Below are 288358 nucleotides of genomic sequence, written 5' to 3'. Positions count from 1 at the left end.
TAATAGGCATTTAAGTTTGAAAATGAAGGATTTTTTAAAATCTTCAAATCCTCCCCCAGTTTTTGGTGGTAATTGCTAGGCACAAAACAAAACTGGGCAATGCAACTTTTAATATGATTAATTTGCCTAATCAGGACATTATTTGCATACTATGCAAATTATGCAACTAATTTATAATTTGCATAATATGCAGATCAGCCTGCCCGGATTTGTGGAATTGGAATAAGCAGCCCTACATGTGACTCACACTGGCCTTCTGGTCAGTGTTGCTCTTCCCCCATGCTCTGTGTAAGGAAGCACGTGGGAGGAAATGGACAGCCAAACAATTAGGAGAGAGAGAAAGAGAAAAATGGATGGTGGAGGGGGAAAGGCACAGGGCAAGGATGATGGAGAAGGCAGCAGCAGAATGGAGGTGAGTGACAGTGATGTGTGTGTGTGTTCCCACCCCCGCTGTCTCCCGCAGCCTGCTCTTTCCTCTGGCTCAATCGCCCTGCCACCCCCACCCCCTATCCTTAAATGGGTTTATAAATGACAAAAGCTCAAATACTTTTTGTTTGCAGTGTGTGTGGCTGTTTGACTTGTGCTCATAACGTTGTTGTAGTTATTTTGAGATTGTATGAGACTCTTTGTTTGTAACACTTTAATCCTGAATTTAGCTCTTGGATCTTAAATCTCTCTCTCTCTCTCTCTCTCTCTCTCTCACACACACACACACACACACACACACACAGCAACCCTGCAAAGTAGCCTAGTATGGCTGTACAGATATTGGGGGGGGCTGAGAGGGAGTTGTGTATGTCAACCCTGAAGTGTAGTCCAGTGTTGTTCAGTCTCTTGGTTTTGTGTTTTTTCTTTTTCTTTTTTGAAAAGAACTTTTAAATTGACTGTAGCAGCAGATTTATTTCTTTAATTTATTAAATTTATATCCCACCATTCCTCCTAGAAGGAGCCCAGGGCGGTAATGGGTGGAGGGATCATTGCTTTCCCACTCATGGGAGAAAAGTAGAGGCTTCTTGTGTTTGGGTTGATGCTGGTGCTATAAATCCTTAAATGGGTTTATAAATGACAAATGCTCAAATGCTTTTTGTTTGAAGTGTGTGTGGCTGTTTGACCTGTGCTCATAACATTGCTGTAGTTATTTTGAGATTTGATGCGACTCTTTGTTTTTAACACTTTAATCTTGAATTTAGCTCTTGGTTGTTTAATCTTAAATCTCTTTCACTCACTCACTATCTGAAATTAGTCCTGTGTTGAAGCCCCCATCTGAAATTAGTGCTGTGTTGCCCACTGCTTTCCACTTTTGTGAAAGCCTTTGGTGTATAGGGAAGAGGCATTTTCATTTTCATCTTTTGCAGAGAACAGAAGGTCTTCATCAAACATTTGCAGGGGCATCAAATATTTGCAGTTAGTGTAATACCATATTACACTAAAGAGGTGGCCAAGTGGATTTTCTGTTTGTGACCAGTAGTGCAGTAGCAAATTAAAAAGTGCAGGGTCTCTTCATGATAGTCACAGCCATGTCCCTCCTTCTTTTTTTGCTGCTGCATTGAGAATAAGATCCTTTTTAATGCCTTCTCCTATAACAATAGACGTCCCTAGCTCAGTATTGACTGACAAGATTTCAGATAAGGATCTCTCCCAGCCCTAATTGGAGATGCTGGGTATTGAATGTGGGGACTTTTGCATGCAAAGCATGTTCTCTGCCACTAAGCCATGACCCTCTTGTAAAGGTAAAGGCATTCTTTTTTTTTTATCATTAATTTTTATTCAAATTTTCAAAGACAAAAAACAAAACAAAACAAAAACAATTAAACAATAAAATAAAATGTTGACTTCCGATTTGTCGCAGATCAGTTATAGGTCTACAATATATAACAATCCTGTCTCTAAAATTATATTATAAAATCACTTTCCTCCAGTAGTTATCTTAATTAATCATCAAATCTCATAAACATTACTTTATTCTTTCCACAAAAAGTCAAAGAGAGGTTTCAATTCCTTGAGAGATATATCTTTCAATTTTTCTCCAAATAAACATGTCGCTTAATCCATCTGATTCAAATCTGTTAGGCCCAATAATTTCAATAGCCATTCTTCCATTATCTGTATTAATTCCATCTTCCATCTTCAATAATCCTGTTAAGTCCAGTAATTTCAGTAGCCATTCTTCCATTATCAGTATCCCATAATAATCTTGTTGTCATAGCCATAGTCCACATAAACATATTGATTAATCCATCTCGTCAAATCTGTTAGGTCCAATAATTTCCATAACCATTCTTCCATTATCAATATTAATTCCATCTTCAATAGTCCTGTTAAATCCAGTGGTTTCAGTATCCATTCATCCATTATCAGTAAGAACATAAGAACATAAGAAGAGCCTGCTGGATCAGGCCAGTGGCCCATCTAGTCCAGCATCCTGTTCTCACAGTGGCCAACCAGGTGCCTGGGGGAAGCCCGCAAGCAGGACCCGAGTGCAAGAACACTCTCCCCTCCTGAGGCTTCCAGCAACTGGTTTTCAGAAGCATGCTGCCTCTGACTAGGGTGGCAGAGCACAGCCATCACGGCTAGTAGCCATTGATAGCCTTGTCCTCCATGAATTTGTCTAATCTTCTTTTAAAGCCATCCAAGCTGGTGGCCATTACTGCATCTTGTGGGAGCAAATTCCATAGTTTAACTATGCGCTGAGTAAAGAAGTACTTCCTTTTGTCTGTCCTGAATCTTCCAACATTCAGCTTCTTTGAATGTCCACGAGTTCTAGTATTATGAGAGAGGAAGAAGAACTTTTCTCTATCCACTTTCTCAATGCCATGCATAATTTTATACTTCTATCATGTCTCCTCTGACCCGCCTTTTCTCTAAACTAAAAAGCCCCAAATGCTGCAACCTTTCCTCGTAAGGAAAAAAAAATCTGAATTTCACATATACGCTCATGGGGTCTGAACTGGCGGTGACCGACCAGGAGAGAGACCTCGGGGTTGTAGTGGACAGCACGATGAAAATATCGACCCAGTGTGCGGCAGCTGTGAAAAAGGCAAATTCCATGCTAGCAATAATTAAGAAAGGTATTGAAAATAAAACAGCCGATATCATAATGCCATTGTATAAATCTATGGTGCGGCCGCATTTGGAATACTGTGTACAGTTCTGGTCGCCTCATCTCAAAAAGGATATTCTAGAGTTGGAAAAGGTTCAGAAGAGGGCAACCAGAATGATCAAGGGGATGGAGCGACTCCCTTACGAGGAAAGGTTGCAGCATTTGGGGCTTTTTAGTTTAGAGAAAAGGCGGGTCAGAGGAGACATGATAGAAGTGTATAAAATTATGCATGGCATTGAGAAAGTGGATAGAGAAAAGTTCTTCTCCCTCTCTCATAATACTTGAACTCGTGGACATTCAAAGAAGCTGAATGTTGGAAGATTCAAGACAGACAAAAGGAAGTACTTCTTTACTCAGCGCGTAGTTAAACTATGGAATTTGCTCCCAAAGATGCAGTAATGGCCACCAGCTTGGATGGCTTTAAAAGAAGATTAGACAAATTCATGGAGGACAGGGCTATCAATGGCTACTAGCCGTGATGGCTGTGCTGTGCCACCCTAGTCAGAGGCAGCATGCTTCTGAAAACCAGTTGTCGGAAGCCTCAGGAGGGGAGAGTGTTCTTGCACTCGGGTCCTGCTTGCGGGCTTCCCCCAGGCACCTGGTTGGCCACTGTGAGAACAGGATGCTGGACTAGATGGGCCACTGGCCTGATCCAGCAGGCTCTTCTTATGTTCTTATGTGCTTTGCTGATCTTGTTTTAGCAGGGAGGAAACAACATTATTCAGACAGTTGATATAGTTCAGATGGTCACTTTGAATATGTCTGATTTCCTTTGCAATTTTAGTGAAGTTTCCTATAGGAAATCATTTTCTTTTGTTTCTATTTCTGCAAATATGTGAAGTACAGCCACACTTTGCAAAATTTACACTAAAAAACCTCCAAACATAATAATGGCACTGATTTCTGCAGAATAGTCTGCAGTGGACCTCAGGAGTGTGTCAATTTGCACAAGATAAAACAGTGGGATGTGAAATATATTCTAACAAAATGCTAGGTGTGCTCTATGTTTTTAATTGACCATGCCTACCTTGCCTTAAATGAAGTGGTTTAAACATAGCAGGCTGAAAACATGCATCCTCTTTTCCCCAACAGCTAGAGTCACTGCTGAAGTAGCAACATATTAGAATTAGTCTGATTTTACATCAAACTACAGTTTCAGATTCAACTGTTAAAGCACCCAAAATAGAAATAGAAATTAATCTCCAATTTGAAACACAAAAGGCTGTCTTCACCATCATATGACACTGACCACTAAAAAGGCTTTGAAATTAATAAAAATAAATTTGACACAGATTTCTGGGATGAATAATGAGGAAAATAAAATGTTCTAGTTTAGATTCTCTGTACAAATAGTAGTAACACAGAAAAGAAGCAAAGTAAGAAGAACAGCAACAAACATACAAAAATATAATTATCTTTGGAGATGGCAGGTGTTGCCACCACTCACCATATGCTCAGAGGCACATGTTACCAAATTCTTCCAAGCTACACAGGAAGTGGATTGGACTGTGAAAGACCAACCCAAATGGTGTTTGCATTTTGACCAATTTGTAGGGCAGTACAATATCTCAGAGAGGAGTTCAGGTCTCCTGCTCCCCTGGTGCATTCACTACAACTGCCCAGTTTCCCTGCTTTTTAAAGTTTGATAGAAATGTCTGTGGGCTATAGGTACATTCTTAAACCACAAGGTTTTTTGCCTATTAGTGAATATATATATAATGCAGGAGGTCCAGGGCAGCAGGCAACCTGGAGCTCCCCCAGCCTCACCACCTCACCCTGTCCCAACAAGTCCAGTTCCTCCAAGAGGACACCACTGCCTCCACACTCCCTCCTCATGAGCCATTACTGGGTTCAAATGACGAAACTACTTATGCTTAAGTAGAGACCTTATCCAAGTCTGCATCTGTGTCGGAATTACCTTTTTAGATATTTTAAAGGATTTTTAAAAAAGATTTTTTAAAAGATCCTTTGTTTTAAAGACGTTTTAGAATGGTTTTTAGCATTTTTGTCTACCGCCCTGGGCTCCTGGGAGGAAAGGTGGGATATAAATTTAATAAATAACTAATAAACTTTTGACAAAAAATCTTCAACTCCCTGAAATGCAGCCTTTAGCTTTCAATCGGAAATGCAGACAGTCTTGGAAAGAAGCATTGCTGAGTGTAAAGAAGGAAACCCATCAAAGAAAAATAAAGCAGTAGCTAGTCCCTGCTTGTTTCCCTCATTCTCTGGCTTCCTCTTTGCTAATATGTCACAAACAAACTGGAATGCCACTGATCACCATTTGCTGGGGGGACAAATGCTGGAGAGGCCGAGGCATCTGGTGGGCCAGCGTGGGAAACCGTTGCTGGATTAGGCAGGCCTTTGGTTTGGTCCTGCGGGACTGCTCTTACGATTTTACCCAGCACCCCTGCAAAGCACCCTTGTTTTGCCTCCAAAGGGTTTGAGACTGAACATTCGGCACAATTATACTTTAAGCTACATAACCACAGCTCCTGACGTCAGTGCGCTTGCTGCTCCACAGTGTACGGATCTGGGGGCTGAATGGACTTAGGAAACATTTGCTCAGGGTCATTATGCACATATGAAACATGTCACACAGAAGCACGACTAAGTTTGAGCTTATAACAACAATGGACTAGAGGAGGGGAGGAAGCAATAGAAGTGGCTGGTGTAGTGGGATGGTGTTGCACCGCTGCCCTCCCAACAGTAGCTTTATCTCCGCTTACCAGGGCAGGGCAGGAACAGGGGAATAGCAAGTGTGGCGCTACATGGATGCACTGGTAGAGCCAATCCAGGACTCTTGCTGGTGTACCCAACCTGGCTCCAAACTTGACACATCCTGCCCCCACCTCTGTACCATCCTGGTAACCAGTAACAGTGCTACTGTGGGGAGGGGGCTGCTGCTCCATTGTCCCAGCCGCTCTTGGGAAATCCTTTAATTAGATTTCCAGCAGTTTCCAGCCAGTTACCGCCATAACCATTGAGATTTCATTAGGCGTCTCTCACTCACCTGCAGCCTCTGAACTTGCTAGCTTAGAGTAAAATGAAACAAAATGGTGTATTTGTGACTGCACCCCCCCAAAAAAAAAACATGGTTATCGTTCTGAATTTCTAGCTTTTTCAGAAAAAGGCAGGACACTGGGTTAAGGTAGGTTGACAGAACTGGAGAGGCAGGAGCAGGTACACTATATAATGAAGATAAAAAGATCCCTACTGGATTAGAGCAAAGACAGATTCAATCCAGAATCCTCTTCCCAGCAACGGCCAACCTGATGCTTATGGGACACTCGCAACCAGGGCATGATGGGAACAGCCTTCTTTCTGCTGTTGTTCCCCATTGGATTCCCTGATCCAATGCAACAGACAAACAAACAAAGGAAATACATCAAAGCAGTGCTATGTTAAGTTGTTTTTATTCCTATTAGACCCAACAGATGTCAAGACGTCATGCTCTTCCTGAAAGATACAACACAAAAAGCAGCATACACATTATAATGTAATCACTAAATCCTATTGCTGCCTTGTGAGAAAATGTTCCTGAAAGGTGAGTTATAAATTCATTAAATAACTAAATAAAGCATTTTTCAAGATATAGAGACCACAAAACCTTTTAAAAGATAACATGGTCCCAATCCCCACATTGCCTTTTAGGCATTTTGCCCCCTTTTATATTTATACAATTTCAACACATTTTAGAGCAACCCTTAAGAACATTTGCTAAAAGTTATGCAGTGGAACATTTGCTAAAAAGGTATACTGGAGGCTTCTCCAAAAAAAAGGAATTGCTTTATGGCAGCTATTCATTTGCACTCCCATGGAAAAGATAGAAAGCTTTTAAAAAATATTTTTCATTAAGTGTTTGAATGGAAGAATTGCAACTACTTTTTAAAAGTCATAAATGGGACTAGATGACCTAGAAAATTTGATGCACAGATTGTGCCTGTTGCAGCACATTTCTGCAATTTCTTCCTGGAAATTAACATTTATAGTAATGGCCAGGAGGCATTGAACTGGTTAAGCATACAGACACAAAAGTCCTGATTTGTACACACCTGGTTTGCACCTGATGAATTGAGACATGGAAAAAAATGTATGTACAATTTTAGCAAGCAAGCTCTGCATAACAGGCAGGACAGAGTGACATAGAGAGATTGACACAGATCAACAGGAGCTAAATGTAGAAACATCACCCACATGTAAATTCCCTTCCTCACAAGCTCTATTAAGCATTCCTCTCTCAGAGTGGAGACAAAATGAGCTTCATGTGGAAAAAAGAGTTAAGCCTGTCAGCACATTGGGGTGTTTATCTGTCTCTCTCCCTGGATCATGCAGGCTGGGATATTTAAGGCCATCAGAGATCACAACAGCAATGATCTCAAAAAAATAGGACATAGCTAGGAATGGGCAAATCTGTCCATGTTGGTGTCTCTCAGTTTCTAATTTTTCTAGTCTTCAGTTCAGTTTTCTACATTTCCACATCAATTTGCAATTTTTAAAAAAATCCTCATGAAAAGTCATCAGCATTTTAGCACAATTTCCCCTAATTACACATTTTACAAAGCCATTTCCCCTAATATAATGTATTTTTGTATTCTGTTTTCATGAATGTATGCATTTTGCACATGTTACCCTAGTATAGTCATCGTTGTACATGTTACGTGGCTGGAGAACTGCACTGCAAAATTCAGAGAGGTGTGCATCTCAAAGGATGGCTGGGTTTCAGTCTGCATATTGTTTTGGGAAGTGCAAATCAGGTAGGCTGGCCTTTAAATGGAAACTGAACCAAATTTCTCCTCCATCCCTAGGCACAGCAAAAGCCAGGACTCTCCAAAATGGAACTGGGTAGACTTCCCTTCCCAAATAGACTGCCACTTGCCATACTCCAATTCTCCTATTATTAAATATATATATATTTGGAGCAATGAACCCAAGGACAGCCCTGGGCAGGGCTAGCCTAAAACTCAGGTGACTCAGACTGTAAATTGCTGGGGCTCATGGAAACTATATACCAGCTTCATATTTCCTTCTACGGCTGACCAGATGATGCTCAGAACTCCTGCTGGATCAAACTGTGAAGATCAAGATACCAATCATCTGCCCTCCGCATTATGCCTCTCCCAGTAGGCCAGAGGTAAGCATCCAGAGGCCAGCTGCAGCCTCCAACCTCATTTTATATGGCTCCTGGTGCCTCCTGAAGCTTCCCCATTCTTCCTTCTTATCAGAGAGTTCTTTCCCATCAGAGAGTATTTCTTACTGTTGGCTCTGACGCAGCTCTCCACAGCATCTGCCCCTCCCTCCCCAACAAATTACCCTCGAGGGAATGTAGCCCTTGACAAAACACACACACACAAAAAAAGTTGCCAACCTAACAGCTTTGGCTCAGTGATAGAGTATCTGCTTTGCATGCTGAAGGTCCCAGGTTCAATCCCCAGCATCTCCAGGTAGGGCTGGGGAAAACTCTTGCCTGAAATCCTGGAGAGCCACTGCCAGTCAGTGTAGACAATACTGAGGTAGATGGACCAAAGGGTCTGACTGGACAAGGCAGCTTCCTATGTTCCCTGCTGTAGGACATTCACTAACAGGCCCAGACCATTGATTCCATGCTTGGCTTGGCTTTGCCAGCCAGGATTGCTGCATTTGCCTGTCCATATTTCCAATCTGGAACTTTGGAACACCACTCATCAGGCCTGACGCTGCCTTTGCCAAGCCGTTTTTAGCCTCCCTCATGATAATAGAGGCCCTACCTAAAAATAATTAAGAAGAACTAGAAGGGAAGTGAGAAATTTATTGTGAAGGCTTCAAAGATTCCAGGCGCATACAACTCAGCTGAAGTCTGAGGCTTCATTAGCACAGGACCATAGAAGATAGAGATATTAAGGAAGGAAATGTGTGACTCACAGGGGAAAATGGGAAAAACAACACACGAAGTAGCAGCTGTTACATTTACTACAATTAAAGAACAGCTCAAAGGGTATGTTAGGGAGGCAATCAAAACGCACAGATGAAACAATTGGTACCCTAAGCTCCTCAACGATCTGACTAAGGAGCTTGAACACTCAAGGAGTGCTCTTTGTCCTAAACTTCAAAATCTCTCTTTTTTCTTTTTGCTTGAGCCCGATTTAGCAAGGGGATACTGGCGATCCAAAAAAAGGCATTGGCACTGCTTGAGAGGCATGGAAAGTAATGCGAGGCAGATGGGTTGCCTTTTGTTGGAAACGCTACTGCTTAGCTTCAAAGGGGGACCCAGCCCGCCTGCTACAGCATACCGTGGTATTTTAAGGCATTCTGAAACAGATTTGCAATAAAGATCACCTCCTATTTAAACACTAGCAAGATGTCTGTAAAGATGAAAGCAGTTGGTGGGGGAGGACTTGTATATTGCAGGGGGCGGGGAGCAGGATGAGATCTGTTGTCGCTAAGGATCAGGTCATTTACCTGGACAGAAGACAGGATTTGCCCTCATCACAGCACTGCCCCCCCTTGTGCATCACTTTACTTTTCCTCATAGTAATGACTGGTATCAATTCAACATAAGAGGGGCAATTAATCCTCCTTCCTGCCAGGATAACTCCAGACAAAGGATCAAGCCTGCAAAGCACATAGCCCCATCCTAAAACTTCTTGAGCCTTCTTCGGACATTTCCTCCATGCATTCCCTAAGAACATGGAGGAAGAGCAATCCAGTCTTCCACATGAACATCCCCATGGGCTCTGCTCCCCTGAGCTCTGCAGGTTCGGTGAAAGTTCTGATGGGGAAGCTCAAAATGCATACACCTGTATTCATAGAGGTTCCCCTTTCAAACCTCCCACTGACTGTGCGGGAGTCAGGAAGTGAAGCTGGTGAGAACATTCCCTTCCCCTGCCTTGTGTTCACTAAATGTGTGAGGGGTCTTCTGAAGAGATATTTCGCCATATTAGAATGTGGTGGAATGTTAGGAGACTAAGGGCTCATCCAGTCCATACTAAAAATCCACATTTTCTGTATTGGAATTGTCCACTGGTAGTCCAAACCTAATTGCTTTGCATTCTTTTTCCTCATCCATACTTGTAGGTATGCCCTTTTTTGTTTACAAACTCCCCCTCCCACATTGACATCTTGTGGTGCTGCTGACTGGCTCAGATCAGAAGGGAGATGGGTGAGGGAGCCAATGGGAACCCAACAGAAGCAGGAGGTATGTTGTGTTGCTGATTGGCTCAAATCAGAAGGGAGAGGGGTGCGGTAATCAGTGGGAACCCAACAGAAGCAAGAGGCATGGCAGGAGGTGAAAATGTGAGATAATGCAACCAGCATCCTTCCTCAGCAACTCTTTGTAATTGTTGTTTCTCTCCTTTTCAGTTATAGTTGGTATTGAACATTCCGGATCAAGGGAGGGGAAAGTGTGGGAAGGCAGTGACTGGAGGAGACCTTCAAATGGATGAGGATGAATTAATGCAGGCACAAGAGGCTTACATTATAGATGGTACAGATGTATGGGTGAGTCTTGAGATAGAATACTGTACTGAGAACTGTTTATACACATACCTTACAAGATCTACAAACTGTGTAACTAACTGGTAACAGTCAGGGCTGTGGGGGACATTTGAACATTTGCTCCTGAATTTGGTGAGATGTGTTGGGTGGCATGTTTTATTTACTGGGGAAACATATGATCATAAAATTCAGCAAAACCCTGGAATTCACAAGTTCATCTTCAAGCAGAAGAATCTTGAAAGCCTGCAAACTAAAATATTTGGGTCTAATAAGAGATGTCATAATGTTAAGGACATAAGAAGAACCCTGCTGGGTCAGACCAAAGGCTCTGTTCCCAGAGAAGCCTATGGCAAAGCCAGAAGCAGGAAATGAGTGCAGAAGCCCTCCTCTGCTTGTGTTCCCTAGCAACTGGTATTTAGAGGCACCTGCCTGCCTCTGATACTGGGGGTGAGATATACCCATCATGCCAGGTAGCCCTTGATAGCTTTATCCTCCATGCCCAACAGAAATAAAGAAAGCGCTGATACCTTGGGGGGAAATCTAGTGCCTCGCCTGGTTGTTGTTGTTGTTTTGTTTAAGTTTTAAATCATGAAACGGTGTATCCATTCAACTGTGTTTCAAACAAATTAAATGGTAAAGAGACAGTAACAGAATCTCTGCAAGCACATCACTAGAGGGCATCAATAGTGATAGAATCACTGTACTAATTTCACAGTAGAAATAGATTCATGACAACGGCAGCAACCAGAAAAAAACAAAGGAGAGCCTTAAGGTCCAATGCAAAATCATATATTTTTGGATTCTATGTCCCCCTGCTTCATAAGCACAATCCTATTTTTTTTTAAAGAAAGATGTAGGCAGCACATAGGTGAATCTATACAGACTCAGCAAGAGACAGAAGGCAAGGGTAATTCCACCACCCTTTCTATTCACCTGCTGCAGAATCTGCAATGTGCTAGGCAGATTGCCAGCAGTTCATAATTTTCCTATAGCTGAGGAAATGGCCATAATTCTTCCCCTATCAAGTGATGAGTGAATAGCCACTGTGGTCTGAACTGTATGATGTTTAAAAAACAGCAAGGCAGACACGTTTCTTATGGAGCAACTCTTGTATAATTATATCAGAGCAAGACCCACAATTTGACTGGGACTTCATACTACAGCATGTTTAGCAAAATGTTTAATGCAGCCCTTAACACTGTGAGCCTGAGAGCACTGCAGATTTGTCGTTTCAGCTGCTACTTTTCACCTTCACAAGCCGAGTCATAAAGCAAAGGCAGATAAAAGAGAGAGGATTTCTCTAAAGCCGAATAGTTGTAATAACTGATTTTTGCCTCTGGCTCACACGTCAGAATCATACCATTTAACATTGTCCCTTGACAACAGTTTAAAATAGTGCAGTGTCATAGTGCATTATTCTGTCTAATCCTCATTGCCGCTTCTGTCTTAACCTTGCCTTTGACCACACTGAGTCTGACTCCACCAAGCCTACTACACCAGATTCAGATTCAGGACAGACAACAGAAAGTACTTATTTACAGAACACATAATTAAACTCAGTAGTGGATAGTGTGGTGGGGCAGCACTGCTCAACTGACCTCCAATTGCTTGTGTCACTGCTGTTCACCAGGAAGTGGAGGTGGAGGCAGTGGCAGGGTTGGTGTGATGCAAGAGCACTGGCAGAGCCAATCCAGTGCTCCTACCAGTGCTTTTTCACCACCCCAACTTCCCCACTACTTTGCCTTTCCCCTTGTACCTTCCGGTAAGCAGCAGCAACGCAATCGATGAGAGGTCAGGTGAGTGGCGATGCTCTCATAAAACTATGGAATTCACTATTGGCAAAACTATGGAATTTGCTCCCACAAGAGACAGTGAAAGCCAATTAGACAAACTGGACAAATTCATGGAGGATATGGCTATCAACGGCTACTGGCCACAATGGCTACATTCTACCTCCACTGTTGGCGGCTATATGCCTCTGAATGCTAGTTGCTGGGGACCAAAAGTGGGGAGAGTGCTGTTGCACTCAGGTCCAGCTTGTGGGCTTGTCATTGGGCCATCTGATTGGCCACCGTGAGAACAAACTGCTAGTATGTTATGCTTTTCTCCTCTCTTTCTAGCAGTTATTGCTAGAAATTTTATTAAACAATTTCAAAGCATGTCTTTTTTTAAAAAAAATCACATGCATTTCAAAAATGTAAATATATAAATATATGCAAAAAGATGCAGATGCCGTAACCCGTGAACCCACAGTAAATCATCAGTTAGAACTGTATCTTGACAGGTTTGTTTATTTCAGATGCAAATAACAGCTTCTTCAGGAGGCCTCTTTTCCACCCACTTAAAAATAGGAAATGTGGCCCAATTAGTTGTGTGCTCATTCTTCAGAGTCAGGCAGCTGGGCTCTCCACAGGCCCAAAGTCTACAAACAAATTAAATTTGCTTTGCTGTATGGGGAATGTGGGCAAGGGATAGCTGCAGATAGAGTTCCCAACTCGTGAAGAAAAAAAAATCTGCTTTTTTGGGTAGGCCTGGGGACCAACGCCAGCAGCATTCAACAGTTTGAGGAGAGCTTATTAGTTTTTGAGTGTTTGGGGGCAGAGCCTCTAGTGTAAGACCCAGCAGTTTTATCAAGGTCTGAGAGCATTGCCCAGTGCAAAATTATCAATTCAAAATGGCTGGTGAGAGGGGTGGATGAGAGACAGCCTTGCGTCTTGCTTTTCTGGCAAATTGGTCAAAAGAGAGAGAGAGAGAGAGCATCCAAACAAAGTTTTTCTGGTCAACTGGTAACCCTACAAGTACAGGAACTGTTCATTGATTTTGGAATAAGAGATATATCATCTAACTATTGTTTTAACTGTTACATGTTTGCCAATGAAAAACTCACTGCAACATCTTCCAAAGCAAAAGCTACATTTAATTAAACATCCCTACAATTATAATGAGGGCACAGCACTCAATTGGAAATGAGGTTCAAGAAAATATGGGGCTAGTTTCTGCAGTGACTTGGCCTTTGTCTATACATGCAACTAATGTCAGGGCTGGCGCAGGGCAGCATCAAGGTCAGGGATGTAGGGGCACACTGGCAATGGCACCGAATTGGCTTTGCCAATGCATCTGTGCAGCCCAGACTTCACTGCCACCTTGCCATGCTCCAGTCCTGACTGGGTAAGTTGCTACAGCAAGACCAGGGTTGGGAGGGCAGCTCCGCCCCACCATATGAGCAGCTACTTTTGGGGAACAGGGAAAGCAGCAATGTTGGGGATAGGGCCAAGCTGCCCCTTTCAAAGCATAGGTCTTCTTCACATGATTAAAGTATGACGGGAAGTTAGTTAAAGTCCCCTATATCCACATAAACATGACTTCTAACTATAAGTAATAGATGTCAGTGATTGCAGGGTATCTTGCTGATGGAGGCCCAGCTTCTCAAAGCAGTCTTGATTCCGGTCAGTACAGAAGGATTCTCCCTCCCTCCTCATTTTTTTTTTTGACAGAAGAAAAACAACAACCTTTAATCAGATCAAATACCTCTCCAGAAGATTATGAACTATGTTGACAATGTGTTGCCCCACTCTGACACTCAGTGATTCAAGTGAGAAGGTGGGAGGCAGGCATAAGTTTGACAGTCAATGTCTTGACGTAGACATGAAGTTTTGACAAAGCTCTGGAGATTATCACAGCTGTCAAGAATGTTCCTCTAGAAGAAGAAGACAAAGGACAGGTGTCCCCCACCTGTACGCTGCAATGAACACAGATGAGCCAAGAGCGGCCAAATGATCTTAAGGTCATTTGCTGCACAATTCTATAGGTATCTTCTCAGACGTAAGTTTCATTTAGTTCAGGGGGGTTTGCTCCCAAGTAAGTAGGTATAGGATTGCAGCGTGTTTTTGTCAGCTATTTGGTTTTTCTTTTTTGAAATCTTAGCTTAAGAGAGCATCACAGTTTAGGACTACCCATATATGAAGGATTTTTCTCTGAATATTAAACCAGATTCTCTTTTCCCTTTAATGAAGCAATTGTCTGGAACATACATTTTAAACAGAGGCAGGGTTACTCATTTCTGACCGTACCATGCTTAGGGTTATGCCACATATCTAAAATTTAATACAACAAATCCATTCAAATCTGGTACTCTGTTGATCTCCCACTACCTCCCTGTTCTGATGTTATATGAGTGTGTGAAGGAGAATTGCTCATGTGTGATCTCTATGGGCGGTATCTAACAAAGTTGTTCCATTAATAAGCTCAAGCGCTTCCACCTGCACAATGGGACTTCCTCTCCTCTCCTCTTCCCATGTACCTCTCACCTCCCAAATCTGCACTGGAGAGTTGGGGGAACCCCAAGAACACATTGGGGGAGTGTGGGGAGAGGAAACTCCATTGCACAGGCAAAGGGACTCCTTGCATTAACAGGACCCTTTGTTGGATACAACTCTATGTATTCATTATAAGACTCAAAAGAGGCCGCATACGTACAATTGTGCACACAGTAGGCTTTCTTTGTAAAATCGGGAACCCTGAAAATTATGGTTTCCACTCATAAGAAGAGAGCTCATGGATAGATCTTATCACTGGACATCTTGCAATGGTGTGAATGCAGTCCTGTTCTCTTCTCCCCATGTGCTATTGACAGTGACAGCTCCGCCCCTATAGATTCAGTTACCAGTGAGGGGGCCCAGCCCAGTCCAGGAGTAGCCTCTCCATCCAACCTTTGCCCCCTTCCTTTGCCTGCGGTGCTGTCGCTATCATGCAGCCCCCCTCCACCTTCTGGGGAGGATCGTGCTGAGGTAGATTAGCTGTCTTAGCTTTGGACATGTAGGCTGTGGTGCCAGCAAGCTCAACATACCCCCTCTGAGGAGGAGCGCTCATGCGCTCTCAACAGTAAAACTCAGTTCACGTTAGTAGGGTGCCTGCCCATCCTTACTTAAGGTTGGTAAGGAGGCATGGCATGTTGCTGCAACAATGTCTTAGGGCAGTGTAGACATGCCTAGCTATTCCTAGTAATGATGCTGAATTCTGTGTAACCTGTAAGCTGATTCATGAAGTGCTCTGAGCTGAAACTTTCCATTAAATCTACTAAAGAAAAGAACACCTCTGTGTTTGTGTTTGGCTTTAGTGGGTTCGGGCAGGACACATGGCTTCCTTCAATGAATGCCAGGTCCACCACTGTTGACACCAGCCTTTACACCGATCACCTCTACAATTCTAAAAGAAGAACCTCATGCAAATATACAAATAATTTCAGAGAGCTGAAGAAATATTTAAAATTAAAATAAAAGATAATACTTCTTGATTGAAGTAGTTGTTCATGTATATATTCATGAGAATGAATATGTGTGTGTGTGTGAATATGCCTATGTAAATAGTGTATATGTGTGTGCGTGTGCGTCATATATGCATATAGATTTGTTAACTTCAGTGGAAGAGTTGTCTATATGAACACATGTGGGTATATAAGTATGTGTGCATATATATATTGTTATGGGTTTGGGGACTGTGAAAGATTATTTCTACGAATCCTCTTCCAGCTTCTTATTTAGAACCCTGCACCTGGAGATGGACTCTGCTGAGGTGAAACCTGCTTCACTGGTCAGATGAGTCTCTTTTATTAATCTAATAGAGTGCCAGGTAGGCTAATGGGTCTATCAAGTGCCCATTAACTGGTGAATGGGCCTGGAAGATCCTATTGTTATTGAAACTCTTCAGGAGAGCCCACCCCCCTCCTGTGGCCAAAAGAAGCTTGTGTTTTTAATTGAGGGAGAGGAATGGCTGGGAACTGGAGACCTGCAGATAGGCTGGCTCCCTGCACCATGGCTTTAGGATGCCTCCTGTAAGCCTGATGGAGAAGTAAGATATTGGACTGCGGATGCTTTGAACCCCTCCATCTTAAGCTCAGGTTGGAATGTGTGTAAATAAATGAACCATATTTCATAAACACACCACAGACTCCACTAACCTTCTTTCCAAGGAAACCAAATCCTGGGCAAGCTCAGGGATCCCTATGGATCTCTCACCACTAGGAGATTGGGGTGGCACACAATATAAATATGTACACAAAAGATTGGAACTTATAGTCACCAATCCAGGAAAATAGAGAAATTAAACTTGATATGAATTCATTTATGCTCAAGGCAAAAATGTGCAAAAGGAAATGTTAATTTTGCCAGGGTTTTAAATATACAATAAGGACCGAGCCCAGATTCACTTACACTCCAAAATAATGTTTATGTATTGTTCTGTTCTTTTTTATACTATATTTTAGATTCTTGGAATATATAAAGGAATAGTAATTTAAAAATAAAATAAACCATTAATATAGTCTAGAAGAGTAAATCAAGGCAGATATTTCTTCACCTGGCAGTCAGGACTAACAGTGTTATTTGTGAAGGGCCCATAGCTCAGTGGTAGAGAGCACATGTTTTGCATGGAGAAGGTTCAATGCCTAGCAACTCCAGGGAGGACTGGGAAAGATTCCTGTCTGAAACCTTCACAAGCTTCTGCTGCTCAATGGAGAGAACAATGTGCCTAGTATGGCCACTTCCGTATCATCAAAAAAGAGGAAATGCCTCACCAAAAAAAGAGCATGCAATTTGCACATGCTAATTTAACTAGATGTAAATTTAGAAGTAATTACTGTATTTTAAGGAAAAATACAACCCGTCTCAACATGATGGGGAAGAGGGCGACCTGTGTACCTGCTCAGTCCACTGTCCAGGTGCTCACTGAGGTGCCTCACCTCCCTTCTTTTGTCCTCTTTTTTTTTTTTTGAGGGATTTCCTCTTTTGGTGTGACTACTCTACTTAAAAACTAAAATAAAATAAAATAAAAAAGATGCACAAGCAAGGGAAGTGGAAGGGAAAAAAAGCAAAGGGGGGAGGTCAGTTCTTCAAGGCCAGAACAAAGTAGTCAGATATATATGGTCATTTAGTTCAAGCCAGGCTAATCTTCCCTTGCTTGCTGGCGTTTTTCCTTGAATAGTGATCGGTGGCTCTTGGACAGGGCCTTTCCCCCTTGCTTCTGCAGGCCAAGAGCAACTGGCTGTTGGATCTGATTGTTCTTTTTGTCAGGGAGCAGCAGGAAGTTAACTCCCTGAAGCTTCTTCTTCCCTGGCCAATGGATGTGGGGATCTAGAGTATTGAAAACGCCTCCAATCCCCTTCTGGCTATGATCTAGTGACAGCCATGTGCAAATTTGCTTTTCTTGCAGTACACACCCCACCCCAAAAACAGCAGGTGGGAATGTGGCCCTACACCCACTTTGCAAGGCAGATGGGAATGTGCATCCCTGATCACACTGGAGTTTTCTTTCAGATATGCATCACAATGTTAATCAGTATTCAGTATATGCAGGCATATCTTACCCAGCAAGAGAAGCCACACACAGAACATGCAAAGCATCTCCTTTGCTGGACCAGGACACAAAAGGAAGAGATATATTTAACTACATCTCCGGTTCAGACCTTGATGATGACTTTTTTCAAAAGTTTCATCTAGCCTTAAGAATCAAAATGGGGAATCCTTATTTTAATAGTTCTTGATATTCCATTCTATACCCTGGGCAGAATTTCCCCTTTGACGTGCGAATCTTTGCAGCTTCTGTAAAACAAGCATTGCCCCAGAATGCATCACGAAGTCCTGTGTATCCAGGGATAATTGCCTGCCTCAAAGCCTCAGATGGAACACTCTGATACAAGAAACTCCAAAACTTCTGACATTTATCACTCTAAAAAGCAGCTAGTGGAAAAGCAACCCCTATCAGATAAGATGTGTCAGTCAAGATTTCGATGCAGTTGGCTGCAGCTTGAAAAGGGCACATCACAATAGATCTGCAGAATAAAGTGCAAAGAATGTTAGATCTCCTGCAGCCTGAGAATTTTCACAACGGGAACAGTCTCTGTAATTGATAATGAGCACTCGTCGTTCTCACATGTGAACTTTAGTTGGAAACAGCAACCATGTGTACAATGAGACCCAGCAATATCTCACTCAATTTATCCCCAGAGATCAGTTTATGTTAAAATACTCAATTGAGTGATGTACTGCACACATATTACAAACACGCAAAATGAAGCCTCATCTTTTCCTAGATCTGACTGATAAAATTTAAGGTATCTTAAATGCTGGGAGAAACACCAACATTGACCAGGATGAAATGCAACATTCAAATCTTTTTGAGTTTTTGATCATGAAATGACAGTGTTATGGAAATGAAGCTTGGCTTGCTAAATTTTTATAATAATTTCACTTTATGAAAAACATATGTCCTAAACTCAGACAATTATTTCAAGAACGAGGTTTGGCTTCTATAAAGAATTTCACAGAGATCTGTTAACAATAATATTTAGTGAACCATGCATGAATATGGAGCGGGGAAAGGCAGAATTAGATTACATCGACATACCTTACCTCCTCCTCCTGACTCCCCAAATTTTAGCTAAATCATGATCCTCACCATAGCTTTCTAAAATTAGTAGCTGGGAGACAGGATTCATAAAAGGAAAGGGATCTGGATCCCATCTGAGTATCCTGTCATCCAAGTGTTAGTAGAGAAGCCTTATCGCACTTCAACACCCAAACAGTTATTTGCAGAATGGCAGAAGGTTTATTCCCCCCACTCCAGAATCCCAACTAAGGCTTGCAATCCTAACCCCACTTACCTGATAGTAAGCCCCATTGAATTTTATACAACTTACTTCTGACTAGACATGTTTAGGTTTGATTGTAATTTATTTTTTTAGATTTATTTTCTCTGTAAATCCCTTGCTACCCACTTGGAGAGGGTACCAAAATTTGTGTTGTCCTCACTACAATCCTCTGACAAAGACTAGGCTGGGAGACAGCACATTTCCTGGGGCTATGTGGTATGGGTACCAGAAAAATCCTTTCCAAGAAGGCACAGAAGTAGAAGTTGCCTCAGTTTGCATGTTTGTTTGCAGCCAGGAATGGAAATCAGGCAAATGAATACAATCAGTATTCACTGTTGTTGTCTTTAGTCCACAAACAATATGTAATTTATTACTTTTTTATTTTTCTGACATTTCCAACGCATTGAAATGTTTGTCAGTAAAAAAATGTGGCGAGCCTAGCCATAACATCCAGAAAGAATTGAGCCCTGGCACCTTTCATTTTCAGAAATTACCATTTCCGTTTCACCTACCAGCCCCGACCCTACCATTAGGCAGAGTGAGGCAGCCGCCTCATATGGCAAATGCAAGGCAGCAGCAGCAGCCCTGCTATTCCCCTGAGCTACCCCAGCTATTTCCATCTTCTTGTCCTGCACCCCTCCCCCCAGCAATGATAGTTGGTTGTTGCTGGCCTGGATTGGCCAGCTATCTCACCTAGTATCTTCTGCAACTCATCACAAACAGTACCACTAGGAAAGGCCCCCCCCCCGCTATGCAAGCGGAGAGGCAATGAGGCCAGGCCACACACTCCAGCAGGCATCACAGGAGTGATGACAGAGAGAGACAGGAGAGACAGAGCTCTGTGTGTGTCACTGCTTTGCCCCTGGGTCACTAAAGCTAACTGGGTGCTCTCAGGAGAATGTCGTCCCATTGTCAGTGTTAAAGCTAGAAGCAGTTTGCTGGGTGGGGTTGAGTCACCGCGTTAGCTTTCCAGCAGGTGGGTCACTGTTGTTTACTGGGAGGAAGAGGGGTGTGGCGGCAGGGAGGTCAGCACAGTGCAAATGCACTGGCAGAAGCACTGTATTGGCTCCACCAGTGTGCTTGCACCATCCCGATGTCCGCCAGTAAGCCACAGTGACCCAGCTGCCAGGAAGCTAGCATAACGGCTCCATCCTTCCACTCATGCCATCTCCCCCTCCCTTCTCTCACCTTCATGCTAATTCAGAGGAAACTCAGGTGAAAAAGGAATGGCCTCCCAAGTTACAGACCCCAGAGATAGGGTTGCCATGTTCAGGGCCTGAGAATGATTCTGTATCTTTAGGAGAAGAGAAAGTCAGCCAAGTGCAGGTGTTCTTGCAACACTGTAATGAGAAAAACCACAAGGTAGAATTCTCCCTTCCCCCTACACAACTTTTAAAGATACAGAAGAACTCTTGGAGGCCGGGCCTGGCAACCCTACCCAGAGATGATGCCTGGGCCAAAATGAGAAAAGCAGCCGTGAGTGAGTTGATGAGGGATGTGCAAAGACAGAATAAGAATTGCCTGGAAGAAACAGAGAGAGCTGTGAGGGGAATGCTTGGGTAAAACAAGCAGTGGCAATATGGCTTTGGCAGGCCCAGGCCCAAGAGATGATTGAGTGGCAAACTGCACCACCACCAGTCAAGGTGCACATTGCCCAGGTCTGGTCCAAATCACCATTGGTGGGCCTGCCTAGCAATATGAAGATTCTTGCATGGCTTCCTTAGGTTTAGGAATGTTGTTCAGCTCTGTCATGTAGTATGAGTGCTCCTTTGCTCACATTCCTGTGAAGAAAAGGGTCTCTGGTGTGCACCCCACCAGCAGCCACTTTTGCATGGAAACCTGATCTCTAGGCCAAAAAAGAGCTCTACGGGTCACAGGTGTTTACAAAAAACAGTGAGACAGAACAGGAATTATTTTGGAGCCTGCTGCACTTCACTTAGAGTTCTACCAACTTGCAGAAGCTCTTAAGGCTACACTTAATATCTTAATTAAAGGAAAGGAATCAGGTAACAATCTGAAGGATTCAAAAAGTAATTCCCCCCTTCAGAAAATGCTTCATGTTCCTGCCAGTGTAGCTCATCAGCACCAGCCTGTGCTGTGAAACATTGTGCTAACTGAAGAACAAAACAGTGCCACCATAAACATACTTGATGTTATTGCAAAAGCAAAGGTTTTTGGCAGTTTGAAACAATGTGGAAAAAAGTTAGCGTGTCATTCCTTCCATGTTCCTGCAAGCCCTCACCTTTTCCAAGGAAAATCCATCTTTTATCCCTCCCTGCAGAAAATACAATGAACTCTATGATCTGTGTGCAAAACTGTTGAGAAAGACTTTGTATAGAGGGTAGTAAGTACACAGTGTAGAGACTAATCATTTTGCATGACTCTCCAGATAGAATTTCAATCCATTTTTTAAAAAAGAAAAGAAATGACAATAAAACAGCTAGATATTTAGGATCATGTTCTATTTTACTTTGTTTTGTAATTGCATTGTTTTTCTTTATAAATTCAAAGCATCATACAAGCTCAAGGCAGCAGCACACAAGTGGTTGTTTTCCATCCACTATTTTATCCTCACAATAATCCTGTGAGGTAAGTCAGGTTAAGAGATAATAACCGGCCCAAGGTTACCCAGTGAGATTTGTGACTGAGTGAGGATTTGAATTTGCGTCTCCCTGATCCTCCTTAGGGATGGGGGAGAAATTTGGTTCAGTTGGCATTTTCCAAGACACTTCCAGAGGCAGGTGATCCTTCAAATATTCTGGTCCCAACACTTATAGGCTTCTGATGTAAAAGTGAGCTTCTGAGATTGGACCTGGAAACAGATTAAAAGCATATAAAAGTTTGTTTGTTTGCTTGTTTTTAAAACTGGTGAGATATGTCACAAAGAGGCAGCACCAGTCTATAGCCTGGCCGCCCCATTCCAAACCAGTTGCAGCTGACATATGTCTCTGTATCTTAACTGGGATCTTTGTTAACAAACTGCATCATCCCCAAACAGAAAGAACTCTTTGATGATCCCTCTCTGCCTCCTTTAATTTATGTCCTCTGTATATTTCCAAGTGTGTTATCACACTGTCACAAATGTGGATATGTTGTCATCTTTTATATTTACTCAGATAGCTGCTTGACTTTCCCCACACAGATCACCTGTTCTTCTCCAGGCACACTCCCATTCATCACTGTCTGCACAACAGAGTTTTTGGATTTTTCCCGCCACAAGAGACAGAGAGAGATGAGATCAAAATCTCTATGAACGTTGGCAATTAAAAGCAATCTACATTTTTTTTGTTTTTGTTTTCAGATTGCTATTTTGTTTCCTTACAACCCTAATTACAAGATGATGTCCACCATTTGGGTGTTGCCTGTTTCCTTCACAACATGTTGAGTTGGACAGTATGTAAATCAGAAGCATATTTCCAAATTTCAGTAACATTTAAAATATCTAGTTACTTTTAATCATCTTCTCCTGTGTATGTAGAACCCTCCTTTTGCTGAGCTCTGCATGCAGAGGTGGCCTGCATGAGCATTCTACTCGCCCCTCCTCCTCAGCCACATGTGATGTGCTGTGTTGTGAGTATGCCACTGATTTGGGGCCCTCCTGAACCTCAGAGATAGCTGCCTGGCCCAATCCAGGCCCCTGATATGTGCTGTGCTCATGTGAAACCTAGTCTAAGCACCAAATTAGACACAACACCATGCAAGCAATTTTTTTAAATGGTATGAAATAAATTGCAGGTGCAGATTGGGGGCAATCTAGATCAGGTCCCTGGCATGGGGATAGCAGGGCTTTAAACATTTTGCCCCTGTTGTGGTGCCGGTCTGAATCTGCCACCCCCCTGCACTTTTTCCAATGCAAATTCCTTACACTTTTTTCCAGCATATGCATGGGTTCTCCAGTCGGGTTTGGGAACACAACAGAAGGCAAAAGGTTAAAAAACCCTACCTCCCACACCAGTGTCTTGATCTAGGCCTCCCATACCTAGCCATTTACTTTTTAAAAAGCCATTCACACAAATGTTAGCTGCATGAATGAGTCACATCTAATGTGGCCCTGATTTGTGGTATGTTTGCATGCTACTCATGGATATGGGATAAGTAGCAACAGAGAAGATATGAGTCACACATCCTCCTTTCCATACTTAGGGTAATGGAAGAAAGCTGCTTTTGTATCCCATGGTGAAATGTGTGTGCTGAACTACTCATAACAGGATCACTCAACAACATTTTGCCACAAGGATGATATGCAATTTTCCCGCTAGCCACATTAGCTGAACGTGGGGAGATTGACACATCCTCCGTTGGTACTTTCATGATAGTATACATAGCCGCTCTCAGTATCCAAAGCTTCTTCTCAATGTTTCCTCACAAGTGATACATCCCAGTATAAAGTACTTCCAGACTCTAGTGCTGGAAGGAAATGATCAAATACATGCCTACATGCTCTGACAGGAAGTTTTTCCTGATGTTGAGCTGAAATCTGGCTTCCTGTAACTTGAGCCCATTATTCTGTAACTTGAGCCCATTATTACTCAGAGTAGGGCCAGGATCTCTTCTCAATCATCCCAGAGAGCAGGGCATGGAATAAAGGGCTCAAGTTGCAGAAAGCCAGATTTCAAGTGAACATCAGGAAAAACTTCCTAACTGTCAGAGTGGTACGACAACGGGACCGGTTACCTAGGGAGGGTTCTCCAACACTGGAGGCATTCAAGAGGCAGCTAGACAGCCACCTGCTGGGTATACTTTCAGTTGGATTCCTGAACTGAGCAGGGGGTTGGACTCGATGGCTTTATAACCCCCTCCAACTCTCCAATTCTATGCCCGTGTGATTAAGTCTTGCTTCTAGGTCTATTGGGCCAAGCCTAGCCGCAGTTCTTTTCAGGGGATCTTTGTTAATTTACTACATTTATGTTCCACCTTTCATCCAAGGGGTTGAAGGTGGCATACATGCTGTCCCCTTTGATCCTAACAACAATCCTGTGGGGTAGGTTAGGCTGAAAGATAGTAACTGGCCCCCAAACCACTCAATGAGTTTCATGGCCATGAGGCCATGACTGAACTTGCATCTCCTCAGTCTTAGTTAGGGATTTGGGGGGAAGGGTTTGGTTGCATTCACATCAGAGCTTGGAAAAGTTACTTTTTTGAACTACAACTCCCATCAGCCCAATCCAATGGCCATGCTGGCTGGGGCTGATGGGAGTTGTAGTTCAAAAAAGTAACTTTTCCAAGCTCTGATTCACATTTTCCAAAAGAATACATGAACTGAAAGAAAGCTGAAAGAGAGCAGTTCTCCAACCAAAAACTGTACAAAAATGGGGAATAGGGAACTGTGTGTATAAAATGCATATATTATTGAAAATAAAATATAAAATGTGTTATAGAAGAAATATGAATTGATGAATGCTAATGCATTTCCATTAAGTTTTTTTAAAAATCACTAACTGATGTGGAAATGTGGTAAACTGAATTTAAGACTGGAAAAATGATAAACCAAAATTGACAGGTTCATCTATCTCTAGTCTGATTAACTACTAGATCACAAAGCTTTCTGCTGGTGTTATCCATACCACCCTTCCTCTTCTAAAGGGCTTATGCTAGAAATGCACTGGAAACTGTAGACACCCCCTGGAATTAGATCTCTTCTTCTTAGGCCATGGGACAACAGTAATTAGTATGATCTCCAGGTGGCGAATGTCAAAGAAATAAATTATTGTGTGCTTTTTGAAATCACGTTTCAGAACAAAGGTGCATCACACATGATTCGCTGTATTAATAATCACCTCTTGCTGCATTTTGGGTTAATAAATTATAATGCCAACCTTTCTTTTCCTCTTTTAATATCATTACAAGCTGTGTTGTTCTGTTTGGTGGCTGGCTTGGAACACAGGTTGTAGCAACCTGAGGCCTTCAATCCAGGAAAGTGCATGCCAAGAGAGAGGGAGGGGGAAGAGGCAGCCATGTATCTGGCCACAGAAAAAGAGAGAAATGTGAGCTTTTTTCCCCTGGCAGCAAGAAGCAACCTTGGAGGCCAGGGAAGATGTTATATCATTCTTGCAAAAGAGATACTTGTTCAAGACTAGTATTGCCTACATAGAAAAGTACCTTATACCAAGTCAGACCACTGGCCCACCGTTAGCTCAATATTGTCTACATGGGCCGCCAGTGGCTCTGCAGGGTTTTTGGCACGGGGCATTTCCATCCTACCTGGAGATACCAGGGATTGAACCTGGGACCTTCTGCATGCAGAGCAGATGCTCTACTGCTGAGCTATAGCATGTCCCCCTTCGGAATACTTGCCAGCTCCCCATCTGCTCTACCTGTTTGTTACCAAAGGTACCACACCTGCATTTCTCTCACAAGGCAATGAACTGTGAGGGGAAAAGCTGGCTCCTGAAGCTTCCTATTGCTCAGGGAAGTGGGGGAAGCACAAAACCATATCATTCTCCAGTTCTCTTCTCTTCCATCATTTGCTGGAAAGTGTGAGCTTTACCAACAAACGAGGTGAAAGGTTGATTTGTTGAAAGCATTAGGAGAGCATCCCAAGGTCCAACAGCAGCTCACCTCCTCTGCCTGACCTTCTGTGTTTCCTGGCACCGCAGTGGCAGCTGCTTCGCAACTGGGACCGCACAATAGGGTTAGCACTTTGCCTCGTGCCGGTTACTGAAACAGTTTCCATACATGACAGCTGAGTTGCCTCTGTGAAATGCAATCCCATCTCTTTGTGGGCTCTGCGGGTTACAGAGGGTGGTGACCGGTAACCATAGAAACGATGTTGTAAAACAGCATGGGATTTGACGTGTAATAAAGTGCTACCACCATGCAAACACCTGAGTGGAGACCTTCAGTATAATTATAGATGCACTAGTAACTAGCTTAAGCAGGAACAGTCCTATGCACTGGAAGCAAATTGCTATTTGGCTCGCAGTATATGGCAGGACTGAGCCAAAATTTAAGGACTAGGTTTTCTATAGAATTCCCCTCCTGTTTTTTCTGACACCTTTTTGAAGTAAGGCTTTGCCAAAGTGGACAGCTTTCCATGGTTTTCTGCCTGTTTGCCAGATTTTAAAAATAGTTTTTCAGCTCTGCTGAAATCCAGACCAAATAATGGGTAGCTGAGTTCATTTGAAAATCAGGCCCTATTCAACAAGCAGGTGGCTTTTTTGGCCAGACTTTCTATTTTCATCCCTTTTTTAAAAGGGGGGTAGCACATGATAAAAATGGCTTTGCGAGACACCAGTGGAGAGCCCTTCCTAGCTCTCTAGGAATGTTATCTGAGACAGGACTCAGAAAAACACATTTATTTTCAGAGAATAATCCCACAGAAATCAAGCACATTAAGCCCCATTGATCTCAGAGGGAGTTAAGTTTGGGCTTCATTCTCTCCCACTGAAGTCAATGAAACTTAGGAGTGTTTAACCTTGGTTTGATCATGCCCTTATTTCCCACCAACTACAGTTGTGCAAAATATTTGCCTTAAAAACCTGGCTAGCCTTCATTTTTAGTCGGCAGAAGATGACATTGAGGGAACATATTGAGAATATTAGCATCCATGCAGCCTGAAAACCATACCCAGCCTGGGCATCAGCACTTGGCCATCTCAGATGACTGCCCAGCATTTAATCATGAGCACTGCAATCCTATCCATGTTTACCTGGAAGCAAGTCCCACTGTGCTCAATGGAGCTTACTCCCATGAAAGTGTGCATGGAATTGCAGCATTAGTGCATTATTTTACAGCATCCCCCCCCCCAAAGAACTTATATAGACCTTAAAGTTGCAATCCCAGAAGAGGTCACTTTAGGGGAGCAGCAGGATACTGGAACTGTGAACTTATAGCTCTCCTTCAGTAACTTGGAAAATGGATCATTTGTAGATTTCCACTACCAAATAGAAAGAGTTATTTTTATTTATTTATTAAATTTCTGTCCCGCCTTTCCTCCCAAAAGGAGTCCGGTGTGGCTAACAGGCAAAAAAACCACTAAAAACATCTTTAAAACATCTTTAAAAACAAATCATATTTGAAAAAACTTTTTAAAAATCTTTAAAAGCAATTCCAACAGAGACGCAGACTAGGATAAGGTCTCTGCTTAAAGGCTTGTTGACAGAGGAAGGTCTTCAGTAGGCACCAAAAAGATAACAGAGATGGCACCTCTCTGATATTTAAGGGGAGGGAATTCCAAAGTGTCGGTGCCACAACACTAAAGGTCCGCTTCCTATGTTATGCAGAAAGGACCTCCTGATAAGATGGTATCTGCAGGAGGCCCTCACCTGCGGAGTGTAGTGATTGACTGGCTATATAATGGGTAAGATATGTCAGGGATCTTGGTCCCAAGCTGTATAGGGATTTATATACCAAAACCAGTATGTTGACTTGGCTCAGCAGCTAATGGGCAGTCACTGCAATGCTTTCAGTAGTGGGGTGACATGTTAGCAACGTCCTGCCCCAGTGAGTAGTTGTGACACTGCATTTTGCACCAGCTGCAGCTTCTAGACCAACCTCAGGGGCAGCCCCACATTGAGAGCATTACAGTAATCCAGCCTGGAGGTTACCAGTGAGTAGACAACAGTAGATCCCTGTCCAGAAACAGCCACAGCTATCTTACTAGCTGAAGCAAATAAAAGGCACTCTCAGCTACTGAGGTCGCCTGTGCCTCTAGTGACAAAGATGGATCCAGGAGCACCCCCAGACTAGAAACCTGTTCTTTCAGAGAGAATATGACTTCACCCAAAGCAGGCAATTGATCAATTATCTGGACTCAGTGTTGTGCCCCAGGTTAGGGGGGTGCAGTGGCGTCACTAGGGTTGATGTCACCTGGTACAGTAACTCATGGTGTCACCCCCATGAACCTCCTTCCGTACCAGACCATACAGAATCCTTAGTAATGTTTTTTGTACTAATGTTACTCGTAAATCGTAATTCCCGTATATCACTGAATGTAATGGCATAAACAACTAGCAAAATTAAAATTACACCTTTAAATTACAATATCATACGCACAGCCTAAATGTATTTACATTTATACATAGTTTCATGTGGTTAAAGTGAAAATTCGGTAAGAAAACAATAGTTTTGTGCAGCCTAAGTCCTGCTGCCAATGTCTTTATTTTTATTTCATTTATTATTAGATTTATATCCCGCCCTTCCTCCCAATAGGAGCCCAGGATTTCCCTCCTCTTCCTCAGGCAACCCCAAGATGTCCCATGCCCAGAGTTTCATTTTAGTCGGAATTCACCAAAGCTTAGCTATGTGCATGCATGTTTCCAGTGCCTGGGTTCAGCCTTATAAGCATGTTAAATAGTAAGAGCACATGAAAAGTGATTTTTTCTTTCAGCTAAGAAACCACAAATGGGAAATGGATTGCCTTCAAGTTGATCCCGACTTATGGGGACCCTATGAGTAGGGTTTTCATGGTCAGCGGTATTCAGAGGGGGTTTACCATTGCCTTCCTTTGAGGCTGAGAGGCAGTGAGTGACTGGCCCAAGGTCACCCAGTGAGCTTCATGGCTGTGTGGGGATTCGAACCCTGGTCTCCCAGGTCGTAGTCCAACACTCTAACCACTACACCACACTGGCTCTCAAGAAACCACAATCACATCTGAAAATAAACACGACAAGAGCAGCATCTGTGTTGGAATTGCTTTCTAAGATGTTTTTAAAGCTTCTTTTTTAAAGATGTTTTTAAAGATGTTTTGCAGTCTGTTTTTAAGATGTGTTAAGAGTGTTTTAGTGTTTTGTTTGCCACCCTGGGCTCCTTCTGGGAGGAAGGCCGGAATATAAATTAAATAAATAAATAAGAAACTCTCAGGCAAGTCTAAGCGTCATCGCCCCCCCTAAACCTCATATTAGAACTCAAGCAGTGACCCTCTGCGCAAACAACTCCACATCCCCATATCCCACCCCCCACACTCTTAATCATCTACCCCCAACACCTAGACAGTGGTGGCTTCCAAATATATGGGACCTGTGTTGAGATGCACTTTGCACATGCTCTGAAGTATACATTCTTATAATTATTTCTTCATATATTCTCATTTTTCCCTCCTGCTAATTTTTTTAAACAAAAAAAAATAAAGATAGTGATACTGAACACAAGAAGGACCCTGCTGTGTCAAACCAAAAGTCATCCAGTCCACCCAGCAGTGGCCATTTTGGAAACTTGTAAGCACAACATAGAAGAACGAACCACCCTCTGATGTTTCTCCTCAGCACTTGGTTTACAAAGAAAGGACATAGAAAGATGCCCTACTGAGCAGGACAGTGATCCATCTAGCTCGGTACTGTCTACAATGACTGGCAGCAGATCTCCAGGGTTTGTGGAGTCTCTGCCAGCCCTACCTGGAGATGCTGAGGACTGAACCTAGGACCTTCAGTATGTAAAGTTATGACCCTTCCCCTGCAAAGACATAGAATGTTAGGGTTGTATTCAACTAAGCCCTACTCAGAGCAGAGCCATTGGAATTAGTCATCTCTAGTAACTTCAATGGATCTACTCTGAGTAGGTCAAGTATTGAATACCCCCCTTAATAACTAATCATCATTAATTGATCCATCCTGTGTGATTTTTGAGAAAACAGCACAAAGTCCAACTCACATGCCATACTGAGTTCTAATGAGCATGGTTCACTTCAGTTGCCCTGCCCAGGGTTCATATCATTAGAAAGTCATCATTATTTCACTTGGAAGGCCAGCTTTGGTTGCAAGCTAGTAGAGTCATCTTCATGCTTTCTCTCATCAAATCCAACTGGGGGAGGAGAGAGCAACTTTGTATATTTGTTTTTAATATTTTTAATTGTTGTAAACCGCCTAGAGAGCTTTGGCTATGGGGTGGTATACAAATGTAATAAATAATAATAATAATAATAATAATAATAATAATAATAATAATAATAATAATAATAATAATAATAATCTGCAATGCCTGGTATGTCCTACTAGCTCTCAGATTGTGTGTGTGGAGGGTGAATCTGTAGTTAAAGCTTTTCATCTGTTCTTGATCAAAGTTTGAACCTACCCCCTCCATTTTAAACCTATGCACAATGATTGCAAACACACATCTATCTTCATAGGCAACATGAAGGCGATCTCACAGGGAGCTCTCCTTAAAACATTATTTCCTGAACCTACCTCTCAAACACCCTTTCTCTTTCTTCCCTAAAGACTGTCATGAGCAAGCCTTCCTCTGATAATATTTGGTTTCATTCCGCAGAGGCCTGCAGGGGAAAAAACATATTCCCAGGGCGACAGATAAATTTTGGGATAACAGCATTAACCCTTGTTATATATCTGGCACCCTCTGACTACAGGACTACAGTAGTTTAGACACTGAAAGCCTATTTTGAGAGAGAGAGAGAGAGAGAGAGAGAGAGAGAGAGGACAGCCCAGCCCAGCAAATCTGTGCGAAATCTTTGCCTCTTGTTTCTTTTGTTTGTACAGGGCTCCTCCTGGTTTGTTTTACTTCATTCTGGGCTCTCAGAGGAATTCTCTCTCTGGCACAACCGACAGTTCTCTCCTAGGATCTAGGGCAATGCACGTCACTTTAATTGAGGATAAAAAGACACACACCAGCGAGAGATGCACAGATCAGCTTGTCTGTTATCACTAGCCCCACATGTTCACCCAGGAGCCCCAGCTCAGGCTGAAGTAGGCTTGCTTGGGTCTCGCCTCCTGGAAGTGACACTCGCAAAGAGTTTGGAGGGAACCTCTTGCTCTCCGCAGGCACCTTGCGGGGAAGCAGCAGCGGGGGGCACAGGGAAGCAGCGGGGCGCGCACAGCTGCCCTCTCCGCTGGGGTCCTCCTCCTCTCCTTCAGCTCCTTCTGGCGAAGGGCGGTGGGCAGCGCAGCACCAGAACTCACAGAACCGAGTGCACCTGGATTTCTTTGCTTCAGGCAGGCCACTCAGGAACCATCTACCCACAGGACCTCCATCTTGCTACGATTCAGAGTCAATTTATTGGCCGTCATCCAGTCAACCAACAAGTCCAGGCACCAGTCCAGGGCTTGCACAGCCTCTCCTGATCCAGATGTTATCAAGAAATGAATCTGGGTATCATCAGCATACTGCTGACACTTCGCCCCAAATCGCTTGATTACTCCCAATGGCTTCATATAGGTGTTAGACAGCATTAGGGAAAGATGGTACACTATCACCGGGGGCTGAAATATGATAACCCAATGTTATTCTCTGGAACAGGCCCTGAAGATAGTATTGGAACCACTGTAAAACAGTGCCTCTGATACCCGTCTCACCAAGTCAGTTCAGCAGGATACCATGGTCAATGGTATCAAAAGCCACTGAGAGATCAAATAAGAATAACAGGGTCACACTTCCCCTGTCCTTTTTCTAATAAAGGTCACTCATCAGGGCGACCAAGGATGATTCAGTCCCATAACTAGGCCCGAACCCAGATTGGAATCGGTCAAAATAATGCTTCATCCAAGAGTACTTGCAATTGCTGCAGCAAATCCCTCTCGATCACCTTTCCTAAAAAGGGGGTATTTGCGACCAGGCAAACCAATGAGTCCAGGGTGGGCTTTTTCAGGAGCAGTCAGATCACTGTCTCTTTTTGGGTGGCTGGGACCATTCCCTTCCACACTCCACATTGGCCACACCCTGAACCCACTTGGTCATAACAGCTCAGCAAGCTTTAATCAGCCAAGAAGGGCAATGGTCAAGAAGACACGGTGCAGGCCACATCATTGCAAGCACCTTGTCCTCGTCATCAGGCCGCATCAACTGAAACTCATCCCAAGAAATTGTGCAGACGTTGTAATTGACACCTCTCTGTGGACTACAGTGGAGTGTCAAGATTGCTACAAAGGCGAGCAACTTTACCCTCAAAGTGCCTTGCAAACAATTCATACAGGGCTTCCAAAGGGTCTAAAAATCCATTTTCTGCAGTAGATGTTAACAGATCCTGGACAATATGAAAAGGCTCTACTGTGTGATGGAAGCAGAGAAGTGAACCTTCTTCACCGCCCTCACTGCCGCACAGTAGGCATGGTTATACTGTTTCACTCATGCCCGATCAGCCTCACAGGAGGTCTTTCGCCACTTGCACTCTAGCAGTCATCCAGCTTGTTTCATTGCCCTTAGTTCACTGGTGTACCAATCTTGCACAATTTATACTGCCATCCTATATGTGTCTACTTATAAGTAAGTTCCGATGAGTTGTGGCTTATTTATTTATTTATTTATCCATTACATTTATACCCCGCCTTTCTTTTCTTGCTAGAAACCCAAGTCGGCTTACATATGGTTCCCAGGCGGTCTCCCATCCAGGCACTGGCCAGACCTGACCCTACTTAGCTTCAGCAGGGTGCTGGCTTCATGTGCCTTCAGACCACAGCCTGGGACCTTACAGGTAAGTGGGTGTAGAATTGCAGCCTTAGTTGCTCTGGCATTACACTACTCACACAAGCCAACTACTCACGTAAAGGGCTGTAGCTCAGTGGAAGAGCATATGGTTTGCATTCCAAATGTCCCAGGTTCAATCTCTGGCATCTCCAGATAGGGCTGCCTGAAACCCTGAAAAGCCACTGCCAGTCAGAATGAGTAGACAATACTGATCTAAATGGACCAATGCCTTATTTGGTATAAGACAGCTTCCTATGATGCAGGACCGGTTCAGACATAATATGAAACCATGGTTTCCCATGGTGTGCACAAGTCATGGTTTCTTTTATGTCTGAACTGGCTCCTCACACTGGTACTGATGATATAGATAGGTAGTGTCATGGAGCCATGCTCTCAAAACCAGCGTTGCTGCTGCTTACCAAGGTAGGGCAGGGTGGTAGAGATGTCAGGACATTGCAGACACACTGGCAGAGCCTGTCTGGCACTTCTACCAGGGCACCCACACAGCCCAACCTCACGCCCCGCCCCACCCCTGCATGTAAGCGGCAACAACGCTGGTGTCTGGAGGGCGCAGCACTGCCCCACCACGCCATGACTGGAAGCAGTTCTCCAGGGTTTCACATAGCTCATGTAGGCTCAAGCCTGCAGTAGAAAACCATGTTTTTCATTACATCTGAACCAGCCCAAAGGGTGTAAAAGTTCCACAGACACAGATAAGAGACCAAGGATGGGGATTGGCATAAGAGCCAGAATCCAGAGGTGAAGTTACTTTGTTCAGTGGAGAAAATGCACATGGCATAATACAAGCAATCCCCATTCTTAGACAACCTTCCAAATCAACAATCTTCAGCAGTTTTTACTTTTCTTAATCATAAAAAAAAGCCATGTGCTTTGGGAGGGCTCTCACCCATTAATTAATGAAAGGTGTACATTAAAAAGAGGAGAAAAAACTGAGTTGCTGCTGAAAGGCTGTAAATTGCAAAAGGTGGAGCTGCTGGTAACAGCTCTCTTCAAAACCTCTGCTGTTGGTTATCTCCTCCATCAACAGCAAGGATGGAAATTCAAGCCTATCCTTTCTCACTTCAAAATTGAGAAGCACCAGAGTGGAAATGTTCTCATTTCTCAATAGCACCACGCACACATCTACACACACTTGTTAGCTGTTAGTTATGAATTGCCAGGGGCTCCGGTGGATTTATTAGTGTTCCACCACTCAAAAGCTCCATTCTACAAAAGGCTTAAACTGATTTCTCACTTTGACGAGATTGTTCCATTTAAGCTCTGGCCTAGGAGATTGTACATTCTGTTGAAAAGCTTTCATTGCTTGGTAGGCAGACTCTAAACACCTCTCGGCCCTCTACACTTCAGACCTCCAGACCCTCCTTTCCACTGCTGAATGAACACTGTAATCATCCTAAACAATTATTTCCTTGTTTAGACTGTCCCACCTTCACAACATAAGTGAATCCCCCCTTAAAAAAAAAGGACATGCCTCAAGTTATCATTTAAAGTCAACAACTATAAAACATTGCTAAAACATCCTCCTTTCTGGATAATCATGAACATATTAAATGCCAGCTGTGACCACAGCACATTCAGAGTGGCCAGCTTTAAAAGTTGGCTTTTTGTTGTGGCTGTGCTTGACAAAACTGTTGGAAAGGGCTCCCACTATAGGCCAGGTTGCTGGCCACAGAATTTTCTGGAGGCAAGCCTTCTTTGCTTCTATACAAATAAGGCAGGGGAGAGATGTGTTTGGTAAATTGTGCTTTCCAAACCAATAAGGAAACTGAAACATGGTTATCCATTCAAATGTGTCCTTCTCCAAATGCTGAGATTCAGTTCTCCATCAAAAAAGTGTGCACAAAAATGCATATATTAGTGAAAATAACGTAGAAGTCTACATTATATTGAGGGAAATTGCTTGCAAAAATGAATATATTAAGCAAGACTGTGTACAAAAATACATGCATTCAAAGAAATGGGTCTGAAAATACTTACAAATTTTCATAGTAGAAAATTTTGTAAACTGATGCAGAAATGGGACTAACTGAACTTACACCTGAACAAATGAGGAATGGATTGGAACTGAAATTGGCAGATTCATCCATCCCTACCTGCAAGCAAATGGAGTGAATTAAAAGATGGCAAGCCCCACTCCTCCATGGCTTTCCTGGGAGAACCCCTTTCCCTTGTGGCATACATGTCAATGGGGCAAATACAGGAAGCCTTATACATAAGTCCACAATAGTTATTAACCTGCAAAATAAATTTACTAGCCTGTTAGAAGTGAATGGACAAAGAGCTGCATCGCTCTAGCAGCAGCTTGCTGCTTTTCTATGCTGGGTATGGAGAAGGGGATTTTGCTTCTTTGACTTGGTTTGCCAGAGGGAGGCAGAGGAAGGTCAGAGCACCCCATCCCGCTTTTGCCAGCCCACTCATTCACTGCATGGAATTCCTTGTTGCCTATGTCTACGAAATGCAATACATCAGATTTTATATGGGGCAAGGAAAACAGGCATAAGAACATAAGAAGAGCCTGCTGGATCGGCCAGTGGCCCATCTAGCCCAGCATCCTGTTCTCACTGTGGCCAACCAGATGCCCAAGTGAGCCCCGCAACCAGGACCCAAGTGCAACAGCACTCTCTCCACTTGTGATTCCCAGCAACTGGTATTCAGACATACTGCCTCTGACAAGGGCTTAGTGCCGCCATGAAAAACCCCTAGTGGCTGTATTCAGGTCCATGATGGACTGAGATTTAGCTCCTTCATTCTTTAAGCATGTGGTAACCATGTGACTTGTTGCAAAGCTGTGTTTGGGCTGTATCACTACAAACTGTTAGTTTGGGCTCATGGGGTTGGCTGTCCCTTCACACACAAAAACTGGTTGCACATACAAAACTAGCATGTCAAGAAAAAAGACTAACAGTAGCTCAATTCTAACCATGTCTACTCAAATGGAAGGCCTACTGAATTCAATGAGGCTTACTCCCAGGTAAGTGGGTTTAGGACTGCAGAAGCCAGAATCCTTCTTCTTGTCATGCTAGTTTTCTATAAGCAAGAATTCCAGCCCCCTCCAATATAGAGGAACATTCAGTCATTTCAGTCTTTTCCCGCAGTCTGAACAGATGCAGCCCAGTCACAGATTTTCACCATCTCAGTTCAAATGAGGTTTCTGTCTTCAGGTTCATAGACAGACTTAAACAGGTGTAATAACTTCCCAAGAATGAGATACGCACTGACTATAGTAAGGCACATCACATGAATCCCAAATTACTGTGTGTCTAATAACTCATCCTTTTGGTCTTCAGATTATTCCTTTGTCAAGCCCTATCCTTTGTCATAACCTCTGTCCTGCTCATCTAGGCTCAGGGCCTGAGAATGATTCTGTATTTTTAAGAGAAGATAAAATTCAGCCAAGTGCAGGTGTTCTTGCAACACTGTCATGGGAAAAACCACAAAGTGAAATTCTCCCTTCCCCCTGCACAACTGTTAAAGATACAGAAGACCTCTTGGTTGCGGCCTCCAAGAGGTCTTCTGTATCTTTAAAAGTTGTGCAGGGGGAAGGGAGAATTTCACTTTGTGGTTTTTCCCATGACAGTGTTGCAAGAACACCTGCACTTGGCTGAATTTTCTCTTCTCTTAAAAATACAGAATCATTCTCAGGCCCTGAGCCTGGCAACCCTAAGTGGTGGTGGAGGTAGTATTTATATTGACCACCCAATAACAGAGTTTTCTGGTGGTTCACAAAAATAAAATGATGGAAGTTAATATTTAAAATATTAAGACAATTGCAGGATCAACATTTCTATACCAACAGTGGCATAATAAATTAGATTTTAAAAGACTAGGAGAATTAAAAGTTTTTCACCTGGTGCCAAAATGGCTCTCGGGATGGGGTGGGGCTATTGCCAGAGTGCCCCCACCAAGAACATCCTCGCCCTGGTAGCCACCCATCTCACTTCATTTGATGGGGGCACAAGTAAAAACTATTAAGGTCAGTGAGAATTCCCCCCACCCAGGTAAAATAGTTTGGGATTACAGCCCAAATCGGACTACATCCTTCCTATGTCAGGAGTGAACCTTTGCACTTTTAGATCCTGCATGTCATCATAACACATTGTTGCTGCTAAATAAACACTGTGTTGTAAGGTTACGTTGTTATGCTCATTTACTTGGAAAAGTGATGCAGCTAGGGAATTTTAGACTCTGGATTTAATGGTCTTATAAGAGAGGGAAGTGGGTTTTAGATGGCCATATGTATTACTTCAATTGCAAAACACACAATTAATATCTCTTTTTTCTTCCCCCCTCCATCACCATTCCATGTTTTACAAGTTCTGCATTACTGTTAAGTTAGAACAAAAACCAACCCCCCCAAAAAACTTTGCAAACCCTGATTGTAAAAACAACAACAACAACAAAATAAATACTCCGAGCACGTGCAATTTCACATTTTAAATTCACTTCAATCATAGCACCATCGTAACTACAGGACTAAAATGGAGCTTGTTTCTGCTGCTGAACACATTTACTTGGGAATAAGCACCATTTTGTTGTATGCTTTTAAAGTAAGAATAATAAAATGAGCAATGTACCACACACATGCCTGGCCAGCTAAAAGAAGAAGAAGAAGAAGAAGAAGAAGAAATAATGATGGTGTCTTGGCTTGTCCATGCCAGCCCAGAGGCAGACACCAGCCCTGATTGTTGGTACCCCCATGTGGCCACTCTCTGGGTGGTCCTCCTAGGCTGCAGGGTTCTGGACTTTGGCCCAAGGTTCAGCCCTAACTGCACAGCTGTCCCATTGACCTTTGTACTGAATGTTATATCTTTGCCACTTATTTATTAATTATGCCTTTAACTACTGTATCATTATAAGCACTTTATCATCTGTGCTTTGTTTAATTCCGCACTTTGGAATTTTGTTGTTGCATATTTTTATAGCTGTGCTCTGTATCTATTTACCCTATTGGTCTCTGCTATTGCACTGTTTATTGTAACATTAGCTTCACAGGTACTATTTGCATTTGATGGTTTTGGCTATTTACATTTTTAATAACATCCTGTCTTCTGAAGCCATAACAATATGTAGTGGCTGCTTGGATTAGATAGTGAGCTATTGGCTGGCAAGGGACAATGTGTCTGGATAATCATTATGAGCTGGGGGCGTGTCCTGGCTACCTTTTTACACTTACGGGCAGGGAGAGGTATGGCATAGCACCAGAGATTAGACTGGCCAGGTGAGAAGAGGAGACAAGGGGAGAGGATGGGAGAGATAACTGACAGCTGTTCCTCCTTCCAGTCCTCCATCCATTCAGCATGGCCTCTGACTGGCTGATTTCACTGTTATTTAATGTCAGGCCAGTCCTAAATAAAGCATCTGTCATCAGTGATTTGATCATGGATAAAGGGGCCAACCTGGCATTTATTACTGAACCCTGGGTGGGCAAGCTGGGTGGGATTTGTCTGACTCAGCAGTGTCCACCTGGGTATAGCCCAAACAGAGTAGAAGACTGGAAGGGGGAGTTGCTATCATCCATAAAGATTCCATCTCCCTCACCAAGAGTTCCTTCTGCTCCAGTGCAGAATTCCGCAGCTTGCTTCTGGCGTTGGGCCAGAGAAAAACAGAATAGGGATACTGCTGATGTACCACCCTACCTGAGGTAGCAAAGGCAGTCAACAGGGATGGTGTCAGAAAACCCCAAGACTTTTGTTTTGTGGGGGAGGTTTAACATTCGTGCCAGGAGGTGGGTGATTCCTTTGATTCTGCAAGCAAACAAGGATTGTCTCTTTCTGCCTGCTTCTCCATCCCTTTCTCTCTCCCACTCCGCCACACCCACACTCACACCCACTTTCTTCTCAGTGGTGCTAAGGCAAAGCCAGCTGACAGATCCAGCTCTGGACTTCTTGTCCACCATGATAGCCCTGAGGCTGTCTCAATACATCACTGGCCCAACACATGCTGCAAGTAGGGTTGCCAGGTCCATGGCCTGAGACTGATCCTGTATCTTTAGAAGAGAAGGTCAGCCAAGTACAGGTGTTCTTGCAACTCTGTAATGGGAAGAAACACAAGGTGGAATTCTCCCTCCCCCCTCCACAATTTTTAAAGATATAGAAGACCTCTTGGAGGCCGGGCCTGGCAACCAAGAGGTCTTTTGTATCTTTAAAAGTTCTGCAGGGTGGAGGGAGAATTCCACCTTGTGGTTTTTCCCATTACAGAGTTGCAAGAACACCTGTACTTGGCTAACCTTCTCTTCTCCTAAAGATACAGGATCAGTCTCAGGCAAGAACCTGGCAACCCTAGCTACAAGGCCAATGGTCAAGGATGATGGTGCTTCTAGCCCAACAATATCAGGAGGGCCACATGTTCCCCATCTCTGCAATAAAAAGTCAACACAATGAGAAAATGAAGTAAGAGCTTTGCAGATACCTACCCCATCCCACCTCCAGAGATGAAGCAGCCAACATTCAATTTTAAAATGAATGAAAAATGAAACAAATGAGCCCCATTCGTTTCATTTGCTTTCATAAAGAAAATGAACGTGAAAACAAATGGGAAAAACAAATGAAATCCCATTCATTTTGTGTTTCCATTTGTTTTCAGTTGTCTTGTTTTACAGGTGTTGTTTAGCATTGGATACATAATACAGGCAGGGACATCATGTACAGGTCACAAAAAGGTCACAGGGAGGTGGGAGAGAGAAAGAGTGCAGTGAAATTGACACTGAAACTGAAATTGTTCAGACTTAAACGTTCTAATTAGAATTGCCTGTACAGGTTACAGAAAGGCTGTGAAGTGTGGGGAAAGCAGTTAATAGCAATTCCTATTTCTGTGTCCCTTTTTAATTGAATCTAAAATGTCCTGTTTTTCTGAAATTTGGCTAGAAAACCTGAAAACTCATGCCATTTGGATGGAAAACAATAAAATTACTGGCAATTGGCTGGATGTTCCACTGAAAATTGGTGGAGTGTCCTGTTGATATCAGGGGGGACAAAAGAATTGGGGGGTATTTAAATATATAGCCTGTCCTTCCTTCTTGAAGGATACCCAGGGCAGCTAAGTTTATTTATTTATTTATTTATTTATTTATTCACTAGGGCTTTGCTCGCCAACCCGGCCTGCTGTCGCCAGCACTCCTCCCTCCCTCCCTCCCACAGAGGTCACCAGGGCTCCTCTCCCTCCCCTATATGGTTTCCATTGGCAGGAAAAAAAGAGGTGACATCACTCAGTACTGATGAGTACCATCACAAAAAGTACTGATTATTATTAATCATTCTGTATATGATTAACCCTATAGAATTACAAAGGCAAAGGGGGTAGGTCCCTGCCCCCTAGGAGCTTACAGCCTGAGGCAGACAATGGAGAAAACAACAGAGAAGGAGGGAAGTAGAGACAAAGTTAGGGATGGAAGAATACAGGCAAATGTGCATGGCTACTCAACAGGTTTGTGAATTGTGTGTGGTTTGCTCAACAACAGAATTGCAATTCAGATTCATGTCTCATTCACAAAACACATTTGCACATAGATATGGAAATGGAAGTAGTTCCAAGAGTAATGTGGAAAATGTAGTAGACCAGAAATCTCCCCCTCCCTCGCCGCTCCTTTAATATTCCCTTTAACTGTCCCAACTCTTCTAAACACTTCCTGCATCCACACAAGATAGACATACATGCAGCCCTGGACTGGCATTGCCCTGTCTGTCTGTCTGTCCGTCTCTCTCTCTTCTGCTCCCTTGGAGGTACGTTAATCTCTACATAATCTTTCCAAGACTCCTCTGGGCAAATCATTTGTGAAACAATGAGACATAAATCACATCCATGTCATTTTTTTATTAAAGGGTAGATGAGGACAGATGCATTCCAGTGTTCATACAAGGAGGCCTTTATCACCCCACCCCCACTCTGAGGGCTGCACAAAGGAAGTTAAAAACATCTAATCCCAACCCCTTTAGAACCCGCCTGACCCTTTCAGGCAAGGCATAGGAGGACGGTTTCATTATTATTATTTTTTTAGAATTAAAATCCCACAATGTTATTAAAAGGAATTGTTCAATCCCTTTAATTGGCTTGGAAGATAAATTCTTTCCTCAGCCCAAGGGTCAGAGCCATCAGCAGCTATTTATTAGCTGCATTGATTGAGAAGAACAGCCTTTAAATGGAAATAAATTGAATTCTATGGCAAAGAGGATTCCATACAGGCTATTAATGTAAGACAGGGAGGCTTAGCGATCACTCAGAACGGGTTTGTGTGATATATGTTTTTCCTTCTTTGCAATTTCTTTACAGCCTCTGCTATTCTATTCCCAACCGGGCACACATACTCCATCACAAATCACTCCCCGCCCCCCAGAGACATCAAAAAAATCAGAAACAAGGTATGAAATGACAGAATAGGTTGCTGATTTTTTTCCCCTGTTTGGTTAGTTGGTTTGTTCTTCACTGCTTATCTTCAAGCAAGAGTGGATGGATTTTGTGGGAAGAAGAAGGAAGAGGAGTTAAAGTAATGGAAGAGAAGAGTTGTTTCCAATCATCTCCAATAAACCAGCTCATAAACACCAATAAGTAGTCCTTGTTGGGACGAAAAGCAAGTTGGGATATGGTGAAGGATTTAAAGTCGACTGGTACAGACAAATGTGGTCAATGTCGCTGATGGAGGAACTAACAGGACAAGATAGAGCACAGAAAGATAGGGGCAGGGCCAGCACCAGGCATGCCAGGGCCCTTGGACACCAGCCTGCCCTGGGCCCCTCCACTCCCCTTCTGCGATCCATGGAAGCAGCCGCGGCTCGCCAGACAGGAGCTTCCGAGCCGCCCACCATCCCCCACTTCACCTACCTTTCTCTCTGCTGTTTTTTGCGGCTGCATGCACTGCACGCACGGGTTTACCATCAATCAAGATGGTGGCCGAGCTTCCCCAAAGAGCTGAAGCCTCTCCTGCCATCTTGGTTGATGGCAGCAATGCGCGTGTGTAGCACACATGCGTGACATCAACCAAGATGGTGGCAGAGGCTTCAGCCCCTTAGGGAAACCTCAGCTGCCATCTTGACTGATGGCAAACCGCAAAAAACAGTGGAGGGAAAGGTAGGTGAACCGGGGGGGGTGGCAGGTGGCTCAGAAGCTCCTGTCCGACGAGCGGAGGGGCCCTGTAGCTCCAGGGGCCCTTGGGCCAGTGCCCCACCTGGCCACCCTTTAGAACCGGCCCTGGATAGGGCAACCATCACAGGCATAGTGCATGAACACTGGTTAGGGATAGGTGGAGAAATTTGCATTTAAATGTGAATTTACCTAATTTACACTATCTGAAAGGATACATGAACTAAAACCAGCCATCCTTCAAACTGCAGACCACTGAATTTTGCGTTGCAATTCTCTAGCCAAGTAATGTGTACACAAATGCATATATGTAAAGTGTGCATATATTTGTAAAAATAACATGTGAAAAAGGCACTATATTAGGGCAAATTGTTTTGCAAAAATAAGTATGCTAGGAAAAAATATATTTTACAGGAGAAATTTGTAGCAGAAATTCAGACTAAAATGCTGATAAATTTTAATGACTTTTAAAAATTGCTAACTGATGTGGAAATGTGGAGAACTGAACCAAAGACTGGGAAAATGTGAACCTGAGAAAAACAAAAACTGACCGATATGCCCATCCCTAAAAGTGGTATTGCTTTATTTCACTGGTATCACATAACATGACTGAAGCCCCCCATCATTGCATGCTCTTTGCTTAAGCTAGTCATTACATGATGGGGAAGAGACTGGATGACACCATTTGATTTTTTTTCTGGGTTGACTAGCTTAGAAACTGAAGGTCTGTTTTGTTATTGTTATCTGGAAAAATAAAAATATTCATTGTATTTTATTTTTAATTAAAACCTAAAAAATGGAGGAGGAGTGTCACAGGCAACATACACACCAGACATTAATTCCACTTTAAACATTCATGTCTTCCCCCAAAGAATCCTGGGAAGTGTAGTTTGTGATGGGTGCTGAGTGGAGATTCCTATACTCCTCCCAGAGCTCCAATAGCCAGAGTGGTTTAACAGTCAGCCCCTCTTCCCAGAGAAATCTGGGAACTGGAGCTCTGTCAGGGGAATAGGGGTCTCCTAACTCTCAGCACTCTTCACAAAGGCACTTCCCAGGATTCTTTGGGGGAAGGCATGACTGTTTAATGTGGAATAAATGTGGATATGACTACAAGCTCTCTAAAAGGCATGTTTTATTTTGTCTTTGCTACCACAGACCAACTGCCAAATACATTTCATGGTGTTCACTTTCATCCCGGAGTTTAATTGCTTGAGGTTGTTATTTGTAGGCTGTTAATTTATTAAAACCAGAGCTCTTGTATTACTTCAGAGCCTGAAAGAATCACTGCATTCCATTCAAGACAGTGGCATGCACCGGATTTTCTTTGTCTCCGGCTATCTCTGTAATTCCACCCCTCTGCTAAGCTGGATAGGTCCCCAGATGCCAGGCCAAGCAACTGGCTTCTCATCAGGGTGGATTATGCTGAGCAACATACCGACTGAGATCCATTGAGGGAGGAAACGGGGGAGCTGGAAGCCAATGCCTGTGACACCAACAGGCAAGGTGTCATTTTGGGAAAAAGGAGAATAAAGTTGCCATGTCTAGTCTGCCCTGGAAGTAGGGATGGAGAAGAATATCTATTCAGTTCACATTTAAAGGTGACCTCTTTCCTAATTTACACTTTCCAAAATATGCAGACTGAAACACAGCCATACTCACATTCACATTGCTCTGAATTTTGCAATGCAGCTCCCTAGCAAAGTATAAAAATGCATATAGTAGGGTAAAATGTGCATATAGTGAAAATAACATACAAAAATATGTTATATTAGGGGAAAATGCTTTGCAAAAATGTGTATATCAACCAAAATTACTCTCAAAATTCTCTTTTTTTCTTACCTGGGGGTGGGGAGCAGAATTCTATGCCACTTAGATGGTTGCAAGCCACTCAAAACAGTTGACTCAATGGAAGTTATAAGTTGAACCATTGTGAATCCTATGTTATCCAGGATGGCTTCTGTATAGTAGCAGTTTGTTACACCCTCTTCTGCTGCCTCTGGGCACTTACTCCAGGACAGTTAGCAACCGTATTGTCTTCTACCCTAGCAGTGTTAGCTCTCTTGCCTGCTCTCCAGCTATATTTCCAATGAACTGAAGAGCCCTGTCATGGATAGAACGTTGGATGAGGAACAGGACCTAGGTTCAAATCCCAATTTATCTTTGACGCTCAGATGGATTGGTCAGTAACTCTCAGCCTAGTCTACTGCATAGAGTTATTGTGAAGAAATAATGGGGGAAATCCCATGAGCTGCATCCTGAAGTCCCTGGAGGAAGGATCACATTAAAATGTAATCACAGGATCTTAGAGTTGGATGGGACCTTGTCAAGTCCAAAAAATTTAGCACCTCTCACAAAACTCTCGTATTGCTTTCTCCACTTTGCACTTCTTCCTATAAACAATGCTTTCAATTCCTTCCATTATTTTTATTTTAAAAAACTTTCTCTGAGTGCTTGTTAATTTGTGACGTTTATCCAAATTAATTATGTGAAGTAGTTCTCACAATCACTAACATGGATTGGAAGAGATTCCAAGTGCTCCTTGGAGGAATGAAAAGCCTTTATGCCATTCTTTAACTGCTCTGATTGTGTGAACAGAAGGTGTTAATAGATAAGCCACATCATGAAATCTCAGGAATGTCCTCTTAATTCTTCTTTGCCACATTTAAAATAAGGGTGATCCTAAGGATGGCTACATAAAACGTCTTTGTGTGCATTGTCAGAAAGCCAGTAAAAAAAAGGTATTTACACAGACTTGGGACTTGGTCTCTCTTCTCTTCAGTCTCTGTTGAAAGCAACTGTGTTTGAAGCTCTATTGAGAAGTCTCTACTGAAAGCAACAGTGTTTGAGTTGGCATCAGGTGTTATGAAAGTTTTAGCTGTATTGTTATATCTGTCAGGTTGCATTCACAAATGCTCTTGATGCTTCAGTTCACAAATGATGAATATGCATTCTGTGGCTCATGGCAAAGTGGCCATGTGATCAATTTAGCCAAAGGAGAGCAGCACCATGCAACAGAATGATGAGAAGGCAAAATCAAGAGATGAAAGAGATGCTTTCAAAAATGACAACGCTTTGTCTAATTCCACCACCACTATAACCATGTGTCCTGACATCATCACACTATGAATTTTCATCCACTTCTCTATACCAATGGTAGTGATAGCTGCAGCTGCTGCTGCTGCTGGGAAGAGAAGCATACAACATGAATATTGTCAACCCAAGGGTAATTTTACCTCATATTATGGAGGAAGAAGAACTCAGTGGTAGAATATATGCTTTGCATGCAAAAGGTTCCGTGTTCAGTCCCTGGCATCTCCAGGTATGACTACAAAAGAACCCTAAAGAGAGCCTCTGCCAGTCAGTGTACTCAGTCTCCTTGAAGGAAAGGTAGGATATAAATGTAATGATGAAGATGAAGAAGAAGATGAAGATGATAAGCTGGGCCAAAGGTCTAATTTGGTATAAGACAGCTTCTTACATTCCTAAGATGGGGCTGCCATTTTTTATGATAACCCTGTGTTATCACAAATTGTCTGTGCAGATGGTGCAAATGTCCGTGAAGATGGTTTCCAAATTTTCCATGTGAGTGGCTCATCATATGTTCTTGAAGTTCAAACCATTATATCTCAGGCTACCTGGGAACCCACTTTTGGCAGGATTTCAAGTGGACTGAGTTGCTATCTCGGGACACATGCGGAGATTATCACATAATGGCTTTGTCATGTGCCAAACTCTACATGGACCCACTCAACTCATATTCTTAGTGTGCAAATTTGGGCACGCCCATTAGACCCAAGATTTTCTTTTTCTCCTAAAGAAACTTGCAAGAAAGCCAACATCACCCCAGCAGAGATGGCTTCTTTCCAATATGTGATTTATTTTAGCTGCAGGTTGGCCAAACTTCATCAAAACTCTGTTGAAAGTTGTAAAACCAAGTAGAGAACGGCTACACTTGTAAGGCTCCCAAAAACTCATTTCATTTAGATTAAACTAAGCAGTTATTGTGTTTTAATACCAGAATTGATTATTATAAGTATGTTTATTGAGCTTTAGTAGCTTAGATCTGTATCTATTTCATAGCTGTTTATCTGCGATAAATATGTTTTTAATAATCGCACACTATTTATTGAACATAAAGCTATCTGGTGATTGAGAGTAAGATCGCTAAAAGATACTCATTGTATGTTTGCTACAAATTCATTGCTGCATCCTTTTTGCAGAGATTTACTTTTAACTAGGGGCATAGAGGCTCTTTGGCAATAAATATATTTTTAATAAGCTATTGATATTTAACCTGTTATCACCAGCTTAACAAATGCACAGCATTAAATGGCTATTGGCAAACCTCTCTTGGTGTTTTCTTGTTAGACATTTTGTGAAAGTGATGCTGGCAGAAGCAAAATCTAGAATTAGGAACAATGTGGGCAATATAGGGCAAGTTGCACCTCCACAGCTCCACTGATGTGTCTATGTCTTGCTACACTACATTTCAGCTACCCTTCTCCCATATGCCCACCCACAGATCCGCCAATACATCTATGCCTTAATATGCTACACTTCAGCTATTCTAGTCCATATGCCCACCTACAGCTCTAACAATACATCTCATTCCTGCCAAAGAGCATCTCCTTCTATTTCAGTAACTCATGATTGCCAATAAAATTTACTTCTGACTAGAGCTGATGGGCAGTGAGATCTGTATCTATTAAGTTTCTCTCGCTTTAATAGCCTAGATCTGAATCCCTCTCTGATTCCACAAAACCAATCATTTAAGGTTTAAATGGGCATTTATTGGCCAAAATGGCTGAAGATTTAAAAAAAACGGAGATAATAACTGAAACTAATGAAGCACTTTCAAACACAAATTCCAGTTGCACAAAAAGTAAAGAGTATAGAGACCATGTTGGCCTATAAGAAAACTAATCCATATGACTTCCGGGAAGGGTGACTTAGCCTGTGCCTGCTTTTGAGACGGGCTCCTGCCTCAAAAGAAGCTTATTCAGATATATCAGTCAGTTTTTTCTTTTTTTTTTGACTGATTAAACTTCTCCCGGGTAGGGAGAAACGAAGAGATTAACCTCAAAGCCTATTTTTGTTGGGACGACCAGATCTCATTAATTTATGGGACGAGGTCCAGCCGACGAAGGTGGGACGGATTTTCAACAGCAAGCTCTATCTGTTAAAGCGAACGTTCATCTTATCTTCTAAGAGAGAACGCACTAACAGGCAAGCACCCTTCTTTCTATATTTTTCTTTTACTTGACTTGAATTGTTGCTGTTTAAAAGAGATTTGCCAGATTGATCAGTTTTTGACATCTCACTGGGGAGCCATAACTTCTCTCTGCTACGCACTAATTAATAGCTTATCTCTGTTTTTGTTGCAAAAAGCTGTCCTGGATTTGCATTCTAAAGATATACACAGAAGAGGGATTTCTATTCCAGATTTTTATTTTGAAAAATATTATACTGTTTTGAGACTACTCTCTTTTTGGTCTATTTTATTTTGACGAATCTGTTTCTTGACGATTGCCATTAATTGTTTCGATCCTGGGAACTGCATTTTGTTTACTTAACTATTGGAGAGATAAGGCTGTCTGCACTGTTTATACTGTGATGTCACCAAGTTTGGAGTATTAACCCAATTGTTGCTGAAATAAGAAGTGGTTTTCCTATATTTTTCTTTTAAAATGGCAATTAAGAAAGTGGCTGAAAATCTGGAAATAACTATGTTTCAGAAAATAATGGATGAGATTGAGATAACGAAAATTGAATTGAGTAAAATGAAGCAGGAGATTAAAGATATAAGGGTCCCTGTGAGAGAGGTGACCCTGGAAGGGGTCCCTGTGAGAGAGGAGACCCCGGAGATTGGAACAGGGGTCCCTGTGAGAGAGGAGACCCTGGAGACTGGAATAGGGGTCCCTGTGAGAGAGGAGATCCCGGAGATTGGAACCAACGTGGAACAGGAACAAGATTTGGAGTCTATGGACTTTAGAAATAAAATCTATTGTTTGGAACTCAATGTTATCTCTGAAGAAATGAATGAAGATTCTAGAGATAAAGTTATCAATGGCATGGATAATCTTCTGGACTGGAATGATGTGATGGAGCCCAATATAGAGAAAATCTATGGAATTAACTGCAGCCATGTGACAATGGAAAAACTTTTAAGAGATGACCCAGTGCATTTTGAAAAAAAGAACAGAGATATGATTTTACAGCAGTATTTCAGCAACCTATTCAGAATGGATGGCAAGAAAATATTTGGGATAGAGGTAATTCCCATCAGACTCTTACTATATGACTATGGCTTTGACAGCAAGATTATTATGGAATACTGATAATGGAAGACTGGATATTGAAATTACTGGACTTAACAAGACTACTGAAGATGGAAGATGGAAAATGGAACTAATAGAGATAATAGAACAATGGCTACTGAAATTATTGAACCTAACAGATTCTGATGTGATGGATTAATTGAAATGTTTATTTTGACTATGGTTATGACAATAAGATTATCATAATTAGTAATGAGATGGATTAATCGATATGCTTATCTGGAAAAAAAAATTGATAGATATATTTCTTAAAGAATTGAAACCTCTCTTTGACTTTTTGTGGAAAGAATAAAGTAATGTTTATGAGATTTGATGATTAAGTAAGATAACTACTGGAGGAAAGTGATTTTATAATATGACTTAAGAGACAGGATTGTTATATATTATAGACTTATAACTGATTTGATCTTTGACAAATGGGAAGTCAATATTTTACTCTTTATTTTTTATTTTTGTTTTTTTTTTTTCTTTTTTTCTTTTTGTTTAACTATTTTTGATTTTGTTTTTTGTCTTTGAATGTTTTATGATTTTGTCTTGTATGTTTTATGAAAATCTGAATAAAAATTATTGAAAAAAAAAAAAGAAAACTAATCCATATTAGGGCAATAGCTTTATTAGGCCAAACAAACTATCATAAAATAGCATACAAGCGTTCAGTTCTCCCATCTCTGGAACCACAAAACCTGGCTGTTAACCTAAGTCTATTTCCATCCTTAGGCGAAACGCACAGCTTTCTGGGTACATAGAAAACATGAATAAAGATAAATTAGATAGTCTTTATGGTGGACATTAATTTTAGGTGGTATGGTTGGTAAAAAGTCAACAGGAGCCAAATTGCCTAGTTTCTCTGGATTCCTATTTTCACCTACCAGGAACCTGTGTGTTTCATCTTCAAACAGACCTGGGTAACAGCAGCCCATTTTTGTGCTTCCAGAGATTGGGGTTCAGCCATAGTTACGCTTTTTCTTCCCAGTAGGCCTTTAATTAATGCAACCTGATACCCATGTAGCACTTAAAAGGGACTCATCTGAACATCTGCTTCCTCTCCCCCATTCCACCTTAAGACTGTGACAAGATGCAGATTCCACAAGCTTCAGTTTCAGCCAACTTTTCTTCTCTCCCTACCCACCAATTGCTTACTCTCTAGCCTGATGCAGAACTCTGGAGAACTAAAAAACTTACACACTAGTTTGCAATATTTTGGTTGGCCTAGTAAACATATTATCCTAAGATGGATTTTGGAAAAATCCAGTTGGACGGTGATATCAGTTGGCCAGGCCATATGCTTAGTCAACACCTTTATTTATGGTGGGGCTCAAGTGGCATTAACAGCTGCATGAAAAGCCACACTTCCTCAAACACATCTTTTCTTGGCATTGCTTGGGAAGAGAGATGGACTCAGTAATCAAATTCCATCCTATTTCCATTACAATGGCACACAGTCATAGGTCTTGTTCCATCCCATATGCAATTTTTTAAAAGAATGCATGAAAAGCCATCGTTTAAATTGTACACATTCTGTATGCACTTTTTATGTAAAATATGCACATTTTATTTTTCAGTGCTTCTTAATACTGTAAATTATATTTTTAACCACATTTTTAACAGAAAACAGGAATTTCTATGCATACTTTCTGTGCACTGAAACTGCATTGCAAAATCCAGTGAGTGTGTGATCCAACTGGGAGCTGCATTCCTATGTGCAAGCATGTTTGGGGCATCAGATTGGGCTGCTCCACTGCATGGGGACTGAATGAATTCCTCCTCCATCCCTACTTGGAAATTAATTTTATACATTGACATACGCCCCTGGAGAAAAGCTATAGCTCAATGGTAGAGCACTTGCTTTGCATGCAGAAGGTCCCAGGTTTAATACCCAGCATAGGTGAGCATATGGACTAGAACAGCTGAAGTGCAGCATATTAAGGCATAGATGTATGAGCAAATCTGAAGGTGAGCATATGGATGGGGCTGGAAAAGACTCCTGCCTGAAACCCTGGAGAGCAGCTGCCAGTCATTGTAGACAATAGTGAGCTAGATGAACCAATGGTCTGACTCAGGATAAGACAGCAGCTTCCTATGGTTTGGGACCTGAAGGAAATCCACATGATAAGCATTCCGAATCACATGGGTGACTCTAAGCATTTCAGCGAACATGTGAAGATTAGGGACTGAGCTGGCGTGGATGAGGATGTTCAGGACAGGACTAGCTCACATGCCCCCATTCTTCCCTCCGTGCATTCGGAGAACATGTGGAGGTGAACACTTGACCAGTTATTCAGAGCTAAATTACACACAGTTATTCAGAGGAAAATCAAGAGTGAGTTTGCTGTTACATATCTTAAGTCTAACAGCCAAGTGTACACCCAAGATCCCAGAAAGATCACATAGCTTTCATCCCTGAGCTAGCAGCTGGCATGTTACATTGTTCATTTTAATGCAGACATGTTGACAATGGCTACTTACATATGGAAGATCTACACCAAGGTAATATGAGATACAGCTCCAGTTTCATAACATTCCAACACTGTGCCTAGCTTACCCAGCCTCATTAAATGCAATGTTGGTGATGGAAGCAACAATCTAGGAACCAACTCAAAACATTCCCTCAACCTGCTTGTTGTTCCTAAATCAGAATCTGTTGCTATCCCTACATTGCAGAAAGAGTCAAAATCAGCAGAATTTTATAGGATGTGGCTCTTCTGCAGAACACTGTTGGATGCATATAAACCCACTAGCATCAATGAATTTTAACATATCTAACTCTGTGCTGGACTGGAACCTATGCCTGCAAAGCAATAAACACCATGGGACCTTCTTTTTAAAAACTGAAATGTTAGGGATTAGCTCCTTTATCCATGTTTACCAGATGTGCCAACAGGATTTCCTGGGCTAGTATACTGTATGTAGATTGGGGCTGCTATATTCCCACCCAGCCCCCCACTTCCTGGCAATCAATTGGCAAGACCTGCCGCTTAGGTACATATTAAGAACATAAGAAGAGCCTGCTGGATCAGGCCAGTGGCCCATCTAGTCCAGCATCCTGTTCTCACAGTGGCCAACCAGGTGCCTGGGGGAAGCCCACAAGCAGGACCCGAGTGCAAGAACACTCTCCCCTCCTGAGGCTTCCGGCAACTGGTTTTCAGAAGCATGCTGCCTCTGACTAGGGTGGCAGAGCACAGCCATCACGGCTAGTAGCCATTGATAGCCCTGTCCTCCATGAATTTGTCTAATCTTCTTTTAAAGCCATCCAAGCTGGTGGCCATTACTGCATCTTGTGGGAGCAAATTCCATAGTTTAACTATGTGCTGAGTAAAGAAGTACTTCCTTTTGTCTGTCCTGAATCTTCCAACATTCAGCTTCTTTGAATGTCCACGAGTTCTAGTATTATGAGAGAGGGAGAAGAACTTTTCTCTATCCACTTTCTCAATGCCATGCATATTTTTATACACTTCTATCATGTCTCCTCTGACCCGCCTTTTCTCTAAACTAAAAAGCCCCAAATGCTGCAACCTTTCCTCGTAAGGGAGTCGCTCCATCCCCTTGATCATTCTGGTTGCCCTCTTCTGAACCTTTTCCAACTCTAGAATATCCTTTCTGAGATGAGGCGACCAGAACTGTACACAGTATTCCAAATGCGGCCGCACCATAGATTTATACAACGGCATTATGATATCGGCTGTTTTATTTTCAATACTTTTCCTAATTATCGCTAGCATGGAATTTGCCTTTTTCACAGCTGCCGCACACTGGGTCGACATTTTCATCGTGCTGTCCACTACAACCCCGAGGTCTCTCTCCTGGTCGGTCACCGCCAGTTCAGACCCCATGAGCGTATATGTGAAATTAAGATTTTTTGCTCCAATATGCATAATTTTACACTTGTTTATATTGAATTGCATTTGCCATTTTTCTGCCCATTCACTCAGTTTTTATAGAGGTCTTTTTGGAGCTCTTCGCAATCCCTTTTTGTTTTAACAACCCTGAACAATTTAGTGTCATCAGCAAACTTGGCCACTTCACTGCTCACTCCTAATTCTAGGGCATTAATGAACAAGTTGAAAAGTACAGGTCCCAATACCGATCCTTGAGGGACTCCACTTTCTACAGCCCTCCATTGGGAGAACTGTCCGTTTATTCCTACTCTCTGCTTTCTGCTTCTTAGCCAATTTCTTATCCACAAGAGGACCTCTCCTCTTATTCCATGACTGCTAAGCTTCCTCAGAAGCCTTTGGTGAGGTACCTTGTCAAACGCTTTTTGAAAGTCTAAGTACACTATGTCCACTGGATCAGCTCTATCTATATGCTTGTTGACACTCTCAAAGAATTCTAATAGGTTACTGAGACAGGACTTTCCCTTGCAGAAGCCATGCTGGCTCTGCTTCAGCAAGGCTTGTTCTTCTATGTGCTTAGTTAATCTAGCTTTAATCATACTTTCTACCAGTTTTCCAGGGACAGAAGTTAAGCTAACTGGCCTGTAATTTCCGGGATCCCCTCTGGATCCCTTTTTGAAGATTGGCGTTACATTTGCCACTTTCCAGTCCTCAGGCACGGAGGAGGACCCAAGGGACAAGTTACATATTTTAGTTAGCAGATCAGCAATTTCACATTTGACTTCTTTGAGAACTCTCAGGTGGATGCCATCCGGGCCCGGTGATTTGTCAGTTTTTATATTGTCCATTAAGCTTAGAACTTCCTCTCTCGTTACCACTATTTGTCTCAGTTCCTCAGAATCCCTTCCTGCAAATGTTAGTTCAGGTTCAGGGATCTGCCCTATATCTTCCACTGTGAAGACAGATGCAAAGAATTCATTTAGCTTCTCTGCAATCTCCTTGTTGTTCTTTAGTACACCTTTGACTCCCTTATCATCCAAGGGTCCAATTGTCTCCCTAGATGGTCTCCTGCTTTGAATGTATTTACAGAATTTTTTGTTGTTGGTTTTTATGTTCTTAGCAATGTGCTCCTCAAATTCTTTTTTAGCATCCCTTATTGTCTTCTTGCATTTCTTTTGCCAGAGTTTGTGTTCTTTTTTATTTTCTTCATTTGGACAAGACTTCCATTTTTTGAAGGAAGACTTTTTGCCTCTAAGAGCTTCCTTGACTTTGCTCGTTAACCATGCTGACATCTTCTTGGCCCTGGCGGTACCTTTTCTGATCTGCGGTATGCACTCCAGTTGAGCTTCTAATATAGTGTTTTTAAACAACTTCCAAGCATTTTCGAGTGATGTGACCCTCTGGACTTTGTTTTTCAGCTTTCTTTTTACCAATCCCCTCATTTTTGTGAAGTTTCCTCTTTTGAAGTCAAATGTGACCGTGTTGGTTTTTCTTGGCAATTGGCCAGTTACATGTATGTTTAATTTAATAGCACTGTGGTCACTGCTCCCAATCGGTTCAACAACACTTACATCCTGCACCAGGTCCCGGTCCCCACTGAGGATTAAGTCCAGGGTTGCCGTCCCTCTGGTCGGTTCCATGACCAGCTGGTCTAGGGAATAGTCATTTAGAATATCTAGAAACTTTGCTTCTTTGTCATGACTGGAACACATATGCAGCCAGTCTATGTCCGGGTAGTTGAAGTCACCCATTACTACCACATTTCCTAGTTTGGATGCTTCCTCAATTTCATATCTCATCTCAAGGTCTCCCTGAGCATTTTGATCAGGGGGACGATAGATCGTTCCCAGTATTAAGTCCCTCCTGGGGCACGGTATCACCACCCACAACGATTCTGTGGAGGAGTCTGCCTCTTTTGGGGTTTCCAGCTTGCTGGATTCAATGCCTTCTTTCACGTATAAAGCGACTCCGCCACCAATACGTCCTTCCCTGTCCTTCCGATATAGTTTATATCCAGGGATAACCGTATCCCACTGGTTTTCTCCATTCCACCAGGTCTCCGTTATGCTCACTATATCAATGCTCTCCTCTAAGACCAAGCACTCCAGTTCTCCCATCTTGGTTCGCAGGCTCCTAGCATTAGCGTACAGGCACTTGTAAGCAGTGTCTCTCTTCAAGTGTCTTTGGCACTTGTGGTTTGGCCTGTGGTAATTTTGCTTTTCTGAATTTATATCCTGTGCCCCTGCTCTCACAATGCCTACTTCTAGGCCTACCCCTTTTAAAATTTCATCATTTCTTTGGTTTTTATCCCAGGGGGGAGGTTTATTCCGATCCGGACCTTTCTCAGCTCCTGTCGGGTTTCCCCCCTCAGTCAGTTTAAAAGCTGCTCTGCCACCTTTTTAATTTTAAGTGCCAGCAGTCTGGTTCCATTCTGGTTCAAGTGGAGCCCGTCCCTTTTGTACAGGCCCGGCTTGTCCCAAAATGTTCCCCAGTGCCTAACAAATCCAAACCCTTCCACCCGACACCATCGTCTCATCCACGCATTGAGACTGCAAAGCTGGGCCTGTCTGGCTGGTCCTGCGCGTGGAACCGGTAGCATTTCAGAGAAAGCCACCTTGGAGGTCCTGCCTTTCAGCATCCTACCTAGCAACCTAAATTTTGCTTCCAGGACCTCACGGCTGCATTTCCCCATGTCGTTGGTGCCAACGTGCACCATGACCACTGACTCCTTCCCAGGACTGTCTACCAAACTATCTAAACGACGGGCGATATCCACAACCTTCGCACCAGGCAGGCAAAACACCTTGCGGTCTACACGCCCATCACACACCCCACTGTCTATGTTCCTAATGATCGAATCACCCACTACAAGGATCCCTCCACCCCCTGGAGATATATCCTCAGCATGAGAGGATAGCTGCTCATCCCCCAAGGAATGGGTCCCTTCTAAGGGATCGTTTCCCTCTTCCTCAGCTGGATGCTCTCCTTCCCCGAGACCATCGTTGTCCATGATAGCAGGAGAGCTATCATCGTTGGAGTGGGACACAGCTATAACGTCCCTGAAGGCCTCCTCCACACACCTCTCTGCCTCTCTCAGCTTTTCCAGGTCCACCACCTTGGCCTCAAGGAAATGAAGTCGTTCCCGGAGACCCAGGAGCTCATTGCACCGAGAGCATACCCACGACTTCTGTCCAACAGGCAGATAGTCGTACATGCTGCAGGCGGTGCAAAACACTGGAAAGCCCCCACACCCCTGCTGGCTTCTTACCTGCATAGTTATGTTTAAGGTTTATTACGTCAATGGGTTGGAGACTGCGGTTTAGTTGAGGTCAGGGAACAGACGGGCAGAGTGGGGGGCCCTGGCCTCCTCGCCCTGCTGCCAAACTCGCTCTGCTGCTTAACTCGCCTTGACGCTTCGTCTGCTGGGGCTCCCTCTAGCTCGTGGAGCTCGTGTGTGTTGTACACACCCCAATCTCCGAGCAGTGATAGACTTCCAGGGGTTCCAGAACTTACCAAGGTTTTGGTTTCCTTGGAATGAATGGCAGCAGAGACTGTGGCATCTTTAGGATATATGGGGTTTTTTTACAACCTGAACATAAGATGGAAAAGCTCAGAGCATTTATTGTCCAACAGATATTGCTTCCCCATTCGGTATCTAGGGGACTCCACAAAGCCATTGCTAGGGGTTCAGCACAGAATACTCAGTCCTCTCTCTGTCTTTTAAGCTCTATCTCTCTTTTCAAATCTACCTCTTGCCCCAAACATTTGAAGCGGTAGGGTTACCCTTGTTCCTATGGCAACACATCTTCTCTTGGCCAAGACTTTAAATATGTAGATCACATTCAACAGGCCCATTAGCTCAACAAAGAGGCTTGACCAGAACAATTAGCTTATGAAAGGAAATGGTTTGACCAGTTCAGCAGGTCTCCCCAATACAAACTCCAGATAACAAAACCACAGGCTGAAGAGTACTCACAGACATCATCCAAACCAATCCCCCAATCCTATAACAATGTGTTACCAATATGAACAGTTATTTCGAATCCCTAATAGCAACAACAGACAAAAATACTCCAAGTATACACAACTTCACAACATTGATGACAGAACTAACTCTCAGCCCAACTTACCTCACAGGGTTGTTGCAAAGATAAAAGGGGAGGACCCAGGAAGAAAAGCAAGATGCATATATATCATGTCATATTCACAGACCATGCAGTGAGGGGAGACAACATGTACAAAGGCAGCCCCCCCCAATTGCTTTAATGGCAACATTCCACAGTCCTGATATTTTACAGCAAAATACCAACAATAACCAAAAAGCTTGCCAACACACACATGCACACACACAAACACACATATTATAACCATGTGCTGTTGTTATTGTTATGTACCTTCAAGTCGATTACGACTTATGGCAACCCTATGAATCAGCGACCTCCAAGAGCATCTGTCATGAACCACCCTGTTCAGATCTTGTAAGTTCAGGTCTGTGGCTTCCTTTATGGAATCAATCCGTCTCTTGTTTGGCCTTCCTCTTTTTCTACTCCTTTCTGTTTTTCCCAGCATTATTGTCCTTTCTAGTGAATCATGTCTTCTCATGATGTGTCTCAATCAACTCTCAGCCTAGCCTACCTCACAAGGTTGTTGGAAAAACTCCATACATACACACTGGAGATGTAAAAACACATACACCCCAACTAATAGTTTATTGTAAAAACCAGTTGGTCATTTCATATCATTGTTTTTGTTTTTTTAAAAAATAATCAGTATTAGTTCCAAGGTAAATAACAGCAGTGACACATAAGTAAGCCCTGCTGTTGCCTGGCGTTCATCAAATCCCTCATCAATCACAGCTCTGGCTTCACTCATTGGCTAAAAACCTAAAGGGTGGGGATTGGAGCAGCTGGCTAGCTTATTTCACAGAAGTTGCAGGGGAGCGATTCACATTTTGGTGTATATCTTTTGATACAGAGCACTAAGAAAGAAAGAAAGAAAGAAAGAAAGAAAGAAAGAAAGAAAGAAAGAAAGAAAGAAAGAAAGAAAGAAAGAAAGAAAGAAAGAAAGAAAGAAAGAAAGAAAGAAAGTGTCTGGGGTTCTTGCTGGCCCTGACCCTGGTAGAAATGGACCCTTTCTACTCATCCTTTGGCAGCCCTAATGCTTATCCATTATTAAAATTTTGTAATAGGATCTATTAAAATAGGCTGTTTTTATAAGTCACAATCCAATTGGCAACTTTCCTCTTCCAACAAGCCTTTTAAGTTGTGACCTATCCCAGTCTGCATCTGTGTTAGAATTGCTTTTAATATGCCTTTTAATATCTTTAACCCTTTTTTATATATACAGATGTTTTAAAAAAATTTTTTAATGTTTTTAACGTTGTTTTGTTTTAATGTATTTTAAGGTCTTTTCATGATGTTTTAAAGTGTTTTTAGTGTTTCTGTTTGCCGCCCTGGACTCCTGCTGGAAGGATGGACGGGGTATAAATAAAATAATAAATTAAATAAATAAGCTCAGGAGTTAACACAGAGTTAAGCTTATGCAAGCCAAGCCTGCTTAAGATTTCAATGGGCTAAAGGCATGCTTAACTCTCCTGGATTTTAGTCTATGTCTTTTACTGTCCAAGTAAGGGAAGGAGGGGGGACACACCTCGCCCTCTATTTACTTTATGGAGTGAAGAAAGGAGGGATTGTAAAGATTAAAGCCTCCTCCTCTGTTCTTTCTCATTTGTTATACATACACATACTAGTCTGTTAAATCCTTCCTTTTGAGCTCTGGTCTGATTTCCCCATATGCCACACAATGAGGCGGTGATCTGAACATAGCAACTTTTAATCAAGCCATATCATCAACTTCATTTCAAATGTAAACTTAATGATCCTGAATCATAATAATCATAACGTCACACAAATAACTCTTTGCAGTGAAACCAGAGTGTTAAGCTAATTTGCAAGAAGCGCACATGCTGCCCAGGAATTCTAATTAACCAGATTAACACTATTACTTCAAATCATGTCTCAACTGCAGGACACTTCCGAATGGCCTTGGGCTGGCAGCAAAGGAGCCAGATGAAGAGCTGATTCCATCTCCAGGGATTCAGTGGATTTTATTTCTCAATAAGGAGAACAAACATATTCCCACTAGATGCATTCTATTGTCCTAATCCAGCAGAAGATACTCATGTGTGGAAGTTTGCTTCTGAACACTGGGTTCACACCAAAAGTCAAGGTGACTTAAGAAAAATTCCACTCCTGAAGAAGTAATGAGGTTTATGAAAATAAACTCACGGACAGTTTTCCAAACATTGTATAGCTCTACAGATTCTTTTAACTTTTCCAGTTTCCATCAGTAGCAAAGAATGTAGCTTCTCAAATTTAAAAGTGATAAAAACATCATGCTTGTTGAGTTCAATAGGATTAACTCCCATGCAATCATGATTAGGGTAAGTGAAAATGACCATGGAGGAGGAGGTGAGGAGAGGGGGAGGGGAGAGGGGCGGGAGGAGGGAAGGAAGGAGAGGGAAGGTTTGATCATTTGCATGCTTATTGAGTTCAATGGGATTTACTCCTGTGCAATCATGCTTAGGATAGGTGAAATTGACCTGGGGAAGAGGCAAGGAGGGGGAAAGGGAGAAAGAGTGAGGTAGAGAGGAAGAGGGGGTAGGGGGAGGAGATTGGGTGGGTGGGCAGAGGGAAAGCCCCTTTCCTTTCCAAAAGGAAAACATTGTTAACAGTATTATTTTTCAGAGTTTCCAATGCCCTTTTATTCTACAGCAGACACGTGTAGTTTCCCACCCAAATTTAAACCAAAGCTGTCCCTGGCCACATCCACACCAGACATTTATTCCACTTTAGTCATGGCTTCCCCCAAAGAATCCTGGGAAGTGTACTTTGTGAAGGATGTTGAGAGTTGTTGCAAGATGCCCTGTTCCCCTCACAGAGCTACAACCACCAGTCAAGGGGCTGACTCTTAAACCACTCTGGCCACTGGAGCTTTGTCAGGAAACTAGAGTTATCTCCTAACAACTCTCAGCACCCTTCACAAGCTGCACTTCCCAGGATTCTTTGGGGGAAACCATGACTGTTTAGTGGAATAAATGTCTGGTGTGGGTTCGGCCCCTAATTAGCCAAGCCAAATAGCTATGAGTTTGGCTTTTAGAGCCTTGACAGTTGGTTCTTACTGAGCATGCCTGTGCGCTCATAGACTGCCTTTTTAAAAACTTTAAAACTGCAGAAGATGAAGGTCAGAATATGGGGCAAGGTCAGTAATAGGATTACGGGTACTCTGTGAAAATGGCTGATTTTTAATTAATTTCAACAAATTGTGAGACCACTGACAGAAAGAAGTCCAACAGGGGTCTGGATTTCCCCCCTCATATTTTACACTTTGAACTCTCCATTCTCTCTGAGAGTTTTGTGTATCTCCATGAAAACTTAAAGAGTTGTTAAGCAAGCTTTTCTGTGTTCGGGGCTATACAATATTTAAGAGTTTGTTTTGTTTGTTTGGGAAGCAGGAGAATGGCATGGGAAGGAATTTTCAATTTAACATGGCGGAATATGAAAAATCCATGTTAGCTATAGTATACAGCCACTCACATGGCTGTATAATCATTTTTAAAAATGTCTGACTGTGGTTGGCCTGGGTTGCTACTATTAGCGCTGCCTGTGTGGCTGCAACCATCTTGTTCATGCTGTCATGGCAAAAGGACACCACCACCAGTAGTTTTGTGATTTTTTTCCCATTATGTTTATGGTGCTCATTTTAGTTGGATTCTTAAAGAACTGGCAACAGTGCAGCAATGCCAATGTTCATGTGGCTCCCTCATGTGTAAGCCCCCCATATGTGATACCTGTGGCAATTTCCCTTTGCCCCCCCCCCAAAGAGGCCCTGGTTAATTCTGTTTCTTTTCTTTTATGGATCCCCTTATTTATTATAATTATAATTCATATTCCCTCTATATGTGCACCGGAACTGAAATAATGACAGATCCAATGAACTGTCCTGCTTGCAGGAGCCATTGCAAGCATTCCCATTCGCAGAACATGGTTTCCTCTTCTCCTCCCCTTGCGCCTCCCCAAATTGGCCCCACAGCACAGGGGAGAAGAGAGCGGAGATCGCTTCACCAGGCAAGCAGACATGTTTGCGCTGACAAAGTGATGTCATTGGTGCTAAATAATTGAAATACAGTAATACCTCAGATAACAAATCCTCCAGGAAAGAAGCTCCTTTTCACAAAGTCTTTTTAGGGTGGGTGGCGCACACACTCTGACATAGTCAGAATGTGACTCCTTGTGGCAACTGCAAGGAGCTCTCTCACGTATGGTGGAACTGCGCTCTTTGCCAGGTGGCGCAGGCTGCTTTGGGTGCCCTGGAAGCACTGTTTACTGCAGATTCATCTGCTCGAGTATAGGGGAAGATGGGAGAGAGGGGGAGAGAGAGAGAGAGAGAGAGAGAGAGAGAAATCACAGGGGGGGGTGTGGCGGCTGTCCCTTGCCTGCCTGCCTGCTCGAGTGTACGAAGGCTTCAAGTGGTCTGCATGCAATGTTACCTGACCTGGTTGTTTCATTTCAGACATGAGTATTTGAGAAATGCGTATTGTTAGTTTTGAATAAAATGTTCGCTGAAATATGTTGAACTTCTCTTCTTTTTTGTGGTGTAGGAACCTATCCCTACTCTTACCATGTTATTCCTACCTCTGGGACCAAAGTTTCTGTTAAAGTAGTAATATCCAGGAACGCATCTACTTCTTAACTGAGGTATTGCTGTAATGACATGTTCATTATTTTATTTGTATTTTTAATTTGTATTTTTCTCTCTAATTTGGTGCCTCACATTAACCAGGCACTCTAGGTGACTGCGTGGTTTACCTGTATGGACAGGCTGCCCATGGTTGTAGGCTAAAAGATCTGGAGGGCACCATGTTGGGGAAATCTGCTGTTGTCTGCTGCATGTCAGGTACAAACCTTTCTTTAAGTGTCTAGAGGACACACCAACATTGGCAGAAATGGAAAAACTGAGTAGCTCTTGAAGAAGAGTTTCTACCCAAAATACATTGGGCTACAGCATTCATCCTAACAAACTATTCCTAGCACCTGCAGAGATCCTCCCCTTTTCAGTTTCTTCTAATCACTGGCGTTGCCCTCCATTATTATTATTATTTTTACTTTCCACGGTGGTTATCACCATGAGCAAATACCTCATTAAATTCAACATCTGAACATAAATTAAACCTAAAGGAAGCTTCCTCTCTTCATCCAGAAATAAAGGCCATTTTCTCCAAAAAAAATTCTCTTTTCCACCATGACTCTCACATTAATTGCAATCAACTATCTGAATTGTGCATTTACAAAGGCGGCCAAATACTGAGCACCTGCGGGAGCCCCTAGTTAATGCCCAGTGGGGGAGCTGCTAGCTGCAGCACCCGTGTTAATACCCAGCAAAGTCATTATAATGAAGGGTGTTGCAGCAAGATAGCACCAGTGGAATTCATTCCTAATGAGTGACTTCAAAGCAGTAATGAGCTTGCAAAGCAATCCTTTTCACTTACTGAGCTGGCCCCATGCGCTCAGCATTTAGACAGGGGTCACATACCAGGCAAAGAGAATGTGTGTGCATGTGGGTGGACGTAATATATTTGTCATTCTCTAAAAAGCACAGATTAATAATTGCCCACACTGACACATTTATTGTGAGGGGAGGGGGCAGATATGCCAGCCAGGGTGCTGGCGATCCACACGGGTCAGATTCTGAATGCACTAAACACTGAAGTAAATGTTTCTAATTAACTCTTTTGATTCCCTAAGAAGCAACTCAGTGGTAACAAGCATCAGCGAGTTCTAAGCCTCAGGAGACGATGGGTGGCCAAGCTTTTTTACCCTGCCTGCAGATGTTTCATTCCTGTCAGTTACACAGAGAATTCAAAATGCAACTGTGTCACACACAAATGTTACTTCTAGCACAGCCACACCCATCTTCAGGGCCCTGTAGCCAGCCTTCCTTCTTAGGTGGGGCAGCCACATTTCTAGGTGGAGCATTTTGGGGGTGAGGAGGTACATAGCTCCAACAAATCCCCCACCCCACTCACTGGAGAGGATGTGAGGGCCAGGAGGAGGGCAAGGCAGTGACCTTCCCCCTCAATTCTCCTCCATGCAGAGAGTGTGTTAACTTACAAAATGGACTATGTAAAGGTCAAGTAAACAGAAAAGGTTAGGGTAGAGGCACACTTGCCGTTGTGCTGGTTCCAGTGCGTCTCTACCACTCTTCTCAATACACATGACACTAGTCAGACTTCTCCTCTCTTAAAACCTTCTCAGATCAGCTCCAATGCATTCCCCCCCCCAAAATTCAGCTTCAGGGAGGTTTTGCTATTGATTGTAGATCAAGCTTTAGTCTTCCGGAAGCACTTTGCTGCAGACTCAGGCAGTAGGGATAGGGGAGAAATCTGCAAAATTTGGATTTAATACCAGATTTCAACTCAATCCAACAGCGCACTGTCTTTTCAGACCGGCACTGATTTATTGCGGGGGGGGGGGCTGTGGCTGTCATTGGCACAGATTTTTTTTACCATTTCCCCCCTAATTTTATACAATTATATTCATAATTGTTTTTCCTCTAAGTTGATGCATTCTTAACAGCTGTCTAGGTGATAACGATCGCCATTAACATCCATTAACCTCCCTCCAATTTTCTATTTGTTTTATTAATTCTCAGAAACGGCCATTAAAATTAATGTTATTTTTTTCTTAGTCTGACTCTGTTCTCTAATTCTTCTGCTCCTTAAATAATGTTTAGGTTAAGTAATCATTTCAGTCATTATTCAGTATCAAATTAAATCGCAGAATGAAATGTAGTTTTGTCATCTACCCAATGATTGTAATGCAATGCAATGTTTTTCATTTTCATCTATGAAAGACTACGTAAATTTTTCTTCAAAGTGACAACAACTTCACAGATACTGCACACAGCACAGCAGACACTCTGCATGGGTGTTCTGTAGGTCAGGACTTTAAATAATGCTTTGACACAGAGTGTGTGTGTGTGTGGATTGCACTGACTTATTGTGATACTATTTTACACACATGCATGAAAAAATTGACTGCGTCTCTTTGGTATATATGAATTGCTCAGGTCCATCCATTATGCCAAAAAGTATTTGTTTCTTTAAAAAAAATTAAAGTAAGCTTGAAGTTTAGCAGGAAAAGGGTTAAAATAGGCAGTGGTGGTCGACTTTTCCATAGTGAAAATCATACGTACTGCAAAACAACAAGACTAACAAACAGCGAAAGGGGGGGATCATTAAGCAGCAGATCAGTTAGCCTGAGGCAAGAGACAGACTCAAAGGAGATTATCTGCCTAATAAATATGTAAATAGGTAAAAAACACATGGAACACCATAATCATTTTCATAAGCATTTTCATTAAAAATTATATAATATTTTTTCACAAATAATAAAAAAATAAGCGGATTGAATCGGCAAGTACAAAAGTAAGTGGAAACAAAAAAGGACAGATCAGGAACAAATGACGGACTGTTGGAATACAAGCAAACCCCATCCCTATCAAGCAGAGATGCTGTGGGTGGTTCTTGAAGGCAGTAGTGGGGAAGGGAGCAACCATTCTGGCTGTTTTTTAAGCGACTGGTGTTCCCACAGCCTGAGTATGAAGACCAGTAATTAAATGACGGGCATATTTTTTGTTTCTCAAGAAAAAAGGATGTTAATGATACAGTGAACAAGGGAATATCAAAAGGTGTAAAACAAACAAAACAATTTATGCTATAGCTAAGAAGTTAAAAAGTACTGTGGAGCTTGTTTTATAAAAAAAATTAGTTTTAATCTTGGATCACAACACCAGTAAAAAAAAAACAGGTTTAGAAACAGAATAAAAGCACATTACAGTGCAACCATAGTTGAGGATTAATTTATTTATTATTTGGTTTATATCCTGCCCTTCCCGCCAGCAGGAGCCCAGGGCAAAGTGGTGCTGAGAACAATATGCATAACTTTCTTGCTGAAGTCAATGAGATGGAGTCCTTAACTTTGTAAAATACTTACTTCATAATAGACTTCCTTTCGTAAACTTATAAAAACGCTTGATAGATATGAAAGAAGGCTAACCTTTTCAGAGAGAGAGAGAGAGAGAGAGAGAGAGAGAAAATACCACCTAAAAATAATACTTTAGAACAGTTGTAGCTTTTAGTTTTTCCTAGAATTAATGTAATTTTTAAAATCAAAATTAAGGTTAGTTGTCCTTTTCCAAATGCAAGAAAAACCAAATTTGCTAAATCTTGTGTGCCACTAAACCCTGAAAATGCCTCATGTTGAGCTGCACACATTGGAAAAATCAGAAATTGAGCCTGAATTAGGTGGCCAGCTAACCAGCTAACTATAGAATGCACAGCAGTGTTTCTGTTCCTCTGGGGATGTTTTCATTCTTTGCCATTGAGTACTCAAGAAAAAATAGAAAATAGCTACGATGGTTGTGAGTATGAGTGCTTTAAGAACTTATGTAGTTATTTTTTCAGTTTCATCCTTTACAATAAGCACCCAATCCTGCTCTACTCAATAACTGCAGAATAAACAAACTTACTTAAGGCAAACAAACATCCTTGTTTAGGGATGGAAAACACAACTAAAACTTTGTTCTGCTTTTCAGTTTCAGTTTCAGGAGTGGAGTCTAACTCTAGCCCATAAAAGTACTAATATTTTACTCTTCAAGGGTCATGTTACTATACTGGCTGTTTTTTTCAGGATCACTTAAGTAATTATAGGGTGACTGACAGCATGAAAAATCCACCCTCTTGAGTGAGCAGACTTTGGGGGCTCTTCCAGGTGAGGCTTTGGTTGTTCACTCGCCCTGTCTTATTCACTGAATTTTTTGAAGGTTCCTGTTCTTAAATTGCTCCCGTTCTTAAATCAAGCTGTCATTCTTTAAATGGAGACTGCCATTGTCTGTGATGTCACAAATTAAAAAGACAATTCCCCCCCAAAAAATGGAGAGGGGAAGGACAGCTCTGGGGAGGGTACCCTCATTTGTCGTGGTCCCCACCGGCTACAGGGCTGCATTTGCATTCACATAGGCTGACCCTCCAATTATCTGCCCAATGCCAAAAGCTAAATTTACTCAACTCTGGCTGCACCAGAGGACAGGAAAGAAGGTGGGTGGGTATCCGTGTGAGTGGAAAGAGGTACAGCGAATCACAAGGAGTTTGAAACAGGATTCATCCTTATCTCAAACACCAGATAGTGAAGAAATGCTGACTTGTCAAAAAGAAAGGCAGGAAATGTGGGAAACTGTAGATATTCTATTAATAATTAGCTTGTTAGGTTGGATTAGTTTTTAGTGAAACATTTTGCAAACCTCAGTGTTAGCCAATCAATGCAATTTGTAAAGTTTTCCAATTGTTGGGGAATAAAATAAAGTTCTCATTAGTACTCATTCTTCATTACTCTTTACAGCTTTGATACATCCAAGCCCCTCTGTGCCCACCTTGGGATCTTTCTCTTTTCTCTAGTTTTCTAGCAACTGCCTGTCATACGGCATCCAAGGCTTATTTTGAAGTTCCCATAAATTTTGCAGAGCTTGGAAAAGTTACTTTTTTGAACTACAACTCCCATCAGCCCCAGCCAGCATGGCCACTGGATTGGGCTGATGGGAGTTGTAGCTCAAAAAAGTAACTTTTCCAAGCTCTGAAATTTTGGTGGTGGCCTGTTTGTCATTTTCCCAGAAGGCTGCTTCTAAAAAAGATGGGGGGGAGCTCAGAAGCCCACTGTGCATGTGGTGCTTGCCACAGAACTGGACTCGAGCCTAGCTACGTTAGCTTTCATTTTCAGTTGCATCCACTGAGACTCATCATATCCTGGGTCATTTTGGGACCACCTGCCCCTTTAAGATGGTCACAATCCACCCTCTCACAATCTGATGCTACTCCACCTCTGCTGGTCCAGTTGGGAGCCATGCTGAGATGCCTGTAAGAGACCCCAACCACAGGCAGTGTGAGTCTCTTGCTTGGCAACCCAATGGCTAGGGCAGGGACCAGCTGCAGCCTAATGAAGGGCTCCTAGTGTCAGTGGGCATCGGTTCTGTGTGGGTATCAAATAACAACATGATTTGGGGTTTTCTATACCCCCAAAAGTCAAAATGATATGATAATAACCCATCGCAACTCAGAGCAGGGCTCTGTAACGTCTCATGTTACTGTACCTTATAGCTCTATGTTTTCCTATTTGTCTTTATTTCTGAAGATCCATGAGCTTTTCAAGAAGTGAGGCTGTCCAAAATATTTTATTTTGTTACAGCACATCAGCAAAGGATTAAAAAAAAAAAGCAAAAAGCTTCATTTAATTTTTAAAAAAATCTTATGTTGCAAGTTCATTTTCCAGCCTAATTCAAAGTGTTTAAAGCCCTAAAACAGCTTAGGTCCCAAGTATCTTCTTCACAACAGACCTCTCAGGTGTTGAGATTGGCAGAGGGGGCCCTTTTGGTAGTTCTACCACTCTTGGAAGTTCGGGGAGGGCGAGGAGAGGGCATTCTTTGCAGTGGCCCCTAGGTTGTGGAAGCCATGTGTGTAAAATGTGTTTTAAATGTGTGGTGTGTACATAGCACATATATGAACAGAGGCAACTTGGGAAAGCAAACTGCTACAATATTAGAACTAGAAATAAATGTTTCCATGTCAGGGAAGGGTTAAAAAGCAGATTCCTCCTTTTTCCAGTATAGTAACTAGGGTTGCCAGGTTCAGGGCCTGAGACTGATCCTGTATCTTTAAGAGAACAGAAAGTCAGCCAAGTGCAGGTGTTCTTGCAACACTGTGATGGGAAAAACCACAAGGTGAAATTCTCCTTTCCCCCTGCACAACTTTTAAAGATACAGAAGACCTCGTGGAGGCTGGGTTTGGCAACATGCAGCTACAAAGCCAGTTGCCACATCCAGGGTCAAGCAGAATTATGTTTATTCCTATGTCAAGGGGGGATCACACTTACAGTTTGGGGGTGTAGTTTGTACCCCAATGAGATTTCCAGTGGATGGTGGGCGGATATCTTGACCCCAGATAATGTTTGTGTCTGTTGTGTCAGAAGTGTGCTTGACAATACCCAGAGCCAGAAAACATTTATTTGGAGGAGGTAGAATATTGTTCTTTGTTGACCTGTCCTTGAAGATTTTCATATGAAAAAATTATGGGGTGTTTTTACTACACCAATCTGCTAACATTGGGTGGGGTAGCAATGCATTTCTGGGACATTTTATGCCCCTGGGGTTTTTTGTTTACTTTTTTGTTTGTTTCCAGAAGGAACATGATAAGTGCTAACTGGCTGAAATTTGGGGATGTTGTCCAGGTGACAATATGTGACAATGTCCTAGAAAGACTACCCTATAGGCCTGCTTATGTGTAAACTGCACAATAAAAACTGCCAGGGACAGGTTTTGCCCTACAACATTGGATAATTTCATATTGGGCCAGCTGGCAATCAAACAGCTACTTTCCAGTCATGCAACCCCATTCTGCACCACCAGCTGTACTTCCTCCCTTGTACAACTTCTGCCTGAGTGTGTTGTGGAACTCCAAAGCAGTGGCAGCATCCACACTGATTTCCTAGGCTTAAGATTTCTAGTCCAGCCCAGCTCAACATGCCTTGGACCAGTCCACCAAAACCAGATGAGAACCGGAATTGCTAATGTCCATCCTGCAGAGAACCGAGAAGCCTTTTTTTAAAAAAATGATGCTAGTCCTACCTTGTTCCCTCCCCCAATTCATACATCAAATGCACAAAAGGAAGTTGGTGCAGAGCAGCAAATTTTAAATGTTGGGAGATGGTCAGGCTTCCAGAAACAAGGGCACATTTAAACAAACAAAAAAAGCATGATATCACCAAAACATGACAAAGAAACCTTCCAACAAATTACAAGGTTGGAAAGTCACATCTTTGACTTCCCCCAAAGAATCCTGGGCACTATAGTTTTCCCCACACACAGCTATCATTTCAAGCACCCTTAAACTACAGTTCCCATGATTCTTGGGGGGGAAGTGATGTGTGTTGAATGTGTTTTAAATGTACGGTATGGATTTGCCCTAAGTACTACACTATTTCAAGCTGAGTATTTTGAGGTGTTTTTTTCTCTTTAATAGCCAAAGTCTAGAAGCTTTTCATTTTCATTCTTCAAATTAAAAACCAAAACCTCTCTAGATTTTGATGTAGTTTCCAGTTTCCCATTGTTTTATGACCCACCTAAATTACTATGGGATTGGAAAAGCATTTTTGTGATTAAAATACTCCAAGGAAAGGCTTCCTTCAAATATGAAGAAATTAGTAAAAATATGCTGATATTTTCCCAAAGTGTTTCTTCCCTTCCCTACTTTTATTCTAGTTGTAGCTCTTGGGTTAAAAGGGGGGTGGAAATGTGTAACAGGAAAGAAGCTGTTTTCACCAAAGGAAAATGGAAATGGACTGCCCAAGTCGATTCTGACTTATGGTGACCCTATGAATAGGGTTTTTATGGTAAGCAGTATTCAGAGGGGGTTTACCATTGCCTTCCTTTGAGGCTGAGAGGCAGTGACTAAACAATCTTTCATTTGCATGTTGATTTCTTCCAAAAGGACAAAGCAACACCATTATTAGAGCTGAGCAAATTATTTTGAACAAATTATTTAGTTGTCCATATTTATCTGTTCATAAGTTATCTGCCACTTGTTTACAATTTTCCAAAAGCTGTTGGTATCCTCTGTAATCTGCCCAACTTATTCTGCAAAAAGAAATGCTTTGATCTGTGGATTGTTATTCACATAGTTCCTTGCAAATGTTTGAAAGTAGGAAGGGGACCCAAGAGTTGTCTAATCCAATATTCTGCTTCCAGGCAGAAATTCTCATGAGCACCCCTGTCAGACATGGAAGACATAACCAGCTTTTTCTTAAGGCCAGTTCACATCACCTCTGCCTAGTGGCAACCTGCAGATCAGATTAATCCTTATTAAAATTAACTGTGTAGCAAAGCAGTTCTTATTTCTGCATTAAGGGTCTCGTCACACATATTTCAGACACAGAACTTCATGTGTGAATTTGCCGTCTTTCTGCTTACAGTGCCAGTGAGCTGAAGAAGAGACACATTTGCAAGTGAACTTACAAAAGAGCTGCCCTGTGTTGCAAAATATTTTGCTTTGATCTAGACGACATGTTGCAAAATGCTTTATTTTGAGCTGGCAAGCACAGCTCTTAGAGAGTTTATAATATTCATTACCAATAACACGATTTAAGAAAGTTCAGTCAAAATTATGTAGGCTGAAAGGGATGGGGAATGTTGGGATCTATATTCATGATCAGGTATCCTGCGTTTTCCAAAATTCATATTTGCTTGGAATAGGATATATATTGAATGTCCACGGGAGTCTGTTCAGACCTGCCACTGAATACACAAAGGTTGGGGTGTGGACAACAGGTTTGATCCCTCTCACCCTCCACTTCAGAAATATTTAGCCTAGATAATTCAGAAAGTCTAAACAGAGCTTTAAGGGTGCCTCCAGGTTGCCACTACTTTGAAGTTTTGCAGGAGGGATTCAAGCATATTCTGAAAATTTAAGTTTCTGCAGTTAATACAGATTAAGGCACGCTATCGCCCTAGCGCAACCTTCACCAGCTTGGTACCCTCCAAATGTTTTGGACCTCACCTTGTATCAACCTCAGCCAGGGCTGGCTGGGTGGGATGGGATTTGTATCTGAAAACACCTGGACAGCATCAGATTGGCGAAGGCTGCACTAGGGCAAGAAATCCACTTAAAAAAAGCCAGGCCTTTTGTTGTTAGGAAAGTGACAGAGAAATTACTGAAAAAGTGTGGAATGAACATATAAACACCCTGCAAGCAAATCAGGATGAAGGCTCAATAAAGACCAGACATAGTCTAACCTCCATGTAAGGCTTGTACAAACAAATGAGGATGAGTGCTTAATAAACAGTTCATTTCCAGCCCTAAACAAAACTAAATCAGAACAAACACTAAGTCAGGCTATCAGCAGTACTCCATGTGGGAGATAGGGAGGAAGATCAGCCTTGAAATCAAGCTTCTTTCACTAAGAAAGAGAAAGAGAAAGAGAGAGAGAGAGAGAGAGAGAGAGAGAGAGAATTGGCATGTCAGGGATAAGCAGATTCACTTCTGTAACTTTCCTTTGGAATTTTAAATATAATTTCTGACATTTTTTACCCCACCTGTCTATATCAGATGTAACCAAGGGGTCTAATACTCTAACACTGTATATGTATATCACATGCCTATATCAATACAGAGCAGTTTCACACTCAACACAGCAATCGTGCTTGCCATATCTCTACCAGTGTTGCAGTAGGTGTTTCCCACAGTAAACATATAAAATGTGAAGTATATGCACATTCTCTCAGTGACAGGCCCTAGGGTGCCCTGAGGAGATGGAGCTCCACAGCATACATACTCTGTATTTGGAAGCATCCACAATTACATGTTAACTGCAGGAAAACTCTGGTGTAATCCAAGGCTGGAGCAACTGTAGTTATTGCTCCTGATAACATTGAAATATGGCAGTCCTCCCCAACCCTTCCCAAACTGTATTCAGTGCTCCAGATGAGGTCTTACCATTACAAAGGAAGTGAAATATAACTTCCCAGATCTTGGAAAGATGCTTCTCCTACAACACTCCAGAATTATTATTAGTAGCATTAATTATTCAATTTCTGTTTTGTCCTTCCTCCCAAAGAAGCCCAGGGCAGCAAACAAAATAATTTAACAAGCATTCTGACAACAATTAAATCATTCTAAAAAACGGTTACAGTTAAAAACATTCTTTCTCTTTGAAAATTGATTCATTAAGCCATTTTCTTTGCAACTTCGCATTGCTAATTCTCAGTCAGTTTTTCATCAGTTATTTGATACTGACACTGGCAAAGCTGGCCCTTTTCCCTGTGAATGCACAGGGTCAAGGGTTCTTGCTTTCTCCTTTTACCTGTATCTACTCAGAGTCCTTATATGTTGAAGGTGAGTTCACCTAAGCTCACAGGTTTCCAACAGCAGCCATCACAAGTAGGCGGATTAATAGATAGAGACCCCAACCAAGGATTCTTGGGTCTTGGGAGGTACCAGAAATTTTCTAATTGGAAGTCAAACTTCAGACAGAATAATATGCTTCTAATATACGCTATTTATTCATATCTTGCACACTACAACTATTAAAATGCATTCTAAGTGGCCTTAGCCATCATAGTAGAAACAGAAAATAAGAATACAAATCAGCAGGAAAGAGGTTGCTGTGTATGCTCATTTAACATCAAAGTATAAGAACCTGAAGGTACAAACTTACTTATTTAGGTTACAACAGATGAAAGGACTGAGTTACAGAGCCAAAGTTATAAAGAACATGGAAATACATGTCACAATGTATCTCACCCATCAGATGACATGGATGGCATACATCATTCCTGCAGTCCTTCAACCACACCTCCAGATGGAGGAGGGTGCTAAGCCTACAGTGGCTTGGCTTTTTATTCACTTTCTTATCAGAGAGGGGGCATTTTCCCATGGCCTTATCAGCTGCTGTCTCTATGTGCCATCTGCCAGAGACAGCAAGTGGGACCAGCTAAACCTTTTGTCAATAACTAGTTGACTTAACCAGTCAACTTAACCAGGTGTGCTCCCCTCGTTCTGGTGGCAATGTCTCTTTCAGACCTACCAATAAACGGAATGCCTTAAATGGTGTTCCAGCCGCTGATATCAATGTTTACGATTCTCTCGGAGCATTTTGCTGTCTTTCCAGAAATGTTATTTCTCTGCACTCTACTACTAAACTCTCATAGAGACTCGCTGCTTTACACAGGAGGGGGGCAAAGATACCCTTTTCAAATAACTTTTTGCACTTTAGCAATATGAGTACTGTAAAAGCAGCAAACTACATAAACAATACCAGCAATAATAAGTACTTTTAAAGTCTATATGGGACTGGTCCCATTACAATATGATATGCTCAGTGCCTGGCATGGGGTGTGATGCCATCTCACTTCTTAAAACTACACCACTTCTATTCAGTAGATGCTACTAGTCTGGCTTTCTAGGAAACAAAACAGGTCCCAGTTATACCTGAACTATTAACCTGACAAGACCTTCTCCAAAGAGTTTCCTGCACAGACTGGGGCGAAGGGGAGAACACCGGAGCTCCAACCACAACATCCTAATCTGAGGATGTTGTAATATCAAGACACCCAACACCCATTGTCAGAACCCCTGCCCAGGTGCGTGCCATGCACAAGAGAGAGAGTCAGCTCCAGAATGTCAGGAGGAGCAATCATGAAGGGGCCAGTGACACAGTACCTCTTTGGCCACCCAAAACTCTCCTCTATCAGCACTTCTCAGTGCTGGTACATGATGCTTTTCTGAGATCCAGAAAGAGATCTCAGCTCCTTTATTGCAGCATCACAGTGGGTCAGCTGAACTGCATTCTTCCATTATAATGAGAAACTGGGGGGAATAGGTTCTACTGCTTATAGTTGGAAAATGGTTCAATGGACTGGCTTGAACCGTGGCGGTGAGGCAAAGTAGATTTTCCTTCCATAGACTTTGCTAGGGTAGTTTTGGCGAAAAGATTTCTCCATTTGTCTTTTTGAGAAATTGTTTGTTATGTTCAGTAATGGAGAACATCTGGCATGTGCCATTATGTATTAGTTATGTAATATGTTTGTCATTTTTATTAAAAAGGCATTGTTGTGGCCAGTGTTAGTCAATGGATTTCATAAGGGTGTCTCCTACACATGCTCAGTATGAAGAGCAGGTTAAGTGGAGGAGGAAGAGGTTGAATGGAATGGAATGTTGAGTATCAGCAAATGAACAGGGAGAAGAAATCACAAGAGATTAATAAAAATAGTTTGAGTGGCATGGGGGGAGGGGTGCACCAAGGCTGGGCTTTTGATGAGCGGCTTTTGAAGGCACACAGGAGAGCCTTCAGGAAAAAAGTGGGGAGAGAGATTTTGGGGGTAACTGTGAGGCTCTGTATGCTTTATCTGTTTAATTTCCTCTTTTTCTATTGCAGCTTTTAGAAGCTAGGCTTGCCAATTGACCTGAACCCCCTTGGCAATTAATGAAGATACTTCTTCCTTTCATTTTCCACAGAGCTTCACATTTTCAATTTCAAGACTGCCTTATGTCAGGCATATCTTTCTGAAAACATAATCAAATTCAAACAACAACAACAACAAAAACCCTTTCAGTTTAACATGTTGCATTAAGGGATTTCTGTGTTCACTCAGCCTCCAAAATGCCAGGAAATTACAGCAGTTAAGGCCCATGCCCTTAACAGATATGCTATTGTTAGGTCCAAACCCAACACGCAAGTCGCCCTGTCAACCCCAACTCGCTTATTACACCCGGGAAGAGTGCGGAGTTGAGTGCAAATGAACCCACTATCAGAGATCAAGTAACACGAGACAAAAACCTTTGCAAAGGGGACCCAATACTTACAAGCCGAAGCAGGCCAGCATGGGAACCCCGTTTATTGGTGTTCAAGGGTTTATATAGGCTTACCCCGAAGTTTACAATATCGGGTTCACGTCATAAAATACAAAAGAAGCAATTGCTAACTGTCATAGCTTTGGGGCATATGTAAGGAGGTAAAGGGGTACAGGGGGAAGGACAAAGTGGAAACATCAAGACTATCTCTTAGACTCTATGTCTGCATATTTCGCATGTCCTTGAGATAAGCACTATGCAGGAGCAGACAAAGGCAACTATTGAGGGGAGGCCCAGCTGCAACCGGGCGCCCCCTAAACTGGAGACAGACATGATATTACTTTGCTTACATATCAAAGGAGTTTTACAAGTCAAGGTTTGTGGGACATTGGAACAGCATTTGACATTCCTATGCAAGGCACATTAGTAACAATAAGCAAGGTTATAAGCATAAATGTGATACAGAAATGCATAGTAGGGACGTGTCCGGCTTAAACCGGCTTTTATTATGCGAGCCACTGGAATGTAGGTAAGGGTCAGGTCACCAGGAAATAAACCGACATTTTATATCAAAAGTCAAATAAAGGCCACTTTGGTTCTATTTCCCATAAAGCCCAAGCTGGTTTAGATAGGACAAGTGAACTATAGTTTTACAAGCACTGGGGATTTCAATTTAACCCGAACACTATTTAGACAATGTTGATATGGTCTAGTATCCTATCCTGTGATTAGTTAGCTTCACCAGTACCTTGAGCTGTCAGTGGCAGATTAGTGGACATAAGCCAGATTTGTCTGTTCAGTGGAATAGACACATGGAGTCTATGCAACTGAAACTATCATGCAACTGAAGCTACCATTCTATGTTACAAGTACCCAACTGGCAACCAGTACCAATCCATATAGAACCAATGCCATCCACATAATTTCCAAGTATTTTGGGAGCTTGAGTGAACATGGAAAGCCCTTTACACAACATGTTAAGACAAAAAAATGTTAATTGAATCAAACCTTTCTTTCACTTGCTACTTGAGAGTCACTGGTGCAATACTCCTCCTGAATCTGGTGCCCTCCAGTTGTTTTGTATTGTCCCTCCTATTGTCCCTGACCATTACCTGCACTGGCTGGGACTGATGGGAACATTAACAGGTTGAAGAAGGCTGATCTAGATCTATAATTGTGTACCTAATTTTCCCTTCCTGCACACAGTAATTCTCTGAGCTAGGACTATGCCATTTCTGCATTCTAACTGGCACACATCACACCACTGAGGGTGACATAAATTATAAATAATTATTCTTGCAGTAATAGGTTAAACAAAAAGGGCTGCATCTCTATGCACTTGGCAGTAAGCCCCATTGAACTCATACAGGTTTACCTTCAAGTAAGCATATGAAAGGATCTGGCTGTATGTGTACAATTTTTCAGCTGCTTTTTAGTGGACAAAACCAAAATGTACAGAAAACTACATTCTGTACTTGCAGACCACTGCATCCTTCTTACAAGTATGCCCTTAACCACAAATGGTCTAAAGTAGGGACAAGCTAGTTCAGCGCTGAATTTCATCTGGCCTACATTTGACAGTGCAGTTTGGGCCAGCTGTCAGCTGGGTGATCCACACTTTCAAAACTTTCCTCAGCTGGGAAGTGTACTTTTTACTTATGTGTGGCCCCCAATTTGATTTTTTTTCTTCCTGTGGATCAATGGCTTCTAATAGTATAAAGGTCCCTTACCCCTGATCTGAAGGCCACAGAATAGGCACACTACATCAGATGTTATACAGAAATGGAAATGTGAAATAAAGGTTAAGCAAATCTATGACTACTTTACTATTACTGTGCCATCAATGTTCATGGTGTGTTGTAGAATCAGATAGACAACACAGACAGGTATTTGCTCCCAATCTAAAAGAAACAAAAGAAACCACAGAAGGAGAGAGGGAGAGACAAGAGTAGGGTTACATAGGCCATAGGAGCTTGGACGGTCTCTGCCAGTCAGTGTCAATAGTACTGGACTAGATGCACAAACACTCTAATTTGGTATAAGGCAGCTTTCTATGTTCCTATGTACTTGAAGCTTGATGCTGTGAGGATTAAGATGATAGTTGCTGAATATTACTGAAAAACAGTTCCACGCTTTTGCAAGTCACCTTTACACGAGATTCAAAGGCTGATAAGAGACAACACACTGGCAAATCCTCATTTCACCCCACCTATTTCATCCTGAGTGTGCCAGAGAAAGAATGATGGGAAAAGAAAAACAGAGAGTGTGCGCTGTGCAAGTGTCATAATAAACCCAGGATGTCAAGGTATATGTTGCATGAGTTCCTAATGTGACATGTGTTCTTTAGCCCAGAGCCTGGCTCCAGGCTAAGAGCTAAATTTGATATTCTCTGAGGCTAAAACTTCTTCAAACCCTATTCTGGGTTATTTAAGGAACGGAAGTTTTGGATGCAACTAGCTGTGAAATGGAGGCAGCTTAGGGAATGCTATGAAAGCCAGGTTTTGATAGACCAAAGAAGATGGGAATGCTGTGGGTATATTTCAGGAACTCTTGTGGCTAACTTTAGAAAAGTGAAGAACTTCACAAGAAAAATAAAAAATGTTTCTCAAAAGCAGAACGACCCCCAGCTACGCCACGTTTACTCGGCTGCTCACAAAAACAGCTTCTGTCTCATTTCTTTAAATTGTTTTATTTTTAGAATTTCCTACTAATCTCTCATTCTCTCTCTTCCCTTTTGTGCTAGCATGTTGGACGGGGCTGTGCTGTCAAATTATAATTACATTAGAGGAAATGTAGAATTCGCAGTGTTAAAAAGGCCTTTGTGCTTGACAAGACAATAGGTCTATGGAATGATGTGATACAGTTTTGTTTCATGCACCACACATTTGCCACTCTTTCTTAGCACACACCTGTGGCTGTCATCACATACACCTGCACTTAAGTGATCAGGAGCTTGAAGCCTGAATACATATGCACCTGCAGTAGATCACTTCCCCAGAGGTGTGCAATCACCATACGCCTATTAGAACAACTCCACCAGCTTTAGCAAAACACACACATATAGCACAACCTTGTTTATACAAATGGCCTATACAAATACCCAAGATGATTTGCAAAATGTGAGTGCTTTCACAGGGTGGTTCTGCCTTGAAGCTGAATGAGAAACACATAGTCAATTTCAATAAGTGGGAGTTTTGAAGAAGCCAAGCTCCAATGGGGTGTCTTTTATGTATACATATTGGTAGCATTGGCCTTGGCTTTATACTGGAACCAGGGGCTGCTGCTCCTGTTCGCTTCGCTCACCAACCCTGCCTATCCCACACCCTACAGCACCCCCAAGGCCTCTTTCACAAACTGAGGTGCAAATGTAGGGAACTGACACTGATTTTATGCCTTCTACATTAAATTTTACCTTTGTAGTCCCTTTAATACCACTCCCTATATATATATATGTATGTGTGTGTGTGTGTATGTATATATATATATATATATATTGTATTTTGTATTTTAATTGTATTTTATGTATTTTAATTTATTTTAATGTTTTTGTGATTTTACTATTTACAATTTTATTAAGCAAGTGTTTGATTGTATTTTTGTAAGCCGCCCTGAGTGCCCTATTATAGGGTAGAGGAGCGGGATAGAAATATTTTTAAATATAAATAAATAAACAAACAAAAAACAAACAAATAAATAACTGAACATGAGATAGGAAAAATGAGAAATGGAGAGAAACAGACATTGAGAAATGTGTCCATCCCTGCTTCTACCTTACCTTGCCCTTAGGATGCAGCAACAGGATCCCTGCTGAGGAAACAGGTGGCCAAACTGAGCAAATATCAGAGGAAACAGCAGCACAGTCTTCGGAACAACAGGCAGGTCTGCCTGCCCAGTAGCCAGTCCTGGAGAAGGGGAGTGCAGTGCTACAGGTATCATGAAGCTCAAAACATCCCTTCAGCAGAAACTATTAAATGAAGCCCTTCACATATTAACTAAAGTTACCAGTGTATGCACATCAGTCCCCTTTTTTACTAACACAGAACATGTGGCTGCTAAAGGGCATAGCCAATGGATACCAGGAGCACTGCCAGCAGACACAATCTCGCTCCCCCCTCACACATTCACTGAACATGGAAGAGGATCCATATGAGCACTCTTTACAGCCAATTTGTGAGTAAGCTCCTATTGATGAGCACGAAATGAAAATGGGTTTGATATGGATAATTTTCTATAAAGAAACTGGAAAATGAGGCTGAAAATAGGGCCTCTGGGACTTCTCTTAGATTTAGAGGAAGTTGGCAGAAGAGGATCAATCCTCTCCATCCTGCCAAAGGCTTTAGGCAACCAACTTGGGGGTTGGTCAGAAAGGAGATTCTTAAGGATTTCACTGTGTGAGATGCATACAGAAAGAGGAATTCATTATACGTTAATATTAGCATCATACACCTTTCCATTTTAATTGACTCCTAGCAATTATTCCATAAACATCTCCGCTAACAGAATCACAATTCCAAATGTGGAGACTATCCATTCATTCCCTGAACTTACAAGATCTGAACAGGGTAGTTTACAACAGATGCTACTGGAGGTTGCTGATTCATAGGGTCGTCATAAGTCGTAATCGACTAGAAGGCACATAACACACACACATCCATTCATTCACACTGCATTATTCCTTGTAAATTCCTTAGACATGTTTTATATTAAATGGACTATAAACTGAGAAAATAACATAAATAATAATATTCAATGGGATGCCCATCTGGATCCACTTCCTTATCCACATAGTCCCCTAACTAGGGTACCCTCTAGCTGGATCCGGTAAAAGCAGGGCTGGTCCTACCATTAAGCAGAATGAAGCAGCTGCCTGAGGCAGCCGCTTTGGGGTGTCATGAAACAGTAAGACATTATTAGCTATTAATTTATTATGGTTGCATTTTTATTGCCAAAAGAGGGAGAGCCAAGTTTGGTTTTTTCTGCCTCAATTACCAAAATAATTTAACCATTATTTGACAAGTTGGATCCTATGCACCAAGATTTAGAGGGGTTGGGCACCATTTGCTACTCCACCTCTCAGGCAGCAAAATGTCTTGGGCTGGCCCTGGGCAAAGATCAATTCCTGTATTTGCTGCTTGGGTGTGCAATGAAACTGCTAGTACAATATGTCAAGGAAGGACCACCTGACTGCTCTGTTGCCTGGGCAATGGGAAGGCTTTCCCTCTTCTTCCTTTGTCTTAGGAAAATAATGGCTGTGAACCGGCATGGAGAAATGTGCAAAAGATGGGAAGGGAGGTTCCACAAACATTGTGCATCCCCCAAAATGGCAACTTTCAAAGTGAAAAAAAAACCTCCCCCCCCAAACAACAGAAATTGATGCAGCACTAATTATCATTGTGTGATGGGAACCCACTCACACAGAAGGAGCAGCCACACAGCAGAGGTATATATGAAAATCCCTATGTGTCCTTTGGAAGAGTCTTAAGACAAATGTATTTGAACTGGCTTTGAGAGGCTGAGAAGAAGAACTGAAGTTCGAGGAATGCTACCTATTTGCTTTAATAAAAAGCACCCTCCAGTTGTCCTTTTTATTGTGCATTCATTATTATTTGTGCTCATGATGGTATCTGGGCAACCGCATGCTATCCTGCTTTCAATAATATTTGCACCTGCAAGCGTTTGGGAGCAGACACACTGCTTTGTTTCCAATCAGTGCATGTCCTGTAGCTTCCAGCTGAAATCCCATTACTTTTCATATCACAGATCTTCTGGGTTGTTGTTGTTTGGTTCTTCTTTTGTGCCCTATAGCCCATCCAGACAGCAATTATGTGATAGCATTGGGGAAGCATCGCAGAACAACTAATAACGTAGAATAAACCCATCACTAATGCACTACTATTGTGTCAAGAACATGGTACAGAACACGCCTGCAATAAAATGGCAGTCTGGAGGGGCCCTAAGTTATAGCACTTTAATCTATTATTTCCCATCTCAAATCCGTACTGAAAAGGGTAACTACAGAAAACAATGAACAAGACCACAGAAAATCATCATCATCATCATCAGGGAGACCATGCTGCACCCAGCACATTTAGGAGATAAAAACAAACCAATTGCCTGCCAATGCTCCAATATGCTTTCTTCCTCCACAGCAACTTCTCACAAACTGGAGGGAGAAGGTCTGGCTGGAGAGAAGCCACAAGACAGCATGTCAGCATTGCCAGTCTATGGCTATGTAGTGGCCCAAGGCCAGAATTTCTGAGGGCTAATGAGCTGCCTGACTCTGAAGAGACACTGATAGTCATTTTAAGGAAGCAGAGAGTGAGAACAAATGACAGTGACGAAGAGCCTGCTGTTTGTTAGGTTCCTGCAGGCGCAAGTGACAGCGAGGGAGGAAGTAGGTTGAAGTGTGCATTCCCATGGAGATGTTTTCTGCCCTACCACGGTCTGCAAGAACAGGCAGCTGGATGTCAGCAACATGTGGGGCAGACTTTTCTCTCCAAAGCAAAAAAGGCAGGCAGTCCAAAACCTAGGTGGCGGTAGCCTGATAAAAGATTCATGTTCACCAAGTTCTCCAGAAAACCTCAGGCAATAATTTCGAAGTAATGAGACTCTGAAGTGGCTAGAGAATGGTCTTGGGAGATCCTGAAAACATTGGAATAGACACAGCAAGAGGAAAAGACACGGAAGTTATACACAAATTGTTGTTATGTGTCTTCAGGTTGATTACGACTTATAGTTACCTCCAATAGCATCTGTCATGAACCACCCTGTTCAGATAAACCCTCACAAATGAAACTGGAACATTCAGAACTTTCAGGGCAGACTGAAAGTTCTGGTAGATTTTGGCTGCTTTAATTTATTATTATACCTTTGAAGTGAAGCTTAGAAAGTGATTTTGAGTCCGTGCCCTTACATTCCATTTTGCAAAATGTAAGGCTCTTGAGTTATGCAATTAATTTTCTTGGTCAGTTAAGCAAACAAAGGGGGGGAAGCAAAATAAAACTTAAGGACTTTAATAATATGTCATGCATGAACAAATGCAACATAAGGATTTGTCTGCACCACCAGTTCATACAGGGGTGCATCATCATGAATTACTCACCAACTAGTGCAAAAAGTCAACAGTGGACAAGGGTAGCAATTCACAAAGTGGCATATTAGCGAAAATATTTCAGGATGTGTCAGCTTACTATGCTTTTTTTCATATATTGTTATGCAGAAGTTACATAACATTCATAAACTATACGTGAAACAGTTTTAAAATTCTTGAAATGTGCCATATAAAATAAGGTTCAACTAACAAAAAGCCTTTTAGTTTAACATGTTGTGTTGAACTTTCCATATTACCTCAAGGTCCGAACTGCTGGGAAATTACAGCTCCATGAGTCTATTTCAATGAACAAACAAATCTGGGATTTAGATCCATCGCTCTGCCACTGACAACCATGCAGTTCCACTATGACTGAATGCTAATTAAGAAGGAATCAAAGAAGCTGATCACATTGGTCATTGGAACAATCAGCTCACGCTCATCTAGAGCATGGGAAGAGGCTGAGAAATTGGTTTGCCTGAGTGTGGGGATTGGACCAAGGCAGCTTTCCATTTTTTGAGCTGGCTGGAAGAAGCTAAAAGAATGCTGCTTTCTGCTTCAGAATTATCATGCTGTGAATCTGGTACTCTTTGCTTTCTGTTTGCTTTTGTGCACAGACACACATACATGCACACGCATGCTATATCTATTCAGTTCTGCATCTGTAAATAAACAGTATCTTACAACACACTATAAGGCTGCAATCCAATACGCACTTACCTGGGAGTAAATCTCATTGAACCCAACAGAGTTTACTTCTGACTAGACATGTATTGGACTGCAGCCTAAGTCTCTAGAACTCTCTCCTGTCAAGGAAACTGACCCTGTAAAGCTGCCCTGGAATCTCCTCCATGCTTGAGGAAGTGGGAAACATGACATGCTATTATGCTAAGATTTTCAACTCATTAATAAGAAAAGAGGAGAAATAAATCTAAGTTTAAACCAAGTGCACTGGTTGTTTGTGGGCCCAAACACATGGAATGTGTAAGAGAATGTGCTCTCTTCTAAGGAGAAAGAAACATGAAATAGCAGACTTGGGCTTAAAAATAAAAGCAGAAGACCTGAGATTTGTAAACACACTGACGCGCATAGGGGTGCATAGGTGCGCACATGTATGCACATGCGCACACACACACACACACAGCAGCAGCATTAAAGAGTATTTGTCCTGCAGGGCAACAAGAAAGGATATGGTGATAAGACAGCAACAGGGGTAGAGCACACATATTGCTCTTGCAATAAAATTTTACAGCAATTACCATTTTATAGAAAATATATTTAATTTTTCTTCTCCATATGGGTTCCCAGCTGGGTTTCTGCACTACCTTGAAAAAGAACAATTTGCTTGAAACATCAACCGTGATCAGGTACAATATTCAGCTAATTAAATGCAACTGTCTCAGGAAGCGAGGGCAGCAGGGGAACCGTCTCTTATGCTGGAGGGCGGCCCGCTTTTTTGTGGAGTGGCTTTTTGTCGCATACTTCTCTCTCCTTTTTTGCTGCTCTTGTATCGCTGGTTTGAAGTGATATAATGTGCTCAATAGGGATGGAGGTGGGAGGAGGGGAGCTTAAGGACATGAGGAACTAAGAACAAAATTACATAGCACAAGCAATGGTACAAGAACAGGAAAAGGTCTTCCATGCATCCTATCATACCTGAGACTGGTGACTAAACACATTGATATGCACACCCAAGACCCTTGGTATCAGTGAGCTATCTTTGTGTTGGATTTTGACCTTAGTGCAAAATGCCCAAACAGCCATTCCAGTTTTAGATTACCATGGTAATTTAGATTACAGTGAATGCATTACATAGAATCATGCAGCACCAGTCAAAAAGGCTGGAAAAGACCCTTGTCTGAAAACCTGTAGGGCTACTGGAAGTTATTAAAGATGAGGGGTGGGGAACCTTTTTCAGTTTAAGAATCTCATTCCCTCCTTTCAGGGAGGCACATGCCAATGGTGGGTGGGGCCAGAGGCAAAAGTGACTGGAGCAAGTAATGTAAATGTTTACCTTTGTGCAGTAGGGTAGTTTCACACATCCCTCTCTATCCTCTATCCAGGCAAGCAAAAGTCATTGTCAGTATATTACCTCTGAAGGTCATCTCCACTGCTTCTTGACGAGTAGCTCACTTTCGTTTCCAAAATTTGTTTTCAAAAATGCTAGTACCTGGCAAGTGTACTGGGTGTCTGACGCTGATGCAGGTCAGTGAGCGCCCAGAGAAATAGAAGTCCCTGCAGCTGTTGCCACTATGTCACTGTGTAGCTCAGCAACCACCCATCCTCCCTCCTTGTGAGAAGAAGCTATGGAAGATCCCACCCAGCCACCCCGCAGCATGTGAAATGGTGCACTGGAGCTGAGCTCAACAACGTGCAGCCCAAGGGTGCACAATGTGAGTATTGCCCTAAGTTGAATTACTAAGGCTGGGTTTACTGAAATGATCCATTTTTAAGCAAACAATTCTAAACAATATATTCTAGCAACTTGCCAAGGGGTTTAAAAGAAAAACCAGGTGATTTTTTTTCTTGATTGGCAATCCTAGTTTCAGGTGTGATTTAGGCTGTGCCACCGTTAGTCATCAGTACAAAGAAACAACACAGTTCTCCTGCAGCTTGGAGGTATCAATGTGCAATATCCTTTCTAGAAGCACCCCCTGTTCAGCTCTCAACACTGGGAAAAGATGGTCTAATTCAGCCTTCCCCAGTCTGGTGCCTTTCAGGTCAGATGTTGGACTACAACTCTCATCATCTGTGACCATTGACCAGGATGCCTGGGGCTGATAGGAACGGAAGTCAAACGGCATCTGGAGGGCACCAGGCTGGGTAATGCCTGGGTCTTATTTTGAGGATGTGTAGTGCCTCCGTGCAAATATGGAAGGTGCTTTCATCCTTGTTGACTGACAAGGCTAACAGGCATGGCTCCAGTGCAACTATGGAAAGCACATGTTTGGCTTCCCACATTCTTTCCCATTAGGAAACTGCCAAATTATTTGTCTGCCGTGCAGCAATTCATCAGAGTCTACTCTAACTGGCAGAGCTCCTTCCCATCACCACTGGAAAAGATGTCAGCCTTTGCCCTAGACACTTTCCTAAAATCCCTGGTTGTGCTATGTCACAGCTGCAGCTCCTTCACCCCCTTCACACATTTGCTTGCATCACCCACATGAAACATGACACAAGCACAAAGTAGGAGGGATCAAATGGTGACACTGCTAGAGTTGAGTCCAAGTGAAAATGTGTGGGCTTCTTTAAAAAAAAGACCCACCCAAAATGTCAAGCTCATTTGCCTCATGCTTTCACAGGGCAAGCCCAAGCCATTTTGCTGCTGAGATAAAGGACAACATGGTATCCCCATGTTGTTTCAGTGTCCTCTACTGCGCCCAAGGGCAGAAGGTTGGCTACAGAGATACAGGGCAGGCCTCATGGCACTCACAGCTCTGTCCTCCATCAGCTAGGACCTTTGCGAAGAACTGCCAGGGGCTGCCACTCCTCCCCACCATCTGCCCCCTGTGGCAGTTGCCTCATTTTGCCTAATGATAGGACCAGCTCTGCATTTTAGCTATATTGACTCTCAATTCATATATACTTTTGCTCTGCTGATACAGTACCCTTCAGTCCTGATCTCCATACTTGCACATTGGAATCCAGAGCCTGGCTCCTTTTCATCAAAATCCTTAACCTGGCTAGGTATTGCTTCTGCTATTGCAAGGAGGGAGGCTCTTGCATTACAATTCCTCTTCCCAACCCCCTACACTTTGAAAACATCAAGAAAATGTGCTCCATGGTGTGTCTGTGTGTGTGCGGATGCGCTTTTATCGTTGCTTTCCCCCCCATCCCTCCCACTCTGATCCTTCAGGATGGAAATGAATGCAAATAACGAAACACTACTCCTTCTCGAAGGAGGGGCTGACCTTTTGCTCCCCATTCTTTTTCGCAGAGTGTGTCCCACTCTGATACGCCTTAACAGAAAGAAAGCATCATGCCTTGAGACTTCCCTTCATGGGTTGCTTGTGCTCATGCCACCACCACCCTACCTTTGCCAGCAGTGTGGGCACTAGACACTGGGAAACAGTGGGGATTCACAACAACAGATGGTTGCACTACACACCGAAAATGCCTGAGCAATTCTGCCACTCTGTGCAAAGATCTTGCAGACTGAATTAACATCTGTTAGTCAATAAGTCAAGGTGAACGTTAATTAAGGATCATTCTTGCATTACATTTTTCCAGATATGGGATAACCCATACAAGTCACTAACATGCCTGAATATACGGGCAAAGCAGCAGTGGTCCATGTGGAGTTTGGGTCAGACCTACCGTTTGGCACAGTGAGGAAGCTGCTTCAGGCAGCTGATTTGGGGTATCATGAAAGAGCAACTATTTGTTAATCAATTTATTATTGTTGTACTTTACTATTAGGAAGGTAAGGAGCTCGTGGATACCAAAATATCTTGATCAGCCTTGGTTACTAGTATGTACGTTGACTTGAGAGGCAAGGGCACCATTTGCTGCTCTACCTCAGGAGGAAAAATGTCTTCGGCTGGACCTGACCATACTGCACTGTTTTAATATGGCCAACTAACTGCAACATAGAGAAGGAGGGGAAACTCATAAATATTCTTGGGTGCTGGTCAATGTTGGTAGATTTTAGCCTGTGCAGTAGACAGCCAGTGCTAACTTATGAACTAATGATGGACAACAAGAGCCCAATCCACTGCTGCTGCCACCCCAAAACATATGCTGGTATGCATATGAGCCCTCTCTGTGGATGCTTAGTGGAAGAAACCAGAATCATCACAGCTGATCCCAATTTAGAGCCCCACATCCACAGTCATGTGCACATGGAGCGTCTGTGTGTGCAGACTTTCCCCATTCACTTCCATACGATGTTCAGCACTACAACTGCACCTCTCCCTTTGCACACACAGCTCTTCTGCTTCCACTAAAATAAGTGTCACCTTTCATCTGTTACCCATGGGGCAATGTACACTGCAACTCTTAGCTGCTGCTTCCACCAAGCAATATAAAAGAGGAGGGGATGCTTCTGTTCACCTACTGCTTAGCAGTTTGTACCGAGCATGTACTCCAGGGCTGGGGAAGGCTGCTGCCAGAAACCTGGGGAGATGCTGCTAGTCATAGACAATACTGAGCTAGATGGGCCAGTGGTGCGACTTGATATAGGCAGCTTCCTATGTTCCTTCCTAATGAAGGCACAGAGTGACATTTAACATTTTTGTTTCATGCTGCTGCACACTGCTATGAGCCTCAATACATATGCAGCATTCTTCACTTGCAACATGCAAGCAGGTGGCTCCTAATATTTAGGCACTACTCAATGCAATGTAACCAGCCCATAGGCCACCACCTTCTTCTCCAACATCACTTGGTGGTAGCAGCTGTAACACACACTTTTGACAAATGGGCTGCACCTGGCATCTTTACAGGTGAGAGAGCTTTGTGCACAGCAAGGGCTTACTCCATTGGGGACATAAACTGTGAGCCAGACCTTGGAATGTGCCGTTCACAGCTGAGTGAAGGAGGGGGCTGCATGCCCCATTCATTCACGTAAGAAATTTGAGCATACGTACAGGTGCAGGAATAAATTGTGGGAATCACCCCTCGCCTGGAAAAAAAGGCAGTGAAATCAAGTCACATATGGATTCTACTAGAATTTTAATTTACCCTTTCATTAGCTCCCCCTTTTCTTTCGTCGGTCAAAAAGATTGGGTTTTCTCAAATCCTAAGCCATTCCAAAGAAGAAACAGGACATCCCTGCCACTAGCTATTTAACTTTAGTGCCTAATTCTCATACATCATTTTGAGACTCCTAGACCCCAAACAACAAGCCCACAATCAGAAAAACAACCACTGTCACCTCCTACCACCATGCACGCCTCATTTGGTATCATTTTTCGTTAAATAAGACACACTTTCTTTCTTCTGGGATTTACAGACTGATTTTGGAATAATTAGACAAAATAACGCATGTGTTAAGTTGTTTCTTTTTTTTAATGATCTGCTCTAAATGTGGAAGGCTTTTTGGAAAGTAGACAATGAAATTATTATTATTTTGTCGCACAGCTGTGCTGAAGGCACAGGGGAGACAGTAGGAGGATGCAAGTATTTGTTTATTTGACTTTCCACGGTGATGACAAAGCAAATAAAAAGCTTTGGTCTTGGTCCACAATTGAACTAATTGGTAACACTCAAATTGCATGTCCTAAACACGTCTAATTAGTCACCACATGTGACACAAAATAGGTGCTATCATCGCCCTCATACTCCAACACCATCGGATGACTAGGATTTAGTGAACTCAGGAACAGCCATTAGGACTTGTGTGTGTGTATGTGTGCGTATGTGTGTATGCATTTATATAGTACTTCAAAGACCTCACATGAATTCTTGTTGTAACCCACACAACAATCCTGCAAGGTAGATATTCTTGTATTAGGAACATAGGAAGCTTTCTTACACTGAGTCCAAACATTGATCTATCTACATCAGTACTGTCCACACTGACTGGCAGTGGCTCTCCAGGGTTTTCCCAGACCTGCCTGGAGATGCTGGGGATTGAACCTGGGACCTTCTGCATGCAAAGCAGATATTCTATCCTCATAGTGCAGCTGAGGCTGCTGAGGTGGAAGAGGAGTGCTTGGTTAAGACCACCTAGGGACGTCATGACAGAGGCAAGACCAAAACTAGTGAGTTTCTGAATCTTAAGTCAAAGCTTTTACAAGTCTATCCTTGACTTATGCCTACTGGCCATAACTCCAAAACTACTTGTACCAATGAAGCACAATGTCTTGCCAATAGAGCAATGACACCAGCATAATCCTTAAGGAGAATTAAAAGGATATTGTAGAGCTGGAAAAAAATTCAGAAAAGGGCAACCAAAATTATCAAGGGCATGGAGCCACTTCCTTAAGTGGAAATGTTGCAACATGTGGGGCTTTTGAGTTAAGAGTAAATGTAAGTATGAGGAGACATGATAGAGATGTATAAAATTATGCATGGTGTGGAGGACGTAGAAAGGGAGAGGTTTTTCTCCATCTCTCCTAATACTAGAATTTGGGCCATCCAGTGAAACTGAATGTTGGAAGATTCAGGGCAGACAAATGGAGGTACTATTTCACCCAATTCAATAGTTAACATATGGAATTGGCTCCCACAAGAAGTAGTGATGGCCACCAACTTGGATGAGGATTAGACAAAAGAGGATTAGACAAATTCATGGGGGATAAGGCTACTAGCTACAATGGCAATGTTCCACTTCCACTGTAGGAGGCAGTATGTCTCTGAAAACCAGTTGCTGGGGAGTACAAGTGTAAAGACTGCTATTATGCTCAGGGCCGGTGCCAAAGGGTGGCCAGGTCGGGCCTTGGATAAGGGCCCCTGCAGCCCAGAGGGCCCCTTTCTTACGTTGTGGGGGTAGCGCTCCCCTTCTGCGATCCTCAACAGGGTTGACTGGTGAACCTGCTGCAGATTGCAGAGACAGAGCTCCCAGCCCTCCCCCAGACTGTGCAGGCCTGTGGCGCCTGCCCGCTCCACCTACTTCTCCTCCCTTTCTGTGAATGCCCTGCATGCTGTGTGCGCAGCTGCCATGAACCAAGATGGCAGCAGAGGCTTCTCTAAGGGGCTAATGCCCCTACCACCATCTTGATTCATAGTGCGCATAGTGCACATGTGTGCCATCAATGAAGATGGCAGCGGGGATATCAACCCCTTAGAGAAGCCTCTGCCACCATCTTAGTTGATGGCAGCGACCTGTGCACCCAGTGCACAGGGCATTCACAGAAAGAAAGAAGAGATAGGTGGGGTGGTTCCACATGGTCTTTGGGGGAGCTGGGAGCCCGGGGCAAGCTGGCACCCAAGGGCCCAGTCATGCCTGGCGCCAGCCCTGATCATGCTCCTGTCCTGCTTGCAGGATTTCCATGGGCATCTGGTTGGCCATTGTGAATACAGAGTCCTGGACCAGATGGGCCATTGGTGTGATCCAGCAGGCTGCTTTTTATGTTATAAGGTGGTGAGATTCCTGTGTACAAGGGGAGGAACCTGACGCTGATGGTGGTGTGGCACAAAGTTAAGAATGTGGTGTGGAAGTTAGTCAGAATATGTTCACTGATTGCGATATAAAATTTTTCCTTCAAAGGCGGTCTCATAATGTGAAGCAATCCCAAAGATCAGGCCAGGTTACTACCACCCAGTGGCTTCCTTTTTCACTCCTACAACCCCAGCAGACAGTATTCTGGCTAAAGCCCTTTTCACCTGAAACGCTGATAAGTTGAATGAATGCAGGAACAGGGCTGTGGCAACTAGCTCTCCCCACCAAATATTGTACATGCTGTCTTGCCCCACACCTCACGTTCACACATACAGTGTGAATATTTGCAGGCAGGAAGCCTTCATGCATACAATCAGGGCCAGCCTTGGGGTGGTCAAGCTGGGCACTTGCCCGGGGCACCAAGCTGAGGAGGGCGCCAAGCTGTGCTGAAGAGTGCGCCAAGCTAAGCTCAGTGGCTGTATTTTTTTTAAAGTACTGTCTGCAGTGAGCTAAGGTGGCAAAAAGCAAGTGCCTGTAACCCTTTCTTAAAAGTTCTATAGGTTGTTTGGGTACTAACTACAAGAATGATTTTTCTTCAGTTAGCTTTAATATATGTTTCTTTTTCAATTTGCACTTTGATGTCATTTGCACTCAGTAAAAATCAATGGAACATAGCTTTACTTGGAGGTAATGTTACTGAGCACTTAGCACTTCAAATACTATAAACACTATAAGCACTACATAAATAATAATAAAATTAAGTCATAAGCTGTAAAAGCCCAGCTGGATTCCTTTCCATTTATAACTTTTATTTATTATTTTTAAAGATTTAAATAATGGGTATTCTGAAATAAAGAATGCTTACCAAAAGATAGGAACTGCTACAAAACAAGACAAAAGTAAAACTTGTGATAGTTCTGCTGTGTTTCATAATGCACTGGCATTACTCAACCATGGCTGTTTGAGCTTTGGCTTGTGTAAACTGTAGCACAGTGGCTGAGAGATTGAGGTTTTAAGCAATGTTACCCTCAGTGGATAGGAGAATCAGTGATGTGAGCCTCTCATCTGACATGGTAGATAGCAAGTACGTTTTGATAAGCGTTAATTTTGAGAAACTAGTCCAGAGCTTGGAAAAGTTACTTTTTTGAACTACAATTACCATCAGCCCCAGCCAGCATGGCCACTGGATTGGACTGATGGGAGCTGTAGTTCAAAAAAGTAACTTTTCCAAGCTCTGGACTACACTCGCCATTGGCAACTGTACCTGGAAGTGTCAGGAGAATTCATAGTGGTTCTCAGACATCTGAGAAGCCATCAGTCATTTTGGTATCATGGATGTATCATGGCATCTCGTGGTGAGCCTTTTCCAAGAGATAGAATGTAACAGAGAGGGCCCAGCTCAACACAAAGATCTGCATCATCAGTGTCAGAGTAGCTGGCCATCAGTGAGGGCTCTGTGTAGATCCATACAGTGGGTGGTAAGTGTCTCTTCTGGTATAGGAATCCCCATGTATACCTGCAAGATTCAAACTGCTCAAATTGCTCTTAAATTGAAACAGTGTCGACAAGAGTGTAGAACTCCTTTTTGAAGATTTCTTCTGGACTACTGCACTCCTCATAGTGAGTCTGATTCTTATATTCAAACTGCCTCTTTGTGTGGTGCTTACATGGGGGCTCCCTGAAAGTGGCATCAGCACTGAGGGCTTCTGTGAACCCTTCCACTGTGCATAACCTCTTTCCCTGTATGATGTGATTAACTCCACACATTTCTTCATGAGGGAGGTAGCAGTTACATTGTCAATTGTAAGACATTGCATAGCCTTACTTGCAATACTCATGTGGAACAGAAAGTTGAACCATACTATGTTTGAGGTGAAGAACAAAGTCTATCAGTTGGTCTGCTAGGCGCTGTGCTTCATGGCGAAGGCCTGCATCTGCTTGAGATGACTCTGCTGTTTCCATCAGAGCACTGTAAACTTCTTCTGTTTGTTATTGAACAGGCTTCATGCTATGTATGCAACTTTCCCAGCAAGTGCCACTCAGTGGCTTCACTGTGAGGTTGGACACATTGTTTTTTAGTATTTGCCACCACTGAACAGACTATTTGCATCTTTCTGCAGCTGGCTCTATTACTGTGCTTTGCATTTTCTGTTCTATTCTAAAAAGACACCTTTTAGAAGACATTTTCACAAATACCCCAGTGAAGAAACTTATACTGTATATACCCCACTGTGGTAAGTGGTATATGGTATCAGCCTAACTTGTGCTACAAAACTGGTTGGCATACAACCAGTTGTGGCGGCACCTACCCTGTGGAATTCCCTCCCTTTGAATATTAGGCAGGCGCCACCTCTACTATCTTTTTGGCGCCTTTTGAAGACTTTCCTCTTTCAACAAGCCTTTTAAGTTGAGACCTATCCCAGTCTGCGTCTGTGTCAGAATTGTTTAATATGTTTTTTAATAATGTTTTTAACCCTTTTTAAGGTTGTTTTTTGAAATGTTTTTAATGCTGTTTTGTTTTAATGTATTTTAAGATCTGTTTTCATTTTATTTATTTATTTATTTATTAAATTTATTAGTCGCCCATCTGGCTGGCTGTCCAACCACTCTGGGCGACGTACAAAATAAAAACATACAAATACATTAAAACATTAAAAATCTCAACAATAATAATAAAACCTAACCCACCCCAAAAGCCTGCCTGAAGAGCCAGGTCTTCAAGGCCCGGCGGAAGCTCATCTTAGAGGGGGCATGTCGGAGATCATTTGGGAGGGAATTCCACAAAGTGGGGGCCACAATTGAAAAAGCCCTCTCCCTAGTCCTCACCAGTTTAGTTGTTTTAACTGGTGGGATAGAGAGAAGGCCTTTTGAGGCTAATCTTGTTGAGCGGCATCCCTGATGATGTTGGAGGCGCTCCTTCAGATAGACTGGGCCGAAACCGTATAGGGTTTTAAAGGTCAGAACCAACACCTTGAATTGGGCCTGGAAAACAACCGGTAACTCCTTCAGCACTGGAGTGATGTGATCTCGCCGGCGGCTGCCTTTAATCAGGCGAGCTGCCACATTCTGTACCAGTTGCAGCTTCCGGACCGTTTTCAAGGGTAACCCCACGTAGAGTGCATTACAGTAGTCTAGGCAAGAGGAGACCAGGGCATGTACCACAGATGGGAACAGATGGTTGGGAAGGTAAGGGCGCAGCCTCCGTATCAGATGGAGTTGATACAGCGCCGCCCGGCTCACAGCCGAGACCTGAGCCTCCATGGACAGCTGGGAGTCAAGAATGACCCCCCTGGCTGCGGACCTGGTCTTTCAGGGGCAGTTGTACCCCATTGAGCACCAGGTCAACATCCTCCAACCTTCCCTTGTCTCCCACAAACAGTACCTCAGTTTTGTCAGGGTTCAGCTTCAGCTTATTCCTTCCCATCCAGCCACTCACCGACTCCAGGCACTTGGATAGGGTTTCTACAGCCAACCTCGGTGAAGATTTGAATGAGAGATAGAGCTGTGTGTCATCCGCATACTGGTGTTTTAAAGTGTTTTCGTGCTTTGTTTGCCGCCCTGGGCGCCTGCTGGGAGGAAGGGCGGGATACAAATTAAATAAACAAATAATACAAAACAGTTGCTAGGCTTGTTCACATGGTTACTACAGCTCTATGTATTGGAGCAATGGGAACTTTCAAAGTAAAAAAAGCAGCAAGGGAAGAAGGCTGAAGAAGTTACAGCCTGGGAAAGTGTAGTATACAGTGATGTCCCTTTAAGGCTAGTTATGCCACTCCACCAGAGGGCCTACTTCTTGTAGCTGAAGGAGTGTTGGTACCCAGGGAGGGCAGCTTGCAGCAGGAGCCAGGGCCAGGGCCAGGTATGCCTGGGCCTTTGGGCACCAGCCTGCCCCAGGCCCACAGCGCCGTTGTCCAACACCCCCCAATACAGGTGTTGCAAATCTAATAAGCCCCTTGGGGAAGCCCCTACCACCTTCTTATGTGATGGCAGGCATGCATGCACAGCACACATGGCATTCACATTGATGGGAGAGGTAGGTGGGGCATGCAGGTGGCCTTACTGAAGCCCATGCTGTCTGTATTGGGGGGATCATCTCCATGATCCATGGCAGGTTGCAGGACCTGATGCTGCCATGGATCATGGAACAGGAGCACCACCCTTCCATCCTATGGAAGGGCCCTTCAGGGGGCCCTCAGGGGCCCTTGGCCAGGGCCCAACCTGGCTGCCCCCTGGTGCCAGCCCTGACAGAAGCCATTGTACTGAGCATAGTAAAGAATATAGGCCTACAATTCCATGAGGCCTACAACTTCATGAAACTAATTCTTTGAGAGCCACCTACACCACATGACAGAGCCTTCATTTGGATCCTAGAACTGGAGCAGGAGTGCACTGAAAGCATAGCAGCAGAGAAGAGGTAGCTCACTCTGAGCCCTTTTCATAGACATTGCTAGAGAAAAATCTGGGAGTAGCAAGGCCTGTTACCCTGCTGTTTTGCAATCTTGCACAAGCCATATAACTTGGTAACACTGCAAAGCTGTACGGTTGCCATTGCGGAGCAACTGGGGCAATTTGCCCCTGGCCCCACAAAGCAAGGCTCCCCCTGCCTTAGGGCCTGAGTGTATCATTGGCCCCTGCCCTGACCTAGCCACATTACTCACCAGAATCCTTTGTATTTTGTTCAAAATTTTAATAAAAAAGGAAATGATATATTACACTGAATATCGCTGTGTAATTGTGACATACGTGTGTATGAAATATAATAGATGCTAATTAAATGTATCCTTGGGAGGCTGGAAGTGAGGAGCCTGCTTATTAGCTAAGCCTGCAGCCCAGCTGTGAGGGAGTCTAAACCAATCATGGTACAGTATAATCTTTATGTCCAGGCAGCAATAGACATAAGAGTGATCAGACAGTCTTATGATTGGCCCATGCCAAATAGCCCCAGTTACACAGTTTGTTCTAAGGAGAGAAGGAACAGAGAAAGCTTTAAAGAGGATTTTTGTGGCATAGCAGGCAGACTGTTCTTGTCACAGAAGGAACTCCAGGCCTGCTGGGGAAAGAGTTCAAGGAGTGAGTGAGTGAGTGAGTGAGAATACCATCCAGGATTTCTAGACCAGATGCCACTGGAAAGTAATTTTTTGTGGCAGTTTCCACAGGGAAAGGTACAGGAGTGGTGTGAGGTCAGACTTTAAGTGAGGAATCTTCTCTGAGTGAGTACTGGAAAAGACTAGCAGCAGGCCACAACCAGAAGACCTGTGAAACTGAGCCCCAGGAAGCAGAAAGAAGCTCTTCCAGAAGGGGTTTGGAATCTGGAGGAGGTACTCAGGAGAAGCACAACCTGATCCCTATTCCTATATTCCTATGTAAAAATTAAATAAACCACATCTATCATTTTGCTTTATTCCAGGGCAAGGAAGAGCTGCAGGTGAGAATTCTCAAATGTAGTCCATGCATGCAATGATTCTCACATGTGGCCCCCAGCTTTGTACATGTGTGGGTCCTTGTAGGGGACAGCAGCAGGACCCCCAGCATCACACCTGCACCCGGCATCATAAACCCTCTAGGTGGCTGTGCAAAGCTGACCAGGGGGCCACTGAAGGCACTCCTCACCCAGAGCGCTATTTACCCTAGGGCTGGCCCTGCATACAGTTGTATGTGCAAAGGCATCCATGCAATCTGGAACTCTGACTGTGTAGGGTTCCAGATTGTGTGGATGCCTTCAAACATCCAGCTATAAGCACAAAGGCTTCTTCCCGGTAGATGTTTGCACTGACATGTGGGCATCAGGGATGGGACAAGCCAGAGTATGGAAAACAGGGGGTAGGGCTAATCCATGCTCACATATTGATTTCATCTGAACAGGGCTTAACTCTGCAGCCAGTCACACCATTTCACCACCAGTTTATAAGTTCAAGCAAGAGTATATAAGCTCCAATATGAGAACAGATGAGCAAAAGAAACAGGCTAATAAATCCATACCAGATATATGTTGGAGTATTCCGGTCAAAATTTATTTAGTAAATTTCTATCCCACCCTTTCTCCTCAAAGAGCTCAGGGCAGCAAATATCAGAATATTAAAAGAATACTGATGACATGCATGTGTGATGGACATGTGAGATGATTCAGGATTACTGGAAGGAGATGGCAAGGTCTATTAGGAATTTATCTTCATATTCATTACATCTGTTTGCAAGAAAGGTTTTCTTCACATACACAGCAGATCTGGTGAACGAAACAAAAAGAACATCAAGAAGTCATTATCTATTTAGTAGTAACACCAAGTAAATGGAAGAATATTGAAAGGCCCTTGAGCAGCACATTGTATGTGGTTAAACTAATACGTCAGGTAAAATTTTGTGAAGGAAGGGAGAGGTCAAATAAGATAAGAATCTATTAGGACAATGGAATTGGCTTGCAACCTATTGGAACTGATGATTTAATAACAATGTACCCTTGAAAATATTAGCATTTTGATTGAAGTAGAGACACTTCCTCTCGACAGATTGAGATGTATATATTCAATTACTTAAGCTTAAACGTTATTCTTAATATTGACCTTGTTGGTGATGTCTTTTTTCTGTGCTGATTTATCCCCCCTTTTCTTGAATAAGACATTGCTCTTTTTAACAATGATTAAATTATCTAACAAAAAAGAGGAAGTGAATGGATTTAACACTTACTGGTGAATGGATTTAATTATTAGCTGCACATATTTAGTAAACTGGATATTATGTATTATATATACAATAATGCTTGTATTTAGATTTTAATATATTTTTGTGAAATACTGTGAGTGGGATATAAATTTAAAAGAAATAAATAGAAAACACTATTTTTGTTAACTTAATGCAGAAACAAAGAAAGCTCACAACTCTAATAAAATAAAGGCTTTTTAAAGGATTGTAGCCTTGGGGCAGCACATATAAATTAAATTAAGTTTCACATAAAATTTTGCCTCAGTTCTATAAAAATAATATGAAATAACTTTGAACATCTGAAAGAAAGGGCTTATCCACATGGGAGCATTTCCTCATAGCAAATACACAGCTTTTACCATTGTAATAGATTTGCACCATCCACACTTCTTGCTCAATGGTAGCTGCAGATCTGTTGCTTTCCATCCACACAAATAGGTGTTCTTCTGGGAAGGATTTGTGTCGCTGTTTCCTTGTGGCCCTAATTTTACATTTTTACTCCCTCTAGTTGCTCAGTTACTGGGCATGTGCAAATATTTTTGACTGGCACAGCATTTCCACTCCCTCCCGCCCCCACTGCTTCCTGAAAAGTTCTGCCGCCACTGCTTCCCATCACAGTTCTTTCAGTTGCACAAGCAGCCCTCCCTCTCCTCTTTACACTAGTCTGTTAGGAGAGAGAATTATTTTGGGAGTTGATGAGAAGAGGGGACCACCTCTTCTTCCTGGTCTGCTATAGGGGTGCAATCCTCTCCTTTTTTATGTTTAGTCTTTAAGTGTGGCCCCCTGCTGGTCATTAATGATCCGATTCCGTTTCCCTTCACTAACTCATCATTTCCCTGATCTCCTCCATAATTTTTTTTTGCTTTGCAGAGAATTATCAATATTATAATAATGATTTATTCATAAGTCTCCACTGGTATCGACGTTTATTCTCAGCTCTGTAATGATAGAAAATACTTTGATAAAAGTATTGATCACATTATCGATGATTTCAAAGCGAGTTTTTTAAAACAAAATCGGGAGGGAAAAACGGAAACCAGACATGGAGAGACGTTACTTCAAAATTCTCTCTGTAAGGACAGAGAATATGGGGGGGGAAAGATAAAATTTGATGGCAATTCCGATTAGATTACTGTGGAAATGGAGCCCGTCGCTGGTCGGTTATAAGGACTTGAAGGAAGTTTACTCGGGGAGGAAGGGAGGAAAGAAGAAAGGGCTACAGCAATCTGTGAAAGGGGGAGGACAGAGCAGTCAGAAGTTGCTGGATAAACCACCAGAAACAAAATAGAATTCATGGGAGAGTTAGTGGGCGGAGAAAGGCAAACAGCAGAAAGTGATAATTCACCCACCCACTAAAAAGCATAGAAGCAAACAGTCTGCAAAGATGTGTGGAGTCATATTGTTCTAAACTTTTCGTATTATCAGCGGATTGGGTTAGTATGGATTTACGGGGGGGGGAACTGCACGATAGCTTCTGTTTGCCAGTAAAGTCATGTGAACAATGCAAATTAAAAGGAGATGTGAGTAGCACCAAACACACAGTAAACCACCATGTGGATGAGCCTCAAGTCTGAGTTTGTCTGATTTATCCTGATGTAACTAAAGGTGTCAAAATAGCTGTACAACTCAAGACTACAGTCCACTCAGGTGGCCAGGTATCCTCTATCATAGAGGTTCCCAACTTTGGTCCACAGACCACCAGTGGTCCATGACCTTCATTCAGGTGGTCCATGGTGTGTCTGGATTTGTAGTTGAAGACATTAGATGGCACATCCACCACATAACATTCATATTGATTTGTATTGTATTGCTTTTTATATTGTATTTTATTTTCTTACAATTTCAATTCTATGGAACTCACATTGTAATACAATATAAAAGAATCTAAAATATAATTAAAAATGTGATAGCTTCTAGCACAACACATTACAATTGCTACCACAGGCAGAAAAACCATGAAGTGGTCCGCCAAGACCCTCAGCCATTTTCAAATGGACTGTGGGAAGAAAAGTTTGGAACCGCTGCTCCATCATATGGGACAGGCCAGTATTTCCAATGGGATAGTGTCTTCTTTCCCTATTTGGTAAAATTCTGGGAAACTGGGCACTCAGGGAGGGGTGTTACAAAGTATTTAAAAATAATAATAATAATAATAAATAATAGCAAATCCAAAGGCTAATCTGATTCCAGGGGCTTCTGCCCTCCCTATGAAGCAGCACTGTTGAATGCTGCTCAAGCTTGTGACTGTGTGCAGAAAGAGGTGACATTTCTTTAAGTACACCCTGCCAGAGAAAATGCATTAAAATGTGCTGGCATACAATGATGTGCCCTACTGCACCACCTTCAGAGGGAACAAGGATCAGAAACAGCAGCAGCTCAGCGGCACCCAAAGCAACAGCCCCAGCCACAAAAAGAACAGCTTTTTAATGGGAGAAGAAGGGAGTTGTATAATCAGACAGAACCAGTTTCTGGGGAGCAAAAATAGAGAGTGAGGAAGGAGGCTGGAGAGAGAAAAGGAACTGATTTGGAGTGACCTGGGAAAGGAGTACAAATCAGCTGGATTTATTTTGGGGTGTTTTGGATGAAAAATCAATTGGCTTAATATCTATGAAATTTAAATTCTAGCAATTCAAAATGAGGTTCTTAAATTTGCCCCAATAAGTAAGAAGGTGGTGACCAAACAGGATCTGAGAAGCTAAAATCAGTTTGGAAAGATTTCTTTTAAATTTGTTAGCAGAAGACTAGTGAATGCATTTTAGTTTATAAAAAACATGAGCATAATAATATAAAAAAAACCCAACAGAACATTATACATGGATGAATCTTGGGGAAGGGAGAAATAAGGGATAGTATATGCAGATATTTATAGGGAAAACAAAATAGAGTATGAATATGTAACTGAACCTTCAAACTTAACTCTGCTCAGAAATACAGTATTGAAGACTAACTACAGCTCAACCATTGCTGAATCCTACATTGGTTCACCTGAACTTTCCAGTCAAAGCTTGCTACATTATCCCAGCTGTCCTGATGTCATGGTATTTTACTTTAAGAGAAGAACATAGCTACCAATCCAGGAATCAGGCTCCTGTGGTCTTAGATGCATGTTACTAAAAATCAGTCTGCTGTCCAAGATAAAGGATCCAGAAGTACAAGGGCAATAGCTTCATGGTCTCCCACTAAATTCTTTCACCTAAAAGTGCAACCTACCTATCTCCCAATCCTACCTGGGGATGTTGGAGGAGATTCAGGAGACTGAACCTGGAACCTGCTGTATGCAAAGCAGATGCTTTATTAACTGAGCTACAGCCATTCCTATGATCCTATGTTTATCCCTCTATAAGCATTTTGATGGAGTAAGGACCTGTCTTCTTTGCCATGTCATTCTGTAAAGCATTACGTACATGGATGTAACTAAATATATAACATCAAGCAATTGTACACTTAAACTCATAGAAAAGCAACACTATAATTTGATATAGAACCTGTTGCAGAAGAGCAACCAATTTTAGTTAGTTAGTTTAATAAATCACCTAGTAGGAGCCCAATAGTTGCTGTTACATTAAAACAGGCAGCCCTGTAGTCTACAGTATTAACAAGTGACCCTGCAATATTCCTTCTCTTCTTTCTCCAGAGCTACCCCAGTCAGAGGTCCTGCCTGAACCCCTCCAGCCATTGTGGGAATGCACTGCACCATGTCTGATGAGAAATGTCCACAGCATTCCCCAGCAGCCCTTGGGAAGGGGCCCCTATGTAAAAGAGCTGAAAGCCACAAAAGAAGCAGGGGGAAGCTTCTTGCCCAATCTCTCGGCCTGCCCCAGCAAGACAGAATGATAGAACTCTGCAGACCAGGGGTCACCAACCTTTTTGAGCCCATGGGCACATTTGCAAACTAGAGAAACTATCATGGACACACTGCACAACAAGTACACATGCATGTGCTGCAGCCACATACATGCACACTGACTCTCCCCCACTCCTGCCAGAAACTAGGCTTGAAAAAAGTGTTTTTGCTTCCCCCCCCACCTTACTTGAGTTGATCTTGTAGCTGGAGAGGTAAGGGTTAGCCTTCCTTCCCCAGCTGCAATCTTCAGGAAGATCACCCTCCATGAATAACAATTAGGCTTGAAGAAGCCTGACTGGCTACAAAACAAGGCTTCTTGCAAGCTGTATGTGTGTGGGTGGGTGGAATGGGACCATGAAGGTGCCAGGGAAGACCTCTGTGAGTGCATGTTTATACAAACCTAGAAGCACTCTGCATACATGGTACATTAAGCAGAGTAACACAGTCTGCTTCATCCAGCAGATTTCAAGATACTAATTTACAATTCAATTTACAAAGCAGAAATGATCATTGAGTTTATTGTTTTGTTTTGTTTTTCCACCAAGAGAAGGACACCATTAGGATTTTGTGCTTAAGCACCAGAGTGACCTAGAGACATTTCTACCTGCGTATGATCAGCCTGCAAGAAATGTTTCTTTAGGCACTAGATGGCCAGGAGTGCATGTGTTCCATTCTCACTGTCCATTACCATGGATTTTCATAGATATATACACACACACGGTCACAATTCCTGCTTTGCAAGTTACTTTAAAATCTCTCTGTTTTACCAACAGCCCAACAAGAGAAGCTATACAAGGTAGCCTAGTATTTTCACCACCACCCCACATCAAACAGCCATGCTTCTCTTTTGAGCATTCTTTTTAAAAACTAAATAAAGCAATACTTTCTCCTTGGAGCAAGCATCTATTTATATGAAGGATAAGAAGTGTACTGCAGTGGCCATACATGTGCCAGCACAAGTTATAGAGAGATTTATTGGAACGACAGTTGATAGACACTTGCCTTAACATATTAACTTTTTATTACACAGGTTTAGACAGGAAAAACTGTGTATAGTCTCAAGTTAGTTTTGTATCTCAGTTGCTGTTTTAATTGTTATTTGCATTGGTTGACTATTTTATTTTTTTTAAGTTCAATACTGAAAATATAAAGTGTTGTCTTCCATCAGTATAAGCATTTCTGCTTCCCTGATGGAACTATCTCTCCTCTCCTCCCACCACACACTGGGGGAACTCCCGACCCTCTGGAGCAAATTTGAGGAGGGTGCAGGGGCATATGGGGGGAGGAAAAGGGGGAAATCCTGTTGTTCTAGCAGGAATTTTTGCGTTGGCTTCTGCTAACGCAATGAGTTAAGTGAATATAGTCCAAAAGTTTGCTGCTGCATACCAAAAAGCTTGGGACCAGGATACCTAAAAGATCTTCTCACTCTTTATATAGTCAATGAATCATTGCACTCTGCAGGTGAGAGCCTTTAGCTGATACTATCTCATCAGGAGGTCCATTCTGTACAATTTTGGAATCAGGCCTTTACTGTGGCAGCACTTCCCCTTTGGAAGCCCCTTCCATTCACATTAGACAGGCACAATCTCTACTGTCTGTTGGGTATCTATTAAAGACCTTCCTTTTTCAACAAGCCTTTTAAGTGGAGATTTTTATTCCAATCTGTCTCTGTATTAGATATGACATTGTTTCAATAGTTTTTATATATGAAGGTGTTTTTGTTGTTAAATTGCTTCAAGATATTTAATAGACAGTGAACAATTTAACGTAAGTTCAATCATTCAAATTCAAAAGAATTGCTGTAATGAGATAGAACTTAATGTCGGGACATTGCACAATAATATTTAACAGGTACTTGAGCTATATGCTATCCTATTTTGAGATTCACAAGGCTCCTCTCTTCTCTACATTGATCAGCCTTTGCCAGCCTGGTACCCCCCAGGTGTTTTGGACTACAACTCCCATCAGCCCCAACCGGCAGAGCCATGCTAGCTGGGCTGATGGGAGTTGTAGTCCAAAATATCTGAAGGGCACAAAGTTGGCAAAGGCTGACACAGATGGATTCATAAGGGGTATTTCCATTTTAAACTAGGTTCTTGTTACAGCAACACCACTGAGACTGGAATCCAGCTTGTCTCCTTTAATTGCTGTGATTTTACCTCTGAATATTTTTTAATCCCACATAAAAATATGACAAAATTTAGCCTGAATTTTATCTCTGTGTGTATGAGTTATACACACAGTTAAGTGTCCCATCATCATGAATTCTGGTGTGGTGTTCATTGTAGTGGTACCGATCATAGGAATTTCATTTGGTCTTCATATAGCTGTCACCTGTTTTATCAGAGTGGTTTCATTCTAATTTAACATTTCTTAATGGGCAAGATAAAGGTAAAGTGCTAGCCATGTGGTTCAGAAGAGGGCAACCAGAATGATCAAGGGGATGGAGCGACTCCCTTACGAGGAAAGGTTGCAGCATTTGGGGCTTTTTAGTTTAGAGAAAAGGCAGGTCAGAGGAGACATGATAGAAGTGTATAAAATTATGCATGGCATTGAGAAAGTGGATAGAGAAAAGTTCTTCCCCTCTCTCATAATACTAGAACTCGTGGACATTCAAAGAAGCTGAATGTTGGAAGATTCAGGACAGACAAAAGGAAGTACTTCTTTACTCAGCGCATAGTTAAACTATGGAATTTGCTCCCACAAGATGCAGTAATGGCCACCAGCTTGGACGGCTTTAAAAGAAGATTAGACAAATTCATGGAGGACAGGGCTATCAATGGCTACTAGCCGTGATGGCTGTGCTGTGCCACCCTAGTCAGAGGCAGCATGCTTCTGAAAACCAGTTGCCGGAAGCCTCAGGAGGGGAGAGTGTTCTTGCACTCGGGTCCTGCTTGCGGGCTTCCCCCAGGCACCTGGTTGGCCACTGTGAGAACAGGATGCTGGACTAGATGGGCCACTGGCCTGATCCAGCAGGCTCTTCTTATGTTCTTATGTTCTTATCTGAGCCAGCCTGCCAGCCTGGCTTCTCTCTCTCTGTGCCTTTCATTCAGAGAGAGGGGGGTGGGGACAACTGCAGTGTTTTATGGCCAATAATTCGAAAGAGCACAGAAGGGAGAAAGAGAGTCAGAAAGATCACATACTTGTCAATCTCCTGGAATCTTTCTGCTCAAATGTTTATTACCAAGCCCCTTTTAAAAACTCCCCTTTTCCCTTTGTGCTTTATGAGAAACTGAAGCACCCATATTTCTTATTTTTTTTATACAAAGAAGAAAAAAGCATCCGATTTAAGGAAGCAGGCTTCTCATTTGTGTGAAATCATCCTAATCTTTAATAAATATATAGACATATATCACACAAGGATATCTTTATCTATCTATCAGCTATCTATCTCACACAAGGAACAGGATTAAATGAAACTAAGTTAGGACCCAGCCTCAGTACAGATGGCTTGTGACCGGCACAATACAAAAGCCAGCTGAGTGCCAGAACCACTGCTGAAAAACGGCAAGCAATTTTATAGCATCAGTTATACCAGCAATGAGTGACTTCTCCTCCCAAGCTCCCACCTCCTTTGTCTCCCCCTCCCCCCCAGTTCGGGAAGGTAATCATTCTACGTATATCACTAGCTTGTTTAAATTGGAGATGAAAAACTGCAAAAGTACAACTTAATTGAACCCTGCATTCTGTTATTACAAATGCTGCCGACCTCTCTCACAGTCCATTATCGCAGGGTTCTTCTGAATGCTTTAATTAAAGACAATAAAGCTAATAAAAAGGCATCATTTTCCTGTCTTCAGCACCGCTGGAGAGTTGGGCTGATGAGTCTAGATTATTCCCTGCTAATGCTTCTCTCCTGCTTAGGCTGATATTGCTTTCTCTCCTTCCTCTCTCCCGCCACTCCTTCCCTCCCTCTTTTCTCCCCACCTCCCCAGCTTGCAAATAATAAGTGTGCCTGAATTCCAAGAGATCCTTTTGTTCGGTGTAATTGTCTGATTTTGTTTATCAAATAGAAATCGAAATATAAATATCTGAGCCCCTCTCTTTACAGTAATATTGCTCCTCACAGCTCATCATCCTAGAGATGTCTGTGAGGGAAGAAACTGGGTTTGTTTTAATAATTGCGCATCTTGACAGCTCAGGCAAGGGACAGGAATACAGAAACGGGCTTGTCTTTCTATGCAGGGCAGGCTTGAACTCCTGTTCCTGGAAGTAATCCTACTGCTCTGAGTGGGGAAGTTGTTATATATCATAGGAGTAGCAGTGGCAGAATCTGGCCTTTCATGAGTAATGTGACACCTCCCCATAATTAGTGTGCTGCTTAACTAATGGGCCATATGTGCTATCTTTCTTTGCTTTCATCCCAGTTATATTAATGACACTGAATTGACAGCATGTTTGAGGCTGATTAAGACACTCTTGTTGGGTGAACTCCAGGCTTTACACTTTCACTACCGTTGCCACTGAATTTCACCTACAGCAAAGTTGGAATTTGGTGGCTCCTGCTTATCTGAGGAACATTTGAAGAATTAAAACACTTTTGACAAGAGACTAATGGTTTGTTTGGTTTTCCTGGAGAGGGCTGTGTATCCCTAATTTTTACCAACATGCTGGGTTAGGGATATGTACTATATTACACACATATGCATGAAAAATAAATCTCTGACATGTTTTTAAATGAAAAGAAGTGGGGGGAGGGGGGATGAGAGGGAGAGAGAAGATATTTAAGCCTTTCATTATCACCTGGTCTTCTACCCCAGGAAGACGCTTCTTCTTATAAGGAGTATAAATACGATACTTATTTCTCCTTGTATTTGTCACTGCAAGGGGCAAAACTACATGCTGTGTGTGAACTTTTTTAATGAATACCAGCCACGGTGGAGGAAGCAGGCCAGGGGGAGGCAATCTGAGCAGGAAAATTGTTTCACAGGGGAAATATTATGTGCTCCTTCCGCTGCTACTCCACTCGGACATGGAGCTGCCTGAGGCTGCTCTTCACATTTAAAAGTTAAGCCTTTGCACCTCAGCAAAAAGGGGGAGGGGAGACACAGAGGTGAACCTCATGAGATGCTGAAGGAAATAGTATATATATATATAAAAATCCTCTGAATTTTATTTATTTATTTAAAAACTCTTCATCAGAGGCAAAGCTTGTTTTATCTCCTGAGTCAATATTTTTGTCCTCTGGAGGAGAGCAGCTTCTGAGATGCACCTCTTGGTCTTTTCTAATCTGGAATTGGCACTACCCTCCCATTACATATATTTGAGTGTTAACACATTATTTTTGCCCTATACAGGAATGCATTTTGGGCCATGTCATTTTAAAAACCCATATGCTCCATCATGGAGATGGAATACCCACAGCATATCACAGAAAGGATGGCATGCTTAGGAGCAAGCATAGTGTGAATAGATCCTTATGATTATGATTAATTAAATTTATACCCCACCCTTCCTCCCAGTAGGAGCCCAGGGCAGCAAAGAAAACACTAAAAACATCATAAAAGCAGACTTTAAAATATATTAAAACAAAACATTTTTAAAAACATCTTAAAAAAAACACCTTTAAAAACATATTTAAAAGTAATTCCAGCACAGATGTAGACTGGAATAAAAGGCTTAAACGTCTTCAGTAGGCGCTGAAAAGATAACAGAGATGACACCTGTCTAATATTTAAGGGGAGGGAATTCCAAAGGGTTGGTGCCACTACACTAAAGGTCTGCTTCGTATGTTGTGCAGAATGGATCTCCCGACAAGATGGTATCTGCTGGAGGCCCTCACCTGCAGAGCATAGTGATCGACTGGGTATATAAGGGGTAAGATGATCTTTCAGGTCCCAAGCTGTATAGGGCTTTATACACCAAAACCAGAACCTTGAACTTGGCCCAGCAGCTAATGGGCAGCCAATCCAATTCTTTCAGCCAGTGCCGTCACTAGGGTTGGTGTCACCCGGTGCGGTAACTCATGGTGTCACCCCCATGGACCTCCTCCCGTACCAGACCTAGGGTGCCTAGGGGCAGGACGGCTCTGGGTTAGGGTTGCCATATTCCAGTTCCACAAATCCGGGCAGGCTAATTTGCATATTATGCATACTATTTGCATGTTATGCAAATATTTGCATATTAATATTTGGATTGTCCAGTTGTTGTTTTGTGACTACCACTTTCACCTCAATCCAAATGTTAGGACTTGTACATTGTAGAACAGCTTCCACATGCAAGACACTGGAATTTAAAAATGGACACCCAGTAACAATTCCTTTAAAAAATGCCTGTGCAAAGCAGATGCTGCCTTTTAATGAGTCTGGCCAAAGCTCCATCTTACTCAGAATATTCTTCACTGATGGGTAGTGCCTCTCCAGGGTTCAGATGCCGGGCAAGGGATTGAATCTGAGGTTCAATTGAGGTAGTGGGCTCTCCAACACTGGAGGCATTCAAGAGGCAGCTGAACAGCCACCTGTCGGGAATGCTTTGATTTGGATTCCTGCATTGAGCAGGGGGTTGGACTTCATGGCCTTATACGCCCCTTCCAATTCTACTATTCTATGAACCTGAGACCTTGTGCATGCAAAGCAGATACTCTACCTCTCAGCTTCAGCCCCTCCCCAGAAGGAAGCAGGCAGCACTTCTCTCTTTCTCCTTCCAATGTTTTGCTTTACCAGCTGGGTTTTCTTTACTTCAGCTGAGACCTCCTTCCGATAAATGCCCACCCCTCCTTGCCGGGATCCTCTTTTGCACTGAGGAAATTCAAACCCAAATGCCGCCCCCAACGGGAAACGGAAGCTCCGTTTCTCCCTCCACGCCCCCTTTTGCTCCAAATGTCCCATCTAGGAAACACTGCTCTGTCCATTTAATCCTTTCTTCCAACCTTGCAGGCGTAAGGTTCTAGTTCTCGAGTCACTGAGATGGGAAACTTGTGCCTAGGAGGACCTCAGGCGGCGGCGGGCCTTCCCTGCTCTTCCCCCACACCTTGTGTTAGTGCGGGCAGGGCAGCTCTCCGCCTGCCTGCCTCGCTTCCCGGCGGTGCCGGGGGGGCGGCTCATAGTGTCACCCCTTTCTTGGGGTGTCACCCAGTGTGGCGTGCACCTGCCGCACCCCCGTAGTGATGCCCCTGCTTTCAGCAGCGGGGTGATATGTTGGCGATACCCTGCCCCAGTGAGCACGCCACTGCGTTTTGCACCAGCTGCAGCTTCTGGACCAATCTCAAGGGCAGTCCCACATAGAGCGCATTACAGTAATCCAGCCTGGAGGTTACCAGTGCATGGACAACAGTGGCCAGGCTATCCCGGTCCAGAAACAGCCACAGCTGTCTTACCAGGCAAAGCTGGTAAAAGGCACTTCTAGTCTCTGAGATCACCTCCCTAGCAACAAAGATGGATCCAGCAGCACCCACAGACAACAAACCTGCTCTTTCAGAAGGAGTACAACCCCATCCAAAGCAGGCCAATTATTTGACCAATTATCTGAACTCAGGAACCACCAACTCACAATGTGAACATCTTGCTAGGATTCAGACTGTTTATTGGCCCTCATCCAGCCCACCAACAAGTCCAGGGCTTGCACGGCCTCTCCCAATTCAGATGTTACAGAGAAATAGAGCTGAGTATCATCAGCGTACTGCTGACACCTCGACCCAAATCTATTGATTGCTCCCAATGGCTTCATATAGATGTTAGACAGCATTGGGGAAAGATGGTACACTATCACAGGGGGCTGAAATATGATAACCCAATGTTATTCTCTGGAACCAACCCTGAAGACCCTGAACCGACAGCTGGAACCACTCCCTCCAACAACAACGTGTTGACCACACCCTGAATCCACTCGATCAAACCCCTTTGGCAAGCTTTAATAAGCCAAGAAGGGCAAGGGTCAAGAGGATATGCTGGCCACATCATCACAAGCACCTTGTCCACATCATCAGGCTGCATCAATTGAAACCGATCCCAAGAAGTTGCAGCAGACATTGCACTGGATACCTCATTGGGACTACAGTAGATGTAGATGGGGCATCAAGATTGCTACAGAGTCGAGTAACTTTACCCTCAAAGTGCCTTGCAAACAATTCATAGTGGGCCTCCAAAGGGTCTAAAACTCCATTTCCTGGAGTTGATGTCAACAGATCTCTGGCAACATGGAAAAGCTCCACTGAATGGCTACTTGAGGATGCGAGGGTGGTAGAGAAGTGAACCTTCTTTGTCCCCCTCACCACCACATAGTAGGCATAGTTATGATGTTTTACTCATGCTGTGAGGCTGATCGGGAACGTCTTTCACCACTTGCACTCTAGCCATTGTCCAGCCTGTTTCATTGCCCTTAGTTCACTGGTGTACCAAGGTACAAACTGGGCTCTACAATGCCTGAGAGAGCACTCAGGAGCACCCATGTCAAGAGCCTGATGCACCTCGTTGTTCCACAGTATGACAAGGACTTCAACAAGGCCACCTGCTCTAACTACAGGGAACTCCCCCAGGGCATTAGGGAAATATGACGAGCTCAAGACATTCATCTTAAGAGATATTTAACATAGAATCATAGAATAGTAGAGTTGGAAGGGGCCTACAAGGCCATCAAGTCCAACCCCCTGCTCAATGCAGGAATCCAAATCAAAGCACTCCCAACAGATGGCTGTCCAGCTGCCTCTTGAATGCCTCCAGGGTCAGAGAGGCCACTACCTCTCTAGGTAATTGGTTCCATTGTCGTATGGCTCTAACAGTTAGGAGGTTTTCCTGATGTCCAGTCGAAATCTGGCTTCCTGCAACTTATTCCGTGTCCTGCATTCTGGGACGATCCAGAAGAGATCCCAGTCCTCCTCTGTGTGACAACCTTTAAAGTACTTGAAGAGTGTTATCATATCTCCCCTCAGTCTTCTCTTCTCCAGGCTAAACATGCCCAGTTCTTTCAGTCTCTCCCCACAGGGCTTTGTTTCCAGTCCCCTGATCATCCTTGTTGCCCTCCTCTGAAACTGCTCCAGTTTGTCTGCATCCTTCTTGAAGTGTGGAGACCAGAACTGGATGCAGTATTCCAGATGAGGCCAAACCAGTGCTGAATAGAGGGGAAGTAATACTTTACGCGATTTGGAAACTATACTTCTGTTAATGAAGCCTAATATAGCATTTGCCTTTTTTGCAGCCACATCACACTGTTGGCTCATATTCAGCTTGTGATCAACAACAATTCCAAGATCCTTCTCACATGTCATATTATATCTCCCATCTTATAACTGTGCATTTAGTTTCTTTTTCCTAAGTGTAGAACTTTGCATTTATCCCTGTTGAATTTCATTCTGTTGTTTTCAGCCCTTTGAATTTTGTTTCTGTCTTTCACGGTATTAGCTGTGCCCCCCAATTTTGTATCATCTGCAGATTTGATAAGCATGCTCTGTATCTCCTCATCCAAGTCGTTAATAAAAATGTTGAAGAGCACTGGGCCCAGGACCGAGCCCTGTGGTACCCAATTTGTTACTTCCGCCCAGTTAGAGAAGAAACCACTGATAAGCACTCTTTGAGTATGATTCTGGAGCCAAATGTGGATCCACCTGATAGTTGTTCCATCCAGCCCACATTTAGCTAGCTTGCTAATCAGAACATCATGGGGCACTTTATCAAAAGCTTTGCTGAAGTTGAGATATATTACATCCACAGCAATCCCACAGACTACCAGGGAGGTTACCAGGTCAAGACTTTCCTCTTCTCCCAGGCATTTTAGCATGTGTTTTTAATTTTTTTAATTTTTTTTAAATTGTGTTTTTAAATTTTTTTGTGTGTTTTAAAATTTGTATATTTGTTTTTATTGTTTTTAATTGCTGTAAACTGCCCAGAGAGCTTCGGCTATGGGGTGGTATATAAATGTAATAATCAAATAAATAAGATTAGTTTGGCAGGATTTGTTCTTCATAAATCCATGTTAGCTCCTAGTAATCACTGCATTGTTTTCAAGGTGCTTACAGATTGACTGCTTTATAATCTGCTCCAGAGTTTTTCCAGGGATTGATGTTAGGCTGACTGGTCTGTAGTTCCCTGGTTCCTCCTTTTTGCCTTTTTCGAACATAGGGACAAGATTAGCTCTCCTCCAGTCATCCGGCACTTCACCAGTCCTCCATGATTTCACAAAGATAATTGACAGCGGTTCTGAGAGTTCTCCAGCCAGTTCCTTCAATACTCTAGGATGCAGTTTAACAGGCCCTGCCGATTTGAACTCGTTCAAGGTGATTAGGTATTCCTTGACCATTTGTCTATCAATCTCAAGCTGCAATCCTGCCCCTTCTACTTCATGTTTCCCGGGAGGGTCATAGACCCTTTTTTTGGAGAAGACTGAGCCAAGGTAGAAATTGAGCACTTCTGCCTTTTCTTTGTCATCTGTTATCATTTTGCCATCCTCATTGAGTAGCTGTGCCACCATTTCTTTTCTCTGTCTTTTCCTATGGACGTACCTGAAGAAAGCTTTTTTGTTGCTTTTAGCATCCCTCGCTAACCTCAGCTCATTCTCAGCTTTAGCCTTCCTGATGCCATCCCTGCAATTCCGTGATACCTGCCTGTACTCTTCCTTGTTGTAACATGTTGTTGTAACTAGTTTATCGACTGTTCATCCCCAGGGTCTTTCAAGGCCACCATTTTTCTGCTGTTTTGATTTGATTTTTGGTTTTAATAATTGGGTTTTATTGATATCATATTGTATTATGTTTTATATGTAAACTGCTTTGATCTTTCATCATAAAAGTTAAAAGCAGCATATAAATCATATAAATAATTTGCTGAGCTCAATCATCCTCAGTCCCTGACTAGGAAACAAGGTTGAGAGGAGAGGCTGATGTTGCCTAGCAATTGCAAAACACTCTTTCTAACCACCTCCATAGCAGTAATGAATGAAAACAATTAACCCTTAGGACACAGCTTCCCAGACTATACATTCATTCAGCTCACCAGAACAAAAAGCTGGAGATTGTTAAATCCAGTACATTTTCCCAAGCTGAAGAAAAAATGAAACCCACAACGTCAATGGAAAAATTGCCAGTAATGGTGCTATTCCTGTGTACAAGTACAAGGATGGGAGACCGCCTGGGAACCATATGTAAGCCGCCTTGGGTTTCAATCATGAAAAGAAAGGCGGGGTAGAAATGTAATAAATAAATAAATAAATAAATAAGTTAGGAAGACCAGTCATGTTACTATAGGAACCATCACCTTCTACTAGTTCTCATTTCTACCATTTGTAGATGTCGGCCCAGTGTGCATCTGCTGTGAAAAAGGCAGATTCTATGCTAGGGATCATTAGGGAAGGTACTGGAAATAAAATTGCCAATATCATAATGCTGTTATATAAATCTATGGTGCAGTAGCATTTGGAATACTGGTTCTGGTTGCCTCACCTCAAAAGGGATATTGTAGAGCTGGAAAAGGTTCAGAAAAAGGCAATCAAAATGATCAAGAGGATGGAGCACCTCCTCTATGAGGAAAGGTTGCAGCATTTGGGGCTTTTTAGTTTAGAGACAAGGTGAGTCAGAGGTGATATGATAGAAGTGTAAAACATTACAGATGGCATGGAGAAAGTGGACACAGAAAAGCTTTTCTCCCTCCCTCATAACACTAGAACTCATGGACATGCAATGAAGCTGAATGTTAGAAGGTTCAGGACAGACAAAAGAAAGCTCTTCTACTCTGCACATAGTGTACTATGGAATTTGCTCCCACAAGAGGCGGTGATGGCTACCAACTTGGATGGATTTAAAGGAGAATTAGACAAATTTATGGAGAAAAGGGCTATCAGTGGATACTAGCCATGATGGCTACGCTCCACCTCCATAGGTGGAGGCAGTATGATTCCAAATGTCAATTGCTGGAAACCGCAGGAAAGGAGAGTGCTCTTTGCACTCTTTGTTGATTTCCCATGAATAACTAGTTGGCCATTGTGAGAACAGTATGCTGGACTACATGGGCCATTAGCCTGAGTCAGCAGGCTCTTCTTATGTTCTTAATTTCAAAATTTTAGAAGCAGTATCCACAGGAGTCAGAACTCCAGTGACTGAGGAATTTAGTACAGAGGTGGGCTTTTCTGGTCCTATTTGTCCAGTGTCTCAGGCACCACTTGTTGCTTAGCAACCAACTGCAGCCTGACTGCCCATTAGAACTCTTAAGCAAACCTCCTGAGATATCAAGGTAGGCCTTGCATTAAAAATCCACGCAGTCCCTGCAGTGGATCTGTTAGTTTGGGATTCTAGTTTGATCTCTGTTTATTTACCTCTCCAACTCTAATTGCTCCCTGGAACCCTCTCCACCTCACCTGCTTTTTAATCTAATTGCCAGCCCTGAAGAGAGAGAAGTGTGTCCATCGACTGTCTGGAGTTCCAATCATGATTTGCTTTGTTTGGAGTTCCTAGAGCAGGGATGGGGAAACTTGTGTCATAGGTCTGATGCGAGTTGGAGCCCAGCAACATCTGAAGGGACACAGAAAGTTCGTCATCCCTGCCCTGGGATATCATGCTACAAGGACTAGCAGGTGTGCTTTGCGAGGCTGCCGTTTTGTTATTGGCCTTGGGCTTTCTGCCTGGGACTAGCTTCACCCTATGGCTCTGGGCAGAGTACCACCAGTTTGCCTCTGACGTTTAGTCAACAGTATTGTCTTGCAATTCTTCTGGCCAGTCCTGGCCTTGTGAGTCAGGCAAGCTCAAACTAGTGTATACTGTTGAACAGTGGAGCTGTGCTGCCAATTACAAAATGAACTATTCTCTAGTTCCAGATCAGGTCACCGACAGCCTTGGCATCAGCAAGCACTTTTTCCCACCAGCAATGACTTCTGTCTCATACTAACCTCCTAATTACAGCTGAAAGGGCAGTCTGCAGCTGGGAAAGCAAATTGAAAAATAAACTGTCAACTCTAATGTCCAGATATTTAGATTTTTAAAGATGCAAAATTATAGAAGCAGCAGTCATCAGTATAAGAAATGCTGTTAACCTGCAATGTTCCTCTTTCTAGAAACATACTGTCTGTCGGCATTTTTCAAGGATGTCTACATGATGACAAAGTGCAGACAATTAAGAAATACACATACATTCTTCCCTATTTCCCAGTTATAATGGAAATACCGTATGACAAATGCATGAGAACGTCTTCATGCATTTAGATGTGAGTTCTCACTTGTATGATTCCTCATTTAAGGGTTAGCTTTTTGCTCTGGGTTCAATCATCCTCTCTGTTTAAAGAAAACATAGTGAAGAGGGTTTGTATGTGCAAAATATGGTGGAGAGGAAGGCTGAGATGGCTTTCTCCTCTCTACCTCATCTCTTCCCCTAACAAATAACAGCCCTCCATCATTGGGTAGCAGGTCAGGGAAAAAGGATGGCTGAGTACATTTCCTCCTCCCCACTTGATGCCAACCTGTATAGCTGTCTCTCCTCAAAGCAACACAAGACACTAGCCCTATCACTTACACTTGCTCCTGGAAGGCCAAGAGTGCTAGCCAAGGCCTAAGAAGAATGGGAAGGAAAAATGGACTGTCCTTGGTTGTCATACATTGCCCAATATGAAGGAGCCTCTTCATCTGTACAGAAAGCAGAATTGCTCTCTTTATGAATATTTTTATCAGTTGCACCTTGGGATGGGGGGAGAAATTTGATTCCGTTTGCATTTAAAGGCAAATTTACACTTCCTAAAATAATATGCAAACCAAAACACAGCCATCTTCAAAATTCAGTTCTCCAAATTTTGCAGTGCAGTTCTCCAGCCAAGTAATATGTACAAAAATGTCTATGCTAGGGTAAAGTGTGCATAAAAATGAATATATTAATGGAAACAACCTACAAAAATACATTACATTAGGGAAAATGCAGTATAATTATTATGGGAAATACGCATTGCAAAAATGTGTATATCAGGACAAATTTGCATTAAAATGCTCATGAATTTTCATGAGGACTTTTAAAAAAAAATCACAAACTGATGTGGCAATGTGGAGAACTGAAATTAAGAAGGGGGAAAACGAAAAATGAAGAGAAACTGAAAAGGACAGATTCACCCATCACTAGTTGCACCTTAATGACTTATCCTGAGAGTAGTGTGGTTCCCTCCACCCCATCGTAGTCCAGGCTAATGCAAGTGAACATTCTACATCAAAACCCAGCCTTGAGGTTACTTTAGAAATACACTTCACACTTGAGGTGAGATGCTGCCACTACACCATGTATGCAGGGCTTAACTATAGGTGATGCTAATTTAGCACCATGCAATGTAGCTAGGTCCACATCCTTGGTCAGTAAAAACACAGGAATGTATAAAATTGGCAGAGTGTCTTGGCACTCCATCATTCACCCTCTTTGAAATATGGCGGAGCATAAGAACCATGTGGCAGATGAACTAAGTCAAAGTTTCTGAATCCTGCAAACAAAGAGATTATTCAGAGACAACTGAAGATATCATAAATCAGACATATGAGAAAACATATCCTGAAAATAAATGGTTAATAGAATGTTACTGTACCAGGACTGCACACCTCTTTTTAAATCAGTAATTTATTTCAACATTTAATTAACTGTAACAATAACAATGAATAATAATAGAAATGAGGAAGGATTACTAAAATTAGTACAAAAACTGAATGTTTTGAGAAACATATACACTCTCCCTTTGGGTGACGCATAACTCTTGGGAAGAAAAGAGGCTTCCTGTAATTAAATTATATCCCTGTGGTTAAAAGTATAGGCCTCTGAAGAATTATTAAAAATCTTGTCTTCTGTTTGCCATCAGGGATGCAGGAAAATAAAGAACAAGACAGGAGAAGATGACGTAATATAGAAAGTGGAATCCCTCAAGGATCAGTATTGGAATCTGTGCTTTTTAACTTGTTCAGAAATGATCTAGAGTTAGGAGCGTGCAGTGAGGTGGCCAAGTTTGCTAATGATACTAAACTGTTCAGGGTCGTTAAAGGAAAAAAGGATTGTGAGGAGCTCCAAAGGGACCTCTCCAAACTGAACAAATGGGTGATAAAATGGCAAATGCAATTCAATGCAAAAAAGTGTAAAGTGATCCATTTTGAGACAAAAAATGTTGTTTATTTATTTTATTCCATTTATACCCTGCCTTTCCTCCCTGAAGGAAATCCTAATTTCACATTTACACTCATGGGGTCTAAACTGGCAGTAACTGACCAGGAACGAGACTTTGGGGACATAGTGGATAGCTCAATGAAGATGTCGACCCAGTGTGTAGCAGCTGTGAAAAAGGCAAATTCCATGCTAGGGATCATTAGGAAAGGAATTGAAAATACAAATGCTGATATCATAAAGCTGTATTATAAATCTACAGTGAGGCCGCATTTGGAATACTGTGTACAGTTCTTGGTTGCCCATCTCAAAAAGGATATTGTAGAGCTGGAAAAGGTTCAGAAAAGAGCAACTAAAAGAGGATGGAGCAACTCCCCTATGAGGAAATGTTGCAGCATTTGGGGCTTTTTAGTTCAGAAAAAAGGTAAGAGGTGACATGATAGAAGTGTAAAACATTGTGCATGGCATGGAGAAAGTGGATAGAGAAAAGTTTTTCTCCCTCACACATAACACTAGAACTTATGGATATCCACTGAAGCTGAACGTTGGACGATTCAGGTCAGACAAAAGAAAGTACTTCACACAACACATAGTTAAACTATGGAATTTGCTCCTACAGGAGGCAGTGGTGGCCACCAATTTGGATGGTAATAAAAGAGAATAAGACAAATACATGGAGGATAAGGCTATCAATGGCTACTAGCCATTATGGCTATCCTCTTCTTCCATGGTCGGGCATGGTATGCTTCTGAATACCAATTGCTGAAACCAGCAGGAGGGGAGAGGACTGTTACATTCATGTCCTACTTGCTGGCTTCCCATATGCATCTGGCTGGCCACTGTGAGAATGGGATGCTGAGCTAGATGGACCACTGGGCTGATCTTATGTTATTAAGATAAATGAAAAACAAGAGGTGAGAAGAAGAGAAGTGTATCGATTGTGCTATGAGTTAGATTATCAGGGAATAATTCTTCAGGGGCAATATGATTAAAAAAAAAAATTTAATCATGCCTGTCCTCCAAGGAGCTCAAGGTGGCTTCTCAATTTTATCTCAGAACAACTCTGTGAAATATGTTAGGCTGAGGGACGGTGACTAATCCAAAGTGACATAGCAAGCTTTATGACTGGGTGGGTATTTGAGCCCTTGTCTCACATCTGAGTCTGAGTCTCTAACCACTACACCACACTGGCTCTCACACTACTGCTGTCAAAGCACTCCAGAAAGGCATTCAATATATATGCCATTAAATTTATGCAAGATATTCCTTCATATGTGTCACTCACTTTCAAGATTTCCATTCTAGGAGTTTCACTACTTGGTCATCAATGCCTGGTGGAGAGAGACCTCAAGACCTACCATGTCAGATAAATTCTGTCAGCTAGATATGATGCCCCAAAAGGGGCTCTGAAAATTCTTCCAGTGAAATAAACCCTTTAATACTACTAGAGATAGTACAGTTGAATCAGTTCGCTTATCGAATACCATCGGGGGGGGGATAAGTTGTGGATACCAGGGTGTTGAAGGATAAATAAATAGGTCATAATTCTTAATAGCAATTAAATAGTTATTACTGAGTTCTATCAAAGTTGTACATTCATTTCAAGCATTCTCCTAGCAAGCAAACTTTCCCTGCAACAGCACGGATATGCTGCATTTCCCAAACAGGTATGCAGAAGTGAAGGAGAACAAAGGCAGCCCAAGAGCATGACCCAGTTTTTTTTTTATGGAAGAAAGAGCTCCCTGGGATTTAGGGCCTTGTGACATTATGAACCCAGTGTGGTTTGGAGCCAATCAAAGCATTTCACTACATTTCTTTTTCTCTGCTTTGCTTGTGATCCTCCCAGTTGGAGCATTTATATCATCCCTTGAAGGATTCAGTCAGGTGAATCATGACAATACAAGCCAAGCTTCAACTGTAACTGTTCCAAAAAGGCCACAGAAGTGTGGTTGCTGAATCTTTCAACTCCTAACAAGCAGCTTAGCCACAGCAGATCCCACCTATACTTCAAAACAATCTTATATTTTTCCATATTCCCTATAAATTAGCAGATAATAATTACCAGAGAATCCCATTTCCAGGACAGTTTATGCATCTCTTCTGCAATCATGGATTCTGGTATTAGGCGCATAATACGGTATTAGGCATATAATATGGAGGTGCAGAGAGTGGCAATGAGAGAATGGACTTTTTCAGTAGTGCTCTTCCCAGGGAAACACGCCTAATGCCATCAGTGTCAGCCCTCAGGGGTGAGGCTATGACATTCCTGTTCACCCAGGCTTTTAGAAATTGGGATCATCATGGTAAAATGTTCAGCTAAGCCTGTTTGTAGTGTTGTGAGAGGCCCCCGAAGAAAATAGATACATTGTTGTTTAGCTAAGTAGATGGTAAAAATATTGTTAGGAAAAACCTGTTTGTTAGCCTTGCTGTTCATTTGTTATATCAACACTTGCTTTGCTTATCTTGTTTACTGAAGCCTGCCTGAGGGAAAAATGGCGCTGACCCTCTGAAAAGGGCCTGGCAGCAGAGTGGAAAAATAGCACCATATATGGTAAAAGGTTAGATAGAGGGGGCTGACATGAGGGAAAACAGAAACCACACGTCCGCAATTTCTTGTAAATCACCTGATTTCGGGGAAGTAGGCAGGAAGTATGGTGACGTTTGTGTGATTGACATGTAGAGGGAATAAAAGGTCTGGCTGTGCCCAGATAACTCAGAATCGACCTTTCTGTCGCTTCTCCACTTGCGCAAGTGTTTCAATAAAACTTGGCTTTGTTTCAACTTCCTTGTTTTGTCACCTCCAAGTTGATTGGGACCTTGTGCTTGGGAGCGGCCCTCGGCCCGCCAATATATCCATATATTGGGGCGTTTGTAACAGTGTAGCTTTTAATTGGGTGAGGTAGATTTTGTCCTTTTTACAATATTGCTGGTTGAGCACTTATTACATACCTGTCTGTCATCATATTTTCTTGATGTATCCATTTTAAATATTTGTAAACTTTGTGTATTTTATGAATTTGCAAGTTGCTTTGGGACTTTTTTTGTGGAAAGCAACAGATAAATGAAAATAACAACAACAACAACAACAACAACAATAATAATAATAATAACAACCAGGGTCTTTTTTCTTTTCAAAAAAGAATGTATCTGGTTCTCATGCTTGCATAGAACAGAGGCCCAAGAAAAGCTTCGAGGTGTGGGAGGCTATGTACTGTGTTTGGAACCTAATGCTGGTGGTGGTGAAAGGGCAGGCCAGTCAGAACCAGACACCTGCCAAAGCCTAGAAGGAGAGCCCACTGGGCCCTCATATGTGCTGTTGCTGCCCATTCATCCTCTTCACTGAGCAAGTGAATGAGCAATGAGTGACACTAACTAGGATAAAACAACAGCCTCCGCTTCCCTTGTCCTGAATCTGGAGTCAGCACTGCAAAACACATCTATACAATTCCTTTCCAGTAAGACTTTGAGTACATTGCATGAAATTTCAATGAAGGATTCCAATATTGTGAAAAAACAGGCATTACATTTATTGAAATAGGTGGGAACAGGTAGTATGTAGATGATAAATATTTTTTTCATTTCCCCTCAATGTTCCACAGTTGAAAATATGGAAATATACTTTTGTGAACTTCTCACACACCAAGGATCACTGCCTGAGCATCACACACACACACCACTTAATTATCACCCATTGCTGAAAGATCTTCCCACTCTGTCACAGAGCTCCTCCAGATGACCTGTTTATTGAGCATTCATCCTGATTTGTTTGCTTGCACAAAGATGCAAAGGTTATCAATCGTTGATTAATTTATGAATCACTTTTTACATGTGTGTCAAGGTACTTTACAAACATATCATAAAACAGCTAAAAATAGTTTCAAAAACAATTTAAAAAAATTACTTAATTCTTGGTAATTTTATTTATGTTAATTAATTTACAAATATGGAACTGTTTTTTTAAATGGTATATCCATAAGTTTATTACATCTCTCTTCCAATGTATTGAAAATGATGTTCATTATCTTTTTTTCTTTTTTGTTTTGTTCTATGTTATACATACGTTCATCCTCTGTAACCCAGGTTGGGATTGCTGTTGTTTATGTTGATGTGTTGTTGTTTATAAAACATTTATTAAAAAAACAAACAACAACAACAACTATAAGATAGGTACAATACAAAATGAACACCAAAGAGACCTTTTCCTCCAGCTGGAAAGGCTTGTTGAAACAAAAATGTCTTCACTGTTTTCAGAAAGTACAAATAGTGGGTGCCTGTTGTATTATTTGTACATTCTAGAAAGACTATGTCCAGTCTCTACTGAACATTTGCTCTGATTTGTTTGACAGAGGAGTGTTATAGAACAAATGAGCATTTATCCTGATTTGCTTGCCGAGCATTTATACTTCCTGCCATTAATTGTTCATTCCACCCACACTTTTCAATGCATTTTCCCATCACTTTCCAAACAGCAAAAAGGGCATTTTCCCCTTAAAAAATGGGGTTTTTTTATGCTAAGATTACAAAGCCTTTCACTCACTTTCATTGCACAAATCTACATTTCCACTATGCACTTGAATCTCTTCAGCAAAGTAGTGACAGTCTGGAGCAGCCCATACACTGTAGTTATCCAGCCAGCTTATTTAGCAGGTAACTAGGAATGGGTGACAATTTTGCTAAAATCGAACTTCATTATCTTTGCAGACCAATGCCAAATCTTTTCCTGACACCAGATTTTTTTTAAAAAAATGCATTGAACTTTGATTTGCTAAGGTGAAACTGACCAACATGTGCCTTTGCTTTGCTGACATGAAACTGACCAGCCTATGTCTTTGCTTTGTTAACTGCAAAACTGACCAACCTCTTGCTTTCTCCAGTGGTTACTGATCAGGCAATCTCCCAATTTCTTCTAGGGCTAGGGGGAATCCAATAAGCTTCAGGAGGAGGAGGAGAAGGGGGGACTGGGGGGCACTGGAGAGAGGGAAAGCCACTTTCCTTTTTGAAAGGAAAACATTGTTAATATTGTTATTTTTCAAAAGAAAAAATAGAAATGGTAAAAGCAAAGGATTTTTTTTAAAATATGTTATTAAAGATGTTTTGTTTAAATATGTTTTTAAGGATGTTTTGTTTTAATGTATTTTAAAGTCTGTTTTTATGATGTTTTGGAGTGTTTTAGTGCTTTTGTTTGCCGCCCTGGGCTCCTAATGGGAGGAAGGGTGAGATATAAATCTAATAAATACATACATACATACATGACATGGATCTGACTGCCAATGTGGCAGAATACAATTGAACAGGCACCAGCAAGTGGATCCCATCCCTAAGAATAACAATAGACCTACCTGAATGTTCAAATACACACAACACCACATTATTGTCTTGTCCTGTTTTGTTGGATGAGCTCCAGTTGGTTCAACTTGAGGACGTGGACAAGGTGCTTGGACAGGTATGTGCAACCACTTCGGTACTGGATCCTTGCCCCTCCTGGCTGATAAAAACTAGCAGGAATGGAACAGGTAGCTGGGCCAAGGAAGTGATAAATGCCTCTTTACGAGAGGGAGTGGTCCCGGGCTGTCTGAAAGAGGCAGTGGTGAGACCACTCCTGAAGAAGCCTTCCTTGGACCCAGACAATTTTAACAGCTACAGGCCAGTGGCGAATGTTCCATTCCTGGGCAAGGTCTTAGAACGAGTGGTTGCTGGCCAGCTCCAGGCGCTATTGGATGAAACCGATTATCTAGATCCATTTCAATCGGGTTTTAGGCCCGGTTTTGGCACTGAGACAGCCTTGGTTGCCCTGTACGATGACCTATGTCGGGAGAGAGACAGAGGGAGTGTAACTCTGTTGATTCTCCTTGATCTCTCAGCGGCTTTTGATACCATCGACCATGGTATCCTTCTGGAGAGGCTTGGGGAGTTGGGAGTTGGAGGTACTGCTTGGCAGTGGTTCCGCTCCTACTTGGCGGGTCGTCTCCAGAAGGTAGTGCTTGGGGAACATTGCTCGACACCGCGGGTTCTCCAATATGGGGTCCCGCAGGGGTCAGTTTTGTCCCCCTTGCTTTTCAATATCTACATGAAGCCCTTGGGAGAGGTCATCAGGAGTTTTGGAGTGCATTGTCATCAGTATGCTGATGACACGCAGCTCTACTTCTCCTTTTCATCTTCTTCAGGTGAGGCTGTTGATGTGCTGAACCGTTGCCTGGCCGCGACAATGGACTGGATGAGAGTTAACAAACTGAAGCTCAATCCAGACAAGACTGAGATGCTGTTGGTGGACGGGTTCTCTGATCGGATGGTGGATATATACCCTGTCCTGGACGGGGTTACACTCCCCCTAAAGGACCGGGTTCGTAGTCTGGGAGTCTCCTTAGACTCACTTGAGGCTCAAGTAGCCTCGGTGGTTAGGAATGCGTTCTACCAACTTCGGTTGGTGGCCCAGCTACGTCCCTATTTGAGTAAAGAGGACCTTACAGCAGTGGTACATGCTCTGGTAACCTCACGTTTGGATTACTGTAATGCGCTTTACGTAGGGCTACCTTTGAAGACAGTTCGGAAGCTACAGCTAGTGCAAAATGCGGCGGCCAGATTGCTGACAAGGACCAAGCGGTCTGAGCATATAACACCTGTTCTGGCCCGCTTGCACTGGTTGCCAATATGTTTCCGGGACAGATTCAAAGTGTTGGTATTGACCTATAAAGCCTTATACGGTGCGGGACCACGATACCTTGCGGAACGCCTCTTCTGATATAAACCGGCCCGTACACTACGTTCTGCTACAAAGGCCCTCCTCCGGGTTCCAACTCACAGGGAGGCCCGGAGGGTAGTGACGAGATCTAGGGCCTTCTCAGTGGTGGCCCCTGAACTATGGAACAGTCTCCCCGAGGAAGTATGCCTGGCGCCGACTCTGCTCTCTTTTCGGCGCCAGGTCAAAACCTTCCTATTCTCTGAAGCATTTTAAGTTAAATTGATTTACTTTTAAAAATGTTATTGTATTGGATTTTCGATTGTATTCTTTAGTATTATTTTGTTATTTATTGTATTTTTTATGCTATTTTATGTTCACCGCCCAGAGAGCTATTGCTAGTCGGGCGGTATATAAATCTAATAAATAAATAAATAAAAATAAAAATTATGCAAGAGAGTGGAACTGTGCTCACTTACCCCACTGTCATGCCTTGTATCAGTCTCCTCCCCAATACCATCTGCGGATTTGGGAGGATGCCTGCAGTGGGGCAGCCTAGTGAACACAAGCAGGCTGTTTCCATGAGCTGCACTCTGAGAGCTCTCAGGGATAGCCTACTTACATCTAGTAGCTGTGGCCCAATGCAGACATCCACACAGACCACACTGAGGAGGCGCTGACATGCAATGAGCCTGTGAGGCATTGCTCTTCTGCCTCATGCAATGATAATTACATGTACCGAATACCCAAATAAGGCTAATAATAGCTTCCTTTAAAACACAAATTGCTATGAAGTTTAATTTCACAGTGGAGCTGGTTGCACCTTTAATACTGCTGCAGTTCAATCTAGGCCCAGATAAAATTTCTCTCTTTCAAACTATTTCAAGCAAAATTCAAGGCAGCCGGGGAGGGGGGAGAGGTTCTGTGAAACTGCCTCCTGTCTCATTTTTGTTATCGTTGCCATCACCTACTTTGTGGCCCCGATGTCATCAGCCCTCCCAGGTGCCACCTTTTTTCTTCCTAGTGGGCTGCTGCCCTCACCCAGGGTTCAGGAAACTTTTTGGACCCATGAACATACAGTATTTGCAAACTGGAAAAACTGTAATGGGCACCAGACATGCACACACCCCACACCCAAGCACACACCACAACCTATTCTATTGGCTAAAATAGAATTCTTCTTTCAAACCAAACTTCAGCTGGGGGAGGGGACCCTGTGGGCATCATCATCATCATTATTAATTGCCCTTTCACCAATAGGTCCCGGGGCAGGTTACAAAATCTAAAACACAATATTAAAAAGAATTAAAACACATTTCAATCACAAGAATAGGATGGCTTCTGAAAACATACACCTCTTTACTCTGGCCTTCAGTTCCTTTCTTTGGCATTCGCTGAAAACTGTATAGAGAAGGTGCCAGATGTACCTCTGTAGGGAGAGAATTCCACAACTTAGGGGCTGTGACAGAGAAACCTCTCTCCCAGGCCACCATCCCCCGAACTTCTGAGGGTGGCGGAACTACCAAGAAGGCCCCTTTGGCTGATCTTAACACCCGAGAGAGTCTGTAGGGAAGGAGACGGTCTCTGAGATATTTGGGGCCTATGCCGTTTAGGGTTTTAAACACTAACATGTGCACCTTAAATTAGGCCCAGAATGAACTGGCAACCAATGCGGCTGTTTTAAAACAGGGGTCATATGAGTTCTAAAAGAAACCCCTGCCAGTAATCTGGCTGCCGCATTTTGGAGTAGTTGAAGTTTCCAAGTCGTCTTCAAGAGCAGCCTTACATAGAGTGCATTGCAATAATCCAATCTGGAAATTACCAGAGCATGGAGTATTGTTGCCAAATCATCTCTGTCCAAAAGGAGCCGTAGCTAGCAAGCGAGCTGTAGCTGGAAATAAGTACTCCTAGCCACTGCGCCACCCGAGTCTCCAATGACAATGCTGGATAGAGTACCCCCCAAACTATGTACCTGCTCCTTCCAGAGGACTGCAACTCAATCCAGAACAGGCTGCCTTCCCATCACCTGGACTCGAAAACTTAGAATGTATAACACTTTTGTCTTATCAGGATTCAGCTTGTTTGTTGGCTCACATCCAGCCCATCACTAAACACCTGTCTAGCTTGTCAACTGCCTCTCCTGATTCAGATGGCACAGAGAAGTAGAGCTGAGTGTCATCCGCATAATGGTGACACTTCACTCCAAAACTCCTGATGATTGCTCCCAGTGAGTAGGAAAGTCCTCTGCAGATACATGTGCACCTGCAGTCACCATGTTAGTGACCCCTGTTGCCTCAACCACTAGGAATGCAACTAGAGGGTAGGTGAAGCTTCCTGCTCTGACTGCAATAGGCTGTGGAATAGGTTGTGGAGAAGACAATGATAGCCTTCCATCACCGGGATCTCAGGAGCAACCCCACCACTGATAATAAGCTTGCCAATGGCCTTCTCCCTCACCCTTGTACCCCAGCCACATCACCAAAAAGCCACCTCCAGCTTTGCAGCATGTGACAGGCTGGAGAAGCCAGCCGAGGCATTTCAGCTAAAACACACACACATTCAGCAGCATTGGATAAGAAGTTATGGGGGCAGAATGGAAGGGAAGCTGATGCATCTGACTATAAACACTACAACGGCAGCAACAACATTAAAGGCCATTTTTGAATTCTCCATAAGAGGCAAAATATGGACCAAATAATGATTCACCAGGGACAGGTAAAAATAGGGTCTATCCCTGGAAAAAAGAGATAGCAGACAGCCTTTCCTCCTCACAGTCTCTGCAATGGTGTTGCTTTCCTGGCCGCAGTCCAATGCAGAGTTGTGCACTTAATCCCACTGATGTCAATGAGATTAAGAGGGCCTAAATCTCTATTGGACTTGTGTCATCATGTGGGTAGGCTTACTTGCCTCCTTTTTCCTTGTACCCTCACACCTATATAGCTTTCCTATTAGTATGTATATCATATATTTTTGTGCTACTGGGAGAGGGGGTTCATATGAGACAGTTGGGCATATCTATGTCCATTTGCTTTCCCCACGCCATGATTCATCTGTCCAAGTTTCTGTTGCTCCCCCATGCTCCATGAAGAGATCTCTCGGCTCGGACATTCCTCCCAAGGATGGAAAATCTTCATTGTTTCTTATTGGGAGATGTAATTGAAATGGATGCAAATTTAAAACTGCCCAGTGCCTACCACTGAGGCTGAGCAGAGAGGGAAATAATCCTGACCTGCTCTCAAAGAACAACTGACCAGTTTAAAACTAATCCGGGTGGCAACATGTCTTAACTCCTATCTGGGGGCTCTGCATTCTGACCAGCTTCTTCCATCTTTTTTTCTTTTTTTAAAAAAATATAAATGTACAAAAGCAATAAATAATGCAAATGAGCCAGTGTTTAATTATTTCTCCTGCTTGCCATGCAAGGAGCAATTTGGAGATCAGGCTTGTGGTGGCAAATCACAGAGCGTTCCCTCCCAAAGGCGGGCATATGGCAGGCCCGCTGCCCCCCTGCCTTCCACCGACCCACCCTCCAGCTTTCCAAGAGAAAGACTCACTTCACAAAATTTAATTACTCCGCTAACACGTCCCATATGCTTAGTGGCAGACAGAGAAGGTTTTAATTACATCTGTGCGAGACACGCTGGGAAGCCCTTCTTTCTCACCCGCCCGCCCGCCCGGGATTCTCAGCACTGCATGCAAGGGGTGGGATGAGGGAGGCATGCATAAGAAGGCAGATCAATGTTGGAGCCTATCAACTGGGTGCCCAGGAGAAACTTTGCCCTCTGGCATGGTCTCTCTTGCATTCAGCATTCTTTCTGTAACAGCAGATGAGCTTGTCTGGACTGGAAAGCTTTTCCAGACAGGAAAGCTGGGAGCTATACGTCCTTAGTGGAGACTGGGATTGCTGATTAATTAATTACCATTAATAATCAGAAGCTCTTGCAGCGTGCTGTTAAACTTGCACAGACTTTTAACCAACATTGACTGGAACATATTTGACATTCTGCAATTGGCCATGGTTTCCCAGCAGGGGCTCATGCTGCAAAATATACGTGTGTGCGTAACCATTAAAACATGATGATCTACACATATGTTGCACTAAATTTGAATCTATACATAGAAATTAACATATGTGCCCTCTTTTTTGGCAATGTATAGTTTGTAAAAAAAAGAAAAAAAACGCATCCATAAATAAGTGAATTTATTAGCTCAATGGTAGAGCTTTGCATGCAAAAGGGCCTAGATTCAATCTCCAGGAATGGCTGGGAAAAGACTCCAGTTCACTTGCAGCTTGCCCAGTGGGGTGAAGCCACAGCAATAGCCTCCCTGACAGTGGAAGGGGGGGAGATTCAAAATAATAACCAGCTGAAAGTGGAGATCCCAACCTGAATGAATACCCTGGAGAGCTACTGCCAATCAGTGTAGAGAGTACTGAGCTAGATGGGCCAATGGTCTGCCAGTATAGGGCAACTTCCTACTTTCTCATAGTGGCCAATAAAATCTCCTGCAAACAAGCCAGGAATGAAGGTAATGACCATCCCCCATTGTGTGTACTGTAGTTCATAATGCACCAAATCATGCACGTGCTCCATGCAGCATGGAACTGTAGGTATTGTTTGCTAACTTATTTGTTAAATTTGTATTCTGCCATTTCATCAAATGGTGCTAAGTGCATGACATGGTATTAAGTCAGGTCCTGAGAATCTACTTTCAGTTGGTTGCTTTGTCTCTCCTCCAACCCCCCCCACCCCACAGACATTTTTGCACATGGTTGAAATTGCACAAATGCAATGCTACTGCCACCACCTCACTTTCTGTCTTCCTCGTTTCACACCACATGTTTCAATCTACTTGAATTCACAATGTGGGTAACTAATTATGCACACAGAATCACAGAATCACGGAATGGTAGAGTTGGAAGGGGCCTATAAGGCCCTCGAGTCCAACCCCCTGCTCTATGCAGGAATCCAACCTAAAACATACCCAACTGGTGCCTGTCCAGCTGCCTCTTGAATGCCTCCAGTGTTGGAGAGCCCACCACCTCCCTAGGTATTGGTTCCATTGTCATACTGCTCTAACAAATATGATCCGCCCTTCTCTCCCTAAAGGCTTTTATGGTGAGGGGTTCTGCATCATTTGCTTAGGAACCTAAAAATACTTGTGGAGCCAGGGAAGGTGAGGTGAAGAGAAAGGCAATAAAAGATGCAGAGAGGCAGACAGGGAGTCAAGTGAGAACCTGGGACCTTTCAGCTGGAAAAGGTCAACCTGCACTTTTGAATGTTTCATCCACCATTTAAGTGGATGGTAATAGGAGCTCCTGCCCTTCTCTGCTGCATGCGTTTGAATGGTAGTTTTGCCCTTTAAGTGCATCAAATTGATTTAGTCCAGTTGCTCAAGCGCCATTTCTAGGTCTGGTTGGTCCAGACTCCCTAATCCATGACCAGGGTTTCATCATCCCAGGCAATTTCTGATTCTTCAATATATAGTTTAGCATTAAATTTGGCTTCAGAAATGCTGGGATGCTTAGATTATCCAGCTTAAAGATCCAGTGTGTGAAGAGGACAGTGAAGTGGGTGACTGAACAAACTGAGCTCTAATCTAGAGAAGGTCTGAAACTGTGGGTGCATTTCTGAAACTCCCTGGAGAAACCCCCATGTGAAAACAATCTTGCAGCAAATGAACACAGTGGCCTCCAGCTGATTTTTGAAAGACCCACCACAAGACCACCTCCTAAAAATGGCACTTGCAGGTTCTTCTCAAACCAAATACTTCAATCTTTTTCTGTGTAACCTGTGAGACTATGAGCAGTGTTGGGTCTTTGCTAATTCAGTAGACCTGCCACCAAATTTTGCTTTAAGTAAGATTTCAAAGCAAATGTAGAAGCTGCTCCCTCCTTAGGTGAAACATCCAAGGAATTTCATAGAAAGTAAAAAAAGTTTTAAAACAACATTCCTTGGGGTGAAGGATACCACACATCACTATGGGTTAGCTATCAGGACATAGTTATCGCTTTATCGTTACATTTCTGTGAATTGGACAATTCCTGCAGGAGGAAGGGGACCACCATCGCCCAGGGAAGAAGGAGAGCCATTTGCTGCTGCTGCTGTCTGCCTGCCTGCTTGCTTGCTGTTGCTGCTGCTGCTCGGCTACCACCACTGCCCTCTCCCTGTTGGACTTCTGCTCTGCAGGTGTCATGTCTTGCAGGACCAGGCCCCCATGTACTCAGCCAGTTGTTGCTGATATCATCCACCTGTCCCTTCCCTGGAGGGGATACATAAGCTGGCTGGCTGGCCGAGGTGGCTCCTGCTTTGCAGACTCCCTGGCTTTTTGTGGGTCTGGCAGGTCTTGAGTTATGTGCCTGGGAGAGAGGACTCAGAGCCAAGTGGGGAAACTTGAGGGCCCCCCAATTAGTGTAGTGATGGGTAGAGGAAGATATGGCACTGTGAGGAGGACTTACCAGGTAGGGGGAACGTGGCCCAGGCAGTTAACGGCTGTGTCTTGTTCCGGTCCTCCCCACACCCGCAGGCTTGTTGGTTGCCCTACCAGCCAGCTCTCAGACCACAGATGCTGCTCCTAAATGCCACATCGGTGCATAAAGATCTCCTTCATTCATGATTTAATTGTGGGTGAGGCAGCCAATCTAGCATGTATAACCGAGACCTGGGTGGGTGAGCAGGGAGGAGTCAGTCTCTCCCAGCTATGTCTGCCAGGGTACCTGGTTCAGTATCAGGGTAGACCTGAGGGTCGGGGAGGGGGGGTTGCTGTGGTCTATAGGAGCTCCATCTCCCTCTGCAAGCACCCTGTCCATGTGACTACTGGTCTGGAGTGTTTGCACTTTGTGTTGGGTCAGCGGGACAGACTGTGGATTCTGTTGGTGTACCGCCCACCCTGCTGCCCAACAGACTCCCTAGCTGAGCTGACGGAGGTGGTCTCGGGTTTACTGTTGAGATCCTCCAGACTGTTGGTTCTGGGGGATGTCAACATCCATGTCGAGGCCACCTTATCCGGGGCGGCTCAGGATTTCATGGTCTCCATGACAACCATGGGACAGTCCCAATATGCCATTGGCCTAACACATGTGGCAGGACATACTCTAGACTTGGTTTTTACAACTGGACATGGAGATGGTGATCTGAATGTGGGGGGCCTTACATCAGTCCCTCTGTCATGGACAGATCACTGCTTGCTGCAGTTTGGACTTACAGTGGCTTTTCCCCTCTGCAAGGGTGCGGGACCTATTAAGTTGGTCCACCCCCAAAGACTAATGGATCCAGATGGTTTCCAAAGGGCTCTGGGGAGTTTTCCGGCTGATAGGGCTGGCGCTCCTGTCGAAACCCTGGTTGAACTGTGGAATGCAGAAATGACCCGGGCAGTTGACATGATTGCTCCTGAGCACCCTCTCCTGTGTAGAGCTGATATACCCCAGAGCTGAGAGCGATGAAACAATATAGGAGACGGATTGAGTGCAGATGGAGACAAACTCCTGGTGGATGCAATTACATACTGGTAAGTGCCTATGGTAAGCTGTATTTAGGGGCAGTGAGGGCAGCAAAAAAAAATTGGCTGCCACTATCAAATCATCAATCTGCCACCCAGCGGAGCTCTTCAGAATTATCCAGGGCCTATTACACGCTGGCCCCAAGGACACGGTAGAACCATCTGAGGCCTGCTGTAATGAATTTGCTAAGCACTTCCAGGATAAAATATTTAGCATCCACCAGGACTTAGACTCCAGTGTTGTAGCAGGTGAATCAAGTGGGGTATCCAGAGCACAGCCTTGTCCCGATTTCTTGGATGAGTTTCAGTTGGTACAGCTTGAGGACGTTGACAAGGCGCTTGGACAGGTTCATGCAACCACTTCTGTGCTGGATCCTTGCCCTTCTTGGCTAATAAATGCTAGCAGGGAACCATCTGAGGCCAGCTGGGCCAGGGAAGTGATTAATGCCTCTCTGCGAGAGGGGGTGGTCCCTGGCTGCCTGAAAGAGGCGGTAGTGAGACCACCTCTGAAGAGACCCTCCCTGGACCCAGAAAATCTTAATAACTATAGGCCAGTGGCAAATGTTCCATTCCTGGGCAAGGTCCTTGAACGAGTGGTGGCAGGCCAGCTCCAGACACTCTTGGATGAGACCAATTATCTGGATCCATTTCAGTCGGGTTTCAGGCCTGGTTTTTGCAAGGAAACAGCCTTGGTCGCCCTGTATGATGACCGCTGTCAGGAGAGAGACAAAGGGAGTGTGACTCTGTTGATTCTCCTTGATCTTTCAGCGGCTTTCGATACCATCCACCATGGTATCCTTCTGGGAAGACTGGTTGAGTTGGGTGTGCGAGGGACTGCATGGCAGTGGTCCACCCCTACTTGGCGGGTCGGCTCCAGAAGGTAGTGCTTGGGGAACATTGCTCGGCACCCGGGACTCTCCAGTATGGGGTTTCACAGGGGTCAGTTCTGTCCCCCATGAAGTTCAACATCTACAAGAAACCGTTGGGTGCGGTCATCCGGAGCTTTGGAGTGCAATACCATCAGTACGCTGATGACACGCAGCTCTATTTCTCCTTCTCATCTTCTTCAGGTGAGGCTGTCAATGTGCTGAACCGGTGCCTGGCTGCGACAATGGACTGGATGAGGGCTAATAAACTGAGGCTCAATCCAGACAAGACTGAGATGCTGCTAGTGGGTGGTTCTTCTGACCGGATGGTGGCTGTCCAACCTGTCCTGGATGGGGTTGCACTCCCCCTGAAGGAGCAGGTTCGTAGCATGGGGGTTCTCCTAGAACCATCTCTGTCACTTGAGGCTTAGGTAGCCTTGGTGGCATGGAGTGCCTTCTACCAACTTCGGTTGGTGGCCCAGCTATGCCCCTATCTGGACAGGGATAACCTGGCTTCAGTTGTCCATGCTCTGGTAACCTCCAGGATAGATTACTGCAATGCGTTCTATGTGGGGCTGCCTTTGAAGACGGTTCGGAAACTGCAGCTTGTGCAAAATGCAGCAGCCAGATTGGTAACAGGAACCAGACGGTTCGACCATTTAGAACCGATTCTGGCCCACTTGCATTGGCTGCCTGTATGTTTCCGAGCTCGATTCATGGTGCTGGTTTTAACCTATAAAGCCTTACATGGCTTAGGACTACAATACCTGATGGAATGCCTCTCCCAACAAAAACACACCCATATACTACGCTCAACATTAAAGGCCCTTCTCCAGGTGCCTACTGGGAGGGAAGCTGGGAGTCTGGCAACAAGGGAGAGGGCCTTCTCCGTGGTGGCCCCCAAATTATGGAATGAGCTTGCTGAAGATGTGCGCCTGGTGCCAACACTGTTATATTTTTGGCACCAGGTCAAGACTTTCCTCTTCGCCCAGGCATTTTAGCATGTGTTTTTAAATTGCTTTTTAAAAATGTGTTTTTAAATTTGTATATTTGTTTTTAATTGTTGTAAACCGCCCAGAGAGCTTTGGCTATGGGGCGGTATACAAATACTATAGATATAGATAGATATAGATAGATATAAATTAAATAGTGTGGGTTTGCCTTAAAGCTGGGATGGCTGTCCTGTGGCCCTCCAAATGTTGCTAGACTACAGCTCCCATCATCCCTGACCATTCTACAAGCTGGGCTAAGGACCGCTGAGATCCAGAAACATCTGAAGGACCACAAGTTCCCCACCAATGCCTCAAAGCAGTCTTGGGCTAATAAATAATTGTTAATTGCCTGGGATAGTCAGGTGATGTATTTCCATGGGAGTTGTTAAATTGCTTCTTACTACAGAATACCTATGAAATGTTCTAAATAGGAAAAAACAATTGGAGAAGGAGACATAACATTCCCCCAACTACAGATAAGGAAGATATAATCCAGGCTGGTGGAAAAGACCGAATAGAAACTGCAGTTTTGAATAAGGGAATGAGATGAACTAACACACAGAGAGAGAGAGAGAGTGAGAGAGAGAGCGCAAAAGTGACTTTTGCCTGCCACTCTCTGGAGAACAGCAGTCTTCGGCTGTTGGAGTGTTTAAGCTGAGCATCCACCTATGCCCAATAAACTCACATTTTGTAAATAAAGCCAGCTATTACAGAAAACCACAAACCTCCAGGGACCTCTTTCCAAAGAAACCAAACCCAGGTAGGTGCTGTCCCCCTGAAAGATCTCACCTGTCAGGGAAGCAGGGCAATTGTAACAAACTGAATCCTCGTGTTCATTTAAGACACTGCAATTACAGTTTCCAAACAAGCCTCAGTACACTGAGGTGGGGCTTGTCAGGAAACATAGCTCCTCCGCCTATGCCTGTAGGTAAGATATCTCTATAGAGGGCGTTGGTCTTAAGTGATCACCTAGGGCAGGGGTGGCGAACCTTTGGCACTCCAGATGTTGCTGAACCACAACTCCCAACATCCCTGCCCATGGGCATGCTTGCTGGGGATGATGGGAATTGTAGTTCAGCAACATCTAGAATGCCAAAGGTTCGCCACCCCTGACCTAGGGGAAGAATAAGCAACTGGCTCTAGACACCCAGCTGCCATTCAGGACCTACCCATCACTGTACAATCTATGTCTGAACCATCACCCTACACAGTCTGCATGTCATGATACACCATAAAAATGGAAATGGACTGCCTTCAAGTCAATCCTGACTTATGGCGACCCTATGAATAGGGTTTTCATGGTAAGCGGTATTCTGAGGCTGAGAGGCAGTGACTGGCCCAAGGTCATCCAGTGAGCTTCATAGCTACGTGGGGATTCGAACCCTGGGCTCCCAGGTCATAGTCCAACACCTTAACCACTACACCACATTGGCTCTCATCTACACCACACTAGCTCTCATCTACACCACACTAGCTCTCATGATACGCCATAACCCATGGTTTATTTTATTTTATTTAACAGGATTTATATATCACTTAATCATAAAACTTCAAAGCGGTTAACATAAAATAATCATTAAAAATATCCATAAAAATTAGTTGACCTTTTTTTCAAGATATAAATAAAACCAGCAGTTTTAAAAATATATACATAATACATTTTACGGGTCAAAAATAACCACGTGTCGAAAGACATTGTATTAGCCCCAGCTGCGTGCTGCTTCAAACTTTAAGGATCGGTACCATGGAATCAAGGAGGCAGATTCAAAGGTTTCACTCACAAGGAGAAGTTTATTGAGTAATTTAGCGAGCACGCAGGCATACCCAATAAATGGAACAGGCTGCAAGGTTCCCACATAGGCACCTGCAGTCTGTATGCTGAACTGGGCTACAATAGGCTTGCCTACCCAGTGGAACAGACCCAAGGTCTCTCACAGAGAGGCGTTAAGGTCTGCACCCTGAGCTCATGGCACAGGCACCTTTTATAGAGAAAATTCTGGCAAAGGCACACACAGTGACGGAATGCAATCATTAGTTATATCTAACATCAAATCTGCATCTTGACAGAAGTACATCATTAATCAAGCGATATCAGTCTTAGACATCATAGCTACCCCATGCCTAACAGGCTATGGCTATCACAGTCCTTTGATCCAAGGTGTCAAGGCACTTGATGGATTATCCTATCTACGTGCGAGGACATTGGTCTGGTGCCAAGGCACATCTTGACCTCTCTATGCTACTCTTTCCATGGCACGTGCCCTACTGTTAATCAGCACGTACAGCCCATCCTTGGCACATGCAGCTCATTAGAGCTAACTGGACCAGTGCCAAGGCTACTGTCCTTGCAGATGCATCAAACGGTCCTTTCCCTTCCCACCAGCCTCCTATCACATGTGCTACCGTTTCTCAGCATGTGCAGCTCATTAGTGGCTATCTAGATGAGCTTCAAAGAGGGTGCTCGAGGCTGCATCAAAAGACCATCTCTCAGCCCACTAGCCTGTCATAGATAAGACACAGCTGAGGGACAGTGACTGTTCCGTGACCTAATCTCTACATCATACTAGGTCTCTGGCAGGTGTCCAAGCTACAGAAGACAGCATTATGAGCTTAACTATTAAATCTTACCCTCCTAAAGGCACTTATACATATAAAAGCAGTAAGGCAGCCTTGCATAATGGTTATAGCAGTCACATACATGCCCCAGGGTATATAGACATGTATAGGATTGTGCTGTAAGAACACAAAAGAGCAGATGAAACACAAAGCATTTACTCCTTACATGCCTCTGAAGCAAAATATTCTTGTTGTTTATTGTGAATGTGCAGCACGCTAGTGTGTGCTGCCTGCTTGCTCCTGCTTTGCTCCTTCCCTAGTACAACAAGCAAAGGCTTGCCTTGCCGTGATGTCTGAACCTGGCTTGCCTATGGAGAAACACACCATGATCCTCATGGTAAGCCCGATTGGTTGGTTTGTTGCTCATGCTAGGGGAGGAAAGCAATCAGGCAGCACACACTAGCACACTTTTTGTTCACATTAAGCCATGGTTAACAGCTTAAAGTGATGTGCAGTCAAGGTCTATGATTAACGTAGGATGTTGCTGATCAGAACTGTAGTGCACAGAAGTGCCATGCTGCTTATGAGATGCTACATATATTCCTACCCCAAATAATACCTGTTTCTAGTCATTCATCCACCTTTAACTTTGTTAGTCTCTCTTTGAATTCCTTCTCTCATTTATATTTAATTCACAGTTCCCTCCTATACTGCTGGCAGTTCACCAAAATAAGAGGGGGGGAGGAAACACAAATTAACACATAAATGCAGAAAAATGTCACACAGGGACAGCTACTGCATGTTAATTAAATACCATGAGATTCACACCAAGATATTCATTAGAGCATTTAAATTAACCAATAACCAATTGCTGTTTTGTTTAATACATAGTAATTACTGCAGCTGGACATATTTTGACTGAGATGTAATATGGTTGCATTCACTTTACCATGCTGAAGACCTCACTGATCATTTTTGACAAGATAATAGCCATGCAAACATAGTCAGTGCCAGTCTTAAGCATCTTATTGCCATAGTGAACTATAAAGTATCAATATGGCATATCCAGATCTAGACGTATCCTGGCCCAGTGTCTGTCCTCACCTCCCATCAGCTGACCCCTATGGAACAGCCAGAGCTTGGAAAAGTTACTTTTTTGAACTACAACTTCCATCAGCCCCAGCCAGCATGGCCACTGGATTGGGCTGATGGGAGTTGTAGTTCAAAAAAGTAACTTTTCCAAGCTCTGGGAACAGCCCCAGTTGGCCCTCCAGTCTGGCCCAGGGGGCAGTATATAAGTACAATAAATAAATAAATAAGTGTGTGCACCTAAGGAAAAGGGCTGTGGCTCACTGGCAGAGCACATGTTTTGCATGCAGAAGGCTCCAGGTTCAATCCCTGGCATCTTCGGGTAGGGAGAGGAACCAGCTGTGGCTCAAACCTTGGAGTCCTGCTGCCCAGCCAATGTAAACAATATGAGTTAGATGCACCAATGGGTCTGGTCTGTTATAAGACAGTTTCCTCTGTTTCCTCCCTTTCCTGTTGTCCACGCACTGGGAAATTCAGGAGTGATTCCCTTGTCAGAACTACATGAATACTCTCATGAGTTATATTAGTTTATTTTAAACATTCATGCCACTCCTTTCCACCATAACAAACCCTCTACAAGGTGGTTTACAAAAAATGAAAACAATGTACAATTAGGGATGGAAAGTCTAAGTCTGTTCCATGTCAGCTGTCAGCCTGTCAATCATAGGTCTATCCTGTCCCATTTTTGTGGACTAAAAACAAACAGAAAAACTGCATGTAAATTATACAGATTTTGTATGCACTCTTCTTGTAAAATACAATTTTTTCAATACATTTCCCTTTGAAGTACACATTTTCTATGCCTTTAAAAAATGTATTTTTATGTACATGTAGCTCATGTAGCCTCGGTGGCACGGAATGCGTTCTACCAACTTCGGTTGGTAGCCCAGCTACGTCCCTATTTGAGTAAGGAGGACCTCACATCAGTGGTACATGCTCTGGTAACCTTGCGTTTGGACTACTGCAACGCGCTCTACGTAGGGCTACCTTTGAAGACAGTTCGGAAGCTACAGCTAGTGCAAAATGCGGCGGCCAGATTGCTAACAAGGACCAAGTGGTCCGAGCATATAACACCTGTTCTGGCTTGCCTGCGCTGGCTTCCAATATGCTTCCAGGCCAGATTCAAAGTGTTGGTATTGACCTATAAAGCCTTATACGGCACGGGACCACGATACCTGTCGGATCGCCTCTCCCGATATGAACCCGCCCGTACACTACGGTCTACTACGAAGGCCCTCCTCCGGGTTCCGACTCATAGGGAGGCCCGGAGGGTGGCGACAAGATCTAGGGCCTTCTCAGTGGTGGCTCCCGAACTGTGGAATAGTCTCCCCGAGGAGGTGTGCTTGGCGCCGACATTATTATCTTTTCGGCGCCAAGTTAAAACCTTCCTCTTCTCCGAGGCATTTTAATTTAAGTTAATTTAATTTTAAATGTGTTGAAATCTGATTTTAGACTTTGTACTTTTTATATGCTTTGTTGTATTATTGTGTAATTTTATTGTATTTTTTGTTGTTCACCGCCCAGAGAGCTATTGCTAGTTGGGCGGTATATAAGTTTAATAAATGAAATAATAAATAATAAATAATACACTTTTTGGGACCAAATGTACATTGCGAAATCTGGATGGATAGTTGTGTCCCAATTCACAAACAAGTTTGGGAAGCGGGTCTCAAATGGGTCTGTCTGCTACGAAAACAAATTATTTTTTCCATCTCTATGTACAATAAAAAAATCTCATCACACCACAACTAAAATGCACCAAGCAGTAGCAGCAGTAGAAAGCAACATCATTCATCAAACACGCAGGCAAACAAAGCTGTTTTTAATATCTGTTTATAGGCCAAAAGAGGGGCCACTATGCCAATATTGCTGGGAAGGGTGCTTCACAATCAAGGCACCACAGTGTAGAAGGCCCCATCCTTGATCATCACCTACTTAACTCTGAAGACACAGATACCTAGAGCAGGGGTCCCAGAGATAATATGCTGGATCCAGACTTAGGCTGCAATCCAAACCCCTAATCTACCATACTTGGGGGAGGGGCAGGTGCTGGATGGGCCAGAGGCCTCCCTCCACCCAGCCTAAAACAGCTCCACCGTGGCACAGATTTCACAGGCTATGGAGTGGCTGGATTCCCAGGAAGAAGCCCATACAAAGCCCTATAAGGAGGCATTCTGGAGGCAGGGAGGGGCTGACCCAGCCCAAGGTCTGCTGGGTTCCAAGCTGGCTCCACTGCTATCACATGGAAGCACCAGACCCAATAGTGACCGAACTACCACACCAGCTCTAGGGTAGGGTAATGCAGAGCAGGGTTTTTCCTGTTCCCCTCTGCCCCCTGGTACTTCCACCCCAGCAGGTGTGAGCAGAAGGGCTACAGATGCAGCAGTGGCTATGCAGCTCCATAACACCCCACAGCTGCCTGGTCGGGGTTAGGATGGCTCAACCTGTTATATTTAGAGTAGATTTATTGAAATAAATAGAATTTACATTAGTCATGAGTTCCATTTATTTCAATGGATCTACTCTAGGCATGAAGGGAAGTATGGATCCAACCCAATGAATGGATTATTTATATATTATTATATCTAATACACATAAATTGACCTGCTCTGCAGGAAATTCTTTTTGTTTAAGGATTTTGCATTCCCCTTTAATTCACTTGTATAGTGCTCCCATGTATAGCACAGTGGGGAGAAGAGCCTGGCTGGAAGTCCAGAGTCTGTGAGTTCAAATCCCTGCTCGTGTCTCCTGGGTGTCAAGGGCCAGCTAAGGACCACCCCCACAGTGAGTGGCTCAGGGGTTACATGCTCTGCCACCTGTGCAGCTGTGGGCAAGCTGCATAGTCCCAAGAAGCCCAGTTGCCCCCCAGCTGGCAGTCGTGGACAAGGAAGGGGCTGGCTTGTGCAGCTGTGGCAAGCTGAGCAGGCCCTAACCAGCTGGGGAGGACTAGCCTCAGAGGGAGGCAATGGTAAACCCCCTCTGATTACCACTTACCATGAAATCTCTATTCATAGGGTCGCCATAAGTTGGGATTGACTTGTAGGCAGTCCATGTACAGTTTTGTATACTGCAGCAATTAGAATGTGCCTAAGCCACCTTCATTTTTGCTCTCATGGCTCCTCTGTGGGATAACAAAACATTTATCCACCATGTTATAGGGCCATATCGTGCAGGCTTGGAAATACATGGGTGAACAGCAAGGAATTGCAGTCATCATGCACTCCCTATCTAAAAAGGTTCCATAACTATGCAGATGCACACCACACACTGAAAGCACATGATTTGCCCCAAAGAATCCTGGGAACTTTACTTTGCCTCTCATGGAGGATTCTTTGGGGGAAGTCATGTGCTCCGAATTTATGGTGTATACACACAGTCAAAATCTATACCTGCATATTCCTTTAATAGCTACACAGGGAGAGGTCCAACTTTTCTCACTCCGTTTGCCAAATAATCTCATCTATTCAGCTATACAAACTAGAGAGCCCTGTTCGTCCTGTGCATCAGGTCACCCTAATAGTCCCAAGCTACGTACCAATAACTGGACTGCCCTGCCTTGCCTGATTTTCTTTCAGCTGATGCCTGACCTGCAGCATTTCTGTTCTCCCAATCCTGAATTTTGTGTGTTTAGTAGTCATTCCTAACTACAGCAAACTCTACAGTACTTTTAATGAGACATATTCCCAGGGACTAGGACAACACCTGCCTGAAGCATCTTCCCCCCCTTTGCCCTTTCAAGCATGCCACACCTGAATATGGGTCTGCAGCAGTAGGCAAAATCACAACCCTTTTACTTCAGCTACTGTCCTCTAATGCAGTCACTGCCTTATTAGCTCTACAGAATCTTCATTTAACACACTTCAATTTAAAGTGGAATTGATATTTCTGACTTCAGAAAACTCTCACCTGCCTTTCAAACAGCTTCTGGCAAGCTGCCTGTTCTTGCTTCAGCTTTAACAATGGGGAACCTTATTCCTCTCAAATGGAAAAGAGCTTGCAGCTGATCCTTATTTCTTTAATTCAAATGCCACCAAACATGTATTTATTGCTGGTATAATTGGGGGTAGCAGACTTTTTTTCTCCTGCACTTCAAGCCTCTTCCTTCACAGAATCTGAATTTCAAGTTAACATGTAACAAAGCAGAAAAATAAAAGTTAACTACTAAAAATGTTTTATTGTTCTCCTAGTTTCTTTTCCCCTGCTCCCTCTACTCAAGTTTTTTTTTCTGATCGCGGAAGCCTTAGAAAATAACTAAACCAAGATTTTCCCCAGCCCACTTCACAACTCTCCTCCCACCCCATGCCCTCTTTCTACCTGTTTTTTGAAATGCAGAGATCCAAGAAAGAGAGCATCAATCAGCACTCTGGTTTCCTAACAAGATCTCATTATGGCTATAGGGAAACTTGACCCTGCCAGAAGGTTCAAGCCAAAGCAGAACATTTATTCTGTATGCAGTTCCTCTCTTCCACAGAGCTACAAGTGGGGATATTTCTTCCTTCAAAAAAGTTATCAGACTGTTTTTTTTAAAAGGCAAGATGAAATTAAATTTATACTTCTGTGCTCCATTCTCCAATGACCTATATTATAAAAGACATTTAAGGCTCCATTTTCAAAAAGGAGGATTCCTTGTACAAATCTTGACACAGAGGGAATGGAGAAACAAGTTTGCCCAGTGTGAGACCGAAGGAAGTAACTGAAACCTGAATGTTGAAGGTGAACACTGGAAGATTCAGGAGAGGCAAAAGAAAGTATTTCTTCATGCAGCGCATAGTTAAGTTGTGGAACTTGCTCCTAGAGGAGACAGTGATGGCCACCAACTTGGATAGCTTCAAAAGAGGATTAGACAAATTCATAGCTGGCTATGCTCTGGCTCCACAATTGGAGGCAGTATGCCCCGCATCATCGCTTCTCATCACACTGTAGTTTGTAGCACCACCTGTCTGTGGCCATGCAAACTGCAATGTGACAACTTTTTACATTTTTATGTATATAGGAAGAAACAGGTCTATCTACATAACAATTATGGACATTATATACTTTGAGCAAATAACACAACCAAGGAAGAATTCCTTGCATTGGCCTGGTTTGCATATAAATAGTTTAGTACTACACGCGTGTGGCTCATGCACCCTTCTCTTCCAGTGCAGCTACAAGATTAAAAATTTTGCTTCCATTTTCAGTCACCTAATTTCTTGTTATATCCAAGAACTGTAGTTAGTGTTAAATATGTTTTATTGAAACAAGCCAGGATCATTTATTATGGTTTTGATTTGGGTTGTTTCAATATACCATAGTTTACACAAGAAACTGATGTTAGATTAAAAAGGAAGGGAACCCCCTCACAACTGTGCTAGAGGGGGAGGGCAAGTGCACAAGCCCAAGGCTCATGGATATAATGTTAAACTATAGATTAGTATTACATGTGAACATAGCCATTGCCTTCAAACAACATTCTAGCCTTTGTGAATTTACTTTAAGAAGTAAGCCCCCTACAAACATAATATTCCTGTTCCAGAATGTCAAGAGAGTCAAGATGGATAGGTATACTGGGAAAAGCATATAGATCCCCTATTTTGATAACAGCTAGCATATGCTGTATGCCTATGGCTATACTACCCTAAACATGCCCGATCTTGTCTGATATCAGAAGCTTAAGCAGGGTCAGGCCTGGTTAGTACTTGGATGGGAGACCGCCTGGGAATGCAGGGTGCTGTAGGTTTAGAGGAAGGCAATCGTAAACCACTTTTGAACACCTCTTACCATGAAAACTCTATGAATATATCAAAAAAAGATTCATAGGGTCGCCATAAGTCATAATTGACTTGAAGGCATATAACAACAACATGCTGTATGTACTGCAGGGCTATCTAGTGACAGAATTTAGAAATTAAAATAGGAAACATGAGATGCCTATTAAGAGGAAATAGTTGGAAAAATTAATAAAAATGTTTTATTTTGTCTATGGATGTTACAAAATAAAGCAAAAAAAGAGTGAATTTCTAGTCCTCTTTGTTTCAGAGAAATTTCTGACTGGGAAAAAGTTGAATGTATTTCTCAGTGTCAAGGAAGTTTAACCCTTTCTGAATTAAAGGTAAGTTTGTCTTTGCTGTAAAAAAAATTGGAATGGATTAGCATTGTGATAGCCTAGTGGAGAACAGACTTAATCTCAATCTCATTTTAGCAGGAGCTTGCAAAGCCTACCTCAGAGGCTATAGGACCATGCTAGTAATACTTATTGGCAGTGTTTGATCATTACAAACCTTGGTCATGCTCAGTAAATATGTTTTCCGATAATCAGCTGGCATTTACTTTACAGACATCTGTGTTATTAAATACACAGGGAAGGGGGATTTGGGGATTTCCATTGCAAATGGACTCCGCATCAGCGTATCAATCAGCACACTGATTCAGCTGTCCATCATGAGGATGAAATTGTCCACCCCAAAGAGATAAAGTCAGTCTTATTCTGACACATACAGAGACCCCAGAAAAGAGGATCCCACCTCATTTACCCTTTGGAAACACACCCTCCCCACAACTGTTCCAGCCACATGGACTCTCTGATGCCTGGTACTCAATTATTTTGCCTTGACTCAGCTGCCTGAACAGAATTTATTTGTTGCTTAAGATAGATGAAGAGATGTTTGCATCAAAGACACCTTAACTCAGTAAAGGCTACACTGCATAGTTCTTTGTCTGTGGCTGTCCAGGTTAATAATTGCATCTCTGATCACACAAAAGGCCCTTCATAGTCATTTAGTTGCAGTAATCTACAGTACTGTATTTCTCTGACTGGCTGTCGGAGAAATAACAGTTGAAAGGCCATTGGTGGGTGTGTGTGCCTGAGGGGAAGTGGAGTAGCTGTTCCGTGTGAAACAGCTGTAAGTAGGCTCAAGGAGTGTCTGTTCCTCACTGTCATGTCCCAAATGCTAGCTCATAAATCATAGCTTTGGGGGATTCCAGGTCACATTATACAGAATGCCCCATCCAAGATCGGCATTTTCTGCACCTTTTCTCAGGGACAAAGGTATAATATCTCTCACAATTACAGAATTCCATCAAAAACAGAAATGGGAGCAAAAATTGTCACAATTCATACATTCGACTGAGGGCAGGAATGAAAATCATGCAAGTGAATAGCAGATTGCAAGACAAATACCATAGGTTTTAGCAGAACCTGAACTGTAGCAGAATAGAAACAGCACTGATTGCGATGGACACAGGATGAGATGGAAATCGGTGCCTCCTTACATCCCACCAATACAGTAGAAGGTGGAGGGGAGACCAAGAATACCCCCAAATGTAATTATAAGAGCAGAATGTCATTTATGTTTATAATAAAGCAAGTGTTTAGTTAGATCACCTTTTCTGGATCCTGTTTCTGGAATCCTGGATGCAGAACTGAAACATTTATGTGATGCAGAGTACAATCAGTTCTGCACCATTGATAGAGTCAGTGTCAGATATGCATGAAGTGTTACCAGTTAATATTCTTGCAGCCAAATTCTATACATGTTTACTCAGAAGTAAGTCTAATTAGTTACAGTGGCATTTATTTCCTATGCAACACTATCCAGAATTTGACACACTGTCATGTGTACATCCTGTCTAAACCTGACCCTTTGCTCTCTGCTTCGTGGCTTTCTTAACTCTGCTATTTGCACTTCATAATCCGAAGCCCTCCATTTTTGAATGGAGGAAATGCAGGCCAGCAGCCACAGCAATATGCAGCAAAGGTTCACCCTGACTTCTTCCCTCTTCTTCCCTGTCACCCATCAGAGTTGCTAGAGTTAAAGGGATTACCAAGCAAAATGATCTGAAAGAAGGGATTACAGAGTATTATCAGTGCTGATCCTTTCTTAATTAATTACTGGTCAGGCAAGAAGCAGTAGTGGCTTCAGTGCACCCCATGCTATCTTTAAGAAGAAATGACACATACCAGAAGAAGAAGAAGAAAAGAAAAATCCACGGCAAATGATAGGTATTTTTGGGGAAAACAGCCTTCAAATATGATTACAGGCTCAGCAAAGGCTCTTCAGTGTCTGGGTCAAGGCTGGAGCTGCAGCAATTGCCATGTTGCCCATCAGCCTGTGACAACTGGGCAATAGGAGGCTGACATTCCTGTGCAATATGGCATAAACAGCCTCAGTGTGGATTCCTTGGGAATCAAGCCAGAGCACATAGTAGTGGGAAAGATAGATCTGAGGGACCCAAAAGCCCATTCTGGACATAAATATGAGTTCAAGTTGAGCTGCTCCTCCATTCTCTTTTCTCTGGATAACCTGGGCAAGAGACTAAGCATTACTTAACACATGAATTGCTAAACATCTCAGTTGAAAAATCCTGTAGTCAAGGAAAAACCAAGCAGGAGGTTACAGTTTGCCTCCACATGTACTGGCTATGTAGCTGAGTTACAATCAGAATCAATGAAGGTCAACTTCAACACAATGCTCTAGTTGTAGCCACTTTAGTCTATCTGTGGAACAATGCTCTGTAGAGCAATGCTAATCTTTTATTGGTTTTCTCCTCACTCCCATCACCAGTGCTCAGCAAGGTTTGGTCAACTGCTTAGAGCCCATGGATGTTTGAAAGATCCACTAAGCTAAATACTGGGTAGGCACAATCTCTAATCCAACCTGCCTCTGCTCTCCAGCACCCAAAAATTAGATGGGGGCAGTTGAATTAAGGTCACAACACAAACAGGAGATTCTTACTTCTTAGGAGGGGGTTTCTTTTTGAACACATTCCATTGTGTTCAGACAACAGGCCCCTTCCACTGTGAAAGCATGCTGCTGATGTCTCTTCAACTCTGGCATGATCCCTAATCCAACACCAGCACTCCACTTATCTTCTGGTAAGCCTCCAGTGGAGGAAAGCCAGGGAATCATTGTGCGCTTCTTGCCCAGGGGCACACCCAAAATAGGTCCTATTTTTCCTTCACATCCACCTCAGTTATATGGAATATTATATATAGGATGAAAGGAAATTGCCTCGCACTGAGTCAGACCATTGGACTACCTAACTCAGTTTTGTCTACAATGAGTGGCAGAGCAGTGGCTCTCCAGGATTTCAGCCAGGTGTCTTTTCTAGCCCTACCTGGAGATGTCAAGAATTGAACCTGGTAGCTTTTGCATGCAAAGTGGGTGTTCTACCACTGAGGTATGGTCCCTCCAAATCAGAATAGCTCCAGCATCCTGATGCCAAAAGTCAGTAAATGCCTCTTAATAATATTTTATTTTTTTATTTATAAAAGTATTTATATACCTCCCACCCACATAAAAATATTAAGGCAGTGCACAACATAAAAGACCATAGAACAATACAAAATCACAAAAATGGCTGGTTCATCTAAAATAACAACCACTGAATAGGTCTATAAGCATAACAAGGCTTTCAAGAGATGTTTGAAGGTTAACAGCAAGGGTGCCTGCTGAAACTCTGCTGGGAGAGTGTTCCACAGCATGGCACTAGTAACATTAAACACCTGACTTTTGTGATGGACTCACTTTCCAGCCTTATCAGGATTTCCTTCCCCTCTTAACTGCAAGTATGTTCTTACAAGCACTTTTTTTTTAGATTAAATAGGAAAATCTCAAAAGTAATGTTTTATGTTCCAACCCCAAAGACAAGGGCTTCATTAGCAGAAATGCAATGACTTAAATGATTTATACATTTCTCATGGCTTCAGTTATTCTGCCAAGTGAGATGCATGATTTCTAGAAACTGTGCAGCTCAGTGCAGCATTCTACCCACATTTGTGCTTTGTGTAGTTTCTATGAACAAGCTGTCTCAACTGAAGCCATCCTCTTCTCTGTTATCTTAGTTCACTTTGTGTACCCTTCAAAATATCCTGGGTTTTCCAAAATTCAAATAATCCAATTAATCATAATGCATGAAAATCATAATACATTCAAAATAAAATGGGAATTTAACAGACAAACCCCATTCTGTTTCCTGACTCCCAACTGAGCAGAGCAGAGGGAGCTATCTCAGTTGGTCCAGAGGATGCACAAGCAAGCCAGTTCTCAGAAAGAGAGCAAACAGAGCAAGTGAACAGCGAGAGCTAACAGGAGTTTGGCAGTGGAGTTCAGCAGGAGAGGTCAAGGGAGAGGTCCTTAACAAAAAAAATTAAAGTAATGCGCACCACATACCAGTGGGACTCTCCTATTTAACTTGAAGGAGAACAGGACAAAGCACAGGCCATTCCAATACAAGTAGAAAGAAAGAACCAAAAGGAGTAGAGACTATGGACGGGAAGGACACTCCAATGGCGGTGACCTGCAAAGGTATGTGCAATGTTTGTTTTCTTACCTGAGAACAACATGGCATGCCCGTGCAACAAGTGCAAGCTGATGACGCTGTTGGAAGAAAAAGTGAGAGGCCTAGAGCAGCGGGTGGCCACACTCAAGAGTGTAAGAGAAAACGAAGAGTTCTTAGACAGAACGTTGGAACAACAGCAACAACAAAGACAAGTACAGGAGTTGGAAGAACAGCAGCATGTTGAAGCAGAAGAGGAGACTGTTGTGGAGAGCAACAATGAAGTTAAGGAAACTGTGGAAAAAGGTAACAATTAGGAGCAGAATAGTAGTAGTAATGGGAAACTCCCTAGTGCATGGGATTGAAACCCAAGTATGCTGAGAAGACTCATGGACTCGCCTGGTATGCTGTCTCCCTGGAGGATGGATTAGAGATGTAATGGAAGGGTTACCATCACTCATAAAGCCCACTGACACATATCCCTTTATTCTTATCCATGTGGGAATGAATGATACTGGCAAGTCTAGCGACGAAGAAATCACATCAGACTTTGAAGCTCTGGGAAGGAAACTCAAGGATTTGGGGGCCCAGATAGTTCTCTCATCCATCCTTCCAGTATTTAGAAGAGGAGTATAAAGGGAAAGAAGCATACTGTCGAGCCTCCGCTCTCTCTCGACGAGCAGGGAGGGGGAAGGCATGAATTGCAGGCGCCTCCACGGCCAGAAGGTGCAGAAGGTCCAGCTGTTGTTGTGTCTTTTCCAGCCTTGGAGGAAGGGAGTGTGTTAGATGCTCCGCCAATTCCCACGGGTTAACCCTCCCCCTTTCAGAATAGTGCTCAGCCTCCAAACGCCCTCTCAGAGCTGTTAGGGGAGGATTCCGAAAGAGCAGTAACTCCCCCTTTGTCCACCCGTAACTTAGAGATGTCTGATGCTTCCCAGCCTTCTACTTCCCTGTCTGTTGATAAGGACCCTGTTTTGTCAGACGAGCCCTTGGAAGTTCGCCCCCCTTCACCTCACTCTCGATGGTGGGAAAAGCGTACTGGTTAGAGGGCGGGGGTATGAAGGAGTGGGAGATTGCACTCCAAAACCTCCCCTATATAAGTCTGCTGAGTTTGGAGGGGGGTGTTGCATCAACTCTCTTTTACATTGCAGAGCATGTCTAAAGTGTTGTTAGGGAATTATAGTGAGTTATTGTAGGAACTCTATGAAGCGCACTGCTTTTGATGTATCCATTACTCTAATAAAACAAGATTTACTTGCACCAATGTCTCAGCCTCTTGGGTCCAACTCTGGACGGGACACATACTACGGGTGAATGACTGGCTATGAAGGTGGTGCCAATGTGAGATATTTGGATTCTGGGACCACAGGCTACACTTCCTGGAAGATGGACCACTGGCAAGTGATGGATTGCACCTCACAAGGACTGGGAAGAATGTGTTTGGCCACGGCATAGAGAACTTCATCAAGAGAGCTTCAAACTGAATCCTAATGGGAAGGGAGACGTAAACTTGGTGGTAATGACTGACAAAGGCTTATGCATAGTAACAGAAACTGAGAGAACAACTTTAATGAAGCCCAATAACAGTCTTCATGAAAATGTAAGAAGGAGGCCAGATCATAAATCACCTGGTCTTTGATGTCTGTACACTAATGCCCAGAGTATGGGAAACAAACAGGACGAACTGGAACTCTTAATACAGGAGGGTACATATGATGTGATAGGTATAACTGAAACTTGGTGGGATGACTTCCCTGCACAAAAATACAGGAGGATGAGGTTGGTAGCTCCACCAAGAGTATCTGGATTAAAATAAATGAGGCAAGGAATAAACGGAACATGGTGGTTGGAGTCTACTACTGTCCACCCATTCAAGGAGAAAATAAGGATGAAACTTTTGAAAAGCAAGTTGCCAGTTTTTCAAGGAGGCATGATGTAGTAGTAATGGGGTACTTTGATTACCCCAATATCTGTTGGAAGACAAATTCTGCCAAAAACTGCCCCTCCAAGAAAATCCTGATGTGTTGAAGATAATTTCCTCCTACAGAAAGTGTAGGAAGCAACTAAAGGATCAGCTATAGTGGATGAAGTGGCAGTTATGGGAACTCTGGGGGAAAGTGACCATTATATAGCCACGAGAGTGCCTGTATACTATAGTCAGCATGGATTTTTCACGTTCTGCAATGTTAAATTGAAAATACCCACATTTATTTATAATTTATTTAGTTGCATTTCTAAACCGCCCTATAGCTAGCAGCTCCCAGGGCAGTGTACAACATGATAAAACCACAATATTTAAAATACAGCAAGTGTGTATTGCTCAGACAATATAAACATTATATAAACAAAGTGAAAGAAAACTAAAAAAAATAAGATTAAAAGCTTAAATACTTTAAAATGCCTGGGTGAAGAGGTGGGTTTTTACCTGGCGCCGAAAAGATGACAGAGAAGGCACCAGGCGTATCTCATCTGGGAGGGCATTCCATAATTCGGGGGCCACCACCGAAAAGGCCCTAGATCTTGTTACTGTTCTCCGGGCCTCTGTATGGGTTGGGACCCGGAGAAGGGCCTTATACGTCGAGTGGAGTGAACGGGTAGGAACATAGCGGGAGAGGCGTTCCATCAGATGCCATTCTGATGCTTCCCATAAGCTCATTTCTAAACAAAACCTTACAAAACTTATAGTCCTGAACTCAGAAATGCTTGCTTAACAACCCTCTAAATTTTCATGGTGATACACAAAACAGTCAGAAAGAATCAAGAGTTCAAAGTGTAAAAAGGGAGAGAGAAAAAACAGAGCCCTTTTGGATTTTTTTCTGTCAGAGTTCTCTTAATCTGTTGAAATTAATGAAAAATCAGCCATGTTCACAGAGTACCTGTAATCCTATCACTGACCTTGCCCTATACTCTAACCTTCATCTTCTTCACTTTAAAAGTTAAAAAAAATGTCTGGCTGATTTTTAATTAATTTAAGATATTTTACATTGAAGTCTATTATAACGTCAGGCATGTTCAGTAAGAACCAACTGTCTGTTCTAAAAGCCAGACTCACAGCTGTTTGGCTTGGCTAACCAGGTGGCCACATCCATGCAAGACATTTATTCCACTTTAGACAGTCATGGCTTCCCCCAAAGAATCCTGGAAAGTGTTGTTTGTGAAAGGTGCTGTGAGTTGTTAGAAGACTTCTATTCCCCTGACAGAGCTCCAGTGGCCAGAGTGGTTTAACACTCAGCCCCTCTTCTCGGGATTGTAGCTCTGTGAGGAGAATAGGGCCTCTCCTAGCAACTAGGGGCTCTCCCTTCACAAGCCACACTTCCCAGGATTCTTTGGGAGAAACCATGGGTGTCTAAAGTGTTGATGTGGCCAGGGACAGTTTTGGTTTAAATTTGACTGGCTATGAAGGTGGTGCCAATGTGAGATCTTTGGATTCTGGGACCACGGGCTACACTTTGGCACGTTACCAAATTCTTCCAAGCTACACAGGAAGTGGATTGGACTGTGAAAGACCAACCCAAATTGTGTTTGCATTTTGACAAATTTGTAGGGCAGTTCAATATCTCCGAGAGGAGGTCAGGTCTCCTGTTACCCTGATGCATTCACTATAGCTGCCCAATATCCCTGCTTTTTAAAGTTTGATAGAAATATCTATGGGCTATAGGTACATTCTTAAACCACAAGATTTTTTGCCTATTATTGAATAGAGTTCTTGATTTTAAAGGAAGCAAAAGCTGAGAGTAGCCATACGCGTAACGTGAAGTTCAGGAAAGCCAATTTTAGTAAAATCAGAACAATTATAAGTAAGGTTCCATGGCAAGCAACCCTAATGAGAAAAGGAGACTAAGATGGGTGGGAGTTTCTTAAAAAAGAAATTCTAAAGGCACAATTGCAAACAATTCTATCAAGGGAAAAAGGAGGAAGACAGCAGAAGAACCCAATGTGGCTTCACAAAAAGCTTAGCGATGACCTGAAAACAAAAAAGGACACATACAGGAAGTGGAAGGAAGGGCAGACCACAAAGAAAGCATACAGAAATGTGGCATGGAATTGCAGTGATGGCCTCAGGAAGGCTAAAGTCTGAGTCTGTGTTGGAATTGCTTTTTAATATTTTTAAACCTTATTTTAATTAAAATTAAAAAAAAAAACTTATTTAAAAAAATGTTTACAATCTTTTAAAAAAAGATTTTGAAAGCTTTTTAAAAATGTTTTTAGAGATGTTTTGTTTCAATATATATTAAAGATTTGTAGTTGCTTCTGTGTTTGATTAGGTTTAGCTTTTAATTTGTTTACTATATGTTTTAATTGTATATTGGATGTTTATCTGTTGTGAACCGCCCAGAGAGCTTCGGCTATGGGGCGGGATATAAATTTAATAAATAAATAAATAAATAATAAAGTCTGTTTTTATGATGTTTTAAAGTGTTTTTAGTACTTTTGTTTGCCACCCTGGGCTCCTACTGGGGGTAAGGGTGGGATAGAAATAAAATAATAAATAAATAAATAAGGTTGAGAATGAACTGAGGTAAGAGAGAGAGGTTAAAAGCAACAAAAAAGCTTTCTCTGGGTACATCCACAGTAAAAGAAAGAGGAAACAAATGTTGGTACAGCTACTCAATCAGGATGGCAAAATGATAGCAGATGACAAAAGAAAGGCAGAAGTGCTCAATTTCTACTTTGGCTCAGCCTTCTCCCAAAAGAGGGTCTATGACCTTCCTGGGAAACTTCAAGTTGAAGAAGCAGGATTGCAACTTGAGACTGATAGACAAATGGTCAAGTAATACCTAATCACTTTGAACAAGTTCAAACCTGCAGGGCCCAATGAACTGTATCCTAGAATATTGAAGGAACTGGTTGAAGAACTACCAGAACCACTGTCTATTATCGTTGCGAAATCATGGAGGACTGGTGAAGTGCCAGATGACTGGAGGAGGGCTAATGTTGTCCCTATCTTCAAAAAGGGCAAAAAGGAGGAACCTGTCCAGCCAACCTGTTATCAATCCCTGGGAAAATTCTGCAGTAGATTATAAAGCGGTCAACCTGTACGCACATTGAAAACAATGTTGTGATTGCTAGAAACCAACATGTCAAAAACAAATCCTGCCAGACTCAGTTTTTGATCAGGTAACCTCCCTGATAAATGCTGTGGACATAATATATCTCGACTTCAACAAAGCTTTTGACAAAGTGACCTATGATATTCTGATTAGCAAGCTAGCGAAATGTGGGCTGGATGGAACACCTATCAGGTGGATCCACGGTTAGCTACAGAATTGTACTCAAAGACTGTTTATCAATGGTTCCTTCTCAAACTGGGCGGAAGTAACGAGTGGGGTACTGCAGGGCTCGGTCCTGGGCCCAGTGCTCTTCAACATTTTTATTAATGACTTGGATGAGGAGGTACAGGGAATGCTTATCAAATTTGCAGGTTATACAAAATTGGGAAGGATACCTAATACCCTGGAGGACAGAAACAAAATTCAAAATGTTCTTGATAGGCTGGAGCATTGGCCGGAAAACAACAAAATGAAATTTAAAAGGGTAAGTGCAAAGTTCTGCATCTAGGAAAAAGAAACCAAATGCACATTTATAAGACAGGGGATACTTGGCTCAGCTCAGCAATACTGCATGCAAGAAGGACCTTGGAATTGTTATTGATTACAAGCTGAATATGAGCGAACAGTGCAATGTGACTGCAAAAAAGGTAAATGCTATTTTAGGCTGCATTAACAGAAATATCGTTTCCAAATCGTGTGAAGTTCTATTTCCCCTCCATTCAGCACTGGCTAGGCCTCATCTTGAGTACTGCATCCAGTTCTGGACATTGCGCTTTAAGAAGGATGCAGACAAATTAGAAAAGGTTCAAAGGAGAGCAACAAGGATGATCAAGGGACTCGAAACAAAGCCCTATGAGGAGAGTGAAAGAACTGAGCATGTTCAGCCTTGACAAGACTGAAAGGAGATGATAGCACTGTTCAAGTATTTAAAAGGTTCCCAAACTGAAGAGGGCCAGGATCTCTTCTCAATCATCCCAGAACTGCAGGACACAGAATAATGGGCTTAAGTTAAAGGACTCCAGATTTTGAGTGAACATCAGGAAAAACTTCCTAACTGCTAGAGTGGTAAGACAATGGAAGCAATGGCCTAGCGTGGTGGTGGGCTCTCCAACACTGGAGGCATTCAAGAGGCAGCTGAAAAGCCACCTGTCAGGTATGCTTTAAGTTGAATTCCTGCATTGAGCAGGGGGTTGGATGGCCTTATAGGCCTCTTCCAAATCTACTATTCTATGATTCTATGATCCTCAAGATTTTTCATCTGAAAACTTTAATTGGAAGTTGTACTTTTAAATATTTATTTATAAAAATATTTGTATACTGCTATTTTGTTAAAAACATTAAAGCGGTTTACAACACATTAAAGAAACTACCATAAAATAAAAACATTAAAAAATACAATAAAAAGAAAGGTCAACTCTTGCAAAAAAAAAAAAGCATCTTCTTAATTGCCTGCATAAGCCTGGCAGAACAGAAACGTTTTCAGCAGGCGCTTAAAAGTTAAAACAGAAGATGCCTGCTAAAACTCTGTTGGAAGAGCATTCCAGAGAACTGGGCCGATGGCACCAAAACCTCAATTTTGCGTCAGTGTTTAATGAGCCTCACCAATTCGGGGAACAACCAAAGCCGCTCCTGCAAATGATCTCAGTGATCAAGCTGGGATATAAGGATTCAGGCAGTCACTAAGATACCCTGGACCTAAGATGTTCAGGGCTTTTTAAATTTTGTAAGGACCTTGAACCTGGCTCGGTAGTGACTGGGCAGGCAGTGCAGACGTTTTAAAAGTGGTGTCACATGTTGTCGGCCATGTGCTCCCATCAGCAATCTGGCTGCCACATTTTGCACCAGCTGGAGCTTCTGAACCAGGTCCAAGGGCAGCCCCACATAGAGTGCATTGCAGTAAACCTGCTTATTAAAAGCGTACAAGCACAGGACTTTATGATTCCATACTGTCATTATGGAGAGTGGATCTGGAGACTAGTGTCAGTAGAACTGGAATGGGACTTGATCTTTGATAGAGAAGATCAGCTGAAATAAACAAAGAAGAAAACATTTTGCCCTCTTTCCCCATCAAGTGTCACTATCACTGGGAAATGTCTCTTAATAAGCCACCTGTAATGAACCTCCATGTACCCCATAAAAATGAATTTCTGCATGCAACCCTTCTAAAAGGGCAACACTGATAGCATTCAGGCCAGTTAGACCTCTCAATACAAGGTGCCAGCTTTTTAGCCTCCAAAAAACAGCTATTTTCTGCCCAGGAGCAGAAGTGGTTAAGGAAAAGGAAGAGCTAAAATAGCTAAAATAGAAGCATACTGGTTCTGACAAATGCACAAATTGGAGTCAATTTGGAATGCAGATGTATGTAAACATGCATACAATTATCAGATTCTTCCTGCATAATGTCACCTGCAGACGGCAAGCCTCTGAATGCTTCACTGAGGCTAGGCCAGCCAGATATTTTTGAATTAGGATAAGAAGCACTTGGAAGGAGCCATAGAAAACATCTTTCTGTTGGAGAAGAGAGGGGGAAAGAAGCTGCTGTGTCCTTAAGATAAGGGTAGCTATGCCCATTGGCAGGACATTCTTTGTTTACTGTCTGACTCTGGGGAACCAGGCCTTAAGTAAAAGCTGAATACAAAGTCATGTCCCACACATATCTAGGTCATCACTTATAAGTCATCTTCATAGAAGGCACAGGACCCTCATGACCTAACCCTTTCCGGTGGATAATAATAATAATAATAATAATAATAATAATAATAATAAATTTAATTTATGTGTCGCCTATCTGGCCAATGGCCACTCTAGGCGACGTACATACAATAAATATGGCAGAATACAATATAAAAATACAGTGAAATATATAAATTATAAGAGCAAACAATACATAATAGGAGGCATTTAAAACAGAAGAATATTAAGCCTCCCCAGAAGTCCCGAAAGCCTGCTGAAAAAGCCAGGTCTTTAAGGCCTTGCGGAACATATTCAGGGAAGAGATGTGCCGAAGATCTTGTGGGAGGGAGTTCCAGAGGGTGGGGGCCGCCACTGAAAAGGCCTTCTCTCTAGTGCCCGCCAACCTAGCTGCTTTGGTTGGCAGGACTGAGAGAAGGCCTTGTGTGGCTGATCTTGTCAGGCGGCATGATTGGTGGCGTTGTAGGCGCTCCTTTAGATAAACTGGGCCGAGACCGTGTAGGGATTTAAAGGTTAAAACCATCACCTTGAATTGGGCCCGGAAAACAACTGGAAGCCAGTGTAGATCGAACAACACTGGCGTGATGTGGTCCCGGCGACGACTGTTTGTGAGTAATTAAGCCGCCGCATTTTGAATAAGTTGTAGTTTCCGGACCGTTTTCAAGGGTAACCCCACGTAGAGCGCATTACAGTAATCTAATCGAGAGGTGACCAGGGCATGTACTACCAGTGGGAGCTGATGAACAGGAAGGTAGGGTTGCAGCCTACGTATAAGATGTAGTTGGTACCAAGCTGCCCGGCTCACAGCCGAAATCTGAGCCTCCATGGACAGCTTGGAATCAAGTACAACCCCGAGGCTGCGGACCTGGTCCTTTAAGGGTAAACTCACCCCATTGAACTTCAGGTCAACGGTTCCCAACCTTCTCTTGTCCCCCACGAGCAGTACCTCAGTCTTGTCGGGGTTCAGTTTCAGCCTATTCCTTCCCATCCATCCACTCACGGACTCCAGGCACTTGGACACGGTCTCCGCAGCCAACTCTGGTGAAGATTTAAATGAGAGATAGAGCTGAGTGTCATCCGCATATTGGTGACACTGCAGCCCAAATCTCCTGATGATTGCCCCCAGCGGCTTCATATAGATGTTAAATAGCATGGGAGAGAGGATAGAACCCTGTGGCACACCACAATTGAGAGGCCAAGGGTCTGAAACCTCCTCCCCCAATGCCACCTGTTGGTACCTATCAGAGAGAAAAGAGCGGAACCACCGTAATACAGTGCCTCCTATTCCCAATCCCTCTAGGCGATATAAAAGGATACTGTGGTCGACAGTATCAAAAGCCGCTGAGAGATCGAGGAGGACAAGGAAGGTAAATTCTCCCCTATCTAATGCCCTCCTCATATCATCTACCAGAGCGACCAAGGCTGTTTCAGTTCCGTGACCAGTCCTGAAGCCCGATTGGTATGGATCTAAGTAATCCGTTTCATCCAAGTGTGTCGACAACTGATTGGCCACCACTCGCTCAATGACCTTGCCCAAGAATGGTAAATTCGAAATTGGGCGAAAGTTATTAAAAACTTGGGGATCCAAGGAGGGCTTCTTTAAGATGGGCTTTACAATTGCCTCCTTGAGGGCTGATGGCATCACACTCTCTTTCAAGGATGCGTTTACCACCGCCTTGATCCCCTCACCCAACTTCTTTCTGCATCTCATGATGAGCCACGATGGGCAAGGGTCAGTTAGACAGGTGGTAGGCCTTACAGTCGAGAGCACCTTGTCCACATCCTCAGAAGAGAGAGGCTGAAAATGATCCCAGCATACCGGCATGCAACCGGTCAACTCCGATTCATTCACTGTATCCACGGCGCACGGGATCGAGCTCCGTATGTGTTCGATTTTATCAGCAAAGTGCTTAGCCAAAGTGTCACAGGAGGCTTTTGACTGTTCCAAGGGTTCCTGAGCAACTGGACTGACCAGGCTTCGGACCACTTGGAACAACCTCCTGGGACAGCACTCTGCAGACGCAATAGAGGCAGTAAAGAAAGCCTTCTTTTCTGTCCTTATTGCCACTTGGTAGGCAGTTACTGCTGCTCTAACTTGTGTCCGGACACCTTCGGAGCGGGATTTCCGCCACCGGCATTATCTAGGAACAGAGCCAAAAATTAGGAAAAGCATCTTGGGTATCTCCACAGTCACTGCCGAGGAACAGAGGAGAAGTTAGTAAACCTATCTTTGGCCGCACCTGTATACCCCCTTACCTGGCAATCAGTCCCACTGAACCCAATGGAGTTTATTTTGGAGTAGACAAGAACTGGAGTGATAGACAAGCAGGTTATGGAATCTTCTGCTTTGTATATAGACAGTTGGGGAAGAACTTGCTCAGTTGTGAAATATGAAATCAAGTTGAAGAGTTTACAGCCACCATACTTTCAGCACAACAACATCATATTCCACAGTGCTGCCATCATACACAACCCAAGTCAAATATGTGTTGCACTGCAAACGAAGCATAGCAGATGCATGTTACAGATGCCTCATATGCCTTAAGGAAATAGTTCGTTCCTGCTCTAATAACGCACTTTGTGCTGTCTGTGCAAACTGCTGCTATTTCAGTAGAGGCTAGACCATGAATCCAGCTCCTCATTGCTTTATTAACTATTTCTGCAACCTCTTAAACAAGATCTTGAAATATTGCAGGCACCTGAGTTCTGGGTCATTTGATACCAGAAACTAGGAATCTGAAAACAATGCTCATGTGTGTGTGTGGGGGGGGAGAGATGCCTAAAATGTTGTTGCTAACTAGTTTGAAAAAAGGGCTTAAAGATTTTGAATAATTTTTAATGTAGCTCTATCCCCAATTTAAATTTCTTCAGGTTCTCACTCATATGCTGATATCCAGAGCCTATTCCAAACCATCTGCGGAAAACAATGGTAAGTCTATTCCCAGTTTCAGTGAGCCTGGAAATCCAGCCTGTTCTGCTATTTAGCCAGAAGTCCTTAATGTTTTACAAACCAGGAAACTGAAGCCCAGAGAAGTCAAGCAACTTGCTGGAAGTCACTCTGTGAACAGAATCACAAACAGACACCAGGATAGTTAGCCTCCTCTACCCCATTCCACTCATCAAATATTGCTCTCCCTGACAGTTGCCATGGATATTGTTCTAATAGCACTGGACTCAATCCAAGACAAGTTAGGCACTTCTAACTGTCCCACTGATTTCAGTGGGAGAAATTTAAGCATTTGTTAGATGTCAGTGAGGCTTTGAAATGTTTAAATTTGCCCAGATCATGTGTGAGGTTAGAGGCCAACTCCCATTAGTCCTAGCCAAAACTGTCAATGATCAGGGATGGTGGGCGTTGTAGTCCGACAACATCTGGAGGGCCACATTTTTTCTATCCTTGATTAAAAGAAAACAATTTGGAAATGTTATACTAACAGTGCCTAATTCCTAGTAGAAATTTGTAAAACTTATAGGAGCAGTTGAGGGTTGGAACTCACAACTAATGTACAGAATTCTCTGCCACAAAATGTGACGGCTTGAAATGGAAATGGACTGCCTTCAAGTCGCTTCCAGCTTATGGTGAACCTATGAATAGGGTTTTCATGATAAGCAGTATTCAGAGGTGGTTTACCATTGCCTTCCTCTGAGGCTGAGAGGCAGTGACTGGCCCAAGGTCACCCAGTGAGCTTCATGGATATGTGGGGATTCAAACCCTGGTCTCCCAGGTCATAGTCCAACACAGTCTAACCACTACGCCATACTGGCTCTCTTATGTGACAGCTTAGATGGCTTTAAAAGCAAGCTTGAAATATTCATGAAGAATAGTTCAAAGGCTACTAACTAGGATGGCTATGTGGTTCCTCCATTTTCAGTTGCAGTATATCATTGAATGCCCGTTGCTAGAAGAATGTTGCCTTTGTACCTTGCTAGAGGGATGTTGTCTTCATACCCTGCTTCCTGGAACATTCTAGCTAACCACTGCTAGAAACATGATGCTGTAGATGGTCCCTTGGTCTGATCCAGAAAAGCTCTTCTTATTTTCTTGTGTGGAGCTAATGGAACTTTGTTTTCATATGGAACAGGAGTGTCCATCTATTAAAGTAGTCTAGGGAAATCAAGAATCAGAGAGATAAGAGGATGTCTGATAACACCAAATCTAGTTATCATCTTACTGGGAGACCTCTATCAGTTAGGGAAGGCATAATATTGAATGAGTTGCCAATATGTTCATCTTTATTGAAAGTCTCAAGCTTCAAAAAGAAAAACAATAGATAAGCAGAAGCGTACTAATGATAAATGAATGTGAGCAAGCAATGAAATGTTGAAAAACAATAAATTAATAATTTATATTTGGACAAGAGAGAAAAGACAGCAAACTGTTGTTTATTGAATGTAATAGGCATCCTATTATTGTTGTAGAATCTACGTTCAATATACAGTTTGCTGTCTTTTGCTCAAATATAAATGAACCTTCTTAACCTTCTTCAAATAAAAATGCTCTCTTAGAATATCAGGGGGTATCACCTGATACTGTATATGGTGATAAGGGCCATAAACCAGTGTGTAGGTAAATGCTCTTAAACCCCACCCCCGCTTTAAGTGAAACGTATGAACTTTATACTGCATGTCTTGTGTAAAGGCCACTTTCCAGCCCTAGGTGTACAGTATCTTCTAACCCCTTTTCTCCTTTCAAATCTCAATCCCACCACTCTTCGCAATCAGATTTACGCCCAGGATAGACACCAAGACACAGTAATAATTGCAAACTCTCACTTCTCCAAATGTTTTCAGTATAACAAACCTAATTGCGATTGGCCCAATTACCTAGATATCCTGACGAGGGCCTCACTGCGTAGAGCCTATACTGAATTCCGCTTCCAAGTGATGCCCTCGTCTTATTTGCAAGGTAGATATCTTGGTATTCCATACGACCAAAGGATATGTATAGCCGGTTGTACTGTCCCTGACGATGTATTTCATTATATCTTAGACTGCCAATTGTTTGATTATCCAAGGGCAAAATTTTTATTTTAAATTCTCGATACGTTAACTAATTTTAATAGTTTTCAGAAAGTAATTTTTCTTTTATCTTTGCCCCAGCCGGACATAGTAATTTCTATGGCTAATTTTGCCTTGGCCGCTAAGAAACTCAGAACCAGTTTTATTAAGACAAATAGTTAAAAATTAATTTTTTCACATTTTAATCATGAAATGTATCTGTGCTAAATGTTATGATTGTACTGCTCTTTTGTAACAGCCTATGGCTATATACAAATAAAATGAAATGAAAAAAATGTAAAGGCCACTACGATTATCACTTTTGTTAGCAACAATGATCTGATAACATTTCAGAAATTTAAATTAGGAGGTAACGGTCACTGTCAGGCTCTCTTATATCATTGTTCTAGTAATAGAATATTCTAGCAAGGCAGATATGTAGAGAACTTCCTTGCCATCTTCTCAGATCTTAGCAAACCTTCCAGAAATTAATGTCAGCAATTTATAGACCTTGTCAGTTTTTATGATCCCCTTGCTGGGGGGGGGGCAAGATGTTCCCTTTTTGAGCAAGTTACTTTATTGTTTGACACAAAATGAAGTCCATATTTCTATGTCAATCAAGATAATGCGTCTGGAGTGAGACAAATCAGTCAACCTATACAACCTTGCATATTATTATATAATCTCCGTAATAGATTGAGAACAGAAAATGGGTATGAAGAAGAGGAACTGGCAGAAGGGTTTTTGTGGGTACACTGAAAAGTTAACAAAAGGGGGGAGGGAGTAAAAATGGTAGAGGTTTGGAGAAAAGAAGAGGCGGTTTGTGGGAGGCTCTGTAGCAGGCATTCATTTGCTGAAGAGAGAACAAACAACTAGTCTTGTGACACCTTAAAGAAAAGATGTACTGTGGTATAAGCTTATTCCACAATAAATATGTAAGTTTTTAAGGTGCCACAAGTCTCTCTGTTATATTTGTTGCAAGAGAACAACATGCAACCTCTGTGAAGTGGATAGAGCAGGCTACATAGACAAGAGAAATAAGGTTTGGAGGAAACAAGGCGACCCTTCTGGTCACAGGATATCTATCCCTTCCCCTCTGCACATCTAGCCAGAAGTTAAATAGGTACCTGGTATGTCCCGAGAGAGAAATATTGTTTACCATCTCCTGCAAAAAGTGGTTAATTTTTTCTCTTAAAAAAGGTTTTTGGGGGTCGGGGCAGAGACATCAGTTCAAATGTCCTGTCCTCCAGCAAGCTTTGTGTATCATGTGCACAAAAATGATGTGTCACCATGTTATTAAAGGGCTCCATTTCTTCCTTGCAACTTCTACCCCACCTTCTGAGATTGCTATTTTTACAGAGTTTATTTGGAATGTGTTTAATTAGCACCTGCAATTAACAATCTGAAACCAAAGGATCCAATGGTAATGTTCCTCTGAAAATGCCAGTTCAATACTGTCTTGAGACATCCCTACTTTAGTCTCTCAGCTTCTAGAGGACAACTAACACTGTGACCCTATGCATGTCTACTCAGAAGAGAGCCCACTAAGTTCAGTTGGCTTTACTCCCATACCAGCTAAGTGTGCATAAGTGTGCATAAAGACTACATCTTTAATGTTCCTTAGTGACCATCTGAAAGTCAGTTGCTCCAACATGTCTGGAAAATGTAGAGACCCAGCTATACATACCAATATGGCTTATGGTTACTAAAAACAGCTATTATATAGGCACATAAGCTGGAACAAACATGGATGCCTCTAGCATGGCATGAAAGAGTGGTCAATAGTCCCAATTCCTTTCCAGACTTACCAATATTTCATCAAATTTCTTGCTGCAGAACAGTTTGAACATAGTGTCTGTTGCTGACCTGGAGGCAATGACAAGAAGCAGTTGTAGTAGCTTGGGTCTGCTTGCAGCACTATGGGAAAGACTGAATATGGACAAAAAGGCAGGCAAACAATTCTCTAGAAAATTTTATTACTGCTGAAGTATTTTGTGCTGATCCAGGTGATAAGGCACCAGTTTTTGCCAAGTTGTCTGCATGTCTGAACAGTATCTTTAGCTTTTCAAGTGTGTGGGCATGAAATACAAAAACCCTAGTCTTCAGAAAGGGGAAGTATAAGATTTCCCTGCATAATACCTTATAAACCTTATCAATAACATAACTGAATTTCTAAAAAGATTTTCAAACATTTTATTCGATCATAACTACATACTCACAAATAGCAAACAAGGTACCAGCTACAATGCCATCACATATATATTACATAATTCCAGGGCTCTTGTTTATTTTTTCCTTCTCATACTTAAATGGTTAATTGTTCTAACACATAATAAATATTCAAATTATTCTGTAATTCTTCATTAATTTAATCCAGTTCAGCACACCTCAAAATAATCCATTTCAGCTCCTTTTCCTCTATTTTTCATCCAGTAAGTTAGTGTGACAGATTTAACAAAAGTCGAACCTGTCATTCTCTGTTACTTTTGATATCTCTTCCTTTTTTCCAGCACTGGACTACAACATTTTTTCTGTGATCAATAAATATTAATTCCATCTCCAATCCAATTCCATCCATATTTCCCCACAAAATTCTAATACATTCCAATGGAATTTCTATTTCTGTTATTTCCTTTATCTTTCTTCATATTTTCATCCAACATAACTGATATTTAAGTGGGGAGGTTTCTGACAAGGTAGATGCCTGACTGGGAAGTATGATGAAAATATTACAACAGGAAAACAAGAAGGATAGAGGAAGACTATTCCACAATTTAAAATTGTTTTATAGGCCTCCAACATCCAGTATCGATAGGTTGTATATGTATGTGAGTAAATATTGGTAGTTTTGTAGATCTCCAGGTGACTTCTAACCCTAGGCAATGAAAGGATGCGGGAGGGGGAGAGGGAGTGAGGAGGATCAAATGTTCAATTCCTGTTCCTGATTTCCATATGTTCAGCTGAACACCTGCACAGAACATACAAACATACAACTGTCTGTGGCTATGAGCTGAACTGGTGGTGGTCATGAGCAAGAACAGAGTACACAAACCTCTCCTCCCACCTTGCATTCAAAATAACATATGAATAGGGCTTTTGTCAGTGAAAACCAGTTCTGGGCTAACAGAAAAACATAGACAGGGAAACATGGAGTAAACATTTACTCATCCAAATGTTCAATAAAGCAAAACATATAATTCAAGTTACAAGCTATCTCATAACCATAACTCAAGATCTAAAGCCAGTCAAGTAAGTATACATTGCAATTTTTTGTTCAATGTCAAGATTAACAGAATAGCATAAGCACGTCTGTTTTTTAAATGCATGAATGAGACTGTAAAGATTCTAAATAAAGATTCTTCTCTCTCACCATTCCAAAGCTGGATCTTGTCTTATATGTTAAAATATAATTTTATTACCTGGATCTGAAAATAATGCTGGAACAGTTTCTTACTGCTAGAACTTTGAAACTCTTACAATTAACTAAGATACAGCAAACAGTCACTTAAAAAAAAGCCCCTATCCTGAAAAAAATTCATGGGAAAGTGATAGACACTAGATAGAATGACTCAATACATTTTCTTATTTAAGACTATCTTTTCCTAGGACAGATAGCTTGCTGGTCTGAGACTCTTTGAGCATTTCTAATAGTAAGATTAAGACAGGCTGTTGTGCCAGTGCTGTTCTCAGGTTCACTAGGCTATATGGAACCAATTTGGTCCGAATGGCAATTAAAGTGCTCCAAGCAGAACTGCAAGGTCAGCTGCTGTACAAATCTGAAAGTTGGAACTTTAAGCTAAAGTCTGACATAGATATAGTCCAGAATAAGTTCTTAAGAAAGTGATTAGCTCATTTAATTCTATCCCTAGGGCAGTGGAGAGAGCTGAAAACAGGACAGTCTGTACGTGCGTACTGATTGGCAAAACACATTATCTCAGCTGCCTAAAGAGTGGGAGCAGACGTTATATGCATCATGGGGATATAGTTGGCAAGTTATCCTCCTTCTCTGTTGTACAATTTAAGCACAATCGCCACTAGGGATGTTGGAGAATTCTAATGAAAACTGAAAGGGGCACAGAAATTGCCAATGTTCACTTATTCATCCCATGTCTAGAACAGACATCAATTCAGTGAATGTGGTCAGTATTTGCTGCTGCTGTTGTTGCTTTCATTCCACAAATGAAATTGATTACATATTCCCCCTATTGGCATTATATTTCCTTTGCACTGAAATGATTTGGGTAAATATCATAATGACAACATAATTTATATAAATTAGTAAGTTACGTAATTTTACCATGGCAGATAGAAAGAGTATGTTTTGGCTGAAGATGAACTGCAGCAGAATGGAAACAGTGCTGCATGCGACAAATTCAGGGTACAACAGAAAACTATGCCTTCTTATATCCCTAGCCCCCACATGATATGGCATCACTATGTTGTGAGTTTTCCTACCCCTGCCAGCAGCAGCCAATGACTTAGGCTAGGGGCTACAAAATTCAGAGTGTAATGAGGCCACATCACACAGAGAGTGTGGTTTCTCCATGTTATGGAGAGAGGGAAAAGAACCCACCATGAGTCACATACGCAACATCTACTGTCTCACTTAAACTATGTCTTTATGAGGGATGCAGCAATTCATATTGTCAAGGATTTCCATGCCTACTTAAAATGAAATATTCACCTCCTTAGCCAAATTTTTCTTTTGAAGACTTTAGGATCAATGTTTATTAAACTGATATAAGGGATTTTAAATACTGCCATCCATCAAGAACTTCTTGTGGCACACATCATCTAAATATTTATCACACCTGTGCCGACATGGCCATGGAAAGATTGCTTACATATTTTAGCAATGCTCTTCATAACTACATTGAATCTATCATATATGAGGTTACAAATTAAATGAATATCACATATTCAGTTCAATAATTATAAAGACACCAAGACGTCTTCTACATCACTATCTGTATGCAGTTGTGGATGGCTGAGAGCAACAGCTTTGCATTCAGAAGGTCCCCGTACAGGTTTAATGCCTGGCATCTCCAGGCAGGGCTAAATAGACTCCCTATCTGAAACCCTAGTCTCATAATGATGTCAGATGATTAACAAGTGGGTCGTCTCCCCACCTGTCAAAGCTGGCCCACAGGGGCGGAAGACAGAGGGAGATCTGGCCCACCAGGCCTAGAAAGAGCTGCTGCCATTGTAGACAATACTGAGTTAATTGGACCAGTGGTCTGCTTCAGTATAAGGCAGCTGTCTATGGTTCTTAGAAATCTTAGTGAGGGGAGGGAGGGGTTAAGTAAAGTGGGTTAAGTAAAGTGGTTTCTTTTATGTATAGTATGAAAAGTTTAATTAAAAGTTAAAGGAAAAAAAGAATGGACACAATAATTAACCATAGATTAAAAGGTAGCAGATTTCCCCCCTCCTAATCAACAACAAGAAGACGACTTTTATAACTTTTTAAATACATATTTATTGCATTGTCTATTTTGACAATGCTATGTGCTAAAATTTGAAAGTAGGGGGACATACTCAAAGAAATCAGAACGTAAACTTCTTTCCTCAGACCTCACTTTGGTATGGGAAGAGATAAAAATAAAGACCCCGTTGATGGCTTTCTCCCTCACCTCTACCCTGTAATCAGCTATCATTGCTGTCTCTAGCACGCACAGCCCTCCCCTCCCACAACTTTAATATCACACTCACATCTTCTTTGTTTACCAAGAGATGGCAGCTCTCTTCTTAATATGAGGCCTTGTCAAGGAAAGCCCATAGCTAATCTCACCATTCCACTTACACTGCCTGCAAAGCCTCAATTCCATTTTTCATAAAGGTTTGTATGAACAAATCTCTTTCCATTAATCCTATGCCTCCCTTCAGATTTTGCACATGCATCTGTGCATAAATCAGCCTTTTCTGCCGCTTGCAGTTAAAGGCTTAGGGATGGCAGAAACCTCTCGAACATAGGACATTCTGATTGAATATACAGTATATGTATAGAATACAAATACCTAAAACGGACCTATCAGAAACAGCACTACAGAGGGATCCAATGGGCTCTGGGGTGTCTTGTTTAATAAAAGGATGGACTCCTACAAGTTGGCTGGAAATGCTTGGCTTAGAGCCCTTATAAGCAATATGTACTAGCTCTGATAACATATTCTGTTTGACTGCTGTTACTAACCAAAGAAAAACAGCCTAGGGGCATATAATCACTTAAGATTAGGTGTACTAATAACCACCCCAGTGCAACATGGCAAAACAGGGTAAAAATGCAGTAACATTGCACTGGCAGAGGACCACGGAACAGACCTTTCTATATCAAAAGGCAACTTTGGCAGCACAAGTCTATTTCAGAATTTGCATATGAAACATACCATTTTAAAATAACACCATACAAAAGTACTACACCTTGCAGAATCCTTAATTCAATTCAATATAATCTGATTACCAATACTAGTCCAATATTCTCAGTCGGAAGCTTTGAAGACACACTGAAGATTGCCCTTCTCGGCATTTTCAGCCCTAGGTTCTTCAGTCTGTTATTAAACATGCATGTATCTTTCTTTGTTTCTCTGTCTTGGATACCTTAAGGTAATGTATCCTGTGTCAGAAGTTCTTGAAAGCTTTTCAGAGAAGACACACTGACTAAAGGATCTCCAGGATCTGCCAGTCTTGCCTCCTCGCCACCTCCCCCCAATAGACAATACTGAGCTAGATGGACTAATAATCTGACTCGATATAAGGCAGCTTCCTATGTTCCTGTTCCTATCTGCACATTCAGAACCCCTTCAGGGAGCTTTTATTGCACATTCATTATGATTTGTGCTCATGTTGCTATCAGGGTGATCACATGCAATCCCCATTTTCAATACTGTTTGCACCTGCAAAAGCTTTTGAGTCACATTGCTTCCATTCCAATCAGTGCATATCCTGTAACCTTTTACTGAAATCCCATAGTTATGCCATAAGGGTGTTTTATTTTTGTCCCACTTTTGTTGAGCTATAGTTCCTCTGGCCAACAATAATGTGGCAGCATTGGGGGAGCATCGCAGAACAAACTAAAGCAAAATACATCCACCACTAACGCACTATTATTGTGTCATGAAGATGTTACAGAATACACCCACAATAAAACATCAGTCTAGAGTGGTCCTTAGTGAAGAGACCTCTGTCTGCGTCTTTTCTACCCACACCCTTTCAAACTGGCTTAGCACCATTGATGTAATTGGCTGTCCATAAGTATTCCAAAATTGTGTTCTTATACTCCTTAACACACATCACCCTATCCCCACAATCCTTTAGAACAGTTGTACTGGATCAGAATGAGGCCCTTCCAATAAAGTATTCTAATCCAGCTGCTCTAGAAACTCATAGCCAGGGTACAAAGGTGACAACCACCACTGGTATGTGTCTCCAGGGATTATGCAAACAAACTGCTGTGACTTCCAGAGCATTCTGACCCCCCACTCATATCTCAGTCACCATGATCTCCTGCACACATGTGCACATACAGACAGCCAAACATTTCCTTGCTGTTATGCTATGCAACTGAGGATCAGGGTTAGCAGAACTCAAAGAAAGAAACCTATTGCAAAGCAAACGTCAGAACCGTAATGATCTCCATAATGTTGGGGCAGCTCTTGCCTTCAAAATATAGACGTAGTTTCCTACTGTTGAATCCTTACTCACCACACTGGATACATTCCTAAAGACTTTGCAGCTGCCTCAGTGTTGCTATTTCATTTCAAAGATCCAGCTTTTAGGAATTGTTCAGTTAGGAGATGATAGCTGCATACACACCTGTTTGTAGCACATAGCTGTAGTTTTTCTGTCCCGCACTATGTCACTAGCACTGGCATTTTTAAACTTGTTCAAGGACACTAACCAGGATGCTTTGTTTAAGGACCTAATATTAATTCTCCTAATAGCTGCACACTTGGAAATAGCACATATGTGGCAGTCCACAGAGGAACTTCACTGAATTCTTGGTACAGTAGGTTTTAGATGATGGCCCTAGCTGAAAGTTAACACCTCAATAAAGAAAGCAAATAGGCATGCAAAAACTGACAAACTTTCTATAACTTGTTATCCTTTTATTAGCCGTATCAACACACATGGATTGGAATGTCACACACACACCCCCGCATACACATGGTCATCTGTAGAGAGATGCATTTGAAGAGTCATACTTTTAGTGCAGGGTTGCCAGATCTCGTTTTTGCCTGGAGACTCCAGCTTTTGGGGGGTTCTCTGTGTCTCTGGGTGTATCCCAATCTGAGCTTTCATTTAATAAAAAATTAAGTTGCTAGGTGGTCTGGTTCAACACATATACACCAAAACGTCATCCTCCCCAACATCTGTTAAATGAGCTGGAACCAGGCTGCTCTAACCCCACACTTTCATGTTTGTAGCCAATTAGTGAAGTCAGGGGTATGACTGACAAGGGATTTGTTGACCTCCAGGCAATAGCTAGAACTCCTTGCAAGTTCAGAAAACTGTTGCCTTTTCCTGCTTGTCTGAAAATCTTATAAACTGAGTAAGTATATAGCTTTCAGCAGTAGCGAAAATCCCTTTCTCTGTGTGTGCACCAGATGTAGAACAAAAAATTCACAGCAGGATCTTAGTAGGCAATTGTTTATTCTAAACCATTTCAGTTATAAGTGTATTGAAAGTTCACATGCAGGGTTTTTAAAATCACTTGCAAAAAGTTTTGAACAGAAGTTTAAAAGAAGTGTACATGCAGCTTATGACTACAGTGTGTTATGCTTTTCTAATTAAGAGGAGTCAAACAAGTTTAAATTTTCCTGTGATGCTGAAGAGGGCAGTTTGCTTATTTTGAAAACTTCCCAGTATGAAGCTTTAATCATATACTTCCTTTTCTGGGAGTAAAGCTGCAATGTGAATCCCTCATACTGGGAGTAAACCACATTGAATTCAATAGGACTTACTTTTGAGTAGACGTGGTTGGGATTGTGCTGCAAATTGTACTTTTGAGTGAACATGGCAAAGGACTGTGTTTGTGTTGTAAATCTTTCTCTATCCCTCCAATCCTATTTTTAAAGCAATTAGGCAGGGCTTACCTAGGTGTCACTGCTTTTTTTTGGTAAGAAACTAATACTGATTTTATATATTTTTAAAAAATGTTCTGCAATGACCAATGTATGTTGAATATACATTCAACATCCTCACAGGGGTGCCTCGGGACTTCATGGAAACCATGGCTTCCTGGGAGCTGCACCTTATCCCAACGGGGCCCACCCATATAGCTGGTCATGCACTCGACCTTGTGTCTGTCTTGGGAGAGGAGGGGAGTGATCTGAAAATTGGGGGTACATCCATCACCCCCTTGTCATGGTCAGATCACTACTTGGTGAGGGTGGACTTCTTGGTGCCACAAACCCTCCGTGGGGGTGGAGGACTGTGACGCCCTTCCCTGGCTCTCCCTGTCAGGTTCCTACCTGCTTGTGGCTACTGCCTTTCACTAGGCACCACCAGGGACTCCATCAGTCCGGACTGTCCTTTTTTATGGTTTCTCTCTCCGCTCTAGCACAGATCTCACTAGATCCCCCTGCTAGGCAGCACCACCAGTCACGTTCTATAACCAATGTTCCCAGAGACCTTGCCTGAGTCTCTCTCTCTATCCGGTTACTTTTGTGACTGCGTGCTTATGCTGTTCCCAACCCCCTTGTATCAATGTAGATAACTCATATAACTCGGGGTTGCTCTGGATACTTGTAATGTTATTATTCTCCTCTTCACCGCTGCCACCATTTGTTACTGTTGCCCTTCAGCCTTGGTAATTACCTTACCCTCCCTTCTGGTCTGTGAAACCCCAGCCAAGGATCAGGCCTTCGGTAAACCAAAATAGTATTTATTAAATAACAGAGATAACAAGATTACTTTTCTAATGGTACTTAAGCATATGGTTTCATCTAATCCTGTGACACTTGACTTATCATTAACTAGAACTCCCACTCCCTCTTTCTCCACACTCTCCTGATATCCACCACCTAACACCCACCTCCCAAACACCACCAAACACCACCAAAACAACCCACCCAGATTCAACTGTCATTCTTCCATTTATACTCTCAGCCATTCAAACGCTCAGCCAATCATCCAGCATTCTACTGCTCATCTACTCCCCCCTCCTCTTTCATTCCACTTACCATGTATCTTCTATACAAACAGCACTTACCATATTTACATTAATACAGGAACCATTAACACAAGGACCCATTAGGATGGTTCGCCCCAGACGTCTGATGGATCCAGATGGATTCCTGAATGCACTTGGGGATTCTTTGGAGCATGCACACGGGCACTCAGTTGAGACCCTGGTGGAAGGGTGGAATGCTGCAATTACCGGGGCATTAGACTGGGTGGCTCCGAAATGCCCTCTCCCCCTGAATAGAGCTCAGACGGCACCGTGGTATACTCCACGGTTGCGAACTCTGAGGCGGGAGGTGAGACGGCTAGAACGCCAGTGGTGGAAATCTCACTCTGACGACAATCGGACACGGGTCAGAGCAGCTGTGGCAGCCTATCATGTGGCGATAAGGGCAGCAAAAAAGGATTTTTATGCTGCCTCTATTGCGTCCACAGAGTGCTGTCCCAGGAGGCTGTTCCAAGTGGTCCGGTGCCTGGTCAGTCCAGTTGCCCCGGAACCGATGGAACATGCTAAGGCCTCCTGTGATGAGTTTGCAAAGCACTTTATGGAGAAAATTGATTGTATTAAGAGTGCTATTCTGTGTGCTGTAGACACAGTGAGCAAGCCAGAGGCAGCCAGTGGTGCTCCAGTGATGTGGGATCAGTTCCAGCTTCTTCCTTCTGATGAAGTGGACAATGTGCTTTCAACCTTAAAGCCAACCACTTGCTTACTCAACCCTTGCCTGTTGTGGCTCATTATGAGCTGCAAGGATAGACTGGGCAAGGGGATCAAGATGGTGGTAAATACGTCCCTGGAAGAGGGAGTAATGCCATCAGCTCTCAAGGAGGCAGTAATAAAACCAATTCTAAAGAAGCCCTCCTTGGATCCCCAAGATCTGAACAACTGTCGCCCAGTCTCAAATCTGCCATTCCTGGGCAAGGCGGTTGAGCGAGTGGTGGCGAAGCAGTTGCAGGTGCATTTGGAGGAAGCGGATTATCTGGATCCATTTCAATCAGGCTTCAGGCCTGGACATGGGGCTGAAATGGCCTTGGTCGCCTTGGTGGATGATATGAGGAGAGCGTTGTATAGGGGCGAATGCACCTTCCTCGTCCTCCTGGATATCTCAGTGGCTTTTGATACTGTTGATCACGGTATCCTTCTGGACCGCCTGAAGAGGTTAGGCATAGGGGGCACTGTATTGCAGTGGTTCCATTCCTTCCTCTCTGGTAGGTACCAGAGAGTGGCATTGGGGGATGAGGTTTCGGATCCTTGGCCTCTCACTTGTGGAGTGCCACAGGGCTCCATCCTCTCCCCGATGCTGTTCAACATCTATATAAAGCCGCTGGGGGCTATCATCAGAAGATTTGGGCTGCAGTGTCACCAGTATGCGGATGACACGCAGTTCTATCTCTCATTCAAATCTTCACCGAGGTTGGCTGTAGAAACCCTATCCAAGTGCCTGGAGTCGGTGAGTGGCTGGATGGGAAGGAATAAGCTGAAGCTGAACCCTGACAAAACCGAGGTACTGTTTGTGGGAGACAAGGGAAGGTTGGGGGATGTTGACCTGGTGCTCAATGGAGTACAACTGTGCCTGAAAGACCAGGTCCGCAGCCTGGGAGTCATTCTTGACTCCCAGCTGTCCATGGAGGCTTGGGTCTTGGCTGTGAGCCAGGCAGCGCTGTATCAACTCCATCTGATACGGAGGCTGCATCCCTACCTCCACAATCATCTGCTCCCATTGGTGGTACATGCCCTGGTCTCCTCTCACCTAGACTACTGTAATGCGCTCTACGTGGGGTTATCCTTGAAAACGGTCCGGAAGCTGCAACTGGTACAGAATGCGGTGGCTCACCTGATTAAGGGCAGCCGCCGGCGAGATCACATCACTCCAGTGCTAAAGGAATTGCACTGGTTACCGGTTGTTTTCCGGGCCCAATTCAAGGTGTTGGTTCTGACCTTTAAAACCCTATACAGTTTTGGCCCAGTCTATCTGAAGGAGCGCCTCCAGCATCAGCAGCGATGCCACCCAACTAGATCAGCCTCAAAAGGCCTTCTCTCTATCCCACCAGTTAAAACAGCTAGACTGGTGAGGACTAGGGAGAGTGCTTTTTCAATTGTGGGCCCCACTTTGTGGAATTCCCTCCCAAATGATCTCCGCCATGCCCCCTCTATGATGAGCTTCCACCAGGCCTTGAAAACCTGGCTCTTCAGGCAGGCTTTTGGAGTGGGTTAGGTTTTATTATTATTGTTGAGATTTTTAATGTTTTAATGTATTTGTATGTTTTTATTTTGTACGTCGCCCAGAGTGGCTGGACAACCAGCCAGATGGGTGACTAATAAATTTAATAAATAAAATAAATAAAATAAAAATATGCTTTAAATGAAAGGTGTGATCCTGCCCTAGGTATGCTGTGCATTCATTAATGACTTGAAAAGAACCATTTTAAAAGATACTTTTTTAAACGGGAAGGGCTGTAGCTCAGTGGTAGGGCACATGCTTTGCATGCAAAGGTCCAAAATTCAATCTCTGGAAGAGACTATTGCGTGGAATCCTGGAGAGTCAATGCTAGTCCATGTCATCAGTACTGAGCTAGATGGTACCAAATGGCCTGTGTCGGTATGAGGTAGATTTCTTTGTTCCAAAATGAAAGAGATCCAAGGGACCCAATGACTCCAAAATGTATGTGTTTTATTTATAACATTTACACACTGCTTTATTATATAAAAAAAATCTCAAAGCGGTTTACAGAAGGAATTAAAATAATACAATTATTGGCCAAAACAGTTTAAGACAGGTATTTAAAAACATTCAAAATAATAAAACCAACCATGGACTAAAAACATAAAAAGCATAATAGCTTCCACATACCTTGGTAGGCTTGCCTAAACAAACCATGGTTTTAGCAGGTGCCAAAAAGGTACAGTGAAGGCACCTGCTAATGTCAATAAGCAGGGAGTTCCAAAGCATGGGTGCTGCCACACTAAATGAATGATTTCTTACAAGAGTAGAACAAGTACTATGTGGTGCTTGTAACATGGAAAGCACACTTTGAACTTGGCCTGGTAGCAAATTGGCAACCAGTACAGATTTCAGAGCAGAGGTATTATGTGCTGATAGGGTCTCACTCATGCCAGCACTCACACCACAGCACTCTGCACTAACTGCAGCCCACAGGTCAAGTTGTGTTGCATGGGGATTTCTGTGCCCTTGGCTGACTGGCTGACAGGATTTTTTTAGAGTTATTTAAGAACCCTGACTGGTTGTGGGATGCTGAGTTTTGTGCCTTACTTATAAGAATCTTGTTGTGGTTGGTATGGTATTGCATTTAGGAAATCATCACTGTCTTTTCTTTAATTTTTGCATTTCATTTACCTCTGACCTCACTCTCTTACATCTACAGAAGCAACAACTGTGGTTCCATGAGCTCAGCTCAACCTCCTTAAACCCACTGATAATGCATCTTGTTGTTTGCATGATGGTTTGTTTCTTGCCCAATAGTGATAAAAGAGAATTCACATACTGGGCAGCATGGCTGCAACTGCTGTTGTTCCCAAGCTACTGCCTGTGAAGGTAGACCAAACAATGTGTGTTTTCTCTCTGTCAGTTATCACTCACTGGAACTGAGTTGGCTGTCAAAGTGAATTTATAGCAGCCCACAGGGTAGGCAGGAAAGGGTAAAGAATCTTCTTAACTCTTACTCATTTCTCAAACCTCTGTCTGCAGTGAAGGGTCAAGTCTATAAAGAAATTTGGAGCAGCCACATTAAAAGCCAGGCACAGCATTCTAGGCAGGGGGTTGCCAACCATGCTTCAATATCAATATCTTTGCAGAGGATCCCTAGTCAAGCCTTACCAACAGCACAATCTTAACCATATCTACGTAGAAGTCAGCCCTCTTGAGCTCTATGGGGCTTAGGCCCTTAGTAAAAGTGCTTAGAATTCCAGCCTTCAGAGGCATCCATCTTTAGTCCTGAGTGCTCCCATCTAACAACTGCACAACAGTAGGCTCCCTTCTTCCTACACTGGCCTTCTGGTGACTGGCCTGGCCTGAGGGCACTTAAATCCTTTTTGCCAGAAGCAAGTAGGCTAGATTAAATGTTCCCTACCTAGGCTCCCTAAGCAAGTGAGAAGGAATGGTTGTCAGGATTTCAGATCGGGATCCTGAAGATGCTCTAAGAGAGAGTGGGGAGGGGGATTTAGGATTCCAGGAGTTGCAGATGGGGAGTGAGGAGGAAGGGGACGAGCGAGAGATGCAGACAGTTAGGGACCTTGGAATTCCAACGGACGAAGACTCATCCCTGCCTGTTCTCACGCCGCCTTTCGCACCGCAGGGAGGGGGATGGGAGGAGGAGATGGAAGAAAGAGGATTCCTAACTCCCCCTCAACTCAGCAGTCCTGGGAAGAAGCCGGCGCCCGGCTCTCCATTCTCCACCCCCCCGGGCTGGATAGGGAAGTCAGCACTTCGGAAGGGGAGGGGCCCAAGGATCCCCCATCTCCTCGAGCCCAAATAAGGCAGAGGAGGGATGAGCAGAAAAGGGAGAAGGAGGGGGATCTCTCAGGAGAAGCACAAGGTTACGCGCCCGCCTCCCTCCTTCATAAGGGTCGCAGAGGCGGGAAAACTTTGCTCTGTCAACTTTCTTTCAACGCTGCAGGATTAGGTAGCTAGGGATACTAGTGATTTAGAATAGGGGTTTGCATGAAGCGCAGTAAATATAACGTTGAGATCTCCTTAATAAAGAAAGAATTGCTTACAACATCGAGTCTGGTCATTGAGTCTCAGCCTGGGCGCAACAATGGTCCCATCAGTTCAGCTGGACCTGGGAATACCCTCATTTAGCTAAGTTTTCTATCTTAATTTCCAATCAGAGATTTTTTTTGTTTGAGCAGTATGCTCCAAGCAACTCTGGTTGATGCTTAATGTATCATGCTTAATGACATCACTAGGGCCAGCCCCTAGTATTTGGAATGCTTCTGACCTGGCAATTCTACTTTAGTGGACATTCTTTGTAGACCTACCCATTTGTACTCATGATTGCCTGGATTGTATTATTCTGTTTTGTATTTATCTACTATAATATATTTGCCTCAGGATGTCATCACAGTGCAATTCACTTGGCTGCCAATGGGTGGCACTGCAAACTACAGTGTGACAGCAGACTTCTGAGAGTTGGTAGGGCAGCAGAGGACAGAGATGGAGGCAGGCAGGAAGTTGGCTTTGGCCATGGTAAAAGGAGGGGTTGGCAAGGAAAAGTGAGCAGGGGTACAGCCCCTAGTAATAACAAGATGTATTGTAAAATGTAGTTTTTCTCAGTACAGAATTGTTCATGCTCGTCTTCAACATGCTGCTTTCAATCTAGATTTATTGTAGATCCTGCAATCCACACAGGTGGATGTGGCTATTTGATACATGTTTGAAAACCCTTCCCTTGAATAAGCCCACCCACAACATCATTGGCCAGTCCCCCATTGCTGGGACTGCCTCCATCTGTTTTCAAATGGACACAGCGTGGGATAATATAAAATTACTCTGTAGTGAGCTTTCATTTTCAGAATGAAGCCAGTTTCTCAAGAAGTGCTTTTCAAGGGGAAAAATATGCAATAGGTCTAGATTGCATGTTGACTAGGTAGAAAAAACAAGGCCTCAGGCTCTGTTGATTCTATAATAATATGCTGTGTGTACTATCAATTTTTTATATATATATCCTAGCAAAGCTATGCCAATTATTCTCCTTCTAATACAAAGGCGGTACAGTAGGGCCCCGCTTATACGGCAGGTTAGGGACCAGGCCACCGCCGTAAAGCGGAAATCGCCGTAAAGCGGAACCCATTGACTTTAATGGGTCGCGTCGTGCGAAAATGATGCGAAAATGCCGCAAAACGGCAAAATCGGCTTTAAAACGGGGAATTTCTTCTGATTGAAATCCGCCGCATCAGCGGAACGCCGGAAAGCAAGTTTTCCTGTAGTCTGGATGGATGATATGGGGGGGGGCAGGATGTTGCTAGAGCTACTGCCTATTTCTAAATGAACACTTGGGTTGATATTTGTTAAGTCCTATATCATGAAAGTAACATGTAAAAACTTTTCCTGTGGAAGCACCTCCAAGTGTTTAGATTACAGGTCTGGATGACTATCAGTGATGATCTTTCCAAAAGATGAGCAATTCAGGCTCTAAAAACAATACTTTATTTTTAACAATGAATTAATTAATGAAATCAATACAATAGAACACCATTAACATTTTTAATTGCCTTAACAATACATTATTATTATTCACACAAACTGGCTATATTATAATTGTTGTTGTTTATTTTTATTTATTACCTGTCCTTTACCAATAGGTCCACAGGGCGGGTTACAAAATCTAAAATACAATATTAAAAAGAATTAAAACACATTTCAATCACAAGAATAGTGTAGGTTCTGAAAACATACATCTCAGGAACAGAAGGCCAGAGTAAAGAGGTGTATATTTGGCATTTGCCAAAAACTGTATAGCGAAAGTGCCAGACACACCTCTCTAAGGAGGGAATTCCACAATTTAGGGGCTACCACAGAGAAAATTCTCTCCCAGGCCACCATCCACTAAACTTCTGAGGGTGGCAGAAGTACCAAGAAAGTCCCCTGTGCTGATCTTCAAACCTGAGAGGGTCTGTAGGGAAAGAGATGGTCTCTGAGATATTCGGGGCCTAAGTTATGTAGGGCGTTAACACTAACATGAGCACCATGAATTGGGCCCGGAAACGAACTGACAACTAATGCAACTTTTAGAATAGAGGTTGTATGAGGTCTAAAAGGAACCACAGCCAGTAATCTGGCAGCTGCATTTTGGACCAGTTGATGTTTCTGAGTCATCTTCAAGGGCAGCCCCATGCAGAGCACATTGCAATAATCCAATCTGGAAGTTACCAGAGCAGTGAGTACTGTTGCCAAGTCATCTCTGTCCAAAAGTGGCCATAGCTGGCCAAACTGTTGTAGCTGGAAATAAGCTGTCTTAGATACCAACGCCACCTGACCCTCAAGTGACAGTGCTGAATCGAGGAATACCCCCAAACTATAAACCTGCTCCTTCCCAGAGGAGTGCAACCCCATTCAGAACAGGCCATCTTCCCATCTCCTGGACTTAAGAACTTGGAACACATGATATTTCTGTCTTTTCAGCATTCAGCTTCAGTTTGTTGGCTCACATCTAGTCCATCACTTCCTCCAGACACTCGTCTAGCTCCTCAACTGCCTCTCCTGATTCAGATGGCACAGAGAGATGGAGATGAGTGTCATCCACATATTAGTGACACTTCACTCCAAAACTCCTGATGACCACTTCCAGTGGCTTCATATAGATGTTAAATAGAATGGGGGACAAGATGGAACCTTGGGGGACACCACAGAAAAACTCCCAGGATGTTGAACAGAAGCCTCCCATAACCTACTTTCTGGAAACATCCCTGGAGGTAAGAGCAGAACCCACTGAAAAGTGTCCCCAACCCCTACCTCTCTGAGCCGTTCCAGAAGGATACCATGGTCAAAACCCACTTCAAGAAGAACAGGCAGGGTTACACTCCCCACATCTGTCTCTCGACAAATGTCATCATCCAGGGTGACCAAGGTAGTTTCAGTGCCATGACAGGGCCTAAAGCCAAACTGAAATGGATCCAGATATTCAGTCTCCTCCAAGCATGCCTGAAGTTGGACTGCCACTACCTTCTCAAGTACCTTGCCCCAAAAAGGGATATTTGCCACTGGCTAATAGTTATTTAACACTTTTGGGTCCAAGGAGAACTTTTTAAGGAGGAGGGTGTGCACCACTTCCTCCTTCAAGGTGGATGGTACTCTACCCTACTCCTGTGAAGCATTAATCACTCCCTAGACCCACCCAGTCAACCCCTCATGGCTAGAACTAAGAAGCCAAGATTGGCAAGGGTCAAGGGGGACAGGGGGGCAGCCATACTTCTTCAAGCAGCTTGTCTACATCCTCAGGCTGCAATAATTGAAACGAATCCAGTACAGATGGAACAGACAGTGCTCTGGATGCCTCTACTGGGCTTGCTCTAACCATGGCATCCAACTTGGCCCAAATCTGAGTGATTTTGTCCATAACGTATCTTCCAAAGTTACAGCTGGCCTCTGAGAGTATTAGAGCAAAGCCCTCTTGGCCCAATGACAAGAGCCCATTCACCACTTGGAAATGTTCTGCAGGGCAGCTTCTTATGGACACAATAGTAGTGGGGAAGTAGGCTTTCTTCTACGCCTCCACTGCACATGGTAGGTATGATAATATGACGTCACATGTGCTTGGTCATGTTCAGACAGAGATTTACACCACCTGCTTTCTAGGCATCTATCCTCCTGTTTCATCACACGGACCAAGGTGACCTACATGCTCCACAGCAACAGCGAAGGCACTCAGGAATAAGAACATAAGAACATAAGAAGAGCCTGCTGGATCAGGCCAGTGGCCCATCTAGTCCAGCATCCTGTTCTCACAGTGGCCAACCAGGTGCCTGGGGGAAGCCCGCAAGCAGGACCCGAGTGCAAGAACACTCTCCCCTCCTGAGGCTTCCGGCAACTGGTTTTCAGAAGCATGCTGCCTCTGACTAGGGTGGCAGAGCACAGCCATCATGGCTAGTAGCCATTGATAGCCCTGTCCTCCATGAATTTGTCTAATCTTCTTTTAAAGCCATCCAAGCTGGTGGCCATTACTGCATCTTGTGGGAGCAAATTCCATAGTTTAACTATGCGCTGAGTAAAGAAGTACTTCCTTTTGTCTGTCCTGAATCTTCCAACATTCAGCTTCTTTGAATGTCCACGAGTTCTAGTATTATGAGAGAGGGAGAAGAACTTTTCTCTATCCACTTTCTCAATGCCATGCATAATTTTATACACTTCTATCATTTCTCCTCTGACCCGCCTTTTCTCTAAACTAAAAAGCCCCAAATGCTGCAACCTTTCCTCGTAAGGGAGTCGCTCCATCCCCTTGATCATTCTGGTTGCCCTCTTCTGAACCTTTTCCAACTCTATAATATCCTTTTTGAGATGAGGCGACCAGAACTGTACACAGTATTCCAAATGCGGCCTCACCATAGATTTATACAATGGCATTATATCGGCTGTTTTATTTTCAATACCTTTCCTAATTATCGCTAGCATGGAATTTGCCTTTTTCACAGCTGCCGCACACTGGGTCGACATTTTCATCGTGCTGTCCACTACAACCCCGAGGTCTCTCTCCTGGTCGGTCACCGCCAGTTCAGACCCCATGAGTTTATATGTGAAATTAAGATTTTTTGCTCCAATATGCATAATTTTACACTTGTTTATATTGAATTGCATTTGCCATTTTTCTGCCCATTCACTCAGTTTGGAGAGGTCTTTTTGGAGCTCTTCGCAATCCCTTTTTGTTTTAACAACCCTGAACAATTTAGTGTCATCAGCAAACTTGGCCACTTCACTGCTCACTCCTAATTCTAGGTCATTAATGAACAAGTTGAAAAGTACAGGTCCCAATACCGATCCTTGAGGGACTCCACTTTCTACAGCCCTCCATTGGGAGAACTGTCTGTTTATTCCTACTCTCTGCTTTCTGCTTCTTAACCAATTTCTTATCCACAAGAGGACCTCTCCTCTTATTCCATGACTGCTAAGCTTCCTCAGAAGCCTTTGGTGAGGTACCTTGTCAAACGCTTTTTGAAAGTCTAAGTACACTATGTCCACTGGGTCACCTCTATCTATATGCTTGTTGACACTCTCAAAGAATTCTAATAGGTTACTGAGACAGGACTTTCCCTTGCAGAAGCCATGCTGGCTCTGCTTCAGCAAGGCTTGTTCTTCTATGTGCTTAGTTAATCTAGCTTTAATCATACTTTCTACCAGTTTTCCAGGGACAGAAGTTAAGCTAACTGGCCTGTAATTTCTGGGATCCCCTCTGGATCCCTTTTTGAAGATTGGCGTTACATTTGCCACTTTCAAGTCCTCAGGCACGGAGGAGGACCCAAGGGACAAGTTACATATTTTAGTTAGCAGATCAGCAATTTCACATTTGAGTTCTTTGAGAACTCTTGGGTGGATGCCATCCGGGCCCGGTGATTTGTCAGTTTTTATATTGTCCATTAAGCTTAGAACTTCCTCTCTCGTTACCACTATTTGTCTCAGTTCCTCAGAATCCCTTCCTGCAAATGTTAGTTCAGGTTCAGGGATCTGCCCTATATCTTCCACTGTGAAGACAGATGCAAAGAATTCATTTAGCTTCTCTGCAATCTCCTTATCGTTCTTTAGTACACCTTTGACTCCCTTATCATCCAAGGGTCCAATCGTCTCCCTAGATGGTCTCCTGCTTTGAATGTATTTATAGAATTTTTTGTTGTTGGTTTTTATGTTCTTAGCAATGTGCTCCTCAAATTCTTTTTTAGCATCCCTTATTGTCTTCTTGCATTTCTTTTGCCAGAGTTTGTGTTCTTTTTTATTTTCTTCATTTGGACAAGACTTCCATTTTTTGAAGGAAGACTTTTTGCCTCTAAGAGCTTCCTTGACATTGATGGCTCTATGCATCTCACCATTCCACAGTGTGAGAAGAGCCTTGACAGGCACGCTAGACATGTCAGCCGGACAATCCCCCAGAGCATTCAGGAATCCTTTAGATTCCATAAGTCTCCTAGGGCAGACCATCTCAATAGGTCCCCCACCTCTGCAGCATTAGGTAGCTGCATTCAGCCCAAACCTCACCAGGGAATGATCTGTCCATAACAATAGGCTCACAACAAGCCCTCCAACCAATGGAATATTACCAATCTGCTCTGTGGCAAAAACCTAACTGAGGGTATGTCGGCTGCACGTGCCAGACATATACTGAGACAGTCCCCTACATTACTGTAATAAACTATGTCACAGCTTATCAATTGGAACATATACTATTTTCAGAAAATGTTCAACAGTACAGATCACATATAAATTGATAAAAAAGTCCTACAAATGAGAGTCATGATCTTTTTAGTAGCTGTAGGAGCCACTATTTCACAATGGATTTCTAGAGAGTAAAGAATCCTCCTGATCAGACCTGCTGAGTAGATGTTCTGGGCCCAAGACACGATTTGTATTCAGCATCCCTCTCCACTGCAGAGACCAATCTCTACCCACATGAGTAACACTCTGAGACCCCCAACCCACAATGCTTCAGCTGGGGTTGGAGTATCAAAATCAGGTCATCTCAAAGGCCAAACTGGCTGGAAAGCTGAGCAGCAGAGAGTCTCAACAGCAAACTATTCCCTTGGTGTGGTCCCCTCCCCCCCCAAGCTAGAAGCACAACACAGACACAAGAATAAAACAGCTGGTTATAAAACTGGGAGCTTTGTCTCAGCTACAGGCAAGTAATTACTAGCTAGTCACAGCTGTGCCCGATCGCATGAGCAGGTGAAAATGTGATTGTGATGGGGTGTGATCGCACTCTCATCACCCCCATGCACTCTTCCCAAGAGAGTTTGCTCATTGCTACTCAAAAGTGAGATTATTTGCTCCAAAAAGAGTTGAGCAATTTGTCCTTGGGAGGCCTCTAAAAAACAACAACACAGGGGTGGGGAGGGAAGCTAACAAAGCTTTTCATAGTGGAAAGACAAAGAGCAACAATCACTGCCAAAGGTGACAATGACATCTAAGCAAATTTGGGGGAACTTTCCAAAGAAAGAACAAATCCTTTTTCCAGGTCCAAGAGAGAGGGAGATCATCTTTTGCTGAAAATGGATATTGGAGGAGGCAATCTTTACTATAATTCTGAATAGCCTGCATTTACATCTAGGTAAATGTGACATAACTAAGGCTTAAGTATTGTTTTCTGCAAAAAAGGGATTTTATTTCCAGTTGAGGATTTCACTGCTATTCCCTCTTGTAACTGATCCATTATAGTGCCCTTTCTCATCCTCTCTTGTGTACAGGGCAGGCTGGCTTACACTCATGACAGGAAAACAGGTGAATAGCATTTGTCTCCAAATGTATTGAAATTGGTCTCCCGTGCAGAGTTATTGGTTTCATGTTTGAGGCTGGAGAAAGAGTAATATGCAGTGTTTATGGGAAAAGGCAATAACAGGAACAACTAAATGAGATGGAGCAGTGCTCAACCCAAGTCCTGTATACTCTCTATAAAGCAGGTTGGGTGGGGCAAAATTTAAAGCACAGCACATGTGGGCTGGAGGGGACCTTTCCCCCAGTTACACTTTTCTCCTTGAGTCTACTTTTATTCCCCATACTACACTTTAAATCTCTCTCAAGCACCAGTTATACGGCGTCAGCAGTGATACATGTGTCTGCAGCCTCACATATAGTTTGGTCCAGTGAGCTGAGCTCAGAGAACACCAGGGTTCAAGTAGTAATCTGACAACTATGTATTCAAGAGGTCAATTACAAGTCAGAGTTTGACAGGCAAACTCAACAGGAAGCCTGTGTCGGAAAGTCGCGATGCTGGGAACGGAGAGTACTGAGCGAGCCTATGTGTGTGCTTGAATCTTTGCTAAAGATCATGCCTTCCCTGAAAATTAGTCAGACAGAGACTTTAAGCTTTAAAATAAGAAATAACTACTTTATTCTGGAAATACATGCTTGATAGGAAAGAGTCCTATATCTAGCTAACTAGCTAAGTTGGAGCTGCAAACACTGAGCCCAGTGCTTGTCCTCATGCCTTGGAGGAGAGGGAGAGACAAAGGAATATGTCTGCTCCCCTCTCAAGAGAAAAGAAGAAGTAAGAAGGAGGGAAGGAACTGTGATCAACATCCTTTGCATATCAGTCTAGCAGGCGCTATTGGATGAAACCGATTATCTTGATCCATTTCAATCGGGTTTTAGGCCCGGTTTTGGCACTGAGACAGCCTTGGTCGCCCTGTATGATGACCTATGTCGGGAGAGAGACAGAGGGAGAGTAACTCTGTTGATACTCCTTGATCTCTCTGCGGCTTTTGATACCATCGACCATGGTATCCTTCTGGAGAGGCTCGGGGAGTTGGGAGTTGGAGGTACTGCTTGGCAGTGGTTCCGCTCCTACTTGGCGGGTCGTCTCCAGAAGGTAGTGCTTGGGGAACATTGCTCGACACCGCGGGTTCTCCAATATGGGGTCCCGCAGGGGTCAGTTTTGTCCCCCCTGCTTTTTAATATCTACATGAAGCCGTTAGGTGAGGTCATCAGGAGTTTTGGAGTGCGTTGTCACCGGTATGCTGATGACACGCAGCTCTACTTCTCCTTTTCATCTTCTTCAGGTGAGGCTGTCGATGTACTGAACCGTTGCCTGGCCGCGACAATGGACTGGATGAGAGTTAACAAACTGAAGCTCAATCCAGACAAGACTGAGATGCTGTTGGTGGACGGGTTCTCTGATCGGATGGTGGATATATACCCTGTCCTGGACGGGGTTACACTCCCCCTAAAGGAGCGGGTTTGTAGTCTGGGAGTCTTCCTAGACTCTTCCCTCTCACTTGAGGCTCAAGTAGCCTCGGTGGCAAGGAATGCGTTCTACCAACTTTGGTTGGTAGCCCAGCTACGTCCCTATTTGAGTAAAGAGGACCTTACATCAGTGGTACATGCTCTGGTAACCTCGCGTTTGGATTACTGCAATGCGGTCTACGTAGGGCTACCTTTGAAGACAGTTCGGAAGCTACAGCTAGTGCAAAATGCGGCAGCCAGACTGCTAACAAGAACTAAGCGGTCCGAGCATATAACACCTGTTCTGGCCCGCTTGCACTGGCTGCCAATATGTTTCCGGGCTAGATTCAAAGTGTTGGTATTAATCTATAAAGCCTTATACGGTGCGGGACCACGTTACCTTACGGAACGCCTCTTCCGATATGAACCGGCCCGTACACTACGCTCTGCTATGAAGGCCCTCCTCCGGGTTCCAACTCATAGGGATGCCCAGAGGGTGATGACAAGATCTAGGGCCTTCTCAGTGGTGGCCCCCGAACTATGGAATAGTCTCCCCGAGGAAGTACGCCTGGCGCCGACTCTGCTTTCCTTTCGGCGCCAGGTTAAAACCTTCTTATTCTCTGAAGCATTTTAATCTAAATTGATCAAAATTTAAAGATGTTACTGCACTTATTTGGATTGTATTATGCTGTATTATATTGTGTTATTTATTGTATTTTTATCTTATTGTATTTTATGTTCACCGCCCAGAGAGCTATTGCTAGTCAGGCGGTATATAAATTTAATAAATAAATAAATAAATATAAGGGACAGCAGGAGATCAAAGGACAGGTATAACCTAGCAACCAAGAAGGTCTCCTCTCTAGCTACCCTTTTTAACCCCATACAGCCTCAACCCACAAGTTGGAGTTGAACCACATATATTCCAACAGCCTGTGCATTAAACATACTAGCCCCTAGGGAATGTATTCACTTCTCATTACATTCTCTTACACCTCTGACATACTGGACTGGCTCTCTCCAAACCCACACAACTGAACTATGGGGGCAGGTGGACCGTTACACAACAAGAGAGTTAAAGCTGTGCTAACATACATGAGAGGTGTTCACAGAATTATGCAAGGTGTGATGAAAGTGACAAGAGTTTTACTCCCTCTCATACAATAGTAGAACCAAGGCTCATCCGAGGAAGCTAAAGGGTGGGAAATTCAGGACACACGAAAGGAAGTACTTCTTCACCGTTCATGGAATTTGCTGCTACAAGATGGAGTGATGGCCACCAGTTTAAGTGGCTTTGAAAGAAGATTAGCCAAATTCATGGAGGATAAGAGTAGCAATGGCTATTAGTTACATGCTATCTCCAGGAGCAGAGGCAGTATTCTTAATACCAGTTACTGGAAATAATTGGAGCAGAGGGAGATGATATTGTGCTCATGCCCTGCTCAGAGGCTTCCCAGAGGCATCTGGTTGGCCGCTGTGGGAAACAGGATGCTGAACTAGATCTAGGCCTTTGGCCTGAGCAAGCAGGATTGTTCTGTTTACACAAGGATGGGAAATATCTGCCTGCATAGTATAAACACCATACATTAAAAGCACATTCTGTCTTGGGTTATTTCAACTATATTTTTGCCAAGGTTTTACTTTTCAGCTGTACTATACATTCTAGAAGATTCTCATGTGTTGAAGGGAGATTCTTCACTGGTAGGGAACAATAGCATCCATTAAAAACAAATCAACAATTAACTATCAATTTTGATTCAGGGCCGCAACTACTTGCTACTGCCACTGGTGGGCTGGCTTCTTTGTATGAAAGTACTCTGCAGGAAGTCTGCTAGTGCATTATCTTCCAGCATTCACTTAAAATGCTTTCAACACACAACATGTGACCTTTCCAAAAAATTCAAAGTACTGTTTGACTTTTGAGTACACATGTATAGGGTTGGACTGTTAAAAAGCAGAAAAGACCATACGTGAGCTGATCCCAAACAGGCATACACACGTGGATGCTTTTCCTATGCATTGCCTCTTTAGCAGTCATCTATCAGTAAAAATAACCTGTTCTTTTGAATGGTTTGTCATGGTAGACTTGCCTGCCCTGTCAATGTAGGCCCAGCAAGCTCATTTTTTAAATCTTGCCTAGCACACGGTGGTAGGACAATTGAACATATGAGGAATACAGTCATAAGAACAAGCTTCAAAGAGATGAGACTACCAAAGAAGCAGAGCTTGGAAAAGTTACTTTTTTGAACTACAACTCCCATCAGCCCAGTCCAGTGGCCATGCTGGCTGGGGCTGATGGAAGTTGTAGTTCAAAAAAGTAACTTTTCCAAGCTCTGCAAAGAAGTCAGTTTAAAGCAACAAAACAGACAGAACTAGATGGAGCAATAGTTTAACTGAGTAAAGAGAAACTACATATGTATATATCCCAGAGTATGCCCAACTCCAACGTTAGCCCAGAATCAAACACTTTACAGAGAACTGCGAAGAATACACTATCATTCATTAGTTTAGTGAGATGGGGCTTTATTGAGTACAAGACCCAGTGCCTGCAGGAAGAAGGAGAACATCGCCACCCAGGGAAGGAGAGCCTGCTGTTGCTGCTGCTGTTGGAACACCACCTCCACCACCCTTCCCAGTGGGACTGCTGCCTGGCAGACGTGCCTCCTGCAGGACCAGGTCCCAGGTACCCGGTACCCAGCCAGCTGTGACTAATTTCCATCACCTGTCCCTCTTTGGAGGGATACATAAGCCGGCTGGCTGAGGTGGCCTGGGAGACCCAGTGCCTGCAGGAAGAAGGAGAACATCGCCACCCAGGGAAGGAGAGCCTGCTGTTGGAACACCACCTCCACCACCCTTCCCAGTGGGACTGCTGCCTGGCAGACGTGCCTCCTGCAGGACCAGGTCCCAGGTACCCAGCCAGCTGTGACTAATTTCCATCACCTGTCCCTCTTTGGAGGGATACATAAGCCGGCTGGCTGAGGTGGCCTCGGTTTTTGTCTTTTGTTCTGTTTTTGTTTTGCTGCTTTTTTTTCTTTTTTCTTTTGGGTGCCATTGGTTTTAGCTATGGGTGGGGCTTTGGTTTCGTTTTATATTGTAGTTCTTGGGTTTTTATGTAGTTTGTATGTTGTATTTTACTTTATCTTGTACGCCGCCTAGAGTGGCCGCTTGTGCGGCCAGATAGGCGGCCTAGAAATAAAATTTATTATTATTATTATTATATTATTATTATTAAGACAGATTCCTGCCCTGAGAAGCTTACAAGCTAAAATGGTAAAATTGCAAAAGTCTAATTTCCACATCATAGCAACACATATTATGCAACCAAGGATATTACCCTCCTGTTTGCTTTAAGGTATTAGACACTCTTGCATGCCTGATGCTTTCAAACTAAATAAGAGAAAAGGAGCTGCTCTGGGGGGCAGGGCTCAAACCAACCCTAATTTCTCTTATCCCCTTAAACAGATTTCCGTCATCTATGGAGAAACAGGCAGCTATTTCACAAATTGTATATATGAAATGACAGCCTCCTTACCTTATCATTCCCTCCCACCCCCTTGCTCTGAACAAGCCTCTTGGATCGACTACTGGATGATACGCCTGAATGGGCTAAGACAGTCTGAAAATCAAAGGCATCCTCCGGGGTCCTACTCCTGATGGAATTAGCAGCAGGAGCTGAAAGCTGCATACAGATAACTTTTTCTTCTTCTTGAAAGTTTAAGGTATGTGTATGGGGGGGGCAAAGAAGCAAATGTAACACTTAGGTTTGAATAGGATGGTGATTAGAACAACAAGTTATTCTCTGTCAGAAAGCTTGAGAATCCTGAAATGTAAATAAATGGGCAATTAGCCTTTTGAGCCTTCTGTGCTACAAGATTTATGTACCATGGAGCTCATGAAGAAGATCAGCAATAAGACTTAGAATAAATATTTGTGCATGCATGCACAGGGCAACTAACTTCCCTATATATAGGAAACAACACCATAGGACTCCATCCTACCTGGCAAAGAAATTAAGGTACAATCCTGCTGCTACTGAAGGGCTTCTGTTTCAATTATATATACTATAGAACTGATACCCATAGTGAAAGCATATCTGGCTGCTGCCCCCAAATGTCTATGTTCAGACTGTTATCCTAAACTCCCTTGCTAGGGAGCAAGTCCATTTGAACTCAATGGAACTTACATTTGAGTCACAATACTTTCTCAACCCCACCTAGATTATCCGTATGTCATGTCTAACTTCTAATATCAATAAGAGTAAATGGGAAACCTATTAACATAACCATCATCCAACGGCAACCACAGAAGAAGAGGAATTGGAGAGATTTTATGCAGACGTACAGCAAGAAATTGATCACACACCAAAACAAGATCTGCTGATAATCATGGGGGACTGGAATGTAAATGTAGGGAACGGAGAAGAACTAGGAATTGTGGGGAAATGGGGCTTAGAAATGAAGCAGGAGAAAGACTTATTGAATTCTGTGAAGCCAATAATTTGTTTCTTGCAAACACATTTTTTGAGCAACTGAAAAGACAACTGTACACATGGACATCACCAAATGGTCAATATAGGAATCAAATTGATTATATAATTGGTAGCAGAAGGTGGAGAAGTTCCATACTTTCTGCGAAAACAAGACCAGGATGCAGTACAGATCATGAACTTGCAATATTGAATATCAGAGTAAAGCTAAAGAAGACCAACAAAGCAATCATAATGCCAAAATACAATTTAAATAACATCCCAGAAGAATATAAAGAACAAATAAGGAACAGATTTGAGGCTTTAAACTTAGTTGACAGAGAACCAGAAGAACTATGGAGTGAAGTCAGAGACATTATCAGGGAAGAATGCAAAAAGACAATACCTCTAGTCAGAGCTTGGAAAAGTTACTTTTTTGAACTGCAACTCCCATCAGCCCCAGCCAGCATGGCCACTGGATTGGGCTGATGGGAGTTGCAGTTCAAAAAATTAACTTTTCCAAGCTCTGCCTCTAGTTAAAAAGAGAGAAAGACCTCAATGGATGACTGAAGAAACTCTTAAAATAGTTAAAGAGAGAAGGAAAGCAAAAGCAAAAGACCCTAAATGCATTAATACAGCAACTAGTACGTAGGGACAAAGAGAACTATTACAATAGTTATTGTATAGAAATAGAAGAGGACAACAAAAAGGGTAGAACAAGAGCCCTATTCCAAAAGATTAGAGAAACAAAAAGGAAATTTAAACCAAAAGTAGGAATGTTGAATAATCAACAGGGGAACACACTGACTGACTGAGATGAAATAAAAGGAAGATGGAAGCAATACATGGAAGAACTCTATAAAAGAGATGACAGGATGACAGATTCATTCACGGGGGATCCGTATGATGAAGAACCAGAAATTTTAGAATGCGAGGTGAAAGCTACTCTTAAAATACTTGGAAGAAACAAAGCACCAGGAACAGATGGCATACCAATAGAGTTGCTACAAGCTACTGAGACTGAATCTGTCCAAATTTTGAGAAAATTTTGTCAAGAAATATGGAAAACTAAACAATGGCCCACAGACTGGAAGCGTTAATATACATCCCAATTCCAAAAAAAAGGGATCACAAGGAATGCAGTAATTATCAAACTATTGCCTTAATATCCCATGCAAGTAAAGTAATGCTCAAGGTTCTACAACAAAGATTCTTACCATATATGGAGTGAGAAATGCCAGACATCCAAGCTGGATTTAGAAAGGGAAGAGGCACCAGAGATAACGTATGTTGGATAATGTAACGGACCAATGAATTTCAGAAGGAAATCACCCTGTGCTTTATAGATTACAGCAAAACCTTTGATTGTGTAGATTGTGAAAAACTATGGAATGCTTCAAAAGAAATGGGGGTGCCACCACATCTGATTGTCCTGATGCACAACCTATACTCTGGACAAGAGGCTATTGTAAGGACAGAATAAGGAGAAACCGATTGGTTCCCAATCAGAAAGGGTGCGAGACAGGGGTGTATTTTATCACCCTATTTGTGTAATCTATACATAGAACATATCATACTGAAAGCGGGATTGGACCAAGATGAAAGAGGTGTGAAAATTGGAGGGAGAAATATCAATAATTTAAGATATGCAGATGATACCATAATTAGCAGAAACCAGTAATGATTTGGAACAAATGCTGATGAAAGTCAAAGAGGAAAGCACAAAAGCAAGACTACAGCTGAAAGTCAAGAAAACTAAAGTAATGACAACAGAAGATTTACGTAACTTTAAAGTTGACAATGAGGACATTGAATTTGTCAAGGATTATCAGTATCTTGGCACAGTCATTAACCAAAATTGAGACAATAGTCAGGAAATCAGAAGAAGGCTAGGACTGGGGAGGGCAGCTATGCGAGAACTAGACAAGGTCCTCAAATGCAAAGGTGTATCACTGACCGCTAAAGTCAGGATCATTCATACCATGGTATTCCCTATCTCTATGTATGGATGTAAAAGTTGGACAGTGAAAAAAAACAGGTAAGAGAAAAATCAACTCATTTGAAATGTGGTAAGACCTGAACTTACAAGATCTGAACAGGGTGGTTTATAACAGATGACATTGGAGGCCACTGATTCATAGGGTTGCCATAAGTCATAATTGACTTGAAGGTACATAACAACATGTCTAACTTGGGCTTCAGAAAAAGGAACCTGGAGGAAAGATAGGTGGAGGACGATGCCTGAGGAAAAGAGCAGAGAATGTAAAGCAAGAAGAGATAGATGAAGAGGCTGGCTGAGTCTGATGGGAGTTGTTCTCCAAATTATTTGGAGGGCATCAGGTTGGATACGTCTGCTGAAAAAAAAACCAGGTAGCTCAAAATGAGGAAGTGCTCCAAGCTTCAGGTTTGCAGGACCCCTGGGCAAGATATCTTCAGTGAGCTCTTCTCCCTCTTCTTTACCACTGCCCACTTATTTGCCCTATCCCTCTTGGCCTAATGCGCACCACCACCCTAGAAGGAGAGGGGCACGGAAACAAAAGTCCCTGCCCCTTTCTCCTATACTTGCTTACTGAAAGAGGGCTAGTGAACAGGCAGCAAGGGGCAAAAGGGGCCTGGCTGCCTTTTGAGCTTTGACAGGTGCCCAGTAATGCTGACCCTTGATGGCTGTAGGCTATTGGGGGGGCAGGGGAAGAGGAGTGTAAAGAAACCTGGATAAGAGAACACAGGGCTGAAAGGAGTGGGATAAAGTATCTAATGCCTAGAAAGCATAGACCTAAATAAATAATGGGAGATGGAGCTAAAGAAAAGAGGAGTCAAAAATAAAGTGCCACTGAGACAAAATGTTGCCAAGAGGGACTGTGCACTATTGGCCTTAGGAAAATGGGCAGAAGATGGAAGCCATAGGAATATACTGGCAGTTATAGCTCAAGATCCTCCGTGGCGCAGAGTGGTAAGCAGCGGTAACGCAGCCAAAGCTCTGCTCACGGCCGGAGTTCGATTCCAACGAAAGGAGGAAGTTGAATCTCCGGTAAAAGGGGTCGAGGTCCACTCAGCCTTCCATCCATCCGTGGTTGGTAAAATGAGTACCCGGCATATGCTGGGGGGTAGAGAAAGGCCGGGGAAGGAACTGGCAATCCCACCCCATATATACGGTCTGCCTAGTAAACGTCGCAAGACGTCACCCTAAGAGTCGGAAACGACTCGCACTACAAGTGTGGGAACACCTTTACCTTTTATAGCTCCTTTTATCACTGAAACATTGTGACCTGGCGATTTAACAGGACAATGAGGGCAGGTAGTTGTATGCATTGAGTTGAATCAGCCAATTTTTTAACTGCAGTGTTTTGAGTTCATATTGCATTACTGTATTGAATTTACAGATCCAACCCAAGTAATGTTTGATTGTCTTTATGTGCAATAAATGACCCGTAATTTGATTATTATGTTCCTAGTCAACTTCATTAAGCTCTCATGACCATACATAGCGGTCAACATAAGGCTACTATTAAACTTTCTGTGGTTAAAAGAAACTTGTGCAGCTGGGAAGGCAACTAGCTATAAGCAATTATATATTCCAAGCTGTAAATGTTCTTGCATTCACTTTAACATCAGATGTCAGGCTGTCCTACTGCTGCGACACTTAAAATTCAATTTCTAAATGCAGCCCACCATATCTATGTTTCTGAGTGATACTGCAATCACTTGCTCAATCTCCTGGAGAGATTCTCTCCCCATCTCTTGGGCAACAGCTGCCACTGCCTGGAGGGTTAAATGCAAAAGCAGTAGCAGGTACACATTTTTTTGTTCGTGGTCTACCTTATGACCTGGGAATCCAACCTTTTTCTTTGTTGTGCTCCTTCAGCTCTGTGCTGAATTATTTACAAAGACATTTTTAAAGAATCAGATAAATTCAAAGTTTATCAGGTTATCAGCCCAATTACATTGTGTTTTACAGTGCAGGGTATAGATGAAAACCACACTATTTACTGCAAAGCAAAATGTAATCCATATCAAACAAAACATTTTAAAAAGCATGAGAGATGGGGGGGAGGATCAGAGTACGGTAATACCTCAATTAACAAAGTAGATGCTCAGTGCTCATCCACACAGCGATTTAGTGTGTGTCTGGTGCTACTTGCATTCCCTTGTAATTTGCATGGTTCACATGACGTTGCAGGCAAGCAGAAGCTATTACATAGTTTTCCCCTTTAAATCCATATTAACCCAATCAGCTGATAATGCAAAAAGGAAAAGAAAAACCATCTCAGCTGTGCTGCGCTCCTCCGCTTTGCTTTGATTTTTTTTTATTGGGCAGGTTCTCTTATGCCCCGTCGCCCACTCCCTCTCGCACCCACAAAAGCTGCCTCAGCCACTGCCTACTTTGCCTTTCACTCACTGCCCCCCATCTGCCTTTCACTTAGGCTTGGACAATGGAGAAGGGGAGGGGGGTCTAGTCAGTTTAATTTTTTCTTGTCAATTGCACACCAAGGCACTCTCCCAGCTTCAGCCTTGAACTGGAGCAAGTAAACATGTAAAATTAGAGGGCGGGACCACAAGAAAAGAGCGACACTAATCCTTCCCAGAGGAACACCTACTAGTTTGAATGGAAAACAGTGGATTTGAAGTTACCAAGTGTGGACCTTGCAAATCTATCACAACGGTAAAAGCAGCATCTTTAGTACAAAGGTATGCTCCCATGTGGATAAGAACACAGGCTTATCAGTTTATTGATAGTAAAGCAAAGGCACAGGCTCGTCAGTTTCACTTTAAAGCAAAGACACAGGCTTGAAAGTTTATCCATAACAAAACAAAGCTGGTCAGTTTCATCTTTAAAAAAGCCTTCCTTACAAGGAGCTTCTTTTCTGAAGGATTGGTTAACTGAGGTATTACTATAAATCACCAAAGACATGCTACCTTTCTCTGAATGGAAGTCCAGCAGTTTCAGCAAACGAGGATTCACAGCATTCAAAGTAAAGCAAAACTACAAACTTCACAAAATGCAAACAATATTGAATGCTCACAAGCTATATACAAACAGTGGTCCTGATCCAACTATGCAAGTGCACAATAGGAAGGGCTGAATGCATAGCCCATGTCAAATAATCAGCAGTAGTGGCAGTCAACTGTTTGGAGGATGAGATATTGGGGGGGTGCATTAAATGTATCTCCCTCATTCCACTTCCCAAACAAACTGACAATCTTCTGATCTGGACTAGGGATGGGGGAGAAATTCAATTCAGCTTGCATTTAAAGCCGAATTTGTCAAATTTGCACTTTTGAAAACAATATGAGAACCAAAACACAGCCATCCTTCAATATTTGTGCTTATCCAGATTATCCAGTTCTCCCACCAAGCATTTTACAAAAATGCATATATTAGGGGAAAGTGTGCATAAAATGAATATATTGGTGAAAATAACAGAAAAATGCATATTAGGATAAATTGCTTGCAAAACTGCATGCAAAGATGTATTTATTAGGAAAAATTAGCACTAAAATGCTAAAGTATTTTCATGAGGATTTTTAAAAATTGCAAATTGCTGCAGAAATGTCGAGAACCGAATTTAAGATTAGAAAAAATGAGAAACTGATTGAATTGAAATTGACAGATCATTCTATCCCTAACCTGGACTATGTGCAACACAGTTTAGCAGCTGGATCAGGAGGGGTATAGATTGTACAGTAATAACATTCATTTGTTCACACAGTTCCTCATTCTATTAGAGCAGAGGTGGCTGGCCTGTGGCCTTCTAGATGTTGTTGTCTTCAGCCCCCGTTACCATGGCCAATGGTCAGGGATGATGAGAGTTGTAGTCCAACAACAGTTAGAGGCCACAGGTACCCCACCCCTGCATGAGGAATATGAATGCAGAAGCCTCTTCCATGCAGAAAAATACCTAGCTGGATGAAGGATCCTATCTGGGGCTGGGAAGGGGTGATGGTGGAGATGCTTCAATAACGATCAACATGAGAAATGTGCTTCATAAATTAAAAAGGTCCCTGACTCTTCCTTGTTACTAGCACTCTTGTGGTAGGGAGCTGCTTTCTAAGCCCATCTCTCTTAGCTCCATCAGATGGTTTGTGCTTTCGAGTCTTCTCCCCAGAAAGCAACGTTCTGCACATCAGACACGCAGTTGCAGCAAACGATAGGGGAGAGGGAGAAGGATAATCTACTTTTCAGTACTCCTTCCAAAACTGACCTGGGCCAGACTTACCCTTAGCTAGAAATGGGTGAATCTATTGATTTTTTTCCTCTCAGTTTCCCATTTTTCCACTCTTAAATTCAGTTCTCCACATTTCCATACCACTTTGCAATTTTTTAAAAAACGAGCCCTCATGAAAATTCTACAGCATCTTAATGTGAATTTCTCATAATATACACATCATTGTAAGCAATCCTACTTAATATGCCATCTTTGCAAAGCAATTTTCCCTTATATAATGCATTTTACATGCTATTTTCACTTACATGCTTTTTATGCACATGTTACCCTAGTATATGCATTTTTGTACACATTACGTAGCTGGAGAACTGCACTGCAAAATTTGGAGAAGTGAGAATTTCAAAGGATGGCTGTCTTTCGGTTCACATATTGCTTTGGAAAATAGGTAGGCTTGTCTTAAAATGTGAACTGAATTGCATTTCCCCCTCATCCCTACCCTTACTACAGGCATCAGTCTCAGAGCCCCCTGGGCTCCTGCTGGGAGGAAGGATAGGATATAAACAACAACAACAATAATAATACATTGCCATGCCTCTTTCTCCTCTGAGCTAATGGAGAAATGGTTGCTCTGCTGATCTTCACGTTAAGACCACTGTTGATGGGTGCGGCTTCATGTGATTCAGTTTCCTGACTCCTAACTAGCGATGCCAGATCTCTGGCAAACGGCCGGAGACTCCAGCCCTGCCTTGCTTTTCTCACCTCCGGCCAGAATTGCCCCCATGTTGTTTAATCTCAGGTTTTTGGCTGGAGTCTCCAGTTTTTGGGGGGCCCTCCAGCTCTCCAGCTAGCACCCCTTAATCTCCAGACTCTCAGCTTCAATAACAAATAAAAGTTTCTAGGTGGCCTGGTTCCCGAGATATACACCAAAACGTCAAAAAAAAAAAACCACGACTGTTTTTTACAGATCTTTAGAACAATTCCTTGTTCTGGCTACAACTCCCATCAGCCCAATCCAGTGGCCGTGCTGGCTGGGGCTGATGGGAGTTGTAGTTTAAAAAAGTAACTTTTCAAAGCTCTGGCTGTAACCCCACCCTTTCAGGATTGTAGCCAATGAAGCCAGGGTTGTGACCTGTTGATCCAGGCATGCCTATGTTTAATTTCAACATCAGAAAATGGTGGCTTTAAGATTTTTGCAGTCTGCATAAGTAATATGGCTTAACGGTTTTTTTCCTCTTCTGTCCAAGAGTCAGACCCTGGGCTATAAAATATAAAAGTATTTAATCCAATATCTGTTTTTCTGGGAGTAAAGCAATTCTAATAATCCCATGTACCTGGAGTAAACCCCATTGAACTCCATTAGGACTTACTTTTGAGTAGACATGGTTAGGATTGTGCTGTAAATTAATGGGACTTATGAGTAAACATAGCGCAGACTTGTTTTTTTAAAAAAATGAATGAAGTTTATTTATTTATTTTTATTTATTATTTGATTTATATCCCGCCCTTCCTCCCAGTAGGAGCCCAGGATGGCAAACAAAAGTACTAAAAACACTTTAAAAATCATAAAAACAGACTTTAAAATATATTAAAACAAAACATCTTTAAAAACATTTTTTAAAGCTTTAAAAACTTTTTTTTTTAAGAAAAGGTTTAAAAACATATTAAAAAGCAATTCCAACACAGACGCAGACTGGGATAAAGTCTCAATTTAAAAGACTTGTCAAAAGAACAAGTTCCTTATAACTTCAGGGTACAGTTTTCCCTGGTTAAGTAAGCGCCATTGAATACATTGGGACTTGCTTCTGAGTAAACAAACATAGGATTGCACTATAAATATCTTTACAGGTTGTATAAATAATAAACATATTTGATAGTCATGTTTATATAAATATTTTCATAGAATCATAGAATAGTAGAGTGGGAAGGGGCCTATAAGGCCATCAAGTCCAACCCCCTGCGCAATGCAGGAATCCAAATCAAAGCATTCCCGACAGATGGCTGTCCAGCCGCCTCTTGAATGCCTCCAGTGTTGGAGAGCCCACTACCTCTCTAGTAATTGGTTCCATTGTCGCATGGCTCTAACAGTTAGGAAGCTTTTCCTGATGTCCAGTTGAAATCTGGCTTCTTGCAACTTGAGCCCATTATTCTGTGTCCTGCACTCTGGGACAATCGAGAAGAGATCCCGGCCCTCCTCTGTGTGGTGTTATGACATGTGCTCTTGGGAACCTGAGTGTGTGAATTTTTCACCCTCATGTCCCATGAAACACATCTCCTTGAGAGGAGGGGATATTTTGCTAGGGATAAAACAAGCGCTTTGCCCTGAAATGTGCCTAAATGGTGTATATATTTAACCCAAGAAATGCAGGTCCAAACCAAAATAAAGCAAAGTGTGATTTTATTGAGAGAAAGAGTAGGAAAGCATTACAGAATTACTTGGGTGCGTGGCAGCATTAATCATTAATATCCTAACCCATTCATAACTTTAAAGTTAAGAAATCAAAGGACCCTATTACTATAAGAGGTGAAAGGTAGGAGAGATTACCTATCCTATGCCCGGAGTGGGCAGTTGAATACAGCTGAAGCTATGTGGAAGAGCTCTGATCCAAAACCAGGAAGGAATCTCTTGGTCTCAAGGTTTTTCACCAAGACCCAGAGTCTCCCCGGTTCTGTCCCTGCAGTCCTTGATGCGTTCCTTGAGAGCGTTGTACACATGTGGCAGCTCTGATGTTCCTCAGCCCCCCTTCCTCTTTCTTCCTCTCCTCTCTTTAGATTCAAGCCTCAGTTTTAAAAGACTTTTTCCTCTCTCCCCCTCCTGCCAAGGAGGGTATGAAAGTCTGGTGATGTTGTGTATGTGTATGTGTATCTCTAACTGACCCTGAAAACTAAGGCTCCTAACAAACAATGGGATTCACTGTGGGTGAGGGAAATTTGCCAAAGAACAAGACAACATTTATGCAGAACATTTATGCAGTTAGTTACTTTTTGTGTCTCAACAGCTGTCCTTGTTACCCTTCGCACAAAACCTCTGGAACGCATCACCAGCCATACCATTAGGTGGGGGTGTGTGAGAGTGGGGGTGGGAGTATAGTTCCTGGCCTTGCACCTCCTGGGTTCCACTTGAACCAAAATGGGGTTAGCCAAGCAATCGTAACACTCCCCCCGTTGAAAGACATCTGTATATACATATACAGATGTCCTTTCACATCTCAGACATCACAGTCTTGCCCCCTGGCTCTAATGCTGACTTCCGTTCGGTGTAACTGTGCCATTTGGGACAGGATCCATCTCACAAGGGCCATTAAGACAAAGACCAGAATTATTTGAAGCATTAAAATCACCACAATGGGGTGCATTATAAGAGTTAAACCTCCTTTGGTGCCTTCTCCCCAACCAAAGAGAGAATCCCACCATCTATGTGCCCCTATCTTTTTAATCTTAGCTGTGATATTAGTGATTGCATGATGATCATGTGTTATCTGGAGTGTAGCTTGCTCTCCCATTTGTTTAACTGCTTCTAATTGTCTCTGCAACATAGGATGGGAAAGTAGCTTCTGGTCTATACAGGGACTTTAAATGAAAAATCACATCCTACTATTTCCTCAATACTACAAAAACATCTATTGATATATCTTAGCACAGGTTGTATATAATATTTATCAACAACAACATAATCACAAAACGTTCTAAGGCACACGCACCCATGTTCAGAATATACAATAGTTGAACTTGATTCATTTCTTAGCATGAGAGAGCAATAAGATACATTAATCATTCTGATAGAAAAGCAATCTTAATGGGATTCCAAACTATCATCTTCACAAAGAAATCCTAGATTCTTATGGTGTTGATATCCTTTCACATTAATTGTTACCCATCTTGCATGCTTAATCATAGCCCACTGGTGCACTTCCTGGGCATAAAGAACTAAATCTTGATCTACAGTGATTCCCAATGGAATTACAGGATAAACAGTAATAATTTCAGATGCTTCTACCATTACAATAAACAATCTTAATGCATGATTTTGCCTATCATATGTGGCATTGACAAGGCTCCACCAATCTTCCAATTTTCTTTCCCCCTTGGATACCTGATGTCGAATTAGGGACCTAATTTCCCTGGGTATGAACCCACTATCTGTCATGTGAATAAGTTCCAAAGCCACTGTATGAGCCCAATTCTGCATTTGGGTGCATGTAATGGCCAAGGAAATATTCTGTTGTAAGGACTGCATGGTGTTTACCATGTCATGATTATCTTTTTCCATTCCCTGTTCCCACATTGGGAGTAAGCTTGCTATAATTTTAGGAGTTTTGGTAGCCTTATCCAGCACCCTGTTGATAGGTTCTGTCATTTTACTTATTTCTTCAGTGGTATAATGCAATTTGTTGGCTAATATTTCAATATTGGTAGCATCCAAAAAAGCAGCTCCAGTTCCTAGCCACCCTGACAAATCCCGCTTATTTCTCTTCCCATTCTCTCCCTCCCATAATTTAACCCAATTATCCCATCCCCTATTACTCATCTCTAAATAGGATGCACAAACAGGGAATTCCTTTGCAATATTTAATTTCTCAAATGAGACTATCACTTCCTTAAGTGCAGTCCCTGGTTTTATCAATAGTTGCTGGGGGTGGTTCAGTTTAATCACATGAGATCCAACAAGAGGGCTTCTCAAATGGCTTAATTCATTTACTTTTTCAATAAGGGGATTTAGGGTTATTATTTTCTTAAATGACAAACCTACTTCCAACCTATAAAACCCTGGGGTGCTATATTTCTCAATAATAGAAACATAACCTATTGACTTAAAAGGAATATGATATTGTCCATAATGACAGTACTTTTCCTGGATTGGCATTATCTAGTCTGGAGGACCAACCGTATGTATTCTGGTCACATCCATAAGGCCATTGAACCTCTTCCAATGCCTTATAGTTCTGGGAAATTCTTGCCCTTTTGATGAAATCAGGACAAGAGCCAGTTCATCAGTGGTTCTTCTTTTCTTGGCACTTGCCATAAAAATCTGGAAGTGCAAAGGTGATCCCTCCCCCCAAGTGACCATAGAAATCCATAAAATGTTGCAAAATTCTTCATGTATCATGTCACTGCCTTGGGACATTTCACCAAATCGTGGGGTGCAAGAAATCTTGGTATCAACAGAAGAATCATGGCAAAAATGAACTTGCTGCTTCTGGGGACCTTTGGTGCATTTAATTAATCATGACTCCTCACAAGCTGCACTCTGTGAGACAGGTAGCTGATGGAGGATATCTTTGTCCAACTGTTCTCTCCTGGAAGCATTACTTAGTAACCCTGGAAATCAACAGGCCATCTCCACCTCTGGGTCCTGATAACAGATCCAAGCATTTGTGGGGATGGGCTCGATGCCAGTATTCTCCAGGACACCTGCCTTCCACTCTGCATGTGCTCCTAAGATTCCTTACCCACCACAAATAGTCACTGACTTCTTAACCTTTTCACTGTTTTTCTACGTATCTCAAACCTTCTGTCTACATCCTGTATGCCTCAATCTTAACAACTACCCTTGTTCCTCCACATACCACCCTTTATTAAAGGCGATGTCACTATGCTTTTACCTGCTAAAGGGAAGCTTAAAACTTCCAGGATCACCTTTGCACTCCCTTCTCCCATCCTCACATTCTTTCTTCTTTAATCACTTGCTTGGACCAGCAGAACAAAGTTCTTAAAAAAACAGAACAAATGCAACCCTGGGAAAGAAAAAAAAGCCATGCATATTGCACCATTTAAGCTGTGCCCATTGAAGAATACCATATTACTGTACATCTTGGGCAATGAAGTCCTGAATTTGGGGTGCATGCACACAACTAGAACTGGAGGGAGAAAGCACATCAGGTGGTTTGTCCTTCCACTGCTTGGCTACAAGAACTTTTACCTTCAGTGAGGCCCAAAGAAAATATTTAGTCCTGCAAGCATCTTTGTCAGTGTCTCTGTAAGTCTTACCCTCATGTCTTTGTCTGTCCACTGTCTGAATGCACTTTCCCTGTTTCTTACCGTGGTTCATCCAATGTCTGTAACCATTGGAATTTATCGGCTTACCCGCATCTTCCCATTTCTTAGACTTGGATTTGCTTACAGGATCCTTTACTGCTTTTGTGTCCAAATCTTTTTTGTGTAATGCATTTGCATCTGAGGTTCCTTTCCCTAATTTTGTGCTTAATTCTGATACATGTGGGATCTTCCTCTTTTGGATTTCTCTTGCTGCAGATGCAAAACCAAGCACAGTTAGTAGCACCAGCATATAACATTCCAAATACAATTGTGCTTCCATTTGTACCATGTCAGGGAGTTTCACCAGTGAACACCCTGTTTGCAGAGCAATTGCTCTGGATTCCTTGTTACTCAGCTTATCAAGGACTGCATGCAATAACACATTTGCATCAGTGCCTGAATTTGCACACACAAAGTGTGACAATGAAGAAAGCAGCTCCCTGTTGGAATCAGGGCTTTGCAACTTGTCCATTTGCATGCAGATGGCATCAGAAACCAGCTGCTGTTTTGGAAGCCAAATTGTATTAATTTTCAAAGTAAATTCAACGTCTGGATAGACTCTTCCTGAAGCTAGAAGCTCTATACTTAGAGTCTTGTTTTGATCCAAAGGCTGTTTGCCAGCAAGAGATTGTTCCTTAGGAAAAGAATGTTCATTAGCAAGAGACTGTGGTGTAGTAGACCCAAGGGAAGCATTCAAATCAGTATTTCTTTCCATGGAAGTGGGCACATCTTGTGTGTTTTCAAGCAACTCTGAAGCATTTAAGCAAGGGCCTGCACTTTCAGAAGATCCTTTTGTATGTTCCTCTTTAAGAACATTAATAGGACTTTGCTCAATAATAGGAGCCCTTCTGGTTCCAACTGCTTCTGGAGTTTCAACTTCTTTAGTCAAAGAAACCTTTTCCTGTTGTGCTAAAAGAAGGTTTTGCACTGTGATCCATGACACCCTGTTCTAAGAGAGAATTGCCTCCCCCCCGTAGCTACAGAATTTGCACCAAAGACCTCTGGTTTGTGCAGGCTGGATTCATTTGAAAAAACCAAGCCTGGTTTTCTGGCCACTGTTCCCATTTCCCAAGTGGTGGCCTCCACATTCATTCTGCCCCACAAAGTTGGTGCTAACATAGACACGGTTGTGACTGGAGCAGCAGGAACTGGACAGCCCTAGGTTCGATCGTGAACATCTTGTATGGCCTGCCTCTGCTCTTCTGAGCGAAGCTGATAGGAGCAGTAGGAGTAGTGGGGGCAGTGTGGGGGGGAAACAGAAGCAAAGGTGGAAGGGCCATGTCAGGAGCCTGTGCCTGTGCTCTCCTGTTTAAAGCATTCAGCAAAACTTCAGTGGGTTGCTTGTGAAATTGATCCATATTTTCTCCCAAATTTCTAAGCATGGACCAAAGCTGATTACGGATGGGATCCCCAAAATCCACCAGTTCATTCCCCTGTCGGGTTTGAGTAGGGCCTTGTTGGGAGGGAGAAAAGTTGCTTGTTGCTGGAGTTATTGAACCCAAATCTCCCCGTTGATGCAAAATTACCCCGATTGGAACCAGGGGCCAAGAAAGGGCAATAGTATCCTCTTCCCTGGGGTCCCCGATTTGCATTGGGTACAACAGATGAATGAGGCCCCTGATTGGTATATGTGACAAATTGAATTGGCTCGAGCTGAACCTTCTTTGGTGTAGTGGCAGCTTTTCACCCCCCTCCAACCTCTCGAAGGAGCTCAGAGACTTGTGAAATAGCCACACTCAATTCCCTCCAAGTAACATCTTCAAGATCCATTCTTCCTATTGCTAACTTCATTTGAGCATTTAACCCCATGTGTACAGCTTCCAGAAATTCTCTGTCATTATACTCATACTGGCCATCTTCCCAAAGCCTGACATGCTCTGATAAACGTGCAAGGAATTTCTTCCAATTCACATAAACCTCTGGGCTTTACCCTACACCTTGATTCTCCATAACATATGCCTTTAACACATTCATGCCCGGCAACAGAGCCTTAATCACAATTCTCATCCAATCATAATGTCTTGCATTCCCCATTCTGAATGTTGCCTCAATGGACGCTGCATCCTGCTCCGTGGCACAATATCTTGCCACTTGCATTAAATCTTGAGCATCAGCAGTAGAATACATTTCATCTGCCCTAGTTAACCACATCAAAGCTGTGTCCTTGTTCAAAGGACCCAAACTATCAGCCACTGCCTTTGCCTGGGGAGGGGACTGACGTACAATTTCTTGGACAATTTTATTACGAGCTGACCCCATCCCAGTGGTTTCCACCACATTTTTCATTATAATGGGTGCAAGTACCTGTGACTCCTTCCATTCAGGATTTAAAGGAGCAGATGATACAGCCAGAAATTCAATGAAGTGCGGGTAAACGGCGGAAGTAACTATGACTCTCTTAGTTGCTGGGTGATGCACATACTATAATCTGCCGCCTCCTCGTGGCCCCGCCGGTTAACGAACCTTGAGTTCGGCTAAGTGCGGATTGCATCACCCAATTTTAACAATGGCCAAGATGTTGCATAATTCGTTATGCACAGAAGAATGCCCATACTACCTCATTCGGTTTGCGATGGGAGTTACTGGTTCAATCATGGTCGAGAACAGTAACACATGTAAGACAAGATTTTTGATAAACCTACCTGGCACGAAGATGTCTGTGAGTTGTCAGACCGATCAAGATCTGTTCGGAGTGCCTGGTAAGGATGACAATATATCGTTACACAGCAATGAGAGGATGGGACATCCCGCTGTGAAGACAACGGAGAAAGGGATCCCCGTGAGTGCGAAACAAAAGGACCCTACCACGGTTGTGAGCCCGGATCCGACTGAACTGGACATTGACATAGGAACTGCTGAAAACAACAGTAATTGCAGTCATGTATATAACAACCAGGGTGAAGGCCCACTTACAACAACAGTAGAGGAGTATATGAAAACATCTGCTACTGCTAATAAGATAAGTGAAGATCCACGGATGGATGATATCGATCACATGAGAACACACAAAGCCGAGAGTATTGAGGATGAAACAACTAAAGAGGACAATGAAATAGTTATCTGGCTTCCAGAGGAAAATATTCCATGCCCAATATGTAAAATCGTAATCGGGAAATCCACCGCACTTAATAAACACACCGAAAGTCAACATAAGAATGCTGTTATTTCATTTGGATGTAAAGGATGCATGAGGAAGAACAGCAATGTACGATCGATACAGGTACATATAGGAAAATGCAAGGGCATGAACGTGGAAACGGAAGCTAATTTAAGATTCAAATGTGATACCTGCAATCAAAAATTCTCTTCAAAAACTGGTTTATCACAACACAAGAGACACCGACATCCTGTAGTTCGTAATCAGGAAAGAATTGAGCAATTGCAAAAACTTAAAAAGATAAATTCACAGGGACAACATTTAAGTTGTTGGAGCCAGGAAGAAGTCGAACTCCTTAAATTTCTGTGCACTAAACATAAGAACGCTAAATATATTAATGTGGCTATAGCCAATGAACTCAAAACTAAAACTGCCAAACAGATCTCCGATAAAAGAAGACTTATTAACATGTAATTAGAAGAAAATCTAGAAATACAAAAGGAGATTGAAGTTAATGAAGTATATATAACAAAAGAAAATAAGATAACAGATACACACGGGATCGCAGATATGTTAAAAAACCTCATCAGAATTGAGGTCGCCAACAATGCAGTGAACAGTAATGTCATCAAGACTGCCTATGAACAATTGCTTAAGCCTATAACTGACGATGAGCTAACTCAACTTGTGGAAGTTACCACTGCACAGATTTTAAATCCAATAAAAAGATCTAACCCATTACGTGGGAACGGTAATAAGAAAAAAGGCACCAAAAATATTGAAGATAAGAGGCATAAAGCCAGAAATAATAGCAAGAAAAATCGGCAGGGATGGAAAATACACACCAAAAATGCCATAATTAGAAGAAGACAGAAAAAACATCAATATAAAAAAACACAAGAGATGTACTCGCGTAACAGGCGAAAATTGGCAAAACAGATTCTGGATGAATCTTGTAATGATATTTGTATGTTGGGTAAACAACAAGTTTATGATACTTTTTACAAAAAATGGAGCGCAGATACAACTTATCTAGGATTAGATCAATTTGAAATGGATCAGATTACAGATAATGAAAAGTTCGGTAGGTTGATAACTAAAGAAGAATATGACTGCACTTTTAGTGAAATCAAGTTGAATACAGCAACAGGCCCCGACATGATAAGTAAAAAAGATCTAATCGGATTAGATATGAGCGGAGAAATCATGGTTGAATTGTTCAACCTTTGGTTGGTTGCCGGCAAAGTACCTGCCAGCTGTAAGCTTAATAAAACAACTCTAATCCCGAAAGTAAATGACACCAAAGAACTCCAAGACATTGGAAATTGGCGACCTCTGACCATCAGTTCCATCATTTTTAGACTGTTTTCAAAAAATTTAACTAAACAAATATAAGGCGCATGTAAAATCAATTCTAGACAAAGAGGCTTTATAAAAGCTCCAGGATGCAACGAAAATCTATGGATAGTCGAGAACATTATCCAAAGAACTAAGAAAGAGAAAGGCAACCTTGGAATAATTTTTAACGACATTGCCATTTCTCACCAACATATTTTAGAAGTGTTAACAAGAGGGCAGATGGACCAACATATAATTAATTTAATAATGGATTCATATAAGATGGCAACAACAGCAATAAAGCTAAAAAAAGGATACACTGATAAGACAGAACTCAAAGCAGGTGTAAAACAGGGGGACCCGATGTCACCTCTTCTTTTTAACCTTGCTATGGATCCCTTAATTAACAAGTTGGAAATAACCAAAGTTGGCATCACTGGCAATTCTTGGAAGATAAATGTACTTGCTTTTGCCGATGACCTTGTGATTTTAAGTAATTCCTACGATGGAACGTATGAAAATATAAAAATCTTGGAACAATTCTGTACTGCAACAGGATTAAACATACAGACAAAGAAGAGCTATGGATGCTTTATTGAAAGCACCAAAGACAGCTTCGTCATTAATAGATTGGCAATGTGGAAGATTAACAACTCAGTTATTCAAGCTATTGTTCCTGGAGAAGCAATAAAATATCTTGGTGTATCTGTGAATCCATGGTTCACGTCGGATATTATTCAGTTAAACAACAAATTACAGATCTGGCTTAAAAGATTAAACAACGCTAAATTAAAACCACCACAGAAGGTAGAGACTTTAACACAGTATGTCATCCCACGTCTATATTATTGTTTGGAGCAAGCTGATATTTCTTCATTACAACTTCGGAGAATAGATGATATAATAAGGTCACATGTAAAACAATGGCTCCATTTACCCCATAACGTTTGTTCAAATCTGTTTTATATTGATTATAAAGACGGAGGTCTCAATTTGGCCAGATTAGAAAAAGAAATTCCTCCATGAAGAATTAACAGAATGCACGCTATTATTCATTCAAATGATGTTACCATCCAAAATATGACCAAGGAACTCGATGTTAGTGGAGATATTAAATTACTTTGGAGCAAATGTGGCGGGAAGTTGGAAGATCTCAAGATGGAAGATGTTAGCTCTACAGACCACCAGAAAAGATGTGTAGAACCAAGAAAGTATAGGACTACTGAAATTACTCAATGGAAAAATTTTGCAGTACAAGGAAAGTCAGTAGAATGCTTCCTTCAAGATACACTTAGTAACAATTGGCTCGATAACAAGAAGATTCTAAACCCTAGGGAATTCATTACAGCATTAAAATTGAGAGCTAACGTTTTTCCCACATGTGAATTCCTCGGAAGAGGGAGAAAGAATTGCAACAGGACATGTAGAAAATGCGGATTCCATTGGGAATCCGCATCCCACCATATCTTGGGACAATGTCCCTCCCTACAAGATCTGAGAACCAAAAGGCACAATATAATCTGCAAATTGATGCTAAAGGAAGCAAAAAAGGAGAAATGGACGTGCTTTTGGAACCGCATCTTCGAACAATAGATCAAGTACTTAGGAAACCTGACTTAGTTTGCCTAAAGAATTCTCTGGCCGTCGTGATCGATACAACCATAACACCACACTTGAAGAAGCAGCATTGGAAAAAGTATGTTATTACCAAGAACTTGGGAACCAAATAAAACAGCTAACTGGCGCCGGTGAAATCCGCTTTTTTGGGCTGGTGATTGGTGCTCGGGGAAAATGGTTCCAAGGAAATTACAATATTTTTCACTGTATTGGAATAACTAAGAAGCGGCAGAAAAGACTGGCTGAATGGTGGGCGAATCTCACCTTGAAAATATCTTGTCAGATGCTTCACTGCTTCAGCAACACATGAGAATCTCCTCAACCTGATTACCATTAGACAAGCTTAGTCTTCTTGGTCATTTTTAAAATTTTTAAAATCTTTTTTTCCCCCTCTTAATGCACGGTGTGCAGATTTTTCTTTTTGAATAAATATCACATATTCCGGTTGGCACAGTTAGTTGAACGCACTATGGTTTAATTTAAACCTTTGTTGTTTTCCCCCTTTCCCCGCGCTGTGGAGAATCTCATAATGATTATACTCCGGTACTCATAGCTATACAATCTTGCTCGAGTTACTATGGTGCATGCCACGTCATATGGACTGACAATTGACCTTAAAAAGTATGATGGACAGGCCATCGGGGGGGAGTGGTCACCCCTCTAGAAAAGCCGAAAATGGAGCTGGATTCACCTCCAGCTCACTAGTTAATAGCCAAATGCCTCGTCATCTAATTAGTGACGTGCATGAATGGATGAACGAGATTCCCACTGTCCCTACCTACTATCATATCTCCCCTCAGTCTTCTCTTCTGCAGGCTAAACATGCCCAGTTCTTTCAGTCTCTCCTCATAGGGCTTTGTTTCCAGTCCCCTGATCATCCTTGTTGCCCTCCTCTGAACCTGTTCCAGTTTGTCTGTATCCTTCTTGAAGTGCAGAGACCAGAACTGGATGCAGCACTCAAGATGAGGCCTAACCAGTGCTGAATAGAGGTGAACTAATACTTCACGTGATTTGGAAACTATACTTCTGTTAATGAAGCCTAATATAGCATTTGCCTTTTTTGCGGCCACATCACACTGTTGGCTCATATTCAGCTTGTGATCAATGACAATTCCAAGATCCTTCTCACATGTCGTACTGCTGAGCCAAGTACCCCCCATCTTATAACTGTGCATTTGGTTTCTTTTTCCTAAGTGTCGAACTTTGCATTTATCCCTGTTGAATTTCATTCTGTTGTTTTCAGCCCAATGCTCCAGACTGTCAAGGTCCCTTTGTATTTTCTTTCTGTCTTCCATGGTATTAGCTATGCCCCCCAATTTTGTATCATCTGCAAATCTGATAAGCATGCTCTGTACCTCCTCATCCAAGTAGTTAATAAAAATGTTGAAGAGCACTGGGCCCAGGGCCGAGCTCTGTGTTACCCCACTCATTACTTCCACCCAGTTTTGTCATGCTGTGTCCCTATAAGTATCCGATTTCATACTATGGTTGTACAATACTTCCTTTACATTTTAAGTATGCCTTGGGGTAGTCATGGTTCTCCATTGTTTTCATCCTGAGGGGCAGATAGGCTGAGAGATGGGGAGTAGCCCATGGTCACCCACTACAGTTTATAGCTCATTTCCATTTTGAAAAATTAATTAAAACAATTTACATGCAGGCAAAATTTATTAAGTAGATTCACATAATATGTGTAAAGCACATCCAATTCGCATTTAAAGCGCATGACTTCCCCTAAACAATTCTGGGAAGTGTCATTTCCCCCTCACAGTTATAGTTCTCACCACTCTTAACAAACTGCAGTTCCCATGATTCTGTGGTGGGATTCATGTGCTTCAAATGGGTGTTGAATGTGCTTTAAAGGAATGGTGTGGATCTGCCCTAGGTATGATGTTCATTCAAGAGTGAATTGAAAAGAACACTTTTAAAAGTGTTTCAGTTGTTCATGCTCTGGTAACCTCGAAATTGGACTACTGCAATGCACTATACGTGGGGCTGCCCTTGAAGACGGTTCGGAAATTGCAGCTCATGCAGAATGCAGCGGCCAGATTAATAACTGGGACCAAGAGGTCAGAACATATAACACTGATCCTGGCCCGCTTGCACTGGCTGCCTATATGTTTCCGGGCCCGATTCAAGATGCTGGTTTTAACCTATAAAGCCTTGCACGGCAAGGGCCCGCAATACCTGATGAAACGTCTCTCCCGATACGAACTTACCCGTACACTGCGCTCAACGTTGAAGGCCCTCCTCTGGGTGCCTACTCAGAGAGACGCCCGGAAGGCGACTACAAGAAAGAGGGCCTTCTCGGTGGTGGCCCCCGAATTATGGAACACCCTTCCTGATGAGGTTCGCCTGGCGCCTACATTACTATCCTTTCGGCGCCAGGTGAAAACCTTCCTCTTTGTCCAGGCATTTTAATATTTTTAATATTATAATATTTAACATTTTTATATCTGTTAATAGTTTGTATTTGTATCTAATGTTTTAACAGACAGTCGTACGACACACCTTTTATAATTGGATGATTAGTTGGTTTCTTAGCTGCTTTTAAATTGTTTGTAAGTGTTTTATTTTTTATGTACACCGCCCAGAGAGCTTGCTATGGGCGGTATAAAAGTTCAATCAATCAAATAAATAAATAAATAAATAAATAAAAGATACTTCTTACTCTTACTCATTTCTCAGACCTCTTTCTGAAGTAAAGGGTCAAATCTGTAAAAACGTCTGGAGCAGCCACATTAAAAGATAAGGGCAGGGTATTCTGGGCAGGAGGTTGCCAACCCTGCTTGGATATGGATGTCTTTGCAGAAGAACCCTAGTCAAGGTTTACCAACAGCACAATCCAAACTATATCTACTCAGAAGTCAGTCCTGTTGAGTTCTATGGGGCTTAATCCCTTAGTAAGTGTGTTTAGAATTGCAGCCTTCAGAAGCATCCATCTTTACTCCCCAAAGCTCCCATCTAACATCTCCACAACACTAGGCTCCTTTGTCCCTGCAGTGGCCTTCTGGTGACTGCCCTGGCCTGAAGGCACTTAACCCTTCTTGCTGAAAGCAAGTAGGCTAGATTAAATGTTCCCTACCCAGGCTCCATCTTTTAGCTAAAATTTCTAGCTTAATTTCCAATCAGATTTTTTTTAATTGTATGTTCCAAGCAACTGTGATTGATGCTTAATGTATCATGCTTAATGACATCACTAGAGCCCACCCCATGACATCACTAGGGCCCGCCCCTCAATCAGGTTTTGGGATGCTTCTGACCTGGCAACCCTACTCCTAACAGAGCAGAGCACAGCTGTCTCAGTTGGTCTACAGGAGAGGACATATAAGCAAGCCAGCTTTCAGAGAGCGAGCGAACAAGGCGAGCAAACAAGAATTTGATAAAGGAGCTGTAGCGAGGAAAAAGCCTCTGAGAGGGCTATGAAGCCGTGTGCTCTAAGCCATGTGCTCTGAAGGGCTCCATAGCAGCTTGATTGGAAGGGGTGTGGCTTGTTAGCCATTGGCTTAAGGGTGTGGCCTGAGAACTGCTGAGGGCAACAAGCAGCAGCTGTGTGTGCTGGGACTTTCATTCAGTTTCCTGACTCCTAGCAGAGCAGAGGGAGCTGTCTCAGTTGGTCTACAGGTAAGAACATATAAGCAAGCCAGCTTTCAGAGAGTGAGCAAACAGGGAGAGCAAACAGAAGTTTAACAAAGGAGCTGTAGCGAGGAAAGGAAAAAGGCTGAGAGGGCTATGAAGCCATGTGCTCTAACGGGCTCCATAGCAGCTTGACCGGAAGGGGTGTGGCCTGTTAGCCATTGGCTTAAGGGCATGGCCTGAGAACTGCTGAGGGCAACAAGCAGCAGGTGTGTGTGCTGGGACTTTCATTCTGTTTCCTGACTCCTAACAGAGCAGAGGGAGTTGTCTCAGTTGGTCTACAGGTGAGGACATATAAGCAAGCCAGCTTTCAGAGAGTGAGCGAACAGGGAGAGCAAACAGGAGATTGATAAAGGAGCTCAACACGGGAGGTCCCTAAAAAAAAAATTACTAATTCTCTGTGTACAGTGCAGCACATACCAGTGGGACTCTCACGTTTACCCTGAAGTAGGACAGGACAAAGCACAGGCCACTCCAGAACAAGTAGTTAGAAAGAAACAAAAGGTAGAAGAGAGTATGAATGGGAAGGATACTTCAGTGGTTGTGACCTGCAAGGTGTGTGCCATGTTTGTTTTCTTGCCTGAGAACAACATGGCATACACGTGCAACAAGTGCAAGCTTGTGGCACTGTTGGAAGAAAAAGTGAGAGGCCTGGAACGGCGGGTGGCCACACTGAGAACTATAAGAGAAGATGAAGAGTTCTTAGACAGAATGCTGGAACAACAGCAGCAAAGAGAAGTGGAGGTGGAAGAGCAACAGCATGTGGTAGCAAAAGAGGAGACTGCTTTGGAGAGGAACAACGAAGTGGAGGAAACTCCATGGCAAAGGGTGACAGGAGCAGAAGAGCTAGAAGACACCCTTCACCAGTGGAACTATGGTACCGCTTTCAACCACTCGAGGACGAGACAGGAGTACGGCCTGTATTGGAAGAATTACAGGGAACCCCGTGTGACAACGAGCAAGAGGCTGAAGCTCAATCAAGCAGGGCCAATGAAACCTCACCCCACAACAACAAGAAGAGTACTAGTAGTGGGAGACTCACTAATGCGTGGGATTGAAACCTAAGTATGCTGAGAAGGTATGCTGTCTACCAGGAGGATGGATTAGAGATGTGACGGAAGGGTTGCCATCACTCATCAAGCCCACCGACATGTATCCCTTTCTCCTCATCCATGTGGGAACAAATGGTACTGCCAAAAGAGCTATGAAGAAATCACATCAGACTTTGAAGCTCTGGGAAGAAAACTCAAGGACTTTGGGGCCCAGATAGTTTTTTCATCCATCTTTCCAGTACTTACAAGAGGAGTAAAACGGGAAAGAAAAATACTCCGTGTGAATGAATGGCTATGAAGGTGGTGTTGATGTGAGAGATTTGGATTCTGGGACCATGGGCTATGCTTCCTGGAAGATGGATTGCTGGCAAGTGATGGGTTGCATCTCACAAGGACTGGGAAGAATGTGTTTGGCCACAGCATGGAGAAGTTCATCAGCATGGTTAACAAGCAAAGTCAAGGAAGCTCTTAGAGGCAAAAAGTCTTCCTTCAGAAAATGGAAGTCTTGTCCAAATGAAGAAAATAAAAAAGAACACAAACTCTGGCAAAAGAAATGCAAGAAGGCAATAAGGGATGCTAAAAAAGAATTTGAGGAGCACATTGCTAAGAACATAAAAACCAACAACAAAAAATTCTATATATACATTCAAAGCAGGAGACCATCTAGGGAGACAATTGGACCCTTGGATGATAAGGGAGTCAAAGGTGTACTAAAGAATGATAAGGAGATTGCAGAGAAGCTAAATGAATTCTTTGCATCTGTCTTCACAGTGGAAGATATAGGGCAGATCCCTGAACCTGAACTAACATTTGCAAGAAGGGATTCTGAGGAACTAAGACAAATAGTGGTAACGAGAGAGGAAGTTCTAAGCTTAATGGACAATATAAAAACTGACAAATCACCGGGCCCGGATGGCATCCACCCGAGAGTTCTCAAAGAACTCAAATGTGAAATTGCTGATCTGCTAACTAAAATATGTAACTTGTCCCTCGGGTCCTCCTCCGTGCCTGAGGACTGGAAAGTGGCAAATGTAACGCCAATCTTCAAAAAGGGATCCAGAGGGGATCCCGGAAATTACAGGCCAGTTAGCTTAACTTCTGTCCCTGGAAAACTGGTAGAAAGTATTATTAAAGCTAGATTAACCAAGCACATAGAAGAACAAGCCTTGCTGAAGCAGAGCCAGCATGGCTTCTGCGCGGGAAAGTCCTGTCTCAGTAACCTATTAGAATTCTTTGAGAGTGTCAACAAGCATATAGATAGAGGTGATCCAGTGGACATAGTGTACTTAGACTTTCAAAAAGCGTTTGACAAGGTACCTCACCAAAGACTTCTGAGGAAGCTTAGCAGTCATGGAATAAGAGGAGAGGTCCTCTTGTGGATAAGGAATTGGTTAAGAAGCAGAAAGCAGAGAGTAGGAATAAACAGACAGTTCTCCCAATGGAGGGCTGTAGAAAGTGGAGTCCCTCAAGGATCGGTATTGGGACCTGTACTTTTCAACTTGTTCATTAATGACCTAGAATTAGGAGTGAGCAGTGAAGTGGCCAAGTTTGCTGACGACACTAAATTGTTCAGGGTTGTTAAAACAAAAAGGGATTGCGAAGAGCTCCAAAAAGACCTCTCCAAACTGAGTGAATGGGCGGAAAAATGGCAAATGCAGTTCAATATAAACAAGTGTAAAATTATGCATATTGGAGCAAAAAATCTTAATTTCACATATACGCTCATGGGGTCTGAACTGGCGGTGACCGACCAGGAGAGAGACCTCGGGGTTGTAGTGGACAGCACGATGAAAATCGTGGGGACCGGGACCTGGTGCGAGATGTAAGTGTTGTTGAACCGATTGGAAGCAGTGACCACAGTGCTATTAAATTAAACATACATGTAACTGGCCAATTGCCAAGAAAATCCAACACGGTCACATTTGACTTCAAAAGAGGAAACTTCACAAAAATGAGGAGATTGGTAAAAAGAAAGCTGAAAAACAAAGTCCAGAGGGTCACATCACTCGAAAATGCTTGGAAGTTGTTTAAAAACACTATATTAGAAGCTCAACTGGAGCGCATACCGCAGATCAGAAAAGGTACCGCCAGGGCCAAGAAGATGCCAGCATGGTTAACGAGCAAAGTCAAGGAAGCTCTTAGAGGCAAAAAGTCTTCCTTCAAAAAATGGAAGTCTTGTCCAAATGAAGAAAATAAAAAAGAACATAAACTCTGGCAAAAGAAATGCAAGAAGACAATAAGGGATGCTAAAAAAGAATTTGAGGAGCACATTGCTAAGAACATAAAAACCAACAATAAAAAATTCTATAAATACATTCAAAGCAGGAGACCATCTAGGGAGACGATTGGACCCTTGGATGATAAGGGAGTCAAAGGTGTACTAAAGAACGATAAGGAGATTGCAGAGAAGCTAAATGAAATCTTTGCATCTGTCTTCACAGTGGAAGATATAGGGCAGATCCCTGAACCTGAACTAACATTTGCAGGAAGGGATTCTGAGGAACTGAGACAAATAGTGGTAACGAGAGAGGAAGTTCTAAGCTTAATGGACAATATAAAAACTGACAAATCACCGGGCCCGGATGGCATCCACCCGAGAGTTCTCAAAGAACTCAAAGGTGAAATTGCTGATCTGCTAACTAAAATATGTAACTTGTCCCTTGGGTCCTCCTCCGTGCCTGAGGACTGGAAAGTGGCAAATGTAACACCAATCTTCAAAAAGGGATCCAGAGGGGATCCCGGAAATTACAGGCCAGTTAGCTTAACTTCTGTCCCTGGAAAACTGGTAGATTAAAGCTAGATTAACTAAGCACATAGAAGAACAAGCCTTGCTGAAGCAGAGCCAGCATGGCTTCTGCAAGGGAAAGTCCTGTCTCAGTAACCTATTACAATTCTTTGAGAGTGTCAACAAGCATATAGATAGAGGTGATCCAGTGGACATAGTGTACTTAGACTTTCAAAAAGCGTTTGACAAGGTACCTCACCAAAGGCTTCTGAGGAAGCTTAGCAGTCATGGAATAAGAGGAGAGGTCCTCTTGTGGATAAGAAATTGGTTAAGAAGCAGAAAGCAGAGAGTAGGAATAAACGGACAGTTCTCCCAATGGAGGGCTGTAGAAAGTGGAGTCCCTCAAGGATCGGTATTGGGACCTGTACTTTTCAACTTGTTCATTAATGACCTAGAATTAGGAGTGAGCAGTGAAGTGGCCAAGTTTGCTGATGACACTAAATTGTTCAGGGTTGTTAAAACAAAAAGGGATTGCGAAGAGCTCCAAAAAGACCTCTATAAAAACTGAGTGAATGGGCAGAAAAATGGCAAATGCAATTCAATATAAACAAGTGTAAAATTATGCATATTGGAGCAAAAAATCTTAATTTCACATATACGCTCATGGGGTCTGAACTGGCGGTGACCGACCAGGAGAGAGACCTCGGGGTTGTAGTGGACAGCACGATGAAAATGTCGACCCAGTGTGCGGCAGCTGTGAAAAAGGCAAATTCCATGCTAGCGATAATTAGGAAAGGTATTGAAAATAAAACAGCCGATATCATAATGCCATTGTATACATCTATGGTGCGGCCGCATTTGGAATACTGTGTACAGTTCTGGTCGCCTCATCTCAAAAAGGATATTATAGAGTTGGAAAAGGTTCAGAAGAGGGCAACCAGAATGATCAAGGGGATGGAGCGACTCCCTTATGAGGAAAGGTTGCAGCATTTGGGGCTTTTTAGTTTAGAGAAAAGGCGGGTCAGAGGAGACATGATAGAAGTGTATAAAATTATGCATGGCATTGAGAAAGTGGATAGAGAAAAGTTCTTCTCCCTCTCTCATAATACTAGAACTCATGGACATTCAAAGAAGCTGAATGTTGGAAGATTCAGGACAGACAAAAGGAAGTACTTCTTTACTCAGCGCATAGTTAAACTATGGAATTTGCTCCCACAAGATGCAGTAATGGCCACCAGCTTGGACGGCTTTAAAAGAAGATTAGACAAATTCATGGAGGACAGGGCTATCAATGGCTACTAGCCATGATGGCTGTGCTCTGCCACCCTAGTCAGAGGCAGCATGCTTCTGAAAACCAGTTGCCGGAAGCCTCAGGAGGGGAGAGTGTTCTTGCACTCGGGTCCTGCTTGCGGGCTTCCCCCAGGCACCTGGTTGGCCACTGTGAGAACAGGATGCTGGACTAGATGGGCCACTGGCCTGATCCAGCAGGCTCTTCTTATGTTCTTATGTTCTTAGGAGGGCTTTAAACTGAATCCTAAGGGGGAAGGAGTCATAAACTTGGTGGCAACGACTGATGAAGGCTTGTGCACAGTAATGGGAACAGAGAGAACAGCTGTAATAGGGACCAGTGACAGTCCTCAGAAAAATGTAGTAAGGAAGCCAAGCCATAAATCACATGGTCTTCGATGCCTGTATACTAATGCGCAGAGCATGGGAAACAAGCAGGATGAACTTGAACTCTTAATACAAGAGGGCAATTACAACTTGATAGGTATAACTGAAACTTGGTGGGATGACTCCCATGACTGGAATACCGCAATTGAAGGATATAACTTGTTCAAAAAGAACAGAAGGAATAAAAAGGGAGGTGGAGTCGCGCTATATATTAAAAATATATATCTCTGCACAGAAATACAGGAAGATGAGCTTGGTAGTTCCACCAAGAGTATCTGGATTAAAATTAATGGGGCAAGTAATAAAAGGAATGTGGTGCTTGGAATCTACTACCGACCACCCAAATCAAGGAGAAGATAACTTTTGAAAAGCAAATTGCCAATGTTTTGAGGAGGCATGATGTAGTAGTAATGGGGGATTTCAATTATCCCGATATCTGTTGGGAGACAAATTCTGCCAAACATGGCTCCTCCAAGAAATTTCTGACTTGTGTTGGAGATCACTTTCTCCTACAGAAAGTGGAGGAAGCAACCAGAGGATCAGCTATCCTTGACTTGATTCTAACCAATAGAGATGATTTAGTGGATGAAGTGGCAGCTACAGGAACTCTGGGGGAAAGTGACCACGCCATACTTGAATTCTTGATTTTAACAGAACAAAAGCTGAGAGTAGCCATACATGCACCCTGGACTTCAGGAAAGATGATTTTAATAAACTCAGAACAATTGTATGTACGGTTCCATGGCAGGCCACTCTAATGAGAAAAGGAGTCCAAGATGGGTGGGAGTTTCTAAAAAAGGAAATTCTAAAAGCGCAATGGCAAGCAATTCCAACAAGGAAAAAAAGGGGAGAAACAACAGAAGAAGCCAATGTGGCTTCACAAAAAGCTTAGAGATGACCTGAAAACAAAAAAAGGACACATACAGGAAGTGGAAAGAAGGCCAGGCCACAAAGGAAGAGTAAAGGCAGGTATCACAGAATTGCAAGGATGGTGTCAGGAAGGCTAAAGCTGAGAATGAGCTGAGGCTAGCGAGGGATGCTAAAAGCAACAAAAAAGCTTTCTTCAGGTATGTCCTTAGTAAAAGACAGAGAAAAGAAACGGTGGCACAGCTACTCAATGAGGATGGAAAAATGATAACAGATGGCAAAGAAAAGGCAAAAGTCCTTAATTCCTACTTTGGCTCAGTCTTCTCCCAAAAAAGGATCTGTGACCCTCCTGGGAAACATGAAGTAGAAGGGGCAGGATTGCAGCTTGAGATTGATAGACAAATGGTCAAGGAATACCTAATCACTTTGAATGAGTTCAAATCGGCAGGGCCCGATAAACTGCATCCTAGAGTATTGAACGAACTGGCTGAAGAACTCTCAGAACCGCTGTCTATTATCTTTGTGAAATCATGGAGGACTGGTGAAGTGCCGGATGACTGGAGGAGAGCTAATGTTGTCCCTATCTTCAAAAAAGGCAAAAAGGAGGAACTGGGGAACTACAGACCAGTCAGCCTAACATCAATCCCTGGAAAAACTCTGGAGCGGATTATAAAGCAGTCAATCTGTAAGCACCTTGAAACCAATGCAGTGATTACTAGGAGCCAACATGGATTTATGAAGAACAAATCCTGCCACACCAATCATCTCATTTTTTGATCGGGTAACCTCCCTGGTAGACTGTGGGAATGCTGTGGATGTAATATATCTCAACTTCAGCAAAGCTTTTGACAAAGTGCCCCATGATCTTCTGATTAGCAAGCTAGCTAAATGTGGGCTGGATGGAACAACTATCAGGTGGATCCACAGTTGGCTCCAGAATCATACTCAAAGAGTGCTTATCAGTGGTTCCTTCTCTAACTGGGCAGAAGTAACGAGTTGGGTACTACAGGGCTCAGTCCTGGGCCCAGTGCTCTTCAACATTTTTATTAACGACTTGGATGAGGAGGTACAGAGCATGCTTATCAAATTTGCAGATGATACAAAATTGGGGGGCATAGCTAATACTGTGGAACACAGAAAGAAAATTCAAAGGGCTGAAAACAGGATGAAATTCAACAGGTATAAATGCAAAGTTCTACACTTAGGAAAAAGAAACTAAATGCACAGTTATAAGATGGGGATACTTGGCTCAGCAATATGACATGTGAGAAGGATCTTGGAATTGTTGTTGATCACAAGCTGAATATGAGCCAACAGTGTGATGTGGCTGCAAAAAAGGCAAATGCTATATTAGGCTTCATTAACAGAAGTATAGTTTCCAAATCACGTGAAGTATTAGTTCACCTCTATTCAGCACTGGTTAGGCCTCATCTTGAATACTGCGTCCAGTTCTGGTCTCTGCACTTCAAGAAGGATGCAGACAAACTGGAACAGGTTCAGAGGAGGGCAACAAGGATGATCAGGGGACTGGAAACAAAGCCCTATGGGGAGAGACTGAAAGAACTGGGCATGTTTAGCCTGGAGAAGAGAAGACTGAGGGGAGATATGATAGCACTCTTCAAGTACATGAAAGGTGGTCACATAGAGGAGGGCCGGGATCTCTTCTCGGTCGTCCCAGAGTGCAGAACATGGAATAATGGCTCAAGTTGCAAGAAGCCAGATATTGACTGGACATCAGGAAAAACTTCCTAACTGTTAGAGCCATACGACAATGGAATCAATTACCTAGAGAGGTAGTGGCCTCTCCGACACTGGAGGCATTCAAGAGGCAGCTAGACAGCCATTTGTCGGGAATGCTTTGATTTGGATTCCTGCATTGCGCAGGGGGTTGGACTTGATGGCCTTATAGACCCCTTCCAACTCTGCTATTCTATGATTCTATGAAGCAGGATCAACAACTTAACTGGGAGGCGTGGGGAAGGTGCAGGATGCTAAAGCACATTTCAGCCACTATGGTAACAGGATGCAAAGAGCTTTTTGTAAAAGGAATGTCAACAGGTGTGGCTTGTCATGCCATGGGGAAGAAAATCACAGTTAGCAAAATTCTCTCTTTAATCCATCTATTAAGAAGCCCTGTGCTCCTTTGCATCCTGTCACCAAATCTGCTAGCCCTGTGACATACTAGACTAGAACATCACTTGACCAGGCAATCCAGCTGTTTGAAATTCCCTTAAGAGGGAGAAGAGATGGAAAGGAAGTTCTACTGGATACTGCCCATTATTTACATTATATAATTATGTACAGTCCTCACCAAATTTTCCCAAAACCTGTCTTGCAGTTCCCTTTGTTATTACCAAACGAAAATATTTAGTCCAGTTTTTCACATTAACTGCTTCTGGTCCTAAACACTTCGCACAATTTGCAGTCTTTCTGCTTCTCCCCCCACCCCTAAACAACTGAGTAGTTTCTCAGTTGGTCTTCTTCACCAAATTCGTATTTTTCTGCTGCCATAAAACATGCTTCTTGAAGCCTTGCATTACCTTCCATATCTTGCCTCTTTCTCAGGAGCATGAGAAAAGTTGTGTCTATGGCCCCTGCTCTGACTCAATGGATTAAATAGACTTTGTTGGGATTACAGCTGCCAATCAAGTTCAAGTGCATTTTTAATAGTTTAATTTGTGGCACAGGGTTTCAAATAAAATCATCAAGTGCAGTCGATTAAACTCATTAAGTCCTTACAGACTTGCCTGTGTGCAGTGCTGTTATCAGATTCCGAGACATGAGAATTAATTAGGCCTCTGTTATCCTTTGTATGGATTAGCGTGCTAGGCCCAGAGGCCTGGCGTTTTTCTGTGAATACACTAGGCCTATAATCTCTTTACCAGCACTACTGGGAGAGGCAGCAGCCTAAAGAGATTTCTTCAACATTCCTCAAAGATCAAACAACCAACGCCACATTCTCTGACATCTTTATTTAAATAAAGTACTGTGCAAATAAATCAGTTCATCCAAAAGAGCACAAGAAGATAGAAAGGTTTACTAGATTCCTAGGTTATGGACTGTCCACCTTAGAAGCACCCATATGGCTTCCCCCACTGCTCGCTTTTGGGCAGCAAATAAAGTCTTTGTTAAAGGGGGTCTGGAATAAGTGTCAGCTGATTGTGTAGCTCCTCTTTTGTTAATCAGGTATTGCAGTTGCTATTTGTTATTATAACCTTTTTGGCTGTGCTGTTTTTATCCTTGTTTTATAACTCTGTCTTATTGTAAGCTGCTTTGGGAGTCTTTTGGAAAGGAAGGTTAAAGTTTTAAAGTTTAAAATTAAACAAATAAACAAATAGGCAGCCTAGTAAATGCAGCTTGCATCCTGTATTTGCAACTTCTATTCTTCATTTTCCACTTGAAACATGAGCCCAAGGAATAGTGTATGGGGGGAATGGAAACTGAACATTCCTGGCTGCAGGTACAACCTTACAGTAGCTGCTCTTGAAAACAGAAATTGCAGTTTCCTGCAAAATGTGGCAACCAGAGTGCTGATGGGGACAGCAGATCAAGTATATATAACCTTTATTTTACAACTACATTGGGTGCCAATTGTGCTCCAGGCCCAATTCAAGTTGCTTACACTTGGGGCACAAGTATCTCAGAGAACACTTGCTCTGATATAGATCTGCCTGTGCCTTGAGATCTACGAATTATGCCCTCTGGTTGGTTCCTGCACAGCATGATGTGAAGGGCGTTTTTGGTGGTGAAATTCCCTTGCCTGTGGAAATTCCTTCTCCGCTGAGGTGTATCTGATCTAGGGGTGGGAGACAATTTTGCTAAAACCGAACTTCAAAATAGTTTGCATGTCCGCAATCTTTGCAGGCCATTCCTGAAAGCTGAAAGCTTCTACAGCTTTTCCCCACACCAAATTTTTGCTAACATGAGACTGATAAGCCTGTTCATTGCTTTGCTAATAAACTGACCTGCCTGCTCTTTGCTTTGCTAAGGGGAAACTGCCTGATGTGCATCTTTGCTTTGCTAATGAAAATGACTTTACCAAAATGGTAAAAGCAGAAGATAGCAGAAAACAAAGGGACACAGAATGAAACCACCTGCCTGTTCAACAGAATGCAATCAAACTAGTACCAACAAGCAGATCCCTTCCTAATCTGACCTCTTCATTATATTATTTTAGGAAACAAGTTGAGAGACATCTCTTTTGGCTGGTTTCTGGAGGAGGGGTGGAGTTGATCATTTGGATTTGTATGAAAGTGAAAAATAACTCGCTGCCTTTTTTCTGCTGTTCTTAGAGTTATATTTGATTTCTATTTTATTATATTGGTATCTCAATAAAAGTATAACATCACCAAAGCTCCCCCTCCCCCCCACAGGTCATCAATGCCCCCACCTGAACATACACACACAGACACCAGGCACCCCCCAACACACATGGATGGACACACAGAGAGAGACTCACACACACACAGAGAGACATTCCCCCTCACTAGCCCCCTCATCCCGCTGCCATTCTGTCCTATCACCACAGCCACCACCCCTCAGGCACCAGCACTTCCTACCTCAACCCACTTGCCTTGATCATTGGGCCGCTGCTGCTGACCTCCTACCCACCCAGGCGCACCACAGCCTCCACTACCATGGCTTGCACAGCCACCGCAGGCCCTGCCACGGCCTCTGCCTGCACAGCCACCGCCATGGTTCTCCACCACCGTGGCCTCCAATGGATAGCCCACCCAATTGCCCAGCCCCCATCATCCCACCATGTGCCATCATGACAGCTTATATTTTTATAGAGAGAGAACGTGCAAACGACAGCCATTATATTTTCTTTTATATTATTCCCTTATCACTTCCACATGCCTCTCAAAGTATTTTTAGTCATCTTCTGTAATTTCTTCTCCCCTTCTCCTTTCATGCTCTACTTGTATCTTATCCCCTCTACCTCAAAAAATCCTGCCAGTTTTGTTCATCCTGCCTTGGTTCTTTTACATCCACTTCCTCCTCTAACCACTTTCTTCTTTTATTCCTTTCCTTTCTATTCCCAGTTTATTTGTTTTATTCATAATAATGATAATATTAAGCTTTTATCCCTCTTTCTAATTTCCTTCAACAACTCCTCTGGCCCTTTCCCTTCAGAGGAGGGTTATCTTCTGTCCATCCTCCCCACTAAACTTCTCTCCTCCACCCACCCCTGGCCACCTTTACTCAGCATGCAAGGAGGTTCTGGAGCTGTCATTGGTCCAAACCAAAGGCTGTGGTATGGCTAGGGGAGGCACGTGAGGAAGCACTGGTCAGGCTGTCACAATGAGGCCCAGAAAATGGGCTGAGGCCCGCTGGTGGGTCCCAGCCCACTTTTTGAGAAACACTGGTCTATATGAACTGCTGAGAGAGACTAGCCAGAGCTTTACTATCACGTCTCATCAGTATACACATCTATATTTCTTTAAGTATGCAGGAGCTACCATCTCTGTCTTCATTCATTGATCAGGTGGATGAGAGTAAAAAAAAACTAAAGCAAAATCAAGATAAGACTGAAGTGATGCTGATGGGGAACCCCTCAGGCCATGGAGGAGATCAGTACGTCTATGATATTTCTGACTTGTCTTTTCCCCTCTGAACAGCTGAGATGTATTCCTGGATCGGGCCCTACTCCTGAAGAAGCACATGTGGTGATCGGGTTTTACCATCTACATTTATAATTGATAAGCAAATCCATGCTGTTGTAACCTTCACACAGAAGGCTGAGCTCCTTTCGAGACAAGTAGCTCTTATTTTCATACAGTTCACAAGTAAACCTCTTGGAGTGTAATTACAAAGTTTGCCTCCCCATTTTGATTCAGAAAAAAGTGTATCAGGAATTTGGGAAACAAAGGAGGATGCTGCAACAACCACAGGGTTCTTAAAACTCTCTCCGACCAAATGACATCACTGAAGATGCTGACTGTCAGATTGCTTCCTGTAACAGAGAGGTGGCCTCAGGCACAGGTTTCAACTTGAGCACAATTCACTTAAATATAATGTTCCAGTTCAATATTTTGCACAAACGGGAACAGACAGTGTAAGAGGGAAACAATGTTAGTGATTTGTTCAGAGAAGGGCACACAGTGCTTTAGGCAAAGCCTTGAAGCTGGGATTTCTTTACTCTTTAAGGCTACAATTATTTACATTCACCAATAAGACCAGCTACGCATAGGGCTTCAAGGATTGCCTTGCTAAATGAGGCTTTATCCAAGAGCCTTTTTCCGGAGACATAAATTATTTTTGATAGACCAGCTGCCAGCATGCCCACTCAGCAAATGTATGGCAACACAACAACACATTATAAAAAAAGTGATAAATTTAAGAGGATGAGGAAAAATAATCCCTACTGCAGCTGGCCTATAAAATACTCTTACATTGCACTCTCTAACGGACCTGGCAAATTGCATTCGCAGGGAGTTCAGCTATGGCAATTTTCAAGCTCACCCACTTGGGCCTACCAATTCTTGCTTTGGTTTATTACTGAAGTTTACACATATGGGCCTACGACCTCTAAGTCTATGGCTCCCTTAGGTAGCTTCAACATTCAAGTTCAATTACAGTATTTCCTCTCTCTGTTCCCCTCCTCCCATTTCCTTCCATTTCGTTGCTGACAGAGTCACTGAGCCATTCATAGCTTATTTATTTTTTATTTGATTTATATCTCACCCTTCCTCCCAGCAGGAGCCCAGGGCAGCTTAGGGGATGTCCCTGGTGTAGCAAGTAGCATAAGGCCTTGTCTGGAGCCCTGCAAATGTGTAGGTCTGACATGCATCAGATCTGTGCAATCTACACTACAGGAATACCCCGCATTAACATACACAATGGGTCCAGAGCGAGTACGTAAACCGAAAATGCACTTAAAGTGAAGCACTACCTTTTTTCACTTAGCGATGCATATACTGCACTGCAATCGTCATATATGGGCATAACTGATGTAAATAATGCATTTATAACTAAAATAAACACAGTAGGCCTTATTTTAAGAAAAAGTTTGTAGTTGGAAACTGATCGGGCGGTGGCATCATGCCGTTAAATGTCCGTTCTTGCGAAGCAAGCGTCCATAAACAGGGGAATGGTTCTACTGTAAATATGTCTGTACTCGCGAGTGTCCGTAAAGTGAAGGTCCGTATAGCGAGGTATTCCTGTATATTGCCCATTTGATCAACACTGTGATAATAATCACACAATAGGCAAGTTATGAGCAACTTATCTGTGCAGCAGAAGTGGTGGGATCTCCTATGCCCAATGTGTTGTGAACTGCAGCATTATCATTTCTGCTGCTTAGCTCAAGTGGAGGGAAATGAAGCATTATTCTGCAAGTGTGTAGAAGTTGTAACTGTATATACAAACTTTCCTACTTTTATTTCTTAAAAAATGTTACACTACTTCTTTTGGCTAATTTTGTTTGCTTCCAACCAGCTATCTACTTTTGTCCTAATTTACATGTGCTTCAATGCCTCTTAGATATCACCCAAATTAATGTAAATTGTTTGCAATACCTCAGAATTTTCAGTTGTAAGAACAGGAATGAATTTTATATTTTATATTTGTATCAGCTTTTATAAATTGTGCTATGTTGGTTTTATTCTGCTGTAACTCACCCTGGGATCACATGCGGAAGGGTAGGGTAGAAATTCTCTTTATAAATAAAATCAATGGATTGGAAAAGGGGCTTGAGCCAACACAAGTGGGAGGACCTGCATAGAATCCAGAGCGCAAGGAGCAAACACCAAAAGATGTTTGTGATTATCTTTCTCTCATTATGCAAATCATCTCTCTTATGGTTTGCAGTCTGCAGCCTTCTAGGTGTCTGCACTTTCGGAAAATCCTAGTACATCTTTGACTGGGCTTTCCTGTAAGTGCAGAAGCCAAGGATGTTACCTACTGTGTGCCTGGATAAGGTTTGTGTTAAGTTTTTTGAAGTGGTTTTTTGGGGGGAGGGTGGTAAAGAATTGAGTGCAGAACCATTTTTTTTTAAAAAGTAAAAAAGGAAGGACTTCCTTCAAACAAAATCAATGAGTGCATTAATCTCAGGTGCTTGGTAGCAAATCTCCCTGGCTTCCGACACTTCAACTAAAACTCAAGGAAAGATGTCCTCATGTACTTTATTCTACTGGGCTTTTTTTAGATCAAGAAGTACAGGCACCTGGGGAGGTTGCAGTGCTGGAGCAATGTTTAATGGGAAGCAAAACACACATATACCACCCACAGCCATCTTGCAACAATAAAGTAAATTCAATCCTGCACCCATGGAAAGAATAAAAGAAATTCTAAAATGCCATACAAGAGAGGATAAAAAAGGAAGCCTTTTTGGCAGGTGAAGAAAATTTTCAAGAAATTGGAGGACACGTTTGCGTCACAGCAATAAAATAAACTGCACCAGCAGCCAATATGCTTCTGGTCCAATTTCGAGGTATATAAGGCCATAAATGGTTTGGGACCTAGATACCTGAAGAAGTCTTTGGAGGCCCAGTTGACACCAAGAGTAGCATCTTTTCAGTGCCATATTAACTCCTGGTTCTTTATGCAGGCAGTTGGGTCTGCCTAGTAGTTTGAGGGCTTATTATTGGCTGGCTGTTTTTATGTATTTATAACTGAATTGCAAATTGTTGTATATTATATCTATCCTTGCCCAGAAATTAAGTCATATAGGGCAGCCTAGAAATATTTTAATTAATAAATAAAAATAAATAAACTGGGGAAAGGTAATAAAACCCTCAGAACCAAGAACTCCCTTGCACTACTTATCAGGTGTGAGGTTGAAAAAGGAGGGTTGCTTAGCGTCGACTTTGCCATATTTCCACTACCAGGCAAAGACCCTTTGGAGTAAGTGCCTGGCTTTTAGTAGTTTGTTTTTGGTGTTCATCTGGTATGGTGACTATTTTATGCTGCTGGATTATTTTTGTGGATAAACATTTTTAGTATACTTGTTTTGTTTGTTTCTTGTTTAATAGATTTTTATACTATATTGTACGTTACCCCTGTAAATCACTTTGGAACTCCATTTGTGTGAAGAGATTCCTAAACCGAATTAGCCCAATTGGGCCCAAAGCCACCTCTTAATACCCTAACACCAAAGGATACCAAGAGCTACCACTCCCCTAAACACCACCATGTGAAACCTGCTCTCTCATGACAAGAAGCACGGAGAGGTAACTTTCCTCCTTACTACTTCTCCCCACCACCTTGAGATGGAATCCACCCACCACAAATTCACCCCCCCCCAACACAGAGAAGGAAAAGGCAGGAGAGGAGGATCCCCAAGGCCAAACAAATCAGGAGAGCCTCCCAGAGCAGCACCAGACAGCGGAAAAGGGGGAAGCACCACACCATGGGGAAAGTAACAGGCTGCAGGCTGAGATGGGCAAATAGCCACTTAATTCTGACCATGGGGGTGGGGGTAGAATTAAGCAGACATTTACCCATTGCAGCCTGCAGCCTGTCACTTTCCCCACAGTGTGACACCTCCTCTTCCTCTTTTTCCCTTATGGCCTGGTCCTGCTCGGGGAAGGATGTTGCCAAGGCCTCAGCTGTATTTTTGGCCTGAGTGGTCCTCCTCTCTCACCTTCTCTGTGCTGGTAGAGGGCTGGCGATGAATTCACGATTCCCATCCCTACACCACATAGACACACCCTGGCAGCAATTCAAATGGGCAATTCCATTTGGCATCACCCCTTCAGGAGCAAGTAGCTCCGCCATTGGTTAGGACTTCCTAAGCCAGTCCAAAACATGCTTATCAACCAATTATACACTTGGGGGTGGGGGCAGTCAGGCATCATAGTGCCAGCCACTCACTAGGTTTGATGTCCCAGACAGGTCACCTTGAGACTCGGATGGGCTTCTCAGGGCCTCTGCCAGTGACTCTATGCCCTAGCCCTATATTCCATCACACTGTCTTTTCACATTTTTTCCTAAATTGGCCACATGCAAACATACGTAACTGAAAGCACCTAAACAAAAAGCTGGACTTAGTGTGTCCTTCTGGTCAGAAGGAAATAGAACAGACAGTAAAGGGTTAACTTCTCTGCTGGAAGAAGGCAGGGCCAATGGGGGGACTTTATGCCCTTTTTGAAGAGGAGTAACCCTCTAGTTTTAGGATTTAGCTTTGTTTAGATTGTTTATAAAAGAAAACAAATTAGCAGATTATATTTATTTCCAATAGTAGTACAGACAAAGCATACAAAGAGGCAGGAAAATCCATTTCTTTCTGTTTCTAATTTTTCTAATCTTAAATTCAGTTCTCCACACTTCCACACATTTGCAAAGCAATTTCCCCTAATATAATGCATTTTTGTATGTTTTTTTTCAGTAATATATAAATTTTATGTACACGTCACCTCAGTATGTGCCTTTCTGTACACATTAGTTGGCTGAAGAACTGCATTGCAAAATTCAGAGAAGGGTGAATTTTGAAGGATGGCTGCGCGTCATTTCTCATATTGTTTCAGAAAGTATGAAATAGGTAGATTCATCTTTAAATGTGAATTGAATCAAATTTGTCTCCCATCCCTGGGTAGGAAGTAGGAATCCAAGAGCATCCCTAACTCAGAAACCACTGTGGTAAAATGCACAGAAGAGATGCACAAACCACCCTCCATGATCTGGTAGTTCGATATAGTTGTGGGTGGGCCTGTCTGCTCCACTCCCTGGTGACTAGAACACCACTACACAATTTAATCCATCTACAGAGGATCGGAACCTCTGGCTATACTTAATTTCAAAAAGCCGTTTTAAGCATCATCACAAGAGGCTGCTTCTTTTCACACTCAGCCAGATGGCAGAGAGCCTTTCCACAAATACCAGCTTTCAGCTCATAGAAACATAGGAAGCTCCCTTGTACAGAGTCAGACCATTGGTCAATCTTGCTTAGTATGGTTTACAAACTGGCAGTGGCTCTCTGGGGTTTCAGATAGTGGCATCTCCAAGCCCTATCTGGAGATGCCAGGGATTGAATCTGGGAACTTTTACATGCACAACAGCTGCTCTAACTCCTGAACTGTACTGTTTGCACATTCTTTACCAAGCTTACCAGGCCTTAGTATTGCTGTTAGGCAATTTCCACATGCCTAAGGGGAAGGGAGGGTTGTTCCCTTAGGAGAGAAAAGGCTAAAAGGAGCCATACTTCTCCCATATGCCTGCTCTGCCTCACTGAGCCACTTCAGGGGAAAAGGCAGGCCAGAGAAACCACTCTGTCACTAGCAGCATTCCTGAGTAAAAGACAGGAGAGGCCCCAGGGAGTCCTTTTGGTTTACTGTTTACAGTACTTGCCCTGCTCTGTTATTGCTGCATACTATTTTACGGTTATTGTGAGGTGCTGCAGAATGCCATGCAGTGTTTCCAAGCAATGCCAAGGATGGGTCATAATCTGAGCAGGTGCTTTGCCTCTCTCCCAGGCCTGACATGCAGGAAGGTGAGGGAAGATGTGCAGCTCAATAGCTCACCAGCCTGTTTTGCTGCAGGAACTCTTCAGACTTTGGGGTCAGAGCATAGTCAAAAGCTTCAGCTGTGGCCCAACCTCTTCCCCCTCAAAAGAAATAAGCTGCTTAAGTAACACTTAAAACACCATTACAATAACCCAGAAGTGAAAGAAGCCAGAGACCTGGTGCTTGCTAGTCAGGCACGGTTTGGTTAGTTGCTGAGAAGGTATTTCTGAGACAAAGAGACTGTTGGAGTGAAAGCAGCTCTGATGCCTGAAGTTTGAGGGGAAAACCTTGGCATATCAGGGCCTTTGCCCTATTAAAAAGGTATACATTCCCGGGCTGGTTAATTCACTTTCCCAAATCCCTGATTAGCCCCCATTTTATTCAGCTGAAAAAACTTTTGGTGAAGACACTTAACATCAGTCCTTGGGGGCAGAAAAGGAAAGTAGGTCTATTTGAGAGAGGGTTCTTTGCTTTCCTCTGTCTGCCATTGTGGATTTAAGTACTTTGACTGAATTAGTCCTGCTCCCAAATTGTTGCTCTGCCAGGCTGGTCTCTGGTATTCTGCAGAGCTGCCTCAAGGAAAGTCAAACTAGAGGCAGTCAAAGAGGGGGGCTCCCATGCTTGGTATGACCCCCTTTCCAGGACTAGCCAAGAACAATGTCAATATTGGTAGCCAGACTGGCTTCTCCTCTGTGTTGGAAAGCCCACCTTGCTGCCAGCTGAGAGGAAGATGTTTCTTGCCTGGGATACTGGATCATGCCTGTCAGAAAACTAGCCTAGGAGCAAAACTCCTCTAAACTAAATAAGGGCTGATTCCTTCTTTACCCAGAAGCACCGGCCATGCAGCTAATCAAAAGGATGACAATTCCTAACTGCATGCACCTCATCAGAAACTAATCATGGAGCTATGCTCTTCTCTGTGGCTAGTTCTGGTGTTCTCCTTCACAGGACGTTCAGTGGACCTGCAGCCGAAACTTCCTTCAATAGGGGAAGAAAAGCTGCTGGCTAAAAGCAAAGAATCTCGCTCTGCCAACCTTCTTTGTGAAAGATGAGAATATCTTTTTATGAGCGAGACCACTGATGTGTTGGCTACCAAGCCGCTAATTCACTGGGGCATTCTGGAGAGATTAACAGAAGGGAGAAATGTGGGCACTTACCAACAGGTCACCACTTGCTGTGGTTGCTGACTAGCAATGGGCAAGGTCCCTCCAATGACGACTACAGCAACGTTGGATAGAATTGCTGGAAATTCCATGTGCAGGCTCTGCATGTCCCCTCACTGAGGGACATTATTGTTGAATATGGCTTGCTAATCCCTTTGCTGAGCACAGAGAAGAATGATATTCTGTGGTGTGTTGACCTTCCTCTCTCTGCATGTTGGCCAAGGCAGATATGGGGAGCCGTAGGAGGAAGGCATGCAGAGGTGGTCTCTTTCCTCTCTGAAGCACTCCAGTGACAATCAGAAGAGAGAGCAGAGTGCTGCTTTTGGTGGCTCAGAGAAGCCTCCTCCCTCCTTGGCAATTGCTTCTCCCCCTTTGTAGGCATGCAGGATACTGCATGGGGGGGTGGCTTGGAGAGGTTTCCTCACTAGCCCAGGCATTTATCTACCCTCTTACTTAGGGAGCAGAGTCCTCCACAAAAGGGGCTCAGAGATATCCCCTTGCTACCTTGGTCAGTTGACAACCCACCCTTGGCAAGAGGCTATGCAGATTGGAGTAGCATAGACTGTTGGGCACCATTGCAATGCCAAGTACTCTAAAACAGTTTCCCCCTCTCTTTTTTTCTGTATATAGGCATATAAGCTTCTCCCACACAGTAGCTTAGGAGCAGCTGGGCTATCCTACTCTTTTCTACAAGGCAGAGTCAAAAAAACTGGAAGCTTCATCCTCTTCAAGCAGGAAATAAAGATTTTGATTTTTGATTGGCCCTGCCCTTTTCCTGCAGAGAAGTTAACCTTCGTCTGCTCTACTACCCCTCCTGGCCAAAAATATTAATTCTGAAAGACATTACATGGTTCAGATTTTTATTACATTGCTTCCATATGCACATAACCAACACTGTTTTGCCTATTACCTGTGAGGGCTACCTGTGTCATTTGAGTAAGCAAGAGTATATACACAGCCAGAGAGAAAGAGGAGAAAGAAAAACAGAGAATGTTTGCTTTGACAGAAGCAAGTAATTCAAGTCTCTAAAACATGGCTCTGTTCCATCATCTGTTCTAGCAACTTGTTCTAAATTCCAAGTCTACCCTGTTAAGTCTCCAAGTAGGGGAAAATGTTTACCCCACCCCTGTGTTCCCTCTGCTTGGTCCCAGTTCCTGCAAATTGTTTAATTCATCATAATTGAAGACAGGCTCAGAGAGTTGTTGCTTCTTTTCACCATACATCTCTCTCATACATTTTTTTCTTCCCTCTGTGCACATGAAATTGATGAATGCCTCTTTAAGGTCTCATGCCTGCCACCTCGACAGAACACCCTTGTAAATCAGATAAATATCTCAAGGATCCTTATCCTGGGAAAATTGAGATAATTGCACTAAACTGAAGTGTCTCTTTTTTTTTCAGCTGGAGTCTCTTGTAGTAACAGGTGCGCACTGACTGCTAATTCCTGCACAGGAATTATACTCTCTCTCTCTCTCTCTCTCTCTCAGTGTCAGAAGGAAAAGCCTCCAGGAGCAGGCCCAAGTCAATCTGCTGAACTGATATTTAGCCAAGATAAATTATCAATCAGGAACCTTTTTACAGCTCTATTCACGACTCATTGCAAAAAGGTCACCCTTGCCAGGACCACAGTTATTTCTGACATTCTCAAGCTTATAAACATTCCTGTTGGGCAGACGAGAGGCAGGATTAATCAGGACTCATTCCAGGCTAAGGCAATTCCCTGGAGTTCTCACAGCTGGATTCAATTTGGACAGAAGCACTTTCTGGGGTGACCAGCTGCAAAGGAGCAGGTGGCTCCAGTATTTTTCACATCAAAAACAGGATTTTTTTTTCTTGCAAGGACAGATTTCACCCTTTCATGACAAGAAGCCACACTCACCAAAATGTAAGTTTTACCTTAGTCCTACTCTCCTTTGCACCTGGTCCACAAGCTCTTTCCTACCCTTACAGAGTCCCCCCTCTGATGATGCGCAAGCAATGGTGGTATTCAGTTTGTTTACTCAGTAGAGATACAGATTCTTTTATTTCAGTGCTGTTATCCCAGGCAAAACTCACAACTAAGAACCTGAAGACAGTATCTCAGCCATCTCCTTGCTAACTCTGTATCTCTATGGAACTTTCTTTCCCTGAGGGGAAGAGAAAAGTCAGAATAGCATTAGACTGCCTAATGTTCAGCTTGTAGTTGATCCACATAAGGCAGTCCTTCCTTCCCACATCTTGTCACCAAAGGGCTGCTGAGGAACCATCTTGCTCTGAGGGAATGAGAAATAATACACCTAAAACATTATTGAAGAGCAGCCATACTTCAGGGAACACAGAAACCTGAAAGAGGACAACTGAGAGCAAATACCTAGTTCTTTAGCCACATGCCAATTTTGAGAAAAATGGTTCTTTCTGCTACCTGTTATATCTTACCTATTAACTACCATTACCCCTCACCTGTTATCGCATGACCAAGGGTAGAGGATTCCCACTGCTTCATTCCTTGATTGCAGTTATTATTCTGTGTTATCTGGCTTTGAGTTTTCTTTCTGTTATGCTATCCTGTTTTTATTCTAACACACTCTTTATAGGTTGATAGTTTGTCAAATATGATGCTTTGGGAGGCCTGATTTGAAAAGCAATATATGAAAAAACAGGCTAGGGTCTGAAGGCACATGAAGCCACCACTTACTGAAGCTAAGTAGGTATGGGTCTGGTCAGTGCCTGGATGGAAGACTCCCTGGGAACCACATGTATGCCATCTTGGGATCTATGATGAAAGAAAGAAAGGCTATAAATGTAATAAACAAACAAATAAACATGAACTCTGATAAATCAGAGATAATCATGCTGTGTAAATGATCACTTATACCAGGTAGATGGGTCCAGGTCCTCCTGAAAATGGCTGGGGTTGATAAATCTTTCTGCTTATCTCTGGTTCTCTCTTTGAGATGTGTTAAGATATCAGCTGTAGACCCCAAGCAGACCCCTGTATCCCTCACAGTTGCACAGTTTGGGGGGTGGGATTCTACGGTGACAGAAGCAGCTCTGGCTTTTCTCATCATTATGGCTCTGTGATGGAAAAAGCTACAAGTGAATGAAATTCTCAGGTCTTCTTTGCAACTGTTAGACTTTAACATTTAAAGCTAAAGAAGATTTATCAAAGGATGGACCTAGGAACCCTATTAAATCTGAATAATGAATAAATTAGATAATGCAGAACTGTTCTAGAATTACAATCCTTAAACTGATTATGGAAACAGATCCTAAAAGTTTATCTCACATATTGAAGATTAGCCAGACACACCCATATCTGAAGATAACAATATTGTAATCCTGCATTAACATTTGGATATATGTATCTCAGACAGTCTAATGTTACGAACACAACACCAACTTCCAAAATCTTGCTAAATTAGGGATAAGACTGAATGTACTGTGCAAACGCCAGCATTTACCAGCAAGGATGGAGAAGATGGTAAAAACATGAGTAGACTCTTTCTTTTTAGCCTTGTTTTCCATTCCCACCCAGGAGATGGGCAGCTTCTCACTTGCCTCTAAGCCAGCTAGTTTTGACTCATCTGGCCTGAAAGCAGAACATAATTGCAGGCTCACTACAAGGACAGAAAACTCCAAGCTCAGCCACTGATCAGGGCAGGTTATTAACTCACTTTCCAAGTGTGATGCTGTCTATCATGAAAAGGGAGAGGTTGGTCATGAGTTTGCAGAAAGGGGAAGACCTTCCAATACCCACTCCCCTTTCCTCTTGCCCAGACTTGGGGGAGGAGAGAGAAGAAATCTGAAAAGGCAAAAGGAAGCCATTATTTCAGTAATTCTGGTATTCTGCTGAACACAAAAGCAAATGGGGAATGTGACAGGGACTGAACGTGAATGATGGTGCAATCTGAACAGGATGATTATTCCTCTTGAGAGTTTTCAGGCAACACCTGGGGTCCCAAGAGGAACCAGCAGATGGGACTTTATAGGTGTAAACTCTACACAAGGAGAAGCATCATGAACTTATACAGCCCAAGATGTGGCCATCCAGATAAGGAAAGCCAGGTTATTTGCTGCCTTTGACATTTATACACTCAGGTGCCCATAGGCCTGGACACAAAGTATTTTCCCAGACACAACAGCTTCTCTACAACACAGTGCCTCCTCTGACCTCAAAATCACTATTCATAAGCCAGAAGGCATTGCTGTATGCTCCTATCTACCTTCTTGTCCATAGTTTGAGTATGCTGAAAAATGCTAAGAATCTGCCCCATGTTGATCTGAAACTTCCATGCTCATTCAGGTTCCATGTTGCTCCTCATATTGAGAACTGCGGGGTCTGCGGGTTTAAAGCCTTCTATGGAGCAGGCTTAATTTCAATGCCTCAGGCAAAAAGACTAAGGCTCCAGGCCAATACCCACTTACCTGGGAGTAAGGCCCATTGAACCCAGTAGAGCTTACTTCTGAGTAAACATGTACTGGATTGCAGCCTAAGCCACCTACAGCTATCTAATCCTGCCGCTTCCATCATCGATGGCAAAACTCCAAGATGGTCCAAGCATACATATTGCATTGCAGTGTGCATGTCTGGTGTAATCTGAGAGGTTCTCTCTGCTGCCCCCCCATCAATGATCTTCTTGAGATATATCTGTATTAAAAACCTGACAACAGAAAAGGTAGCACCTCCAAGACAGCACACAGCCACCCTAGTAGAATCAATGAGGTGTGACCCTAAGGTGGTACTTTTTGAACACTGGTATCATTTTGCAGAAATGGAATCAGATGCACCTTTTTGCACCAGCCTTTGAGGGATGGAGGATGAATTCAGAATGTCCTCCCATTTAATGTTTATGTATTACATGGTTGAATTGCACTGAGGTGTATGTAGCCCTCCCTGGCTATAAATAAATAACTTTAACGCATTGCATGCTAAAGCAGACCTTCCTTTTGTCTTTTCTGAACCTACTGCCATCCAGTTGATCTCTCAGGTGTAGAATATGTACTGTACTTGCTTTGTTACTCATCCAACTCAATTCATCATTCATAGTATTCCCATGCCACAGTCTTTGAAGGGTGGGGGGTCGGGTGTAAGGGACCCAAGAGATAGGTCAGGCACTAAGTACTTGAGAAACAGATGGGTTAAAAGGATAGCAGATGTTCCTACTTCCTCAGCCTGCTATGGCAACCAGACACCCACTTCAATATATATTCATGAGACCAGAGTCTTCGGGGGGGGGGGGTGTGGAGAGAAAATGAACAGGCCAGCAGTGAATGGGATGGCAGGCAGAAATTGGTCAAACTGTCCATGGAAAGGCAACTACAAAGTTAAAATAGATACATATGATAATCTGTAATGGTCTAATTATTTTTTTCTTTGTAAATTTATTATCAGTAAAAATGAAAAGGTATAGCAGGGAAGGGAAACAAACTTGTCTATTGGGTGGGTGGGTAGGGAGGAGAAATATGGAAATCTAACCGAAGGCAAATTTCTTCCCAAATTTGAACTCGACTATGGTGATGAGTTAAGATCCTTAGCGTGAAATACCATTGACCCACAAATAATTACATTCACCAAAGTGAACTGCTAAAAGCAAGCTACTTGAGAGAACCAGAAACTGGAGTTTTTGCCATCTCCTTATGTTCGGAAGTGATCTGAAGATCAACCTGTGCAGAGCCACCACTCTGGAATTTCTTATGAGGCAACCAAGGAGGGCATGTTGCACTCGTTCCATTCCACTCCAGAATTCTTCCTTGCTGAAACTTCACCATGAAGGGACACAAGGTGACATTTGCGCAGTTCTTGGCAAAGTGAAGCAGCTTGACATTGTTTTGATTCTCCCCTTTCCCCTCTAAGAAACTCCCACATGGCACTTTACAATTCAGCTTTGCTCTGAAATGCAGATCTTTGGCTGCACAGCTAAGCAGCATGGCAGGCAGGAAGCACTGTCAATCAAGCCCAGTCACAACATATCACATTTTAGAATTATGATGGATTTGTGAAGAGGGAAGAAAGAGAACCACAGGAACAAGCAGAAGCATCCGAACAAGGAAATTAGAGAAGACAAATCATTTGTATGTCAAATACTCCATGTAGCAATCACCTTTTACCTTTCAAAATAAATTAGTGTTAGAAAAGCTACTGGAAAAACAGGATGCAGAAATAAGAAGCACAAGATAAGTGGCTCTCAATATGAATATATGGTCACTTCAAAGCTTTCACTATTTTGTGGGAGGGATTCAATCGCATACTGGAAATGTAGGTTTGTGCAATTAAGGTAGATTAAAGTGCTCTCTCTCAACAAACTGATGTTAAAAAACCCACAGACTTTTTGTGGGTAAGAAAGTGCTCTAAAAAGTGTGGGATACCTGTTGATTGACATGAATGTGTATAACCTCCCCACAAACAAATCAGAATGAACAGGGCCTGCTCCAGGCATGCCGGGGGCCTTGGGCACCAGCTTGCCCTGGGCTCCAGTGCACACACTCACACTCACACATATTCACACACACACACACACACACACACACACACACGCACCCGCACCTATCTGTCTCTTGCAGGGAGGGACCTTCTTCTGCCCGCCCGTTCGCTGGCTCTGTCTCTGTCTTTTGCAGCTGCACAGGCTGCTATGCGCATGCGTCGCTGCCATCAATCAAGATGGCACCGGAGGCTTCAGCCCCTTAGGTAAACCTCGGCTGCCATCTTGGTTAATGGCAGTCCTGCGCACGCAGCCTGAGCAACCTCAAAAGATAGGAGAGACAGGCGGGCAGAAGAACCTCCCTCTCTGCGATCCATGGCAGCTACTCTCTGCTGCGGATCGCAGAAAAGGAACTCTACTCCTCCCCCATTCTATTGAGAGGCCCCTCAGGGGCCTCTGTGGCTCCAGGGGCCGTCAGCCAGGGCCCGACCTGGCTGCCCTTTGGGACTGGCCCTGAGAATGAATACTAAATAAAGATCAGATATAGTCTAACCTCCATGCAGTCTTTGTGCAAGCAAATCAGGATGAATGCTCAATAAACAAGGAGCCGTATATTTAGTTATTGATTGATTTGATTTATATCCCACCCTTCCTCCCAGAAGGAGCCCAGGGTGGCAAACAGCAGCAGTAAAAACACTTTAAAATTTCATAAAAACAGACTTTAAAATTCATTAAAATAAAACATCTTTAAAAACATTTTTTAAAAAGCTTTGAAGACATCTTTTAAAAAAAGGTTAAAAAACATATTGTTTAAAATAAATATATGCATGTAAAAATGTATATGCAGAAGTTCAGAGACAGCATGTCTGAAAATACCAGTTGCTGGAGAGTAACAACAGGAAAAAGCTATCGCACTCACACCTTCCTTATGGGCTTCCCAGAAGCTTCTGGTTGGCTAGTGTGGGAAACAGGATGCTGGACTAGATAGGCCTTTGGTCTGATCCAGGGGGGCTGTTATGATTCTTACATAATCCTCCTCTCCACAGCCATGCCAATATATCTCTACCCCTGTCCATCTGAGTCAGTGAAGGCTGGAAGGAAGAAGCAGACCAAGGCCTGCTAAAGGTAGAAGGAAAATTTATATAACTTTGTGTCTCAATCTCAAACTGTTTATTAAGCATTCATCCAGATTTGTTTGTACAAAGTTTGTGGGAAAGTTAGACAACGTTGGCTATTTACTGTGCATTCATTCTGATTTGCTTGCAGGGGGTTAAACAACACTGCATCACGCATGCACTCCAGTGCATTTCCCTCTTTCCTAATTGCAAAATGTACCATTTTGTACCAAACAAGTTTCTTGCAAAAGAGTGCTAAATCCACTTTAATTGTGCAACTTGGATTTGCCAGTATGTGATTGAATCCCACCCAAAAATAGCAAGTCTGGAAGCATCTTCAGTCTCCTTTCCTGATCAACTCATCTCCACTAGGGCATATAAGAAAGACAGGAGTGTCCCTTCCCTCACTTGCTCCTTTAGATCTCCATCTCTCTCCAAAGCAGTTTCAAGATACGCAGAGGGAAGCAAGTGTGGGAGTTGTTACCGGCGTGGGGTGGGAGCCTATATTTAGGGACTCATACCATGCAGTCACACTTCATGTGCCTGATTAAATCTGCTCAATTCATGGAAACAATGTACCCATTACCTTCACATATCATGCAGCAAAGACATTGGAATAAACATCGTGAAGGTCCCTGATACAGTTCCATCTACGAAGCTAAACAGGTCTGAGGCTGCCAGCACTTTGGTCAAAGATCATCTAGGAACCCCCAAGTATACCACTATAAATTATCTGGAGAAAGGATGGGGTATAAAAATGTAATACACATACCAAATACAGTGCAAAGGAAGTGCAAGGGAAAATAATTAATACCATTTGTCAAAAAACTTTATCAGGAGACCAGAATCCATTACAATGAGATTCATTTTTATTTTTATTATAGCTGCTGCTGTGACAATTTTCCTTGTTTATGTGAGGAGTGTGCTATTAGATGTCAGGGAAAGTTCCATAATCTTTGAGGAGGTAACTTGTTAGACTAAATAAAGAAGGCTGCGAGGATCAACATGTAACATTTTAAAATTATATGCTTTCTGGAAAAATTAACCAGTGTGTTAAAGGAGCATATGGGCAACAATTTCATCCATTTTCTTTTCTTTAATAGATAGCACTGTAAATCCAAAGGTGAGATTTCCTAGTATCTACTTATCTGATCGTGTTTTGAGAAAGCAGGTGTAGCAGTACATTGTAGGAACTGGAAAAGCCCTTGGTTCAAAGTTCATCTGGGCTCAGTGGGACTGACTTCTAAGCAAACATGTCAGATGTGTTTTCGCAACGGGACACCTACTTTTTTTGCAGACAGTGCCTTCCCAGAGTCCCTCTGTCTCCATAGCCAATCAAGTTGTGCAATTCCCAAGTGCCAGAGTTTCCTAGTTGCCTTGGGAAAGAAGAGAGAGCCGCAAGGACCTGACAGATAGAAGTTTACATAGAGGGGAGGGTGGACAGCCATGCCCAAGTACTTACTTTCTTCAGATCACTGCAAGCTCAAGGTGCCAGCCAGCAGCAAACTTTGCAAGAGAGACTGGGGCTTGCTTTTTAAAAAGGTGGTGCAGGGAAGTATGGAGCAGTGGATGGGTCCCTACATACTGAAGATGCTGTTGTCTACCAGCAAGTGCTTCCTTTCCTTTGCCCCAGTGAGAAGTTTTGTGAAGGGGGGGATTGTTTGAGAGAGAGAGAGAGAGAGAGAGAGAGACAGAGAGATATTTTGTTCAATGGGAACTTACTCCTAAGTAAGTGTGCCTTGGATTGCAGCCTTACAGACCATTCCTATGCATGCTTACTCAGAAGTAAGTCCCACTGCGTTAAGTGGGGCTGACTACCAGGTAAGTGTGCATCTCAATAACAACTGTAGGAGGATCATTAGAAAACTCTTGACAATGCAAATGAAATCCCATATGACTGAATTTAAGTGTATGTGTGTACTGTATCTCTGTGTGAGCTCCATTCTAAAGCAGGTACCCCCTTACTCTTTGGAACAGAGAAAGTGTATTGCTAACTCTTCTCTTTTTTAAGCCAAAAAGGGGAGGGGAAATGTGTGGTTTTGTTCCAGCCCAAAGCCAGGAGTTAGGGAGGGAAAGAGGAAAAAAATAAATTGGGGGGGGATGTGTATGTGCAGATCCATATAGCTGGGTGTGAGTCTGGATGTTTCTGTTGGGGAGGTGGAATTATGTTACTGTAGGTCTTTCATTTGCTGATCTTAGGCTGGTAAATGCTACATTCAGTGCACAATCAGGCACTGTATTTCAGATGGAGGGGTAGAAACTGATTCTGTTCAGATGCTCACGCTGGGATAACTTCAAGATTTAAATAGTTAAAAATCAAGCATTTGTTGTGGTTCATTTATTAATACTTCATAATAACTACAAAATTATTTTTTCTTTTTCATTTTTGAGCAAAAGGAGTTGAAATCCCCACTCAGCCATGAAACTCATTTGATGCCCTTGGGCCCAACATACCTCACATGCTTGTTGCAAAGATATATAAGGAGATGTAAAATGGCTGCAAAGAGAGACTTAGTCTGCAATCCAATCAGGGCCGGCTCCAGGAATGCCGGGGCCCTTGGGCATCAGTCTGCCCTGGGCCCCTCCGCTCCCCTTCCGTGATCCGTGGCACGAGCTGCGCCGCGGATCGCAAGACAAGAGCTTCCAATCCACCCGCCGCTGCCCACCACCATCCCCCTGCCCCCCGTTTCACCTACCTTTCTCTGCCGTTCTGCACGCACTGCACATGCAGGGTTCCCATCAATCAAGACAGTGGCCAAGGTTTCCGTAAGGGTGCGGGGCATTTTCCCCTGGGGTACAAAAACATTAAAACACTGCAAATGCAGCAAAGTAGCCAAGGAAGGCAATATTCTCTCTCTCTCTCTCTCTCTCACACACGCACACACGCACACACACACACGCACACACGCACACACGCACACACGCACACACGCACACACACACACGCACACACACACACACACACACGCACACACACACACACACACACACACACACACACTGACTGTCCTCTCACCTCCACAGTTCTTCATCTTCATTCCACTGCTGTCTTCTTCATCCATGTCCTTGCCCTCCAGCTCTTTTCTCCCTCCATTCCATTCTTCACCACCACCATTCATTTTTAAAACAAATCTTCTCTCCACTCCATTCCCCATCTCTCCACCTCCTCCCTCGGTGCCTCCTAAACACCCACAGAGCACGAGGGAAGAGCAGTGCTGCACAGAAGTCTAGCTTGAGGCCCATCATTTTCATCCACGAATCAGAGGAGCAGACTTCCCCTGCTCCCCAGCCCCCAGTAATGCCTAAAAGTAATGCTGGAAACATTACAGTTACACCTCAAAAGTAATAAAATTACTACTTGTTCACTTCCAAACAAAATGTAAAGAAATTACCCACTTGTTCCTCAAAAAAGTAATAAATTACAAGTAATTCGTTTTTTCTAATGAATTACTTCCAAGCTCTGAGAAAGGTAGGATATAAAGCACATGCAGCAAGTGAATTTAGCTGTGGCCTCCTGAAATCATGTTATTTTCCCCAAGATAATTGAACAAACTTTGTTGTAAAACATTTGGAATTTCAGAAGAAAAAGCTATATACCAGGGCAAAACATCCTCTTTGGTCTAGCTGAGTCTACCAATTTGCTGGCATTACAATCTTAGTATAGTTAACTTCCTGCTTCTTCAATTATCAGATGATATTCCTGAAATCTCTGCCTGAACCATCATCTCTGTTATAAGCATCTCCTTGTCAAAAACACAAATCTTCGTTTTGCTTCCTGAAGTGAAAACATTATAGTACTTGCTGACATTGATATAGTGCATTTCAAGTATTCAAAGTACTTTACACACATTATCTCAACAATTCTTACAGAAGCTTGATAAGGAAGGGAAGTATTATCCCCACATTAGAGGCAGGGTGGGTGGGGAGACTTAACACAGAGAAGACTGACTTAACATCACCCACTGTTAGCCAGTAGTGTAGTGGCAAATTTAGAAGTGCAGGGTCCCTTCATAATAGTTGCACCACAGCCCTTCATACCCACGTCTTCTTCTAAGATTATTTTATTTATTCAATTTATATCCTGCACTTCCTTCTGAAGAACCCCAGGGTGGCAATACAATAAAATTGTATTTTATTCGATAAAAATAAGCTTTCAGGCTGCAATTGGTAAGTGAGTTGTTTGGACACCAGGAATCCCTGTGGTCCTAAAGAGGTGCCCCTGCACATATCTAGTGGCTTCTGTCTACTTGTAATCTTCATTTGAGATCAGGTACACTTCAGAAGTTATTTTCTGCAGATTCTACTACACAGTAAGTGTGGGTGGATGTTGAAAAATCCCATGGTTTATCTGTTTACTCAGAGAAGCAAGTCTCTGAGTTTAGGTAAGTGAGTAAAGGATTATAGCCTAGGCTTTCTTGTGAGGAAGGGGCAGAGAAGGGTTCATGGTGAAAGGACCCCTTGTACACACCAACCTGGGAGTAAGCAGACTTGAATACCATTGGGATTTATGCATGCATCTAAACACACAATCATGGCAGATTGTTTGAAGCCTGGAGGTGTATTGAGGGGGGTAGGTGGTAGAGACAAAAACATGTCCCTTCCTTTATAAAGATGCATCATTTTGGTTGAGGGAAGCAAAGTCTGATGCCTATGACACAAGCATGAAGGCTGCAATCCAGTACGTGTCTACTCAGTACGCTCCATTGGATTCAGTGGAACTTACACCCAGGTAAGTATGTATTGGATTCAGGGCCAGTTCCAAAGGGCGGCCAGGTTGGGCACTGGCCCGAGGGCCCCGCACCCTTACGGAAACCTCGGCCACCATCTTGAATGATGGGAACCCTGCGTGCGCAGAACAGCAGAGAAAGGTAGGTGAAGCGGGGGGCATGGTGCCAGGGGGGATGGTGGTGGGCGGCGGCGGGTGGATCGGAAGCTCTTGTCTTGCGATCCGCAGCGCAGCTCGTGCCATGGATCACGGAAGGGGAGCGGAGGGGCCCGGGGCAGACTGATGACCAAGGACCCTGGCATTCCTGGAGCCGGCCCTGGGTGGCAGGGTAGGGTCTAAGAGGTGGTTGAGTGAAAGAAACGACTTGGCTAGCTAAGAGAGAGAGACAGAGAGAGGGATTTGCACTTGGTTTGACTAACGAAGGTCTGAGTAGTGACCTCTGCCTCCCTCCCCGCCTCTCTTACCAGCAGAAGGACCACTACTGCTACCTTATACATAAAAATATATATATTCTACTACCCTCTGTGTGTGTGTGTTTATTTTTTAATAAAGTAAAAGCTGCTTTAGGCTACTGATTAGGGTTGCCAGGCTCAGGGCCTGATCCTGTATCTTTAGGAGAAGAGAAAGTCAGCCGAGTGCAGGTGTTCTTGCAACCCTCTAATGGGAAAAACCACAAGGTGGAATTCTCCCTTCCCCCTGCACAACTTTTAAAGATACAGAAGACCTCTTAGAGGCCAGTTTGAATAAATCAAACTTCTAATGCAGAGTCTTTAGTAACCTAATGTATTTATTTATTTATTAAATTTATTAATCGCCCATCTGGCTAGCTGTCCAGCCACTCTAGGAGACGTACAAAATAAAAACATACAAATACATTAAAACATTAAAAATCTCAACAATAATAATAAAATCTAACCCACCCCAAAAGCCTGCCTGAAGAGCCAGGTCTTCAAGGCCTGGCGGAAGCTCATCATATAGGGAGCATGGCGGAGATCATTTGGGAGGGAATTCCACAAAGTGGGGGCCACAATTGAAAAAGCCCTCTCCCTAGTTCTCACCAGTCTAGCTGTTTTAACTGGTGGGATAGAGAGAAGGCCTTTTGAGGCTGATCTTGTTGACCGGCATCCCTGACGATGCTGGAGGTGCTCCTTCAGATAGACTGGGCCGAAACCGTATAGGGTTTTAAAGGTCACAACCAACACCTTGAATTGAGCCTGGAAAACAACCGGTAACCAGTGCAACTCCTTCAGCACTGGAGTGATGTGATCTCGCCGGCAGCTGCCTTTAATCAGGCGAGCCACCACATTCTGTACCAGTTGCTGCTTCCGGACCATTTTCAAGGGCAACCCCACGTAGAGCGCATTACAGTAGTCCAGGTGAGAGGAGACCAGGGCATGTACCACAGATGGGAGCAGATGATTGGGAAGGTAGGGGCGCAGCCTCTGTATCAGATGGAGTTGATACAGCACCGCCCGGCTCACAGCCGAGATCTGAGCCTCCATGGACAGCTGGGAGTCAAGAATGACCCCCAGGCTGCGGATCTGGTCTTTCAGGGGCAATTGTACCCCATTGAGCACCAGGTCAACATCCCCCAACCTTCCCTTGTCTCCCACACACAGTACCTTGGTTTTGTCAGGGTTCAGCTTCAGCTTATTCCTTCCCACAAATAGAGCTTACTTTGCTAAAACAACTCAGTTTGCATATTTTGAATCAGGTGGGAGTGGGAGAAGGATTAGTTTGACAGTAGCAGGAAGAGATGGTTGTCAGAAGTTGTACAGGTATCTGGTGGGAAGACAAGCCCAGAAGTCACAAGCAAGGAATAATGCAAGGCTTATACCTCCATTCTGTAAATATTGAATCCTTCTGCAGATTGCTTGCATTTCTTCATGCATATCCCTCAAAGCATGAGGACGAGAAACTTTGCTTTTTTTTTAAAAAAATGGAAATACTATATTCTCACAAATCTGTACCTCTCTTATATTCTGCGCCACATGCCAAAATTCTACCATGACACTCTACCCATGCAGAATCACAGGGATCAACATCTCCCTGGTGTACAGATCTTAGGCTGTAATCCAATACATTTCTACTCAAAAGTAAGCTCCATTGATTTCAATGGGACTCACTCCCAGGTAAGTGTGTATTGGCTTGCAGCTGGGAGGAAGGGTGGGATATAAATCAAATAATAAATAAATAGTCAAGTATCAGTCCCATCTCACACTCATTGTAATCTTCAGGTGGTATGACATTTAAAATTGTAAAATCACTTCTTTGGCAGCAATCCTGAAATCTGCCTTCACTCGTGTTGTTAGTAAGCATTTCCTCCTTTTTAAACACAAACCTCTTCTTTTACTTCCTGAAATGAACACATGTCTAGGGGATAAGAAAAAGTTAAGAAACACAGCACCTGCACTGCTACCAGCACAATCTACAAGATTTATATGAAGAAAGCAGGAAATAATGGGGAGTAAAATGGAGAGGGGCACATAGAAACAAGCATCAATCCAGTCCACTCAGGATCACAGCTCCACATTGTGAGGAGATTCATATAGTGTGCCCACTTCCACACACTCTACTGTCTGCACATTCAGCCAGAGTGTGAATGAGCCCTGTGCACAGCCAAACACACAGAGGGCATGGCTGTGGGGAGTGTTGGGGTAAGGCTGGCGCACATGGCTCCCATCACACATTCTGTTGTGTGGTGTGTGTTGTCTGGATCCCCCTCTGATGAGTGGCAGCTGGATGCATGAACAAATTCCACTGAAAAAGCCACACTAAAACATTTACCCTTGATGTTATATCTGTGTCTAGGTGGTTGCTGCATATACAGAAGCTATTGCTAGATGTTACAGTCATCTAGTGACTTTTTTGCATGGTGCCTTCGGAGAGCTTTGCTTGGAAAGGAGGCGAGGCATCTAAGTTCTTTACCCAAATTAATAAATAACGTTGCTCACCCACAGGGTAACCACAAGGTCCTGAGCTGGGGTTCAGTGGCTAATCCAACAACAAAAATGCAAAGTTTCAAGCAACTTGTTTCTTGTTCTCAGTTTGTCCACAGCACCATATGATACCTTGAAATAGAGCTTAATGAGCTCCAGGATCTGCGTCAGAATTACAACTTGACATGCTCAGGCTACATCTAGAATTGTGTCCAGAGAGGAGGGCAATCAAGATGGTAAGGGGCCTGGAAAGTGTCCTATGAGGAATGTGAAAGCTAGGTATGTTTACCCTGCAAAACATTAAGGAGGGGGCATGATCCCAACATTCAAATATCTGAAGAACTGTCACACAAAAGATGGAGCAGACATTCTCTGTTGCTCAAGAGGGAAGAGCTAGAACCAATAGGTGGAAATTGAAGGGGAACAGCTTTTGGCTGAACATTGGGAGGCAAATCTAACAGTAAGAGCTGCTCAACAGTGGAACAGAGTGCCTCACTAGATGGTGTGCTCTGGAGGTGTTTAAGCAGAGCCTGAATGGCCACCTGTCAGGGATGCTGTGGATTCATCCTGCATTGTAGATCTGGCATTGATCAATTGCTTTTCAAGGTTCCTTTCAACTGTATGATTCTATGGAAGCTCGTGACATGGATTGGCTCCTGCCACAAGACATGTTGCCATGTAACAGTCCTGTTGCCGTGTAACAGTCCTGTCAATGGCGTCTGGAGGCATGGAGAATACTGCATGGGGTGGCAAACAACTGCACATGAAAAGCCCTCTGCATGGAGCTGCCATAACATGGGTGCCTTTTCGGAGTCCTTCCGTTGCTTTTTTCAGTCCTGTAAAGGAGGCCTCAAAAAGAGACTCATCTCTAAGTTCTACATCATTCACCCTTCCTATGAAGCAGGCTTCATAAAAAGGCTCATCTCTAAGTTCCACAACATTCACCCTTCTGTTACCCAGCCCTATCAGTCCTTATTGCATTCTAAATAGCTAGTAAAATGGGCTGCATGCATTAAAAGCAAGAACATGCTAGTCTCCTCTATGAGCAATCAACATACAAAGATTCCTGAATATCTCAAAAGGAACCTCCTTCTGAATGAGGCCCCCCCATCTCAGATATTAAAATCTGTTCCTAACTCCCAGGTTCCATATTTAATCAGTTCAGGGAGTTTAGATTATTGTAAATGAACAGGCCTTTTGTGTGATGGCCTCAAAGCTCTGGAATCCCCTTCCTGAAGGGACTACAGAACTATTTCATTATTCATATTAATTCCTCCGCCCACTTTTGCTTCTGGCCCTGCCCCAGCATTCACATGTGGCCCCCAGAAGGTTGCCCAGAAGGGAATGTGATCCTTGGCCTCAAAAATGGTTTCCTACCCATTCTAATTCCCACTATGTTTTTAGTAGCAGTTTTATTATTATCGTGAATGAAACTGAAAATCATTATGGCTGAAAATGTAGGAAGCTGCCTTATATCAGAACAAACTCTTTATCTATCTAGCCCAGTATTGTCTACACTGACTGGCAGCAAATCTGCAGGCTCTCAGGCAGAGGTAGTATTTTCGATCACCTGCTACTGTTCCTTTTACCTGGAGATGCCAAGGACTAAACCTGGGGCCTTCTGCAGGCAAAGCATGTGCCTACCACTGTGTGCCTACCTCTTCTTTAAAAGTGGTATAAAAAATACTGCAAATAAATAATGATGCTTTGGAGCAAAAGAATAGCAAGAATAGGAATAGCAAAAGCCAACATCCTTCTGGCTTAAGTTTGGAAGAACATCAGTCCAATTGCACATGCTCAAGAACCCAGGCCTGGCTCAGCGGGTTAATGTGACAATCCATTTCTGACAGTGTGTCAATACAAAGCAATTTAAGAGTGCATGAAAAATCGACCCAAGGTAACAGGCAATTTCTCTGCTCTGCTGGTTTAGATGGAAGTGGGGTCCAATGAGGCTGGAGTCTCTCAGCAAGCTCACTTCAGTCAGCATTGCCCAGCATCTGCCATCTCAGACAGTCACAAAAAGGGGCTCTTGCTATACAACAAATGTCCTGGTCGGAAAAAGGACAAGAAAGTAAGTTCCAAAGGAAGGAAAAACAGAGCTGGCTAACTGGGCAAGAGATATTTATGCTCTCTCTAGTGCATCACATCTAACTACCTGGGGCACACTATTTTCCCTTGAATTAAAATTGGACACACACTTCAGTCTTATATAGCAAACAAACAAAAAGCCAGCTTTTTATAGGGTACAAGAATAAGGATTACTCACCTTTAAAGATGCTCATGCACTACATTTCTGCATGAGTTGCTGATCTGAACATGGCTTGCCTCACTGGAAGGCAAGGCCAGAACTTGCAAATCATGCAGAAATATTGTGGGCGGCCTCCTCTGTGGGCAGCTTTTGATAAAATAATTGACATGATAACAATGTGTCACTTAAAGTTAATAGGTGGGAAATCATTATTCTACATATTGCCAATACTAACAACAAACAGCAAAGTATATGGATGGTAAAAATCCATTCTGTTTAACAAAGAATAAACTCCTGGAACTGAGAATGCCTGGTAGAACCAGGCCTGGTGCCAGTAGTTAGCCAGGATGGACACTGGCTGAAGGCCCCAGGGGTTCAAAGGGTCCCATACCAGCCTGACCTGGCTGTGCCACCACTGACCACCCTTTCTGCCAAGACCCGGAACAGCTGGGTGGCAGTGCCACTTCTGAATGGAAGTCAAGCTAATATGCTGCCTGGACTCTGGTGGAGAGGGAAGGAGTGGTGATGCTGCTGACATGGTAGGGGACTTGGTGTCGGCGAGCTGAGTTGGAGGGGACACTGGCAGCACTATGCTAAGGGCCCTCTGAATTCTGGCGCCAGCCCTGGATAGAAGAGTTTCCAGAGGGGTAGCCACATTAGTTTAGTCTGCTGCAGCAAAGCCACAAATACTCTTGTGGCACCTTAGAGACTAATGAACTATATTATGGCATAAGCTTTCATGGACTACAGCCCACTTCATTTGGGCTTTTATTAATTGCTTAAAAAAATTAATAAAGTGAGGCTTGAGGTGCCACAACAGTAAAATTATGTGTAAAATTATGCATATTGGAGCAAAAAATCTGAATTTCACATATACACTCATGGGGTCTGAACTGGCGGTGACCGACCAGGAGAGAGACCTCGGGGTTGTAGTGGACAGCACGATGAAAATGTCGACCCAGTGTGCGGCAGCTGTGAAAAAGGCAAATTCCATGCTAGCGATAATTAGGAAAGGTATTGAAAATAAAACAGCCGATATCATAATGCCGTTGTATAAATCTATGGTGCGGCCGCATTTGGAATACTGTGTACAGTTCTGGTCGCCTCATCTCAAAAAGGATATTATAGAGTTGGAAAAGGTTCAGAAGAGGGCAACCAGAATGATCAAGGGGATGGAGCGACTCCCTTACGAGGAAAGGTTGCAGCATTTGGGGCTTTTTAGTTTAGAGAAAAGGCGGGTCAGAGGAGACATGATAGAAGTGTATAAAATTATGCATGGCATTGAGAAAGTGGATAGAGAAAAGTTCTTCTCCCTCTCTCATAATACTAGAACTCGTGGACATTCAAAGAAGCTGAATGTTGGAAGATTCAGGACAGACAAAAGGAAGTACTTCTTTACTCAGCGCATAGTTAAACTATGGAATTTGCTCCCACAAGATGCAGTAATGGCCACCAGCTTGGATGGCTTTAAAAGAAGATTAGACAAATTCATGGAGGACAGGGCTATCAATGGCTACTAGCCGTGATGGCTGTGCTCTGCCACCCTAGTCAGAGGCAGCATGCTTCTGAAAACCAGTTGCCGGAAGCCTCAGGAGGGGAGAGTGTTCTTGCACTCGGGTCTTGCTTGCGGGCTTCCCCCAGGCACCTGGTTGGCCACTGTGAGAACAGGATGCTGGACTAGATGGGCCACTGGCCTGATCCAGCAGGCTCTTCTTATGTTCTTATGTTCTTAACAGTAGCAAATGCTCCATTTATGGGAGAGAATAACCTCATTGTAAATGATGGTAGCTCCTGAAGCAGCCTGACTCCAGTTAACTTAATTCACAGGTAGAGGTATATATGGGAGGCAGCGCACCTTAAGCCAGGGATCACCAACACATAGCCCACGGATGCCATGTCACCTATGAAGGCTTTCAGTAGTGCCCCAGCAGGTAGTACTGACTCTGAGCTTTCATTTAAAAAAAAAGTCTAGCCCTCCTAGAAAGAAAGTGATGAAAAAAATGTGCAGGTATCCTGAGGGATTTCTGTGAAATGAGCATGTCTGGCTCCTCCTGCCTGTCAGTGTTATTAGCCAATGAGTCAGAGCTGTGATTGATAAATGGGGTGTTTGGACACCAGCCAACACCAATGAGTCAGAGCTGTGATTGATAAATGGGGTGTTTGGACACCAGCCAATAGGAATTCCTGGGGTCCTAAAGAGCTGCTGTTTCCCTCTCTTTTTTAGTGCATGTTTCCTGCTTCTGTCTTTTTTTCCTAGTCCTTGAAATCTCCATAGTTTGCCCTTCCTTGTTCCTTAGCAACCAGGATATATCTTTCCTGTGCTGGGTTCGCCTGAGATCAGATAGTGCCTAGAAGTTATTTTCTGCAAACACAACTACACAGTAAGTAAGTGTGGATGAATTTTAAAGAATCCACCTCCCCTCAAAAGGCAAATGTGAAAACTTTGCAGAAAGGTTTAGACTCTGATTTAGGCATTGGGGGAAAAGAGGGTTCTTGTTCCTTTAACAGCTATATGGCAGGCAGAAATTCAGCAGATCAAGCCTTTTCTGTATGGAAATACAAGTATGGGAAAAACTTCACTATGACCATTCTCTAAATTTTGTCTGATGCCATGCACCTATGGCAGCCAGTTTGTGTCTGGTCCCCCAGCACTCTCAAAATTTGAAAGGTGCCCCCCGGTACAAAAAGGTTGGCCCTAAAATAACTTAGCCCCAGACCACCAAGGGCTTTAACGACTCTTAACCGGTTACTATAGATTACAAAACCCTTTTCCTCATCACTTTGGGGGAATGTGGCTTGAAGAAAATTCTCACTTATGTAGGACTGGTCAAATTCATTTTTATGACTCAATCACTCGTCAGACAAGGTGGCTGCAGAACCCCAGACTCAGTGAGGCCATGTGTTGAATAACAAGGAACTCCTTCCTACTATATAGCACATAATTATTTGTGGACCGATCCTTGATACACTTGCTCTTGTAAGAAGCAGGAGATGGGGGGGAGACATCTATTACAGAAATGAGGGTTGAGTTTAAAGCAATAACAGTTTCAGCTTTCAGCTGCTTTTCATGATCTACCCTCAGGAGCTTGTGTCTAAATGAGATTGAGCTACAGTAAGAATGTTCCTAATCCTTTTGGAGGGAGGGAGCCAACTCAACTACAGGACGCCAAGTTCATAATGGCAGACGGTCCCTTATTATATAGAAGACAGAGTAAAGCTTGCTTGTTTCAGTGCTGTTCTGTCCATACACATGCCAGGCTGGCTCGAAGAAAGAAAGAAAACACCTCAAAATACTTACACAACATATAATTTCATACTTGTGCTCGTTGTATAACCTGTGGAGTTACCTGCTGCTCAGTAAAATCAAGGACAGCAGCAATAACTACACACCCGTTTTTTTCTATAGCAGTTGCTCACATCCACTCATTTGCAATCATATTTTGGCCCTTGAAATAAAAATGCCTACAAGCATTGTTGTTGCTTGGTTGATTTCAAAACGTATACCCCACTTTTCAGCCAAATGATTCTCAAGATGACTTACAAGCAATAAGTGAATGATACATACCAACCAGCCAACCAACCTAGCCACCAAAATTCACACAGACGAGGCCAGAGAATGCCCCCCTTCCATTCTTCACTTTCAGTTCTGTTGCAGCCCAGTATTCTTCTTGGCAGGGAGAGGAAAAGCAAACTCCTTCCATATGCTCCTTTTCTCTGGACAATGGATGGGGACAGGTGGGTTCCCTCCCATGCCACACCATCTTGCCATGATATTCTCGGGGGGGGGAGGGGGGAATTCAACATTTGCTGGTTGATTAAGTAAATGTCTCAGAGATTTTAAACAATGTGAATAGTATTTTGTTTGCCGCCCTGGGCTCCTTTGGAAGGAAGGATGGGATATAAATGAAATAAATAAAAATAAATGTCCATAATTGACTTTTATGTTTTTCATTCCCTCACGCTTGCTCCTGAAGAAGGAGCTTCCATTCTGAAACACATTAGAACTTTCAAGAACTAGTTTTTCCTTTTTTACAGTGTTTGGGGGGGGGCAGAGGGTGCAATGTGCCATTGGCCTATTGTTCTTCTAGCCAGTGGCAAAGGTTCGCTTCCCATCTGCTCCCCAGACCAGGTCAATTTTTACATCTAAATCCCCAAACTGGACCAATTTGTGACTCTAATCAAAAGATGCTGCCTTAAAAATCCATCATTATCAAATCTGCTATGTTATGGTAGCTAAACAGTCCATCCTCAGAAGCAGTGCACCCTCTAATACCAGGTGCTGGAGATTAACTATAAAGGGGCACTGTGGCCTTCATAGCCTGCTTGTGGATATTCAGGAGGCTTCTTGCTGGCAACTTATTATTTTAGTGTTTCTTGGTATTTATTTCTCTACTGACCGCTGCTGCAGCTTGTTTTAGTAATTCATTTATATTTTTAGCATTTTGATTGCTTCATTTTTATTGGTATGTAGTTTCTTTTTATGGATATATGCTGCTTTGGATATGCTGATAGAAAAGTGACTCATAAAATCTATTTAAATTAAAGAGATTGTCTGGTTGCCTGACTGAACGGACCATGGTTTGAGCCAGCAGGGCTTTTTTCTGATGTTCTTAACATTGTAGAGAAAGCCTATAAGACAGTTTCCCCAGCTTTATGCTTTCCAGAGGTTTTGGGCTATGATGGGCAACAGGTTAAAGGAGGCTGTCCTAAGGAACAAGGCTGTTTACATAGCCCATTGCTCAAGAAAAGCATTCAGCAACAATCCAGTGTGATGCAGGGCATGCAAGCAATCAGATCAGTAGATAACTGAAGAAAATGTCCAGTCACGGGTGGGGTGGGAAGGGGCGGGGCAGGACGGGGAATCTCCCTTTCAACTTTCTGACAAGCATCACTTAATATTATAAGAAAAAAACTTCAGCATTCCATCATTTAATGGTTTTTCATACTTGGTTTGAACTAGGGATGGGGGAGAATATTCACTAAATTGGACTTAGTACTGGATTTCGACTGAATCTGACAGTCCGCTGTCTTTTCAGACCCGCACTGATTTCTTGCAATCGGCATGGATTTTTCCCCTCGAATTTTTTTCCAGATTTTACGCAATTATCTTCGTACTTGTATTTCCTCTAAGTCAATGCACTAAGCCAACACACTGTGTTGGTGTGATAACGATCCCCATTAACATCCATTAACCTGAGGCAAGAGACAGACTCAAAGGTGATTATCTGCCTCACTGATATGTAAGTAGGATAAAAACCCAAGTTGAACACTGTGATCATTTACATAAGTATTTACATTAAAAATTACACATTTTTTGCCAACAAAAAAACGCCCAACGAATCTAATTGGCAAGTGCAAAAGCAAGCAGAAACAAAAAAAGTGTGGATTGGGATCAAACGACGGGCTACTGGAATACAAGCAGATTGGAACTAGGCAACAAACTCCGTCCCTAGTTTGAAGAGACAGTTTATGCAGCAAACAAAATTAACAGTGCAGGCCTCAGTATCCAGAGCTGTTGATTTTCACATTTCCAGCCATGAACAAAGGAGATATACCTTTCCCTGAGAGTATCTGTGTTCACCACCAAAGTACCCCTACACAGACAAAAGGGAGAACACCAGAGCAGCAACATCAATAAAGAACAACTTTATTCCTCCCTACATACCAGAAGACATTAAGTATCTCCTCACACAGTTCACTTTGTGGTAGGCCTTACCACTAACTGGAGATGAATCCATACACATCTGAGCAGCCCTCCAAAGTCTAGACAATTGGTTAAAGAGAGGGGGGATTACCAAGGCTCTAAAAAACACTGCTATAGAAAACCTGTGTGACAATGCTATGGTTCTGCTCCCAGTGAGTGAAGGCTGAAAAATTACTCCAATAGCCCTCTATTATATGCTTGTACACACATTGTGCAACACTGGAAGAGGAAAAGAAGCTGAGGAGTGTGTGATTTGTGCTTTCCAGTTGTGATACAGATGGTGTGGATCTAATTGATGGACATCATGTGCAGATGGTATTGACTGGTGACAGAGGACAACGTAAGTGCGTAACATAGCTGGCTGTAGTGGTAATGGGGAAGTATATGTCTATGAGAGACAGAGAGAGTCTTGTTTTAGCTTCAATATGTAGATAAACAGTAGTTCTTACCAACAGATAGGTGGAGTAGAGGACCCAATCCACCCATGTGCTGGGCCCAAATTATCCTGTTGACACCCTATAGCTCTGAGTAAGTCCTGACAGCATGAGCCAGAGTTTGTTTTTTCCTCTCTTACAGTTGGCCTAAATTTGCATCTACACATATAGATTAGCATATGCAAATATGTCCCAGGCCTGTGCCCAGAGTCTTTGCACTACCTAGCAATGTCCCTAGTCTCACTCAGCTCTCTGTTCCAAATCACCCCCTCCTGAAGTGGCTTTTCTCTTTTCAAAAAATGTCCACTGAGAGCTACTCACATCTAATGTTTAGTTAAAACCTTATCCTTGTAAGCACGGAAGTGTTTTAACATCTAATCATTCCTCACCCCAGGATCTTCCCAAACATCAATTTCCAGGATAAAGGACTGCATTGCAGCTTAGATCTGCTATTGAAAATGTACTGTTTGAATGTTTGAAAGGAGCACCCAAGACAACAGAGATCCTGCTTTTTATGCCACAATATCCTTAAAAGAATGACATCCACAATTTCACTGCATCTCTGGAAGGCAAGGTCAATGTTTGCAGAGTACTTTCAAACAGACTCTCTTACAAGCCACATATAAGCCATGCTATCAAGCAGTTTCAGCCATATTAAATCCCTTTGCAGAGCTGATGGTGCTGCAGGGTGTAGAATGTCTTTGAGGACTGCATCTCCTTTGCTTATACCCAAGCGTGTGTACTCAGAACAGCATCTAGAGGCTCATCTCAGCTCCCACTTGTTTTTAGCCTCTGTAGCCAGCACTGACTTCTTATACAACCACGACAGTGGCTGTATACTACAGTAGGGCCCCGCTTATACGGCGGGTTAGGGACCAGGCCCCCGCCGTAAAGCGGAACCCATTGACTTTAATGGGTCGTGTAGCGCGAAAATGCTGCAAAATGGCAAAATCGGCTTTAAAACGGGGAATTTAGCCTGATTGAAATGCGCCGCATCAACGGAACACCGTAAAGTGGAACACCGTAAAATGGGGCCCTGCTGTATAGCCAGCGTGGATTTTTTGCATTCTACCATTCTCTTGCTTCCCATAACCTCATTTCAAAACCTTACCAAACTTATAGTCCTGAACTCAGAAATGCTTGCTTAACAAACCTCTAAGTTTTAATGGTGATACACAAAACATTCAGAGATAATCGAGAGTTCAAAGTGTAAAACAAGAGAAAAAAAATCCAGACCCCTGTTGGACTTTTTTCTGTCAGTGGTCTCATAATTTGTTGAAATTAATTAAAAATCGGCCATGTTCACGGAGTACCTGTAATCTTATTACTGACCTTGCCCCATATTCTGCAGTTTAAAAGTTAAAAATATGCATGGCTGATGTTTAATTAATTTAAAGAAAATTTAAGAAATTTAACACTGAAGTCAATGATAAGCGCAGGCATGCTCAGTAAGAGACAACTGTCAGTGTTGTACAAGCCAGACACACAGCTGCTTGGCTTGGCTAATCAGGGGGCAACACCCATGCCAGACCTTTATTTCACTTTAGACAGCCATGGCTTCCCCCAAAGAATCCTGGGAAGTGTAGATTGTGAAGGGTGCTGAGAGGAGACCCCTATTACCCTGATAGAACTCCAGTAGCCAGAATGGTTTAACAATCAGTTGCTCTGACTGAAGCTCTGTGAGGGGAACAGCAACTCTCAGCACCCTTCACAAACTAAACTTCCCAGGATTCTTGGGGGGAAGCCATGACTGTCTGAAGTGAAATAAAGGTATGGTGTGAATGTGGCCAGTGACAGCTTTGGTTTAAATTTGGTTGGGAGACTACATTTATTTATTTATTACATTTATATACTGCCCTATAGCCAAAGCTCTCTGGGCAGTTTACAGCAATTAAAAACATTAAAACCAAATATACAAATTTTAAAACACAGAAAAAAATTAAAAACACAATTTTAAAAAAATTAATAACAATTTAAAAACACATGCTAAAATGCCTGGGAGAAGAGGAAAGTCTTAACCTGGTGCCGAAAAGATAACAGTGTTGGCGCCAGGTGCACCTCGTCACAAGAATCATTCCATAATTTGGGGGCCACCACTGAGAAGGCCCTCTCCCTTGTTGCCAGACTCCCAGCTTCCCTCCGAGTAGGCACCCGGAGGAGGGCTTTGGATGTTCAGCATAGTGTACGGGTGGGTTTGTGTCGGGAGAGGCATTCCATCAGGTACTGTGGTCCTAAGCCGTGTAAGGCTTTATAGGTTAAAACCAGCACCTTGAATCGAGCTCGGAAACATACAGGCAGCCAATGCAAGCGGGCCAGAATTGGTTTTATATGTTAGAACTGTCTGGTCCCTGTTACCAATCTGGCCGCTGCATTTTGCACAAGCTGCAGTTTCCAAACTGTCTTCAAAGGCAGCCCCCCGTAGAGTGCATTGCAGTAATCTAATTTGGAGGTTACCAGAGCATGGACAACTGAAGCCAGGTTATCTCTGTCCAGATAGGGACGTAGCTAGGCCACCAACTGAAGTTGGTAGAAGGCACTCCGTGCCACCAAGGCTACCTGAGCCTCAAATGACAGAGATGGTTCTAGGAGAACCCCCAAGCTATGAACCTGCTCCTTCAGGGGGAGTACAACCTCATCCAGGACAGGTTGGACATCCACCATCTGGTCAGAAGAACCACCCACTAACAGCATCTCAGTCTTGTCTGGATTGAGCCTCAGTTTATTAGCCTTCATCCAGTCCATTGTCACAGCCAGGCACTGGTTCAGCACATTGACAGCCTCACCTGAAGATGAGAAGGAGAAATAGAGCTGCGTGTCATCAGCATACTGATAGAAACGCACTCAAAAGCTCTAGATGGCCGCACCCAATGGTTTCATGTAGATGTTGAACAGCATGGGGGACAGAACTGACCCCTGCAGAACCCCATACTGGAGAGTTCAGGTTGCCGAGCAATGTTCCTCAAGCACCACCTTCTGGAGTCGACCCACCAAGTGGAAGCAGAACCACCGCCATGCAGTCCCTCCCAGTCCCAACTCAGCCAGTCTTCCCAGAAGGATACCATGGTCAATAGTATCAAAAGCCACTGAGATCAAGGAGAATCAACAGAGTCACACTGCCCCTGTCTCTCTCCCGACAGAGGTCATCATACAGGGCGACCAAGGCTGTTTCTGTGCCAAAACCGACTGAAATGGATCCAGATTATCCATCTCATCCAAGAGTGACTGGAGCTGGCCTGCCACCACTCATTCAAGGACCTTGCCCAGGAATGGAACATTTGCTACCGGCCTATAGTTATTAAGATTTTCTGGGTCCATGGAGGGTCTCTTCAGGAGTGGTCTCACTATCGCCTCTTTCAGGCAGCCAGAGACCACCACCCCTCGCAGAGAGGCATTAATCACTTCCCTGGCCCAGCCCGCTGTTCCATCCCTGCTAGCTTTTATTAGCCAAGAAGGGCAAGGATCTAGCACAGAAGTGGTTGCATGAACCTGTCCAAGCACCTTGTCAACATCCTCAAGCTGTACCAACTGAAACTCATCCAAGAAATCATTACAAAGCTGTGCTCTGGATACATGTGTCTGCTGAAGAATAAAAAGGTGGGGGAGACCCTGAAAAACAATGATACTGTTCACAAAGATTTCCTTTTGGAAAGTAAAGGGGCTTCCCTCTTCCCAGTGCCCACCCACCCTATCCCCTCCCCTCTGCTTCCTCCCTACCCCTACCCTACCTCCCTTTCTCTCCCCCTTCCCCCTCCTCCCCCATCTGCTGCTCAAGTCAGTTTCACCTATCCTAACATGATAGTACAGGAGTAAATCCCACTTAACTAAAAAAACATGCCTTCCCCTCCTCCTCCCTCCTCCCCCCTCCTCTTCTCTCCTTCTTGCCCCTTCTCTCCCTCTTCCTTTGCTCCTTCCGCCCCTCCCCCTCCCCCTTCTCCTCCCCCATGGTCAACCCAAATGACAGAAACAAGACATGTGCTGTTCTGATCTTGTTTTAGCAGAGAGGAAGCAACAATATTAAGACAGCTGATATAGTTCAGATAGTCACTTTAAATATGTTTGATTTACTTTGCAATTTTAGTGAAGTTTCCGAAAGTAAATCATTTTATTTTGCTTCTGCTTCTGTGAATATGTGAAGTACAGCAACACTTTGCATAATTTACACCAAAAAAAGCTCCAAAACAATTGTGGAATAATGGCACTGACTATTCTGCAGAATAGTCTCCAATGGAAATGAGGAGTGTCTCAGTTTGCACAAGATAAAACAGTGGGAGGTGAAATATATTCTAGCAAATTTCTAGGTTTTACTCTATGTTTTTAATTGACAATGCCCACCCTTCCTTAAGTGAGGTGGTTTAAGCATTGCAGGCTGAACACATGCATCTTCGGCAGGCCAAGTTTGTTTTTTCCAACAGGTAGCAACATATTGTAATCAGTCTGATTTTACATCAAACTGTAGTTTCAGATTCAACTGTTAATGCACCCAAAATAGAAATAGAACACAACCTCCAGTTTGAAACACAAAAAGCTTTCTTCAACATCATATGACATTGATAACAAAAAGGCGTTGAAAGTAATAAAAATAAATTTGACACAGATTTCTAGGATGAATAATGAGAGAAATATAATTTTCTAGGTTAGATACTCTGTAGCAACAGTAGTAACACAGGAAAGAAGCAAAGTAAGAACACCAAAAAAATATTAAAATGTAATTCTGCATCTTTGGAGATGTAGTCCCAATTGCAGGGGTTGCCACCACTCACCATATGCTCAGAGGCACGTTACCAAATTCTTCCAAGCTACACAGGAAATAGATGGACTGTGACAGGCCAACCCAACTTGTATTTGCATTTTCACAAATGTATAGGGCAGTACAATATCTCAAACAGGAGGTCAGCTCCCCTGCTCCCCTGGTGCATTCACTATAGCTGCCCAATTTCCCTGCTGTTTAAAGTTTGAAATATCTGTTAGAAAATACCTATTAGAAATATCTGTTGGCTATAGGTACATTCTTAAACCACAAGGCTTTTTTGCCTATCAATAAATTGATCAGAATGTTTGATTTTTATAACAGGTTGGTACAGGCAAAAAAGGGAAAGAACAGGCTTTGATTACAAATTCATACACAAATGTGCACACGCGCACACACAAACAAAACAATTTAAACAATAGGAAGTGTTTTAACAGCCTTTCAAAGCCAAAGCTGCTAGGTTCCTAGCCACAGGCTGGATTAGATAGCAAGTATACCATCAATGCCAGCACGAAAAGGTGAGGTGCTGCATTGTGGGGTGGACCACAATTTTCTATTTCTCTTCCCCACCCCCAGAAAAAGTATGCCAGGTTAAAACTATGAAAAGGGGGGATATAACCACAATTCTCTCATTCTTTTGTGGTTTATGAAAGAACAAAACGATGGGCTATACTCCGCATGAGGTGGTACAGATTTCCCCATCCTGGCTGTAGTTTTTAACTACAACCCTCATTGGCTCCAGCCAGGGCACCAGGTAGAGGAGAGGCTGTTCACCCAGTTAATAAATCTGCTCATGTTTTCTGCAGGGCATCCCAAACGGTCCAAAGACCAGGAGCAGCTAACAATATGCCACTAGAAATGGCCGCTATGGAACAGGCACAGTTGCACAAACAACTCTCAAAACAGTTGCTGGAGGAGTCATGAGGCAGACAGAGGAGCACACACACAGCAGGAGCTCACAGGTAGCATTTGGTGATCAGAGAAAATATTTACAAATAGAAGAGGGGAGCAAAAGGTAGCTACCATGATGTGTAGGTTTTAAATTATTTATTTTTTAAAAGGGGGGACCCCTAAATGTTTGGAAGCTGCTGGATGTGAGAAAGGGTTCATATCCTGTGGTGTCCTGGCATAAGGATCTCTGCTGCCAACCTCGCCCTTTTCTGCATGGTTTTCATGGAATCAGAGTTGGGATGGCTAGAATCAGTTGAACCAATGTTTCAATATAAATATATTTTATACATTATTCCAAAATAATCAAGTTAATTCATATTCCAGCTTTTCATTATAATGAACACGAGAGTGGGCAAACTGCATTAGTAAATTTTTAAGGACCTATTCTAAGATATACCCAGGTGGCAACTTTTTACACTCCCAGTTTGGAGTTACAGCACACACCTGGAAATGCTAGATGCATCCTGGGGAAAAACAGGCATTTATTCTCTCAGGATACCACCATGCTTATCAGCGGAGGCTAGCACCACAGTCTATAGCATCTACACTGGTACTAGCACCAACAATATGACAGAGTTGTGAATCAAAGCATGGAATGACTTGTACCATGCATCTAGTCCACACAGAGAGAAACACCACGCTCCATTCCTAAAACAGTACAATCTTTCTGACATATCCTTAGGGAGCAGCCATACCAGTAGTTTGTCCTGGTATTTCTGGTGCTATTCCTGACCAAGTCTCAAAAAAGTACCTCATTAAAAGTATAACTTACCTTGAAACATTCCTTGTGACGTCCACCATATAAACTTATGAACAGGAACAACAGGCTAGGGCACTTCAAGCCACTTGGCAGGATTCCTGCATTTCAGATAGCAAGCTAGTACGTCCTCAACCGCAAGCAGATCAACTTGCAAAAGGGATAGCTCTAGGCCAGGCTGTCATACCAAGGAACCTTCAATGGATTCAATGTCTGGGAAGAGCTCCAATTCAGTAGGCCAGACTCTCCTTCTCACCAGTAGGATGGTTGTAAGGAAAGCTTCCAGTGAGCCATGTCAAACAGCCAGCAGAATACTTGATAAGTAAGACCCCACTTCCCAGAACTTACTCCCAAGTAAATCTTGTGTTGCTCTTTGCAACCCCAGGACAGAAACCACAAGAGTCTGCTTCTGCTTGTCCTTTAGAAACGTATCAGCTGATACAAAACAGCCTTACTGAGTACCACCCAGATCATACTCAAGCCCTCTGGTTTTCAAATAAGGCATTGGATATCCAAGTATCCCTGAATAGAGTAGAACTACAACTATGAGAGTAAATCTGTGTACGTCACTACAGCATTGGGACACCACTAATCTCGAACTAGATGGATCTGTTTCAAAATTCTGAATTCACACCTCTCATCTGCATCCCAACAGCACAGATCTGGTGTCACTTTTTGATGACACACATATGGCTTCTCAACTCACACTAAAGCTGGTTTGGGGGGAGTAGAAAAAATATATTTAACAAATTAAATGTTAAAGATTTTTTTAAAACATCAACATTTTGACAAAGTTTCAAAGTATTTCAATTTCCACCAAAAATATTCAAGCGTCTATTTTTGACCATTTTTGATCAAAACATTAAAATAGTCATCCTGTGCTTGTTTGCTATATGAAGTCCCACATCTGCACATAAGTAATACTAAAGCAGCATGAAGAACAGCTGTCTCATGCTCCTATTTAACAAAACTATATATTATCATGTCTGAATCTGCTATATACATATGATTCATACACATATACATACACTCACATATTTGTACGTGCATATTTTTAAAACAGTAAAAAGCTACTATTACCCTTTTGAATAATCTAGTGTGCTTCAGTAGGTTTTAAATATGGATCTAGGTTCAAGTCCTAGTTAAGCTGTACAAGATTCGGCCTGTTTTTTACCTTTAAGACTGGCACAATAATAAAACTTACTTAACTGTCCAAAAGGTAAAAGGTACCCTGTGCTGAGACAGCACCTTAGTTACCCAATTCACAGCCAGATACTAAGGGCGAGTAATGGCTTTGTGTGAGATTCAAATAGTGAGGTAAAGCAGAATAATTAAAGAGTGCTTCCCCCTTTTCCCAAGTCAAAGTGCAATGTCAGTAAAGCACCCAAACTGGATCAGCATCCCCATAAAGACTACTGTCACTCTGCTGTTTCTACCCTTAACCATGACTTCTTGGGAACTGCACCTTAGTAATATAGGGCCCACCCATGTAGCCGGTCATGCTCTTGACCTTGTGTTTGTCTCGGGAGGGGACGGTAGTGCTCTGAAAATGGGGGCTGTTTCTTCTAACCCCGTGTCATGGTCATACCACTATCTGGTAAATATAGGCCTCTCAATGCCACCCACCCTCCGCAGGGGTCGAGGACCTATTAAGATGGTCCGTCCCAGACGCCTGATGGAATCTAAGGGATTCCTGAATGTGCTGGGAGATGTGGAACTGTCGGAAGGTCACTTGGTTGAAACCCTGGTAGTGGATTGGAATAGGGAGATTACCAGGGCGGTAGACCAAGTGGCTCCGAAACGTCCTCTCCCCCTGAATAGAACTCAGACAGCACCTTGGTACACACCTCGGTTGTGAGGTCTGAGACAGGAGGTGAGACGACTAGAGTGCCGGTGGCAGAAGTCTCGCACTGAAGACGATCGGACACTGGTTAGAGTAGCAATAGCGGCCTACCATGTGGCAACAAAGGCAGCAAAGAGGGATTTCTTTGCTGCCTCTATTGCGTCGGCAGAATGTTGTCCCAGGAGGTTGTTCCAAGTGGTCCGAAGCCTGGTCGGTCCAGTTGCGCAGGAACCCAGGGAACATTTTAAAGCCTCCTGTGACATATTTGCTAAGCACTTTGCCGATAAAATCGAGTGTCTGAAGTGCACGATTCCGCACGCCGTGGGTACAAGAAGTGGGCCAGAATCGGCCAGTTGCATTCCGGTCCGATGGGAGCGGTTTCAGCCTCTTCTCGCTGAGGAAGTGGACAAGGTGTTCTCTACTGTGAAGCCAACCACTTGTCTGCTCGATCCTTGCCCCTCGTGGCTTATTGTGAGCTGCAAGGAGAAACTGGGCGAAGGGATCAAGGCAGTGGTAAATGCATCCTTGGAAGAGGGTGCAATGCCATCAGCCCTCAAGGAGGCAGTGATAAGGCCCATCTTGAAAAAGCCCTCCTTGGATCCCCAAGAGTTGAAGAACTTTCGCCCAGTTTCTAATTTACCATTCTTAGGCAAGGTGATAGAGCGAGTGGTGGCTAAACAACTACAGACGCACTTGGATGAAGCGGATTATTTATATCCATTCCAATCGGGCTTCAGGACTGGACATGGAACTGAAACAGCCTTGGTCGCCCTGGTAGATGATATGAGGAGGGCGTTGGATAGGGGAGAATATACCTTCCTCGTCCTCCTGGATCTCTCAGCGGCTTTTGATACCGTTGACCACGGTATCTTGTTAAACCGCCTAGAGGGATTGGGGATGGGGGGCACTGTTTTACGGTGGTTCCATTCCTATCTCTCAGGCAGGTACTAACGGGTAGCATTGGGGGATGAGGTTTCAGACCCTTGGCCTCTTACTTGTGGAGTGCCACAGGGCTCTATCCTATCCCCCATGCTATTTAACATCTATGTGAAGCCACTGGGGGCCATCATCAGGAGTTCTGGGCTGCAGTGTCACCAATATGCGGATGACACTCAGCTCTATCTCTCATTTAAGTCCTCACCAGAGTTGGCTGTGGAGACCATGTCCAAGTGCCTGGAGTCCGTTAGTGGATGGATGGGCGAGAACAGGCTGAAGCTAAATCCCGATAAGACCGAGGTGTTACTTGTGGGTGATAAGAGAAGGTTGGGAGACATCGACTTGGTGTTTAACGGGGTGAGATTACCCCTGAAGGACCAGGTCTGCAGCCTAGGGGTCATTCTTGACTCCCAGCTGTCCATGGAGGCTCAAGTTTCGGCAGTGAGCCGGGCAGCTTGGTATCAACTACATCTGATACAGAGGCTGCGACCCTACCTTCCTGTACAGCTACTCCCACGAGTGATACATGACCTGGTCTCCTCTCGCTTAGACTATTGTAACGCGCTCTACGTGGGGTTACCCTTGAAGACGGTCCGGAAACTCCAGCTGGTACAGAATGCGGCGGCAAGCTTGATTACGCATAGCCGCCGCCGGGAACATATCACCCCGGTGTTGATAGATCTTCACTGGCTACCAGTGGTTTACCGGGCCCAATTCAAGGTGTTGGTATTGACCTTTAAAACCCTATACGGTTTCGGCCCGGTTTATCTAAAGGACCGCCTCCAGTATCACCAATTAAGCCGCCTCACAAGATCAGCCACGCAGGATCTCCTCTCGGTCCCACCGGCCAAAACAGCTCGGCTGGTGAGGACCAGAGAGAGGGCGTTCTCGGTAGTGGCTCCCACCCTCTGGAATTCTCTCCCCTACGATCTTCGACATGCCTCCTCCCTGATGAGTTTTCGCCGAGCTTTAAAGACCTGGCTATTCAGGCAGGCCTACAGGAACTTCGAGCTAGATTAGTTTGTAATGTATTAACTGATGTTTTTGATGTTAGTTTTAATTGATGAATGTGGTTGTATTTTATTGTATTGTGTATTGTATTTTATTGTATTGTGTATTGTATTTTATTGTATTGTGTATTGTATTTTATTATCCTGCTGTAAGTCGCCTAGAGTGTCCGTTAATTCGGACAGATAGGCGACTAACAAATAAAATTTTATTATTATTATTATTATTATAGCTCTGTTTTCCCATATATCTCTATGTTTCTCTAAGTCCATGGGCTATGCAAGAATAAGGGTGTCCAAAATGTTGCCTGCTGAGCACTGAAGACATGGCATTTTATTTTAGTTAAAGCACAGTAGTGGAGGATTTTATAAAATCTGCTTTCACAGCAACAACAAAACCCTTCAGAGCTCTTCAGAACTCTACAGGCAATGCTCTGAATAGCCTCATGTTGTACAGCCAGTTGGAGACCTGTAAGACTTTACCAGGGGATGCAAACAAGGACCGAAAAACAAGCACAGGTGCAACGCTACAAGTTTAAGTAAGAATATACTCCACTTGGCTACCTCTTAAGGTAAGACAGAACAAGAGACAAACCTCTGCTCCCCCTTCCTTGAAAATATGGAACCAATGTGGATTTTTGAGTTTTACTCAAAGGTATTGCCCTAATATGAATTATGGAGGAAAGTTAATCCCTTTTACTTCCCCCACAAAAGATCTTGGATCTATTTGTCTGCAATTTGGCAGGGTGTTTTTTTTTTTACCCAAGGGCACTTTCTCATGTCAGTAATTTTCAAACCAATTGCCCACAAAATTCTAGGGTAGACTGAGTGATTTCTAGCATTTTAGTCACCCCATGCCCTAGTGGAAAAACCACTGCAATTATCCTTCTGAAATTTGGTAGGCTTCATACCCCTAGAAAGAACAACTGTGGCTGTAAATTGCATCCAGCTCTGGGAGAAAATTATTTATTTATTTTATTTGTTAGATTTTTATACCGCCCGACTAGCACAGCTCTCTGGGCGGTGTACAGCAAAAATACAGATACATACAATAAAACCCATCATAATAAAACAAGAGCACATATGAAAAAATGAAAATCTAAAATCAATTATAACAAGTTTAAAACTAAATTAAGATTAAAATAGATTAAAATGCCTTAGAAAAGAGGAAGGTTTTAACTTGGCGCTGAAAAGATAGCAAAGTCGGCACCAAGCGCACCTCAAACTTTAAAGGTGCCCTGCACAACATCCCCTAGGACAACCTGCCTGTAATTTGACAGGCTTAATTTACTCTCAAGGGGCTCTTGTGCCTGCAAATTTAATTCACTTTGGCCAAAAAGAGGAAAGCTGTATTCATTTTTAGATTTCCCATCATAGAGAATGGGGAAATGAAGAGCACAGAGCAGCTGAGAAACAGATCAGAATTTTAAACAACACACAGATACAAGGCAAATATTGGGACCCGTGCACACCCCTATCAGATTCTGTGCATGTTTACTCAGAAGCAAGCCCCATTCTCTTCAGTGAGGCTTATTACTAAATACAATTCCAGGCTTATTCTTCTAGTATTAGCTCTGATAAACAACAGCCAACTTCAGGTGCATGTGGCATCTGAGAAGATGGATATATAATTTTATGTGCCGGTGGGATGAAAAACAAAACCTTATATGATATTCTTTCTAAAAGGAGTCTTGTTCAGGGTTCCAAACCAGTCATTTCTTCCAAAGGAGGGAATTGCACTCTTCTCTTTCCTTCCATCTTCAAGAGAGGTAAAGGCCCGGGGGGAGGGATGTGGAAAAAACATAAAGAAACATTTTTTTCCGAATTTTCCTGGTTTTTCCCCCCAGGCCTTCACATCTTGACCCTCTTCTATTATTTTTCTTTTCCAACTGTCACATACTGATCACACATAATATTGCATCCTTCCAAGGAGCTCAGAAAACATATAGGGTTGTCCCATTTACTTGCTTTTGCACACTCAACTTCACAACTACAAGTTGATTTACACATTACACTAGGATTGGCTCTCCAGATGTTGCTGAACTACTACTCCCAGCAGCCCCAGCAAGCACAGCCAATGGACAAAGACCATGGAAGTTGTACTTCAGACACATCTAGAGAGCCAAAGGTTCCCCACACCTGCATTACACAGAATGAGATGATAGGATTCTGGTTGGCACACTTCAGACTTGTGGGGTGGAGAAAGAATCACATTTTTAATGCTACAGTAAGCAGATACAAGAGGACAGAGCTTCTGTACTAAACAATTTAGTGGAAGAGGAAATTTCTTTAGGTTCAGTAAGAGGAGCCTGAAGGTACTGAAATTCCCTCTTCTACTCTAAAAAAGGTACAAGACCCTAGTCCCCTTTTGTCATTGGCTGCCTTATGAATCCTCCTTATTTCTTCATCTCCTCTAGGGAGAAATATAGTGGGTCATACACCACAAACTTGTGCTGAAATAAACAGAGAAGCAACACATGGGAAAACAGAACACAATTATCTAATTACTTGATGGGGTTAACATCCTGACATTGCTGCTATTCTTCAACAAAGGAGGTTTTAAAAAAGACTCCAGGGTGGGACTGCAGAATTTGAAATTATGAGGAAGTTTGATTTTATCTGCTGAGGCATGAACTGAGATGAAGGTTTCCAATCAATTTAGCATTCCTAGGATATGTTATCACCAATTACTGTTGTTGTGCTTAGTCACTTGCTTAATTTGCATACATTCAAATGCCATAGACAAGGGGTACCTAACCTCTGGTCCTCCAGATGTTCTTCGTCTCCTGTTTCTATCAGGCCAAGTCAGCATGGCCAATTGTCAGGGATAATCAGACCATCTCTCCTGTGTGTTCTTTCTTTCATTCTACATTCTGATGAAATTGACAATGGAGACTAAGGCAAAGCAGGATTCTGAACCACTTTGGACACCGGTGGTTGGTGAAGTATCACTTTTGAATGCTACATTAAGAAGACATAGGAAGACAGATCTTCTGTACCAAACAGTTGAGTAGAAGAGGGAATATCTGCAGATACAGTAAGAAAAGCCTGAAGCTGAAGGTACTGAAATTCATTCTTCTGCTCTTAAAAAGGTACAGGAGCCTGCACTCCAACTCCCATCAGCTCCAACCAGCCGTCAAGAATAATGGGAGTTGTGGTACAACAGCACCTAGAGGTCTATAGGTTAGTCATCCTTATCATCACAGACCAGGTTTTTTTGTTTTGTTTGTTTTGTATTCCATTCCCATTTGATCCCTCTGTTTGCAAATGCTTTACACCCATGTGTGTGTTTGCTGAGGATAACCGTTCATGAGATGACATGAACACTAGTCTATAAACTAGAACTCTAGTTTATAAATGTGTTAGTCTAATATATTTTTAACCCTTTTTAACAATGTTTTAAAAGTTGTTTTGTTTTGGTGTATTTTAAGGTCTGTTTTTATGATGTTTTGATGTGTTTTTAGCGCATTTGTTTGCCGCCCTTGGCTCCTGCTAGAAGGAAGGGCGGGATATAAATCAAATAAAAATAAATAAATAAAGACTAAATGTGTTAGTCTTTAAGGTGCCACAAGAATCTTTGTGTTTTTTCTGCAACAGACCAAGTCTGCAATCCAATACACACTCACCTGGGAGTAAGTCCCATTGAACCCCATGGACCTTACTTCTGAGTAGACACGTATTGGATTGCAGCCTAACCCAGCTACTTCTCTGGAAGTTGTTATCCTGCTATTGTGAACTGGCTTTGTGTTGGCAGAGACTGTAAAAAGATATTAAAATAAGCCTAATAAAAGCTATCGGTCAGAAGTACCAGTTGCCATTTACTTGGGCTAACAACAGTGTTAGGAAACTCTACAGAAAAGAGATAGAAAATTAAACCCCAGAAATCATAATAAAAATCAGTTATGCATTTTTAAACATTGGCAGTTGCACACAATTCTGCTTATTCCATCAGATAAAAAGATTATGTAGAACTGAAAAAGGAGGGAGGTGCTCTTTAGAAAGTAATCTGCATTACTTCAAAATTTGGTATGCTAGCCCTGCTGCCTTTGGCTAATTCTACTGAGTGGGATGTTGGACTTCTGTCTTGAAAGTCCTGCTCTAACTGCATCACTGCTAAAGATTCATAAATTGGGCTGTAACTATCTCACAATCAACAAGAGAGAATTAATTCCTTTATTAGTATTTCTACAGTGTTATTCTAAAGTAGCCACTATCAGAGATTATTGAGCAGGAGTGGGTGTATAAAACCTTTAGCTGGATGAAGTAAGGCTGTTCTCAAGTTCTCCTCTTCCTAAAACCCAAATGAAGTTGAACATAAGAATGTTAACATTTTTGACCGGAAATCAAATTGATTTCATGCTCTGCCAATTTCAACCAGAGGATATATAAACCATTCCCTCACATAATGACCCCATGAAGCACAAATACATATTCACAATCCAATCCTATGTGTATTTACTCATAAATGAGCTCCACTGAATTCAGTGAAATTTACTCCCAGATATATAGAACTACAACCATCAAGCATCATCAGAGTTGAGAACTTGTGAGATCCGCACTGAGAGTCTCTGTGAGTTTCCTTCTGTCAGATTCCTTAGTTTCCTCAGAATGTAGAGTGAACTACAATTCCCAGGATTCTTTGGAGGAAGTCATGTGCTTTAAACGTATAGTGTGCAACTATCTACAGATGGAGACGCTTACTTAGGGGCTGGATCTGGCAAGACTTGTCTTCATCCAAGGCCCCTGATGCTAGTGGCCTAGTGGCCTTTCCCCCCAGCAATCATCTCCAATGGTAGACCCAGTGCTGCCAAGCACAAATCTTCCTATGGCAAAAAGAACTCTGGTAACAACACACACACTCAAACACAAAGCCAGTATGATGTCTGAATTAAATTGGGGTGGCAGAAATGTATATTGCTATACTACTGCCATATCCAACCACAAGCCACCCATATAATTACACCACGGGGAACCCCATTCAATCTAACTTTTAAGTAACTCAGATTTTTTTTGGCCAATATATAAACAAACAAACTTCATTAACACAGAATTAAGGCTCCCTTGGGCTCACTCATTCTCTCCCGGAATATCATCTCAGCAAAAACATAAACTTCACACAAACAATAAATAAAAGGCTGGACTCTGTGATACCAGAAAGGTGTCACAGTTTCCCTTATGAACACTGATCTTTGCCATTCATTCTCACTAAACTCTCACTTCTATCTCATCACAACTTCTACCTGTAGAATATACAGCCCCTTGCATCCCACCCTGTTCTTCCCTGGACCAATTTACCAAATAATCTCTGTTTGTTTTGGTTTTTTGGAACACTCATCTACTCAAACACATCCTTATAGTTTTGAGAGAAAGAGTTGGAAGGCCTTGACTATGAGAGCACACATTCCAATATGCTCAGTGTTCCAGAAGTGAACATTAACTGCATTAACTCTTGCAACATTAACTCTTCATAAGGTAAGCCTGTCTTGGAGATGAGGGGAATGGACCTCCATTGACAGTAAATCCAGTCACCCCCCCCCCCAAAAAAAAAACAGAAACTGAGGATATTAAGAGTAAATTGAATTAACTAATTAATTAAGATTAATTTACTTAACCTGGAACTCCCTCCGATTTCATATCAGACAGGCATTGTCTCTATTGTCTTTTCAGCACCTATTGAAAATGAGATGGACTGCCTTCAAGTCGATCCCGACTTATGGTGACCCTATGAATACAGTTTTCACGGTAAGCGGTATTCAGAGGGGGTTTATCATTGCCTTCCTTTGAGCCTGAGAGGCAGTGACTGGCCCAAGGTTCCCCAGTGAGCTTCATGGCTGTGTGGGGATTTGAACCCTGGTCTCCCAGGTTGTAGTCCAACATGCTAACCACTATGCAATACTGGTTGTCGCACCTGTTGAAGCCCTTCCTTTTTCAACAAACTTCTTAAGCATAGATTTTTAACCCTGTATTGGATTTGAAATTATTTTTATATAGGAAATTGTTTTATAAGTGTTTTTATTGTTGCTTTTTTATTGTTAAATTGCTTTAAGATGTTTCAGAGGAAGCAATTCCTAAATGGAATGGAATACAATGTGTTTTAAAAGGAAGTGTAGAGTTATTCAAGATTTGAATTTCACTGGTGCTCATTTTAAAATGCTAGAAAAGGTTTGAAAAACTGACAACACAGCATCCCCTGCAATGGCCTCAACAAGAAAATTAAAATATAAGTTTACAATCTGGAAAACAGATTCAGGAAAGAAATGCAAGGTCTCCAAGACACCTGAGATTAAGGCACGCATCCCAGCACCAGAATACCCTTTCACAGGATAATTAGGTCATACACAAAATTAAACAGTTATGAAGTGTGGTTCCGTATTGAGTTCAGTGGGTAGCATTCAAAACAAAATTTGGAAAATTTCTTAAAAGGGGGGGCAGAATCTGGGCATTAGTGCAATATCCCTTCCTGTATCTAAAGAACTTTAAAGCTACAATCCCACACAAACACATCCACGTGAAAAGCAGACCCCATTGCGATTTACCTAATGCATTGTCCCAAATGAAGAAAAAAAGGAATCTTAAAGGATGGTGAAGATTATCAGATGTTGGAGTTGTCCAGTAGTAGATACATCTGTTAATAGTTAAGAGAGCATTATTGCCCTTTCTAAATCAACAGTCCCCAAAGGATCTAGGCTTCCCCCTAAAGATTCTGCTCCTTAGGAGTTTAATTAAGGATCCTAAACACACCATTAAACAGATACCATTGAAGTAAGTAGGAACTACTTCTAGGTAAACCTGCTTAGGATCCTTTTACTTCTTCCTCCCTATTTATTCAGGTCAGTCCCATTCATTTCAATGGGGCTTGCTCCCAAAGAAGGTTGCAGTTGTGTAGCACGATTGTGTGCGTACTTACTTGGGAGTAAATGCCATTGAATTCGGTGAGAGTAAAGCACCTCGGGAGGTTGTCTTAAGTATTATTCTCACTAAGGTACTAACGGAATTGACCAATATCTGGGTTGTACGATTTCAAATCGCAGGCGGGGACTCACGTGATTGGACGTTACTCCATATCAAAGATCCTCCTCTTATAGAAAACAAGCATCAGGCCAGAGAAGAGAGTTCTAGCTGAGCTGTCTTTCTAGCGTGTAGATTTCGATGTGTAGGATGGTTTCATTTGTATGAAAGAGCATTCTGTCGTGCGAACCCACGTCTGTCGTCTCAAGAGGCACAACTCAGAGTCAGATTTACTAACTTTTGTGAGAACAAGGCCTTGGGAAGTCAGCACGAATGAAATTAAGTAGATTTGCTCAGAGGAAAACATGGTTAGGAGAGCCCAGTTTGGATTTCAGTTCTCTTCACTGAGACACTTGTGTTGAAGATAACCCAGGAAGCTAGCTTGGTTCCGATTGTGGTCTGCAGCCACAAATCTTTCTGGTTCTGTGCATCCTGTGTTTATTAATTTATTAACGTATTTATATACCGCCATCACGTGTATATAAAATATCAAGGCAGCGTACATTATCCGCGATGTGTGTTATCCATCCTTATTCTACGCGTAGCAAGCAGACGCATTTCGAAACCTCTGCCCTAATCTATCCCATAACACATTTGTTAGTCTTTAAGGGGCCCACATGACTGTTGTTTTCATATAGAACGGGCTCCTACCCGCTTGTTCCGGATCAGGTGGGTGGGTTGCTTGCTTCCCCCTCTCCTGGGTTCAGTTCAGATGACTAGTTTCCATAGGCCCTTGTTTTGAGATTGGATGGACCGGTAGAGCAATAGAGAGACATGGGATCCTCCCCTTTGGTGGGGCTAATTAGATCAAGTGTGGCAGGAATATAAAGTACACCTGGGAAAGAGAGCAAGAATGGCCTTGGCAACATCATTCCAACCCGAGAAAAAGAGGAAGAAGAAACGAGCGAAAATTTTAGATACTCGGGGGCAAGACCGACGGCTACTTTATATGCTTCGCTGTAAGTTTTAAAAGATCGACCTGACCCGTTTTAAAGAAGTGGGTGGTGTTATTTTCATAAGGGGGGTTGTAGCTTTTCTTCCCGGTGTATCGTTTATTGTGGTTCCTGTTTGTATTTACTGCCCCTGGTTATCACTCGTGTCTCGATAAAACCGTCCCAAATTTCCTAAAGGATTGTATCGTGCACATCTCCCCGCCCCTTTTTTTACACCATTTACTCCTATTTCTCTCTGCAGGCTGGTTTGGAATATCAAGTTATGAGCGAACCTGTGTCTCCAGTCCGCGTGGAGGTTTTAACTCAGGTCAGTAGGAGTCCCAAAATGTAGCCTAGCCCATAGATGGAGAAGTTAGGGAACAAGTAGCCTACTGGCCTAGATGATAGGTGGGACGGATTTTGGGAGTAGAACAAATCTAGGGTTGCTTTGCAATAGTCTACAGCCATAGATATTTTTTTAAAAAAGGTCAGGGTGGTTGTGTGCGCAGAACATTTCCAGGTTTTTAGTGGAACCCCTTTAAAAATCTCTGGGGACATAAATGAGAGCTGCCCATAGAAATAAATGGAATGTTAGGGTAGCTATGATTGAGCACCAGCGTGTTTTTTTGCCCCGCCCCCCAGCGAAAGGTTGTAGTAAAGAGAATATTCCTGTTTTTTGTTCATGTGAGGGGAGAAAACAAAACGTTTTTGAATTTTTTGATCTTTGAAAAATGAAAATACTGCCCGTTATCTCCATAGTGCAATCTGGGACAGTTGCTCAAGAGAATGACTAAAGCCAGCCCTTCAGTGTAGTCCACTAGTAATGTGACCAGTTGAGGTCAGGCAGAAGCTGATTGCAGTATAGTTATTAAAGGTGCAATCCTGTGTATTCTTATTTGGGAGTATAAAGCTCGATGAGGCTTACTTCTGAATAAGTGTATGTAAGATTGCACTGCCTATGTCTAGAAAGGGTGGGGGAAGATGCCTGACTGATTGTAGTGGAGGTAGGCGTTGGACTAAACTCCCATAATCCCTGAGTTCTATCTCAGGCTGATAGGATTTGGGAATCCCAAGAACATCTGTAGGGTGAAAGGTTTGCTATCTCTGACATAAGCATTTGTGGACTACATTCAATTTCATAAAATGCAAGGAGTGAGATCCTCAGTTGTTGGGCATTTGAGCATCTTACTCCATGCAAAAGATTAAGTGGATTGTAGTCCACACAAGTTTTTGCCTTATTTTTTTTTTGCAGTGCAATCCTAATCATGTCTATTCAGAAATAAATCCAAGTGAGTTCTGTGCCTTCACTGTTGGAGGCATATGCCTCTGAATACCAGTATCACAAGTGGTGAGGGTGCTGTTTATACTCAGATTCTGCTTGTGAACTTCCCATTTAGCATCTGACTGGCCACTGTGAGAACAGGATAGATGGTCCTTTTGCTTGATCTCATACATGTCTGTCTTCTAAAAGTGAGGCTTGCGCCCAGATAAGTGGAGTTAAGATTGCAGCCTTGATTTTTAATTTCCCTGTTCTTTTCCTGTTGCCAGCTAGGATGTTTGACAACATTCTTTTCTTCCTACCTCTTCTGTTCTGTTTTTGTTGGTTTCTCCTCTTACTTGTCTCCCCACCCCCATCAACATCTAGTCTGACAGAAGAGTTTTAAGTATGGCCTTCCATAAGGGGAGCAGTTGCACTCGTCCCTGGATGAGCCATAATCTCCAGGTTCCCAGTTTTTTAATGAACATTTTTAGCATTTGTAGAACATCAGATGTGAGGCAACATGTGCAGCAACTGACATCCTCATTTGTTCTGTGAGAAAATAGCCTGCTCCTGCCTTTTTTTCTTTTTGCCAATGAGTGAAGTCCATCCTCATAGTGATCTTATGTTTAGGAAAGTGGCTCTAGCCAACTGGGATGCAAAGAAGGCTAGGTTTGTTTAAGTATTTTCTGCTGGTCTTACCAAGTGGTGGAGTGATTGCTGCCCCACTGAGGCCAGATTAAGGTGGGGCCCTGGTCCAACAAAGAAACACATGAAATAAGGTACCACATTTTGTGCCATGGTATCTTAATGACTAAGAAAGTTATTCTGGCATCAGCTTTCATGAACAGCAAAAAGTACTTTGAGCCTATGAAATCTCTCAAAGAACCACAGGAAAAAAACCCACTTTGCCAACCTCTGCTTGATAAACCTCTGCTTGATAAAAGTAAAATACTGTGAGCACACTCAGTTTCACATTTCAAACTCTCACTTGTCATTATTTTGCTCCCTTCTTGCCTTGGGCCAGTCACCAGCTCTCAGCCTAACTTCCTCGTGTGGCTGTTGAGAAGATATGGGCTCCTTTTGAGAGGAAGGGTAGGTTAAAAATTTAATAAAAAATAAATATATAGAAGGAGGTATAAAATGGCAGCAAAATGGGGCTTATTCTTGTATCATAGGTATCCGTGTTTGGTTTTTAATTAAAGTAATGCACTTTTGCAATATAAAGATCCATGACCCCACCCCAAAAAACAGCCCAAAAGCTTCAACCAATCTTAGGCTGTGAACACACTAGTTGCCTACAGCAAAGCACTTCCATTAGCCACACCTGGAAGGGGAACAGGTTGATCTACCTATCAGTTGCAAAATCTCTTTGAAGCTGAGTGTTAAAAAAACTGCATTCCAGGGATAGAGTTTTACTAGCATCATGTGCCCCTGTTTGTTTTCAAGAGAGGTGGAGACACACTGGAACAGGCAGAACAGCAAGTGGGTTTCTACCTTAATCTGGCCTGATTATTGTGTTTTAGATTTATAGGTCCCACTTGTGTTCAGTTGCACCTGCTCACAGGTTAGTGTGCACAGGAGATCGATGTCTAAGAGGAGTTATGTTAGGCCTGTAGCCACTTGCGGTCGTGGACTAATAATAATTTTTGAAACTTCTTTTATAGGTAAAATAGTAAGAAAAAGAATACAATCAGTATTTCCCCAATTGTTCCCACTTCCCAATGTTCTGCCCCAAGGCAAAACTATTAAGATAAGTAACAGGATTACTAATTATTAATAATTCGGTTATTATGTAAACATAGTGAGCTGCTTATATTTAAGTTCTGTTTGTTTTGCATTGATACTGATCCATCTCACCATGCACCCTTCTTACACACAAGAAAGCAAAGGCTGCACTCCTGTACTCACTTCCCTAAGCCCCATTAAATACCACAGGAAAGATTCATCATAGTTTGCCCATCGCTTCTACCTAGAAACCAAGGAGATTCCAAGAACTAGAAAATGAAACAGAATCAGGTAAAGTGCACTAAAGGGAAGGGTGAAACAGCAGCTGCTTAGAACCCCAGCGATTTCTATTGCCTGATGTCCCAACAACTCATTTGGCTCTGATTTCACGTATTGGTTAAAAACATTGAAAGGTGGGAACAGCCAAGCTGGCTTAATACCCAGAAATCATTTAGGCACCAGTGTGGTGTAGTGGTTAAGGTGCTGGATTACGACCTGGGAGACCAGGGTTCAAATCCCCACAAAGCCATGAAGCGCACTGGGTGACCTTGGGCCAGTCACTGCCCCTCAGCCTCATGAAAACCCTATTCATAGGGTCGCCATAAGTTGGAATCGACTTGAAGGCAGTACACACATCTTAGGAATGCTAGAGACTTTTTCTTAATGAAAGCTCAGACTCTGGACCCCCTGCTGGCATGCACCCTGGTGCAATTGCTCAGTTTGCGCCCTTATAATCCAGCCATGTGCCCACAGGAAAAAAATTGAAGTATCGAGAATTTTAGTATAGCTATAATTGGAGAGTAGTGTGTCAGCTCTAAACCAAAAAGTAGCAGCAAAGGGAGGAGTTAACTCTGGTCTTATTTTGTATCAAAAAATGTGATTTCCGCCATCCCCGAGTATGTTTTTTTAAAACTTTTTTAATGCCAGTGCAGATAAAAGTCCATCATGCCCACAGGCAGGACTGTGGCTGAGAATTTGGGTTGTGTCAGTCTTGTGGAGTAGCTCAGTTTTGCTGGGGGGAAGGGAATTTCAGGATTCTCATACATTATTGTAATGTAGCCCAGGGTTATCCTCGTGTTTGGGGTTTTATGGAAATGTAGTCAGAAGGAGACTGTGAAGTTGATTGCAGCAGTAATGCAATTAATTAAGGGCTGGAGGAGGTAAAGAGAACTAGGGAAAGAATTGGGGGTTTCAGCAAGTGAAAGGATGCTGTCTGGGTGTCAGGCCCACTTGCAGATGAACAGCACGTCTACCTATTGTGAACCAACAGAGAGGGTAGACTTGGAATACAAATTTCTCAGAGGCCAAACTTACCAAGACCTCGCTACCACTCCATCACCAGTTCTCCCAGACGTACTAGACTTGTCCTCTGATGATAGTTACGTATGTTTGTTGTATTGTTTTTTGTTTATCTGTAGTATTTCCTATTCCTTCCCCTGGGGAAATAACTGCAGACAACAAAGGTTTTAAGAAACTTGAAGCTTGCTTACTGCCCTCTGACCTGTTAAGTTGCTCATAATAATGGTATTACCCTTCAGGTGTTAACGCTGCCATGTCAGCCTTGCCCTTTGGCAGGCCCTAAATTGTGGAATTCTTTCCCTACAGAGGTGCGTCTGCCACCTTCGCTGTACAGTTTTCAGCAAATGCAAAAGGTGCACCTTTTTATCGAGGCCTTTTGCACTTGAGATGTATGTTTTTAGGATGCATCCTATTCCTGTAAATGTTTAATTGTTTTTAATACTGTATTTTAAACGTTTGTTACCTACCCTGGGAGCTCCTGGTGAAGGGTGGGCAATAAATATAATAATTTGTAGTCACAGCATGATGTTCAATTACCAGCAGAGCCTTGGCATGTACTGGCTTCCACTTGACTCACTGAGCCCTGCGTGATCAAGGTTTTGGGTTGCATGGAAATCACGGTGCATACAGGTGCATGCTTTTGTTTGCTGCCCTGGGCTTCTACTGGGAGGAAGGGCGGGTTATAAATCAATTAAGTAAATAATGATAATAGAAAGTACAGCTATACATGTGAGGTCTCTATCAGTACAGACAACTGTACTTTTCATGTGAAAACTAAGGGTGAGGTTATTTGTTGCACCCTACTCCTGCGCTGATTAATATGGGAGTGTTAATACCTGAAGAGGGCTCTAAATTGACTCAGATTTTTTTCTCTAATAGATACATCAACTTGGCTCCCTGAAATTTGTCTTCTGTAGGTGTCTTTTTAATGTACATTTTTATTATTAATATCCATTGATCTTTAATTTACAGCATAAATCAACGCTTGCAATACATTTTGGACTTGCACTGTAGAACACTATTTCTCAGTACTGTCCGGACATCTTCTATTCTGACAAGTGAAATATAAAAGTTTTACATTTCACAGAAATAATTTTAAAATTAGACCTTCATAAAACCACTTTTATCTTATTGATTTTCCCATTTTCATATTAGTTTTTTTTTAACTAGTCAGCAATACAAAGTAATGGCTGCTTTTTCCAGTTTTCAGCATTTATTCTTGCACTTAATTTCCTAATGAGCAGGTCAGACCTAATCAAGAAAATGGTATAGTATTGTAGCCCCAAAGTGTAGTATGTGGAAAGTATAGGAGGCTGGGCCCAATGTCCTATAGGACCCTGCAGAGTTGTGTAGCGGAACAGAGTTTTTGAGCGAGCTTGTGTGTGTGTGTTTGAATCTTTGCTAAGATTCTACCTTCCCTGCAAATTAGTGAGACAGAGGCTTTAAGCTTTAAAATAAGAAAGAACTACTTTATTCTGGAAGTACATGCTTGATAGGAAAGAGTTCTAGATCTAGCTAACTAGCTATGTTGGAGCAGCCAGCACTAGTCCCAGTGCTAGCCCTCATGCTGGATGAGAGGGAGAGACAAAGGAATATGTCTGCTCCCCTCTCGAGAAAGAAGAAGACTACTGGAAGGAGGGAAGGAGCTGAGATCAACATCCCTTGCATATCAGTCTAGCAGGAAGAAAGAGACAGCAGGAGAGCAAAGGACAGGTATAGCCTAGCAACCAAGAGGTCTCCTCTCTAGCTACACCTTTAGACCCATGCAGCCTCAATGCACAAGTTGGAGTTGAACCTCATACATTCCAACAGAAAGAATGTATTGTGTGGCAAGAGTTTGACCGGGGAGACCTGGTTTCAGCATGCTGCTCAGCCCTGGCATTCACTTGCAGTGCTCAGAAGTCTCATTGAGTTCAATAAAGTTTACCCCCATTTAAGTGGGTGTAACATTGCAAACTTAATGGCTGATCCAAGGTTGCCATCTCTCAACCTCACCTATCTCAGATTGTTTTGACAATAAAATGGGATAATCCCATTGTTCCATCCTGAGTTCCTTGGGGGAAAGTAAGATGCAAATGTGGCAGGTGGATAATGAGATCTGAATAACCAACAATATCCTTCACAACAGTCAATAACACTATTGTAAGACAGTTGATATACAGCACTGTACTGTGCCACCATACATAATCAGTGAATTGCCAGTGTCAGACGAGTGCTCATGTGGAGGCATGCTTTGTTGCTTTAACCTTGTTGGTGTGTGACACCCGCTGAACACAATAATACAGGTGGAGGACAAACTGTCTTGATGAGGGTCATAGTATTTCCTGGTTCCCATTTCCTTGTTCAACAGAAAAGTACATAAGTAGTATAAATAAGTAACAGAAGTTTACACACTTGTGTTCTTGCTAGCACTGACATTTTTAAAAAAGCCTGGGGTCACACCAACTCATACTCATACATACCCCTACCAGACTATATGGCTCCAGTTTTGTTTGGTCCATCTAGCATTGAAACTCTGCTCTGAAGGACAGTTCTGTTCACCCAGTCTCCCATTCTCTGCAGCTTCAAGCCCATGGCATTGTGTCGGAATACATCACCTACCCTCGTGTAACCCTCTCCTCTGCCTCTCGCCTGTGTGTCCGGCACAGCCCTCTTGGAGACTCCTCCCGGCACTCTCTTACCCTCTTGGACCCCCGTGCATCTCCTCAGGAGGATCAGGGCCCTCCAAGCTGGACTTTACATCAAGTGGAAGGGGCATTGGCTAATCCCAGTCGCCCACTGCTGGCTGTAAGAGGTATTGTATTAATAGGAAGAACTTGTGGCTATTGGAAAGCAGGGCTGAGGAATCGGGGGGGGGGTCGCATCTAGCTAAATTCTGCATGGAGTAGACCCGCTTAAATTAATGGACCTAAGTTAAGTAATGTCCTTTAATTTCAATAGGTTTGCTCTAAGTATGACTAATGTTGGATACAGCCTAGGATCCACAATGGGCTGGAGTGAAGAAATAGTTTTAGAATCACGAGAAGCAAGTGCTAGGGGTCACTTTGGTATTGATGAGGACGGATAAGGAATTGTGTCAGTACGGTGAGGTAATGGACTTGGAATGATCTGAGGTGTCCTTGAGTGGGAACTGAGCTTAGAAGGAGGATGGCAACAGAGTTTAGCCTGGTTATATTTATTTATTGGTTTGTTTGCTGCTCTGAAATGGAGAGGCTAGAATATCTGTTATTCCTTGAAGTTTATCTTGAGGTAGCAGCATTTCCAAAGGGTTTCAGTTCTCTCTCTGATCCACTTAATGTTCTGATAATGCCAGCTGTTATCCTTGCCATCTTTTGAACCCTCTCTCAAGTATTTTCTGGTGAATGAGCTGCTGAACCCCAAATTCTCATCTATAGCTTCCCATATCAATTCTCTGCTTTATTTGGTTGTGTGAGACACAGATCAGACACTTGAAATATATCACAGGGACACAGGAAGCTACCTTATGCTGAGTCAGGCCATTGGTCCATCTGGCTTAGTATTGTCTACACTGACTGGTAGTGGCTCTCCAGGACTTCACACAGGATTCTCTCCTAGCACTACCTGGAGATACCAGGAATTGAACCTGGGACCTGCATGCAAGGTAGATGCTCTACAACTGAGCTATGGCCCTTCCCCAGTGTTTCAATCAAATTGCCCATATTTAGAAATCAAGGGGCCTTGAGCAACTACATCTCCCTCAAACCATAGTGATCTTCTAATATCCTCTCCTCTTCTTACTAGCGGGGCAGCTGGCCCAAATCTATGATGTGGATCAGCATTCCTTAAGGTATCAGTGGGAATTTTCCCACCTTATTCAGTACTGGGTATGGCTAAATACAGACACTCTGGCTGTAGTGACTGAGGAGGATGTCTTCCACTGGACTGTAAAACGTGAGTGTTCGAGGGACCTGGGGAATACAATGTGGGATGGCTGTGACAAAGAATCCTTGGAAGGCATACATGACTAGACAGGGTGGGTAGCTTGTAGGTAGAATGATGGAGTTAACTGGTGAAACCATAGGTCAGGAGCAAGGAAACTTTGGCCCTACGGATGTTGCTGAACTACAACAAGCAAGCATGGCCAGTGGCTAAGGATGATGAGAGTTGTGGTTCAGCAACATCTGGAGGGCCAAAGGTTCCCCACACCTGCCATAGTTGCTTGATGGACAGAGGGAAAGGACTAGAGCAGTTGGTAAAAGGACACTAGCACTGTGGGAAGGATAGGCTGTCTAGTTTATAGAATGAGCTAGATAAGTAGGCGTAATTATTATCGAATAGAGGATTTATACATGGATGGACTACTTCAACAAATGTGAAGGAAGTAATCAACAAGGAGACAGTCTATTGGGACAAAACTTAAAAGTAGATGGCTAGTTCAAGGATCTATCACATGGGCTATGTGAGTTGACTGGGAGACCTTGACACCATTTCTTGTATGTAATCTCCCTTCAAGGAAGTGGACCAAGATGGCAGTTTAGCCGGCATGAACGGCTCTGTGGCATGGAGGTGGTAGGATATCAACGGGATACCAGTCGTATGTGGATGGCTCTCTCAGCTCTAGGTCTTGAGCAGGTACATAATTCTCTGACACCATTGCTATGATACATCTTTTGTTCCTAACCCAATTAAATATCCTGGTTGCTATGGTCTAATCCAGAGATTACCATCATTGTTCCCTCTAGATGTTGTTGGACTCCAACTCCTGTCAGCCCCAGCCAGTGTGGCCAACTATCAGGGATAATGGGAGTTGTAGTCCAAACAACATCTTGTCTCTCCTCTTCCTTCTCACAGGGCCAAGTTGTGGGTCTGACTCAGCTTTATTGGCGAGGTGGCCTGCTGTCTCAGGTAATAGAAGCCCAAGCAGTGGCCTTGCCTCAGCACAGATTTTCCAGGAATCCAAAACCTTCAACAGCCCTCTTAGCAGCTGTGCGGAGAGGCAAGGAACGGACTGGACAGGTGAGTGGGGTTTAGTAAGGAGGGGTAAAGAGATCTTGGGATCCAGGATAAAAGATCTCTTGGGTTATGGGGAGGCAAGGTAGGGAGCCAGTATTCTGTCTTTAATTGTGCTCCTGTTTCTGTCTTCAGTTCCATGTGGTGGAGCTTGGACCACACCAACCAGGGAATGCAGCCCTGCTTAGTGCCCGTGGCACCTTGATGTTCAGGGCGACTCGGCTGGGGGACTTCCCTAGTGCTGTACAGGTGAGTTTTGCCCTGGAGGCAGTCGGCTTATGAACATGCTGAATTTTGAGAATGTCCAAACTTTTAGCACAACAGTGGATATTGTGCCTTTTTAACAGGCCTAATATGCACCAAACACATACAAACTGTGCAAAAACAGCCAAGTACCAAGTAAATGGTACAAATTTTATTTGGAAAGGGTTGTATTCAGTGAAGTCCTACTCAGGTTCATTAATTTTAATGGCTCTTCTAAGCTAGTCATGTCTATTAATTTCAATGGGTGTACTTGGAGTAGTACTAGCATTGAATACCACCCTAAGATTCTGGTTCGCCTAGACATCAGGGAGAGGCAGGGAGCTGTGTAAATGTTGCAGTTGCTTCTTGAACTGCTGGAAGCCCTGTTTGGCACACTGCCACCATCCTTAAAATTCTAAAAGTCACTGCCTATGCATTCTCTATCTTTTCTGTGCCATAACATTCCATGCTTGTATCATGAAACCATGGATGAGTCCCTTCCATGTAGTTCAGCCTTCTCCAACCTGGTATCCCCCAGATGTATTTGACAAGTTCCATCATCCTTGATCATTGGCCATGCTGAAAGGGGCTGATATGAATTGTAATCCAAAACACGTGGAGGGCCCGTTTGGGGAAGGCTGATACTATTGGTGGTGTTTTGGTGGTTTTTTCCCCATCTAACCCAGTGGATGTTTGAATATTTCCTACCAGTTTGATCCATGGTGGGTGGCCATGTTTTCCTTTTTCAGGTGCCAGCAAATTGGGATGGGGAAGAAGTTTTTAGGGCAGGTGTCCTCTACCTTTTTGGGCCTGGGGGCACATTCCTAAATCTAAAACTCTTGCAAGTGCCAGAAAATATCCATTTCACAGAAGAAAAACTAGCTATGCATAGAACCTCTTTCAAAAAACAGGCAAAACATATGCACACACCCCAGAACAAATAAAATACAGACACACACAAAAAGGGGACAATCCCCCATAAAAAAACTTTTTTTTGTTTGTTTAATGGAAATTGGGAGGGCAGGGGGCTTCGTTGGGCACCAGGTTATGGTGGTCTGAGAGTACCATGGTGCCCACGGTATCCATGCTGGAGACTTCTGTTAGAGTATGGTTGAATAATATTGGTATGATGTGGGAAGGGGACTGATCCTGGGTTTCTTGTATCTTAACTCACACATTTACCATCGTTTTAGTTCCTGCCTCAGTTGGGTGTGGTGGCAATTCTTACCAAACATGCTTTGCTCTTCCTTGCTGATGTTGAGACGGCACAAACCATTCATCGCGTCCAGCTGATCTTGGATATACTTTTTGCTACTGTACTTGACGATAGGCCCCACAGCCTGCTGGGAGTTTGCCGCAGTGGCAACGTGAGTTGAAGAAACAGAGGGACTTTAGCATTGGGGATGGAAATTTTATTTATTATTTGATTTATATCCTGCTCTTTCTCCCAGCAGGAGCTCGGGGTGGAAATGAGTCAGATAGGGATGAGGGCTGGGAGCCATTAGCCTTGGGTTGACTAAACTCCCTCTGTCTTGGCTGTTCTCCAGGTGCTGTCTATCTCCATCTGTCCGTATGCCCTGTGCCAATACATCTCCCACCGTCCTGCCAGCCTGTACCTTTCTCAACGAGTGCTGCAGCTGGTGGGCCCAATCCCTGCTGCACAGAAAGCTATTCCTCTAGAGTGACTTCTGACCCATATAGTGAGATGGAACACCACAGTGTCTCAAACCTGTCTGCAATCCCGTGTTGTCCTTCTGGGACCTTTGGGAAAGCGAAAACCAATAAAAGCATGAGGGGGGTTGAGGGTGAGGTCCATAGCAGCAACAGGCAAGGTGGAGTAGTGTCTTGTTCACCAGGCCTGCTGAGCTGCTGCAGAAGTAGGAAAGAAAAAATGGATAATTCTATGGAGAAAGATAACTCCTGTAAATATGCATTTGATTTTTTTTGTATGTTGGAGATTTTTATGGGGAGAGAAAGGTACCTACAAGGGGTGATATTTATGCTGCAAGGGAGCTTGGCCATATAAATGTTTGGTGCTGGTCTCTGCCTCTGGCTTTCCCTTGCTTCCCTTTCACAAGGGGAGCTGGGTATGTGTCAGCTGTGTCCCTTATCTGCAAGGAACACTGGGTCACTGGTGGAGTGGAGACGAGAGTTTCTGTCTACAGCTCTGCCCTTTCCACCTTCTATGTCGTGACCTGCTGGCTTACCTTTGCTTTGAAAAATAAAAGGAAGCGGAATGGGTTATTTATCTACTAGTCATTCACGCAGGGAGCCACGATGACAAAATTACTGGTGTTTCCATAATAAGGTTGCTACCTGGTTATTTTTTAAATGATGTCTATCTGGCCTAATCAAATATGGGTTTTTTTTGAGACTTGAAAAAACTCGAGACTTTATGTGTATTGTTTATCGGCAATATGTGGTCAAAGGGCAATTCAGCATATGAATAAAGTACTCCACCCGTCTCTAGTCAAGAATTGTGTCTTTCCTTGAACCTGGTCAGGTAAGCACATAAATGCCCTGATAGATCAGGCCAAAAGTCCATCTCGTGCAGCATCTGTTTTCACAGTGACCAACCAGGTGCCTATGGGAAGCCTGCAAGCTGGGCCTGAGCACAACAGGACTCTCTCCAGTTGTGATTCCCAGCAACTGGCATCCAGAGGCATACTGCTTCCAAGAGTGGAGGTAGAACATGCTGTCAGGGTTAGTACCATTAATATTCTTATCCTCCATGAATTTGTGTAATCTTCTTTTAAAGCCATCCAAGCTGGTGGCCACCACTGCCTTTTATAGGAGCAGATCCACAATTTAACTGTGCACTGTGTGAAGAAGTACTTTCCTTTGTCTGTCCTGAATCTTCAGCCCTTAACTTCTGCCACTTTTAGATTGTTTTTTATTACGATTGCTGAAGTTATCTATTCTTTTTCTCTTACCCAGAGCAGAAAAGCCCTTAGCCTAAAAAATACTTTTTAAAAAATAAAGCAAAACTTTAAAAAATCAAAATATCACCCTGGAATGATATGTAAGTGTCTGCATATCATAAAAGTGAGTTGCATATCAGAGCTCAATAGCAATGCTGCCACTAGTTTTGGGGACAGGTGGTGGTAAATATGCAGATTTGTTTATTTATTATATTGCATATGACTAGCAACTTCTCACTAGAGGAACAGTCCTGGGTGGTTTCTGCTAACAGCAATGTGAACAAGAGAAAAGGCAACCAGGTCTTCTGCAAGTAGTATTACAAGTTTAGAAAATGAAATTTCTATACAAACCATGAGTAGCAGAAAGTGGAGATTTTGAGTTAATGAGTCTGAATACTATTCCTTCTCACAGCTATGTGGTTGTCTTGCCCCAAGTTATTCTGTATTGAATTTATATCCCGCCCTTCCTCCCGAAGGAGTCCATGGCAACAAACCCATCAACAAATTAACAACAAAAAGAAAAGCATTCTAACAGTTAACAGTAAAAACCTTCCACCCAGTGATCTCTGGATTGCCAGGGACCGTGCCCTTCAGCTATCAAATGCCTGAGTAAACAGGAATGTTTTCAAATTCCTCCTGAAAGTCAGTAGTGACAGAGCCAGACATACCTCACCGCGAAGGGCGTTACACAAAGGGAAGCCACCACTGAAAAGAATCTGTCACAGGTGGTGGAACCATCAACAAGGCCTCACCTCTGGATCGTAGGGTGTGAAATAGTTGATACTGAGGAAAGCCACTCTCTTAGATGCGTGGGTCCCAAGCCATTTAGGGCTTTACATGCTAAGTACTAATACCTTGAATTGGGCCCAGAGGCTCACTAGCAGCCAGTGCAGCACTTTCAAGACCAGCGATACATGGTAACATTGGGCTGTTCCACTTACCAGCCACATTCTATACTAGCTGCAGCCTCTGAACCTTCTTGGTTTGCTCTGGAAGCAGCTACTGCTTATTTGATACCTAGCTGAAAACCCAGCACCACCTATCTGTGACTGAAGGGAATTCAGGCTACAAAGCCCATTTAGTTTGTAAAACTTGCCAACATGAAATGCATATTTTAATGGCACTGTAAATTAACATTTGGGGGCATCCTGTCCCTGACATTGTCTTCTTGGTTTGGTCTTGGGGGAGAAACAGTTAGTTTTGAAAGACAAGAAAAGGCAGTCCTTATAGAATATACTTGCATGTTCCTTCAAATACCTTGCATGCAATGGCTCTAAGAGAGCTTTTTCTTCAGTTGTGCTGCTAGCAATCTGCTGCTTTGGCATAGTTGGCCATAGGCCAATAACAGTCTCTATAGCAAGAATCACAACTTGGTGCCCTCCAGAGGTTATGCTGGCTGGGGCTGATGGGAGCTGTAGTCCAAAACATCTTGAGGACACCAGCGTTGGCTGTGGTTGCACTGCAGCGGAAAGTGAGGTACCCTATAGGCACTCTCAGCCCCCTCTTATCTCTGACTTTTCTCTCCTCCTTTGTGCTTGTTGAATTTAAGAAGTAATCAGTCTGCTTGGATTAGAGTCCCAAGATGCTTCTCCCTTATCTCACCACCCCCCATACATGGAAGTTCTGTCACAGCTGTGAAGCCATCATTTTCTTTGTTGGCGTACAAGCTATGAAGAACGGTCAAAGCCATTAATAAACAATTTCCATAGTTGAGGGTTGATGGAAATGCGAGAAGAGAATGGACTGTATCTTGATGTCTCCTGGATGAGGGGCCACTCCTATCTTACTAGCCTGTCTGAATTATGACTTGCTTGTTGCAAAGACCAGTGTTTCAATGAGATGAAGGGATACGGATGGGTGTGTGGGGCAAAAAAGATGGAAGAAAGTGGTTGCCAAACTGACTTCTGCATGTTCCAGTGCATTTTGGACATGTGTTCTCCAGAAGCTGTGCTAGTATGGTGTACAGGCCAGACATTGAGAGGAGGAGGGGAGCAAGTCCAAATCGCCGATCAGCTCTGAAGTTCACTGCGTGACCTTGGGCCAGCACCTTTCTTGGCTTTATTGACTATATTTGTATCCTACCTTACATTTAAGGAGGTCAAGGTAATGTATGTAGCTCTTCTCTCTCTTCCCCCTCCCAGTTTTATCTTCTCAAAAACCCAGTGAGGTAGGTCTGGTTGAGGAAATAGTAACTGGGTCAAGGCCAACTGGTAAAGTTCATGGCTAAGTGTGGATTTGAACTGGGGTCTCCTCAGTCCTGGTCCACACTAACCTACCACACTGGGTTGTGGTGAGGATAAAAGGAGGGGGGCTATGCACCACCTTTGAACTCCTTGGAGGAAATGTGGGGTATTAAATAAATTACTTGACAAGTTATAAACACAATATTCTATCCTAATTCAGTCTAATCCTTGATTTTATGCAAGCATAGATGAAATTGTTCGACATGTACGTAACTGTAAAAATAAAAATAAGCTTCTATTTAATGGTGAAGACAGATGTAATATGCTAGCTGGTCACAGCAGGTTCTTTCCCACTAGTCTTCAACAAACTGAATGCTGATTCAGCCATCATTGTTTTCTCCTCTCCTTTAAATTCAGCTGCTCTGTCTACTTTTTTTAAGTGGGTACACCTTTAGCTAGTTAAAAAAACACACCCCACTATCACTGGAGAGGTATGTTGATGATGCCACAGGTACTAACCAATTGGTGCCATCCACCACATGGCTTTCCCTTATTTAAACTAACATAATCAGAAGTTGCAGAATAGGGTTCTCTGACCAGAAGTTCCCCAAAAGAGAAAACAACATCTGGATGGAACATGGCACTTCCATATTGCCCCTATGGCTCTACAATTGTTACACTTATAGTGTTGCTGATCATAAAGAAGCTGCTGTCTCTCAAGAGCTATTCTCTAGAGATACAGCAGCTTCTTTATGTGACAAGATAAAGACCTTGCTGTTGTGTTTTTACAAAGGAACTAGAAGAGTGGCAGGGATTTATTCCATTCATCAGTGATTCTTCCATCCCCATGCACACCCCACCCACGCACATGCCTCTACCTCCTCAGTGGGAAATTCGCCCTTTCACCATAATGATACAAGAAAAACTGCCTTCAGGGCAAGAGGCCAAGTACCAGTATAGAAAAAGGCCCCGAGTCAGATGCAGATACAAAATGAAACCCCTGCCTTCCATTTCAGAATAAGCACAAAGTGTAGCTTCAGGGGGGGAATCCAGTAGACACCAATTAAATGCATGATTTGGTTGCTGCTGCCACTGCTACTAGTGGCTCGTTGACGGTGGCTGCTGCATATGACTGGTCATAGCTGGAGTGAGAGAGGAGGCACATAGATTCCACGCTGCTGCTTAATGTTGCAAAGCCTTTTTGCAATTTTTGGCATCTTTTTCCTGTGTGTCTGTCCACTTGAATACCACTTTGCTGCTGGCAACATGAAGCCCGGCTGTTGAATCGCAACCTGAAGCTGAAATCTGATGCATATTTGTTACGGAGTAAGCCTGACTGAATACAGTGGAACTTACTTTTGTGTTGACTTGTATAGGACTGGGCTGCTAGTATTTAGATGCAAGCATTTACAAGGATGTGCAGCCAAGACAAACAGCGTCCATTCCCCACTTAGATAATATAATTTCTAATGTAAGAGGTTCTGGAGAGGGAGATGCACAAACTATATTATATTATTGTAATTGAATAGGGGTTGAGCTGGATAACCTTAAGATCCCCTCCAACTCAGTGACTTTAAGGTTAGGGTCTGACAGGACTGCTTGCGGTCAAATCTGCCAAACATGTCTTGCCATAGGAGCTAATAGCTGGAGACCTTTCTAGAAGAAGAGAGCTTTTGGGGACAGGACTTATCTTCCTTCTTCCAGCTGCAGAAGGTGCTAGTTTGGTCTGTATAAAGTGTGAACAAAGGAAGCATCTTGAGGGGTTGCTGCTAGAGTGAGCACTTGGAGAGCAGATCGAGCAAGCACAAAAGTCATCTAGATCATAATCTTCTCCACTATCATGAGTTGTATTGCATTTCTATATAAATTATAACAATTTCTAAATTTGCATTTATACATATAAATTGCCATATGCAAATCTGTATGTTTATTTGGGGATGATGTGCTTCCTCTTTTTTGGCGATGCAGAAGTGCCTCCCCTCACCAACCCAATTAGAGATAAGCTAAAGGGGAGGTGTAGTATCACTCCCCACTCTGATAGGCAAGGAAAGGCTGCTTTCCCCTTCCCTTTGTGGCAGCCAGCCTGCCTGTCTTTCTTGGCTCCCGCTTTGCTGCAACCTCCTTTAGAAAATTATTCCTATTTGCAAGGCTGTCCAGATCTTACCTTCGGCCCAGACAGAGCCAAAGAGAGGAAGCTCAGGACTTGCTTGCCCCCATCTCTGAGGCTAAGTGTGTGTCCCCCCTTTCTTCCACCTACACTCTACCCCCCCAAAAATACTCCCACGTGCCCAAATGCATGCATGCCTGCCTGCAGATGCTTGCAGGAGGGGCAGGTGTTTTAGTATGTGTGCGTGTCCTGATCTGTCTTCTGCTCCACTGTCATTCCCCAACTGCATGTGAACCAAGTCATCAGTTCTGATGATCATTCCAAGGCTTAAAAGCCCTAACCGCTCCCCAATCTATCCAGCCTGTTGTCTGCTGTGTCTAGCATCCCCATCGCCACCACATTGCTGCTTGGTTTAAAAAAAAAAATCAGCAGGTGGCTGGCTGGTATTGCAGCAGAAATTTATTTATTTATTATTTCATTTCTATCCAACCTTTCCTCCAAGATGCCCAAGGTGGTTCACATAGTTCCCCCCCCCTTTCCATTTTATCCTTACACCAACCCTGTGAAATAGGTCAGGCTGAGAGACTGTGTCGGGTCCAAGGTCACCCAGTGGGCTTCATGGCTGGGTGGGGATTTGAACCTGGATCTTAGCCCAACACTGTAACCCACTGAGTGTTGGGAGACAAGACTGTACATCTTCAGACTGTGTGTATATGGGAGGGAGATACCAATTTGATTGGACCTTTGCATTAAGAAAAGAAAGCAACATCTCTGTCTGCAGGGAGCTTTTTATGGAAAAGGATATTTGGAGATGTGATTTTGCCATGCACCTTTTTTCAATTAATAGAGACTAAAATTACAATTAGCACGGGGGGGGGTCATAAATTTTTTTGAGCTTACAAAGGGGGTCCCATATTCATAAACGTTGGGAACCACTGCCCTGTTGGGCTCCATATACTTACTACAATCTCAGAGAAACTAGCATCAAATAATTTTATGGAAACTTGGAGCCTTTGTATGCACTTCTCCCCTCCTCCCCAGAAACAAGATTGGCCAGCTGTATTGCACAACTAACTAACTAACTATGCTTTAATTCTGTAATTACAAGGGCTGCAATATTTAGGCTGCAAACCTATATCTGCTTTCTTGGGAAGAAGTCCCATTTAACTCAATGGGACTGCCTTCTGAGTAGATATAAGACTGCATTGTCAGCAGATCAACCTTTTTAGATCAAACAATTAAAACGTTGACCACCACCACCCCGATTAATCAGGCAGCAGATTTGGGGAGGCCACCCCGATTAATCAGGCAGCAGATTTGGGGAGGGGAAAAATACAGTGATTTGTAATGTAAGAAATTACAAATAAAATGGACAGCGGGTATCATTTTATATTTTTTAAAAATCCTTTGTTTCCTACACAGAAGGGACGATGGAAGCTTTGGAAAGTTGGAGACTGAAGGAGCACATGAGGGCATCATCTAAAAATAAGAAGACACTTTTCCTTCTCCCCCCACCCTTTAGATCTATTGTTTATTCCTATGCAAAGTTATGCAATTAATTGATTAAACATTATATGATTAATCATCTAAGATTTCTTTAATGAGGTGACAGCCCTAATTGCCATTAAAATTGCTCCTGCCTGCCACTGAAAAGTTAAAATGGCTTCAGCAGTAATTATGCTTCTGCTACATGTTGTCAGTGGAGGTCCACAGAGGATCAGTAAAGCCTACTGTGAAGATGGTCCACAGCAGGAGGAAGCAATATTATAGTTTCTGCTTGGGCACAAAATAGGATCTTTGACCCCATCCACACTACATATTTAAAGCAGTATCAAGCCACTTTAAACACTCATGGATTCTCCTAAAGAATTCTGGGAACTGTACTTTGTTAAGGGTGCTGAGAATTGTTAAGATACCCTTATTCCTCTAACAGAGCTAAAATTCCAAGAGTTCCCTGGGAAGAAGTGTTACCATAGTGCTTTAAATATATAGTGCAGATGGGGCCTTTCCTATAATACAGAGAATAGAGTGCAAAGTGGAACAAAAACAGCGCCAGCGGCTGTGGGAGCAGGACTGGCTTAAGCCTTTGTGTTGCCCACGCCATGGACTGGACTGGACTGGACTTCAATTCTGACTTCAATACTGGCAATAGCACCAATTACTCCACCGCTCTCGAGGATAGCATGACACACACGACTGTCCACTATGTGCCCCTCCATATTTGCCACCTCAGACTTGCTTTCCCTCATGGTAGGGCTGTTCCTGTGTGAAAAATCAATAGCCCCTGTGTTTGACAAGAGGAACTTACAGAAGTGAAAAGAGGAGTATTTCACTAATACCGCAAGGAGACTATGTAAAGGAGGGTTGAGGAACATTTTACTCTGGCCTTTGACACCTGAGATGTCTATTTTTAGGACCCACTCTATTTTTGTGATTGTAAGTTGTTTTTACATTATCCTTAATCTATTTTACATTGTTGTAACTCTCTTTGTTGTAGCCTCAGGGTGCAGGAAAGGTAATAAATCATAATAAATAAATATTGTGTTGTATTTCGTTTTTGTTGTGCTTTCTGTTGTTTGTACATGTTTTTGTGATTTTTTACTATGATATATTGTATTTTATCTTGTTTGTTCACCGCCCTGAGAGCTATTCTACTAAGGGCGGTATATAAATTGAAATAATAAATAATAAATAAATAATAATAAATAATAAATCATAATCATAATTTTCCAGCCTGAGGGCTATGCTCCCTCACAGGGAACCTTCCAGGGGCTGTGTGCCAGTGCTGGGTGAGGTGAGGGTCAGAAACTGAGGGGGGCCAGATCCAAAAGTGGGTGGAGCAACCTTCATACATTCTAGCCAAACAAAAGTCAAAGATTTCTTCTCTCACTCACTCACTCACTCCTATTCAGGAATGGCATTCTATTTCAGTTCAAGGGTACATTCCAGCCCCTTGAGGAGGGCATAGGGCAGGGCTGGTAAGATGCATGGCCTGGGGGTGTAGCCTAGGAGAGACCCAAGGACTGGACAGAGTGGTGCAGAAGTAGCAAAACAGACACAGTACACTTGTTGCTTGTATAATTTACTTGTGACTGGTCCTGTAAAAGAAGCATATGGATAAAGCCATGGGGTATATGTGAATATGCCTGCAAAGTCTGCATTGTACTGTGTGTGTGTGATTGAATCTTCTGCATTAAAACAGCCCAAAGGACTGCAACAGATGGCAGTGCTTAACTATGCAAGCATTCCACACACTTCATCATGTATACAAGCACTTACCATATGAGTTTGCCCATTTTTGTGTAGCATTAGCACTCCATTTGGTGGCCCAGATAGGTGCGGTGCTGGCATACTAACTCTATGTAATAATGGGCTGGCTCACAAGGTAAAGAGCATTTAGGTAGTGATGCACATAAGAATACTTACATGGGCAAACACTTTACTTGCAGCCCCTGTCATACTGCTTTTCAGGACAAGTCCCAGAAGGGCAAGGTAGGGCATTTGCCAGGGCCTCAAGAGCAGCAGAGGGCCCAATTCCACTTTGCACAGAGTATACAAGAAGATTGGTTGCAGCCTAAAATAATTTTCTGTTTATATGTCCCACTTCCTCCAGGTTTAGGAGGCCCCACTGAGGGTGCCATGCCCAAAGGCCCCCCATACGGTCAACCCAATACTGCTGGCTTGGCCATAATTCTGTCCTGCAGACTGTGACAGTGATACATAGGAAACATAGGATTTGACATATTGCCTAGCCTTTCCTGAGCATAACCTGTTCTACATCATGACATCCATGCCCTGTGGCTAGCTTGGAGATAGCTTGGGGCACCATCCTTGCTATGCAGTCTGGAAGTGTCTGCTTGATTAATCCCTCAGTGGGAACAGCTGAAGGCCCAAGGAGTTTCTTCTCCATGGAAAAAACCATTTCTCTCCTCCCATTTAGTATATTTAAGCAAATTAATGAAATACAGTTTTACAAAACCCACCGTCACCTTAGAACCTTCTTTAATTATGAATTCTACATGACAACCGTTACCAAGAGAGTCTCTCTGAAACTGATGTTCAAAGAATTCTACATCAAATCTTCAAACAGCTGAGAAAGGTTCAAGCTACAAAGTCGGAACATCTGTTGCCTTCCATGCATTTTTCAATGGGAAGATCAGAGAGAAAGGGAAAAAAGCAGACAAAACAACTCTGGTTCTGCTTTATTATTTAAATATAACATCAGCCTGCGTTATATGCTTTATGCTGAAAGAAAGCAGGAATGTTTGGGGAGGGCATTGTACAGATTTACTGAATGGGACCAGAATTCTGAGGTGCCAGGGATGCTTTTTTCCCCTCTCTTTTTTTCATTTTAACCGAGCCAGGATAATTTTGCCAGCATGATTTGCCAGCCAACACTAGCTGAAATTATAAGGCAA

The 288358-nt window shown here is 42.9% G+C and overlaps 1 protein-coding gene, 2 long non-coding RNA genes and 1 pseudogene across 5 annotated transcripts; 3 read left to right on the top strand and 1 right to left on the bottom strand.

Annotated features, from left to right (window-relative positions):
* Positions 1-94476: 94476 nt before the first annotated feature.
* Positions 94477-229323, bottom strand: LOC133380665 (uncharacterized). 3 transcript variants are annotated; one of them, XR_009761501.1, is made up of 6 exons: positions 229139-229323; positions 228926-229053; positions 228340-228539; positions 228160-228237; positions 225480-227737; positions 94477-94636 (listed from the first exon to the last, which is right to left on the bottom strand). It is a non-coding gene; the product is annotated as an uncharacterized LOC133380665 (long non-coding RNA). The 3 variants fall into 3 exon arrangements; XR_009761502.1 differs by lacking the exon at positions 228926-229053; XR_009761500.1 differs by lacking the exon at positions 229139-229323 and having other exon boundaries at positions 228926-229132.
* Positions 139264-139383, top strand: LOC133382575 (5S ribosomal RNA; annotated as a pseudogene).
* Positions 229324-232927: 3604 nt separating the features above from the next.
* LOC133380667 (uncharacterized) lies at positions 232928-249669 on the top strand. Its single transcript, XR_009761503.1, has 3 exons — positions 232928-233008; positions 248882-248955; positions 249444-249669. It is a non-coding gene; the product is annotated as an uncharacterized LOC133380667 (long non-coding RNA).
* A 17466-nt stretch (positions 249670-267135) lies between these two features.
* LOC133380664 (clathrin heavy chain 2-like) lies at positions 267136-279206 on the top strand. Its single transcript, XM_061618398.1, has 10 exons — positions 267136-267257; positions 267493-267558; positions 269516-269583; positions 274078-274309; positions 275278-275427; positions 275990-276108; positions 276328-276492; positions 276622-276735; positions 277923-278096; positions 278277-279206. Exons 1-10 carry the CDS (start codon positions 267152-267154, stop codon positions 278412-278414), a joined length of 1332 nt encoding a protein of 443 aa, XP_061474382.1. The 5' UTR covers positions 267136-267151; the 3' UTR covers positions 278415-279206.
* Positions 279207-288358: the final 9152 nt, after the last annotated feature.

Source organism: Rhineura floridana, chromosome 3 (assembly GCF_030035675.1).
Source record: "Rhineura floridana isolate rRhiFlo1 chromosome 3, rRhiFlo1.hap2, whole genome shotgun sequence".
Classification (NCBI taxonomy): domain Eukaryota; kingdom Metazoa; phylum Chordata; class Lepidosauria; order Squamata; family Rhineuridae; genus Rhineura; species Rhineura floridana.
Note: the sequence above shows the minus strand (reverse complement) of the source record. Positions and strands in the feature narration are given on the sequence as shown.

Bases quoted from the DNA above. Each gene is read 5' to 3' on its own strand.
- LOC133380664 (XM_061618398.1), top strand. From the start codon at position 267,152: ATGGCCTTGGCAACATCATTCCAACCCGAGAAAAAGAGGAAGAAGAAA. The intron at 269,584-274,077 runs GTAGGTTAAAAA...CATTCTCTGCAG, and splicing joins GGCTCCTTTTGAGAGGAAGG to CTTCAAGCCCATGGCATTGT. The intron at 276,109-276,327 runs GTACATAATTCT...TCCTTCTCACAG, and splicing joins CAGCTCTAGGTCTTGAGCAG to GGCCAAGTTGTGGGTCTGAC.